At 43.6% G+C, this 288,358-nt stretch overlaps 4 protein-coding genes and 1 long non-coding RNA gene across 9 annotated transcripts; 3 read left to right on the forward strand and 2 right to left on the reverse strand.

Moving 5' to 3' along the window:
- The first annotated feature begins 47,657 nt into the window (after positions 1 to 47,657).
- LOC146007997 (solute carrier family 2, facilitated glucose transporter member 11-like) lies at positions 47,658 to 135,144 on the forward strand. 2 transcript variants are annotated; one of them, XM_083146844.1, is made up of 13 exons: positions 47,686 to 47,792; positions 47,958 to 48,098; positions 100,216 to 100,314; positions 103,812 to 103,972; positions 106,709 to 106,833; positions 116,131 to 116,260; positions 116,626 to 116,774; positions 118,454 to 118,641; positions 121,631 to 121,741; positions 124,730 to 124,831; positions 126,908 to 126,983; positions 131,047 to 131,174; positions 132,963 to 135,144. In XM_083146844.1, the coding sequence occupies exons 2-13, from the start codon at positions 48,042 to 48,044 to the stop codon at positions 133,143 to 133,145; spliced, it is 1,509 nt and encodes a 502-aa protein (XP_083002970.1). In that variant the 5' UTR covers positions 47,686 to 47,792; positions 47,958 to 48,041; the 3' UTR covers positions 133,146 to 135,144. The 2 variants fall into 2 exon arrangements, with proteins under 2 accessions (XP_083002961.1, XP_083002970.1); XM_083146835.1 differs by lacking the exon at positions 47,958 to 48,098 and having other exon boundaries at positions 47,658 to 47,792.
- LOC146008005 (uncharacterized) lies at positions 107,250 to 137,284 on the reverse strand. The gene is made up of 3 exons (XR_014444443.1): positions 136,874 to 137,284; positions 118,486 to 118,625; positions 107,250 to 107,351 (listed from the first exon to the last, which is right to left on the reverse strand). It is a non-coding gene; the product is annotated as an uncharacterized LOC146008005 (long non-coding RNA).
- Positions 137,285 to 138,773: 1,489 nt separating this feature from the next.
- CHEK2 (checkpoint kinase 2) lies at positions 138,774 to 191,808 on the reverse strand. Of its 4 annotated transcripts, none has more exons than XM_083146882.1 (15): positions 191,751 to 191,808; positions 185,445 to 185,680; positions 181,904 to 182,028; positions 181,335 to 181,482; positions 164,801 to 164,891; positions 163,231 to 163,336; positions 161,739 to 161,792; positions 161,160 to 161,224; positions 153,698 to 153,794; positions 151,208 to 151,294; positions 149,943 to 150,106; positions 149,738 to 149,853; positions 149,497 to 149,582; positions 146,478 to 146,549; positions 139,384 to 146,158 (listed from the first exon to the last, which is right to left on the reverse strand). In XM_083146882.1, exons 2-15 carry the CDS (start codon positions 185,671 to 185,673, stop codon positions 146,042 to 146,044), a joined length of 1,557 nt encoding a protein of 518 aa, XP_083003008.1. In that variant the 5' UTR covers positions 185,674 to 185,680; positions 191,751 to 191,808; the 3' UTR covers positions 139,384 to 146,041. The 4 variants fall into 4 exon arrangements, with proteins under 4 accessions (XP_083003019.1, XP_083003008.1, XP_083002999.1 ...); XM_083146873.1 differs by lacking the exon at positions 191,751 to 191,808 and adding an exon at positions 190,918 to 190,965; XM_083146864.1 differs by lacking the exon at positions 191,751 to 191,808 and adding an exon at positions 191,108 to 191,464 and having other exon boundaries at positions 139,385 to 146,158.
- On the forward strand, positions 191,089 to 215,368 carry HSCB (HscB mitochondrial iron-sulfur cluster cochaperone). The gene is made up of 6 exons (XM_083146901.1): positions 191,089 to 191,729; positions 197,670 to 197,766; positions 200,892 to 200,981; positions 201,425 to 201,569; positions 202,694 to 202,741; positions 212,709 to 215,368. Exons 1-6 carry the CDS (start codon positions 191,380 to 191,382, stop codon positions 212,795 to 212,797), a joined length of 819 nt encoding a protein of 272 aa, XP_083003027.1. The 5' UTR covers positions 191,089 to 191,379; the 3' UTR covers positions 212,798 to 215,368.
- Positions 215,369 to 223,388: 8,020 nt separating this feature from the next.
- On the forward strand, positions 223,389 to 286,654 carry LOC146008045 (uncharacterized). The gene is made up of 13 exons (XM_083146937.1): positions 223,389 to 223,822; positions 229,176 to 229,341; positions 231,965 to 232,107; positions 232,926 to 233,058; positions 239,220 to 239,426; positions 240,497 to 240,606; positions 242,251 to 242,366; positions 245,204 to 245,282; positions 248,004 to 248,099; positions 258,826 to 258,942; positions 261,888 to 262,016; positions 281,305 to 281,390; positions 283,909 to 286,654. The coding sequence occupies exons 1-13, from the start codon at positions 223,652 to 223,654 to the stop codon at positions 283,934 to 283,936; spliced, it is 1,581 nt and encodes a 526-aa protein (XP_083003063.1). The 5' UTR covers positions 223,389 to 223,651; the 3' UTR covers positions 283,937 to 286,654.
- Positions 286,655 to 288,358: the final 1,704 nt, after the last annotated feature.

A 288,358-nucleotide genomic window follows, 5' to 3' on the forward strand; every position in this document is an offset into this window, starting at 1 on the left:
TACAGATTATCAGTTAGTGTTTAAGATACCAATTAAATCACATACATAGTATATTACTGCAATCCGCTCAAATGGGGTTAATGCAGAGCAGTCAGCTGGGACTTGTAGTGGAGCTTGATCAGTTAAATCACATACATAGTATATTACTGCAATCCGCTCAAATGGGGTTAATGCAGAGCAGTCAGCTGGGACTTGTAGTGGAGCTTGATCAGTTAAATCACATACATAGTATATTACTGCAATCCGCTCAAATGGGGTTAATGCAGAGCAGTCAGCTGGGACTTGTAGTGGAGCTTGATCAGTTAAATCACATACATAGTATATTACTGCAATCCGCTCAAATGGGGTTAATGCAGAGCAGTCAGCTGGGACTTGTAGTGGAGCTTGATCAGTTAAATCACATACCTGTGAGATGAGAGATAAACAGAAGATCAGTCCAAATTCAGGGAAAATCATGCAGGATAACTGTTTTATAACTGTTCCTTATAAGTAATTCCCACTTTGAAATTTCTCACTTCGGATATTTCTCAATTAAAGAACTGCCCCGGCAGAGAACTGCCCACATGTGCCTATTCTGCAGCCTGAGGGGCTGGGGACATAGGGCCAGATTCTCTAAGCTTCAAAAGTGATAAAATGGAGAGTGATAAACAGCCAGCCAATCAGCTCCCATCTGACATTTTTCAAACACAGTCTGTGACATGGCAGGTAGGAGCTGATTGGCTGGCTGTTCATCACTCTCCATTTTACCACTTTTGAAGCTTAGAGAATCTAGCCCATGGCCAGCAGCTCAGAGAGCCACTATCCATGCCCTCACAGCGGCAAAAAATTGGGTGTGGCCTCGTTGAAATAGGCCACACCCCCATATTGATAGGCCACACCCCCAAAAATTTCGGGCACGCCTCCGGCGCGCAACAACACTCCCCCCTCCGTTAGGGCTGCTTCAAAATATTTCCCGGGATGGTTTTAATTCCCAATCCGCACCTGAGGGTAGATTATACAAAATCTGCACAAGTAGAGCCAGGGTGGGATATTGAAAATCCAGAAAGGCCTTTGAATTGATCTGCTCAGAAGTGGGAAGCACCAAGGCATGTCACACTGCAACATCTTAATACAGTATGCTATGTTCCACAAATGATATAGGTGTTAATTCAGATCGGATTGCAGTAAAGTATTCAAACCGCATCATGCTCAATGGTGGGGTTCTGTGTGCGCGAGCAGGACAGGTCAGAACAGCATGTGGAGAGCTGGGGGGTGGGGGGTCAGTGTTTCCAGAAATGGGGGCATGTCACAGCTCTTGGCTTGTATTATTATTATTATTATTATTATTATTATTATTATTATACGTGCAATAGCCATAATAGGGTTTATAATCTAATAATGAAAATAACAAAAATTTGGGTATACAGTCATTGGGTCAACACACCTAAGGTCGACATGCTGAAGGTTGACGTATTTCGGTTGACACCTCAAAGTCGACAGGGTCATTAGGTGGAAATGGGTAAGGTCGACAGTCAATAGGTCGACATGGGTTTTTATAAAACAAATTAGCCGACATGTGCCAACAGGCGGTATTTCATGCCCTACCATCCTAGGACATGGAAGGAGAATAAAAGAGTGTGCCGAGCACAGCAAGGCACCGAGCCCGAAGCATGGCGAGCACAGCGAGCCATGCGAGGGGACGCAGTGCACCGATATGGTGTGCATGTGGACAAAGAAAAAATATCTTTTGATTGTCGACCTTGCCCAAGTCGACCTAATGCTTCTGTCGACCTAATGACCCTGTTGACCTAAGCCCATGTCCACCTTCAGTGGTCGACCCAATGTATGTCAACCTTAGTTGTATGTAGACCCTATGACCTGTACCCCAAATTTGGGTGTGGGTGGCCATTAATGTTGTTCCTATGGGTATTCCAACCCCTAAATCAGCCCCTGGCAACAAGAATAACATATACATAGTATTATACATTTAAGTAACATATTAATGACAAAGAGTAAATGATTCCTTAAAAAAAAAAAAGATGATAAATATGAATTCAGCAACTAAAAGTGAAATGTAACTATGAAGAACTGATTTGTTCCTAAAGATTCTGCCAGTAATAATTGCCACACAGCATTTACATTTTTGGAAAATATAAATACTAGACTCAGACATTGGCATGTTTTGAAATCTGACAACGTTATTGCTTCTCTAGTCAGACAGCAATAGATGGACACCAAAAGTTACATATACTTAAACAGAGATCTGGCCCCCTTCTCCCAACTCCAAACTCAATTTTGTATACCAAAGCAAGACTCTTTAAATTCCTTCAAATACGTCATTGGTTACAAAGTTTCACCCCTAAACCTCCTTGGCAATACATATTCCCTAAAATGCTTACTTCTCTTTTTATGTCTCGTTCGGATCGAGGGGGGATTTCTAGATGGTACTGATACTTGATTGAGGAGAATGGGAAAGTTGCATTCCCCTCACAAATTAAATAGGAGAGGGATATGCCCAATACCTTTACTGAAGAAATGTGGTCACATATCACCCATTCTTGCTTTAAAATCTCCAAAAATATCAACCACTCTGAAATGTTTTACAAATTGTTACATAGAGCATATCTCACCCCTGCACTATTACATATGTTCTGGCCTGGTGTCTCTCCTTATTGGTGGAGGAACTGCGGTGAAGTGGGGGGTATACTACATGTTTTCTGGGCATGCCCGGTCCTACAACCCCTGTGGCGTGATGTGTTCTGCCTTATATCAAAGGTGTTGCACAGACAAGTCCAAATGTGTCCCCTAATATCCCTATTTCATTGTCTCCTGGGTGAACAGACATCCGGGAACAGTTATCTCCTGGGCCAGATATTGATAGCAGCCAAAGCCTCGATATCTCAATTGTGGAAGTCAGCTACAATACCTACTCTTCAGTCCATTGAAAGTAGAATTCATAATCATTTTATCTTTGAATCCTCTGGCTCTCCGTACTCCTCTTCCGTCTCATATGTACACATGAGGTGGCGTGGGTGGGGCGAATATAGGGAATCCTTAGGACAAACCTGTGCTTCAGATACGCCATATGACTTGTCTGATCTTCACTCTCCCAGTTGAATCTCACGCCCGAAGTGTTTATGCCTTTGCCCATGGGGTGGCTGTTACAGCTCATGAGCCTGTACTGTCTAATCCACTAAGTTACATTGTATATTCCCCTTTTGCTCATTCTATTAGGATATAAGTAATATCTGTAAATGTTGTCCTATACCTGACAAGCTACTCATACCTCCTTACATACCTTGCCTCTTTTTTGTATTTGTTTTTCTTTTACCCTCTCTTATTAATTATTGTTATTTTCGTATTTTACTTTATGTAATGTTGAAAAACTCAATAAAAACTAATTGGAAAAAAAAGTTACATATGCATTAGTGAGACATTGACAAAAGATAGACATTCATTAGTCCGACAGTGACAAAGGTAACGACACAAATAAAATGTTGACATGAAAATCAATATATGTATAAGATACCGTATAAGTGTACCACGTACCTTCACATGGCTTGCTGCGCTCTACATGCTTCAGGCACCCTATTCTATTCTCCCTCTATGCCCACTGGGATGGCAAAGAATTAATTTGGTTTTAAAAAAAGCAGGTTGTCGGTATATTGACTGCGTTAACTTGTCTAACTAATGCATGTCTAACTTTTGTCAATGTCTAACTAATGCATGTCTAACTCTTGGTGTCAACCTATTGACTGTCTGACTATACTTTGGCCCTCATTCTGACCTGATCGCTCCACTGCGCATCCGCACAGGGGAGCAATGTTTTGCAACTGTGCATGCGCATAAACTTTTATGTGCATGTGCAGCCTGTTGGTGCGAGCGGGCACGGCAAATTGTCTTAGTTCAGATCCAGTTTTCTGCTCTGTTAAAAATCTATAAAAAAATTTAACCATTAATAAAAATCCATAAAAACAGTTGCAATAATGTAATAATGTATCATGCAAACCCAAATTTCAGACATTAAGGGGGGTATTCAATGTCAGGGGCACGGTTGTCGAGCTAGCGCGACAGCTGTACCCCTGTCCCGTTCTCGCTTTGCTCGACTTGGGCTCGGCTGTCGGGATTCAATGTCCCGGCCGCCAAGCGGCGAGAAAGGGGCATGGCCGCGAGCTGAGGATGGAAATAGACGAACTCCGGCCGGGAGCTCGCCTATTTCCGGCTTTTCTCAGCAGAACGAGCCCGACAGCTTGTGATGTCGGGCTCGTTCTGCCGAGAACCCGTTCAATGCTGTCGGGGAAGACAGCAGTGAATAGGGTCCCGCAGCCATCTCCCCGATGCGGGAGCACGACTAACATTGAATACCCCCCTAAGTCTGAATTTCAAGCCGATGGATGATCATAAATGGGACTGGGGTCTGATTCAGACCTAATCGCTAATCTGCAAATTTGATGATGGTGAGTGGTTAGCCGCCCCCCAGACAGAGTGAAAACCGGCCATGTGTAAATCTGTGCGTTATTGCGGGGGTTAGGTGGACGGAGTGCAGGGGCAAATGTCTCATATATTTAGCTACTATTTGACGTGCGTCTATAAGGCTGGGTGGGGGTGGAGTTTCATATGTGACCCCGCCCAGCGTTATAGACACACTCTGGGGATGATTGACAGATGTAGCCAAATATATAAGAGATAACTGTTCTCCATAATATAAATTGGTATTATTTTGTCGCCAAGCCTCTTTCCTATGAAGCCACTCCCCTATATTTTTGACTTGAGCACCCACCAGCAAAAACATAAATCGGCACCTATGACCACCAGTAATAATTACAGGCATAATATGTGTGCAATTGCTATTGCTAACTTCATAGAACTTCAGAAAAACAAGTCTGTCTAGTTTGTAAACTGTCTGAAGTCGCCATCTGCTGGTTATTGCATGTCAGAACAAGCATTTAATTACAAGAATTTTTAGGAAACACCCATTCTGATATCTAATTAACTCTAGCATTAATAAAACAGGATTCTGACAAAATTATGTTAGTTAAATAAATAAACAAATAAATAAATATTATACACATTTTCTTTCAATGTATAGTGTAGTATAATACAGTGGCGTGTGGTGGGGTGAGGCAGGTGAGGCACAGCCTTTCCTGTCATACTAGCATATCTGCAAGAGTTTTGAATTTATAAAATATGTGAAAAATACAAAGAATATATTAAAAAATTCTTATTTTTATTATTCTAATTATTTTTATAGTCAAAATTCTGGAGTAAAAAGGGTACTTATGTAGTATCTGGGCTGCCGATTTTGTGATTGTATGCCTTACCTTAAGGCATACAATCAGATGCGATGCGATGCGATGCGATTCGATGCGATTTTGCATAGGATTCAATGTTAAGAAGGTCCTGTTCATTTCCCCACTATCCAAGTGGGCATAGAGTTGATTTTATATAGCGTGGCGAGCGCAGCGAGCCACCGAGCCCGAAGCGTGGCGAGCGAAGCGAGCCCCGTGAGGGGACGCATATTTCTTAAAAAGTATTCTGTGTCCCCTCGCGGGGCTCGCTACGCTCGCCACGCTTCGGGCTCGGTGGCTCGCTACGCTCGCCACAGGTTTATATCCAACTCCATGCCCACTTGGATAGTGGGGAAAGGAAAAGGACCCCTTTTTCCCATTGAATTCTATGTTAAAATGGACTCAGACCATTTTAACATTGAATCCTATGGAAAAATCTTGACCATCGCATCGCATACGATTTGGTCGCATGCGATGCGATGCGATGCGATCCGATCCGATTTCTAAATCGGACGCCCAGATACTACATAAGTACCGTAAAAAGTTTATGGCAGGTGAGGCAGTGCCTCACCGGGCTACCCTTTTTGCACATCTCTTATTAAAACTCAGTGAATCTCCAGGGAGCCATTTACCTCACCGCACGTCCCTGGTATAATATTTTATAATTATACAGAGTGAGCCCTTAGAAGGTGTGATGTTATTGCTATCAATTTTACTGAGTAATGCTCTACAGAAAATATGGGTTAAACTTGTCAAATCTGATGTAAAACTGACTAAACACCAGAATTGGAACACTTTAGCACATTTGTGGTATGTACTATCATATTTCTTTGTAAATACAGTAGATAGACTATATAAATTGGAGATTTACTAATGGTTTGTTTTTAGTCATACCAAAAACCAACCGTAAACCAACCCAAAGTAGACCATGGAATGATTTCTCTCCCCTTCGGAAATAAAAGTCAAACTAAACTGCCTTTTATATCTGTCGGTGTCTACTAAGGATGGGGCGGGTGTTGATGTCATGTGATGTCATCCGGCCACCCCCCCGGCAGGCATCGGCCCGCATGCGTTCACCTGATACCACCCCCTGCACACCCATCACCCTCCCCTACCCATGCAAATGCCTCAGCGAGTGTGATACTCAGGGAAGGCATTCGCACAGGGGATCTGGACATGCGCAGTCCACAAGAAATCGGAATGGGGCTGAATTAAGAAAGCCGCCCAGTGTGCAGCGAAAACGCGTTCCCAAGAGACACCAGGATCACTTGCTCCTGCTACCCGTCCATCACCGACTACAGAGCTGGAAGATTGACTCCAATAGCCGCAGGCCTCTACTCCCACTGCAGACGCTGTGGCAGAGCGTCGTGTGTGTGAACAACATCAGGAGAGAATGCCGCGGCGAGGAGACGGCACTTGCCGGGAGACACAGCCAGCTGCACGTACCATCTGACTTGGAGACAGCCGAGCGATACGGAGATAGCAGACGCTACAACACAGATCCCCCTGTGTACCAACTTGACCGTTGCCCACACCAAGGAGCGGTAAGAAATACTGCTGGTGACAGGACGGACACTGTTACTTCCATCCCAGTAACAGAAGTCCTGTCTCCACTTTGAGACTACCACTTCATTACTAAGTGAGGTGCTAATGTTGACGTTAAATAAGTGTGCACACCGGCCCCCTTTTTCACCTTTGTGAACTTTTTTTATCCTGAAAAGGAGAAAGGACATTGTGTCTAAAGGATCAATGGATTGAAACTAATTTCACCTTCCCACCCTAAAAGGGATAGGTGCAATTCACCAGTGCTCATATACAGTGGTTATAATTAGTGTCCAATTGACACTGTAGTATTTTAGAGTGCATATATGTATGTAATGTTGTGTATGTGTGTTTTTTAATAAATTTGTTATTCATTCTTGTCTCACCCAAGCGCCCCACGTTATTTTTGTTCACTACCCCACTGCCATGCACAAAACCTTTTAGCTAAAAAATTTTTTTTTAAATATATGCCAACCACAGGGGGCCCCTAGCTAGAGGGGGGCCCAGGGGCACTGACCCCTTGTGCCTCCATTATAATCCGGCCCTGCCCATGGGCCATTATATGAAGTGCAATACAGCATCTGTATGACCCATGGGCCATTATATGAAGTGCAATCAGTGGTGCAAGTAAAAAAAAATGTCTCAGTGGTACTGTGCTGCGAAAAATGGGCATGTTCAGGGGCATTTTCATATGACACAAGGGGGAGTGGCTATATGACAAAACTTTATGCCCCACAGTGCTAGGTATGCCCCCGTGCCACACATATATGCCCCACAGTGCCAGATATGCTCCCACATTGCCACACATGTGCCCCCACAGTGCTAGTTATGCCCGAAGTGCCAGATATGCCCCGCCCCCCACAATGCCACACATATGCCCTCACAGTGCTAAGTATGCCCCCAATACTAGATATGCCCCCACAATGTCACACATATGCCCCCCACAGTGCTAGTTATGCCCCCAGTGCCAGATATGACCCATAATGCCACACATATGCCCCCACAGTGCTAGTTATGCCCCCAGTGCCAGATATGCCCCCACAATGCCACACATATGCCCCCCACAGTGCTAGTTATGCCCCCCAGTGCCAGATATGCCCCAAAATGCCACACATATGCCCTACAGTGCTAGTTATGCCCCCAGTGCCAGATATGCCCCCACAATGCCACACATATGCCCCCACAGTGCTAGTTATGCCCCCAGTGCCAGATATGCCCCATAATGCCACACATATGCCCCCCCCAGTGCTAGTTATGCCCCCAGTGCTAGATATGCCCCCACAATGCCACACATGCCCCCACAGTGCCACACATATGCCCCCACACCCCACAGTGCCAGAAGCCAGCAGCAGCAGCAGCACAAGTAACTCACCCTTCTGGTGTCCGGGTCTCCTCTCCTCCCCCGCTGCCGCTGCTGCTTCTTCTTCAGGGGACAGGGGACAGGGCAGCGTATCACGCATCTCTCCTTCCCCGGCTTCAATATGTCCGGGCCGCCAGCCAATCATACCTCGCGGGCTGGCTCCTGATTGGCTGCCAGCCCACAAGCTATGATTTGCTGAGAGCCCAGTCACAGTGACACAGGGAGGGGAAAGAGAGATGCGCAATGCGCTCCCCTCCCCTTGGCTCCCTTCCCCTCCTCTCCAGTGGCAGCAGTGGCGGCGAGGAATCAGCTGTGGCGGGGCGGCAGAGGCCGCGCCCCCGCCACTTAGATATGAGTGCATGCGCATTAAACACTTTGGAGGGCATTTTTTATGGCGGTTCGGGGTACCTGCACAATATGTTTTACCGGTACGCCGTACCACCCCGTACCGCCATACTTACAGCCCTGAGTGCAATACAGTATCTGTATGAACCATGGGCCATTATATGAAGTTCAATACAGCATCTGTATGACCAATGAGCCATTATATGAAGTGCAATACAGCATCTGTATGACCCATGGGCCATTATATAAAGTGCAATACAGTATCTGTATGACCCATGGGCCATTATATGAAGTGCAATGCAGCATCTGGATAACCCATGGGCCATTATATGAAGTGTAATACAGCATCTGTATGACCCATGGGCCATTATATGAAGTGCAATACAGCATCTGTATGACCCATGGTCCACTATATGAAGTGCAATACAGCATCTGTATGACCCATGAGCCATTATATGAAGTGCAATACAGCATCTGTATGATCCATGAGCCATTATATGAAGTTCAATACAGCATCTGTATGACCAATGAGCCATTATATGAAGTGCAATACAGCATCTGTATGACCCATGGGCCATTATATGAAGTGAAATACAGTATCTGTATGACCCATGGGCCATTATATGAAGTGCAATGCAGCATCTGGATAACCCATGGGCCATTATATGAAGTGCAATACAGCATCTGTATGACCCATGGGCCATTATATGAAGTGCAATACAGCATCTGTATGACCCATGAGCCATTATATGAAGTGCAATACAGCATCTGTATGATCCATGAGCCATTATATGAAGTGCAATAAAGCATCTGTATGACCCATGGGCCATTATATGAAGTGCAATACAGCATCTGTATGATCAATGAGCCTTTATATGAAGTGCAATAAAATATCTGTATGACCCATTAGCCATTATATGAAGCGCAATACAGCATCTGTATGACCCATGGGCCATTATATGAAGTGAAATACAGTATCTGTATGACCCATGGGCCATTATATGAAGTGCAATGCAGCATCTGGATAACCCATGGGCCATTATATGAAGTGCAATACAGCATCTGTATGACCCATGGGCCATTATATGAAGTGCAATACAGCATCTGTATGACCCATGAGCCATTATATGAAGTGCAATACAGCATCTGTATGATCCATGAGCCATTATATGAGGTGCAATAAAGCATCTGTATGACCCATGGGCCATTATATGAAGTGCAATACAGCATCTGTATGATCAATGAGCCTTTATATGAAGTGCAATAAAATATCTGTATGACCCATTAGCCATTATATGAAGTGCAATGCAGCATCTGGATAACCCATGGGCCATTATATGAAGTGCAATACACTATCTGTATGACCCATGGGCCATTATATTAAGTGCAATACAGCATCTGTATGACCCATGGCCCATTATATGAAGTGCAATACAGTATCTGTATGACCCATGGGCCATTATATGAAGTGCAATACAGCATCTGTATGACCCATGGCCCATTATATGAAGTGCAATACAGCATCTGTATGACCCATGAGCCATTATATGAAGTGCAATACAGCATCTTTATGACCCATGGGCCATTATATGAAGTGCAATACAGTATCTGTATGACTTATGGGCCATTATATGAAGTGCAATACAACATCTGTATGACCCATGAGCCATTATATGAAGTGCAATACAGCATCTGTATGATCAATGAGCCATTATATGAAGTGCAATGCAGCATCTGTATGACCCATGGCCCATTATATGAAGTGCAATACAGTATCTGTATAACACATGAGCCATTATATGAAGTGCAATACAGCATCTGTATGACCCATGGGTCATTATATTAAGTGCAATACAGCATCTGTATGACCCATGGGCCATTATATGAAGTGCAATACAGTATCTGTATGACCCATGGGCCATTATATGAAGTGAAATACAGCATCTGTATGATCCATGGGCCATTATATAAAGTGCAATACAGAATCTGTATGACCCATGAGCCATTATATGAAGTGCAATACAGTATCTGTATGACTCATGGGCCATTATATGAAGTGCAATACAGCATCTGTATGATCCATGGGCCATTATATGAAGTGCAATACAGCATCTGGATAACCCATGGGCCATTATATGAAGTGCAATACAGCATCTGTATGACCCATGGGCCATTATATGAAGTGCAATACAGCATCTGTATGACCCATGAGCCATTATATGAAGTGCAATACAGCATCTGTATGACTTATGGGCCATTATATGAAGTGCAATACAGCATCTGTATGACCCATGGGCCATTATATGAAGTGCAATACAGTATCTGTATGACCCATGGACCATTATATGAAGTGAAATACAGCATCTGTATGATCCATGGGCCATTATATAGAGTGCAATACAGCATCTGGATAACCCATGGGCCATTATATGAAGTGCAATACAGCATCTGTATGACCCATGGCCCATTATATGAAGTGCAATACAGCATCTGTATGACCCATGAGCCATTATATGAAGTGCAATACAGCATCTTTATGACCCATGGGCCATTATATGAAGTGCAATACAGTATCTGTATGACTTATGGGCCATTATATGAAGTGCAATACAGCATCTGTATGACCCATGAGCCATTATATGAAGTGCAATACAGCATCTGTATGACCCATGGGCCATTATATGAAGTGCAATACAGTATCTGTATGACCCATGGGCCATTATATTAAGTGCAATACAGCATCTGTATGACCCATGGGCCATTATATGAAGTGCAATACAGTATCTGTATGACCCATGGGCCATTATATTAAGTGCAATACAACATCTGTATGACCCATGGGCCATTATATGAAGTGCAATACAGTATCTGTATGACCCATGGGCCATTATATGAAGTGAAATACAGCATCTGTATGATCCATGGGCCATTATATAAAGTGCAATACAGCATATGTATGACCCATGAGCCATTATATGAAGTGCAATACAGTATCTGTATGACTCATGGGCCATTATATGAAGTGCAATACAGCATCTGTATGACCCATGACCCATTATATGAAGTGCAATACAGTATCTGTATGACCCATGGGCCATTATATGAAGTGCAATACAGCATCTGTATGACCCATGGGCCATTATATGAAGTGCAATACAGCATCTGTATGACCCATGGGCCATTATATGAAGTGAAATACAGCATCTGTATGACCCATGGGCCATTATATGAAGTGCAATACAGCATCTGTATGATCCATGGGCCATTATATGAAGTGCAATACAGTATCTGTATGATCCATGAGCCATTATATGAAGTGCAATACAGCATCTGTATGACCCATGAGCCATTATATGAAGTGCAATACAGCATCTGTATGACTTATGGGCCATTATATGAAGTGCAATACAGCATCTGTATGACCCATGGGCCATTATATGAAGTGCAATACAGTATCTGTATGACCCATGGACCATTATATGAAGTGAAATACAGCATCTGTATGATCCATGGGCCATTATATAGAGTGCAATACAGCATCTGGATAACCCATGGGCCATTATATGAAGTGCAATACAGCATCTGTATGACCCATGGCCCATTATATGAAGTGCAATACAGCATCTGTATGACCCATGAGCCATTATATGAAGTGCAATACAGCATCTTTATGACCCATGGGCCATTATATGAAGTGCAATACAGTATCTGTATGACTTATGGGCCATTATATGAAGTGCAATACAGCATCTGTATGACCCATGAGCCATTATATGAAGTGCAATACAGCATCTGTATGACCCATGGGCCATTATATGAAGTGCAATACAGTATCTGTATGACCCATGGGCCATTATATTAAGTGCAATACAGCATCTGTATGACCCATGGGCCATTATATGAAGTGCAATACAGTATCTGTATGACCCATGGGCCATTATATTAAGTGCAATACAACATCTGTATGACCCATGGGCCATTATATGAAGTGCAATACAGTATCTGTATGACCCATGGGCCATTATATGAAGTGCAATACAGTATCTGTATGACCCATGGGCCATTATATGAAGTGCAATACAGCATCTGTATGACCCATGGGCCATTATATGAAGTGCAATACAGCATCTGTATGACCCATGGGCCATTATATGAAGTGAAATACAGCATCTGTATGACCCATGGGCCATTATATGAAGTGCAATACAGCATCTGTATGATCCATGGGCCATTATATGAAGTGCAATACAGTATCTGTATGATCCATGAGCCATTATATGAAGTGCAATACAGCATCTGTATGACCCATGAGCCATTATATGAAGTGCAATACAGCATCTGTATGACTTATGGGCCATTATATGAAGTGCAATACAGCATCTGTATGACCCATGGGCCATTATATGAAGTGCAATACAGTATCTGTATGACCCATGGACCATTATATGAAGTGAAATACAGCATCTGTATGATCCATGGGCCATTATATAGAGTGCAATACAGCATCTGGATAACCCATGGGCCATTATATGAAGTGCAATACAGCATCTGTATGACCCATGGCCCATTATATGAAGTGCAATACAGCATCTGTATGACCCATGAGCCATTATATGAAGTGCAATACAGCATCTTTATGACCCATGGGCCATTATATGAAGTGCAATACAGTATCTGTATGACTTATGGGCCATTATATGAAGTGCAATACAGCATCTGTATGACCCATGAGCCATTATATGAAGTGCAATACAGCATCTGTATGACCCATGGGCCATTATATGAAGTGCAATACAGTATCTGTATGACCCATGGGCCATTATATTAAGTGCAATACAGCATCTGTATGACCCATGGGCCATTATATGAAGTGCAATACAGTATCTGTATGACCCATGGGCCATTATATTAAGTGCAATACAACATCTGTATGACCCATGGGCCATTATATGAAGTGCAATACAGTATCTGTATGACCCATGGGCCATTATATGAAGTGAAATACAGCATCTGTATGATCCATGGGCCATTATATAAAGTGCAATACAGCATATGTATGACCCATGAGCCATTATATGAAGTGCAATACAGTATCTGTATGACTCATGGGCCATTATATGAAGTGCAATACAGCATCTGTATGACCCATGACCCATTATATGAAGTGCAATACAGTATCTGTATGACCCATGGGCCATTATATGAAGTGCAATACAGCATCTGTATGACCCATGGGCCATTATATGAAGTGCAATACAGCATCTGTATGACCCATGGGCCATTATATGAAGTGAAATACAGCATCTGTATGACCCATGGGCCATTATATGAAGTGCAATACAGCATCTGTATGACCCATGAGCCATTATATGAAGTGCAATACAGTATCTGTATGACTCATGGGCCATTATATGAAGTGCAATACAGCATCTGTATGATCCATGGGCCATTATATGAAGTGCAATACAGCATCTGTATGACCCATGGGCCATTATATTAAGTGCAATACAGCATCTGTATGACCCATGGGCCATTATATGAAGTGCAATACAGTATCTGTATGACCCATGGGCCATTATATTAAGTGCAATACAGCATCTGTATGACCCATGGGCCATTATATTAAGTGCAATACAGCATCTGTATGACCCATGAGCCATTATATGAAGTGCAATACAGCATCTGTATGATCAATGAGCCATTATATGAAGTGCAATGCAGCATCTGTATGACCCATGGCCCATTATATGAAGTGCAATACAGTATCTGTATAACACATGAGCCATTATATGAAGTGCAATACAGCATCTGTATGACCCATGGGCCATTATATTAAGTGCAATACAGCATCTGTATGACCCATGGGCCATTATATGAAGTGCAATACAGTATCTGTATGACCCATGGGCCATTATATGAAGTGAAATACAGCATCTGTATGATCCATGGGCCATTATATAAAGTGCAATACAGCATCTGTATGACCCATGAACCATTATATGAAGTGCAATACAGTATCTGTATGACTCATGGGCCATTATATGAAGTGCAATACAGCATCTGTATGATCCATGGGCCATTATATGAAGTGCAATACAGCATCTGGATAACCCATGGGCCATTATATGAAGTGCAATACAGCATCTGTATGACCCATGGCCCATTATATAAAGTGCAATACAGCATCTGTATGACCCATGAGCCATTATATGAAGTGCAATACAGAATCTTGATGACCCATGGGCCATTATATGAAGTGCAATACAGTATCTGTATGACTTATGGGCCATTATATGAAGTGCAATACAGCATCTGTATGACCCATGAGCCATTATATGAAGTGCAATACAGCATCTCTATGACCCATGGGCCATTATATGAAGTGCAATACAGTATCTGTATGACCCATGGGCCATTATATTAAGTGCAATACAGCATCTGTATGACCCATGGGCCATTATATGAAGTGCAATACAGTATCTGTATGACCCATGGGCCATTATATGAAGTGAAATACAGCATCTGTATGATCCATGGGCCATTATATAAAGTGCAATACAGCATCTGTATGACCCATGAGCCATTATATGAAGTGCAATACAGTATCTGTATGACTCATGGGCCATTATATGAAGTGCAATACAGCATCTGTATGACCCATGAGCCATTATATGAAGTGCAATACAGTATCTGTATGACCCATGGGCCATTATATGAAGTGCAATACAGCATCTGTATGACCCATGGGCCATTATATGAAGTGCAATACAGCATCTGTATGACCCATTGGCCATTATATGAAGTGAAATACAGCATCTGTATGACCCATGGGCCATTATATGAAGTGCAATACAGCATCTGTATGACCCATGAGCCATTATATGAAGTGCAATACAGTATCTGTATGACTCATGGGCCATTATATGAAGTGCAATACAGCATCTGTATGATCCATGGGCCATTATATGAAGTGCAATACAGCATCTGTATGACCCATGGGCCATTATATTAAGTGCAATACAGCATCTGTATGACCCATGGGCCATTATATGAAGTGCAATACAGTATCTGTATGACCCATGGGCCATTATATTAAGTGCAATACAGCATCTGTATGACCCATGGGCCATTATATTAAGTGCAATACAGCATCTGTATGACCCATGAGCCATTATATGAAGTGCAATACAGCATCTGTATGATCAATGAGCCATTATATGAAGTGCAATGCAGCATCTGTATGACCCATGGCCCATTATATGAAGTGCAATACAGTATCTGTATAACACATGAGCCATTATATGAAGTGCAATACAGCATCTGTATGACCCATGGGCCATTATATTAAGTGCAATACAGCATCTGTATGACCCATGGGCCATTATATGAAGTGCAATACAGTATCTGTATGACCCATGGGCCATTATATGAAGTGAAATACAGCATCTGTATGATCCATGGGCCATTATATAAAGTGCAATACAGCATCTGTATGACCCATGAACCATTATATGAAGTGCAATACAGTATCTGTATGACTCATGGGCCATTATATGAAGTGCAATACAGCATCTGTATGATCCATGGGCCATTATATGAAGTGCAATACAGCATCTGGATAACCCATGGGCCATTATATGAAGTGCAATACAGCATCTGTATGACCCATGGCCCATTATATAAAGTGCAATACAGCATCTGTATGACCCATGAGCCATTATATGAAGTGCAATACAGCATCTTTATGACCCATGGGCCATTATATGAAGTGCAATACAGTATCTGTATGACTTATGGGCCATTATATGAAGTGCAATACAGCATCTGTATGACCCATGAGCCATTATATGAAGTGCAATACAGCATCTCTATGACCCATGGGCCATTATATGAAGTGCAATACAGTATCTGTATGACCCATGGGCCATTATATTAAGTGCAATACAGCATCTGTATGACCCATGGGCCATTATATGAAGTGCAATACAGTATCTGTATGACCCATGGGCCATTATATGAAGTGAAATACAGCATCTGTATGATCCATGGGCCATTATATAAAGTGCAATACAGCATCTGTATGACCCATGAGCCATTATATGAAGTGCAATACAGTATCTGTATGACTCATGGGCCATTATATGAAGTGCAATACAGCATCTGTATGACCCATGAGCCATTATATGAAGTGCAATACAGTATCTGTATGACCCATGGGCCATTATATGAAGTGCAATACAGCATCTGTATGACCCATGGGCCATTATATGAAGTGCAATACAGCATCTGTATGACCCATGGGCCATTATATGAAGTGAAATACAGCATCTGTATGACCCATGGGCCATTATATGAAGTGCAATACAGCATCTGTATGACCCATGAGCCATTATATGAAGTGCAATACAGTATCTGTATGACTCATGGGCCATTATATGAAGTGCAATACAGCATCTGTATGATCCATGGGCCATTATATGAAGTGCAATACAGCATCTGTATGACCCATGGGCCATTATATTAAGTGCAATACAGCATCTGTATGACCCATGGGCCATTATATGAAGTGCAATACAGTATCTGTATGACCCATGGGCCATTATATTAAGTGCAATACAGCATCTGTATGACCCATGGGCCATTATATTAAGTGCAATACAGCATCTGTATGACCCATGAGCCATTATATGAAGTGCAATACAGCATCTGTATGATCAATGAGCCTTTATATGAAGTGCAATAAAATATCTGTATGACCCATTAGCCATTATATGAAGTGCAATGCAGCATCTGGATAACCCATGGGCCATTATATGAAGTGCAATACACTATCTGTATGACCCATGGGCCATTATATTAAGTGCAATACAGCATCTGTATGACCCATGGCCCATTATATGAAGTGCAATACAGTATCTGTATGACCCATGGGCCATTATATGAAGTGCAATACAGCATCTGGATAACCCATGGGCCATTATATGAAGTGCAATACAGCATCTGTATGACCCATGGCCCATTATATGAAGTGCAATACAGCATCTGTATGACCCATGAGCCATTATATGAAGTGCAATACAGCATCTTTATGACCCATGGGCCATTATATGAAGTGCAATACAGTATCTGTATGACTTATGGGCCATTATATGAAGTGCAATACAACATCTGTATGACCCATGAGCCATTATATGAAGTGCAATACAGCATCTGTATGATCAATGAGCCATTATATGAAGTGCAATGCAGCATCTGTATGACCCATGGCCCATTATATGAAGTGCAATACAGTATCTGTATAACACATGAGCCATTATATGAAGTGCAATACAGCATCTGTATGACCCATGGGCCATTATATTAAGTGCAATACAGCATCTGTATGACCCATGGGCCATTATATGAAGTGCAATACAGTATCTGTATGACCCATGGGCCATTATATGAAGTGAAATACAGCATCTGTATGATCCATGGGCCATTATATAAAGTGCAATACAGAATCTGTATGACCCATGAGCCATTATATGAAGTGCAATACAGTATCTGTATGACTCATGGGCCATTATATGAAGTGCAATACAGCATCTGTATGATCCATGGGCCATTATATGAAGTGCAATACAGCATCTGGATAACCCATGGGCCATTATATGAAGTGCAATACAGCATCTGTATGACCCATGGGCCATTATATGAAGTGCAATACAGCATCTGTATGACCCATGAGCCATTATATGAAGTGCAATACAGCATCTGTATGACTTATGGGCCATTATATGAAGTGCAATACAGCATCTGTATGACCCATGGGCCATTATATGAAGTGCAATACAGTATCTGTATGACCCATGGACCATTATATGAAGTGAAATACAGCATCTGTATGATCCATGGGCCATTATATAGAGTGCAATACAGCATCTGGATAACCCATGGGCCATTATATGAAGTGCAATACAGCATCTGTATGACCCATGGCCCATTATATGAAGTGCAATACAGCATCTGTATGACCCATGAGCCATTATATGAAGTGCAATACAGCATCTTTATGACCCATGGGCCATTATATGAAGTGCAATACAGTATCTGTATGACTTATGGGCCATTATATGAAGTGCAATACAGCATCTGTATGACCCATGAGCCATTATATGAAGTGCAATACAGCATCTGTATGACCCATGGGCCATTATATGAAGTGCAATACAGTATCTGTATGACCCATGGGCCATTATATTAAGTGCAATACAGCATCTGTATGACCCATGGGCCATTATATGAAGTGCAATACAGTATCTGTATGACCCATGGGCCATTATATTAAGTGCAATACAACATCTGTATGACCCATGGGCCATTATATGAAGTGCAATACAGTATCTGTATGACCCATGGGCCATTATATGAAGTGAAATACAGCATCTGTATGATCCATGGGCCATTATATAAAGTGCAATACAGCATCTGTATGACCCATGAGCCATTATATGAAGTGCAATACAGTATCTGTATGACTCATGGGCCATTATATGAAGTGCAATACAGCATCTGTATGACCCATGACCCATTATATGAAGTGCAATACAGTATCTGTATGACCCATGGGCCATTATATGAAGTGCAATACAGCATCTGTATGACCCATGGGCCATTATATGAAGTGCAATACAGCATCTGTATGACCCATGGGCCATTATATGAAGTGAAATACAGCATCTGTATGACCCATGGGCCATTATATGAAGTGCAATACAGCATCTGTATGACCCATGAGCCATTATATGAAGTGCAATACAGTATCTGTATGACTCATGGGCCATTATATGAAGTGCAATACAGCATCTGTATGATCCATGGGCCATTATATGAAGTGCAATACAGCATCTGTATGACCCATGGGCCATTATATTAAGTGCAATACAGCATCTGTATGACCCATGGGCCATTATATGAAGTGCAATACAGTATCTGTATGACCCATGGGCCATTATATTAAGTGCAATACAGCATCTGTATGACCCATGGGCCATTATATTAAGTGCAATACAGCATCTGTATGACCCATGAGCCATTATATGAAGTGCAATACAGCATCTGTATGATCAATGAGCCATTATATGAAGTGCAATGCAGCATCTGTATGACCCATGGCCCATTATATGAAGTGCAATACAGTATCTGTATAACACATGAGCCATTATATGAAGTGCAATACAGCATCTGTATGACCCATGGGCCATTATATTAAGTGCAATACAGCATCTGTATGACCCATGGGCCATTATATGAAGTGCAATACAGTATCTGTATGACCCATGGGCCATTATATGAAGTGAAATACAGCATCTGTATGATCCATGGGCCATTATATAAAGTGCAATACAGCATCTGTATGACCCATGAACCATTATATGAAGTGCAATACAGTATCTGTATGACTCATGGGCCATTATATGAAGTGCAATACAGCATCTGTATGATCCATGGGCCATTATATGAAGTGCAATACAGCATCTGGATAACCCATGGGCCATTATATGAAGTGCAATACAGCATCTGTATGACCCATGGCCCATTATATAAAGTGCAATACAGCATCTGTATGACCCATGAGCCATTATATGAAGTGCAATACAGCATCTTTATGACCCATGGGCCATTATATGAAGTGCAATACAGTATCTGTATGACTTATGGGCCATTATATGAAGTGCAATACAGCATCTGTATGACCCATGAGCCATTATATGAAGTGCAATACAGCATCTCTATGACCCATGGGCCATTACATGAAGTGCAATACAGTATCTGTATGACCCATGGGCCATTATATTAAGTGCAATACAGCATCTGTATGACCCATGGGCCATTATATGAAGTGCAATACAGTATCTGTATGACCCATGGGCCATTATATGAAGTGAAATACAGCATCTGTATGATCCATGGGCCATTATATAAAGTGCAATACAGCATCTGTATGACCCATGAGCCATTATATGAAGTGCAATACAGTATCTGTATGACTCATGGGCCATTATATGAAGTGCAATACAGCATCTGTATGACCCATGAGCCATTATATGAAGTGCAATACAGTATCTGTATGACCCATGGGCCATTATATGAAGTGCAATACAGCATCTGTATGACCCATGGGCCATTATATGAAGTGCAATACAGCATCTGTATGACCCATGGGCCATTATATGAAGTGAAATACAGCATCTGTATGACCCATGGGCCATTATATGAAGTGCAATACAGCATCTGTATGACCCATGAGCCATTATATGAAGTGCAATACAGTATCTGTATGACTCATGGGCCATTATATGAAGTGCAATACAGCATCTGTATGATCCATGGGCCATTATATGAAGTGCAATACAGCATCTGTATGACCCATGGGCCATTATATTAAGTGCAATACAGCATCTGTATGACCCATGGGCCATTATATGAAGTGCAATACAGTATCTGTATGACCCATGGGCCATTATATTAAGTGCAATACAGCATCTGTATGACCCATGGGCCATTATATTAAGTGCAATACAGCATCTGTATGACCCATGAGCCATTATATGAAGTGCAATACAGCATCTGTATGATCAATGAGCCATTATATGAAGTGCAATGCAGCATCTGTATGACCCATGGCCCATTATATGAAGTGCAATACAGTATCTGTATAACACATGAGCCATTATATGAAGTGCAATACAGCATCTGTATGACCCATGGGCCATTATATTAAGTGCAATACAGCATCTGTATGACCCATGGGCCATTATATGAAGTGCAATACAGTATCTGTATGACCCATGGGCCATTATATGAAGTGAAATACAGCATCTGTATGATCCATGGGCCATTATATAAAGTGCAATACAGCATCTGTATGACCCATGAGCCATTATATGAAGTGCAATACAGTATCTGTATGACTCATGGGCCATTATATGAAGTGCAATACAGCATCTGTATGATCCATGGGCCATTATATGAAGTGCAATACAGCATCTGGATAACCAATGGGCCATTATATGAAGTGCAATACAGCATCTGTATGACCCATGGGCCATTATATGAAGTGCAATACAGCATCTGTATGACCCATGAGCCATTATATGAAGTGCAATACAGTATCTGTATGACTTATGGGCCATTATATGAAGTGCAATACAGCATCTGTATGACCCATGGGCCATTATATGAAGTGCAATACAGTATCTGTATGACCCATGGGCCATTATATGAAGTGAAATACAGCATCTGTATGATCCATGGGCCATTATATAAAGTGCAATACAGCATCTGTATGACCCATGAGCCATTATATGAAGTGCAATACAGTATCTGTATGACTCATGGGCCATTATATGAAGTGCAATACAGCATCTGTATGATCCATGGGCCATTATATGAAGTGCAATACAGCATCTGGATAACCCATGGGCCATTATATGAAGTGCAATACAGCATCTGTATGACCCATGGCCCATTATATGAAGTGCAATACAGCATCTGTATGACCCATGAGCCATTATATGAAGTGCAATACAGCATCTTTATGACCCATGGGCCATTATATGAAGTGCAATACAGTATCTGTATGACTTATGGGCCATTATATGAAGTGCAATACAGCATCTGTATGACCCATGAGCCATTATATGAAGTGCAATACAGCATCTGTATGACCCATGGGCCATTATATGAAGTGCAATACAGTATCTGTATGGGCCATTATATTAAGTGCAATACAGCATCTGTATGACCCATGGGCCATTATATGAAGTGCAATACAGTATCTGTATGACCCATGGGCCATTATATGAAGTGAAATACAGCATCTGTATGATCCATGGGCCATTATATAAAGTGCAATACAGCATCTGTATGACCCATGAGCCATTATATGAAGTGCAATACAGCATCTTTATGACCCATGGGCCATTATATGAAGTGCAATACAGTATCTGTATGACTTATGGGCCATTATATGAAGTGCAATACAGCATCTGTATGACCCATGAGCCATTATATGAAGTGCAATACAGCATCTGTATGACCCATGGGCCATTATATGAAGTGCAATACAGTATCTGTATGACCCATGTGCCATTATATTAAGTGCAATACAGCATCTGTATGACCCATGGGCCATTATATGAAGTGCAATACAGTATCTGTATGACCCATCGGCCATTATATGAAGTGAAATACAGCATCTGTATGATCCATGGGCCATTATATAAAGTGCAATACAGCATCTGTATGACCCATGAGCCATTATATGAAGTGCAATACAGTATCTGAATGACTCATGGGCCATTATATGAAGTGCAATACAGCATCTGTATGACCCATGAGCCATTATATGAAGTGCAATACAGTATCTGTATGACCCATGGGCCATTATATGAAGTGCAATACAGCATCTGTATGACCCATGGGCCATTATATGAAGTGCAATACAGCATCTTTATGACCCATGGGCCATTATATGAAGTGAAATACAGCATCTGTATGACCCATGGGCCATTATATGAAGTGCAATACAGCATCTGTATGACCCATGAGCCATTATATGAAGTGCAATACAGTATCTGTATGACTCATGGGCCATTATATGAAGTGCAATACAGCATCTGTATGATCCATGGGCCATTATATGAAGTGCAATACAGCATCTGTATGACCCATGGGCCATTATATTAAGTGCAATACAGCATCTGTATGACCCATGGGCCATTATATGAAGTGCAATACAGTATCTGTATGACCCATGGGCCATTATATTAAGTGCAATACAGCATCTGTATGACCCATGGGCCATTATATTAAGTGCAATACAGCATCTGTATGACCCATGAGCCATTATATGAAGTGCAATACAGCATCTGTATGACCCATGGGCCATTATATGAAGTGCAATACAGCATCAGTATGACCCATGAGCCATTATATGAAGTGCAATACAGCATCTGTATGACCCATGGGCCATTATATGAAGTGCAATACAGTATCTGTATGATCCATGGGCCATTATATGAAGTGCAATACAGCATCTGTATGACCCATGAGCCATTATATGAAGTGCAATACAGCATCTGTATGACCCATGGGCCATTATATGAAGTGCAATACAGTATCTGTATGATCCATGGGCCATTATATGAAGTGCAATACAGCATCTGTATGACTCATGGGCCATTATATGAAGTGCAATACAGCATCTGTATGACCCATGAGCCATTATATGAAGTGCAATACAGTATCTGTATGACCCATGGGCCATTATATTAAGTGCAATACAGCATCTGTATGACCCATGGGCTATTATATGAAGTGCAATACAGCATCTGTATGACCCATGGGCCATTATATGAAGTGAAATACAGCATCTGTATGACCCATGAGCCATTATATGAAGTGCAATACAGTATCTGTATGACCCATGGGCCATTATATGAAGTGCAATACAGCATCTGTATGACTTATGGGCCATTATATGAAGTGCAATATAGCATCTGTATGACCCATGAGCCATTATATGAAGTGCAATACAGCATCTGTATGACTTATGGGCCATTATATGAAGTGCAATACAGTATCTGTATGACCCATGGGCCATTATATGAAGTGCAATACAGTATCTGTATGACTTATGGGCCATTATATGAAGTGCAATACAGCATCTGTATGACTCATGGGCCATTATATGAAGTGCAATACAGCATCTGTATGACTCATGGGCCATTATATGAAGTGCAATACAGCATCTGTATGATCCATGGGCCATTATATGAAGTGCAATACAGTATCTGTATGATCCATGAGCCATTATATGAAGTGCAATACAGCATCTGTATGACTCATGGGCCATTATATGAAGTGCAATACAGCATCTGTATGACCAATGACCCATTATATGAAGTGCAATACAGCATCTGTATGACCCATGAGCCATTATATGAAGTGCAATACAGTATCTGTATGACTCATGGGCCATTATATGAAGTGCAATACAGCATCTGTATGATCCATGGGCCATTATATGAAGTGCAATACAGCATCTGTATGACCCATCGGCCATTATATGAAGTGCAATACAGCATCTGTATGACCCATGAGCCATTATATGAAGTGCAATACAGCATCTGTATGACCCATGGGCCATTATATGAAGTGCAATACAGTATCTGTATGATCCATGGGCCATTATATGAAGTGCAATACAGCATCTGTATGACCCATGAGCCATTATATGAAGTGCAATACAGCATCTGTATGACCCATGGGCCATTATATGAAGTGCAATACAGTATCTGTATGATCCATGGGCCATTATATGAAGTGCAATACAGCATCTGTATGACTCATGGGCCATTATATGAAGTGCAATACAGCATCTGTATGACCCATGAGCCATTATATGAAGTGCAATACAGTATCTGTATGACCCATGGGCCATTATATTAAGTGCAATACAGCATCTGTATGACCCATGGGCCATTATATGAAGTGCAATACAGCATCTGTATGACCCATGGGCCATTATATGAAGTGAAATACAGCATCTGTATGATCAATGAGCCATTATATGAAGTGCAATGCAGCATCTGTATGACCAATGACCCATTATATGAAGTGCAATACAGCATCTGTATGACCCATGAGCCATTATATGAAGTGCAATACAGTATCTGTATGACTCATGGGCCATTATATGAAGTGCAATACAGCATCTGTATGACCCATGAGCCATTATATGAAGTGCAATACAGTATCTGTATGATCCATGAGCCATTATATGAAGTGCAATACAGTATCTGTATGACTCATGGGCCATTATATGAAGTGCAATACAGCATCTGTATGATCCATGGGCCATTATATGAAGTGCAATACAGCATCTGTATGACCAATGACCCATTATATGAAGTGCAATACAGCATCTGTATGACCCATGAGCCATTATATGAAGTGCAATACAGTATCTGTATGACTCATGGGCCATTATATGAAGTGCAATACAGCATCTGTATGACCCATGAGCCATTATATGAAGTGCAATACAGCATCTGTATGACCCATGGGCCATTATATGAAGTGCAATACAGCATCTGTATGACCCATGGGCCATTATATGAAGTGCAATACAGCATCTGTATGACCCATGGGCCATTATATGAAGTGCAATACAGCATCTGTATGATCCATGGGCCATTATATGAAGTGCAATACAGCATCTGTATGACCCATGAGCCATTATATGAAGTGCAATACAGCATCTGTATGACCCATGGGCCATTATATGAAGTGCAATACAGTATCTGTATGATCCATGGGCCATTATATGAAGTGCAATACAGCATCTGTATGACCCATGGGCCATTATATGAAGTGCAATACAGCATCTGTATGACCCATGAGCCATTATATGAAGTGCAATACAGCATCTGTATGACTCATGGGCCATTATATGAAGTGCAATACAGCATCTGTATGACCCATGAGCCATTATATGAAGTGCAATACAGTATCTGTATGACCCATGGGCCATTATATGAAGTGCAATACAGCATCTGTATGACCCATGGGCCATTATATGAAGTGCAATACAGCATCTGTATGACCCATGGGCCATTATATGAAGTGAAATACAGCATCTGTATGACCCATGGGCCATTATATGAAGTGCAATACAGTATCTGTATGACCCATGGGCCATTATATGAAGTGCAATACAGTATCTGTATGACTTATGGGCCATTATATGAAGTGCAATACAGCATCTGTATGACCCATGGGCCATTATATGAAGTGCAATACAGCATCTGTATGACTTATGGGCCATTATATGAAGTGCAATACAGTATCTGTATGACCCATGGGCCATTATATGAAGTGCAATACAGTATCTGTATGACTTATGGGCCATTATATGAAGTGCAATACAGCATTTGTATGACTCATGGGCCATTATATGAAGTGCAATACAGCATCTGTATGACTCATGGGCCATTATATGAAGTGCAATACAGCATCTGTATGATCCATGGGCCATTATATGAAGTGCAATACAGTATCTGTATGATCCATGAGCCATTATATGAAGTGCAATACAGCATCTGTATGACCCATGAGCCATTATATGAAGTGCAATACAGCATCTGTATGACTCATGGGCCATTATATGAAGTGCAATACAGTATCTGTATGATCCATGAGCCATTATATGAAGTGCAATACAGCGTCTGTATGACCCATGAGCCATTATATGAAGTGCAATACAGTATCTGTATGACTCATGGGCCATTATATGAAGTGCAATACAGCATCTGTATGACCCATGAGCCATTATATGAAGTGCAATACAGTATCTGTATGACTCATGGGCCATTATATGAAGTGCAATACAGCATCTGTATGATCCATGGGCCATTATATGAAGTGCAATACAGCATCTGTATGACCAATGACCCATTATATGAAGTGCAATACAGCATCTGTATGACCCATGAGCCATTATATGAAGTGCAATACAGTATCTGTATGACTCATGGGCCATTATATGAAGTGCAATACAGCATCTGTATGATCCATGGGCCATTATATGAAGTGCAATACAGCGTCTGTATGACTCATGGGCCATTATATGAAGTGCAATACAGCATCTGTATGATCCATGGGCCATTATATGAAGTGCAATACAGCGTCTGTATGACCCATGAGCCATTATATGAAGTGCAATACAGTATCTGTATGACTCATGGGCCATTATATGAAGTGCAATACAGCATCTGTATGATCCATGGGCCATTATATGAAGTGCAATACAGCATCTGTATGACCCATGGGCCATTATATTAAGTGCAATACAGCATCTGTATGACCCATGGGCCATTATATGAAGTGCAATACAGTATCTGTATGACCCATGGGCCATTATATTAAGTGCAATACAGCATCTGTATGACCCATGGGCCATTATATTAAGTGCAATACAGCATCTGTATGACCCATGAGCCATTATATGAAGTGCAATACAGCATCTGTATGATCAATGAGCCATTATATGAAGTGCAATGCAGCATCTGTATGACCCATGGCCCATTATATGAAGTGCAATACAGTATCTGTATAACACATGAGCCATTATATGAAGTGCAATACAGCATCTGTATGACCCATGGGCCATTATATTAAGTGCAATACAGCATCTGTATGACCCATGGGCCATTATATGAAGTGCAATACAGTATCTGTATGACCCATGGGCCATTATATGAAGTGAAATACAGCATCTGTATGATTCATGGGCCATTATATAAAGTGCAATACAGCATCTGTATGACCCATGAACCATTATATGAAGTGCAATACAGTATCTGTATGACTCATGGGCCATTATATGAAGTGCAATACAGCATCTGTATGATCCATGGGCCATTATATGAAGTGCAATACAGCATCTGGATAACCCATGGGCCATTATATGAAGTGCAATACAGCATCTGTATGACCCATGGCCCATTATATAAAGTGCAATACAGCATCTGTATGAACCATGAGCCATTATATGAAGTGCAATACAGCATCTTTATGACCCATGGGCCATTATATGAAGTGCAATACAGTATCTGTATGACTTATGGGCCATTATATGAAGTGCAATACAGCATCTGTATGACCCATGAGCCATTATATGAAGTGCAATGCAGCATCTGTATGACCCATGGGCCATTATATGAAGTGCAATACAGTATCTGTATGACCCATGGGCCATTATATTAAGTGCAATACAGCATCTGTATGACCCATGGGCCATTATATGAAGTGCAATACAGTATCTGTATGACCCATGGGCCATTATATGAAGTGAAATACAGCATCTGTATGATCCATGGGCCATTATATAAAGTGCAATACAGCATCTGTATGACCCATGAGCCATTATATGAAGTGCAATACAGTATCTGTATGACTCATGGGCCATTATATGAAGTGCAATACAGCATCTGTATGACCCATGAGCCATTATATGAAGTGCAATACAGTATCTGTATGACCCATGGGCCATTATATGAAGTGCAATACAGCATCTGTATGACCCATGGCCCATTATATGAAGTGCAATACAGTATCTGTATAACACATGAGCCATTATATGAAGTGCAATACAGCATCTGTATGACCCATGGGACATTATATTAAGTGCAATACAGCATCTGTATGACCCATGGGCCATTATATGAAGTGCAATACAGTATCTGTATGACCCATGGGCCATTATATGACGTGAAATACAGCATCTGTATGATCCATGGGCCATTATATAAAGTGCAATACAGCATCTGTATGACCCATGAACCATTATATGAAGTGCAATACAGTATCTGTATGACTCATGGGCCATTATATGAAGTGCAATACAGCATCTGTATGATCCATGGGCCATTATATGAAGTGCAATACAGCATCTGGATAACCCATGGGCCATTATATGAAGTGCAATACAGCATCTGTATGACCCATGGCCCATTATATAAAGTGCAATACAGCATCTGTATGACCCATGAGCCATTATATGAAGTGCAATACAGCATCTTTATGACCCATGGGCCATTATATGAAGTGCAATACAGTATCTGTATGACTTATGGGCCATTATATGAAGTGCAATACAGCATCTGTATGACCCATGAGCCATTATATGAAGTGCAATACAGCATCTCTATGACCCATGGGCCATTATATGAAGTGCAATACAGTATCTGTATGACCCATGGGCCATTATATTAAGTGCAATACAGCATCTGTATGACCCATGGGCCATTATATGAAGTGCAATACAGTATCTGTATGACCCATGGGCCATTATATGAAGTGAAATACAGCATCTGTATGATCCATGGGCCATTATATGAAGTGCAATACAGCATCTGTATGACCCATGGGCCATTATATTAAGTGCAATACAGCATCTGTATGACCCATGGGCCATTATATGAAGTGCAATACAGTATCTGTATGACCCATGGGCCAATATATGAAGTGAAATACAGCATCTGTATGATCCATGGGCCATTATATAAAGTGCAATACAGCATCTGTATGACCCATGAGCCATTATATGAAGTGCAATACAGTATCTGTATGACTCATGGGCCATTATATGAAGTGCAATACAGCATCTGTATGATCCATGGGCCATTATATGAAGTGCAATACAGCATCTGGATAACCCATGGGCCATTATATGAAGTGCAATACAGCATCTGTATGACCCATGGGCCATTATATGAAGTGCAATACAGCATCTGTATGACCCATGAGCCATTATATGAAGTGCAATACAGTATCTGTATGACTTATGGGCCATTATATGAAGTGCAATACAGCATCTGTATGACCCATGGGCCATTATATGAAGTGCAATACAGTATCTGTATGACCCATGGGCCATTATATGAAGTGAAATACAGCATCTGTATGATCCATGGGCCATTATATAAAGTGCAATACAGCATATGTATGACCCATGAGCCATTATATGAAGTGCAATACAGTATCTGTATGACTCATGGGCCATTATATGAAGTGCAATACAGCATCTGTATGATCCATGGGCCATTATATGAAGTGCAATACAGCATCTGGATAACCCATGGGCCATTATATGAAGTGCAATACAGCATCTGTATGACCCATGGCCCATTACATGAAGTGCAATACAGCATCTGTATGACCCATGAGCCATTATATGAAGTGCAATACAGCATCTTTATGACCCATGGGCCATTATATGAAGTGCAATACAGTATCTGTATGACTTATGGGCCATTATATGAAGTGCAATACAGTATCTGTATGACTTATGGGCCATTATATGAAGTGCAATACAGCATCTGTATGACCCATGAGCCATTATATGAAGTGCAATACAGCATCTGTATGACCCATGGGCCATTATATGAAGTGCAATACAGTATCTGTATGACCCATGGGCCATTATATTAAGTGCAATACAGCATCTGTATGACCCATGGGCCATTATATGAAGTGCAATACAGTATCTGTATGACCCATGGGCCATTATATGAAGTGAAATACAGCATCTGTATGATCCATGGGCCATTATATAAAGTGCAATACAGCATCTGTATGACCCATGAGCCATTATATGAAGTGCAATACAGTATCTGAATGACTCATGGGCCATTATATGAAGTGCAATACAGCATCTGTATGACCCATGAGCCATTATATTAAGTGCAATACAGTATCTGTATGACCCATGGGCCATTATATGAAGTGCAATACAGCATCTGTATGACCCATGGGCCATTATATGAAGTGCAATACAGCATCTGTATGACCCATGAGCCATTATATGAAGTGCAATACAGCATCTGTATGACCCATGGGCCATTATATGAAGTGCAATACAGCATCTGGATAACCCATGGGCCATTATATGAAGTGCAATACAGCATCTGTATGACCCATGAGCCATTATATGAAGTGCAATACAGCATCTGTATGACCCATGGGCCATTATATGAAGTGCAATACAGTATCTGTATGACCCATGGGCCATTATATTAAGTGCAATACAGCATCTGTATGACCCATGGGCCATTATATGAAGTGCAATACAGTATCTGTATGACCCATGGGCCATTATATGAAGTGAAATACAGCATCTGTATGATCCATGGGCCATTATATGAAGTGCAATACAGCGTCTGTATGACTCATGGGCCATTATATGAAGTGCAATACAGCATCTGTATGATCCATGGGCCATTATATGAAGTGCAATACAGCGTCTGTATGACCCATGAGCCATTATATGAAGTGCAATACAGTATCTGTATGACTCATGGGCCATTATATGAAGTGCAATACAGCATCTGTATGATCCATGGGCCATTATATGAAGTGCAATACAGCATCTGTATGACCCATGGGCCATTATATTAAGTGCAATACAGCATCTGTATGACCCATGGGCCATTATATGAAGTGCAATACAGTATCTGTATGACCCATGGGCCATTATATTAAGTGCAATACAGCATCTGTATGACCCATGGGCCATTATATTAAGTGCAATACAGCATCTGTATGACCCATGAGCCATTATATGAAGTGCAATACAGCATCTGTATGATCAATGAGCCATTATATGAAGTGCAATGCAGCATCTGTATGACCCATGGCCCATTATATGAAGTGCAATACAGTATCTGTATAACACATGAGCCATTATATGAAGTGCAATACAGCATCTGTATGACCCATGGGCCATTATATTAAGTGCAATACAGCATCTGTATGACCCATGGGCCATTATATGAAGTGCAATACAGTATCTGTATGACCCATGGGCCATTATATGAAGTGAAATACAGCATCTGTATGATCCATGGGCCATTATATAAAGTGCAATACAGCATCTGTATGACCCATGAACCATTATATGAAGTGCAATACAGTATCTGTATGACTCATGGGCCATTATATGAAGTGCAATACAGCATCTGTATGATCCATGGGCCATTATATGAAGTGCAATACAGCATCTGGATAACCCATGGGCCATTATATGAAGTGCAATACAGCATCTGTATGACCCATGGCCCATTATATAAAGTGCAATACAGCATCTGTATGACCCATGAGCCATTATATGAAGTGCAATACAGCATCTTTATGACCCATGGGCCATTATATGAAGTGCAATACAGTATCTGTATGACTTATGGGCCATTATATGAAGTGCAATACAGCATCTGTATGACCCATGAGCCATTATATGAAGTGCAATACAGCATCTGTATGACCCATGGGGCATTATATGAAGTGCAATACAGTATCTGTATGACCCATGGGCCATTATATTAAGTGCAATACAGCATCTGTATGACCCATGGGCCATTATATGAAGTGCAATACAGCATCTGTATGACCCATGAGCCATTATATGAAGTGCAATACAGTATCTGTATGACTCATGGGCCATTATATGAAGTGCAATACAGCATCTGTATGATCCATGGGCCATTATATGAAGTGCAATACAGCATCTGTATGACCCATGGGCCATTATATTAAGTGCAATACAGCATCTGTATGACCCATGGGCCATTATATGAAGTGCAATACAGTATCTGTATGACCCATGGGCCATTATATTAAGTGCAATACAGCATCTGTATGACCCATGGGCCATTATATTAAGTGCAATACAGCATCTGTATGACCCATGAGCCATTATATGAAGTGCAATACAGCATCTGTATGATCAATAAACCATTATATGAAGTGCAATGCAGCATCTGTATGACCCATGGCCCATTATATGAAGTGCAATACAGTATCTGTATAACACATGAGCCATTATATGAAGTGCAATACAGCATCTGTATGACCCATGGGCCATTATATTAAGTGCAATACAGCATCTGTATGACCCATGGGCCATTATATGAAGTGCAATACAGTATCTGTATGACCCATGGGCCATTATATGAAGTGAAATACAGCATCTGTATGATCCATGGGCCATTATATAATGTGCAATACAGCATCTGTATGACCCATGAGCCATTATATGAAGTGCAATACAGTATCTGTATGACTCATGGGCCATTTTATGAAGTGCAATACAGCATCTGTATGATCCATGGGCCATTATATGAAGTGCAATACAGCATATGGATAACCCATGGGCCATTATATGAAGTGCAATACAGCATCTGTATGACCCATGGGCCATTATATGAAGTGCAATACAGCATCTGTATGACCCATGAGCCATTATATGAAGTGCAATACAGTATCTGTATGACTTATGGGCCATTATATGAAGTGCAATACAGCATCTGTATGACCCATGGGCCATTATATGAAGTGCAATACAGTATCTGTATGACCCATGGGCCATTATATGAAGTGAAATACAGCATCTGTATGATCCATGGGCCATTATATAAAGTGCAATACAGCATCTGTATGACCCATGGGCCATTATATTAAGTGCAATACAGCATCTGTATGACCCATGAGCCATTATATGAAGTGCAATACAGCATCTGTATGACCCATGGGCCATTATATGAAGTGCAATACAGCATCTGTATGACCCATGAGCCATTATATGAAGTGCAATACAGCATCTGTATGACCCATGGGCCATTATATGAAGTGCAATACAGTATCTGTATGATCCATGGGCCATTATATGAAGTGCAATACAGCATCTGTATGACCCATGAGCCATTATATGAAGTGCAATACAGCATCTGTATGACCCATGGGCCATTATATGAAGTGCAATACAGTATCTGTATGATCCATGGGCCATTATATGAAGTGCAATACAGCATCTGTATGACTCATGGGCCATTATATGAAGTGCAATACAGCATCTGTATGACCCATGAGCCATTATATGAAGTGCAATACAGTATCTGTATGACCCATGGGCCATTATATTAAGTGCAATACAGCATCTGTATGACCCATGGGCCATTATATGAAGTGCAATACAGCATCTGTATGACCCATGGGCCATTATATGAAGTGAAATACAGCATCTGTATGACCCATGGGCCATTATATGAAGTGCAATACAGTATCTGTATGACCCATGGGCCATTATATGAAGTGCAATACAGCATCTGTATGACTTATGGGCCATTATATGAAGTGCAATATAGCATCTGTATGACCCATGAGCCATTATATGAAGTGCAATACAGCATCTGTATGACTTATGGGCCATTATATGAAGTGCAATACAGTATCTGTATGACCCATGGGCCATTATATGAAGTGCAATACAGTATCTGTATGACTTATGGGCCATTATATGAAGTGCAATACAGCATCTGTATGACTCATGGGCCATTATATGAAGTGCAATACAGCATCTGTATGACTCATGGGCCATTATATGAAGTGCAATACAGCATCTGTATGATCCATGGGCCATTATATGAAGTGCAATACAGTATCTGTATGATCCATGAGCCATTATATGAAGTGCAATACAGCATCTGTATGACTCATGGGCCATTATATGAAGTGCAATACAGCATCTGTATGACCAATGACCCATTATATGAAGTGCAATACAGCATCTGTATGACCCATGAGCCATTATATGAAGTGCAATACAGCATCTGTATGATCCATGGGCCATTATATGAAGTGCAATACAGCATCTGTATGACCCATGGGCCATTATATGAAGTGCAATACAGCATCTGTATGACCCATGAGCCATTATATGAAGTGCAATACAGCATCTGTATGACCCATGGGCCATTATATGAAGTGCAATACAGTATCTGTATGATCCATGGGCCATTATATGAAGTGCAATACAGCATCTGTATGACCCATGAGCCATTATATGAAGTGCAATACAGCATCTGTATGACCCATGGGCCATTATATGAAGTGCAATACAGTATCTGTATGATCCATGGGCCATTATATGAAGTGCAATACAGCATCTGTATGACTCATGGGCCATTATATGAAGTGCAATACAGCATCTGTATGACCCATGAGCCATTATATGAAGTGCAATACAGCATCTGTATGACCCATGAGCCATTATATGAAGTGCAATACAGCATCTGTATGACCCATGGGCCATTATATGAAGTGCAATACAGCATCTGTATGACCCATGGGCCATTATATGAAGTGAAATACAGCATCTGTATGATCCATGAGCCATTATATGAAGTGCAATACAGCATCTGTATGACCAATGACCCATTATATGAAGTGCAATACAGCATCTGTATGACCCATGAGCCATTATATGAAGTGCAATACAGTATCTGTATGACTCATGGGCCATTATATGAAGTGCAATACAGCATCTGTATGACCCATGAGCCATTATATGAAGTGCAATACAGTATCTGTATGATCCATGAGCCATTATATGAAGTGCAATACAGTATCTGTATGACTCATGGGCCATTATATGAAGTGCAATACAGCATCTGTATGATCCATGGGCCATTATATGAAGTGCAATACAGCATCTGTATGACCAATGACCCATTATATGAAGTGCAATACAGCATCTGTATGACCCATGAGCCATTATATGAAGTGCAATACAGTATCTGTATGACTCATGGGCCATTATATGAAGTGCAATACAGCATCTGTATGACCCATGAGCCATTATATGAAGTGCAATACAGCATCTGTATGACCCATGGGCCATTATATGAAGTGCAATACAGCATCTGTATGACCCATGGGCCATTATATGAAGTGCAATACAGCATCTGTATGACCCATGGGCCATTATATGAAGTGCAATACAGTATCTGTATGATCCATGGGCCATTATATGAAGTGCAATACAGCATCTGTATGACCCATGAGCCATTATATGAAGTGCAATACAGCATCTGTATGACCCATGGGCCATTATATGAAGTGCAATACAGTATCTGTATGATCCATGGGCCATTATATGAAGTGCAATACAGCATCTGTATGACCCATGGGCCATTATATGAAGTGCAATACAGCATCTGTATGACCCATGAGCCATTATATGAAGTGCAATACAGCATCTGTATGACTCATGGGCCATTATATGAAGTGCAATACAGCATCTGTATGACCCATGAGCCATTATATGAAGTGCAATACAGTATCTGTATGACCCATGGGCCATTATATGAAGTGCAATACAGCATCTGTATGACCCATGGGCCATTATATGAAGTGCAATACAGCATCTGTATGACCCATGGGCCTTTATATGAAGTGAAATACAGCATCTGTATGACCCATGGGCCATTATATGAAGTGCAATACAGTATCTGTATGACCCATGGGCCATTATATGAAGTGCAATACAGTATCTGTATGACTTATGGGCCATTATATGAAGTGCAATACAGCATCTGTATGACCCATGGGCCATTATATGAAGTGCAATACAGCATCTGTATGACTTATGGGCCATTATATGAAGTGCAATACAGCATCTGTATGACCCATGGGCCATTATATGAAGTGCAATACAGTATCTGTATGACTTATGGGCCATTATATGAAGTGCAATACAGCATCTGTATGACTCATGGGCCATTATATGAAGTGCAATACAGCATCTGTATGACTCATGGGCCATTATATGAAGTGCAATACAGCATCTGTATGATCCATGGGCCATTATATGAAGTGCAATACAGCATCTGTATGATCCATGAGCCATTATATGAAGTGCAATACAGCATCTGTATGACCCATGAGCCATTATATGAAGTGCAATACAGCATCTGTATGACTCATGGGCCATTATATGAAGTGCAATACAGTATCTGTATGATCCATGAGCCATTATATGAAGTGCAATACAGCGTCTGTATGACCCATGAGCCATTATATGAAGTGCAATACAGCATCTGTATGACCCATGAGCCATTATATGAAGTGCAATACAGTATCTGTATGACTCATGGGCCATTATATGAAGTGCAATACAGCATCTGTATGATCCATGGGCCATTATATGAAGTGCAATACAGCATCTGTATGACCAATGACCCATTATATGAAGTGCAATACAGTATCTGTATGATCCATGGGCCATTATATGAAGTGCAATACAGCATCTGTATGACCCATGGGCCATTATATGAAGTGCAATACAGCATCTGTATGACCCATGAGCCATTATATGAAGTGCAATACAGTATCTGTATGACTCATGGGCCATTATATGAAGTGCAATACAGCATCTGTATGATCCATGGGCCATTATATGAAGTGCAATACAGCGTCTGTATGACTCATGGGCCATTATATGAAGTGCAATACAGCATCTGTATGATCCATGGGCCATTATATGAAGTGCAATACAGCGTCTGTATGATCCATGGGCCATTATATGAAGTGCAATACAGCGTCTGTATGACTCATGGGCCATTATATGAAGTGCAATACAGCATCTGTATGATCCATGGGCCATTATATGAAGTGCAATACAGCGTCTGTATGACCCATGAGCCATTATATGAAGTGCAATACAGCATCTGTATGACCCATGAGCCATTATATGAAGTGCAATACAGCATCTGTATGACTCATGGGCCATTATATGAAGTGCAATACAGCATCTGTATGATCCATGGGCCATTATATGAAGTCTGTGTTTACATCCTATTTTAGATAATTGCACATTTTCAAGTTCCAAATGTTCACTGTGCTGAAAAACTGTTATAATTCTCAGGTTTCCCATTTTCAGTGTTTAAGGATTTCATTTGCCAAGTCTCCGATATTCAGTGTTTATACAATTTTCTGGTTACTCATGTTATTTTTTTAGCTACACTTGTGCTAAAATCAATACCTTATTACCTTGCTCTGTTTCATCAATTCCTATAAAACTTCACTATGTCTGTATACATCTACTTGTCTCCTGTATATTTTAGAAACTTCTTGTTACAGTACTGTGGGCCTGATTCATGTTTATGGATTCAGTATTGAATCCCGGCGGTCGGGATCCCGGCGTTCAGAATCCTGACGCCGGAATCCCGACAGCCGAAATGCTGACAAGGTGGGGGCGTGGATCGCCCCCCCTTGCGGGCTCGCTGCGCTCGCCACGCAGCGGGCCCGGTGCCTCGCTACGCTCGGCACACTAATTTATTCTCCCTCCAGGGGTGTCGTGGACACCCATGGAGGGAGAATGTGTTGGCATTTCGGCGTTCGGGATTCCGGCGTCGGGATTTTGAACGCCGGGATCCCGACCGCCGGGATTGTAACTGCATCCCATGTTTATAAGTAAAGCAAAAAAGCAAGAAACTGGGCAAACTATGTTGCACTGCAGGTGGGGTAAATGTAACATGTGCAGAGAGATTTACATTTGTGAATGTTGTGGCAAATGTTAGACAGCTTTATTTCATGCCCCCACCACATAATTTCTCGAAGCAGCCTTAATGGGGACAGGACCTGGTGAGGGCCCCTGTGGTCAGCCAAGGGGTGATACTATAACCTTATATACTTTATAACTGTATGGATGGAATTAGGCTGCAGCTGGTTGTGCGTAGGGATGGGGTTAGGCGTATCTAGAAATTTTGTGTCGACCCAGCCAAAAAAGTTTCTGGTCCCCCAAAAGGATCTGTTTCAAAAGGATCTCTCAGACCTCAGATCAGCAAGCAGTGATGAGCAAGGTATTCATATACCATAAAGACTGCCTATATGCCATCCATCTCTAAGTAAACCAAGATCCCACTAGGCATTATTCTGGGACATTTACAACCATACCTACTGTACCTCCAGCTAAAAGGAGACAACACATCTACCCCCATTTCAGTCTGGTTACTATACACCTTTCGGTGCAGTGAACTGTTGCTAATTTCATTTGGCCAAATGGAGCCATTATGCTTGGAATAACAATGACAAATATATAATACTAGGTGATTCATCGCTCTTCACACCGTCGTAAGGGGCTGCGCCCCCTTAATTTGTGAACGTTTGTATATGAGAAATATGGTTAGAATTGTATGAAAGATGCCCTGTATTGCAACTTGCGTGTCCGCGAATTGCGGGAGGGGGGGTTGCACCGGGTGCCGCGAATTGCGGGAAGGGAGGTCGCGGGGGGTGCCGCGAATTGCGGGTGGGGGGGTGGTTGCTGCGAATTGCGGGAGGGGGGGGGTGGGGGGGGGGTGGGTTGCTGCAAATCGCGGGAGGGGGGGTTTGCGGGGGCGGGGGTTGCGGCGAATCGTGGGGGGGGTCGCTGGGGCGTGGGTTGCGGCGAATCGTGGTAGAGGGGGTCGCGGGTGGTGTGCCGCAAATCGCGGGAGGGGGGGTCACGGGGTGGGGTGCCGAGAATCGCGGGAGGGGGGGTCACGGGGGGGTGTGTGTGCCGTTAATCGCAGGAGTGGGGGTTGCGGGGGGTGGGGGTTGGGGGTGTGACGCGAATCGCCACAAGAAAAAATCAACACAGAAAGGTCAACACATGTAAATGTTGACATAAGTGTGGCACTTCATTGGTGTCCATGTCGACACATGAGAATGAATATGAAAACATTCAAAAACTGAAAAATAAATCTTCAAAAACTCATGTCAACCTTTTTCATTGTCGACCATAGCCATGTCAGTGTTTTGCATGTGCCATTTAATCCTGGGGCTGCCGCGAATCGCGGGAGGGGGGGTCGTCGCGGGGGAGGGGGGGGGGTTTTGCCGCGAATCGCAGGAGGGGGGTCGCGAGAGATGTTTTCCGCGAATCACGGGGGGGAGGATTTTTGCAGCGAATCGAGGGAGGGGTGGTCGCGGGGGGGGGGTGTTTTTGCCGCGAATCACGGGAGGGGGGGTCGCAGGGGAGGGGGGTGTTTTTGCCGCGAATCGCGGGAGGGGGGGTCGCGGGGGTGGGTGCCGCGAATCGCGGGAGGGCGGGGTTCACGGGGGTTCCGGTGGGGGGTTGCCGCGAATTAAGGGGGGGGTCACGGGGGCTGCCGCGAATCGTGGGAGGGGGGGTTGCGGGGGGGGGGGGGGTGTGACGCGAATCGCCACAACAAAAAATTAACACAGAAAGGTCAACACATGTAAATGTTGACATAAGTGTGGCACTTTATTGGTGTCCATGTCGACACATGACAATGAATATGGAAACATTAAAACAATGAAAAATAAATCTTCAAAAACTCATGTCAACCTTTTTCATTGTCGACCATAGCCATGTCAGTGTTTTGCATGTGCCATTTAATCCTGGGGCTGCTGCGAATTGCGGGGGGGAGGGGGGGGGGTGCACGAATCGCGGGAGGGTGGTGCCGCGATTCGCGCAAGAGGGGGTCGCGGGGGGTTCTTTTTGTCGCGAATCGCGGGAGGGGGGGGTCGCGGGGGAGGGGGGTGTTTTTTCCACGAATCGCAGGAGGGGGGTCGCGAGAGCTGTTTTCCATGAATCACGGGGGGGAGGATTTTTGCAGCGAATCGAGGGAGGGGTGGTCGCGGGGGGGTGTTTTTGCCGCGAATCACGGGAGGGGGGGTCGCAGGGGAGGGGGGTGTTTTTGCCGTGAATCGCGGGAGGGGGGTCGCGGTTTGCCGCGAATCGCGGGAGGGGGGGTTTTGCCGCAAATTGCGGGAGGGGGGCGCGGGGGGGTGGGTGGTGTGAGGCGGGGGGCGCTCACCTGGTGGCTGTGGAGTAGCAGTGCTGGGCAACATGGGGAGGCAGAGGGTGTCTGGCAGTGTGGGCTCACTGGACTGGTTCTCTGTCATGTGAGTCAGTCATGTGAGTCAGAGGCTCCACCCAGCGTTATACACACACTCACACACTTTGAGTGACAGATGTAGCCAAATATATAAGAGATTTATGTTTTTAGTTAATATAATGTATTACTTTTTTTAGAGAATTCTCTTATTATATTTTATTATTCATGTTTTTTATGTTGTTTAATAAATGTATGTAGAGTTTTTTGTAGTGTCCAATTTTTCAGTCAAACCCCAAGCGCTGTATATTTGTTTCTTTTGCAGTTTGTGCACACAGCCAGCCAGTTACCCAGAGCACAGAGTCAGTTAAACACTGTCTCTGTCCCACAAATGGCAGCTGCCACTGCCCCAGCACAGCGCCATCAGTAGGGGTGCTTGTGCCTGTTTTTGTAGCACTGCTCTCCCTGCTGCATCCGCACAGATAGGGCTCTGAGACTGGGCACAGTCTCCGTACTGCAGCTTCAGTGACTCGTAGGCAGAAGTGCTGCTCTCTCTTCCGGCCACCTGGCACGTCTTGTACATGCATCCAACTAGTATGGTGGTAGGGTCCCGCAGCAGCCGCACAGCACCCCTTGAACATTCCAGCTCCTGGAGCTTAAGCTCCAATGGAACCACCCTTCCGATGCTGCTGGCACACAGCATTCAGCAGCACCGTGGGCTGGAGGAGACCTAGAGAGGGGGCAATAATGCAGCAGAAGAGTGAGTGGGCCCTCTCCTCTCCATCATAGCAGTGGTACCTGGGACAGTTGTCCCCATGGCACCCCCTGATGGCTATCCTGCACAGCAGCCTTTGCTGGAGATACCTACACTACAGGTTTTTGGGATAGTCCCCCACATCTTCGGGGGTTGCTCCTCATGCATCGCACCCGCTTCCTAGGATATGTAGATAAAGTGGGGAATAATGGGTACTTGCAGAGGGGACGGGACTAAAATTACGCAAATCGCCATTATTTTAGGGGCCTAATGATCAGGGGCGGGCTGGGCCGGGGGGCAGAGTGCCACATGCCCCCCGGGCCGGTATCTGCTGGCTGGGGCTGGGCCGGCTGTGTATCTTACCACCGCCGCCTCTGGGTCCAGCCGCAGACAGCCTTCTGTAAGGCGACGGCCACTACAAAAATGGCCACCGACTTGGAGGAGACAGACACTAGAGGTACTGCCATACCTCTAGTGTCTGTCAGTGAAGCCAGCGCTACCCGGAAGTGCGGATTCGGGTAGCGCTGGTGCTGGGCAATGTTTGAACTTGCAGCCGCGGGAGGCGGGGAGCAGAGGGAGGAAGCACCTCCTCCGTTGCCGTCCATACACAGTGCCAGCACCTGGTGATTAGAGACTATCGCCTTCTCAACAAACATGCCCCCGAGCTTTGTGGAGCACCTTAAGAAAGCCAAAATGCACCTGAAGTGCAGGGGTAAGCACAGAAGGAGTGAGATGCTGGGGGGAGTGACAGAGGGAGTGAGACGCTGGAAGCAGGGACGGGAAGTGGGAGTGTGATGCTGAAGTGAGTGGATGAGGGAGGGAGTGAAGTGCTGGGTTAGCAGTGGAGGGAGTGAGGTGCTGAGTTGCTGCAAACAGGTCTGTTGCATCTTCTCACTTCTCACCCATATCTCTATAGCACCCATCAATATTTAGAGTGATAACTAACACTGCCCCTAGTGCAGCATTAACCCTAACGATTCACCCTCCCCAATGCATAACCCTAATGACCCCCACAGCCTAACCTAAGTGGCATTACCTGTGTGGCGTAATGTGTGAGGGGCATTTCAGTGTGCAGCATATAGTGTAAGGGGCATTTCAGTGTGCAGCATATAGTGTAAGGGGCATTACAGTGTGCGGTGTATAGTGTAAGGGGCATTACAGTGTGCAGCATATAGTGTAAGGGGCATTACAGTGTGCAGCATATAGTGTAAGGGGCATTACAGTGTGCGGTGTATAGTGTAAGGGGCATTGCAATGTGCGGTGTATAGTGTAAGGGGCATTACAGTGTGCAGTGTATAGTGTAAGGGGCATTACAGTGTGCAGCATATAGTGTAAGGGGCATTACAGTGTGCAGCATATAGTGTAAGAGGCATTACAGTGTGCGGTGTATAGTGTAAGGGGCATTACAGTGTGCAGCATAGAGTGTAAGGGGCATTACAGTGTGCAGCATATAGTGTAAGGGGCATTTCAGTGTGTAGCATATAGTGTAAGGGGCATTACAGTGTGCGGTGTATAGTGTAAGGGGCATTGCAATGTGCAGTGTATAGTGTAAGGGGCATTACAGTGTGCGGTGTATAGTGTAAGGGGCATTACAGTGTGCAGTGTATAGTGTAAGGGGCATTACAGTGTGCAGTGTATAGTGTAAGGGGCATTACAGTGTGCAGCGTATAGTGTAAGGGGCATTTCAGTGTGTAGCATATAGTGTAAGAGGCATTACAGTGTACGGTGTAAAGGATATGGGTTGGGGGGGCGCCAGAAACTTTTTTGGCTGGGGGGAGCAAAATTTATAGTTATGCCACTGGGCGAAGTGCAGGGGTAACGGGCGTAGAGGTGCAGTGGGATGGAGAGGTTAATTGGTGACAGAGGTGATGGGGACGGAGAGGTGGAGGGAGTGCGAGACGCAGGGGTGATGGGGGTGGAGAGGTGGACTGAGTCAGAGATTCGGGGGTGATGGGGATGGAGAGGTGGAGGGAGAGAGATGCGGGGGTGACAGGGTGGAGATATGGGCACTCAGTTATGTGGTATAATATGTAATAGGCATTATTATGTTTAATGGGTGTTGGCATTATGTGTAATGGACATTACAGTATGTAGCATTATGTGTAATGGGCATTACGGTGTGCGGCATTATGTGTAATGGGCATTACGGTGTTGGCATTATGTATAATGGGCATTACGGTGTGTGGCATTATGTGTATTGGGCATTACGGTGTGTGGAATTATGTTTATTGGGCATTATGTTGTTGGCGTTATGTGTAATTGTCATTACGGTGTTGGCTTTATGTGTAATGGCATTATGGTGTGTGGCATGTGTAATGGGCATTACGGTGTTGGCATGGTGTAATTGGCATTACGGTATGGCATGTGTAGTGGGCATTACGGTATGGCATGTGTAATGGGCATTACAATGTGGCATTATGTTTGATGGGCATTACAGTGTGTAACATTATGTTTGATGGGCATTACGGTGTGTGGCATTATGTTTAATGGGCATTACGGTGTTGGCTTTATGTGTAATGGGAATTATGGTGTGTGGCATTATGTGTAATGGGCATTACAGTGTAAATGTTTGCAACGCACCTTCGGCACACACTGTCCCCGCTTCTGGTGTGTGTGTGTGTGGGTGTGTGTGTGGGGGGGGAAATGATTGGTTAATCCTTGCTGCATACTAGAGGGGTGTAGGGAGAGGATAGGGTGGTGAAACGTTGGCGATGGTGGTGGGCCACTTGCTTGTGTTGCCCCCCAGGCTGAAAGTTGCCAGCCAGCCCCTGCTAATGATGCACCTGAAGACTCCAGCTGCTCCACCTCTCCAGGCTTTTCCCAGAGAGGTGTGTAGAAAAGTAGGTAAGTATGGGAGAGAGTCTGCTGTAGCAGCAGGGCATTCTCTCTCTCCTGTTCAGAAGGGGATTGGGAGAACAGACCCGGGACCTCCGTGGGCCATTCTAATAGGCACGGGTAAAGAGTACCCGCCCCCCTCTCAGTGCCATTGTACACTTGGAATTTGAGGCTACTTCAATTTAGAACTGTTTTTACAGTGAATCAAGCTTAACCATAAGCTAGACCTCATTAGATTTGTATAGTGTCAGTTTTTGGGTTGAGCGTTGGGGAGTTGGTTCTCCTGAGCTATACCGACTGGGCAACTTCAGGGTATTTAAAACTTATATTCAAATTTAAAAATTACTTTCTGAGTAGCTGCTTTCACACGTCTGACTCCCTGTAACACTTCACTGCTATTTTTCATTTGTGTGATGCCATGGGATGGGGGTTTGGCAGGGCTTGTTTGGGGGAGCCCTGCACCTCGGATTAGGGTGGCCAATCCCATGATCGGGATCGTCGGGATCCTGGGATTTAGCCCCCAAAACACCAGGATCGGCAGCCTGTAACTGCCATGTTACAGGCTGTGTTTGAAAAAAGTCAGTAAGGAGCTGATTGGCTTGACGTTTATCTCTCCTTATCACACTTGAATTTATCTCTTGTTAGGGCTTAATACATCTGCCCCAATATATTTTATTCCAAACGGTATTGCACTTTATATATTTCTATCGCATTCCCTAGGAAAATATCTAAGGAGGATCAACTTGGAGTGGAGAGAGATTGTTTTGATATGTGCATTAACTCAAATGTGAGTGAATTGTATAAAAATAAAATTTTCCTCACATTCCTCTGGAATTGTTTCATTACTGATTCAAAATGATTGTAACTGTAAGTACATTTTGTAGCAAAGGTGAAACAAATTAAATGGGTTTGAATTAACAAATCAATTAAGTAGTTAATGTGTGCGCATATAAATGTGTATATGTTTTGAGAGTCTTTTTGAAGCCGCAATTACTATATGATAAGCCTGCTGTCTCTGCATATACAATACAATGAAATGTGTTGAAGAACTCCATTCATAATGGATAAGGTGCTGTTAGTAGGAAGTTAGAACTGGTTCCTTTAAGCACATCTTGGACAGACAACAGATCTAGTTGTTGTCAACAAAAGGTGACCATTTGTTGAATACAAAAAGGTTTAATTTTACCCTCTTCCAAGGTTTAATTAATTTGTGGCGCACACACAAAAGGTGAAAGGTCTATTTGGCAGGAGAAGATTATCAAAGAGCCAGGACTTAAATCAGTGATAAGAGTTTCTTTGTGCATCCTGCAAGTAGCATTTCACACTTTAACATACAGAACAAAGGATATACCCTGATAAAAGCAAATGTCCAGCAGTTCACAACCTGATTTAAATGTGCCTGGAAGGAAATGAGACATTTGCTCATCATTGGAGAACAGATAAAGGGAGAAGATCAGGGGTATAAGTAGAATGTGACACAGGTACTCAGTAATGTTTGGAGTTGGCACTATGGTCAGTTCAGAGGGATAAGGCAGAAAGTGGGTCCTGAGACTTCAACAAGGTAGATAAGCAGCTCATGATCATTGATAATTGCAGTTAGGACTTTTACTGTACACTATAGCATATTGTTTATGTATATTGTAATGCATACATATTAAAATATCACTGTTATGTTCTGTATAACTTTAGTTCCATGTAAAGTACTGAGTGTACACTACTATAACTAGAGTTGTGTATAGAACTCTGTGATCAGACTTTGCTGTATGTTAGGTTGGATAGTAGATATTTTCATGAACTATAAAATCCGGTATTTTCATGAACTATAAAATCCGGTAAAGGGCCATTTTATCTGCCAGAACATCGCAGGCAATGATATTGTCAGCATCATAATTATGGTACCACCACATCAATCCTGTTAAAATATTGATTAAATAATTTTAATTCTATCAGTAGCATAACTGCAAACATGCCGCTTTAACCGCATATTTACAATTATATAGTGTTTACTAGCATTTTTTAACATGGTCGCGTTTGTAGTGCTGACCAGAACATTGTCTGCAATATTCTTGTTGATGTAATGTATCACACCCATAGACATTATTATTTACTATTACCATTTGCACACACATATCCCTCAGAATATTTGGCCACTGAAATCAGTCCCTACCACAGTGGAGCTTACAATCTATATTCCCTATCACATGTACATGAAAATATATTTTTTTTTTTGGAAGCCAAATAACCTACCAGTTTATTTTTGGATTGTGGGAGGAAACCGGAGTACCCGGAGTAAACCCACGCAAGCCAGGGGAGAATATACAAACTCTGGACAGTTAGAGCCATGGTGGGAATACAACGCACAATCTCAGTGCTGTGAGGCAGTAATGCTAACCATTACACCATATGTGCTGCTCACATGAATCCACATGTCTAAAGAGTTTAGTTTGACACCATATGAGCCACTTTGACAAGGGCCGCATAGACAAAAGGCAAGCAAAAAGTTAACACAGCGTAGTTATTCCAAAGTGGGGGCCAAATAAGGTGACAATTGAAATGAGTTCAAGTATAATTCAAAGACAATGGGGGGGGGGGGGGGTATTCAATCCTGGGTCATGACTGTTGGTCTGTCCCGACAGCCGTGTTTTCATTCTGCTCCACCGCAAATCGGCAGGCTTGCCGATCAGTGAAAATGGGGCGTGGCCGCATAAACAGCTGTGGATTGTCGAGATCCAGCCGTGATCGCGACAAGCCCCATAGCTTTTAAAATCTGGCCCATTCTGTCAATATGCCTCTTCAATGCTGCTGGGCAAGGCAGCATTGAATTGGCGCCCACTGCTATTTCCTCCGTCGGAAATAGCGTCAGGGATTGAATATCCCCCAATATCTCATATGTTCATACACATATATAATAGATACTGCTATATCAGATTTCCCAGCACTGTCCAGAGGGGGGAAAAAACGATAACTCTCAAATATGTTCTAATCATTTGGCATCAAGGTGATGGTGAGGTGAACAATTATTGCTACACTCATTAATAACTATAGATTTGTATATTTGAAGAACAGCATAAGACAACATTTGTAGACACGTTATTATAAATATATTTAGGAGGTAGGTATATATAACTGTTGGTGTATCTCCCCTTGGATTTACTGTACCATAAATTATTATTATTTTGAAATGTATCCCGACAAGTTTATTCTGTACTCTGTGTGACTCATCGGTCAATGGCATCTAGAATCATGGTAGTGTAATATAAGAGTTGGCACCCTCACATGTCTTTTTTGGACTTTGAAGCTGAGACTGTAAAAAGCACAGTATTAAGGCTAGACACATCAATAAACACATCTCTCCACTGTGTCCATGAATAAACATATCTCTCCACTGTGTCAGTCACATGAAATTTCACATTAACGAAGAAGATCAGAACTTCCATAACCTATTCCGAAATAATATAGAAATGTTCAAGGTATGTCTTTAAACCTAATTAACCATATATCCTGAAGGCTCAAGTGACTTGAAAAATAACATGCTTCCCTTGTTCTGAAAGCGACTTGTGTTAAATTATGTTTGCATGATCCATTTTAGCATGCATGGTTCAGCCTAATAGCATAATGCCTGATATTGTTTTCAGTGAGTGAAATCTGTCTGAAGGAGAGGGAGACACACACAGGGTAAAACCATTTCACCGGTTAGATAAAAGAACAGTACTCTCCCCATGTTAGAGAGAGCAATGGAATATCAGCATTTATTAAGCAGGAGGAGTGGAAACAGGGTAAGTGACCGATATTTGTGGGAAATGTGGATGAATGGCTGATGTGTGTTCACGAGGAACCACTTAGAGCTTATGCTAGAACTAGAGACGGCTGTACTTGTTTTGCATGTCTAAGCTTTTCTCTGTATCTCCCGCAAACGGAGAATGATATAATCCTGATCAGTGATATAAGCCTGTTCCTGAACTTCCATTCAAAGAGAAACAAAGTGTTTGAACTATTTACTTTATTAGAATTTGTAGTATTGTTATAAATTGAAATAGGTTTTGCAATTAATTGGGAACGCTTTCAGTGTAAACTATGTGTATTATATAGTGGATGTGTATAAATAAACTATTAGGTTTTGAAAATGTGATGCAATATTAAGCTGTAATACTGTAGTTTCATTTGCATGATATATCTATATGTTGTAGAAGTTGTCAAAAAGCTAACAGTGTAAGTTTTATACATGATAATGCACGACTGAGTCCCATAAATATATTATTTACAAGGGGACATGAAGGGGTTTATTTACTAAGATGGGATGTTGCTATGGGAAACCAATCAGATCCTGTCTATTATCTTCTAGAAGGTGCTAAATAAAAAAGAAGTAGATTTTGATTGGTTGGTATGGGCAACATCCCATCTTCAGTAGAACGCCCATTTTAGTAAATTTACCCCAAATTGACCTTAGAGCCATTCATGGAGAATACATATTTGGTTATTGACAGATGTCTTGGTGCATTTGTGCAAATACAGATATTCAGGTTTTGCGCTATGCATTGGGTACTGTAAAGCTGCGCACACACACGAGATGACAATTTAAAAGCTAACAACCAGTCATAACAACATTTTTGTGCATATGGTCCAGTGTGTACACATTATATCATTAATGATGCACGCTCCCATGGATCATTAGCGATGTCCTCTGTCATCTGTACATGCAGCTCAATCTCAGGATATTGTCAATGACAACGTTACTATTGGATTTGGCCACTGATAATATATTGGGGCATTCCAAGCCTAGCACTGGGAGGTTTGGGCACTAGCGGCTCTGACCACCATGATCACACAAATGGGGATTATTTTTGATGGTGATATACTGTACAAGGGGGCTGCAGTTCTTCTTAAGTGACAAGATGGTTAAATGGACAAAAGAGATTTTAGACTAGGAATGTGAGAATATAAGTAGTGTACAAAATACATAGTAAATAGAATTAATCTAGGACAGGGTTCTCTTATTCCATCTTCAGGAACCCTAACAATGCATGTTTTACATACTCCGGTGTTTTCATACATGACACAAACATTGTCAAAGGTGAGGACATTTGGAAATCATGTACTGTTGTGTTATTTTTCCCTGTGGGATGGCCTAGGGGAATCTCTGGTCTAGGGAAATTGGAGAGGAGTGAGATGAATATAGAGATCATTTTATACCTTGATATGTAAAATACAAAAATTACAGAAACTCTCAGATGTTTAATAGCTACTAGTTGTCTTACAAACAAGACCTGATTCATGGTGATAGAAAGGAACTATATTATAGTGCATATACTGTAACTGAGACTTAGGGCCAGATGTATCAAGCTTCACTTGCCAAACCTTATTATTGCAATGCATTTCCTTATACCCTTGTGACTGTCTGAAAACCCTTTCCTCCAGCGTACACTACTCTTATCTATAAATAGTTACATTGGTTCATCTCTGCTGCTATCTACTTCCTGATTCCTCAATCTCAGTCCGGGCCTTCTCCCACTAGATCATAAGCTCTAACAAGCAGGGCTCTATATACACTTTGATTATAAACTTGCATATTTTATATAGCTGGAAGGTGCCTGTTTTCCTACTGTCTGTTGCTAGAGAGCACAGTGGCAAAAATAATGCATAGGACATATGTGAAACAGAAAAGGTAAATGCCCATTTAAGGCCATCCCAGTGTTATTATATTTTGGAAAATTGGAAAATGTATATTATACTTCTATTATAAGATTGTGTTTCTGCCGGATAGTTGTGCCAAATATAAATAAAATTCTGGCAGGCATAAAGGCAATAGAAGTATATAACATCACTATCACTGTATAAGCCACATCTTGAAGATGGTGTACAACTTTGGTGTACAACTCCATCACTGTAATCAGCTTTACAAACTTACCGATATTGGTGGCCATGGAGACCAGGCACGGGCAAGTGCACACACTTACTGTTGATAATGAGGGGAAGCAACGGTGATGGAGGGGGGGGGGGGATGGAGACGGAGGGGAGCAGGGGTCATTCTGCATGGTCCATCATTAATTATGTACCCCCTCATCTGTACATGTATGTTAACGACGCGCAGGAGGATGCATTGTTCTTCGGGCATAGTGTACACACTGGGCGATATCATGAACATTATCACTCAGAAGGGCCAAGATGAGAGTTATTGTTCATTATAACGCTCAGTGTGTATGCACCTTATTTAAAAATGATGTATGAGAACTAACGTGGATTGACTTAATTAATAAAGTCTTATATTACAAATTGAGCTCTATTCTACTTTAAATGGAAAATGCCTAAGTGGCCACCTAATTATTATGTGTGAATATATTCTAGGACAATATAAAGATTTGCCTATTTTTTTTCTTACTAAGGGGCCTGTTCATATTTACTAACAGTTTTGTTGCACATGCGGAAACACTAGTTATGTAACAAGTCCATTCATTATTAAGGGCAAGTTGCTGAACCAATGATATCTTCAGATGGCGTTAGTTCCCAGACCTCCTCTCCTATGGGAAGGAGGTCAAGGTTGCAAATAAGTATCCGATCAGATCCCTCTTGTCATGCATGCGCACTGGGCAGACCCAGGAGTTGTAAAATTTACTGGTAGCAAAGCAGCAGTGTTAAAGATTGTAGGGACGGCTAATTTTCAGATCAATTGTCCCCTTACTGGCAAAATGCTGAGTTGATCCATTAAGTATCCACCATAGCATGTGTTGAATACTTAAACGTGTAATAATTAGGCAATTCAACAGTGGAAGTTGTGTGTTCCACCGGTCAGGAACAATGTAAATAACAGCACAGAGCCATTTAACAAACTCAGATCTTCATATAAAAGCCCCTCCTGCAATGCAAATCACTGGGAATGTGGCTCTATCTATCTATCTATCTATCTATCTATCTATCTATCTATATATATATATATATATATATATATATATATATATATATATATAGCACAAGGTCCGGTGGCACTCAGAATTTAGTCACACAGAAAGACAGCCAGGAGGCACTATTCTGCCAACGTTTCAATTAGGTTTACTAATTTTCATCAGGGCTGCCCTACATAGTTTTTGGAGACTTTGGGCCTTATTCTAGTTCACTCTTTCTGACAAAATCCTTCTTAGATGGACAAAACCATGTGCATTGCAGGTGGGGCAGATGTAACTTGTGCAGAGAGAATTATGTTTGGGTGGGGTTTTACTTAAAAATGAGATCTATATTGCAGTGTAAAAATAAAGCAGCCAGTATTTACCCTGCACAGAAACAAAATAACTCACCCGAATAGAATTCTCTCTGCACATTTTACATTTGCCCCCCTGCGGTGCACATGGTTTTGTCCATCTAAGAAGGATTTTGCCAGAAAGAGTGAACTAGAATAAGGCCCTTTGTCTCAACTGGAAGTTGCAGACGGACCCTTCCAGTTTCGGAATTAATAGGAATCACGGAATTTCATTAAAGTTTTTTATTTTAACCTTTTTAGCCCTAAGAAAAGGTCCTGATTACACAACACGTGCAAGTTGTGACCATTTGACCATACTATAAATATATCTCAAGGTGCACTCCTGTGATACTGCCTGGATGAAGGGAGATTACATTCCTGAAACACATTGCAGCAAAAACAGGAGTGTTATCCTGCGAAAGTGAGGATCCAGATTTCACAAAGGGAGGAAAAAATTATTTGTGGGGACATTTTTCCGGAATACAATATCTGATGGGCACAATTTATGTCCAATTATGTAAATACTGTATGTTGAAAGCCTTGAAATGGTGCAGACAAGACCCTAAAGTGAAGTATAATTTCCCTTAGTATAATTTCCCTTTAATTCAGCTATATTTATTTATTTATCTTTTTCACACATTTTAATCTACACACCAGTATGTATTAGATTGTCTTTTTAGCACCAGCGCACCTTAAATTCTGACCTTCTATTTGTACTAATTTGTTGGGTACTAAGGGGAGTAACCTAGATTAAGAGTGCAGCAGTTGCTGTCTGTACATTAGCGCCTAGGTGAGGCTCCACACTCCAATATGTATATGAATTCAGAAGACAATTTCTGTATGCACACAAAAGTGATTCTTTACTGTTAGGCAGGATAAACTGTTGGACTCCTTCCCTCATGAAGTAATGCCTCAAGTTCAAAGGTTCCTAAACTCTGTTCTATAGGCCCTCTATTGCAGGCTTGAAGGATATCCATGGTTGGGCACAGACAATTAAATCGAGTTGTCCAAGTTACAACTTAAGCCACTTTTAGTTAAGCATGGATAGACTTAATACATGGACCATCATGTTGCCTTGAGGATCAAAGGCTTGATTCAGGTGTGAATGAAGTTGCTATCGCCAGCAGTGATACCATTAATATGGTATCCTAACCCAAGTAACTAACCCTACTATCTCCCCCCCCCACACACACTCTAATTCCTACAACCAAGGGTGTAACTACCATAGGTGCAAGGAGTGCAGCTGCTATTGGGCCCAGAGCTGAAAGGGGCCCATCTTTGCTGAATATCTAGGTATATCTAGGTACCCCTCTGCCTACAACCTAACCTTTCATGGGTAGGGACGAGGCTGAACTAAATTTTTGAAAGACTGAACTCACTGGCAGATATATTGCTGGTCTGTTGATAAGCGATGTCTTTGAACAACGTCATTCACCGACATATTGTCTGCTGTGTAGTACAGCCAATGAACATTGCAATTACTGTCAGAAAGGTACACTAGAAGGCATGTCAGTTATTGGAATAGAACACGTCAAATCTACAAGAGAGGGGGAGACTAGTTCGTGCAGCTAAATAGACGTGAGGCCTATTGGATATTCCGTTTGGGCTTCTTAGTACCAAACAGTTTGAACGACACAATAGAGCTCAATAACATCTGATTATGTGAAGTGGGCAGGGCCGGCTCTACCATTATGCAGCTATAGGCAGCTGCCTAGGGTGCTGGGATCTGGGGGGGGGGGGGGGGACCACCAAGTCTGCAAATCAAAAATGATCCTTGTTGTACTTAATGCAGGTGGCGGCTGTGGAACTTCTAAGACCTCACCTCCGTACTTTCCCTTGAGACACACTTCCCTACTTTGCTGCCACCTCCTCCTTGTACTCTGTTGTGGGTGGCAAAGGGGAGGGTGCGGAGGGCCTCTAGGAAAAGCAGGGGATGTGCCTACCTTCCCTGGGAAGACCACACTATTTTTGGGAGCCTTCCTGCTATTCCGAAATGGTAGTATGAAGAGGGGGGGGGGGGGGGGCAGTAGGTTAAAGTTTTGCCTAGGGTGCTGAGAAGCCTTACCCTGGAAGTGGGGGTATATACATGTCACAAAGGGTGGTTCACCAGAGGTTCATCTGGGTTCCACAACTGTTGACGAATTCTGTACCCCAACCCACATAAAATAGAGCTCAATAACATTCATCCATGTAAAGTTTTGAATATTTTTGCCACAAAGGGTGGACCACCAGAGGTCCATCTGCGATCCACAGTTGCTGACAAATTTTTTCCAACATTCACAAAATGTAGCAAAATTGTATTGTACAGAAAAATACAGCCTGCTGATCTTGGGTGAGATACAATGAGTAAGTCTTTGCTCTAATAACTTTGTGCCTGTGGTTTTGATAGTAAGATAGAGGGGTGGCAAAGGGTCCCCTTGACCCTGAATTTTTATTGTATATTCTTAAGGTTCCCTATACACTATGCGAATTTGGGCCTATTCCACGCGATTCCGGGCCGATAAATCATGTGAAATCTTCCCAAAATCGGATGCGTGTGACATTTGATCCGATGTGCGGTCCCGTGCGCATCGGACCGTATCAGGAGGTCGGACGTTCAGCATGTATGATGACGTCCGACCTCCTGCAGCGGGCGGTCGGGCAGGAAGTAGCGTCTCTGAAATGAGTGCCCAGCGGGGGGATGCCGGTGACAGTGGGGTGGGCGGCGGTGATCATCAGTGTGCGCACTGCAGCAGGCGGGCAGTGGCGGCTATTACATCTTTAAAATAACATGTCAAATGACTGTCCGGCATCTGATTGGCTGAGAGTGCTCTATCCCAGCCAATCAAAAGCTGGACAGTCATTTGACATGTTATTTTAAAGTTGTAATAGCTGCTGCTGCCCGCCGGCTGTACACAGTGACAGCACGCTGATGATCACTTCCGCCCGCCACACTGTCATCGACATCCCCGCTGCACACACCGGGCACTCATTTCAGAGCCGCTGCTTCCAGCCCCCACTAACATTGCTGCTCACCAGCACCGCTGCTGCCCACCGCCCACACTGCTCCTCACTGCTCTGCAGCTCCCCGTTTTTTTTATACATGTGATAAATTGCATGCGATTTATCACATGTAAAAAATGGCACATCAAGTGCCAAATTATATGTGAGCCTCCCGGGGACCTGAGAATTGGGTTTTTCCTAATGAATGGGGGCCCTTAGACCTCTTCTTTCTTTGAATTTATGTGGCATTAGATACCACGTATGTAATGATGGATATGAACATATGGGACAATAGGTACATACACATTTTGGAATTGTTATTTCCATTTGGGTGTTTGTTTCTATAGATATCTATAGGTATATGGGCATTGGTAAAGACCCTCTTTTTCCCTTATTTAGTATAATGCAGACATATACATATGCGCTTTACATGGATATGTGTGTGCTTTTTGATTATCTACATGGAACTAATATTGAGGGTTATATATGTATATGTAAGCAAAATATGTATGCAAAAAAATTGTTTTCTTTTCTTTTTTTATATATTTTCTTATATATCTTCTTTCCCTTTTATAAATATGTGCAAATTCGTTGTAATGTGTACATATACATTAACATTACATATCTGTTTATTATTGGTGCCTTTTTAGTAATAAACCATTTGCTGCAAGGATGTTATATTTATAATTAAAATAAGATGGTCTAAACCTGAAAACACGATGGTGAAAATAAGCGGTTTTGTACATAAAGCTGGTATCAATAAACTTAAGGCAGTTTGCCCATAAACAAACTGAAGATACTTAAGCCGACATGTGTCGACAGGTGGTATTTCATCCCCTACCATCCACTAGAGCGTGATGGGAGAATAAAATTGTGTGCCTGAAGCATGGTGAGCAGATGCGGTGCTAAATTTTAGTGTCCATGTTGACTGTGTTGACATTCGGGTCAAAAAAAGTGAAAAACCCCATGTTAACCTTTTGACTGTTTACCTTCCGCATGTCGACCTAATGCTTGTGTCGACCTAATGACCCTGCTGACCTAACCCATATAGACCTTCAGTTATATCGACCTTCCTGCATGTCAACCAGTCAAGTTGACCTTTATAGATGTTGACCTATTGGTGACCTAATGCTAGTAGACCTAGTGACCATAACCTGGCAGGAATTGTTACTCGACAGGTTACTGTTTTCATAAACTATAATAACAGGAAAAAGGATATTGGGGCAGATGTATTAAGCTTTAAGCTTTAACAAGAGATAAATGCAAGTGTGATAAGGAGAGATAAACATCCAGCCAATCACCTGCTAACTGACTTTTTTCAAACACAGCCTGTAACATGGTAGTTAGGAGGTGATTGGCTGGACGTTTATCTCTCTTTATCACACTTGCATTTATCTCTTGTTAAGGTTTAATACATCTGCTCCATTGTCTGAATTGAAATATTATTATGATTATGGGGATGATTTCTTACTATCCCCATCCTCAGATGTGCATGTGATGTGATAATTTGTACAGATTTGCAATGCTATAATTGATTACATTTCATGGATGTATCAATTGTCACATGCAGAGAGAGCTTGCAAGAATGCTCTGTCCTTGCAATGTGTCTCTGCAGCATTATCAGGGTCTTATTTATAAAAATACCCCAACCATGTGCATTGACATCGCTGCCGCTACCACCATCGGCAGCACCCCTCACCACCGCCAGCACCCCTCCCTGGTACGACCCCCTCTTGCGCCGCTACCCCACACCTCATGCAGGGCTACCAGCAGTGACGTGCGATGAGGTCAGTGGCTGGTGAGGCAAATCCTGCTGCTGAAGTCCTGCCACCACCGCTCTCGCCCTCCTGGCCTGTACAGTAATATTCCAATATGTATTAATACATATTGTACAAACCTACAGTATGGTATTACCTATTTCTTACCCCCTATAGTGACCAGTTATATATACTGTATAGTATATAAGAAGAACACAATTATAAAATAAGGGGCATCTGCAAATGTCACAGGGCACTACTGCTATGGGGCCCAGAGCTGAAGAGTGCCCATCTTTTTTTAAAGTTTATCCTTATTTGACATCTTCTGTACATACAATCCATAGACATTGGTATATGACATTTACATCACGTACTTATAACTTACATAACACTAACCATAACATTGTGCTATCACTAACACACAACACGTAAAAGTTCTGCATCATTATAACTTTAGTCCCATACACTGGCGGATTCAGGGGGGGGGCACACGGGCACGTGCCCCCCTGTCATTTCAGACGTTTTTTTTTTATTTCTGCTGCCCGTTCCCCCGCTGTGCCCGCTCCCCCGCTGTGCCCGGCCGGGAGAGAGATGTGCTACTGTATAAAATTCACTTCTCCTGCTGGACCGCTAGCCAATGGGCGCTTGCGGTCCAGCAGCCAATCAACTGGTGGCTGCTGGACCGCGAGCGCTTATTGGCTAGCGGTCCAGCGGGAGATATGAATTTTACATAGGATAGGAGCACATTTCTCTCCCGGCCGGGCACACTGTGGAGTGGGCGAGCGGGGAGACGCGGGCTGGCTGGCTGTCAGCACAGGCGGGGGGGTGCACACACAACCCTCCAACCCTACTGCACCCACCCTGCTGCAAGCACCCTCCCACCCTGCTGCACCCAAGCAGATTCAGTCGAGCATGAAGCCCCTTGGCATCGAGCATGTAGGTAAGTGGCACTTATGTGTCAAATGTGTAATGGGCATTATGGTGTGATATATAGTATGTAATGGGCATTACGGTGTGTTATATAGTATGTCATGGGCATTACGGTGTGTTATATAGTATGTCATGGGCATTACGGTGTCTTATATAGTATGTGACGGGCATTACGGTGTGTTATATAGTATGTAATGGGCATTACCATGTGTTATATAGTATGTAATGGGCATTACGGTGTGTTATATGGTATGTAATGGGCATTACGGTGTGTTATATAGTATGTAATGGGCAGTACTATGTGTTCTATAGTATGTAATGGGAATTGCGGTGTGTTATATTGTATGTGACGGGCATTACGGTGTGTTATATAGTATGTAATGGGCATTACGGTGTGTTATATAGTATGTAATGGGCATTACAGTGTGTTATATAGTATGTTATGGGGATTACGGTGTTATATAGTATGTCATGGGCATTGCGGTGTGTTATATAGTATGTAATGGGCATCATGTGTGGGCTTATGTGTAATTGGAATTACAAAGTTCACTAAAATGTGCAATGGGCATTACGGTGTGTGGTATAATGTTGGTCCATGCCCACTTTTAACTGAGCAGGAGCCTCACCTACTACAAATTGAGAGGGAGGGGGGGGGGGTGCGAAAACATGCCCTTGCTCCGGGCACCGTGGCACCTAGCTACACCACTGCCGCCGCCTTATAGGAGACAGACACTAGAGGTACTGCTATACCTCTAGTGTTTGTCAGAACAGAAGAGTGCGGCCAGCGCTAACTGTAAGTGTGGATTTGGGTAGCGCTGGGACGCTATTTAAATGGAACCCTTCACAAGCATGCACCCTGGCTCCCCCCTGGCAAAAAAAAAAAATATCAATCCCATGGCATGGCAACAAGAATAAAACCCCTGGCAAGAAGTGATATTCCTCTGACAATAAGTATGTAGGTAAGCAGCAATTAAATGGTATAATATGTAATAGGCATTATTATGTTTAATGGGCATTTTGGTATTGGCATTATGTTTAATGGGCATCACAACGTATGGCATTGTGTTTTATGGGCATTACTTTGTTGGCATTATGTGTAATGGCCATTACAGTGTGTGACATTATATTTAATTGGTATTACGGTGTGTGACATTATGTGTATGTATAGGGTCCACTATTTTGTTGCATAATGTGTAAAAGTGGTATATGGTGTGGTACACTACACTCAAGGACACACCCCCTTTGGAATGGCCACGCCCCCTTTAAAAAAAAATCGGCGCGCCTTCGGCTCGCACACAATTCCATCCTTCGCTTTTTACTCCACGGTGGGCCTGTGGACTTAAAATGTCAGGGCCTATTTCTAATTCCATTCCTTCCCTCTCTCTCTGATCTCCTCTCCTCTCTATCTCACTTCACTCTCTGAGAATGCACACTGGCACTACTAACACTGCTCACTCCCATCCCCCTGTCATGGTGCCCCCCCCTGTCATTTTCTCCTGGACCTGCCCCTGGTCCCATACACTTTTGCCCCGATCCTACCTATCTCACGTATCCCTTTACTAATCCCTATCTTATCCCTCAGTTTTATATTTATTCCTTAGAGAGGTGAAGAATTTTTTTGTCGGTACTCTTTACTTAGAACGGCGCCCACGATTTTGATCGTGGGCATCGTTAGTAAAAAATCTCGGGCATCTCGGGCATTGAATGCACTAAAAAATCGGGTGCAATCAACCGACGAGATGCCCGAGATTTCCCATAGGGAACAATGTTAAATGTCTCAATTGACCCAATTTTCCTGTTCAATGCCTCAATTGACCCGATTTTTCCATAGGAAACAATGTTAAATGGGCCACAGAGGCCAAATAGGCACCCTGAAGTGTATAATGGCCACCCGAATTGTTAACGCCACCCCACGATCAACGTCAACCCGAAGCGTGGCGAGCGCAGCGAGCCCGCGAGGGGCGGTGGTACGCGTCCTACGACCTTTTCATACCCCCACTATCCACGTCGGTTTGGAGTTGAGAATAGAAAGTGTGGCGAGCGCAGCGAGCCACCGAGCCCGAAGCGTGGCAAGCGCAGCGAGCCCCGCGAGGGTACGCGGACAGCTGTGAAGCCCGCGAGGGGACGCGGATACCTGTGAAGGTATCCGCGTCCCCTCGCGGGGCTCGCTGCACTCGCCACGCTTCGGGCTCGGTGGCTCACTGCACTCGCCACACTTTCTATTCTCAACTCCACGCCGACGTGGATAGTGGGGGTATGAAAAGGTCGTAGGACGCGTACCGCCGCCCCTCGCGGGCTCGCTGCGCTCGCCACGCTTCGGGTTGACGTTGATCGTGGGGTGGCGTTAACAATTCGGGTGGCCATTATTCACTTCAGGGTGCCTATTTGGCCTCTGTGGCCGATTTAACATTGTTTCCTATGGAAAAATTGGGTCAATTGAGACATTGAACAGGAAAATCGGGTCAATTGAGACATTTAACATTGTTCCCTATGGGAAATCTCGGGCATCTCGTCGGTCGCATCGCACCCGTTTTTTAGTGCATTCAATGCCCGAGATGGCCATGATGGGCGCCCTTCTAAGTAAAGAGTACCTTTTTGTCTTTATCCGAATCTTGTTCCCGCCTGGTTAACTTAATATATGAACTGTAACAATTTTATAGTGTATCCCTACCCCTTCGTGGCTGATCCAACTATTGCTTCAAATCTTGTGGTGAGTTTTGTTTTTTTTCTAAGGAAGTTTAATTTTACCTTAATTTGATTTTATATGTGCGCCCTGCTGTGATTTTTAATTATATTTTTGGTATTTCAAAAAATTTATATTTATGTACATTTATCTTAAAGTTTTGTGTTAATTTGATCTTTGTTATACTTTCCTAGTGGTACTATCTACTAGTTAGCGGCTTGTCATTCACCGTTCTAAGTGCTTGGTGCTGCTTTATAATACTTTGAGTGATACCAATCGCCCCAAATTTTGTAAAATTTGTTTATGTTGTTTCTTGTAATATATATTTCTCTCTCGTGCCATCCAAGTCCGTGCAATGCAAAGTTTGGCTATCGAACTTAAGTTAGTAGCCAGCTGTCTTATTTCTACGGACATACCCAAATTGGGCCAGACTCCAAGTATCAGTGCAATGGGTTTAATTTCTTGCTGGGGTATTCCCAGACTAATCATTACGCCTCTGATGTCATACCAAAATTTTTGCACTGAGTTGCATTGCCAGATAAGATGCCAAAAATCACATCCTCCCTCTTTAAATTTTGGGCATTTATCTGCCTCTTTACCCGAAAATTTACTTATTTTAACAGGTGTTAAATAAGTTCGGTGAATAATATTATACTGCATTTGTTGCACTCTTAAAGAGTTTGTTGATATCTTTGTTATTGAGAGTGCCTTCTCCCAGTCCCCCTTTGTTAATTCCGGAATGTCCCCGACCCATTTCGTCACAAGACCTTCAAGCTGGTCTGTCTGTGTTATAGATATAATTTGTTTATACAATTTTGAGGTACTTTTACCTGTGCCCATTTTTTTAATAAATTTTTTTATTGGGTTGTCCTTCACATTAATATGAATATTTTTTGTATAATCCTCAAAGGCACTCCTTATCTGGAGATACCGGAAGAACATGGTTTTTGGCAAATCATATTCCTCCTAGAGTTGAGAGAATGGTTTTATTCTATTTTGTTCAATAACTTGACCAATTGTTTTTATTCCAGCGACATCCCATATTACCCTACCTTGCTGTTTTTCTAATTTTTTAAACGGGGTCAATGAGAAGACGGTCATTTCGGGATCTAGCCCATTGTAGCCTTGTTCCTTACTGACCCATCTCCATATTTTTATAGCCTGATTAAGAATCTGGGGGTATTTTTTACGGCACTGACTTGTAAGGATGGCTTGTAGTGGCGTGTGACCAGGGATGGCCGTATTGACCATTATCAATAACTCCATCGATTGACCTGTCTCCTTAAGCCATTCCTGCAAGTGAGCCAGCTGGGCGGCCATGTAATAAGATTTAAAATTTGGGAAAGCGAGTCCTCCCTGTTCTGTCGACCTCATAAGTGTTTCAAGTTTAATCCTAGGGGTTTTATTTCTCCAAATAAATGGTATTAATACTCCATTAAGCCTCCTGAATACAGTATTACTGATGTATATAGGCAAATGTTGTAATACATAGAGTAATTTCGGTAAAATTATCATTTTTATTAGGTTAACCCTTCCCATGACTGTCAGGGGCAATTTCAGCCAGTTTTTACATTTTGTTTTAATTTCATCAATCCGTGGTAAAATATTATTTATTACATACTCCTTTGGGTCCTTAGAAATAACGACTCCTAGGTAGTTAAATTTGTCTACCCTGGGGATATTCCCTTCTCCATTTGGTATATCCTCCAGTCCACCCACCATATCTTCTACCATCAAATAGGACTTATCCCTGTTTATTATTAAACCCGAATAGGATCCGAATTCCTGAAGGGTAGCCATTACCTGGGAAAGATCTTTCTTATAATTTAACATACCCACCAGTAGGTCGTCTGCGTACAAAGAGACAAGGCTGCCCACCCCGCCCCCATCCCCCGCTTGTGTTTTAGAGAAAATTTTTCTGAGCTTACACACAACTGGCTCAATGGCCACCACGAATAGGGAGGAGAGTGGGCATCCCTGTCTCGTACCGCGAAATAGAGGAAATAATTCTGAGACAAACCCATTGATAGAGACTCTGGTGGTGGGACTCTGGTAAATAGCGAAAACCCTATTTACAAATCATGGTCCAAAGCCAAATGCGTCTAGTGAATTTTTCAGGTAAGGCCACTCCAGCGAATCAAAGGCCTTATTAGCGTCAAATGAGGCCACCGCTATCTCTGTTCTGGTGATCTTCCCAGTTTGTAAGTAGGTAAATACCCTGCGCAGATTTATGGAAGTGGACTTACCCCTCCTAAATCCAGTCTGGTCTGGATGAATAATTTCATCTATTACGTTGTTTAATCTATTGGCTAGAACCGTTGCGAATATCATGGCATCAACCATTAATAAAAATATTGGCCTGTATGATTCCGCCCCAAGTGGGTCTTTTCCTTTTTTGAATATTACCGTGATAACGGCCTCTGTCATTGACTGAGATAGTGTGCCCTCATTTTCCATTTCTAGAAAAAAAATATAATAGCCTTGGTGCCAGCGTACCCTCAAATGCCTTATATAACTCTGCTGGCAGGCCATCTATCCCGGAGGCCTTATCTGCCGAGAGTCCCTTTATTGCACCTTCAATCTCTTCTAGCCTAATAGGCTGTGCTAATAATTCCCTGGCTTCAGGAGATAACATAGGGAGTTCAAGGTTATGTAGGTATTTATTACAATTGAGATTCCCCTGTGTATTTTTAGATTTATATGTTTCTGCTAGATGGGTCACAAAAACATCTACCACTTTTGATGTATCGGTAACTCTTTCACCAGTATATGTACGTATTTTAGGAATTACATTCAAGGGAGTGTCCACTCTAGCAATATACGCCATAAGTTTTCCTGCTCTAGCTGAGTTCAAATATATTTTATGGGACTCCATTTTGCCATTTCTTGTAGGTGTGTCACCCAGGCACGTTGTACGACCAACCATTCTTGTTTACTTGGTTCGGATTGGCTTAGTAAGAAGTTTTGCTCTAAATTCATCATTGTTGCCTCTAATGACAATGCTGTTTTTTGGAGTATTCCTTTAACCTGGGCAGTTTTTTTAATCATTATACCTTTTAAGAAGGCTTTAAAGGATTCCCAGACAATTGCTGGTTTAGTGGAGTTAATGTTCATTCCAAAGAAGCCATCAATTTCCATTCCCACATTGCCTAAATCTCCCAGCTGGGACAACCATGCTGGGTGGAGCCTCCAATACTGGTGGCCTCGGCAAGGTTCTGGATCCATTTGTAATACCAATGGGGAATGGTCCGAGATGCCACGGGATTTATATTCAATTGCTGATATTTTATTAAGTAGATCTCTAGATGAAAAGATCATATCAATTCTTGAGAAGTTGTTAAAAGTAGGCGAGTAACATGAAAATTTACGCTTCTCCGGAAACTTTTCTCTCCAGAACTCATACAGGCCCACTTCATCAGTAAATTTAGCAAAATTACTACACCCCACCAGACTACCCCTTCTGGGGCTCCATATATCCAACACATAGGTCATTACATTGTTAAAATCACCTAAACATATAAATGAGTGGTCAGGCCTAGCGACAATAAATTCCAGTTCAGCTCTTAATACATCGAATTTGAACGGTGGGGGGACATATACTGTTAGTAGACTTAACCTGACTGTATTAACCAGTCCATCTATAAAAACATAGCGGCCATTCTGATCAATCTGGACCAAGATATGCTCATATACCACAATTTTTTTAATCAAAATAGAGACCCCACGTGAGGATGTGGTAAAAGGTGCATGGAAGGCTCGCGCTATCCATGGTCGTTTTAAAGACAGCAATTTTTCTCCACACAGATGGGTCTCTTGCAGACAAATTATGTTGGTCTCTAGTGCCTTACATTGCTTAAGAACTAAGGATCTTTTAACCTTGTTGTTTAAACGGCGGACATTCCACGTCAGAATTTTAACCATTTTCTACTTAGCTTTTTGCAGATATTCCGCTCTCTCACACCTTTCATTCTGTTCTACTAAATAACTTCTATACATTTACATATAAAAATATAGGCATTAAGGGGTTTAGGGGATCACTACTCCAGAGATTAGTATTAGGGTTACATTTTAAATTTTTTCCAAATATCACCACATCAATATAGAGATCGTAGACTGGGGCAATAATGCTGCAGACATATACAAAGAAAAAACAAACAACATTTAACATATACCCCCCTCCTCCCCCCACCCTGTATAACCTACCCAGTGAGGCATACCTATGTCCTTACCCCCCCATGTATACCCACACAATTTCTCTTTCAATTGGGGACTTTTACTTAATGACCACGTCTAGTACGGCAGATGCCCCCAGCACTTAAATACATATTTTATTTTACATCTGTTTGCTCCGCTTTTTCTCCCCTGCTGAGACAGACACCCCTGTACACTACTTACAATCCTTTCCCCAACTACCTCCTCCCTGAACTTTCTATGCTGTTACAATTTTTATTTAGCATTTAAGCATTATTTACTATCTATTCTATTTCTATTTTTTTTTTTTGGCAGGATATGATTTATCCAGCCACAGGGCTGCTTCTGATGCTGCAGTAAAGAATTTTGACTCTCCATTGGCGATCACTCTGAGTTTCGAGGGAAACAGCATTGAATATTTTAGGTCAAGTTCTCTCATCCTGATTTTGATGTTGCGGAATTTGGCTCTATCTCTCTGAACCTCTTGTGGGAGGTCCGGAAAGGTAGATATCTTTGTCCCGTTATACCCAAAGTCAGTTTTGTCCCGAGTTAATTTTAGGACTCTGTCGCTGTCCTTAAAGTTCAAAACTTTGCAATGAGGGTACAGGGATATCCTCCTGGGATAGGTGGGCGAGCAGGTATGTGGTGGGCCCTTTCAATAGAGAATTGGGCAGAGAAGCTCTCGTGCCCCAGCTCTTTTTTTAACCATTCTTCTAAAAATTTCTCAGGTTCTCTCCCCTCTGCTCGTTCCTCTAGCCCAGTGATTTTCAACCTTTTTCAGCTCGCGGCACACTGGACAAGACTTTAAAATTGCCAAGGCACACCACCAGTCCACACGGGGATAAAAAAAAAAATGCACACATTAGCCCTAATGGAAAAAATACAACACATACAGTACACTGGCCCCCACAGTAATAAAACATAAAGGCCTCCAGAGTAATATAAACACAATGGCCCCCACAGTAATACATGTTTTATCCACAGTAATCAAATACATTAGCACCCTAAGTAATTTCACACATTGCCCCACAGTGATTCACGTAGATTGTCCTTCACTGTGCCACCCAGCCTGCCTCCCTCCTTCACTATGCCACCCAGCTTGTCTCCCTCCTTCACTGTGCCACCCAGCCTGACTCCCTCCTTCACTGTGCCACCCAGCCTGTCTCCCTCCTTCACTGTGCCACCCAGCCTTCCTCCCTCATTCACTGTGCCACCCAGCCTGCCTCCCTTCTTCACTGTGCCTCCCTCCTTCACTGTGCCACCCAGCCTGTCTCCCTCCTTCACTGTGCCACCCAGCCTGACTCCCTTCTTCACTGTGCCACCCAGCCTGTCTCCCTCCTTCACTGTGCCACCCAGCCTGCCTCCCTCCTTCACTGTGCCACCCAGCCTGCCTCCCTCCTTCACTGTGCCACCCAGCCTGCCTCCCTCCTTCACTGTGCCTCCCTCCTTCACTGTGCCACCCAGCCTGTCTCCCTCCTTCACTGTGCCACCCAGCCTGTCTCCCTCCTTCACTGTGCCACCCAGCCTGCCTCCCTCCTTCACTATGCCACCCAGCCTGCCTCCCTCCTTCACTGTCCCACCCAGCCTGTCTCCCTCCTTCCCTATGCCACCCAGCCTGCCTCTCTCCTTCACTGTGCAACCCAGCCTACCACCCTCCTTCACTATGCCACCCACCTTGCCACCCCCACTCTGCCCCCCCTTCATTGTAACATCCACCCTGCCCCCTCCCCTTCGCTGTCTATGGTATGTCAATGTCTCACACCTAAAACCCCTCTCTTCCTCATCTCCCCTCTCCAATCTTTGATAGCCGCCCTCACCTGAATGAATGTGAGAGGGCAGATAGCGACAGCAGGCTGCTGGCCGGGTGTGGGAGCCTCCTTTCATATGCTGGCTCCCATCGACTTTAAGCAAACTTCCTCTGTGGTCCCAGTTGCAGCTGCTCGCGAGGGCAGGGAATGAGAGCCGCGGCTGTGCGGATCTATCACAGCCAGCTGCCTGAAATTTCCTACCAGCATCCCCAGTACTCTGCTTCTGGATTGGTTCCATAGCTTGGAACGTGGAATGCAAATCCCAGAAGTGTGGCATGCAGCCTGCAGATTGCAGAATTAGTCCGGCCGACAGTTGGGTGTAGCCACACAGAGATTCACCTGACGTCCCGGCAGTCCAATCTGCTGCTGGACTGCGGCACCATTGTTATGCCGCCCGCCGGGCAGCGCATCTCTCGCAACAGACCAGACCGCCACTGACGGCACACAAGTGTGCCGCGGCACAGCGGTTGGGAACCGCTGCTCTAGCCCAACAAATCTGACTATGTTCCGCCGCAAATGTCCTTCCAAATCTGTGAACTTGGATCGCAAGTCCATCAACTGACTGGAAATGGTAGTAACTTGGGCATGTAAAGGACCCACTGTATCCTCAGTTGTTGAAACTCGATTCTCCAAATCCGTGACCCTGTCCCTGTTTTTTTGTGCGTCATCTCTGATCAGCATAATATCTGCTTGTAATTTGTTGATCTGTTCAGAGAGTCGTACTTCACAATTGTTCACTGCCTCCAGAACCTGCTGTAATGTAACTTCTGGGACCTGGACTTGAGGAGATGGTTTGGAGGGTGTTGTTTGCGGTGTAACAAGTTGGGAATTATTTGCAGCTTGTGTTTGTGAGCGAGCATACTTTTCCAAGCGGGCCGCAGCTGTGGTTTGGCTGGTTTTTCCCATTTTTTTTTTTTGTAATTAGGTTAGTGTCCCTTTAAATATACCAGCTCGGCTAACTGCAGCTCTCTAGTTAGTGCTTCCAAGCGCCTTTCCCTTTTAGGGCGCAGTCTATTATAGGGAATTGTTTCTGTCTATACAGAGTATTTCTCCTTAATAGGGTTTCAGAAGAAGATAAAAATAGACAGACTGAGGTACAGCACAGTTTTTTTTTAGAGTTGATTTTACCTTGGTTTCAGGGTCCAAACAGGGTCACGAAAGGAAGCGATTGCAGCTTGTAATCTCTGGTCTCTGTTGCAGCTCCTGCCATCTGCCTGGGCTGGGATTCCAGTCAAAAGACGCTGGTAACACTGCCACTGCCACCCGCTGTCTGTATAGGGCTTGCCGGCTCTAGCTTACAAGCAGGGGATCGTGCTCTGCCTCCCTCGCGGCAGCGTTTGAATTTCCCTCCTCGGCTGGGGGATGCGCCTCGCCCTCTCTCACTCGGCATGCATGAGGCATCCTCCCAGTGATGTGATGCGCTGGCGCCTGCTGCTGTGTACGCGGCACCCCGTCCACCTCCTGCTCGCGCCTCCGTCCAGCACACCAGGGAAGCAACAGGGGGAGCCGACCGGACCTTTGCTCGGGCAGAGGACAGCACCGCCGAGCTGGCAACCGGACAGCACAGCCAAGCTGGTAAAACGGACAGTGTAGCAGCCTTTGGAGCTTGGTTGCTGGGGATCAGTGTGGGCTGGGGTGGGTGTCCGCTTACATGGGGATTTCGAACGGAGAGCTGATACTCATGCCAGAGCTACCACTCACCTGAGCTCACTCATGCACCGCCGTGGTCACGCCCCCCCAAGAGTGCCCATCTTTACTGTCTAAGTAATATGTTTTACATACATTTATCACCATCAGTTGCTAAATAGGGGGCCCTTACAAACTTTTGCTATGGGGCCTCCGAATATCTCATTATGCCCCTGGGCCCAGGGATCATGCAGGGGCATTCCCAGGTTGGCCCCTTTCATGCCAGAAAAGTCCCAGCATTTTCTGGTGTGGGAAGGAGGCAGGGAGGAGGTGAGCAGGACTCAGGAGGCAGACAAGAGGTGGGATGGCGGCGGAGGCAGTGGACAGTACTCAGCCTGGGTTGCTGGTCCTCGGTGAAGGTCGGGGATCCACACAGGCGACGCACGCAGATGACAGCTCTCCGGCTGCAGTGAGGGCGTCGGAGAGCTGCGTCTTCTTCATCCGCCGCCTGTCCTGTCATCTGCGCCCGCCGCCTGTGTGGATCCGTGGCCTGACCACCCGCACCGGGGACCTGCAACCCGGTGAATACCCCTTTCACACCACCCAGGACCCCGGGTTGAACCCGGGAACAACCATGCTCCCTTGCAGGGTTGAAATCTCTGCAAAATTTCCTGGGATTTTGGCCCGGGAACCTTTTCACACCAGCGCTAGTCGCCCAACCCTGGAATTTATGGTGGTGTGAAAGGGGTATAAGTAGATAGCAGATGTCTGACCTGGTTTATATTAAAGACAATGTTTAAGTAAGCATGTTATATCTGGCATAACAATAAGGTCTGCATGCATAAATGTATCAAAGAGGGAACTACTTATATAATCAAGTTTATATGTATATACAGTATGTCTGATTATGTGCAAATAAATAATTAGACTCTGATAGATAATGTCACCAGATTAGGCCATACATCAGCAGACAGTGGTATGCACTGGGTGTGTTTGGGTGCAAAACTAAAAATCACAATCAAAGTTCAAAGTAGCTGGCTTACAGTCATATTGTAGACCAGAGGCAATAATAAGAAACCAATTAAACTACTACAAGCTCCTCACAATTATTAATACGAACACCTTAGGGCCTAGGCAGAACTGATATCTTACACATCAAACAATTAATGGCAAGTCTTTGATTAAAGAAAGAAATACCAAATTTTATATTCACAAAATACCCATCATGCTCACCAATTTACAGCAGAGCAAGCAGAGCAGGTTTTACAACACCTTGGAATCTAGAAACATTGTAATGATCTATTACATTGGAAGTAAAGAGGATAGGTTGAATTGGGGAAGGTCTAAAATAAAAATACAGCATTGGTAAGTTCAATCAGGAGAGGAGGATGCACATCCAGGAGACAGTGTGGAGTTAAGAAGAAGCTAGGTGCAGGAGGTCGAAGGAGAGATTATATAGACAGAAAGAATAATCTTTCTGATGGTAACTATATACTTGCAAGTGTACAACTTATGTTATTATTATTATTATCCTTTATTGATATGGCTCCACAAGGGTTCCGCAGCGCCCAATTACAGAGTACACATAATCATAACAGGAAAACAGTGACTTACAGTTGAAGACAATACAGGAAAAGTACAGGTTAAAGGATTATAGGAACAACAGCCGATTACTGCAACATAAGTATCCAGGTGACAGCAAACAGCGTGCTTTGGTGCAGTCAAAGACTATTGAAGTAAGAAAGGATAAGAACATGAGGTAAGAGGTCCCTGCTCGTGAGAGCTTACATTCTAAAGAGGAGGGGCAGACAGACAGGGGTGACATTGGAGGGGTAGACAGAAGGTGAGGAGGACAGTTTCCTGGGTTTGGTGAAGGGCTTGTAGAAGAGGGGAGGTGGAAGTAGCTGTCTAAGTTTGTTAAATTGTCCTTGTTGTCTAATGTCCTATAAGTAAGGAAGTATACATATAATTTGTATATATCATAGTTGCTTACATTCGGTTTTTGCCAGAAATCAGCTGTCATTGTCCTGGTAACCTCCAGATCTGCAAGTGGCTTCACAAATAAGTTTATTTGCATGAGCAGTGATTTGGTGTAATCACTGTGATGACTACCATTATACCCCCTTGTGGAAACCCCTGACAGTAGAGATGGCAGCACATGATTGATCACACACAGAGTTTACCTATTTAAACTGGTGTGCCCTCATCTATAACGTGCTTCTGTTGCTAGTGAGTTGTGAGTTTGTTCCCACTATATTTAAGGGTTGTAACTGCAATGTTCCCTCTTATTTTACGAAGGCTGTGTGCGGCTAAAGATTTTGGCTGTGCAACTTTGGAATGAAATTAAAAATTTTGTGCGTCACTTATATATAACTGGAAAATGACGTTCAGCATTTGTGTTAACTTTACTTCAAAATGATATTAAACATTTAAACATTCAAAATACAGTACACAATGTAGTTAATGGGTGAAACACACATTAATTGAGTCCACAACTGCAAAAAGGGACCACTGCTGCTTTGTGCGCTCAGTTGTAATGTCTGTGCGCACGCTCCTCAAGGTGTGTGCGCGCGCACGTGCGCACAGCTTAGAGGGAACACTGGTTGTAAGTTATTGAGATATAAGTCTGTATTATCACTGTAAATAAATCAGATGATCAGAGCAGTAATAGACTCCCAGATTTTTATGTAAATATATAATATTATGTAAGATTCCGCTACAGATTTTTGTTTAGAGATTTTCAAATTGTTGAATTGTTAATATCATGTAAATTCTCCTGTAATTACACTGATCTGTCTGGCAGCTGATATGATGGTCATAGTGCTATCAGCCCAAACAGCCAATCCAGTATATCCCTCCACTTAATCACTAGTAATGGGTTTTTTTGCATAATGACAGGTAGTAATATATTTCTATGTATATAGAAAATACTCTGTCAGCAGAGCAATATGTGTACTGCATTCATCTATTCAGGGGCATCCTAAGGGAGGAGTTGGCCCATGTGCAGCCTCCTCGACCAGGCCCCCTCCTGAATGTAATCTATATAAACGTTTGCCTTATTTTATTTTATTTTAAATTCGGTAATTTTTATTGAATTTTTTTTGTTCATATAACAATAAACACCCCATAACAGTAATATAGGTAGCCAGAGCATTTAAAACAATATTATATATGACAGGAGCAAATATAGCTTCGGCATGCATATATATAGGGACATTTTCCAGTAATAATATAGACAGTAGTATTGCATTATATCAGTAGGTGTGCAAGAGGAACACACAACATCCAGAGTATTACATAGAGACATATGTATGTATTGCAAACATGTGTATTCACGTACGCCAATAGCAGGATTTTATAGGACTTTCATCACTCCAATAGATATAGAAATATATACCAATCGAATACCCGGAGGCGTCATCCGGGTCCTTGGAAACGGATGGGTAAAAAGGTACACAAATATGTGTGTTTCATTTTTATGAAACATGTATGTGTATTTGCCTTGTTTAACAGACCTGTTGCACTGCCGTGTGCTGGGTCTGCACAATGGAATTCAGCTAACACGGTAGATTTAGTGCTGACTACTAAGTGTCAGACACACCGATATGTTACATACAGCATGTTCTTCATTGATTGTATTTGGCTGACAGCAGTCCCGACACACACGCCCCCTCAGCATCCCGTCCCTGTCATCCATAGATTATCTATCAGACACTATTACGCACAGTGGCTACGGCATCTGCCGCAACCCTAAACACCTTACAGTTCTTCAGCACCACACGTAACTATAGCCGTGCTGCTGCAATACTCTGCAGCAGTTGACTAATACACCGCACAGAGGTCCGCGGCCGCCGTATAAGACAGTACTACACTGTGCTGATGACGCGGCTGGACCAACCCCGGGATTCCCCGTGACGCGCTTCCACGCACGCCCCTTGTCAAGCGGCCAGAGAGAGGCTGCTGTCAGTTGGTTTTTTGAAAGTCTTTGGCGCAATTACTGCCCATAAAAGCGCTTGATACTGATTGTGTGGTGACCCCTGACGAAAACTGGCTGAGCCCAGTTGAAACGGCCGTCGGGCCAAGCAGCTGTTATACTGTACTGCACAGCATGGAATAAAAGCCTTTTTTTCTTCACCTACCTTTGAGTGCTGGTCTGGATCCTTCACAGAGTGTGTGGGGGGTAAGTGCCTTGTTTCTAACCTTTATGGACCTTGCACCAAGATGTACTTGTATTTGGAGTGCCGCCCTGCATAACTTTATTATATATATATATATATATATATATATATATATATATATATATATATATATATATAGGTACTTATGTAATATCTGGACTCCCGTTTTTCTTATGAGTCCGCGTCCCCTCGCGGGGCTCGCTGCGCTCACCACGCTTCGGGCACGGTGGCTCACTGCGCTCGCCACACTATATAAAATCAACTCCATGCGTAGTTGGATAGTAGGGGTATGAAAAAATGGGGTGCATTTAACATGGGAGTCCAGATAATACATAAGTACCTATATATATATATATATATATATATATATATATTTCAATATATATATATATATATATATATATATATATATATATATATATATATATATATATATATATATAAGGTGTGTCTATTAAATTCCAGGACTGGGGCTAATACAACGGAATGAATAATAAAAACCAAACATACATTTAATAGTCCTCAAAATAATCACCTCCGACACTCTCACACTTTTGTGCACGGCGGTACAAATTCTGGAAACACGCTTCGTAGTCCTCTGAAGATATGCTTCGAGGTTGAGCGGTTACGTTTTTCTTTATATCTTCTACGTCCTGAAATCTATGCCCTTTCAGATCAGTCTTAAGTTTTGGGAACAAGTAAAAGTCAGGAGGTGACAAATCAGGAGAATATGGAGGATGATTAACCTCTACGATGTCATGTCGGGATCGTACTGGTAACACCAGGATTTGTCGCCTGTCACGATCGATTGCAGAAACGACGGATCTCGGTCAGCTGCGTCGATTAAGTCCCCACAAGGTTCCATTCTGCATTGCTTCTAATCGTCTGTCAAAAAAATCTTTCTCTTTCTCAAATTCTCCCTCAAAATCTTGTCCTTGCCCATATATAACTCGTCCGCAAGCACCCTAAGGGTCTTTCGACGATCTGCAGTCACCAAAGTGCGGACTTTTGCGACCTCATTTTCTGTTCGTTTTGTGATGGGTCGCCCACAGCACTGGTCATCTTCCGTGCTTTCCCTGCCATCGCGAATGCGTGCATACCATTGGAAAGTACGGGAGCGGGACATAGCAACATCTCCATATGCAATTTTCAGTAACTTGTAGGTTTCACTCTGCGTTTTCCCAATTTTGAAACAAAACTTGACATTCACTCTTTGCTCCATCACCGACCGTGACACGCGCTCTAATGAACCACTTGCGTTTACCTTCTCCAAACTGGAAATGCTGACGCAATCACTGCGCATTTGTTCCACCTTCGCGCCTCATTGGTTACGCTATCACATCCGCATGATGACGCGTTCCTACACATTTTCATTCATTAACTACACATACAGTCCTGGAATTTAATAGACACACCTTGTTTATATTTATTTATTTATTAACAGTTTCTTATATAGCACACACAGATTCCGCAGCGCTTTACAGAGCATAGTTATGATCAAAAACACATAACAAATTAAAGTACAAGACAGTTTAGGACAAGTACATGGTTAATATGTATAGTTACACCAGGGGACAGGACACTGAAGCAATTATCAGGGTGGCAAAAGTTTATATATTCTAAGAAAGGCATATATAGATATATATATATATATATCTATATATAGATATACCAGCAGTTCCAGTACAACCAGAAAGGACACTCACCACCATTTGTAGGTAAAATTGCTCTTTAATCACAGGGCGTCATTTTAATCCATGTCAACGTAACGTTTCAACCCCTTAGGGCCGTTTTCGAGACAAGCCAAAGTATTTCAGTGTGTCAGCAAGGCACGGCAAGCATACACAGATACTGCAATGGGGCTCATCTATACTATAGCCAATCACTAATCAGCACCTATCATTAGTATAATACATATCAGCCTTGTGTGGGCAGGTCTCCCCCCAGCAGCATAGTCATTCCCAACACAGACAGCTGTGCTTATAGTGTATCAACCAGCAAGCTATTATACAACACACTTATCAATAGGAAGCAATATACCTGGACTGCTAAAGCATAAAAAGACACATAGTGTACCTGGACGTTATGGGTATGTAACAGGATGCAGGAGTCAGCTTGTGTCAAAGTTCCGAGACCGTCACACCTAAGTAGCGGTACCCGGAACTAGACGCTTGCGGCTCAACTGCGTTCCATGAGGTACGGATAGCCGCGATGGTCACAGCAGATCACGTGTTCACAGCTACAGCTTCAGTTCTGAGGCCGCGTGTATTAACATACGGCACCCGGAACAGGCGATGCGTGTCACTTGCGTGTCACCGTGTGTAAGGAAAGAATTACATGGCTATAGCAAAGGGCAGTCGTCACTTCCTAGTGTATTCAGCTAGTAATAAAACAAATGTGATATACAGTATTAGGACATAAAAAGTCAGGAAGGGTATAGATAATCAAGCTGCTGGGATATCAAGCCACAGAGTGTGTCGGTTGATCAGCATACTAGGGTACACCTAACCCATCTAAATTTAGGCTGCGCAGCTGTCTGTGTTGGGAATGACTATGCTGCTGGGGGAGACCTGCCCACACAAGGCTGATATGTATTATACTAATGATAGGTGCTGATTAGTGATTGGCTATAGTATAGATGAGCCCCATTGCAGTATCAGTGTATGCTTGCCGTGCCTTGCTGATACACTGAAATACTTTGGCTTGTCTTGAAAACGGCCCTAAGGGGTTGAAATGTTACGTTGACATGGAATAAAATGACGCCCTGTGATTAAAGAGCAATTTTACCTGCAAATGGTGGTGAGTGCCCTTTCTGGTTGTACTGGAACTGTTGGTATATCTATATATATATATATATATATATATATATATATATATATATATATATATATGCCTTTCTTAGAATATATAAACTTTTGCCACCCTGATAATTGCTTCAGTGTCCTGTCCCCTGGTGCAACTATCCATATTAATCATGTACTTGTCCTAAACTGTCTTGTACTTTAATTTGTTATGTGTTTTTGATCATAACTATGTTCTGTAAAGCGCTGCGGAATCTGTGTGCGCTATATAAGAAACTAGTTAATAAATAAATATATACAAGGTGTGTCTATTAAATTCCAGGACTGTACGTGTAGTTAATGAATGAAAATGTGTAGGAATGCGTCATCATGCGGATGTGATAGCGTAACCAATGAGGCGTGAAGGTGGAACAAATGCGCAGTGATTGCGTCAGCATTTCCGGTTTGGAGAAGGTAAACGCAGGTGGTTCATTAGAGCGCGTGTCACGGTCGGTGATGGAGCAAAGAGTGAATATCAAGTTTTGTTTCCAAATTGGGAAAACGCAGAGTGAAACCTACGAGTTACTGAAAATTGCATATGGAGATGTTGCTATGTCCAGCTCCCGTACTTTCCAATGGTATGCACGCATTCGCGATGGCAAGGAAAGCACGGAAGATGACCAGCGCAGTGGGCGACCCATCACAAAATGAACAGAAAATGAGGTCGCAAAAGTCTGCGCTTTGGTGACTGCAGATCGCCGAAAGACCCTTAGGGTGCTTGCAGGCGAGTTATATATGGGCAAGGACAAGATTTTGAGGGAGAATTTGAGAAAGAGAAAGATTTGTTCGCGGTTTGACAGACGATTAGAAGCAATGCAGAATGGAAGCTTGTGGGGACTTAATCGAAGCAGTTGACCGAGATCCGTCGTTTCTGCAATCGATCGTGACAGGCGACGAATCCTGGTGTTACCAGTACGATCCCGACATGACATCATAGAGCACTAAAGGTATGTGTGAATATGCAGTATGTTAAAAGATAAGAATGAGTGGATAAATAATACAGATTGAGAGATGGTAAATAGATAAAATTCAAAGGGAATTTATTAAAGGATATGTTTCGGTGGAAAAATGTATGGAGTCCTGATAAATGCAGAAATAGGCCAGCGGGGTATCACTCCACAAGGCCTATTATGAGGTATAAGTTTGACCTATGTAGGTCCCTTTAATCCATAGGTCCCTTAGTAGGAACCTATGTACCTATGTGGGTGACCGCAGCGGTCTGTCAGGGCAAGGGGATGAGGGAATGCACTTTGCAATGTGAGGTGATAGAGCCACGTAGAGCTCTGTAAAGTCTCGTATTTAAAGTCTCGTGTTGGAAGTGCTGCAATGATCTGAAAGGAATGGGGAGGTGATTGTCCAGTACCGTGTAGTGGGTTGCCGGCGTGGAGGGCAGTGAGCGGCGTCCCGCTGTGCGCTCTTACCGGATTGATGCTGGAAGGTTCTGCCGCCTTGCTGTAGCTGTTGTTTGGTAGCTCGGGTAACTCACCCGAGCTACCAAACAACAGCTACAGCAAGGCGGCAGAACCTTCCAGCATTAATCCGGTAAGAGCGCACAGCGGGACGCCGCTCACTGCCCTCCAAGCCGGCAACCCACTACACGGTACTGGACAATCACCTCCCCGAGGAGGCTTTGGCACATGGTCGATTATCATACACTGGAGGGATGCAATCTGATGTTGGTGTTGGAGGGGGGTGGGGGGGGGGGGGGGGCAATCTGATCCTGATCTGAACTGATCCTTAAGAAAAGGGAGGCACGATGGATTGCTGAGTTAAACACCATTGACCCTCATGGTTTAGATGAGAACAATCATTTAAATATTTTCCTGCAATAGCACTTAGTACTTATGATAATATGTGGTGACATTGGTGGTATAGACTCAAGTTCGGCTTAGTGACGTAGTGGCGCTATTTTTTGCGCTGCCATGCATCACGGACCCACACTGAGCCTTGTTTTTCATTTTTTGCTTATTAATCCAACATCGGGTTGGTTGGATACTTGCCTGATGAATTATTATAAACTGCTTGGGGGCTTATATATTGGTGTAATCAAAATAAACAATAAATATTTTCCGTTTTGGAACTTTTAATATTTTTCACACTTTTTCATAGTTCATATTGTCTATGCATTTTGCGCAGCCTAAATTTAGATGGGTTAGGTGTACCCTAGTATGCTGATCAACCGACACACTCTGTGGCTTGATATCCCAGCAGCTTGATTATCTATGCCCTTGCTGACTTTTTATGTCCTAATATATCACATTTGGTTTATTACTAGCTGAATACACTAGGAAGTGACGACTGCCCTTTGCTATAGCCATGTAATTCTTATCTTACACACAGTGACACGCATCGCCTGTTCCGGGTGCCGTATGTTAATACACGTGGCCGCAGAACTGAAGCTGGTGCTGTGAACACGTGATCTGCTGTGACCATCGCGGCTATCCGTACCTCATGGAACGCAGTTGACCTGCAAGCATCTAGTTCCGGGTACCGCTACTTAGGTGTGACGGTCTCGGAACTTTGACACAAGCTGACTCCTGCATCCTGTTACATACCCATAACGTCCAGGTACACTATGTGTCTTTTTATGCTTTAGCAGTCCAGGTATATTGCTTCCTATTGATAAGTGTGTTGTATAATAGCTTGCTGGTTGATACACTATAAGCACAGCTGTCTGTGTTGGAAATGACTATGCTGCTGAGGGGAGACCTGCCCACACAAGGCTGATATGTATTATACTAATGATAGGTGCTGATTAGTGATTGGCTATAGTATAGATGAGCCCCATTGCAGTATCAGTGTATGCTTGCCGTGCCTTGCTGACACACTGAAATACTTTGGCTTGTCTAGAAAACGGCCTTAAGGGGTTGAAACGTTACGTTGACATGGATTAAAATGACGCCCTGTGATTAAAGAGCAATTTTACCTGCAAATGGTGGTGAGTGCCCTTTCTGGTTGTACTGGAACTGTTGGTATATTGTGGAACTTGGATTCCTTAAGAAGCATGTTATATATATATATATATATATATATATATATATATATATATATATATATATATACAGTAGTATATATCCAATACAGCTCCTAACTTTCATGTCACAAGACTGTGGGGTAGATTTATCACTGGCCAATCAGCTCCTGCCTGTCATTTTTCAAACCAAGCCTGTAACTTCACAGGTAGGAGCTGATTGGCTGGTGATATAAACCAGACAATTTATCACTTCACCAAGCTTAATAAATCTGCCCCTCAGTTTGAAAAATGTCAGGCAGGAGCTGATTGCTTGGTTGTTTAACACTCTCCATTGTATCACTTTTGAAGCTTAGTGCATCTGGTCCTATGTTATATTCTCTCATATATGACAGTGGTCACCAACCAACCTGCGATGCACTGGCCTAGGGGCGGCACAATGTATGGGCGGCAGCGGGCAACATTGAGATCAGATGGCCGGCAGTGCAGCAGCCTGGCCAAGCGGAGCGGGCATTGGCAACCGATGAGCAGTGCTGCCGGTGTCATGATCGGCGGCGGTGCCGCTTGTCACTCACCACTGCCCTCTCACATGTGTGTTTGCAGTCCGACTTCTGCCACAGCGATGTCACCGTCTGGTCCGGAACTTGAAGTTCAGCTAGCTCAGCGTGCTGATGCTGAGCTCAGCTGAGCCACTGCCCCCCGCCGCTATTGGCTGCTGTGTCAATGGGCGTGCAGGGTGGGTGTCATACTGTGTGTGTGCCTCAGCTCCATGCTCCCGCCCTCTTGAGACAAGTTCACTGCACCACAGAATTTAAAAAAAAAAGGTGCGTACCTCTGTGGCTAAAGGTCATGCCCCCTTCCCGCTTGACAATGCCCCCAAAATTGTGGCGCGAGCACTGTCCCTCCTTTGGGGGATGAAAAGTTGAGAGGTATGGCTATACTGTATATAGTATGTGAAACAAAGATAATGAAATGTAATTACAAGTTTATTACAAGTCTGCAGGTTGAGGGAATAGTAATTCACGTGGTGGTAAAAAGATCTACAGATGGATGGCAAAATGTGAAACAAGCAAGGCTGGGACATGACACCACTTTCAAGGTCTGCACTAGCCCTTCATCAGGGGATGCAACAGAGGCAGGTGACAGTGTGGAAAGGCACTGTTCCTGCTCTGCTATCCTTCTGCTGCCGGGTTCCACTGCGCTTATCACGCTGTGCAACAGGCAATGGTACCAGCAATGTGAAATGTAGCTCCAAGTATCAGGGCCCTCTGGTTCCCTTCCCCCTCTCTCCTTCCCACCCTTCCAAGTGGTAGCTTGAAGTGGCAGGTTGCAGTTTTGTCTTCAATCTAAATGCTGATCTCTTGTGTAAGTACGGATTCATCCCTCTCCCCCCTCTTTGGACAGGCACTAATACTGTGAGCAATTTGTGCAGCACTACTACTGGGGGTATTGTGTGGATTTACTACTGTGGGTATTATGTGTGGCACTACTACTGTGGGCATCATATGTAAGGAGTACTACTGTGTGATGTAATCTGAATAAGGAACAATGGTATAATATGAATCAGGACACTGCATGAAGTGTATTCACATTACACTGCATCCAGTGTAATATGAATAAGATTAAGCTATTATGTGGCATAATTTGAATTGGGGGTACAATTGTGTGTCTATTTTTTATATCTTTTTTATAGTGTGTGCTTTTGACATGGGCTATCCCATTAGTCCATGTACTCTATTACATCATAGCAGATTATAGACAAAATCTTATTGGTTGCTATGCAGAGACGAATTTCCCATTAGGCACGTGAGGCACCGGCCTAGGGGCGGCACATGTTTGGGGGCGGCACTTGGATGCCTGTGATAGTACTGTCAGCCCAAAATGTACCAATAACTGCAAAATATCCACTGTACTGTACTATATTCCATCTTAAATAGAGTGTAAATGGATAGGACATGCAGATACTGCCCCTATAAACTGTCCTACTTAGTAAACATTATTGTTGTGCCTAGGGGCGCCCTCCTCCCTAAATCCGCCCCTGTTGCTATGGGCTACATCACCTCTGTTCATTTTTTTAAGCTTTAGTATTTTTACCCCAAAGTGAAACCATCTTCTGATGGCTTTGTACATCTCACAACATCGCATTCCTCATTGAAACTTATGGGGGATGTGGCTGAAGATGAGAGTGGAGGGATCTCGGCCGGTATAATAGATATTTGCTGCGGTCCCTCGGTCATACATTTGGGGAATACATAAATGTGCAGTTAACACAAAAACACAGGAGCTTATTCTGGTTCACTCCTTCTGGCAAATTCCTTCTTAAATGAACAAAACCATGTGCACTGCAGGGGGGCAGATGTAAAATGTGCCGAGATAATTAGATTTGGGTGAGTTATTTTGTTTCTGTGCAGGGAAAATACTGACTGCTTTATTTTTACACTGCAATATAGATCTCACCACTTTGAAGTAAAAGCCCATCCAAATCTAACTCTCTCTGCACAAGTAACATCTATCCCACCTGCAGTGCACATGGTTTTGTCCATTTAAGAAGGAATTTGTCAGAAGGAGAGAACCAGAATAACCCCCACAGTTTTCAGTGAATAAGTTATATATATTTAATGACAAATGGGCCCCTAATTAGTCAGTAAGGGCAGTGCTGGACAGAGGTACGAAGGGCCCACTGTGGATTGCAGTGGTTGGGGCCCATGTTTAGGGATGTGACCAGCCACCAAAGAGGTTTGATCTGTGCCACTTGATAAGTGTATATATAGTAAACACTGAATGATAATGTACTATATCAAATTTTAGAACTGCACTGAAGATCTCAATTCCGTGCAGTATACGGTAAAACATTTATATGTGTGGCTGTATGTACCTGACGAAGGGGGTCACACCCCGAAAGCTTGTTGCTTTAATACAGATTTGTATATTTGAAACTGCCTCCTGAGTGCTGCTTCCTTTTGGATTTTTTATATATATATATATATATATATATAGAGCTTTGGTTACGGCGGCACTCGTCACAATAATGAAATAAATGCCAGGAGACTGGAAGGATTCCCAACGTTTCGAGGCGGTGTGCCTCTTTATCAAGGTGCAGAAAGACAGGTACAAATAGTAAAAAACATACCTTTATCCCTTTCCGTTGCGTTCAGCGTCCACGCCGGCGCCTCCTCCCGTCGCGGCGACATGACGTCATCATTCCGGTATGAAGGGGCGGGCGTCTGGCTGACATCACACAGTGGGCGTGCTAAAATTACAATACACAGTATTGAAGCATATGCGTGTAAGAGCATGTAATATAGACATGCAAGGTGAAATAATAATCGCTCTAAATATACAACAAAGTGCTACTGTGAAATCAAAACAAACTGTGAAATCAATACCAAACATAGTGCTGCGTGTAAGAAAAGAAGGCACATATTGAATGTACAAAGGTGAGCTGTAAATCAAAAAATGAAGATGAAACAAAATAATAAAAGACATACAAAGACATATATAATGCAGAACATGTGTACTCCATTGATTTATAATAAAAAATAGGCATGTTGTGTATAAAGTGCTGTTCAATGGTCGACACACAGTGTCGACTCTCTGGACTGCACTGCAACATACTACCTGCTATGCGCAAAATTTAAATTTTTATTAATGCATATAATCATATTACACCTCAATCAGAAATGGGCAATTTAATTTGAATAATAAGTTTAGATAGAGAACTTCTACTTTTGACTGTTGAGTCAATCTAGTGACACTGGTGGAATAAATGGTTAAACACCATCTGCCATCAGTTGTCAACTTAAAAGCACGTTATACTTATAAAAAATAAGACAGACCCGAGTACTCATTGAGCCCTTTGGGGGCCAGGGTCTCAAGTCTGTATATCCATCTGCTCTCGGCCTGACACAGTTGGAGGCCCCTATCGCCTCCTCTCTTGGATTTCGGGATTTGTTCGATTATCCTGTACTTTAATGATGTTAGGGGGTGTTTCGCCTCAAAAAAGTGGCGAGCTACCGGTTGTTCGCTCACTCCGGTAGCGATGGCGCTTTTAATAGCTGACCTATGCCCTGCGGCTCTCTCTTTAAATGGTCTAATTGTTTTGCCGACATAGTGTCGACCACATTGGCAACTGATCAGATATACCACGTAATCCGATGTACAGTTGACCCGCTGTCTGATCTTGATGGGTCGTCCGGAATAGGGGTGGTAGAAGGTATCACCCACAACCATGAATTTACACGTAGTGCACCCACTACATTTGTAGCACCCATTTTTAGGGGTGCCCAAGAAAGTGGGATGTTGAATAGTGGGTGTGGTGATATCATTTTTTACTAAAAAATTTTTGAGATTCTTTCCCCGTGTGTACGCACACATCAATTTCTTATGTTGTAGGGCACGTAATGTAGGGTCACTGTTGACGATGGGCCAATGTTTTTTTGTTATTTTGCTGATGTCAGCACTTGCAGGGTGAAATGAATTAACCCATATCAGGCTGTTCTCACCGCTGGTTTTGGGGGATGCTTGGAGGGCCTGGTGTCTAGTCATGTTGGACACTTTGGTTTTAGTTTTTAATAAATCCTCCTTGGGATAACCCCTGGTCGCGAATTTGTCAACCATTTGGTTCAAGGTATGCTCCACTTCGGATGCTTCACTGACAATGCGACGAACTCTGAGCATCTGTGAAAGGGGGAGGCCCCTTTTCAGCGATGGTGGATGGTGACTAGTGGCCAATAATAAATTGTTGCGATCTGTGTCTTTACAGTGCAACGCAGTAATTATTTGATTGTTAACAACAGTGATTTTAACATCTAGGAATACCACACTCTGTTGATCTATGGCATAGGTGAATTTGACTGCCGAGTTGGATGCATTGTGGTTTTGGATGACCTCCTCAAATTTCTCCTTGGACCCAGTCCAGAACATCAGCAGGTCATCTATATACCTGGTATATAGCAACAGATGCCTACTGATGTCCGGGCTGTCAAGGAATGCCTGCTTCTCAACCTGGAACATGTAGCTGTTGGCCAGCGATGGGGCCACTGAGGACCCCATCGCACAGCCACACAGCTGGAGAAAAAATTTATTATCAGACATAAAATAATTACGTTGGAGGGTCAACTTGAGCAGCTGCATAAACAACTCAATATTGGGTCCTTTGTACCGAGGGCTGTCTGTGATGAGAGCACGGACCGCCGCAAGCCCCCCCACGTGTGGAATACAGGTGTAGAGGCTTGCGACGTCAACCGTGCACATCCAGCAACCATCTGGGACCCTATGAAGTTCAGCCAACTTTAGCAACAGAGAGTTTGTGTCCTTTAGATATGTGGCTTCGCCCTGTACACAGGGTTGTAGGAATGAGTCCAAAAAGATAGATACCACCTGATACAGAGACCCCCGGGCCGAGATGATGGGCCTACCCGGGGGCTCTCTCAGGTTCTTGTGTATCTTTGGCAAAAGGTACATCAGAGGAACAATCGGGTATGGGGTCTTCAAAGCCTCCCTGGTGGTCTGATCTATAATGCCACTATTGAAAGCACTGTCCAATATCTGGTCAAGTTCTTGTTTATAGTCAGATGTAGGGTCTTTAAGTAGAGGGCGATAGGTGGTGCTGTCAGCCAACTGTCTGGACAATTCTTTTAAATAATCTTTGCAGTCCTGGACTACCAGCCCCCCGCCCTTGTCTGCGGGGCGAAAGGTGATGGAGCTGTCGTCACTCAAGGATTTTAATGCCTTCCATTCGTTGGCTGAGAAGTTGGAACGGACAGGCATTTCTTGGGACAAAGCATGTGTAGTGTCCTGTTCGAGGAGTCGGCAGAAGGTCTTTATAGACGGATTTGTTGATGAGGGGTCAAATTTGGACTTTTTGATAATTTTTCGCGGGATATTTGTGGCAGAGGGATTATCAGATTTGTCTTGAAAAAACTCCTTGAGCTTTAGTTGTCTATGGAGTTTAAATTGCTCGACTTTAATCTGAAAGGGATCTGTCCTAGTGGTGGGCACAAAGCTCAATCCTTTGAAGGAGCAGAGTCTAGCTCACTAGCTGAGGACGCATCTTCACGAGATGCGTCCTCAGCTAGTGAGCTAGACTCTGCTCCTTCATCCAGGAATCGCATCCCTTTAGGCGTCAAGACCCGCAATCAATTAGCCCGCGGAGAAGGCTTTATACCCGACGAGGGGGGCAAAATCAGAGGCAACACACAAAAGGGGAAAAGAGGGAAGAAAACGAAATAACTACAAACACCATTTTCAATCTGTCCTCACGTATTCTTACAGCTGTAGAGACACAAGTTCTCCTGAAAGGATTGAGCTTTGTGCCCACCACTAGGAAAGATCCCTTTCAGATTAAAGTCGAGCAATTTAAACTCCATAGACAACTAAAGCTCAAGGAGTTTTTTCAAGACAAATCTGATAATCCCTCTGCCACAAATATCCCGCGAAAAATTATCAAAAAGTCCAAATTTGACCCCTTATCAACAAATCCGTCTATAAAGACCTTCTGCCGACTCCTCGAACAGGACACTACACATGCTTTGTCCCAAGAAATGCCTGTCCGTTCCAACTTCTCAGCCAACGAATGGAAGGCATTAAAATCCTTGAGTGACGACAGCTCCATCACCTTTCGCCCCGCAGACAAGGGCGGGGGGCTGGTAGTCCAGGACTGCAAAGATTATTTAAAAGAATTGTCCAGACAGTTGGCTGACAGCACCACCTATCGCCCTCTACTTAAAGACCCTACATCTGACTATAAACAAGAACTTGACCAGATATTGGACAGTGCTTTCAATAGTGGCATTATAGATCAGACCACCAGGGAGGCTTTGAAGACCCCATACCCGATTGTTCCTCTGATGTACCTTTTGCCAAAGATACACAAGAACCTGAGAGAGCCCCCGGGTAGGCCCATCATCTCGGCCCGGGGGTCTCTGTATCAGGTGGTATCTATCTTTTTGGACTCATTCCTACAACCCTGCGTACAGGGCGAAGCCACATATCTAAAGGACACAAACTCTCTGTTGCTAAAGTTGGCTGAACTTCATAGGGTCCCAGATGGTTGCTGGATGTGCACGGTTGACGTCGCAAGCCTCTACACCTGTATTCCACACGTGGGGGGGCTTGCGGCGGTCCGTGCTCTCATCACAGACAGCCCTCGGTACAAAGGACCCAATATTGAGTTGTTAATGCAGCTGCTCAAGTTGACCCTCCAACGTAATTATTTTATGTCTGATAATAAATTTTTTCTCCAGCTGTGTGGCTGTGCGATGGGGTCCTCAGTGGCCCCATCGCTGGCCAACAGCTACATGTTCCAGGTTGAGAAGCAGGCATTCCTTGACAGCCCGGACATCAGTAGGCATCTGTTGCTATATACCAGGTATATAGATGACCTGCTGATGTTCTGGACTGGGTCCAAGGAGAAATTTGAGGAGGTCATCCAAAACCACAATGCATCCAACTCGGCAGTCAAATTCACCTATGCCATAGATCAACAGAGTGTGGTATTCCTAGATGTTAAAATCACTGTTGTTAACAATCAAATAATTACTGCGTTGCACTGTAAAGACACAGATCGCAACAATTTATTATTGGCCACTAGTCACCATCCACCATCGCTGAAAAAGGGCCTCCCCCTTTCACAGATGCTCAGAGTTCGTCGCATTGTCAGTGAAGCATCCGAAGTGGAGCATACCTTGAACCAAATGGTTGACAAATTCGCGACCAGGGGTTATCCCAAGGAGGATTTATTAAAAACTAAAACCAAAGTGTCCAACATGACTAGACACCAGGCCCTCCAAGCATCCCCCAAAACCAGCGGTGAGAACAGCCTGATATGGGTTAATTCATTTCACCCTGCAAGTGCTGACATCAGCAAAATAACAAAAAAACATTGGCCCATCGTCAACAGTGACCCTACATTACGTGCCCTACAACATAAGAAATTGATGTGTGCGTACACACGGGGAAAGAATCTCAAAAATTTTTTAGTAAAAAATGATATCACCACACCCACTATTCAACATCCCACTTTCTTGGGCACCCCTAAAAATGGGTGCTACAAATGTAGTGGGTGCACTACGTGTAAATTCATGGTTGTGGGTGATACCTTCTACCACCCCTATTCCGGACGACCCATCAAGATCAGACAGCGGGTCACCTGTACATCGGATTACGTGGTATATCTGATCAGTTGCCAATGTGGTCGACACTATGTCGGCAAAACAATTAGACCATTTAAAGAGAGAGCCGCAGGGCATAGGTCAGCTATTAAAAGCGCCATCGCTACCGGAGTGAGCGAACAACCGGTAGCTCGCCACTTTTTTGAGGCGAAACACCCCCTAACATCATTAAAGTACAGGATAATCGAACAAATCCCGAAATCCAAGAGAGGAGGCGATAGGGGCCTCCAACTGTGTCAGGCCGAGAGCAGATGGATATACAGACTTGAGACCCTGGCCCCCAAAGGGCTCAATGAGTACTCGGGTCTGTCTTATTTTTTATAAGTATAACGTGCTTTTAAGTTGACAACTGATGGCAGATGGTGTTTAACCATTTATTCCACCAGTGTCACTAGATTGACTCAACAGTCAAAAGTAGAAGTTCTCTATCTAAACTTATTATTCAAATTAAATTGCCCATTTCTGATTGAGGTGTAATATGATTATATGCATTAATAAAAATTTAAATTTTGCGCATAGCAGGTAGTATGTTGCAGTGCAGTCCAGAGAGTCGACACTGTGTGTCGACCATTGAACAGCACTTTATACACAACATGCCTATTTTTTATTATAAATCAATGGAGTACACATGTTCTGCATTATATATGTCTTTGTATGTCTTTTATTATTTTGTTTCATCTTCATTTTTTGATTTACAGCTCACCTTTGTACATTCAATATGTGCCTTCTTTTCTTACACGCAGCACTATGTTTGGTATTGATTTCACAGTTTGTTTTGATTTCACAGTAGCACTTTGTTGTATATTTAGAGCGATTATTATTTCACCTTGCATGTCTATATTACATGCTCTTACACGCATATGCTTCAATACTGTGTATTGTAATTTTAGCACGCCCACTGTGTGATGTCAGCCAGACGCCCGCCCCTTCATACCGGAATGATGACGTCATGTCGCCGCGACGGGAGGAGGCGCCGGCGTGGACGCTGAACGCAACGGAAAGGGATAAAGGTATGTTTTTTACTATTTGTACCTGTCTTTCTGCACCTTGATAAAGAGGCACACCGCCTCGAAACGTTGGGAATCCTTCCAGTCTCCTGGCATTTATTTCATTATTGTGACGAGTGCCGCCGTAACCAAAGCTCCGTATATCCTGAGCTCCTCTCAGGCTTCTCCACACGGGGGGCACCGCATCATTGGAAGACACAGCCTGCACACTCGGTCGGAGTGCCGCCCCACCATCTCTATATATATATATATATATATATATATACGGGATGCGGTTAATTTCCCGGCGGTCGGAATCCCGTCGTTCAAAATCCCGACGCTGGAATCCCAACTGCCGAAATCCCAAAACTTTCTCCCTCCGTGGGTCATAGAGGGAGAATAAATTAGCGAGCTGAGCGTAGCGAGGCACGAGGCCCGCTGCGTGGCGAGCACAGCGAGCCCGCAAGGGGGGTCGATCCACGTCCCCTTGTCGGGATTTCTGCGGTCGGGATTCCAGCGTCGGGATTTTGAATGCCGGGATTCCGACCGCCGGGAATCCATACCGAATCCATATATACTGCAGTTAGGGTGCGGCACTCCGAGCTAACAAAAGTTTACTCTATACAAAGATGTTGTCAGCAAAGTCAATGCCATTTATTTAGCCTGATGAAAATGCTGGATAAATCGCATTGAAACGTTGCTGACGACACATATGTAGAGTCATCTGTGAGCTGGGTGTGCCCAGTAGCGCACGCAGGGGGGGTTTCTGATTACCCAGGAGTCTAAGGGCCCTAGGCTGAAAGCTGAGGGTCCCCTCTTTCCATGGGTACAAAAAATATTAAAAATCGGCCCTTGGGAACCGGAGATATCTGACTTCAAAGCAGGGGTCCCCATCCAAGCCTGTTAATTGCTTTTCCCAGTCAGATATTTCAGGTTCTGTCTGACTTAGAGTTTTTATGAGGATATATTCCAAAAGCTGGGACTCTCCCCGTTTGTTGGACACTAGTAGCTTGTCTCTACTGTTCCCAGAACCAGAGATATCAGCCTTCCAGCAGCTGGTTACTGCTCCAGCTCCACACACCTGGTATGTAGTTTTATATACTCGTTGGCAGATTGCTCTGCCTCCTGAACTCTGATCTCCAAGTACCCAATATCATTTGGTAGGTGGGATTCTCTAGTTTTTAGTTCCATTAAAATCTAAGAAATCTATTTCTGTGAACTGGAGATATCTGCAGTCAAGCAAGCTGTCCTCCCACCAGAAAATTATGAATAATAAGCCCACTCCACTATACACCCCTCCTCTGCATATTGAACATCCTCTACCCCCCTGGAAGTTATGTATCAGGGCCACTTCATTCAGCCCAATGCCCCCTTCTCCCACCATATGTGCAGTAAATGGGTAATTAGTGGAAATTACTGATCCAGGCCCTACATGCTGAGCGGTTGATATAATACCCCCTACCACCCGCGGGACATCAAAGCTTCCCCCACCCCTACCACTGGAGGATCGGTAGGGGCCCCAATACATTGCTATGCCCAGGGGTCTACACTGCTGTTGACGCCCCTGTATGTTTGTGTGTGTGTATATATATATATATATATAATATTATTTATATACATCTGGTCTATCTATAATACTTTAACTGACCCGGCATATACTGGGTCACCTAAGTGTCCATCTCCGTGCTTTGCTCCGCCCCTCTGGAAACCCCCTTCTGAAAATCCTGCGTTTGCCCCTGGTGCCACACCCTGACTGCAGAGCACCTAGCCAAGCACGCCGTGAGTTGTTTTGTGGAAGTGCCGGAGAGAAGAGATTCAGTAGCCGCTCAGGGGGCGGGGCTTAAGTGTGACATCACTAAGCCCCACCCCATGCTGTTAAACCAGCTACTTCAGTGATCTCCGTGGAGGGGGCGGGGCTAAAATTACGCAATTGTGTCATTTTAGCTCCACCCCCTCCTCTGAGACCCGAGGATTGCGGCATTTTAATGCCGCGATCCAGGGGACAGCGGGGTCCCCCCTGAATTCGGGAGGGTTGCCCACCCTTCCGGGGGGCCGGGAGGGAGCCCCGATTTTCGGGAGACTCCCGGAAATTCCGGGAGGGTCGGCAACCCTGATATATATATATATAATATATATATGTGGAGGGGAGATGCGCCACTCACTCGGACTCATAAATAATGTAGCCACCTCGTTGTGTCCCTGTGCATGTTATTTTGGAGTCCGAGTGAGTGCCGCATCTCCTCTCCGTCTGCATACTTTCATGTGTGCTGCACCCCGGACATTAGGCCACTTGTAGGAAGCAAGGAGTGCCCTCATCTGTCTACTAAATATATTATATCTCTTATATAATAGTCCAGAACTTTCAATCTGTGAGTCTGTGTATAACGCTGGGCGGAGTCACAGAGTGACATATTTGGCTAATAGTCTACCAGTGCAGCAAAGATTGCCCCTCCTCACCCAGGTTGCCTCCTCCCTTCACCTCAGCTTGGCCGCATTCTGGAGCAACTCACATTGTGTAGTGTGGATTAGCAGTCGCCCATGGTGGCTGCCGGAGTGTGCGAGGCTCCTCTAACCTGTGCTGCTGGCGCCGCCACCATACACATTCATTCACAAAATCAGTGGTAGAGCGGCACAACGATAACAATATGTGACCCCACCTACAGCCTGCCCAGCATAGAGGCCCGTCCACTGTAGGCCAGGGTGTACTGTGCTGCCGTAAGGTGCAGCCAACACCCCGGTCTCGCGATGTCAGCGTGGGGAGCCCCGGCATCTGCCTCCCAGTGATCATCACTGCTATGTCGGTGCTGGCGGCGGTGCTGATGGGCCGCTCCCCTGTCAACGCCCAGAGCTGTTGCCCAGCACGCAGGCTGTTGAGAGCCCGCCATCTCATTGCTGCCCATTCTGAGGAGCCTGCAGAGTCCGGCACTTACCTGCACACTTCTTGCACTGCAGCCCCTGCCACAACCCACTCCTGAGCTCGTCTCCAGCCTGTCCTGCGGGTGGTGCCGCCTCTGGTCAGCTAAGGCCGGTGACCTGTCCTCCAGCACTGGGCAGGGAGGGCTGAGCCCGCTACCATGTTGCTCACTGCATTGGTAAGAACCCCCTTATAAACCCATATACCAGCCACATATATACATACCCCTTATATACCCATATACCTGCCTGTATACCCCATATACCTGCCTATATACCCCTTCTACCCATATATCTGCCACATATATACCTCGCTTATATCCATATACCTGCCTATATAGCCCTTATACCCCTATACTTGCCACATATATACCCCCTTTATACCCATACACCTGCCACGGGATGCAGTCAAAATCCCAACGGTCGAAATACCGACAACCATTGACTGACAGTCAAAATCCCGACAAGGTCAAAATACCAACATTTAAAATCCCGACATGTTCAAAATACCGACATATAGAATGTAGACAGGTGAAGAAGTCAACATGACTTTCGTTGACAGGCCGCAAGGTCGACATGGTTTTTTTCACAGTTTTTTGATCCAACATGTGACAACAGACGGTATTTCATGCCCTAACATCCACTAGGGCATGGTGGGAGAACAAAATAGTGTGCCGAGCGCAGCGAGGCACCGTGCCCGAAGCATTGCGAGTGAAGCGAGCAATGTGAGGGGCTGCGGTTGACTTCCAACTGTGTCCATGTCAACTGTGTCGACATTCGGGTAAAAAAAAAAACAGTGAAAAACCCATGTCGACCTTGCAACCTGTCTACCGAAAGTCATGTTGACTTTTTCACCTGTCTACATTCTATATGTCGGTATTTTGACCTTGTCGGGATTTTAAATATCGGTATTTTGACCGTCGGGATTTTATACCGAATCCCCTGCCACATATACCTCTTATCTCACACCACACCCACCTGTGAAAACACCACACCCGCCCCTCCTGCACTTGCAGTATTTCCCCACCCGCCACTCATACACAAACTATATTTCACACAATAATGGCTGTAACAGGTTAAGCCCCTTACGACAGTGTAAAGGGCGCCCGTAGGGCGCAATGAATCACCTAGAGTATATATATATGTATATGTATGTGTATATATATATATATATATATATATATCCACAACCAGTTATATTGCACTCACAGTTCATCCAATTTATGTCATGGGGTGCTCCACTCTCCCAAAGAAAAACTTCCGTGGTACAAAATCCAAGTAAAAGCAATCCAGAGCACTCACCACTTCTTGTAAATTCAAAGATTCTTTATTTCTCCATCAGTGCCAATGCCTGGCATTGGCACTGATGGAGAAATAAAGAATCTTTGAATTTACAAGAAGTGGTGAGTGCTCTGGATTGCTTTTACTTATATATATATATATATATATATATATATATATATATATATATATATATATATATATATATATATATATATATATATATATATAATGTATACAGAAGCGGAACAAGCGAGTTGTGAGCCCAGGTGCAAAAATATGCTTTGGGCCCCTCCCAAACACACTCAAAATGGGTACAGTGTGTGCCAAACCGGTCTGCAGTGTGTGTGTGCGTATGATTATGGTTATAGGCTGCAGAGTGTGTGTGGTTAGGGTTATAGGCTGTGGGGTGTGTGTGATTAGGGTTATAGGCTGCGGGGTGTGTGTGGTTAGGGTTATAGGCTGCAGGGTGTGTGTGTATGGTTACGGCTATAGACTGTGGGTGTGTGTGTATGGTTAGGGTCATAGGCTGCGCAGTGTGTATGGTTAGGGTTACAGGGTGTGTGTGTGTCTTATGGGGTGGGTGAGTGTGTGTGTATGGTTACGGCTATAGGCTGTGTGTGTGTGTGGGTTATAGGCTGCTGGGTGTGTGTATCGTTAGGGTTATAGGCTACAGGGTGTGTGTGTGGTTAGGGTTATAGGCTGCGCGTGTGTAGTTAGGGTTACAGGCTGCGGGATGTGTGTATATGGTTAGGGATATAGGTTGTGGGTGTGTGGGGGGGGGGGGGGGAGGGGGCAGGGCAGCCGAGAGGAATGTCGGGCCCCGGTAAAAATTTGGGGGCATGGCCTAAGTGTGGGAGGTGTGGCCACCTCCCGCGCTTAGGCCACACCCCCAAAATGTTTAAAGGGGGTTTGAAAGAAAACTCTAAACTCAGCAGCAGCAGCACACACCTACAGCATATGCTGTGATGATAGCAGGCTCAGCACTAGCTCTCACGCTGTCAGTGAGACGCTAATGCGGAGACTGCTGTCAGACCAGGGCCCCTGCTGCCTGGGCCCGGGTAATTAGAAATCGCTCACCCCCTCTCGGCTGCCCTGGTGGGGGGATGGTTATAGACTGCAGGTGTGTGCCTGCATGGGGGTGTATAGTTAGGCTGAGGAGGGGGGTGTATGGTTAGGTTTAGACTGTGGGGAGGGGGATGGGTGGGGTTAGGCTGCAGGTGGGTGGTGAATGTTTGGGCTGTGGGGGACGGGGTGTATATATAGGGTTAGACTATGAAGGGATGTATAGTGAGGGTTAGGCTACTGGGGAGTGTATAATTAATGTTAGGCTGCATGATTATGATTAGAGTTAGGCTGGAATGGTTAGGGTTTGTGTCCCCATTATACTTTTGGGCTTTTTTTATTGTTTATATATTTTTTTGTGAACCCTCCCTTACATTTCAAAATGTTTCTGTGTCTCCAGCCCCCATTTTTTGTTATTTTATTTAAGAAGTTTTATAAGCCCCTTGCCCTCCTCATTATAATGCGAGATGTTTCAGCCGCGGCCCCCAACTCCCCTTAAAGTAACTTACCTTTGGCAGCGGCTGCCATTGTTGCTTTCTCTGTCGCTCCTCGTCGAGTCTTGTTCTGTGGTCAGCCTCAGAACAGACTGGAATCCACTTCCTGTCTGAGCCTGACTCCGAGACTGTGTGAGAGCAGCAACAGGCAGCCTTGTGATTGGCTGCCTGTTGCTAGGGCTACCAACAGAGACCAGTCCAGATTGTCACCAGACCGCATTGGATGCAGAGGTACAGAGTGCTGCTTCCGCTGCATCCATGGGTGTCTGACATGTACCTGCCACCCGGCCGCATACACCCCTCCCCCCTGCCGCCCGCGGACACACGCGGCAACGCCGCACATATAAAATGAAATTTGGTCAAATAAAAAGGTTCCTGTGCACCAAGACCAGCCCCCCCCCCCCCCCACCTGCTTACCAGCTTGTCCTCTCTTCCCTATAACATCACATAATAACCCTCAGACCTGCGACTTGGCAATTAGCCAGCATCATTTTGCTGGGCACATTCTGACCCCCTTTCGCACCGAGCAGCAAATTACCTAGTCATTTATTGAACAGGGGTATTTCTTCAGTGTGAAAGGGTCAACCCAGGTCATTGTCGTGACCTATGATTTATGGCCCGGGTTGACCCCTTCACACTGAAGAAATACCAGTGTTAAAGGGCCTATACACGTAGCGATGCTGAAGTGTTCTGAGCGATGCTAGATTGTTCAGAATGCTTGTGTATGATCGCTCAGCACACAGCGATACGTCATCGATGTGTGCTGAGCGATCTGGCAGGGCCAATGTTCTCACCGGAGAGCATGGTAGATATTAGTTGTCAGGTGATAGCTAGGCACGGGGCCGTACATCGCTAATACTGTGGCCCCAACACTGCACACACACACCCCCCCCCCCCCCCCCCGCACATAAGCTGCTGACTGACTTGGCACAGGTTACTGCCTCAATCCAGCCGCTCTGCTCACCACAGGCAGCCGCTCTGCATCCTGCGCAGTCACCCCCCTGCACCTGCTAGCTTCATACTGCCGCCCACTGACTTGCCACAGGCAGCTGCTTTGTTCCCTGGCCTCTCAGTCCCCCGGCGCCTGCTAGCTCCGTACTGCCGCCCAGTGACTCACCGCAGGCAGCCGCTCTGTTCCCTGGGCTCTCAGTCCCCCGGCGCCTGCTAGCTCTGTCTTCCCTGCCCACCCGCTGATTTGGCACAGGCAGTCACTGTCTGTACACTCACTCCCCCCTCCCCCGGTGCCGGCTAGATCCTACACACTGCCTGGCCTGCTCACATGAAAAAAAAATGTGGCTCAGTCGGCGGTACCCCTTTGACATTGCTGTGGCACCCCAGGGAGCCGTGGCACACAGTTTGGGAACCATTGTATTAAAGACTTTACAAAGAAGGGCAACTAAAATGGTGCATGCCCTACAATACAAAACTTAGCCAGAAAGACTAAAAGATCTTAATATGTATAGTTTAGAGCAGAGAAGGGAAAGGGGGGACATGATAGAAACTTTCAAATATACAGATGTAGCTGGACTCTTCCTTGCCCACCCCGTTCCGATGGAGCTCCCTGCCACTGTTTGCCGCCTTCCCCACCGCCATTGCCAGTCCCCACCGCCGCCCCAACCCTGCTTGTCTCCCTGGAACAGAGATGGGCAAGGTCACGCCGCCCAGTCGCCGAGTGACGGACATGCATGGGTGTGAGACGGGGAGGTTCTGGCAAGCGCTGAGACTGAAATACTAAGACTGAGATGAAATAGAGGGGCTCCATCTGTATCAAGGGTTTTAACAAGGTACAGGAGTAGGGTGGCTAATTTTGGAATGGGGATCGGCGGGATCCCGGGACTTGGCCCCTAAAACACCAGGATTTCAATCCCAAGATTGGAGTTTCCAATCCCAGGATTTCAGGATTAGACTGCGCATGCGCAGAGAGAAATCGGAAAAATTCTAATCTTTTGTGATCTTTTACTTAAGACTCCTCGGACCACCGCCTTAGAGAGCTGAGGAGTCATCACGCAATTTCGCCCCCACTCCTGTGCTCTGACTTTCCTCTACCACCCAGTAGCCTCTTCTGCCGTTGCTGCCACCAGCAGGCTACATTGCTGGATTTATTTTCTTCATGCAGATATCCACAGGGGGCACATGACTGGCAGCAAGGGCACTCCTGGGTCATGAGGCTTCTGGGCTGTAGGAAACTTACACATAAAACAGCCACTTGTAAGTAAGTGCAGCACGAGGTGGTGGGCCATTGGCGGGCACCAGGGTGGTTACAAGAATGTAGCAGCAAAAGAGAATAAGGGGGCACTGATCATAAACTTTATGGTATATATCTTTGGAGGGGGGAGTCAGGATAAAAACTCATTAAGTCAACACCTACTTACTCCCTCTTCCATTCCCTATAACCCTCTTCCATTCCCCATTACTCATTGTCATATTGAGCTAATAAATTCCACAAACTCATGTATACGGATGATATCATGCAACCTGCATGTGATGTTGAGCTTGATGAATCCTGGCTTTGTGATTTTACTTCATACGGAAAAAATAAATTGTCTGTGCTGCAAGTGTAACTAAATTTTTTCAAATCTTGTTTTTCATTGCGATTGTGCGGTTGTCACCAGTAATGTAGTTCTGTGAATTATTTGACTGAGCACATAAAATTCCTTATCACTCACAATGGCCTGAAAGCTCATCAGTTTTATCAGAACAGATAACCAGTATAAGATCTAGCAGTAGTGGATCAATAAAATGATGGTGCAAGAGACAAAGATAAACAGCAGTCAGTAATTATTCACAAGCCAGTAGCGAGCAATGCCAGATAATTACTCACATGCCGCATTTGCTGTACCTGCTTGTTACAGCGCGGTTTCCATGGCATATTGAGTCCGATTTTTACTGAATAAATGGCTCACCCTGAGTTGCTATTATTCTACAAAGATTAAAAAGCCAAACAAAATAATTTCTCCCAGAGTCCCAGGACATTATCAAACATATAGGTACATGTCGACACATTCTCTTAAGTCGAGAACACACTGGTCAACATAATGGGAGGCGAACCGTGCATTGACATGGACATACACAATTGTCGATACAGGGGGGTGACAGAGTGGCAGGGGATACCATTCTGCATGTGCACAATATAAAATATACAACACAATATTAGATGGCACTACTATTTTAGTAAAATTAGTTCCACTGAGTAAAAACAGAAATCCACGCAAGCAAAACCGTGGGCAAATGCAAATCTGTAGATGTATGGCCAGCTTAAACTTTAATTACATTGAAGGACTGACTTATTATTTGTGGTCTTGCAACTGTAGGTACTTGTGTATTATCACGGCGCCCCCAATTTCCATCGCAGGCCATTGTACAACCAAAAATCGCGTTGCATGCGATGCGACCGATTTTAAGTAGCACATGTACACAGATGCCTAATTCCTATGTTAAATGCCTCCCAGACCCGATTTTAGATTGTACACCCACCCTGATGGGTAATGACTATGTTAAATGCCCCCCCATTGCTAACGCCACCCCACTATCAACGGCAACCCGAAGTGTGATGAGCTCAGCGAGACCGCGAGGGGCGGCGGTACGCGTCCTCCAACCTTTTCATACCCCCACTATCCACGTTGGCATGGAGTTGATTTTACCCACCGAGCCCGAAGCGTGGCGAGCGGACGCGTAATACTTGTGAAGTTATGCGCGTCCCCTCGCGGGGCTTGCTGCGCTCGCCACACTATATAAAATCAACTCCACTCCGACGTGGATAGTGGGGGTATGAAAAGGTCGGAGAACGCGTACCGCCGCCCCTCGCGGGCTCGCCACGCTTCGGGTTGGTGTTGATAGAGGGGTGCCGTTAACAATGGGGGGGCATTTAACATACTTATTACCCATCAGGGTGGGGATACAATTAAAAAACGGGTCTGGCTGGGCATTTTACATTGAAATCGCGTTGCATCGCATGCCATTATAATGGCATGCGATGCGACGCGATATTAAAATTGTACACTCTTCCCGGGAAAAGCCTCAAAATCGTGTCCATCGCATACATTAATTAGTGGTATACGATGCGATGGGCGCCGTGATAATACACAAGTACCCAACTGTAGTTGCTGAAGTTATTGTTTGTAGCATGGTAATATAGTAATGGTTGGAATCATCTATAGGATGTTATGTGATATAATTATTATGTCATGAGATTTTCTAATGATGTTATCGGACAATCCATGGGAGTTGGAGCAAATCATTTTGTTACCAACCATAATATCCCTAATTCCTGTCTATGCATTTATTTGATTACTTATTTATTGTTTGTTCTACATAAAACCTTGTTAGCTCTATACAAACTTTGTACTTTAAAAAAATAGTTTTTAATCAAGATATTATACAAACTGTATTATACAGTGGTGCAATGGCTTATGGGTTATTTTCAAATCAGCTCATGTGGTTTCTACAGCTATTGGGGGTGATTCTGGTTGGCTCGTTAAGCAGTGATAATTTGCTGCTTAGCTAGCCCTCTAGCGCTGACTGCCGGGCATGCAAATGCCCGCCACCCACTGCCGTGTGAATATCCCGCCTCTTTGTGAATGGATGTTTTACATAAACATCCATTTGCAGGGTAGCATGAAGAGCGAACCATGGAATGATTTCTACCCTGCCCGCAAATCTGACGGCTGACGTGCTGTGACATCGTTTCTTTACATCGCTGTTTATGCCTGGTACAACTTTCTGAATAATAAAGATATCGAAACAATTTCTTCGGCTGCTTTACTGAACATTGGATCACCATATTTATGGATATTACTTATTAAATAGAGGCGCCATTCCACAACTGGGTGTAAAGTTTGTTGTAGGGTGGTCCCCTAGCTCTCTGGGGACCTTGTGGTAAAGGCTGCCGACCTTCTGATATATATCGGGTTATATTGATTTGTGTATAGAGCGCGAGGTGGAATATTGGGATTGTGTGTGTGTGTGTGTGTGTGTATATATATATATATATACTGAATTTATATATTAGGGTGGCCCTTAGTAAAATGTGTAACTGCAACTGCGTGGGCCCCATAGCAAAATCCTGGAAGGGCCTCCCCATTGTCACTACTGTGCCCCTTGGGAGGGGGGGCAGAAGAAAGAGTGGGAAGAGCAAGGGATAAAGGGTGTCCTGAAAGAGAGAGGAGTGAGAGGGGACTTCATGGAAAAAGAGGGAATGAGAAGAGAGGGAAAGGGAGGAGTGCAAGCACCAGAGAGAGAGAGAGGAAGAGGGGATCAAAGTATGATAGTGTCAGGGAAAGAAAGGAGGAGAGACAGAGAGGGTGTCAGGGAAATGGAAACAGAGCCAAGTGTGGAGAGAGGGGGGAGAAAGGAAGGGTGAGGCTGTCAGGGAGGGAGGAACAACAGAGAGGGGAAAGAGGGTAGAGAGAGAGATAGAGATGTGAGACGGGGTGGGGGAGTGAGAGAGGGTTGAAAGAGGGGGCAGGGGGAAGAGGGAGAGAACATGGAGGGGAAAAAGGAGACGAGAGAAAAGGAATGGTAAGCAAGCAAAAAAGAGAAAAAAAGAAAAAGGTGGGAAGAGAGAGATTGAGAGGGGGTTGTGGGGGATCAGAGAGTGAGGGAGGATGGGAAGAATGAAGTGAGAGGGGAGTGGGAAAGGGGTGAGGAGGGGGACTACAGGGGAGGGAGGGGAGAAAGGAGAGATGGGAGAGCAGAGGGGAAGAGGAGAAGGGAGGGGAGAAAGAGGGTAGGAGATAAGGGGATGGGATGAGGGAGAGAAGACGAAGGAAAGGGGAGGAAGAAGAGGACAGGGAGGGGGTAGAAGGAGGGGGGCTGGAGGAGGGGGAAAGATGGGAAGGGATGTGGGGGAGAGGGGAAGAAACGGTTTGACTGGTTTCCCCCTGGCAGCGGTGACATGTCTCCAAATGAACTCACCAGCTCCTTTCACTGGTGCTGGGCTCCCCTGCGTGCTCTTCTGCACTGGGCTGTACAGCTTCCCAGCACCGCAGTCCCCTGCTCTGCTCTTCTCCGTGAGGCTCATCTGCTTCCACTGCCCTGGGCCTTACTGCTCTCCAGGCAGCATGGGCTTTACTGCTCTCCGATGCTACTCCACGGACAGCGTCGGGTTCCACTGCTCCCTGTGCGGCGCTGTCCGTTACTTATCCCCAGGCTGCGCTGAGCTCCACTGCTCCCCAGACGGCACCAGGTAGTACAGCTTCCTGGCCTTAGGCTCACCGTTCTCCAGCGCCACTGCCTGAATTGCTTTGAAGACGGCAGCGCGGCCCAGATCAAGGGGGTGCAGGGGATAGCCTGCTGGGGCCCAGGGCCCCCCAAGGCCCATGCCCCATAGCAATTGCATCCCCTGTACCCTCTATAGTTATGCCACTGCCCTTAGCAATAGGTAATTTTACTAGATTTAAAATGTTGCTGCTGCCACCCCCTAATCACCTCAAACACATTGAAGTTGGAACATACTATACGCTACTATTAAGTCTGATCAAAAGCGGTATATTCTTCCATATCTCAACCATTTTCTTTTTTCTTCTTATAAAAAATTATGTGGACACATCCAGGTACAAAATGTTAATTTTAAATAGTATGAAATAACATTAAAAATGTAAGAGTTTGAATTTTGTGAATGTGTGGTGTAAAATGGGTGATAATAAAGCTGTACTGTTCTATGTATATATTGTAACATTCTTTTTACACGTAAACTACAAATCTACGTGGGCCCATTAATGCCCCGCATGCTGGGACTTTTGGTTAATTTTAGCACTTTAATTATCCGCCCTTGACCAGTGAAGCCTGGGAGGACCCCGTTATTGGTCGGCGACCATCCATTCGCAGGGCCTGCATGCGAATCGCGATTGCGAATGGGTGGCGGCAGATGGCTCCAGTAGCATTTGGGAACGATGTTTGTTCCCATGAGCCAATGAGGCAATGACACGGGTGCGGGGGGCGGTCAGTTGACATCCCGGATGTCAGCTGCCTGGCCATTTCCTTCCAAGCGTGCACGCATATGTAAGGTTACTCAGAGCAACCTTACATATGCCTGCACCTTCCACATCTTTTGATGGTCGATGACTATTGAAAAATGTGGGTGGATCTTGGTCAGTCTACATCAGAACACAGAATCATGTGAGTCTGCCAAGGCACATACTGTACCTTAGTAACAACGTTCTAAGCATGTGCTGAACAGTTTCAAGCAAGTTAAGCTACTACATGCAAAGTTGCATACATACAGCTCTGCATCAGTCACAGAGTGCACCCTTTTCAACTACTGTATGTATCTTTCAGCTGATAAATTTAATCAAATTAGTCATTGCAATTGTAACATTACAACACAGAGGTCAATGGGACGGATTAAGGATGTGTATAGCTGTGTACACACGGGCATTTATCGCTGGCAATATTGTCAGCGATTGGAGTGTGCACCGCCGATAAATCGCTGGGCGCGCGCTGCCGTTTTTAGCCCCCTTATGATCGCAGGAGCTTGCTACTGCGACCATCTGATTCCCTCTGCGGCTCCCCCGGCAGAGGTTCCCTTTCATCAGCGACCATCTCTGTTCGCTGATGAAAACGGGACACTGAACGATATATCGCCGAGCGATATATCACCCCGTGTGTATGCACCTTATGTGTACTTGTTTTTCCCCAGACATACACTGTATATCACTAAGAGCTATATAAATACATAATATATGAGATCCTAGAAGATTTTGCAATGGATTTACAGTGCACATTTTCTTCTTTAGAGCTAAATTACTTAAATGTTCTTTTAGAAAAATAAAAAATTTGCTTGTCTCCATAGCTTCCCATTAAGAAACTTTTTGGGGCTGTTTGTGCAGTAGGAATCGGCGGAGCTTTCCAATATGGATATAATCTATCACTTATCAATGCACCTACAACAGTAAGTAACAAACTGTTATATTATTTATACTTACTGTTCTATATTAGTAGTTTTATATGTTTAACAAAAAGTATTTTACTTAGTCCAAGTTGGAAACCGACAGATTCAATTTAGTTGGGAATATCACATCTAGACCTAACTTATTTAATTAGTTATCTTAAACAGGTTGAACTTGATGGACAAACGTCTTTATTCGGGGATGGATCATAGGATAGACAGCAACTAGGTCGACAAGAATTATGTCGACACCACTAGGTCGACATGCAGGAAGGTCGACATGGGTTAGGTTGACAGGATCATTAGGTCGACACAATAATTAGGTAGACATGGGGAAGGTCGACAGTCCAAAGGTCGATATGGTGTCCATCTAATGCTTGTAGCCCTAGTAACCGTATCCCCTTTATTCAACCTCACTTGCTATGGTACTATGCCACTGTGTTACTAATTGTGAGAAGATTGGGTGTTCAGATCTGCTTGCTGGGCTGCGTGCATTCGGAGTACAGCGAGCGGCAGATTAATGCCCCCCCCCCCCCCCGGGTCAATGCATGCCACCGTTGGCCGAGCCAACGTGCAGGGCTGCAAACGGATTTGTACGTGTACACATCCGTTCGTATGCAGCCGCACAGAGGATAAATCATTCGATAGTTACTTACCATCGAATCTTTTCTCCTCCTCTGCACGGCGCTTAGAGCCGCTGCGTGACCCAGGAGCTCCTATGGATGTGATTTTGGGGAAGAACCCGACATATGGTCAGTGATGGCTTCCCTTCGCAAGGGGACCCCACGCATGCACACAGATCACATTTATTGGTGTTTGGATGGGCTGCAAATTCACGGCCCATTCGAGCAGGGGGAGAGGAGACTGCTGCTACTTAGTGGCTGCAGCCTCCATGGTGTGTAGGATAGAAATGTTTTGGAGGGTTGGGGGCGATTGAACTATTCGTCCCACCCCCTGGATTTGCCCCCATATTAAGGAACATAATATACTTGCAATAAACTGGGGTAGTGGTGTACAGGGCCGGTGCTAGGGGGTTCGGCGCCCTCCTGCAAACTATAAATTTGCACCCACCCAAACTTTACAAAGGGAGGGGTGTGGCCACACAATAATGCTCCCACTCAAAATTACACTACACAGTAGCACAATCTTATTCACCAGTGCCGTAACTAGCCATTTTGGTGCCATGTGCGAAAAAACAGGGACAGTGCGCGCCAAATGCGCGCGCAAAATTGTAGAAGCGTGGCTTCATGGGGAATTGGCGTGGTCACATAAAAGTACCAATAACACCATAATCCCCATAACACATTATGCTTCACACCTCAAAACCCAAAGCACATTATAGTAACCACACACAGTAATGCACATTATTCGTAATGCCACACATCATGATGCCCCTTGCACAATATGCAGAACACCATAATGCCCATTACACATTATGCCACACACTGTAATTCCCCTTACATAAAATGCCATGCACTATAATGCCCATATGACATTGACACATAATGCCCCGAGTACTCCTGCATATACCCACATTTGTAGCGTTGCTTATTCATAACACCCACACCAGTTGCGAAAAGTAGTTGCTCTGCTTACAAGTAGTGCCCACACCAGTTGCCGACAGTAGTAGCGCTGCGTAACCATATACCCACTCCAGATGCTGACAGTAGTACCTCTGCTTATACATAACACCCACACCAGTTGCCAAAAGTAGTTGCTCTGCTTATACACATGCCCACACCAGTTGCCTAAAAGTAGTACCTCTGCTTATACGTAGTGCCCACACCAGTTGCCGACAGTAGTAGCACTGTGTAACCATATGCCCACACCAGTTGCCGACATTAGTAGCGCTGCCTGTACACATGCCTACACCAGTTGCCAACATTAGTAGTGCTGCCTCTACACGTGCCCACACCAGTTGCCGACATTAGTAGTGCTGCCTCTACACGTGCCCACACCAGTTGCCGACAATAGTAGTGCTGCCTCTACACGTGCCCACACCAGTTGCCGACAGTAGTACCGCTGCCTACACACGTGCCCACACCAGTTGCCGACATTAGTAGTGCTGCCTCTACATGTGCCCACACCAGTTGCTGACAGTAGTACCGCTGCCTACACACGTGCCCACACCAGTTGCCGACATTGGTAGCGCTGCATATAGATGTGCCCACACCAGTTGCTGACATTAACAGCGCTGCCTATACACGTGCCCACACCAGTTGCCGACATTAGTAGTGCTGCCTATACACATGCCCACACCAGTTGCCGACGTTAGTATCGCTGCCTATACACGTGCCCACATCAGCTGCCGACATTAGTAGCGTTGCCTATATACGTGCCCACACCAGTTGCCGACATTAGTAGCGCTGCCTACACATGTGCTCACACCAGTTGCCGACATTAGTAGTGCTGCCTACAAACGTGCCCACACCAGTTGCTGACATAAGTAGCGCTGCATACACATGTGCCCACACCAGTTGCCGACATTAGCAGCGCTGCCTATATACGTGCCCACACCAGTTGCTGACATTAGTAGCGCTGCCTACACATGTGCCCACACCAGTTGCCGACATTAGTAGTGCTGCCTACACATGTGCCCACACCAGTTGCTGACATTAGTAGTGCTGCCTACACACGTGCCCACATCAGTTGCCGACATTAGTAGTGCTGCCTACACATGTGCCCACACCAGTTGCTGACATTAGTAGTGCTGCCTACACACGTGCCCACATCAGTTGCCGACATAAGTACACTCACACTTTACAATGGTGGCACTGGCAGCTCATCCTCTCCTGTTTCCTGGTGTCTTCAGTCAGCCTTGCTCCCTTGTAGCCCCGCCCCTTCTGGTTTGTGTAGCCACGCCCCATCCGTCAGTGTAGCTCCGCCCCCTTTCGGACCCTCCCGATGACCAGCTGATAATGAGCCAGAAGGGATCTCTGTGCCTCCGGCGCTGCTGCCTGTGATGAAGTGTGACAGGCGCAGCAGCAGCCGGCAGGCACGGAGGACAGCAGAGGATGCACAGCAGGGACAGTGCCTCTCCTGCACGGCGCCTACCTGCTTTGCATCCTCTGCTGAGTGGGTAGCGCCGGCCCTGGTGGTGTATGCATTACATTATGGATATTCACGTCAAAAGTCATTTTCTTTTGTGATCAGTGACATCTCTGAAACATTGGTGGTCAAGGTTTGCGCATGTGCAACCCTAACTGCGAACGGGCGTGGCAAGTTACACACTCGTCAGGCTGTTTGCAGAGCGGAGTAAGGGATGAGGCGGTGGCTGTGCTGGGCCATTGAATACCCACCATTTTATGGGCGCCCCATGAAAACACTGGGCGCTCCCATGGGTAGGTTTGGGTGACTGACGTCACATACAGCGATTTACATGCGTCTTCATGCATTTTCTGAGCGATTTAGTAAAATCGCTTAGAAAATGTCTGAATGTCGGCCCATGTGTAGGGCCCAGAAGTGCCCTATTTAACTTTTTAAAATGTGTTCCCCTACAGCATGTTCACAAGTTCATTAACGAAACCTGGTATACACGGTACAATACCCAGATACATGAAAATATTTTGACGCTCATCTGGTCCGTGATTGCTTCAGTGTTTACAATTGGAGGTCTCATCGGGACATTTATTGGAGGCCATATAGCAGTGAAACTTGGCAGGCAAGTACATTTATTTTATATCTATGTTATATATAGTTATGCAGTGTAAAGAAATGGCCAGGTAGGAATAATGGACAGAACATAATTACACTGTACAGTTAATGCACAGAGGGTGCCATTCTAATTGGTGTATGGTCACTAGGTCAACAAGGGGAAGGTCGACATGCATTGGGTCAACCACTCAAGGTCAGCATGCATCAAGGTTGACACAACTGAAGGTCGACATGGGTTTAGGTCGACAGGTGAAGGAATGAACCAGCCCTCAAGTGAGGGTTGAAACTGGGGGTGCTTTATAGGAGTGGCTTCTCAGCAGCTGCTTGGAACAGGTTGTTACTCCTGTGTACAGATGGAGCCCGTCTTGAGGGTTGTTGATAGAATCGGCAAAGCCCTTGCACCTGTCGGAAGGGGGCTCACGCGGGTCACCGCCAGGTCCGTGTCAGTTGCCGCAAACCCCCCCCTCCCTGCACCCCCACTAACCCTGCCTGTCTCCCTGAAGCGGACAGGCAGGGTTTCCGCTGCCGAGTGACTGGGATCCCAGTCTGATGAAGTCCTGCTCATTCAACGCTCACCAGTGAGGACATCCTGGCGAGTGCTGGGGCTAAATGAGAGGGACTCCATCTGTGTATATGCAAACAAGAAAAACAAATTTACAAATTTAATATCATAGTAGATAAAAAGCATAACAACCACTTCCAAATTTTAGCAGCAAATATTGGAGAGTCCGTTCCTAGTATTACCCAGACAGTGAAAAGTTATTGAAAAAATAGTTACCGCCCCTGGCTAGATAGGTTGGAGGTTGTGTCCATAGAGTCCAAGTGGTCGGTCCAAGATTTGCAAAAATCACCGGTATCAACTGGAAAGATGTTAGAGGACAATGTGATGGTAATTCCTTGGTTTCCCAATAAGGAAAGGTGCCTACGGAGTGGTAGATGCAGTTATCTGTAGTACCCCAATATTAGATGTAGATGGGGGTAGGTAGGAATCCTGAAGGGCTGGTTCGGACTGCAATCCAATAAATAAGTGGTGAGAAGTGGGCAGCAGTGAAAACTGACGCGTTTCGCTGCACTTGGCAGCTTTATCAAAGGTACCTTTATCAAAACTACCTCAAAGGGGGTATTGAATTAAGTACCGTTTTTTCAGCTAGACTTTTTTGTCCATGTTCTTTTTATGTGTGTGTGGGGATATTGACCTGGGTAAAAATGGACCCAAGATCAGCCAACAACGCACGCACCTTCGACCAAGAGTAGTTAAAAACATGGATTGTCCATGCTGCATTTTTCAACCAAAATCGACATGGGCATTAAATTGAGCGTATTTGATTCACCCTATTCCAGGGGTTCCCAATCTTTTTTGAATCACGGCACCCTAGAGCATGGGTCCTCAAACTACGGCCCTCCAGATGTGGTGAAACTACAAATCCCAGCATGCCTTGCCACAGTTTTCCTATAAGGGAGTGTTAAAACTGTGGCAAGGCATGCTGGGAATTGTAGTTTCACCACATCTGGAGGGCCGCAGTTTGAGGACCCATGCCCTAGAGTATCAAAATTTTTTCACGCCACCCCTAGGCCAAAAATAAATTTATTAGATTGGGTTTATATGTGATTCTTAGGGTCAGGTATGTGGTAAAGGATAGGATTTGCTTCTGTTTGTACACATTTTATTAATGGCAGCCACCAGCATTGCTTTTGCTTATAAATAATTAACCATTAATAATTTGAGTTGGTCCTGGACTACCAACCCAGGGCACCCCTGCATGTGTCCCGAGGCACCCCAGGGAGCCACGGCACACAGTTTGGGAACCACTGCCCTATTCAATGACCATGACGATTTTTCAACTGGTCGAAAAAAAAATGTCAATAATTGAATGCCCCTAAGACTGAGCATAAAAAGTGCTTGTTTTCAGATAAGTGGAATAGATTTGTGTGTGGGGGTGAAGCAGAATTGCATCACTGCACCCAATAACAAAATTAAGGGCTCAATTGCGTATGCAGTGGCCTCTAAACATGCAAACATGAGAATTAGACTGATAAGATGCCCATACACTAGTACGATATGGCCCTTTATCACAGGATTTTAACACCATCTGGCCAATAAACCATGTGAAAAGATCCAATGGGGCAGTGATTGATGTTTGAAGTTTCTTTATTCAGTGTTGTGTATTATGGTGACATTATATAGATAAATAACAATAATAATGTTATTCCTTCTTCCCCACTAATAATGTGCGGTTTGTATATTGTATTTTGGTTGCTTGGGGCAGGCTTTGATCAGCTGTAAAAGCACATGACTGCATTGCAGGGTGGGGGATGGGGACTCTTCAGTTTCTGTTTAAAAATAAAGAATACAATGGTACAATTGTATATGTTGAGTTGTGCAATAGATAAAAGGGTCAACCATTTCACTTAGCAAAATGGATAAGTAAAACTATATTAATTAAAGCTGAATACGGTATTGCCTCATCATTTGGGAAACACCCTGCACAAATCCCCCCCCCCCCCCCATGTTTCCTTTAACAACACTAGCACAGGACTGTTGCTATTATAGCAGGGGGGGCGGGGGCACAAGGAATCGACTCCTGCCAATCAGAGTCGTGTTTACAGTACTATTATCTTTACAGTTGCATGGGTAACATTTATTTGATTTATATAACAGTTTAACTGAGACAAAGTACATGCACTGTACATGATCTCTCTGCTGCCTATACTAAGCTGTCTGCTCTGCTCATCTATATTGCAGGAAACAGGCTCTAATGGTGAATAACGTGTTCGCAATCCTCGCTGCTCTTTTCATGGGAATTGCGCAACCAGCTGGATTGTTTGAACTTTTGATAGTTGGGAGATTCCTAATAGGCATTAATGCAGGTAATGTGTATATACAGTTGTGAATACAGTTATAATTATGTACTGGTGTAAACATGGTTGTACTGGCCCACAGGTCAAAGTTACTCACATTTGTGCAGACTAGGAAAATGATTAGATGCCAAGTGAATTGCGTATGGATTTCAAGATAATAGCGACTAGCGATCCATTGGCAATTCTCTCTAAGATTTGCACAGGGCAGGTTTTCTTTCTGTCTGGGCGTGGCTATCTACTCGCAGTCATCTGCAAATTTTCAGATAAGAGATCAACTCTGGATCAGGCCCATGGTTTCAAAACCTCCCCTTCGATTAGTTGTAACCAACCGATTATATACTTCTGAATATAAGACAGAAATGATCAACAATTTTGGAAAGTTATTCCATAAGATGCCCACAAACCCCTTATTACAGTGTTTACCAGCCCTCTTCTACCTCTCATTCAGCACTTTCACTCAGTTCATAGCTACATCCTTCCCTCCCTTCTCCATGGTCTGTTTTCCATTTCCTTTTACTCCTCCTGCCCTACAGAAAAAAAGAGTTGTTATGTTTTGGCCTCACTACATTGCAAATGTTGATTGTTTATTTAGTCTTATTATCCATATTTGGTGTGCATTTTCATATTTACTATTGAGTATGCTTGTTTGACCCTGGCCATACATAGAATGTATTACAAAAGCAAAAAAAAAAAAAAAAAAAGACAAAGACATAGTGCCACACTCTAAGGTATTTGTGGACTCGGGGGTTTGGGTTGATGCTGGACTAGTAGCGGAGGGAAGAAGGTTAGTTGGCTTAATAAAATGCTTTCTTATAGAACTAAAAAACAATGATTAACAAGACCGGGTCCAAGGGTGCAGAGCCAAACTCGTCAGGGGTCTCCACCAGGGTCCATGGGCGGATTCAGGGGGTGGTGAAGTGCCCCCCATGTCATTTCAGACATAGCTCATTTTGTAGCTGAGGACTGGGGCTTTCCAACGTCGGGCGTCACTAGCCCCCCGGGAACCGGAGATACCGCCAGGCAAAGAATATTTCCTCCATAGGATAACATGGGTTCCGCTAAGTCCATCCCCCACCCAGTTCCGACGGCTGCCAGTCCCCGTCCCCCCGGCACCACATAAGCTTGTGGTTGATCTCATTCAAACCCAATCTGATACTAGGCTGGTCCATATGGGTCAATTAGTTACAGAGATATTGTGGGTAAATCTATTTTTTTATTTCTGAAATGTAATTTCATGGCTGTTCATGTTCTTTGAGGGCAGAATACTCTGGAACCAGCTTCACAGGACCAAAATCAAAGCCCACTCTAAAGTTCTTCAATATGACACTGGTCTCATGTAAATGGATCAGTTAGTTCCAAAGAAATAGCCGGGTAAACAATATAGCCGGTTAAAGGGAGAGGGAGGGTTTCTCTCTCCCTCAAACCAGAAAATGCAGGGACTATGCTGGTGTAAAAGGGGCCAACCCGGGAATGTCCCTGCCTGATCCTCGGACCATATTCCCAGGTAAGTCCCTGCACTTTCTGGTGTGAAAGGGGTATTATTTCAAATACCCGGGACCTGCAGTGCTCTGAATACAGCCGGGCAGCCCCCTGCTCTCTGCCCAGCTGTCAATGGCTGTCACTTCTGCCCGGCGGCGGCTGCCTCCACAGTTACCGTGAGTGTGTATTCCTCCTTGGCAATGAGCATGTAATTCCGCATGGCAACGAGCATGGAACCCTTGGCAATGAGCATGTAGGAAAGCAGCACTTAAGTAGCATAATTTTTAATAGGCATTATGGTGTTTGGCATTATACGCAATGGAAATTATGGTGTGTGGCTTAACATCTAATGGGTATTATGGTGTACATTTTTAACGCGCGCAATGTCCCTGTTTATGAAGCATATTGTATATTTTGGCTTAATTTGTGTGGCATTATGTGAATTTTGGCTCAATCCATGTGGCATTATGGGGGTTTTTCTAGTTCACTCTTTCTGACAAAATCCTTCTTAGATGGACAAAACCATGTGCACTGCAGGTGGGGCAGATGTTACTTGTGCAGAGAGTTAGATTTGGGTGGGGTTTTACTTCAAAGTGAGATCTATATTGCAGTTTAAAAATAAAGCAGCCAGTATTTACCCTGCATGTTACATCTGCCCCACCTGCATTGCACATGGTTTTGTCCATCTAAGAAGGAATTTGTCAGAAAAAATGAACTAGAATAAAGCCCTATGTGCATTTTGGCTTAATTTGTGTGGCATTATGTGATTTTTGGCTCAAACCATGTGGCATTATGTGAATTTTGGCTCAATCCATGTGGCATTATGTGAATTTTGGCTCAATCCCTGTGGCATTATCTGGATTTTGGCTCATTCCATTTGACATTATGTGAATTTTGGCTCATTCCATTTGGCATTATGTGAATTTTGCCTCAATCCATGTTGCATTATGTGAATTTTGGCTCAATCGGTGTGAAATTATGTGAATTTTGGCTCATTCCATTTGGCATCATGAGTAAGGGGCAAGTATAATGGGGACCTGTATTTTGTTGCATAATGTGTAGAAGTTGTATATTATGTGGCACACTACACTCAAGGACACCCCCCCCTATTGAGTGGCCACACCTCCTATTCTGGAGCACGCCTTCGGCGCGTGCACAACTACATCCTTCATTTTTGTTGCAAAGATGGGCCTGTGTACTTTAAAAAGGGGCCAGGGCCTATTTTTAATTCCATTCCCACCCTCTCTCTGCTCTCCTCTCTCTCTCGCTGCTCTCTTAGCGTGTACACTGGTGGTACCAATAACACCCCCCCCCCCCTCCCAAACCCTCTCCTATCATGGTGCACCCCCTGTCATTTTCTGCTGGATCCGCCCCTGACAGTGACCCCCGCAAAGAGTTAGGGTTTGGCAGCATCTGACAAGCAGGTTGTGGCCCCTTGCCTTGGCTGCGGAGTGGAGCTGGGCTGGATGAGTGCAGTAACAGTGAATAGAACCAACTGTATCTGCGGTAAGATCAAATAATCGGACAGAACTTGAGAGTGAACAGACAAACAGGACTGGGGCTGATGAAGAGAAACAAACTCTGAAACAGCAGATGGAACTGGAGAATGACCAGATGAACTGGACTGGGACTGATGAAGAGCAATGGACTCTGGCACTGCAGACAAAACCAGTGAACGAGTAGACAAACTGGACAAGGACTACTGGAGGAAAACCAAGAATGAACAGATGAAACAGAACTGCTCGATCACAGTGAGGAGTACAGAAAACTAACATGCGCAAATGATCTGTGAATAATGTTAACTGGCGAGTTGCAACAATTGAAAACACCCCTAAATATCTGCAGGGGTCATGTGAAGAAATCAGGAATCTGATTGGGTATTCTGGGGTCAGGTGACCCCAGAAAGATGGCAGAGCCCAGGACCCATAAGTGCTCCCAGCACCTTGATCCCTGCCAAAATGGAGATGCCCAACCAGAGCATCTGGAGGGGTAAGCTACACTGCTACCGCTGCATGCTCTCGCTGTTTGTGATGCAAAGGTGAGGAATAAATATCAGAGGAAAAAGTTACAAAAGTCAGTGTGTGTATCCAGTTGACTGAAAGACATTGGGCTAAATGTAATAGGGTGAGAGTTTCAGAAAGTGAGAGATTTTGGGAGAGTTTTCCCTTGTTTTTTTAAAGCAGCAATGGTACTTGTTTCCTAGCACGGTGCCAGCGATTTTAATTGCATCCATCGGGACCCAAAAAATTGCGTTGATCGTATCGCATGCAATACGATCAACGCAATTTTTTACATTGGAACCAATGTAAAATGGTCCCTGAGACCCGATTTTACATTGGCCCCAATGTAAAATGCCCCCCAGACCCCAATTTTCATTGTATACCCACCCTCATGGGTGAATTGCCCCCCCATTGTTAACGCCACCCCACGATCAACGCCAACCCGAAGCATGGCGAGCGGCGGCGGTACACGTCCTCCGACCTTTTCATACTCCCACTATCCACGTCGGCGTGGAGTTTACTTTATAAAGTGTGGCGAGCGCAGCGAGCCACCGAGCATGAAGCGTGGCGAGCGGGCGCGCATTACTTCACAGGTATTACGCGTCCGCTCGCCATGCTTCGGGCTATATAAAATCAACTCCACGCCGACGTGGATAGTGGGGGTATGAAAAAGTCGTAGGATGCGTACCGCCACCCCTCGCGGGCGCGCTACGCTTCGGGTTGGCGTTAATCGTGGGTTGCCGTTAACAATGTGGGGGCATTTAACATACACATTACCCATTAGGGTGCCTATACAATCAAAAATCGGGGCCATTGGCCCATTTAACATTGCTCCCTATGTAAAATCGCGTTGATCGCTTCAGTCGCATCGCATGCCATTATAATGGCATGCGATGGATGCGATCAATGCGATTTTGTAATAGCCGGCTAATTTAACATTGCTCCTTATGTAATATCACGTTGATCGCGTCGGGCGCATCGCGTGCCATTATAATGGCATGCGATGGACGCGATCAACGCGATTTTGTCATTGCCGGCAATAAAGGCTAAAAATAGCCAAATATCGTGTCGGTCGCGTCCATCGCATACCTTAAGTTACCTTAACTTAAGGTATGCGATCACCCACGACGGGCGCCGTGCTATGAAACAAGTACCGCAGCAATCAAATACACTGCAAAACCAGGTTGATTTTGCCATGTAATTGATGGCTGCTTTAAAAAACATGGGAAAACTCTCCCAAAATCTCTCACTTTCTGAAACTCTCACCCTATTACATTTGGTCCAATGTCTGGTCAACAGTCAATATCAATTATTTTTTTTCTTTTATCATATTTTACCATCCACACATATTCCGATTGGCCCGAAGCATGGCAAGCGAAGTGGTCCACTAATTGGGGTGCACATGTAAGGTGTCAATACTGACACCAAAAAAACTACAAAAACTCTACTCTGACCTTTGGCTGTCTATGACTATCGACCTAGACATTGTTTGTGAGCTACACCACACCCATCTGCGTGTGTATAAAACTGACCAATTTTACATATGAAAGATTCTTCGCTTCTGAATACATTACATGGGACCTTGTTAAGAGGCACGTGATTTAACAAGTACTTTTAGGTCTCCCTATGGGCCTAATTCAGACCTGATCGCTGCTGTACAAATTTGCAGAGGTCTGCGATTAAATAGCCACCGCCCAGACAGTGTGAAATCCTGCACCGTGCAAGTCTACGAATGACTTGCTAATGGATTGCCGAGCTGCAAAATCAATTCGCAACGCACTCACCATCTAATCATTTTTACCAGTCTGAGAAATTGTGGGTTATTCTGATTCACTCGGAAAGGCACAATCACTCTCTAATGGACAAAACCATATGCACTGCAGGTGGGGAGATGTAACGTGTAGAGAAAGTTAGATTTGGGTGTTTTATTGTTTCTGTGCAGGGTAAATACTGGCTGCTTTATTTTTACACTGCAATATAGATATACCCCCCACCCAAATCTTACTCTCTCTGCACATGTTACATCAGCCCCACTTGCAGCTGCCTGGCTTCACTGTGACTGGAGTGACTCCCTATTGGAAGCCTGACCTGCCAGTCACCCAAGGCAGTCTAATCAGGAGGTGTTCTCTCCCTCCAGGATGCCTCTACCTGGGCATGCGCAGTAAGAGGACAATACCGTGCATGCGCCAGACCCAGGACCCTGAATATGCCTATTGGGACTGCTGCAAAAGCAGCCCATAGAGGCTGGGGGTCAGCTCATGGGCAGTACTTGCGAATTTGCATAACAGTGATCAGGTCTGAATAACCCCCTCTATCTAACAGAACATATATATAATGAGACAGTAATGTCCAAGTGACACAGCGGTAAGGGGTGTCACAAGTGTATTGCTCATTCACATGGTGTTTAAGGAAATGAGATAAGCAGTTTGCACAGACTGCACAAATAGCAAATAGTGCTGGAACCTACCGATTAATTAAGCATAGCTAATTAAAGACATTAATAAAGAAAAAATAAGTTACACCAAGATGTAGGTTCTAAACACATATTAGGGTCCTGTTCCCAATTCAGATGTGTCTAAGTTTTATCTGTTTGGGTAGAGGTTACCAATAATAATAAGAATGTTAAAAGGAGATCTAACCACTGAGACAGGATCTACTCTCGGATCTGAATCAGGCCCAATGAAACTAAACTGTACTTGTACCAAAGGATTCTAGTTTTGCATAGTCATATATAGCAATAAGTTTATTGGAGTTGAGAGAATGGACAATAATACTAGTCTGCCTAAACCACAAGGGGAGTCCCAATAGGAGACCATTTTTCATTAAATCTTAAATGTATAGCCCAGTTTTATTTATTACTAATAGAGTAGGTAATTTATCAAGTCTGTCGCTGTCCTGAAGGCTTTCCTGTTTGTTCCCAGTTTTTAATGTTCACTAAAAGTAATTTCTGCTGTGCCTTGAGAATTAGCAAAACAGTGTCTGTTCAGCCTTATTAATGCAACGGAAATTACAATGTAATTACCACTTTATTCAATGTAAACTGCAGGGGCGTAACTACCATAGGAGCAGAGGGTGCAGCTGCTATGGGGCCCAGAGCTGAAGGGGGCCCATCTTTGCTGTCAAACTAATATGTTTTGCATACATTTATCACCATCAGTTGCTAAATAGGGGGCCCTTACAAACTTTTGCTATGGGGCCTACGAATATCTAGTTACGCCTCTGGTAAACTGGAATTTTATAAGCGTCTTTATTTCTTTGGAGTTAATGAGCATCACTTTATAATGGTAGAAACTCACGCTTGGAATATTAGTTATTTATAGAACTGACAACAAGTTACATCACAAACCCTGACATTCGTCTATGTCTCTGTCTTGTACTCTATATTTAGAACTTGTGATCCATTTGTTTTCTCGGTTTAGGACTCTGTACAGCAGTGGTGGCCAACGATTAAGGGTATAATGAGTGGCCTTTTAATGATCCTGTACATTACTCTCTATAGTAAATAAAAACAATAACTTTATAAATATAGAACAAAAGTTGCTCTTTAGATTAGATCCATCATCCCATACATGTTCCAAACATCCTTCAGATTTTTCCACTTACCACTCAGGTGTTCCACTCACCCCAAACTTCAGAGTGCCCACTTATCCCCCCAAAAATACCCATATTGCCTATTTGCCCCAAAATATCTTTTGTCATATGACTTCCACTTGTCTTTAGTGGACGTACTCAGGGCCACATTAACAATAGGGTGGATGGAGCTGCAGCTTCAGGCTTCTCATTAAAAACAGTGTTAATTAATCACTAACCAACAGCATTCCCCTCATTTGCCTACCTCCCGGGCAAAGCTCCGCCTATTCCCTCTGGGCCGCCCGCAGACCAGCACAATCTTCCCCTTGTGTCACCGAAATCTCTGTCCGTGGTTGTACTAAGCTCTGTACCTGGACCGCAATAAGTAGGTCATTATGGTCTGTTCGCAATGTTTTGCTTGTGCGCATGCACATGTGAAGGCTCTTTGGGTGAACGGGCCGGTGTGATTCTTCGCCGGCCCATTCACACAGAGCAGTGCGGGCGGAGGGAGGAAGGTCAACATGCTTTGTGTCGACCACTGAAGGTCGACATGTATCAAGGGCTACACACCTGAAGGTTGACATTGGGTAAGGTCGACATGGTCATTAGGTCGACATGGGCTAGGTTGACAGTCAAAAGGTCGACATGGATTTTTTTTGGAGCCGACATGTGCTGACAGGCAGTATTTCGTGACCTACCATCCAAGGGCTTGGTGGGAGAATAAAATAGTGTGCCAAGCATACTCCATACTCCTTGAACAGCAGCACCTTAATTTTTGTCCATGCCCACAGCTCCATGGACAGCATCACTTTCAATTTACAATTCGATGAAGGCTTCCTATAGCCTTTGCATGGGGAACCCTATTTTACTAGAATTGTAGTGATACTTGCACCGCCACACTATTTATTCTGTTAATGCTATCTCTGCATGACAGTTTAAATTTGTTCTTGTTTTTCTTTTGCCTCTTTGTTTTAGATATCCTGTACAGTATTTTTAGGGGGGTATTCAATCTTCCCCAACAGCATTGAACAGGGGATCTCGGCAGAACGAGCCCGACTTCACAAGCAGTCGGGCTCGTTCTGCCGAGAACGGTCGGGAAGTGACGAGCTCCCGGCTGCAGTTCGCTTTTCCCGGCCGCAGCTCACAGCCATGCCCACTTCTCTTCCCACTGCAGGTGGGACATTGAATCCCGCCAGCAAATTCTTGGTCGAGCAGACCGAGAACAGGACAGGGTCAAGGCTGTCGGCCCAGCTCGACAGCCGTGACCCAAGATTGAATACCCCCCTTAGGCTTAAAGACTTTTTCTCATCTTAAATATTTTTTTATTTAAAATATATATATATATATATATATATATATATATATACAGGTCGAGTATCCCGTATCCGAATATCCGTTATCCGAATTATTCCGAAATACGGACATTCCAGAAAGTGAAAAAAAAATTTTTTTTTTGCTAAAAACTCACTGGGGACATTTGTAACAGCACTACTGGGGACATGATATGTAACTGGCACTATATATGTACAAGAAAATGATTGCTTGGCATTCAAATTCAGTGCTGAGATAGTACACAAATTTTGTTTCACGTTTTGAAACCTTGTTTTTTGAACAAATAAAATATATTTGTGTGTATTTTATGTGGTAATAAAATATATTTGTGTGTATATTATGTGTTTATACAGCATAAATGCAAGATACTTCAAAATACATCATTGAAATATTAAAATATTCCGAAATACGGAATAATCCGTTATCCAAAATTCTCCTGGTCCCGAGCATTTTGGATACGGGATACTCAACCTGTATATATATATATATATATATATATATATATATATATATATATATATATATATATATATATATATATATATATATATATTTTTTTTTAAAGGCAGCAGTTAAGAAGGTAGTAAATGTATTAAATAAGTGGCTACAATGTGGGATGAACCCTTGCATAAATATAGCAATAATCAGGGAACATTGTTGGATTTTCTTTTCTTTTTTTATATATTTAATCTTTTCTAGCACTCAAGGATGGACAGACACTATAAAGTGGTTGAAGTTTTCACCAGCTACAGTATGTTGACAATAATCTGGCACTAGTAACACTCTCCTGAAATTCCCGTGTACAAAACAATCAGGAATCACATAACTCTTTCCCATGGGGGAAGGACAAATACTATTAGTCTGTGATATTTATGACATTGCTTTATATTTTATTACAGAAAATACTGTTGTCTTTGTTTTGCAGGTGTTGGAATGTGTGTACAACCATTATACCTTGGGGAAATAGCTCCCAGGAGCGTCAGAGGCCTCACAACAGTGAGCATTAACGTATTTCTGACTGTTGGTATTTTGGCTGGACAGATTGTTGGTTTAAGGTAAGGACTGTCATCCACAGTTGCAGACATGTACATACAGTATTCACATCGCTAATAAGACTAAAAGAATTAGCTTTGCTCCTTATACTATATGGGTAGACTATGTTCCAGGAAAAATAATACAAACAATATGTACAGTAGATCAAACGTTATACCATAATTATTAATTTATAGCAACAACTTTGCATAATAATAGTATTTGAATCAACAATTAAATTGATTAGAGCATACATTGTAAAATGGATTTTTTTTTGGGGGGGGGGGGGGGAATTTAAGACTGTCAACGTTATTTTTGTTCTACACACTTGTATTTTACTATTTTAGCTTCATTGCCGGTAACTATTTTGCTTTCCTTTTTTCAAAAGGGAGGTACTGGGTGGTGAGCATTCCTGGTCATTGTTGCTATCTACATGTGCCATACCAGCTTTCTTACAGCTACTTACATTGCCATGTTTTCCTGAAAGCCCCAGATATCTTCTTATGGAGAAAAAAGATGCTAATCAATGTCAGAAAGGTATGACCCATGCAATATCATTATATATATATATATATATATATATATATATATATATATATATATATATAGACTGTTTATTTAATTTTATTATCATTACATGTTGTCGATACATTTAGTATACTGTATATTGAAACACAGAATTTGACGGCAGATTAGAACTATTTGGCCCATCTAGTCTTCCCCTTTTTTAACCATATTGTTTCCTCAGTACTTCCTCATCTTTGCGGCCGCCAGTTACGTTAGCTGTTATTCTGAAAGCAATTGCTAAGGTCTGGCCACCTGTCTCCGACAACTAAAGGTACTTTCACACCAACCTCCTTTGTCCATGTCACCCTCCTGCGTCCACGCCACCATCTATTACCTTTATTAAAGTTGTGGTGTGCATAGCAAGCCACCGAGCCCGATACATGGCGAGCGAACTATGATGCTTAGCAGCACCATTGTCCCCTCGCGGGTTCGGGCTCGGTGACTCACTCCGCTTTGCTCGACACAACTTTACTAAAGGTGATACATGGTGGCGTGGACACAAGAGGGTGGCGTGGTGGCTCCATAGTGTAAGCGGTGCTGCAACCTTACAGTACGTAAGTTCTGTAGCACAAGTGGTGGCCGCAGAGATGAGGAAGTACTGTTTCCTCAAATGCTATTTGATCCGTATTTTTTTGTAAAGATATCCTTATGTCAGATTCAGTATGAAATCCCGGCGGTCGGGATCCCGGCGTTCAAAATCCCGACGCCGGAATCCCGACCGCCGAAATCCCGACAAGGGGGGGACGTGGATCGCCCCCCTTGCGGGCTCACTGCGCTCGCCGCGCAGCGGGCCCAGTGCCTCGTTACGCTCGGCACGCTAATTTATTCTCCCTCCAGGGGTGTCGTGGACACCCACGGAGGGAGAAAGTGTCGGGATTTTGAATGCCGGGATCCCGACCGCCAGGATTTAAACTGCATCCCCTTATGTCTATCCCATGCATGTTTAAACTGCTCTACTTTCTTAGCATCTAACACCTCTGATGGGAGGCTATTCCACTTGTCCACTACCCCTTCTGTGATGTAATTTTTTCCTCAGATTTCCCCTGAACCTCCCTCTCTCCAGACTGAGTGCATGTCCTTGTGTTCTAATACATCTCCTAATTTGAAGAATATTTCCCTTCTGGACCTTGTTAAAACCCCTTGATATAATTGAAAGTTTCCATCATGTCACTGCTTTCCCTTCTCTGCTCCAACCTATACATATTGAGATTTTGTAGAAGGGTTGCCTATCCTCCCATAATGTCTGGGAGGCTCCCGAAAATAAGGTCCTCCTCCCAGCCCCCAGAAAGGTGGGCAATCCTCCTGCAAACTGCTGGACCCTCCCCCCATACACCCCTGCATCTCCCCAGCATTGGCATTTAAATACCTTCCTTTTTGGGATGGGGTCGGGCTAAAATTACGTTATTTTAGTGCCCCCCCCCCTTCCCTCAGAGACCTGCAAATTAAGGTATTTGCGGTACTGGGGGGTGGGGTATGATGACTTCAAGATCAGGCCCCGCCCCACCAAAGTGCTGCTAATAGTCTTCTTGCCTGGGTAGGAGACTCCAAAAGTAGTTAAGCCTGTTTTGTAGCATTTCCGGTTATGTTTTGTGATTGAGGACTACAATATTCCTGAAAGGCAACGCAAATGATTATGTTTCTGGAAACAGCCTTGAAAGAAATGTATGGAACATATAACTACCAGATGGAGCTGGATGATATTCAGAGAGAGTCACATGCATCAAATGGGGAGAAACAAAAAACGATGATGGAATTATTCTTCGATCGGTCGGTCAAATGGCAGCTCATTTCTGTCATTGTCACCAATGCTGGACAGCAGCTCTGTGGGATAAACGCGGTAAGTAAACATCTGGGATTTATGTAGACATTTAAACCTTTGCAGTCCAATTTTTTTTGCAGTTCAAACAGTCTGGTGTATATGTTTAAATTAATTGTTTTTTTTTAAATAGTCTACATTGAATGTTGAACGATGTTAATGTTCTTATTTTAATGTGGGTCAACACTGGATCTGCTATTAGCGCTTGGGCTGTTGAGCCTGACTAGACATTGGACCTGAAAGGGTTAAAGACAACACATACAGTATATGCAAAGTTGCACAACATTTCTAATAGTAATGATCACGAGGCGCTGTTTACTCTCTAAGTTGTCTTAATAAATGTTGCTGATGTCAAATAAATCTGATTTCCAGTGCCACAATGTGATTGTGTTGTTGTATTGAATGTACAAATATTAACAGACAGGTCCCGATTGTGTAACTTAATCATACACTGAAGCTTTATTCCTTCATTAATCTCTAAGGGTGTGGTATATGGTCCCGACAGTTGGGATCCCGACAGTCATTAGCCCGATGTCGGGATCCCGACTGGCTGGACTCAGACAGCGGGGCAAGCGCAACAAAGCCCCTTGTGGGCTCGCTACGCTCGCCACGCTGGCTATGCTCGCCACCTATTCTATTCTCCCTCTATGGGGGTCGTGGACCCCCACGAGGGAGAATAGCCGGTGGCCGTCGGGACCACGAGTGTCGAGGTTTTGACTGTCGGGATCCCGACGTCGGGGTAATGACTGTCGGGATCCCGACTGTCGGGAAACTGTCCGGCACCCATCTCTAAGGCCTGTTCACAGTGTCCCTTTCTAAGGGTAGTAGTGCCCTCTCCTGGGGCAAATGGGAATCTTCAAGCAGATAGCAGCCAGGAAACCAACACACTGGACCGGGGAATGTTCATTAGGTCAACCCTATAAAGGTCATCATGTATCGATGGGGCTTAGATCGACACTTGAAATGGGTCAACATGGCTAAGGTGGGCAGGGTTGGAAGGTTGACTCAAGCATTAGGTCAACAATGGCAAGGGAGCGACAGTCAAAGGGTTCACATGACTTTAAAAAAAAGAAGTTTACCTGACAGGTGCCAACAGGCAGTATTTCGTGCCCTACCATCCACTACAGTATGGTGGGAGAATAAAACAGTGGCCCTTATTCTGATTGACGCGGACTTTACCGCGTACTTACGGATCGCGTCTTTATGGCGTCTGCGCATGCGTGGAGAACGCTACGCGCATGTGCCACGCCTTGACTCGGTACCAGTTCGGCCAAATCCCGTCCAAAACTGTTCACCGCTATCAGTCGGGAAATAGGGGCGTATTATGGGCGTCATGCGGAATGACACATGGGCGTAGTTTCAAAGTGGGCAAAACGGGGCGGAAACATGGGCGGACACGGGGGAGTACACTTATGTTGGGGGGCGTACATTCGGAAACCACTCCGAATGCACGCGATCAAAAAGGGCAGAAATGTGCGGTGTCCACAAGTGTACTATTGCTTTGCGGACACCACTCGTTCATGCGCTAGGCGAACGTACGCCTAATGACTACAAGCATTAACACCTGAACCCAATAGAATCGACTCCTTTACTCATTACTCACTAATAGGACGCTTGTCAGTGCTTTAATTGAAACCATTGCACTTCAATTGCTGTAAGGGTTAATGTGTGCAATGCATGTGTTAGGCATGCTTGTAAGGATATATTGGCATCTAATTGATTCCAATTCCAAATAAGCAGTTTTTTATGAGGATAGGTAATTGAATAAGTGGGTCATGTGATGTATTGCAGAAGATACTTCATAGTGGGTTGTTTGGCGTAAATACTCCGCTTACGTGCGGTAGCACCGCTTGGCTCCCGTTCGGATGCGGTATTCCCGAGCATACTCTGTAATACTCTGTAATACCGTGCCGAATCGGAGTGTTTCTCCCGCACACGCATGCTTTGTATGTCGTCCGTAAACACGCCCTGTTCTTAAAGAGTGAGTCCGTCCGAATGCGGAGGACACGTGGGCGTTTCGACGGACGATGGCCGCATGCGGCAAAACGCCGTGGCGTGCGGTCCGCTCCGTAAGAATGCGGGAATTTCCGCACAGATTAGAATAAGGGCCAGTGTGCCGAGCACAGCAAGGCACTGTGTCAAAAGTATGGCAAGTGCAGTGAGCCATGCAAGGGGACGCTGTAGACTTTAACAGTGTTCATGTCGACTATGTCGACATTCGGGACAAAAAACTTGAAAAATTTGTGTTGACCTTTTGACTGTCAACCTTGTCATTGTTGACCCAATGCTTGTTTCAACCTTAGCCATGTCGACCTAAGCCCTGTTAACCTTGAGTGTTCAGCCCAATGCATGTCGACCTAAATTGGGTCGACCCCCCCCCCCCCCAATGACCAATACCCACTGGTCCAGGGTCTTCGTGCATTCTAGCCATAGCTAGTTCATTGTGCAGTACAGAAAAAAAAAACATTAGGATAAATAATAGCCTGTCTGCACACAACCTGCACACTGATGGCTACATGAGAGCTGGATTTAATATACTGCCTTGGACATCATTTACAGTTGGACATAGTCAGTAGTACGTAGGGAGCAGTACTACAACCCATCATCTGCACCGTGCTTTCACAATCGTTTTCAAAAGTAGGCAAGAACAGATGTGTCGTCATACACCAATTGCCCGAGACCATGACCTGTACTATGGGTCCACGTTGTAGGACCAATAGCACACACACACACTACATGCTTTTTGCCCTTCTGCTCAGCTCCATGGGTGGTTTCTGTCCTCCCTGAGCTTGTCTGCATTACAGTTTGACAGCTGTACCTCACCAGTCAAATATCCCCGCCTGTCACTGTCCCCGAAGCTGGTCGCAAACATGGGTAAATGACATGCTTTCTGCCACCGACCCTGAATCCGACCTTCTCTTCCCATTTGAGTAAAATATAAAAGTTCTGTATGCATTTCAGAGTTCTGATACAACTGTATTTCAGTTTTGTGTAACATTTTGTTTTACAGATATATTTTTATACTGAGTATGTGTTTAAAAAATCTGGGATTCCTACCGAAAAGATTCCTTACATCACATTGGGAACGGGCATCTGTGAACTTATTACTGCTTTGACATGTGTAAGTTGAATAATGTATTGGCAGATCATGTGTTAATGGGTATGAGTTATCATAGAATTGTAAAGATTTTAAAAGCAAAACTGTAAAACCACGTCAGCCTCTGTAAACAGCTTACACTGTGGATAGCAGCTTCATCAGTCAGCTTTCTGTCTGCATGCACATTACATTGTGAATAACATGCTGGCCTACAGCACCTCTCAAAGGCAAATGCAGGGGGGTCCTCTTGGATAGTGCCTTAAATTATGACAACAATAGCACTGGTATCTAATATGATCAATAGAGCTGCCACCACACCATGCAGTGTTAAGGCCCCCATACATTAGTCCGACTTGTCCTAGGGACAAGTCGGACTTGATTTTCCCTGCAGCTCCCCGGGAGGGGAACACATGATTAGGCACTTGATGTGCCAAGTTATGCATATGATAAATCGCATGAGATTTATCATATGCAACTCCCGGGGATATGCAGGGGGAGCGCCGGGTAGGGGGCACTGGGGAGCTGCAGGGAAGTGCCGGGCAGAGTGAGCTGACAAATAGTCAGCAGGCGGGGGACGCCGGTGAGCCGGGCATGGGCAGAGGCTGGGAGCCCATTCATTTGTATTGGGATTTTTCTTCCTTGAAGCTGCGGCTGCCTGCCTGGTCCTCCTGCCGAGCACGTGACCTGTTCCCCCTTGCCGGCTCACAGGCGCCCCCCCCCCCCGTCTGCTGCCTATGTGTCTGCTCCCAGCCTCTCCCCATGCCCGGACTGCACATAAGATTTAGGAAATCTTATGTGCAGCCGGTGCGACTGCCCGACTCTGATCCGATGCGCACGGGACTGCGCATCGGGTCGGACAGGGTGTCAAAACATGCGATTTGGGACTATTTCACGGCCCGATTCATCCGAATCGGGTGAAATCAGCCCAAATCGCATAATGTATGGGGGCCTTTAGGGACAGAGCAGAGCTACTGCACATGCCTCTACCACATTTACTGTATGTGTGGATCTGAGCACTCAAACATCCCAATGGACCAAAGAGTAGCTGCCAGGAGCCTTACCATGAAGTGGGAGATTGTGAGCTTAGTGCAGTACTGGTTCTATTATGTTTGTATATTTATTTATTATTATGGGGGAAATTTTACTAAGATGTGTATTCTACTTCACCTGTGATGTTGCTATGGGCAACCAATCAGAATCTACTTCTTATTTATTTAGCACCCTCTAGAAGATTATAGACAGGATCTGATTGGTTGCCCATAGCAATGTCGCATGTGAAGTAGAATACACCCTCCTTCCCACGCGCGACCCCCCGCATGCCTGCAAATGGATGGTTGCCGACCATCGAATGATTTCTTCAGCGCTCGCAGTTCAAAGACTCCTATATGCAAAACAGGGCCTGTTGTGCAAAAACAGGGTGATGTCAGCTACCCGCACCCATGTCACAGCCTCATTAGCCCGAGAATGCCCAGCGTTCTTATGGGAACACCCATGATACCCCGCACCCCCTGCCCGCTGTGCAGAGTGCGTGCACCCAGCGAATGTTCGCTGTGGGAGCACGCACCATGCGTCTGCACATGTGCAGAAATGAGATGCAAATCTTGCCCTTTACCACATAACACATCTTAAGTATCACACATAAACACAATCTATTTCATTTTATATTTAAAAAAAAAAGGTTGGGTGCCTTGATTCAATAAAGATTAGGAACCCCTGGCCTATACTATCCAGCAAGGCTGCGAGTCAACCAGGTGCAGGGGAGAAACCATTCTATAGTCGGCGACCATGGAATGATTTCTTCAGATGCCCCCCACCCAGTCTGCACCCCACCAGGCCCATCGCTCCCTGCCTGGACTTCTTTGTGCGAATGCTGTTTGTGCCTGCACATGGGTATAAAAAACCTATGCGCAGTTGCAAACAATCAGTCCCTCATGCGATCGCGCGGGGGACCGATTGAATCTGAATAACCCCCTTACTCCAATGTGCTGCAGAGTGGGAGATATGGATTACATTTGGAAACCCCCCTCTTAATATCCTGCATTTGCCACTGACCACATAACTGGACCTAAGGAGGATGACATACTGGGGGTCATTCTGGTTGACTTGCAAAGCCCATCAGGACTGTCTTGTAATCTGATGGGACTGCCTATTATCCCTACAGATTGTAAGCTTGCGAGCAGGGCCCTCCTAACTCCATGTCGGTTTGTATCTACCCAGTTTGTTTAATCATTGTTGTTTCCAATTGTAAAGCGCAACGGAAAATGCTGGGCTATATAAGAAACTGTAAATAAATAAACAATAAATAAAACAAGCTGTGAATTTCACAGCTTTACGAGCCAACTAAAAACCACTCGCACCAGGCGAATATCCTCGTATGCATGCAAATTGATGTTTTGCATAATCATCCATTGCAGCCTTGCGCTGGGGCCGAAATCATGGTCACCGACCATCGAATGATTTCTCAAGGGTTCGCAAATCTCTCTCACAAGCCAATCTCTGGTGACTCAGATTTCCAGCACACTGCTACGTGAACAGGCCGGGCAGCCAACATCCAGTGATGGCAGCTGCCTGATCCCCGCATCACAGCGCCATTACCATGGAAACGGACAGCATTTGCATAGAAACGCCCATGAAACACTGTGCAGTAACATCGCTCCCCCCATGCGAACACGCGTGGGAGCGTGCCGATCAGAATGACCTCGGCTGTATAAGCAAATTTGATACTGAATTTTTCATTTGGCCTAGGGGTAGCATAAAAAAAAAAAATACAATGCTGATACTCTAGGGTACAGTCATTTAAATGATGCAAGAACATTTGGGAACCACTTGCTGTAATGCATAATTATAAAAAAAAAATGGTTAGCATTGTGTCTCCTGTTTACCAATACATGTTTTTAGATATAGGTGCTAAAATTATGAATTATTTTTTGTAGCTGTTAGTTCTAGCTATCTATAAGCAATTTATAATGATTACATATTTATATAACTTATATTGTATCTTTCATTTTGTAGAGTCTGCTCATAGACCGAGCTGGAAGACGGGTTCTAATTATCGGAGGATACACAATGATGGCCTTTTGGTGCCTTGTTTTAACATTGACGATTACATTACAGGTATGGATTATAGAGAATAATAATAATACTAATAATTATTATTTTATTTAGAAAGCGCTTTTCACCAACAGGACTCTGTTGCTTTACAGACATGGAACATTGGGCCTAGCTCACACTGGATCGCAAAGCACAGTTTTTCTCTAATGGGCAAAGCCATGTGCACTGCAGGTGGGGCAAATGTAACACGTGCAGAGAGAGTTAGTTTCTGTGCAGAGTAAATACTGACTGCTATTTTTTTTTTTACACTGCAGTTTAGATTTCAGTTTGCACATACCTCACCAAAATCTGCAGCGCAACGTAGTTTTGTCCATTAGGGAATAAATGTGCTTTGTGATCCAGATTGGATTTAGGACCTTATTCTAGTCCACGCGAATGCTGCAAATTTCGCATGTGGATTAAACGCTGCCTGCACAGCCGCCCGCCTACCCCCCACTCACTGAGTCCCCCGCAGGGCTACAAATGGATGTTTCGCATAAACATCCATTTGCAGCCTTGGGTGTGGGGGCCTTGTGACATCAGCCGACCGTGGCACACTGCGTCATGGCCGCATATACATTTGAGCGCCCAGGGTTTGCATGGGGCCACCCATCAGAATGGAACCTACTAAAATGCAATGTGCAGGTGATGGTGCAGCCATATATTTAAATGTGCAGGCTCCTTCCTGCCAAACAGGTCCCGGTAAAAATGACCTGTCAAAATCAGGGTTGCCTACTTTCTGGCCACCCCTTCAGTGAGGCAGGAGGGGTGGGGCCGTTGATGGGGTGGGACAGGGGCGGGGTGGCTTTCAGATCATCCGGAGTGGGGGCATGGTCAGCACGATCGTGTCCTTGTGGCCACGTCTCCGGTATTTCAGGCATTGCACAGCAGGGGGCAGGGCTACAAAGACACAATTTGCATCATTTGCTCCCACAGACCCCAAGGAAGGGGGGGAAGGGAGATGTGCTGGAGACTGGCCACATTCCAGGAGTCATGCCACCCTTTCTGGGGGGGCTGGGAGGGGGATCCGATTTCCAGCCATTCCGGGAGGGTAAGCAACCTTGGTCAAAATGCAATGTGTGTAGATTCAGACTTGGGCCCTTATTTTGATCTGGGCGGTACGGCCCGCGTGCGGCCGTACCGCCGATGTTTACACTCTGCACATGCGCAGAGGTCACTCTGCGCATGTGCAGGGGAATTCTCCGAACAAAAAATTTAGACGCCGCAAAGGGGGCGTATAGGGGCGTGAGGGGCTTAATAGCCTCATTACCCTATGTATACGCCCAGCGTTTCATGGGCGTTCCCATGCAAACGCGGGGCGTATGCATGGTAATGAGGCTATGACGCCAGTGATGGGGGCGGAAAGCTGACATCGCCGGATGTCAGCTGCCCGCCCCAATACAAGCTTTCACACGGACGATTGTCCGTGTGCTCTAAGCTTGCGTGAGCGGGGGGAGCGTGCGGCCCTGCCTTCGATGGTCATCGACCATCGAATGCAGGGGGCAGCTCCCACCATGGTGGAGGCGTACGCCCCACCATTTTCATGCGGATCGGCAGCCGTCCGTGTACGGACGGCCGTGCCGATCCGTCTTGTAGGCGGGGATTCGTCTGGTGCGGTCGGAGCCGCATATGCGGCTCCGGCCGCACCAACCAGAATAAGGGCCTTAATGTGTTGTAGAGCTGCACCATTAGCTCCTTCTATGATTGCCTTTGCAATACTGCTGCATTATCAGAGCCAGTGCCCCTGTCCATATGTTACCTCATTCTCTGTTAGCATCCAGTATTTCCATGTCACAAGCAGCTTTGACTATAAATTCATCTCTGTACTGTGCTGTACCATATAATTTGTCTGTGTAGTCTGACATGTTTTATGACAGAAGCACAAAGAGCAGCATTAGCTGCAGCACAGTGTGCCTTTCTCAGCAGAGTAGTGTGACACAAGGACATGTGATACCAGTATAGCACAGAGGAGACTATATTCTGTGAGAACTAACTGTTCCAGTGCTACTGATACTGGCAGTAATCAGTCTGTTTGTAGTATGAGTGTTGTAGGGCCATATATTATATTCATTTATATATGTATTTTTTTCTGTTTTTCAGGATATTTTTCCATGGATGCCATATCTCAGTTTGGCTGGGATCTTGTCATTTATATTAAGCTTTGGTCTAGGACCAGGTAAGGTAATCTGGAAAGTAGAATATAAAACCAAAACTATTTAAAATATATGCTTAGATGGAAAGATGCAAACATTAAGGTTGGGTTTACTTTAAAGTGCAAGTCTACTTACCAAGCCAAAAACTGAAGTATCAAAATGTAGCTTATATATACCAATATTTACTACTGAAAGTATGGTACTTGTTTCCTAGCAGGGCGCCCAGTTTTCCTACGTATGCTACCGTAGTGAAATTGCATTAACCATTTTAGTGCCGTGCAATGCAATTTTTTTATGTAATTTATTCACTGCTCTGTTGGCCCGAGGAGATCCCATCGCATCTCCTGCAAAATCACATGCGATTTTATAGGGTGCGATGCCATGCCATTAGCTATACACTTGTATGACATACAATGAGGTTTTACTGATCCCCCCACTATCCACGCCACAGCGTGGCGAGCGGCGGAAGAACGCGTCCTCCCGACCTTTTGATACCCCCACTATCCACGTTGGCGTGTAGTTGATTTTATATAGCGTGGCAAGCCCAAAGCGTGGCGAGTGCAGCAAGCCCCGCGAGGGGACGCGGAATACATCTAAAGTAATCCGCGTCCGATCGCCCCGCTTCAGGCTCGTGGCTCACTGCTCTTGCCACACTATATAAAATCAACTCCACGCCGACGTGGATAGTGAGGGTATGAAATGGTCAGGAGGACGCGTTCCGCTGTGCTCGCCACGCTTCGGGGGTGGCGTGGATAGTGGGGGAGGGGGGGGGGGACTAAAACTTCATTGTATGTCATACAAGTGTATAGCTAATGGCATGGCATCGCACCCTATAAAATCGCATGCTATTTTGCGGGAGGTGCGATGCGATCCCCTCGGGCCAACAGAGCAGTGAATAAATTACATTAAAAAAATCATATCGCACGGCACTAAAATGGCCCATGCGATGCGATTTTAGTACGGAGAATAGCCCTGTACGCAAATAGCGTACTGGGCACCCTGCTAGGAAACAAGTACCGATAGTATACACTGAATGGCCAAGTTATTATGAGCACTTGACACTTATACGCAGATCGGCCATAACTTCACGTTGTTGCTGCTAAAGGGCGAGATAGCTATAAAAAGGGAATGCAGGACAAGTGAAGCATCAATTGCACTGTGTTGCTTGCCAAGAAATGGGCAAAAAAATTTGATTTAACTGAGTTTTAAGGCGAGATGATTGTAGGTGTTCGAACTGTCAGAACCATTATCAGCAAAATGGCTGCACTTGTTAAGTGTTTGAGAGCAGCAGTTTTTAATGTTTACAGAGAGTGGACTACCAAGCAGAAAACCAAGTCTCAACATCAGGCTTGTGGTCATCACTGGCAAGTCTCCTTTCAGATCGAACATTCAGTAGCCTGAGTTGTTCAGTCCAACAGAAGAGCAACCGTACGTCAAATTGCGGTGAATCTTAATCAAGGAGCAACTGCGAAGCTCTCTGAATGAACTTTTCGCCACACATTACACCGTATAGGCTATGGAAGCCGACGACCTGTTTGAAAGCCTCTACTGTCTGCCTTGAACAAGAGCAGATGTCTCCCATTCGCAAAGGAGCACAAGGATTGGAAAGTAGATGACTGGAAAAGGGTCATGTGGTCCGATGAATCACGTGTTCAATTACACCTTGCAGATGGCAGGGTGCGAATATGGAGAAAACAGCACGAAAGCCTGGACCCCAACTGCATTGCCACAACACTTCAAGCTAGTGGAGGCAATATTATGGTTTGGGGGATGTTTTCTTGGCATTGTATGGGTACTTTGATCCCTGTGGAACAACGTCTGAATGGCCAAGGGTATTTGAGTGTTATCGCAGATCAAGTAGATCCTGTTATGTTAATGGTGTACTCTGCTGGGGATGAATACTTCCAGCAGGACAACACTCCCTGTCATAAAGCTGGCATTGTCCACAGATGGTTCAAATAGCATGACGGAGACTTTACCTAGGTTAGTTGGCCTGCACAATCACCAGAATCTGTGGGATGAGATCGAACGGGCCATCAGGCAACTGGATCCAGTACCATCAAATCTTAAGGAATTGGAAAGTGCAGTTCATCGCATATGGTCTCAAATTCCTCATACCTCCTACCAACATCTCATAGAGTCCATGCCAAGAAGAATCCATGCAGTATTAAGGGCAAAAGGTGGTCCAACATTGTATTGAGGAATACAGTATTGTAGAATACAGTAATCGGACATCATTCTCCACCAACCTTCTCCACCAGGCACTGGATCAGGCATTGGATAGCCTTCATGAAACATATGTTGGTTTTTGACAGATAAATATAAGTAATACGCTTACGAGCATCTTTTTGTGTGCGGACTCATCTACATCTATCCTAGCTGCAAAAACCTAGCAAGGGGGACACGGCGTGTGCAGGGGGTCAGTTGAATACTGGCCCTGTGAGCTGTGATAGCAGTCATAGCTCGCAAAAACCAGGGCACATAACATAAGGGACGCTATTCCACAACTTGTCAGCACTGCCCCCACTAGTCACTCTAATCCTGGGTATACACTGGGTGTTATATCGTCAATGATATAGATGATATCGATATCTTGTATATATGATCCAGTCACCCATGACACTCTCTCTGTACATGTAACATCTGCCCCACCTGCAGTGCACATGGTTTTGTCTATTAGGGAGGGAATTTGCTTTTTTGTGTGAACCAGAATCAAGACCTGTGTGCGTATTAATGTAAATGAAGAAACCATACAGCATTATAACGTGCAGATATGGGATGGCTTTAATCCATTACCCAGAAACTTTTTCTATATTAAATTTGCTCGATAGAAATGCGTAGGTGAAAGCGAGCCACTCCGCATGCTGTCACAGACCACCGGAAGGAAATCATTGATGTAACACTGCAAATTGCAATCAATGGCAAAACATTAAACATTGGATCCAAATGATCAATGGTATTCAGGTTTCATTATTCAATTCCCATCCCTAAACTCTCTCCACTTCCAGTTGGGGCCTAACTAAACATGGTTTACCTGCGGATGCTCATCATGGCTCTCATATTCTGAGCTTTAAAAACTACAGTAGCATGTGTTCCAGAGGCAAGAGTGGCGTCACTTACAGTACATAGACTTTGGTGTGATTCCTGGCGATGCACAGTTATACATTAATAAGTATTACTATAATAATGTAAGGGACTGGCCAGTGATGAATGACGAGGACTTCCGAATTTGATGTAGATTTAAATGGTTTCTGTCTTCTACAGTGAGGTGTGCAATTTGAATGTTATTTATTATTGTATCTGCGCTACAGCTTGGATATTAGTATGGTTACTTAATATTTAAAAAGCCTTAGGTGCTTTAACCAGTAATACCCCTTTTACAACAAAGCAATAACCCAGGTTGTTGCCAAGTCAACCCGGGTCACTGCTTGGTATTAATGGGGTAAAAAAAAAAAAAAGGGTCCTGTTTCCGGATTGAACACAGATGAGACCCAAATTCAGGGGCAGTGTAAACGGGTAACCTTGGTCATCCAACCTGGGACCAGTTTACCCTAATGGGGGAGCCCATACGTCCTGACTGCAGTGTCCTGCAGTCAGTCCGGAGGTTGTGCAGGGGGTGTGTACAGCCTCTGCTGCTGTACTATGCAGACAGCAGTGGAGCCGGGGAGGAGGTGAATGGATGCCTGTGTGCTGTATCCATTCACTTCACAGACAGAGGCTGGGGGCAGCCCTGCAGCTCTTCCGAATGTTAGGCTTGCCCCCAGTGTGTTGGTTGGCGTCTCAGGGGTCCTGGCTGGTGGATAATGTCATCTTCAAGTGCTGGCTCAGGACCCAGCATTATGCCATGTGGGAACGCAATGTAAAAGGGTTCAGCCGCCGGGTCCCACTCGAAACCAAAGACCAGGGTGCGACACAGCGTCTTTGTGTAAAAGTGGTATAAGTAATTATGAATTATACAAAAACAAAAATGTGTTCTATCTGTTACATACAATTGTAAAAAATGTTTTAAATTTTTGTAATTTTTGCACCCTTCCATGGTTTCTGTGTAGTTTTCTTAATTAAAGTATGCGGTTTTTAACTTTATAGGCGGTGTAACAAATGCCCTAGCTGCAGAACTCTTTACACAGTCTTCACGCACTGGAGCATACATGATTGGAGGAGCTGTAAATTGGATAAGCTTTTTCGCAATTGGAATAACCTTCCCATTCATAGTAGTAAGTACTATTTAGGAGTATAATCTACTGTTTCACAATATCGCGGGAAGAGTGCAGTCTTAAAGTTCAAACAATGGGCCTTATTCAGATTGATTTGCTCGGATACACATTCACTCGGAGTGCGTTTTTATGCGGAGTGTGCATGCATACCATACGCAATGCGCATGTGCAACGGCGGCACACCGCCCTCGGACGGAATTCAGTGAATAAAAATTCTCCACTGAGCACGGCCGGTCAATATGGGTGTAATGTGGGCGTATCGTTGGGCACGGTCTGAAAAGTGGGCAAAACTGGATGTAAACCGGGGCGTACACATGGGCGTGGACCAAAACTGCAGGACGGTGGCCTTGGTCTGCTCACTAAGCGATTGGGCCGCTACAGCCCCAAAACTTTAGGCGGAAAAAAGCAGGTTTCATGCCTCGCAACCTTTCCCAGTTAATCGGCACCGCATTCGGGCAATCAGCACACACCGTACCGAAAATACTCCCAGCTGCACACAATACTAACACAGTGCTCGGGTCAATTTAGTTTCATTAAGCCATTAAGTCACTGCAGCCCACACACACGGAAGGCAGACATTTGGAAGAAACTTATCTGCATTCATAGCTATTATTAATGTCATTGCTTGTGAGGCCAAATACATCTAAGTGATTTGTGCGTCTGAGAACGGTCCCTTTGCTTGTGCAACCGACCAAACGCGTGTGGTGGCTTTATGGGCATGCTTTCACTCTCCGAGCGAGGCATACGCTCGGATATGTGCGAATGTGTATCCGAGCGAGTCAACCCGAATAGGGCCCATAGTGGTAGCAGGCTCCTATGATGGTCAGGAATTGAGTTTTGGGTTAGAGCTTGATTGTTGAACAATACTAACTTTAACTGCACAAATACACTGAACACCAATTATGGCCATAAAAAAAGTTTTAATTGCTGTTTGGTCTACGTAGCTGCAGACAACTCGGAGTTTAGGTATTCTCAATAATTTTTAGATGGATTTCTCTTGACCCTGCTAGGCTCGGCCATGAAATTTTCCTGCTTTAACTATGTAAATTTAGGGTACTTGTTTCCTAACACGGCGCCCACGATTTTAAGTCGTATGGCATCTAATGCATTGTATCGCATTGCATGCCATATAGCCGCATGTGATGCGATTTAAGCACCCTATACGATTTTTAATGGTATAAGCACCCTAATGTTAAATGCACCCCCACTATCAACGCCAACCCGAAGCATGGCGAGCACAGCGGTACGCGTCCTCCGACCTTTTTATGCCCCCACTATCCCCGCTGGCATGGAGTTGATTTTATATAGTGTGGAGAGCACAGCGAGCCACCGAGCCTGAACACTTTACATCTAATCTATAGATTTGGGTGGGGTTTTACTTCAAAGTGAGATCTATATTGCAGTGTAATAATAAAGTAGTCAGTATTTTTCCTGCACAGAAACAAAATAACTCACCCAAATCAAATTCTCTCTGCACATGTTGCATCTGCCCCCCCTGCAGTGCACATGGTTTTGTCCATCTAAGAAGGAATTTGTCAGAAAGAGTGAATCAAAATAATACCCTGTGTTACTATGTAACTGGCAGTAATGGCTCCATCACATCAGTTTTGGGAAGATGAATGAAAGTACAATTAAATTGTTCCTCCTTTTTAATACAAAGTGAAAATTGACTGCTCTAAATACACAAGTGTTGTATATTCTATGTTGTAACTGTTGTATGTGCCAGCAGACAGTGTAGAATCACATGGGCTTATCTAACGGTTTTCTTGTGTTTTATTCTTTTCCTAGAATGGATTAAACCAATATTGCTTCCTGTTCTTCTTTGTTACGTGCATCTTCATAGCAGTATTTATCTACCTTATTGTGCCAGAAACAAAAAACAAATCCTTTCTGGACATCAAACAAGACTTCCAGAAACTCAACTACGGACATATAGGTTTACAAGTATTAGAAAATAACAGTACTGAGTAATGCAGCCGTGTGACACTGTATAAATTAAATTACATCAACAAGCTTCCCTTGTACAGATCTCTTCCATTTTACCAATATTAGCCAACATGAGCTTTAACGGACTTATTACTGTGGAATATAAATCCCGGCACCCATAGGTAAACGCAGTGGGAGTTTCTGGTTGCCCAGAAACCCCCCTTTTCTTGGTAAGTGGCTTCAAATATGACCCCAATAGCACTCATATATAATATGATCAATAGTGCTGCAACCACGTCACGGAGTTTAAGGGTCAGAGCAGAGCTGCTGCACATGCCGTGTACCAGCTTCTTCTACCACATGTACTGTATGTATGGATGTGAGCCCTCAAACATCACAATGGACCAGAAAGTAGCTGCCAGGAGGAAGATACAGGAGCCTTACCATGAAGTGGGCGATTGTATGCTTAGTGTGGTACTGGTTCTATTATATTTGTTTGTGTATTTATTTATTATATGTGTAACCTTTTCCTGACCACTTATCTAAATATGTTTAATGCAGCCTATACCATAGACCATCTGTAATGTTAAATATTAGTACTGTATACCATACAGTATCCAGTGTATAAAAATACCAATTTTCAGGGCTGTTACTGCTCAACCAGGCTCCTGTACTCCTATACTCTGCCGAGTGGGTGATTTTGTATTACATTTGAAAACCCACGTCTAAAAATCCTGCGTGTGCCACTGGCACCCCCTCCAGACAGAACTTGTAACCACATAATACAGTAAGTACAGTATGGAGCTGTACATAACATATGCCTAGGCTCCATGAAGGGCATTAAAATGAATGTCTTAAGGCTATGAAAGCCTCGTGAATTATTTTGCATTAGTGTACCGACTCTGAATCAGGCCCACTGTGTGTGGTACTGTGTTGCTGAAACACATGGCACCGGCCTGCACATGTGCAGTAGCACTGTCAGCAGTCATCTTGGTCAAGACCTTAATGCCTCAGTAAAGGGCATTATGGAGATATTTCAGAAGCCCACTCGTTTAACAACAATTAACAAAGTTTTTATCCCTGTGATCAACAAGGTTTCATAAAAATCCTCCATAGTGAGGGAATGGGAGAATTCTGAGCACGTGCTTACATCGCACGGCTTGTTTTAGTAAGGGATCATTTGATGGATTACACATCAGAGCACATTTGTATATATAATCAAATCTGATGAAACTGTTGCTGTTGGTCTATCATATTAACTGTAATTTGTATGCAGGACGCAAAATAAAATTTCTGTATATAAAGAAAATGCACATTTCTGGATAGTAATACCGAAGGTACATCAAAATAGAATTAGAAATATCACATGGTGTAGAACTACAGATAGAACATATGGTTTGCTATAGTATAGCAGTATACAGTAGTAAGAATACAAGTTATCAGAGGCTGCAGAAGCAAAACTCTGGGAGGCAATGGAGTCATCTGCCGTCGGGCTCCTGATCCCAAGGGGGCACCTCTCCTCCCCATCAAGTTTGAATCAGTTAATTGAAAGCTGTTGATATTGCTAATGTGGCTGACTCCTCCTTCTAACATAATTTTTGCAAGTATCACACCCTGTATTAGATCCCATGACCTTGCTTATGACATTATTGAGAGAATGAAGACAGTGTGCAGCTGTTTGTACATACAATACTATACTATCAGGATTGGAACAAATATGGGACAGTAAGACTGACTTCTTAGATCTTAGTGTTAAACTTTAGAGGGATGTGGATTGTTTGGTCTACAACTAGGTTGACAAGCATTGTGTTGACACCACTAGGTCAACAGGCATCAAGGTCGACATGTGTTAAGGTTGACACAAGTATTAAATAGACATGGGCAAGGTCGACATGGGTTTTTTCACTGTTTTTTTTTACCCGAACGTCGACAGTCGACTTGGACACAGTTTGAAGTGCACTGCATCGCTCGCAATGCTTCGGGCACACTATTTTATTCTCCCACCACGCCCTAGTGGATGATAGGACATGAAATACCGCCAGTCGGCACAAAAAACCCCATGTCGACCTTTTGACTGTTGACCTTGCCCATGTCAATCTAATGCTTCTGTCGACCTAGACCCATATCAACCTAAACCCATGTCGACCTAGTTGCTGTAGACCTAATGACTGTATCCCATTTAGAGCTACTAGGTCTAATGTATCTTGTATTAATAGTAAAAGTATGTACTCATTTAGTGATTTTGGCCCTTATTCTGACTCACTCGCAAGCACAAATCCCTTCTCAAATGGACAAAACCATGTGCACTGCAGGGAGGGCAGAGAGAATTAGAGTTGCTGTGCTGTTCAGCTATCTACTGCGGTGCACCATGTTCCGGTAAGTACTTCTTCATTACCCCAACTGCCTTTAGTACAGATGTAGTCATGCTCATTCATCCTGTCATGTCTCGCGTGACTAGTTTGCTGGCAAATAATGGGGCAAATGTGCATATGCACGTTTACCCTGCTCATTTCTTTGGGTGACCACTGGCAAAGAGCCACCATGGGTATGCCCGTGCAAATGCATTGCTGCGTGTATGAGTGTGGTGCATCTGTAGCTTTCCCTAACATCCCCTCCCCCACTGCAGCCTACCTACATTTCACATGCCGATGTGTCCAATGTTGATATTGGGATCTTTTTGACAGGATGTTGACTTATGCCCGTGCACAGGGTGAAATCACCTGCTGGGTCCCTGAGCGGTGCTTGAGTGGTGCAGGGGAAAACATCTTGTGTCACCTCAGCTTCAAACTAGCAGCACATTTATGCTTTCTATCCTCTTTATTTTAAACCAGCAGCCCAATTAATGTATTTGTAAAACCTTGTGACAAATTTATTTTAATCTTGGTAACCCATTTAAGCACCAGAAAATACATTAATATTCTTGCAGCACTTAATTCAGGCAAAGCCTACAGCTGAACCAATCCCCACCTGTATTGAGTAAAATCACTTAGAAGCCATGGAAAGAAGCCGGTTCAATAGGTTAAAGCACTGGAGAGAGCAGCATCAACACACCACTGAGGAGCTGAAGTAAAGATGGCCACTAAAAGGGTCTTTCCTGGCATCTCCTTTTATCATTTCATACAAGCCAGAGGGCTGGGTTTTCCAAGACGAGAAAGCCAAACCCAGCCCTCCTGTCTTACCATAGAACTCAGTGGTGTGCCAAAGGGGCCGGGGGCATATGGAAGAGCTGACAGTGGCTGTTAACAGAGAACTCAGCAGTGTCTCAGCGCAGCAAGAGGCAGCTAGGAGAGCTGACAACCACAGGTAACAGAGACATCATCAGTGTGTCAGCATGGCGGGGGGCTGCTGGAAGAGCTTACAGCCGCTATTAACAGAGACCACAGTGACTGTGGGCTACTTTGCTGTGTGCCTCCCTCTGACCGTGGCACAATCAGAGGAGGAAAGCAACAGTATTGCGGGAGCCACATCTTATTAACAAAAGAGGAGCATGCGGCTCAAGAGCCTCGGGCTGGCCACCCCTGATCTAATCTATAGTTAAAAAAAGGATATTGCACCAGACCAGCTTCCTGTAAGATAAAACATAGCAGCTAGAACTAGCCCTGCAAATCAGTGTCTATGAAGCACATAAAAGCATGGGGATTTGGTCATATTTTGATCAAACCTTCAAGTTTGCAGCCTGTCTTCAGGAAACCTCAATCTATGCAAATACCTACACTAACATACTGCATATGCATAGCACACCATTATATGGCAGTTAAATGTACAATACTCACCCCTCAGATACAGACCAGGGCAGTCTTGTGAGCGACAAGCCAACTAGGCCTTACATAGACGTGACTGGAAGCAGCCATGTTAACATGTTGAAACAAAAAGAAACATGTCTCAGCTTAACCAATATTGTGCATGGTATCCGCTGTATATATGAATAACAGAAAGACAGTTGTTGTTGCTATTACTAGCACTGCATATCTGTGTATCTAGCAAAAATAAAACCAGTCAATTATTTTGGTCCACTTCATGTAAACTAAATCCTCACACTCAATTATTGCTGCAGCTTTCACAGATTATCAGGAGCACACTGTTGCAGCAGCCCCATGTAGTGCAGTGGTGTCATGAACACCTCTATCAAAGTGTCAGTGTCTATCTGTGTGGGACTGTCATTCTGTGACTCACGGGTAGATTTATTAAGCTCGGTAAATTGATACAGTGTCTGGTTTTTATCACCGGCCAATCAGCTCCTACCTGTCATTTTTCAAACCATGCCTGTAACTTCGCAGGTAGGAGCTGATTGGCCGGTGATAAAAAAACAGACACTTTATCACTTCACAAGCTTACTAAATCTACCCCTCAGTCATTACCAGTGTGAATCTGTGTTAATGCTTATTGTATTTGTTTCATTACAACTTGTGCATTGCAAGGAATAATGTACAGTTCCGTGACCTTTGTACAAAGCTCTTGGCATGCAGCCTTGTGCTATTAATTTGCTCACTGATCTTAATAACTTCCAATAGCCTTATAAGCTACATGAAGGGTCTCCAAGCTGCAAAGCACTGATAGAACATATGGATAACCAGGCCAAAAAAAAAAAAAAAATACATAAAACACTAAAATATGAAAATATAGAGCTACATATACGAAAAATATTGCTCATCAACACAATGTTGTGGACTCACATTTAGATCTTGTAATTGGACTACAAAAAGCTCTAGGATTGGGGATATCAGCTAGATGAGTATTATAGCAGAATCTGCTATTCTCTGTTACAATTACAGTACTAGACTGTCACTACCGTATGCAGCATTTATAAAAATACAACTAACACTAAACTCACATCACCTTTAAGTGCCATCTGTACAATTTACAGTGCTTTATATAAAAGGGTTACAGGGGGGTATGGGCTCTACAGTTGTTACCAGTACCCTTAGGATAAACAAAGCCTGTTCCTTAATGCATTTCACCACACAACATCGCAGCTTTATTAAAAAGCAGGAAACAGGCTGTTCATTAATGGCCACCACTGTAGAGGAAAGAGACCTCCAGAAATTGCCCGTTATTTGAACCTAATTGCTATCAAGCCCCTATTAAGCCGCTAGTGAGGGTCCCTGTGGACAGCATTACAGGCTTCAGGCACGGATTGCTACTGTATACTCCTGTACTAGTGGGGAACATCCGGCAGAGTCGTTCCCTACATTGGGCTGTGATAGCCATCTTGTGTTTGGTACTAATAGCTACTTCTGGTGCAGCCTATGCAGCAAGCCACGCTGGTCGCTTTATAAAAGAGTGGGACAGTATATGGCTTCCATGTGTTTAATCATCTATATAGAGGGGGTCTATTTAACCCTTTCAGGTCCAACGTCTAGTCAGGCTCAACAGCCCTAGGTCCTTATTCAGATCTGATCACAGTGCAAATTTGTTCTCAAATGGGAAAAACCATGCTGCACTGCAGGTGAGGCAGATGTAACATGTATAGAGAGTGTTAGATTTGTGCAAGTTATTTTGTTTCTGTGCAGGGTAAATACTGGCTGTATTATTTTTACACTGCAATTTATATATCAGTTTGAACACACCCCACCCAAATGTAACTCTCTCTGCACATGTTACATCTGCCCCACCTGCAGTGCACATGGTTTTGCCCATTTGGAGAACAAATTTGTACTGCGATCAGATCTGAATAAGGGCCCTAGGGCTAGTAGTAGATCCACTGGTGAGCCACTTTAAAATAAGAACATTAACATTGTACAACATTCAATGTAGACCATTTTTGAATAATAAAAAAAATGACAATTAATTTAAACCAGACTGTTTGAATTGCAAAAAAAATAAAAAATTGGACTGCAAAGGGTTAAACCTGTGCAGATCAAATGCTAATTGGACTACATCTTGTAATATAACAAAGGCCACATTATTGGCAACTTTGGCTTGTCGTCTGGAATTAAGATCTTATTTCCTCAGCTTCCTTTGTCACCTGTTCAATCAGGAGGACTTTTTGCTTGCTAAAACCTCTACACCATACTGCGTGACACAGGTGAGTGCTTTTGGTATGCGTTTCATCCTTGCATGAGTCTGTGGTAAGACTGGGGACAAGTTTTCTAATGTTGTTTCAACAATATTCCATCTTATTCAACCAATAAAAACCTGTACAAATGTTAAAGATTACATAATAAATTACTGAAGAACTACTGTATATGAATTTCATGGGGTATATGTAATAAGTGCAAAATTTCTGCCAAGATTGGAGGTAATTTTAAAACGGTTTTGCCTTGTAAATGATTGCCGCTTTAAAAATGCATTCATTTTTAGTAGACACTCCGCACCTATGACATATACCCCCATATCTTCAAGAGTAACATTACAGAACTTTTTATAACAAAATAAGGAAACCAAAAAGGTTGATGCAAATGCTTGGATATACAGAGAAGTGTTGTTATTAATAGTAAAAAAAAGCAAGCTGTATTCTATTGTGCATTCTTGGCACAAGAGACATTCCTTCGATCTGGCTGACAGCTGTACAACAATAACATTCACAGTAGGTTTTAGCAAGAGGTCCATACAGACATAACATTTAATTGTACTTTCCTAGCTGATAAACACATTTGCATCTTTTTATTATTATTTTTTTTTTATTATGCTTTCACCTTACAATACATTTGTCAAAATCAGCATTACATATGCAATGTAAGTTTAACATGTCATTGAACACAAGTCTACGATCATAGCTAATATATGCTTGTATCTTAGTAAAAAGAAAATAATGGTTTCTGAAGTACAAATGACAGTGTCAATAAACTTATGTCCATAACAGTCAATGTTCAAGAATTGGTGTCTGTGTTATTCCTTTATCACCAGTTTGGTATCTCTAAAAACCCCAATATAGGAGTAAACCTACGTCATCAGCGGAGAGGCCGCGGCCCCGGCCCCGAGGACCCCCCCGTGTTTTTCATTCCAATCCCCTGCCATGCATCAAGTGTTTAAGAGATTGGTGGGTCTCCCTGTACTACTCGGGTTTCAAAGTATTCTGTGTTCTGGAGGGTTTGTTTAATCCTACTCTGGAAATCTCTAGGGAGAGAGAGTTAATATCACTCTCCCAGGTGCTGAAGTAATATTTCGTGAGTTTTTGTAGTGTAGTCTCCACCCAGTCCATCAGGAAAAGATAGTGGAGTTTGCCTTTGAACAAGTCTAGAGAGAGAGGGGACAAGTAATCCAATATTGTAAAATGGCCTCGCGAGCTGCTGCACTAATTGCTAGTAGATTGTAGCGGTGCAATTGTTATTTCGATCGATGCAATTAAAGCCTTTGATGCCATTGAGTGGCCCTATCTTTGAGCGGTGCTCCGAGCGTTCGGGCTGGGGCCAAATTTCATAAAGTGGGTACAACTCCTATATACCAGTCCGAGGGCCCAGGTCTCTGTTAACGGATGGACCTCGCCAGCATTTGCTCTTGCCCAGGGGACGAGACAGGGGTGTCCCCTCTCCCCTGTCCTGTTCACCCTGGCAATAGAGCCTCTGGCCTGTTTGTTGAGGCAACATCCTGTAATTGTAGGTTTCCCACTGGAAGGCTATAACAATGTTGTTTCATTATATGCCGACGATCTTGTAATATACCTACTGGATTACATCAAGTCCCTCCCGGTGGTTCTGAAGTTGATTGACAACTTCGGTGACTTTTCCGGATTTAGAATAAATAAGACAAAATCCATTATTTTCCCAGTCAGCTCACCGTTGGGACAGCCCCCATTATCCTCCCAACCCTTGAAATGGGTTACGACCTTTAAGTATCTCGGTATAATTATATCTTGGGATCCTAGAGACTACGTCCAACTCAACATCCAACCTCTATTTGTATGGTTAAGGGAAAAAATTAAATCCTGGACCAAACTCCCCCTGATAGTCACTGGGAGAATAAACTTGGTAAAGATGGTGGTTCTCCCCAAGTTTTTATATGTTTTTCATCATTCACCAGTCTACCTCCCGAAACCCCTATTCCGGAAACTAAATAGTATGATAGCTGCATTTATTTGGAACGGCGCCCGTCATAAAATTAAATTAAGTAACCTGATGAGGGGGAATGGCGATGGGGGACTAGGTCTGCCGGATATGAGGCGATATTATTTAGCAGCCCAGTTAGCACAATTAAGAACTTGGTTTTCATATGAGGAGTACGGTTGGGAATACGCTAATAAATTGTCCTCTCTCTCAACCTCCGGAGTCAGCCCGTCACAAAGAATCATACAAGGGAGATTAACAAATCAGATCCTCCATTAAAAGCACAGGCCATTAAAATCTGGCGAGAGGTAAATCAATTATTGGGTGTAGATTTTCTGGATAGAGACTATCGGGTTGTGGATCAACTTACAGATTGTGAAGCGTCCAGTTTACAGATTAATGAGGCCTGGCACCTCTATGAAGTGACCAAACTCCATCAGATTTACACTTCAACCGGGCTTAAATCGTTCACACAATTAAAGATAGAATTCAATTTGCCACAGACACATTTTTACCGATATATTCAGTTAAGAAGTGCGATCCAGTCACACTTTGTCAATGATACCCCTATATTTGAGGATTCACTGATAAAAACAATATTAAAGTCCAGTAATAAAAAGAAGATAGTCTCTAGAATATATAAGATCGTAGGTAAAGAAGTGTATAAAGACGGATTAATAGGCCTGCGGGAAAAATGGATACAAGATATGGGTGAACTGAGCGATGAAGAATGGTCAATGGCAATGAAATCTATAAACAAAGCCACCAATTCCCTCCGTGTCCAATTAACGCAATTGTATATATTTTATAGATCGTATTTGTCAGTAAAAACATTAACCAAATTCCCAGGGAGATCCGCTGCAACGTGTCCCAAGTGTGGCGACCCTTCTGGCACTTTTTTGCATCTGCTATGGGAATGCCAACGTGTTGCAAAATTCTGGGAAGAAGTAAAAAATGTAATAGTAGACACGGGGATCAATGAGATATTATCTGTCAAGTGCTGCTTATTGGGCATTATGGGCGATACTACGGTATATGCGGCAATGACAAAATCTATATCAACAACCTATGTTCGTTGGCAAAAGTTATAATCGGGAAAAACTGGATGGCTAAAGCAGCACCCGAGTTGAACTGCTGGGTAGTATTGGTAAACTATATCATTAGACAGGAGCGATCTCTATACACTAGTCGCAACACTCTAATTAAATTTAATATAATATGGCACAATCGCACTATCAAGACTAATTCATAACACCACATCACTAGGATAAAGCCACAACACATAAAAATAGGGTTAAAGGTAAGGCAGTACGGATGGTGTAATGGTTAGCATTACTGCCTCACAGCACTGAGGTCATGGGTTCAATACCCACCTTGGCCCCAACTGTGCGGAGTTTGTATATTCTCCCCATACTTGCGTGGGTTTCCTCCGGGTACTCCGGTTTCCTCCCACAATCCAAAAATATACTGGTAGGTTAATTGGCTCCCAAAAAATTAACCCTAGAATGTCTGTGTGTGCGTGTACATGTGGTAGGGAATATAGATTGTAAGCTCCACTGGGGCAGGGACTGATGTGAATGGAATCCTCTGTAAAGCGCTGCGGAATCTGTGTGCGCTATATAAGAAACTGATAATAAATAAATAAATAAATAAATAAGGGTGGGTGGGTAATAATGAGGGCGGGATAGGTATTATCACTATATGTAATATATAGCGGCTATTGACATCCGAATCACGTAATGTTACGCAATTTGTTATCACTTGTGTCCGAGCTTCAACAGTCGCACTATCTCACGCGTCTTGGAGTACTGCAATATATAAAGCGTACTTATTATCTCACTGTTCTAGTAGTAATTATGTATAAATTCATTTCGTACACATGCACCCAAATTCACCTATATTGTTGATATCTTAGGACCGTTGGGCAGCACAATCCTGTATAGTTCAATATGCTCCCCATGAACTCTAATTAAATCACTTACTGCAGGGTCATAACCTCTTTTTGCACCTAGTCTCAATTATAACACCGACGTCCTATATGGATCTGTTGTCACTTGCTGGCATAAAGACCAGCTCCGTCACTCATCCCGGTCAATACTTATATACACATCTCGGTATCAACATCCATTTGTACCGATAATTAATGCCAGTCAGGCTCACGCCAACATTATAATTGGTAATCAAGAGGTTGAGATGGGGGAAGACAGTTGGATATCGCATGCCACATAGGTTGTTGTACTATTTTTTAAACAAGTTAAGTCAACGACAAGTAGGAGCAAATACATAAATTTGTATTATATTCTGTATACGTAACAAAAGTGCATTGTAATTGTTCGTATGTGTTTGTATGACGTGTTATTTTTGTATTTGTAACTTGATAAAAGTAATAAAGATTTGAAAAAAAAAGAGAATTAGAGCAATGTGATGCATAATCATTGAAAAATATTCATTTTTATTACGCATTTATTCCCTATTCTTAGTTACACTAGTTAACAGCCCGTCCCAATGACGGAACAACATAACCGTAATGTCAGCAGGGGCAGCTGTGTCCGGTCGAACAGAGCAACAGTTGAATTGCTCTGCCAGGAATCATATAGGGGTCGCCAGTATACAAAACACCTGAATTCCACCCATTGAGGTGAGGGGCAGAGGCAGCCTTATTATATATATTTCGTCAATGGCATCCACCAGCACTAGTATTGCCTCTTATTCATCATAAATTGTTTAATACGTGACTGAAACACCAACCCATGGCCCACTGCATGTTTCTGCACTCAGTCGGCCTGCAAAACACTCCCAAATCGTGCCTGCAAAACAAAAAATGTGGGATCCACTCTAGGAAAAAAAGGACCTGTACTGATATCACTTGGGCTATTACCAACACTTCTGGGCGGTGGCTGTTCAGTTGATAATAATAGTGAAATTTTTTTTTTCCAATGGTGAGCTATACATTTACCGGGGTATGGATCATAGGATAGACAATCATTAGGTCTACAACCTGAAGGTTGACATGCATGACGGTCGACATGGGTCATTAGGTCAACACAGGCATTAGGTTGACATGGGAAGGTGGACTGTCAAAAGCTCGACATGGACACTAAAAAGTGTGCTGCTGCGTGCAGATCGCACAGGTTTTTTACCTTGCGATCCCGATGCACGCTCTCGTGACAGCGCGAATCGAAACCCAGATAGACAGGGCAGCAATGACTATATAGTGCAAATCTAATGCAGATTGCATGAAGTGTATGCAAATAGTACAGAGATAGCAAAGATTGCATAGCAGTCGTATCTTAAGCCGAACAGCAAGGGAATCTCACCGTGTGTACACACCATTACCATTTAGGTAGCGTATGCCTGAGAGTACAGCTAACATGCCTGTATTACAAATATACTAATATATTAAACACTTTCTAAAAATCTATCATGTCCCTATAATGTGAAGAAAAAATAAAATTAAGAACTATTTAGGAATAGAGGCCTCTGTGTATAAATACACCCAAAGGTGTAAAGATATATAATTTTATCCCTTGGCTGCTGTGGTCATACAGGGGCCTAATTCAGGTCCTGACAGGGCAGCAGCGTATGCTGCCAAGTATCCATGTTTGGTACTTTGTGCATGCGCTGGACCTGTATTACGCATGTGCCGTTTGGGTCTGTTATGTAAGACGCAGATCGGCCGCAGACGGTCAATGATTTTACTAATTGATCTTATACAATAAAAACCTAGAAATCACATTTACTAAACGCTCATGTAGTATACAACACATATGCTAGCGTAACAATAAAAACATAAAACATTCTCTACATTTTAGAGTTGCTCAGCGACATTAAAAAAATTACAAATTTTGATTTGAATTACAACCATACCATATGAAAGATGCAGCTTCTGCGGTTGAGTGAAAAAGAGGATTAAAATGCGTTACTTACCAATTTATTGTAACATTAATAAGAAATGCATATTTATTGGGAGTTTATTGGCAAATTTCCACCAAGGCATATCATACAAGGCTGATAGAGTGTAAGGTCTCCTCTTTCATATCTTAATTTCTTTAGAATACAAAAATTATATTACTGTACATAAACTGCTGTACATAATATCCATATATTACTTAAGAGGTTATCAGGAAAACTTATGCAGAAGAAGAAACAATGCAGCCTTAAATGTAGATTACTAGGGATAGTAGGAGCCACCTTACCTTTATCTATGGCCTACAAACCTGTGCTTTATATTGTCACATAACTTCTCAACGACTTCTTACAACTTGAAATAAAGAAAGTAATATTCCATGCGTATTTGATAGGACAAGTACAAATCATTCCTGTGCCTGGGTATATATTAATATAATGAAATATAAAAACATACGTAGATGATGCGGTCATATGTGAAGCAGCAAATAATATCAATACTAATGATTTCCGTGATTCGGATTCAATTTCAAAATCAAACCTCCTCTCGGCTACCAGGAATCACTCAGATTATATTCTCAAGACATTAGTCAGACTTTCTTGTTTTTTCCAGACAAAAACAGACCCATTTACAGGAGTTTAACAGAATTGCATACCTAGACATATGGCCAAATAAATACACTTTGCAAAGCCTAGTTTTCTGAAAACGTCACAAGCATGCAGCATTATGTTATGCTACATGCATAAGCGAATATGCACGAATGTGTAATATGATTATCACATGCAAGTTTAGCATTGGATTTATATGACCATACCAGTTTCTTCAATTTACATAATAAATAAAAAAGTATTCTAAACTCTGCCTTGTTCTTTTAAATATATCTTTCTTATCATGTGAAACGCACATTAAACTCCCTGACACAGCTTCTATTTCCAGTGTAACGCCAGCATCTAGCACATACCTAGCTGCGCTGCAGACTACAGATTATATAAAAAGTAGAAATTGTTTATTGTACAAAGATTACAAATATTACATAAATGTGTCACGGGCTACTACACAATCTTGTCATGTTTTACTCTCTTGACGTGCTGTGTTGTTGAGGCCTCTGAACACGTAGAAGTGCTGGCTTCTGAGTGGGAGTCATGTACCCGTTTGCGATTTATTACATGCTGCGGATTAAACACAATGTGAAAGCCCTTTATTAAACAGCAGGAAAAGCTTTGTAAATGTTCATGCCACTGTTATATGACTGATGGGATAACCTTATGGGAGGATTTGTTTTCAAGCATGATGGCAAAATAAAGTGGAATCTGGTAACTGTACTGTACGTCCTATTGGTGTTGCATAACATGTACAAAACAAACATACTGTAGTAAAGCAGCAACGTGATGGCCATAAATGAAAGCAAGGTAGGAGCAGACAAATAAAATACACACCTAGTCTAACATAATAACTAATGGATCCATTGGCGCAGAAAAAAGGAGTTACCTGTGAGGGTGGAGGCATAGGGTGGACAGCCTCATACATTAACCTTTTAGCTATACTTTTCATTTCAGAATCCTAAGAGAAAAACACAGAAAGACAAAAGTATGTCACGCAGCATAAATGCTAGGGCTAACAGCCACACAACAGAAACATGGGCATTGTGGGTTTTCTTTATGCACGTGGGCTATATGCATTCATGGCACACTCCATTTGTTAAAGCTTGGTTCCTCACTGGACAAGCACAAACCAGCTATTTCTCTGGCAGCTGTGTTTATTGTCCTTTTATTTCTCTATAATGGCTCAGTATAAAGTGCAAAGTATTTTGTGTAATTGCCCTCACTAACACAAGTAACAGTTGTCAGGCTTTGTGTTCCTCTAAGATAAGTGAATCCTCTTCCTTAGTTGCTAATGGAAACTGCCATTCCAGTGGGCAAAATTCTCCCAAATGAAGCTCAGTCACTAAGCTGTAATTGGGATGTGCAGAAAGTAGTATTGTGTTTCTACTTCTGATTCTAATATATGTAATCATATTGCTTCGGATGAGGAGCTGATGATTTGTGTGTACATCATTGTTAAAATAAAAGGTCCCGATTCAATACTGCCCAGTAAGCAGGGGTCCTTTATCTGCTTACTGTGTAACGCCACCCCGCCTTCCACCGAATCCCCTCGAGGATCATGCGAGGGGAGGTGTTCGCTAACACCTCCCCTTGCAGGCATCTGCTATCAGTAGAAATGGTCATCGACCATGGAATGATTTCTCCTGCCTTTGTAACTTAAAGTAAGTGTGAACTGACTTATTTACAAGCGCTAGGCCGAAGACGGGGCGGGTGGTTGATGTCCTAGGACGTCAGCTGCCCTCCCCTAACAGGCATCAGCCTACCTGCGTTCTCATGGGAACATCCAGCGTTTTCATGGGGGCGCCCATAAAAAAACACAGGGTAATCCCATGGGCGAGCCCCGTTCCCACCATCGTCCGCCCCTCCCTGCAATGAACGACCCGGCAGTGTGTAACTAGCCATTCGTTGCCGTGTTGTACACATGCGTAAATATGCGCTTGGGCATGTGCAAACTCCCCACTATCAGAACGGGGCTAAATTTGTCCTGTTCCAAATGGTGCTGAATGGGCCCCAAAAGATGTAAATATTATATATGAGTGATCATACTGTAGAAAGGTCCTGGATAAACTTAAGGAGGTCTTACTTTGAACTAAGGAAGGTGTGATCAGTCTATTAGGTGCTGACAGGGCTTAATGTCTGTACAGAAATGTTATGTACACTACAGAAATATCCAGACACTACTAAGATAATATTGTGGTGTCCTGTTGTAATTGGACTATCTGTACTAATATTGTCTGAACAATTACCACCACTGCTGCTCCTAACCGTGAGCTCCAATTGGCTCGCAAGTTGGCGGGAGATTTCAAATAGCCGCGGACCTGCTCTGGGTACAGCAAGGCAGCCCACCGCTCTCTGCCCAGCTGCCACTGCTTTCAATTCTGCCCAGCTGGCGGTGGCTGTCCCCATTATCGCGAGCGGCAGCATTTCACTCCCCCCATGGCAACCAGCATTTCACTCCCGCATGGCAACCAGCATTTCACTCCCGCATGGCAACCAGCATTTCACTCCCGCATGGCAACCAGCATTTCACTCCCCTGTGGCAATGAGCATGAAACCCTCTTGGCAACGAGCATGAAACTTCCTTGGCATCGGGCATGAAACCCTTAGCAATGAGCATGTACAGTAGGTAAGCGGCACTTATGTGGTATAATTCGTAATGGGCATCACAGTGTGTGGCATAATGTGTAACAGGCATCACGGTGTGTTGCATAATGTGTAACAGGCATTGCAGTGTGTGGGACAATGTGTAATGGGCATTACGGTGTGTGGGACAATGTGCATTACAGTGTGTGGCACAATGTGTAATAGTGCACTGTGTCTAAAGCGGTCTAGCTGGCGCAGTGTGTCTAAAGGGTACTACTGTGTGGTGCAATGTGAATTGGTATGAATATGTGGCTGCGCCATAAAGTTTTGCCTCCGGCGTGTACGGTCCCTGTTTTTGCATATCAATTGATACTCCACCCACAATATCCACAGCGAGGGGTGCTAAAATCTATTTTTGCTTACCAAAAAAATTAGGCTTGGGCCAGTCCTTTATGTGATACCGGTCAGAGAGGTGAGAAGTCAGCTCAACTATTATTACCTACCCATTTCTCCACCCCATCCCTCTGTTTTTTCCCTGCTGATCATAATGGCTACTTCCTAATTCCTCACTCAGGTCTGTCCCATTATGTGTTGAGTGGGGCCTTAACAAGAGATAAAGTGGAGGGTGATAAAGTACCAGCCAATCAGCTGGTACCTAAGTTGAGAGCTGACTGGCTGGTCCTTTAGCACTCTTTATCACCCTCCACGTTATCTCTTGTTAACTTTTAACTTTTTTTTTTCCCCAACATTGCTGTGAGAGATGTATCTGCTAAAAATGCCAGCATTGCTCCCACCTTCTTTTTGGCATAATATTTAACTATACTTCAATAAATTGATTTAATCATTTGCTGGCAATAACAAAGGTGATTCATATTCCTCGACTATGGCCCTGGCTTTTTCTGTGTATAGTTTGTACATCTCTCACAGCAAAGTTGGCACTCAAAGGATTAAGTACATTTGGCCCAGAGCTATTAAAAGGGTCTGTGTGCACTGCACCTTCCAACTCCTGTAGATGGTTCCTTGCCCTCCTCACTAGGACTGCACTGCAGGCCCCACTACCATAAGTGACTAAGGGGCAGATTTATTAAGCTTGGAGAAGAGATAAACTGGAGATAAAGTGGAGAAAAGGTAAAAGGAGATAAAACACCAGCCAATCAGCTGTGTTTGAAAAAGACAGTTGGGAGATGATTGGCTGCTGCTTTATCACCTTTTACCTTTTCTCCTCTTTATCTCCAGTTTATCTCTTCTCCAAGCTTAATAAATCTGCCCCTAAGTGATTAGTTAGAAATAGAATGGACAGTTGGAAAACAATTTCTACATACCTGAAGCCAAGGATGCTCCAGAGCTTCCTTTATGTTGAGCCTCTTTTCTGGATCAACAACCAACAGGTTCTTAACAAGATCTAGAGCTTAAGAGAGAAATAACTAATAACGATTCTTATATCATTGTGTGGAAAGTTGTTATCCATCAAACACCAGAGAAAATACACAGAACAGTTAATAAGAATAAATTCTGAAACAGTATCTTTGTCTAGTAGACAGAAAAGTTATACAAACTATATACCTGGGTGTGATACATCCTTCCAAGCAGCTGGAATGAAGGTGTAATGTCCTCCTGTTATCTGATCTTTCAGTGGCATCTTACAGTTCTGTTCTGAAAATGGGGGGTATCCACCAAGGCTAGGAAAAAAAAAACATTTTGAAATGATAAATAATATTGTACACACACACACACACACACACACTGTTATCAGGGAAAACACCCTTACCATACAAACAGGATGACTCCTAAACTCCAGTAATCCACTGCACTACTGTATCCAGCTGTGCCAGCTGTGGTCAGGACCTCCGGAGCCAAGTAAGTAGGCGTCCCACACAATGTCCTCATTAAAGAGGTTTCTCCAAGTATTTTGGACTGGCCAAAATCCGTGATCTATAAAGGAATTACAATGCTAGAAAGTTACACTTATATTCATCTCTAAAACCCATTATAATTTGTTAGTGGGTTATTAACCTATTAACATTGATATACCATTCATTAAAGTGAATTACCAAACAGTAACACAAATACAATCAGAATAGTGAAATATAGTTTCTGGATCCCAATCCTGACACTAATTCTTCTGCTGCATTCCTTCTACTGGCAATGCAAGTCATTCAAGCAATTCAGTAAGGTCAATTACTGGGCTTGCCTGCTGGCCAGCCAATGGAATTATCTCCCCTATGGAGAATATAGAGAGCTAACGCAACAGCCAGAAGTAGGAGCTATCATGTGTAAGCTTACATCCTAGTATGCTCTGATTAGAGGCTAGAAAACACAAGATCCCAGTAACTAGAAGTATGGAGACACTGCAGTACTAACCAAATATAGAACTCACTTAAAGATGGGGATGCAGTCAATAGGTCTACAAGCATTAGGTCGACACCACTAGGTCAACATTCATGAATGTCGACATGCAGGAAGGTTGACATGACTGAAGGTCGACAGGGTCGTTGGGTCGACATGGGGAAGGTTGACAGTCAAAATGTCAACATGGGTTTTTTCACCTTTTTTTTTTTTAGCAAACGTGTCGACAGGCGGTATTTCTTGCCCTACCATCCACTAGGGCTTGGTGGGGGGAATAAAATAGTGTGCCAAGCATAGTGAGGCACCATGCCCGAAGTAAGGCGAGCACAGCGAGCCATACTAGGGGATGCGGTACTACATTTAAGTGTCCATTTCGACATTCGGGAGGAAAAAAGTGAAAAACCCCACATCGACCTTTCGGCTGTCGACCTAAGCCATGTCGACCTTCAGTCATGTCCTTCATGCCATGCCACGGGGCATGGCCTAGCGTCGCCACCTGAAGGAAGGAACTGCAATACCACAAATTAATATCTTATTCACATTAGAAGCTTACTGATCACCAACATGGCAGTCAGGTTTGATGTATGTTTCTATATATATATGCCACTCTTACCAACGGAGTGTCCCAGCAAGTTACGCTATGCGTTAAAGTGACACTCGCAGCATTAAATAGTTTAAAATGCTCACCTTCACACAACATTCTTCATTAGCTGATGCCAGCAGAACATTTTCTAGCTTCAGATCTCGATGTATGACTCCATTTTCATGGAGGTACTAAAAGCAAGACACCTTTACTATTCAGGAGGCTTCAATATATGAAAATTCATAACCATTAATAAGTCACTGGAAAACTTAATCTAAAAGGGGACAATATAGTTCTTTAGCTTTCATCTAAAATCAGGGCTGGCCAAACCAGTCCTCGAGATCTACCAACAGTCAACATTTTTCAAATCACCTAGCTGGATCACAGCTGTAGTCATTACTAACTGTCACATTTTCAAACATGCTACATTCATTCCTACTACAGATCCACAGGTTGTCTGAAAAACATAAACTGTTGGTAGATCTTGAGAACAGGTTTGGCCACCAATAATCTAAATTGTGCAGGCGCTATATAACTGATATTCTTGGCAAGGCCCAAGGCTGCATTTATACCTCTGTGGAGTGAGCAGAAATCCATATTAAAAAGGGTTTCAGGGCTGGCTACGAGTGCCAGGTGCTCCATACCTTCATCACGTATGGTATTCTGCACCGAAAAAGCTATTTAACACTGCTAATTCCGTGCATTCTGGCATGAAAATACGGCTATCACAGGAACAAGTAGTACAAATCCTGCCTGATGGTCTGATTCCGATTGATCTTATGGGTGTAATGTAATAGGATGAGAGATTCAGAAAGTGTAAGTGATTGCCGCTTTAAAAAAAAAATGGATATTTCTTACCAAATCTCTCACTTTCTGAATCTCTCATCCTATTACATTTCACCCTATGTGCTGCACAAGCCCTCTAGGATCCGATCCTATGCGCACAGGAACCCGCATCAGATCCAATCTGATATCAAACACCTTTGATTTGGGCCAATTTCACCCAATATATGTCCCGATCTGTCGGAATCAGCCCAAATCAGACCTTTGTATGGACACCTTTAGCCAGTGAAAGAATTCCTGTTTGACAATGGAATCACTTCCACAATTATGCAAATTGTAAAGCCTTTCCTGGTATCGGCATTTATGTGACTAACCTTGCTGCTATGGTAAAACAAACTGTACAGCTTATTTTAAGAAGTTGAGTATTTCTTAATAATTAAATCCAATAGTAAGGATTGTGCAGTTTTATATCTTTACCCGGTTATATTTTTGTACTGCAGATAATCAACCTTCACTGTTCACAAAATGACTGTATGGCTTATCTTTCTAGTAAATGTTTTACCTAGAATGTTAAATGGCAAACAGTCCAGTTTTAAAGAAAGAGCAAACAGGGCCACCTCTTTGCACTAATTAGCCATTAATATGATTTAAGCATTGATTAGTCTACTAAAAATGAAAGGATGCATATGCGTAATTGGTGGACTTGAAGATTAGACTGGCAATACGAAAATAATGAGAGGATGGACAGTAATGAGATACATTATACCTTTCATTCAGACAGGAGTTTGTTCTGTGCTACGGTGTAGTGGGGGGAAAGGGAAAGATAATTGGACCCTAGGGAATGGGTCTGTCAGCAGTTTTGCGTAAGCTGTACAGTATGTGTATAGGATTCATAAAGTGCTGCAATCATTGGTTACAGTAGGACAGCTTAGTGGTTAAGCCGGTGTATCAATCAGTAACAAGCTGTTCAGACAACTGCAATGAAAGTTACCTATACATATATACACAATGAGTGCAAGGTAATACACACTAATACCATATTGTTACTTTCTGTTGCATAATGCAGGTCGCCAATAGAGAGAAATATCAGGGTCTGGGGGCTTTTTTACAGCACAACAGGTAAACCTCACAAAAATTTGGATGTATTTGACTCTGCTAAATGGCTGCATTGTAATTCCATTCTGGGGAATGCTTTGGAGACCTCTGCATGTTCATGAATGATTAAGATTTCAGAGCAGAGAATACATTCAGCGTGGTTTTTAAGTGCTATGAAATGTCAGATGTGATTTATGGCTGTGTGTATAATGCATAAAAGTAATGTCATTGAGTTAGACCTGTAATAAAAACAGTGCGGTGTGTTGCTGAAGATTTATAAATGGTTCTTTTGGTTTAAAATAAATAATATACATATGAATAATTTATTACCTTTATGCATGGTTTCTTTTGTAACAAATATATATTTTTGTTGTATATGTTGTACTTTGTAAACTTTTTATCTTCTTTCTCGGATCTGACAAACATAATATTAGTTTCCATCTTATTTTAAATGTAAAAAAATAGTAATGGAGTTCTATTATACACATACACATTGATAATGTGCTTAAAGCCTGAATACGTGAATACAAGTAAATATACGGCACTTGTGTAGTTTCACGGCGCCAGCATGGCACCGTGCATCTGAGTCCCCTTGCGGGGCTCGCTTCGCTCGCCCACGCTGCGGGCTCGATGGCCATGCTGGCGCCGTGAAACTACACAAGAAGCAAATATACTTTATCAACATTGTGAGAAATGTAAGGATATTTGATTATTACCTCAACAGCTAGAAGAATCTGATAAAAATACAGTTTTGCCGTTGATTCTTTAAGTCTGGATGTAACTACTCTGTCAAATAATTCTCCTCCTTCCATCCTAGAAAAAAAAATGGATCACCAAGTTACAGGGACATCTAACGATGATCAATAGGTATATAATAATCTAGATACTGAATCCGAAAAACATTTCTTTATAAAAATCTTGGATTTGAAAGCCATGCCATTAGATTTAACAAATAGATGTCCGGACAGATAAATGGCCGTTGAGACAACAGATCCTAATGAAGTCAAAGTCTGATCCCTGGACCGACTGCTATGTGTAGTACCTCTGAGTACCAAACTCTCAAAGGCTAGTCTGGCGCTATGTACTGTAATGTAGATGACTAAAATCCTTTCCTTTTTACCTTTGTGAGTACTTGAGATAGCATGGGTATTGGTGGAAAAATGTGACCTAGATGAAATCTCCATGGGACAATAGTATTTATTAGAAAGGCCAATGGTCTTTGACACTACAACTCTGTGGCCAGCGCTCCCTCCCCTCTCCCAGCAGAACACCTTTCTGTCATGTTTCACTAAATAAACACACAGTGCGCAATGTCAGGCGACAGTACCAAGCCAATGTATGCTAGAGTACTTATCTGTCTGCTGGGTGATTCTAGTCATCAGGCTAGCGTGGCTCAGAAGAAAGCAATTCCACTCTGCTGTTTCCAGGATCTTCCTCTCAGCTCCGCACAGCCAGGAAGAAATGGCGCCAAAACAGAGTGCAGGAAGAGACCAAAGTCCCTGCTACAGCGGGGTCTGAGGCTTTTTGGCGCCCTCTACCCCCTGTGAGCCCTGTGGTAGCTTCTCCTCCTCCCAGTGCCTCCGGGGATCACTTAGATTTGCCCACGCCTCTGGGCTCCTGTGACAGGCTGCAACCTCTGCAGAGTTCAGCCTGTAAGCCCTAATCAAAGATGGTGGCCATCATCGCAGGGTACCCGTAACCCACGATCCCCCCCCCCCCACGTGGGGAGCCGGCTCCAGGATCCCCCTGGGCCCAGGAAACCTCCATTCTTGAAGGAGGTCAAAGAGCTGTACAGAGAGACCAGACAGCGTCTCTGTACACAGGGCGCTGATAGGAAGCGCTTCTGTCAGCCCCTGCTGCACTGCCAGTGTGAGGATTCTCACAGACTCCTCCACTGTGCCTGTCCTAACTAAAGTGTAAAATTAATAAAAAAAAATAAACACCTCTTCTGGCTGCAGCGGCAGCCCTTCAGCATAGCACCCACTCCTGTGGGCACCTAAACGAAACGGAGGAATCCTGGGATGCGGAAGGGAGGAGCCTGTCTCTCTGAAACTTTAGCATAGGTGTCTGGCTCCTTCGGAACCCTCCTACATCTCAATGTGTAGCTGTGTCACCAGGATAGTTGAAAGAGAAAGTACAGATCATTTGGGAGAATCGAATGGGTCAATGATCCTGATATAGGCCCTTATTCTGGTTGGTGCGGCCGGAGCCGCATATGCGGCTCCAACGCACCAGGCGAATCCCCGCCTTCCATACGGATCGCCACGGCCGTCCGTACGCGGATATGTGGCGATCCGCATGAAATTGGACGGGGATACGCCTCCTCCATGGTGGGAGCAGCCCCTGCATTCGATGGTCGCCGAACATCGAATGCAGGGCCGCACGCTCCACCAGGTCCCGCAACACAAGACCACACGGACACTTGTCCGTGTGAAATCTTGTATGGGGGCGGGCAGCTGACATCCGGCGATGTCAGATGCCCGCCCCGTACCAACGCGTCACGGCCTCATTACCATGCATACGCCCCGTGTTTGCATGGGAACGCCCATGAAACGCGGGGCGTATGCATAGGGTAATGAGGATAAGTAGACCCTCACGCCCCTCTACGCCCCCTGTGCGGCGTATAGAGAATCCTTGCGGCGAAATCGCCTGCACATGCGCAGAGTGACCTCTGCACATGCGCAGAAGATAAACATCGGCGGCCCGTACGCAAGCGGGAATATCCGCACCAACCAGAATAAGGGCCATAGTTATCTGATACACAGATAAAGAGGACATGTAAAAACACACAAGTAAATAGTGACCAAGGTATCCAAGACAATAGACCCTATACTTATGTGCGCTGCGGACACTGCAGGGGTTAATTTAGTGAAAGGTTTTAGAATAACTATGCAGCCTTATCAGTGAGTGGGGGAGTTTATGGCCCCAAAACTAGTTCTTCCAGATTCTGACACATGTAGGGGGAAAGGAGAGGAAGTGGGAAGGGTCTTCTTAGCACAGAAAATTTGAGAACAAAGGATAGGTTTCAGACAGAGTGTGAGCTCAACAGAGATGCAACACTGAGGCTTAGTGTCCAGGGATGAGAGCCCAGGCTGGAGCTGTGGCAGAATGATAGACCATAGCACCTGGCCTTATGTAAAAAGAGAGCAGTATGTAAGCGCAGCAGGAGGGATCAGTGGAAAGGACAAGGGGGATCCCCACCTTTAGGGGTAGCCTAGCAGCAGGACGAGAGGGGCGAGTCTTCAGAAGAGTACGATCTCATACCTCCCAACATGACCCTCTCCAGGAGGGACACAATGCTCTGCTCTTGGACTTTCCTCTTAATGTATGATTACCATCACCTGTGTTGAACAGGTTAATTGATAAGAAAGGTGCTTCAGTACAGGTGATGGCAATCACACATTAAGAGGGGAAGTGCAGGAGCAGAGCAACGTGTCCCTGGGTCATGGGAGAGGGTCAAGTTGGGAGGTATGCCATCTTGGCGAGTGATAGAAAACTACGTGAGGTGGAAAGCTCCCAGCGATGAGTCCATGAGAGAGATAGAAACATAGGGGTAGATTTATTAAGCTTGTTAAAGTGATAAAGTGTCTGGTCTTTATCACTGGACAATCAGCTCCTATCTGTCATTTTTTCAAACCAAGTCTGTAACTTCACAGTTAGGAGCTGATTGGCCAGTGATAAAGTACCAGCCACATTATCACTTCACCGAGCTTAATAAATCTGCCCCATAGAAACATAGAATTTGACGGCAGATAAGAACCACTTGCCCCCTCTAGTCTGCCCCCCCCAGTCTGCAGAAAGCCCCCAGGGAATAGGGGGAGAACACACCAATAATGAGAGCCCTAGCAGGCTGCCGGGGCACTACTGGTCCCAGAATACCCTGGTAATGTATTGCTGTCCCATCATTGTTTATGCTGCTGTTGCCAAAAGGCAAAGCTAAACTGCTGTCATCTGAAATAACCTGTATGAAGATTGTGCTGGAGAGAGAATAAGGATTTATATATGATTGTGGTCACAATAAGCCTGGCTGAACTTTTAAATAAACTGCTCGCTGTTTTTGATGAGACGGCCTTGTGTTACCATTCAATACTTACCTCCACTCCCATACACGGCATTGGCCTCGACCCTGGTATCACACTTACATGATTCATAAATGTATTTTTATAAATGGCAGCATAAATGTTTAGTGCAATTCAACAGTCTTGTTGCGATGGCGGCGCACTCTGATGCTGCGCCTTAGGAGACTCACGTGACATGTGCGGGGAGTTCTGGGTTGCCGGTTTGGTGGCTGCTGTGGCGGTGGCTGCTTGTTTCCCTGCTGCTGGGGGAGGATTTAGTATGCCTGTCACGACCTCCTTTCACTGCGTTGGATAGTATCCAGCGGATCCTGTGGGTCAGCTGGCGGATTCCCCATTGAGTCCCAGTGTGATGACGTCGGGGCCAGTGAGGTCACAGCACCACACGCCGGGAACAACACTGCACGCAGTGCGAAGATCGGAGGACCTGATGGCGGATGTCCTGCTGCCTTCTGTGAGAGGCAGATACCAGAGGCCGGTTACTCTGCTCATACTGGCTACGGGAATGGAGACCGGAACCACCACAGAGACCAAGGTGGTGGACACAGAGACAGAGCTGGAGGTCAGAGGGAGAGCCATCCATTTCAACAGTAACACCCAAGGCCTCCCCGGAGGTTAAAGAAACAGAAGAGGGGTAAGAGGTCTGGCACTGTGGTTAGATTACAGTATTAGCCATTTAAACCATCTTTGCCTAGTGTTTTCCTGGCCAATGTTCAATCACTACCAAATAAAATGGATGAGATTAGGCTGAGGATAAATTGCTACCAGCCACTGAATAACTGCTCTCTACTTATATTCAGGGTGACTTGGCTGGGTATTGGTGATCCTGTCTGCCCATTTGAATTACCTGGTAGGACTTTATTTAGAGCCGATAGAACATCGGAGTCTGGAAAGAAAAAGGGTGGTGCCCTTTGCATATACACCCATAACAACTGGTGTTTGGATGTAGCCCTGATCAAGGATTTTTGCTCAGCTGATTTGGAATATATCTTTCTAAGGTGTAGGCCATTCTACCTGCCCCAGGAGTTTTCTGTGGTCTTCGTGGCTGCAGTTTACATTCCACCACATGCTAATGTTTCCCTAGCTTTGGACACCTTGTTTGATGTTATTTCCAAATTATTAACTGCTCATCCGGAGTGTGCTTTTATTGTTGCTAGCGACTTTAATCAGGCTAATTTGAAGTCGGTTCTTCCTAAATTTGTCCAGAATGTGGGTGTCCCAACACGTGGAAATAACATCTTGGACCATGTATATACGAATATCAGAGATGCTTATAAGACTGTATTATGCACCCATATTGGGCAGTCGGGATCATTCTTCCTTATTTTTAGTTCCCAAATATCTCAAGTCTAGGCCAGTTGTAAGAATATTACTGTTTGGCCGGACGGGGCTTTGTTGAGTTTGCAGGGATGTCTGGAATGTACGGATTGGGACCTGTTTATTGAGGAGGCAACCGATGACTCTAGCATCAATGTAGACTCACTAGCTTCCATGGTTTGGATGTACCTTAAATTCTGTATTGAGGGTGTAACTAGGGAAAAGAGAATAAAAACCGGAGGTGGAGCAGCGCTATAACACAATAAGGAGTGTATTAACACCATTGTCTAAAATGAGGGATATCTGTTAGGATAGGGGGGACCTGTGGAGTAATTGATAGTCACCAATGGGGGTTTGATATAACCTGCATGGACAAGTTCTGACGTCCAATTGCAGAGTGAGTAAGTTTGAAGGCGTCCTGGATGTCCTAATGGTCTCCTGGTTCCAGACCCGTTGGCGGATGATGTTTTGTAGCCAGCCTGGGTGGACCTATAGCATCGAAGTCCAGTTAGGTCAGGTATTTGGAAACGGTGTGGTAACTCTGATGTTATAGTAAGGACAGGATCCAAAGTGAGCAGGTGGTCAACTTCCTCTCCAGCTGGTGATAGGTGTTAATTCTCCAGTGTCAGGTCCAACAACACCAACGCGTTTCGCTGTTTACTCACAGCTTTGTCACAAAACATCATCCGCCAACGGGTCTGGAACCAGGAGACCATTAGGACATTCAGGACGCCTTCAAACGGACTCACTCTGCAATTGGACGTCAGAACTTATCCATGCAGGTTATATCAAACCCCCATTGGTGACTATCAATTACTCCACAGGTCCCCCCTATCCTAACAGCAATATCCCTCATTTTAGACAATTTGTATTTTAATATGCTATTAAATTGTTATACTTTTTAATTTGATGCATACACTCCTTATTGTGTTATAGCGCTGCTCCACCTCCGGTTTTCTTTTCTTGTTTGTTTAATAGTGGGGAACTGACCACCCCCGGGAGTAGCCTCTTATTAGAAAACAACACATATAAAGGCGCTCTTACAATTAACCTAGGTTAATTATTGCACTTAGGGAAAAGAGAATACCTTAATTTCCAAATGAAAAACCATGGATGAATAGTGAGGTTCATTCACTATTGAGAGCTAGAGATAGGGCGTTTAGATCTAAGGATAGCGTAGCATATGCTAAGAAGGCCTATTGGATAAAATCAAAGGCCATTTTAAGGAATCTGGTGATACAAGTTCAATGTGGCATAGGATCAAACATATTACAAACCACAGTGGCTCAAGTATTGGTCTTTATAAGACTGGTGGGCCTTCTGTGGATGAGTTTAATACATTCTATGATAGATTTGAGGAGTGGAATATGATTCCTGCAGTAAAATTTTGTGAGCAGTCAGATTCCCCACTGGAATTATCCGAGTCCGCAGTCCGACTGTGCCTTCGGGAAATTAATGTCAGGAAGGCCTCCGATTCGGATGGTATTCCAGGTAGGGTCTTATGTACCTGTGCCGATCAATTAGCAGAAATTTTTACAACGATTTTTAACCTATCATTATTTTATTGTGTTGTTCCACAATGTTTTAAAGTTACTACAAATGTTCCTATTCCCAAATCTGCAGTAGTATCTGGGTTAATGACTGTCCAATCGCCCTTACTTCACTTATTATGAAGTTAATTTGCTTATAGGTCAAACAGATCCACTGAAGATGCGGCTCTTTCTGTTCTCCAAAAAAAATTCTGTCACCTGGAGAAAAGAGACTCTTATGTTTTAGACTGTTATTTGTAGACTATAGCTCTGCTTTTAACACCGTTGTGCCTGCAGTGTTGATTGCAAAGCTTAGAGAGATTGGTTACAATGCTCCTATGTGTGACTGGCTGTTGGACTTCTTGACTGATGGCCTGCAATCAGTCAGGATGGGTTCATCTATTTCATCTGAGCTTGTCTTAAATGTAGGTGTCCCTCAGGGATAACACATCCTCCTGAGTACCTTTTTATATTCATTGTATACCTCGGATTGTTTTTCAGAATCAGAGTCCAACCTCATTGTTAAATTCGCTGATAATACAACGGTAGTGGGTTTGATTAGTGAAGGGGAAGAGGCTAATAACTTACTCTTGAATAGTGAAAAAACAAAAGGAGGTGGTTATAGATTTTAGAAGAAGATCTAGGAAATCCACCATTAGACCGCTATCTTTAAATGGTGAAGAGGTTGAGAGGGTCAGTCATACAAAATTTCTAGGTATCACGTTTACTGAAGACCCGACATGGTCTGCGCATAACGCCATAGTGGTAAGAAAGGCCCAGCAACACCTTTTTTTACCTGCGGAGACTTAGGGCAGCGGGGTTATCTAGGCCAATACTCGTGAATTTCTACTGCTGTGCAATTGAGAGTCTATTAACCTATGCTATCAAAGTATGGTACGGGAATTCCAAGTGTTCGGACTGTGGTTCCTTAGACAGAGTAGTCAAGGTTGCAGAAAAAATATTTGCCAACCCTTGCCTAGGATGACAGACATTTTTTCTAAAAGGAGTAAAATTAAAGCGAACAAAATTATTTTAGATCCTAGATACCCTTGTCACTCTTTTTTTACCTTCAGGAAAACGATATAGATGTCTAGGTTGCCGTACTAGTCGGCTGCGTAACATTTTTTTTCCTTCTGTTGTCTCAAGTTTGAATCAGAGTATGTGATCTGTGAGTATTTCCTCTTTTTTGGAATTTCACTTGTGCATTTCTTTTAATGTAACAGTGACAATAAAAATGATTTGATTTGATAACTCACAGTTCGAGTACAATGTAAAAGTAGTCATCGGAGTAAAAGAAGTTTTCAATCTGAATGATGCAGGGCTGCAAATAAAACACAATAATTTAGTGTTAAGAAAATGTTTTTGCAACAGTAAGCTACAATTGTGTGTGTATTTCTATTTGATGAACTGTGAAGTTGGTGCAACATGGCTACATACATGGTATCATAACAATCCTAATAATTATCTATTATTAATATTATTCATGTGATTATGCTATTATAGGGGGTATTCAATCCCAGGGCAAATAGCGGCAGGCGCCTATTCAATGCTGTCTCTCCTGACCGCATTGAAAAGGCAGCTCGACAGAACGGACCCGACTGTAAAAGCAGTTGGGTCTGTTTTGCCAAAAACAGCCATGGGTTGTCGAGATCCATGTCCATTTTTGCTGACACGCTCCCAGGCGGGACAAGTGAACCCCGGAGCAGAGTGAAAACCAGCAGGGGTTCCAACAGTCGGAAACCAGGATTGAATAACCCCCTATAAAGATTAGAATAAAATTGGCATTTCAGTTAACATTGTGAATTGGAAATATAATAACATAACCTCGTACTTACATGGTTCAATTTTTTCAGAATCTCGATTTCTGTGTCAACAGATATGGGTTGGTCCTGCAGAAAAGTAGCGATGTGAATGTGCATTCTGACTTGCCAATTGATAATATGAAATAATTGTAAAGATTGGAATCTATGTGAATCTTAAACATTTGAGCTTATTAGGTTAATTAAAATGAGAGCACTAGAAAAATTCCTACCCATGTGAAAATAACCTGAAAAAAATTGAATGTAAGCTCCGCATAGGATTTTCTAATGCTGTGACTTGTCCAATAAGCAGCAACAACTTTTCAATGCTAGTCGTTTACAATTAAACTTTCACAGCCCTGATAGATACAATAAGCTTATACTAAGGATACATCAGAAATTGCCATCTTTTTTTGACCCATGCGAGGAAGTATTCTCTCTGCTTTTTATCAAATATTTTGTAAGCATTTCAAAGCGAATAATCTGTTTTTGCTAGCACAAATTAAAGCAGTAATACTATAAAGCGTAAAGTCCTGTGTTTTCCACTAGTAAATTACAGTTTTAAAGGGCAAAAGGTGCCCTGCTAAATCAGCCGGCCGCGGCAGTGACTGCAGCCGCCTGAGTAGATCTATTCACATTCACCAGAGCGCTCAGGGGAAGGCCAGCACCTCCTTAGGTGTTGGGCACACCCCCAAAACAGAAGGCAGCCAATTTTGGTAAAAGCAGCAGCCGGGCCTGCCCACTTTGATGATGGCTGTGGTCTGGCCCGCCCATTTTGATAATGGTGACTAGGCAGTCCCGCCACACTCATGCTGCCCCAGCGCCCTGACCTTAACCTAAAAGGATCACATTCCACCCTGCGTTTCCCAGCGTTAGTTTGGGATTTGAGAAGCCAGTTTGACTTGATTTTCAAATATAAAAATATTCCAAAATATGGAATAATTTGTTCTGGTCCCAAGCATTTGGATAAGGGATACTCAATCTGTATTTGTTTTCATTAATAAAGGTTGAGCCAAAATTCCTGGAATCCAATACTAAGGGGGGAATTTACCAAGATGGGAGTTTTATTTCACATGGGATGTTGGTATGGGCAACCAATCAAGGTTGGTTGCCCATAGCCCATTATTTATATAGCACCTTCTAGAAAATAATAGTATCTGGCTGATAGCAATATCCTATGTAAAATAGAACTACCATCTTATTAAATTTCCCCCTAATGATTTTATTGAAGGCCTTTTCAGCATTCGGGCAGAACAGGATAGTAGATGATCTTTCATGTGTGAAACAAGAGGCTAAAGCCCCTTACACACTGGTCGAATTTCAGCTGAAAGACGCTCAGTTTCCTTGTTTGAGCGGCTTTCAGCTTGAAAGCCGCTCAGTGTGTACGGGGCAATGATAAGCAGTGAATGCGCACTGCGGTGTCATATCGTCCCGCTATGGAAAGCCACCCACCCCGGGGAAAATCAATGAAATGGGTTAAAAGTGCTCAGTGTGTATGAAAAAAAAACATGACAAAACCTTTACTTACAAGGCTTGCAGTACTCATACGGAACGCACGTTTACTTATAATTTTCACAGCTACTTTCTTGCATGTTGACTTTTCAAAAGCCAGTTTGACTTCTCCGCAAGCCCCACTAATAAAACAGAGTAAATGGACTTAATAGCACAGAACTCATAATGATAGCTCATACTATAATGTTAACTCTAGGCTGTTTTAACAGGGCGTTGCACCCTGCACGATTTTTAAATGGCAAAACGTACCCTGCCTGTTTAGCATTGCCCTGCTAAAACAGCCATCCCATCCGTCCCCGCTGGAAAAAAAACACAATATTTGTGCAGAATGTTTTGCAATAACTCTAACAGTTATTCCAGTGTGTGACTGCTCAAAAATGGCCAAGCCATCTGGAACTTCAAAACTGGACCAATTTAATGGAATGACCCCATATGGACATTTAACTGACTGAAGAAAGTTCTGTTTTCAGCCCCCCAGGAGTATTAGTGCAGACACATACAGTACTGTAGGGAGGATTGAGTTAGAAGTAAAGCAGATAACAGCAAGAAACTTTGGACCTTTGTAAGCTTAAAAGGTGCGTACACGGACATTTATCGCTGGCAATATGGTCGCTGAGCGACCATATTACCAGCGATTGGAGTGTGCACCGGCGATAAATCGCCGAATGCGCGCTCCCATTTTTAGCCCCCTTATGATCGCTGGTTGCAGGAGCTTGCTGATTCCCTCTGCGGCTCCCCCTTGTAGAGGTTCCCTTTCATCAGCGACCAGATGAAAAGGAGACACTGAGCAATATATTGCCGAGCAATATATCGCCCCCATGTGTACACAGCTTAAGTGTGGCAGATGTAATGGGGCCTACACACTTAGCGATGTGCAGGCATTTTCTGAGCGATTTTTGCTCATTTAACTACATCGCTCAGAAAATGCCCCATCATCACTGTGTGTAGGGGCCATATTGATGTAGATGTGCGTCCTTGTGTGTCGGTATCTCCTGCCTATTAAAAACCTGCACGGTGGTTATTAGTAGGTCGGGGCTAGTGTTCACACTGGAGGACACTGGCCCGGACACATAACTCATCCCACATCACTGTGCAGTGCTGCGTTCTGCGATCAGAGCGTTATGAGCAATCTAGCATCGCTCAGAATGCTCTCATACACACATCGCAGGTGCAGAGAGATGTCTAATTGGGAACACTTACAAACTAAAATTTAAAAATTGGTCTGTGAAAATAATTATGGCCAGCATTTGTGGGCTACATCTAAAAGAAGACAGTATTTACCATGCATGCAAAAAATAAATACATTTGCAATCAGGTCCACAATGTAAAGTAACACAAAGCCTGTAGAAAGTTACAGAGGTACTGGAAAAAGGATTATTTTGTTCAAATTACACTTTCAAATTAATTAAACTAAATTCTGTATATATTTACATTACAAAAATCAGGATTTCAATGCTATTCGGGAATAGCGACAGCAGCAGTTCAGCTATAGAATGCCATTTGGACAACACCAGACCACTTTCAAGGTTCACATGTAATGGAAAATTAGTGCTATCCAGACATGTTTTCATTAGTTCTTTACCCACCTTCCAATTGTTTTTGACATAATATATTTGTCTCTGAATTCCGCTGGATAAACTGACTGATCATCAACTAACAAATCTGTAAACACAAAAACTGAAAACAATCCCAAGTAAGTGTAAATATTTAATGATGTAAAATAACATTTGGAAAATATAGGAAACCTATTTAAAAAAAAAAAACAAGAACCCAGCAACCATACACTAAACAAGTACGGGAAGTATTTCATAGGTGTGCTTCACCTTACACTAAGGGGCGAATTCAGCATGGATTGCTATTGGGAATTCACAGAGGACTGCAAAGGAGTAAGCCGCATCCCAGGCAGAAAGAGAATTGCGAATGGATCGTTAATCTGTAGCCACGCACAAATCCATATTCAATTCCCAAACCATCAAAAGGATTTTATTGTCTGTGCAAATGTGAGCAGGTCTGAAGCTTCCACTAACCTGCCACTTACACAGGATGGAAGTGGTCATCACTGATGTTACAGACTATTCACAAAAATGCCTGGGCACACCTGCGTATTTTCTGACATACTCAGAAAATGTCAGGTTTCTGGTCAGTCAAACTGCGAGAGGTTTACGTTTATGATCCATTTGCATTTTCTGTTGCCAATACCCCTCGCACATGATGAACAATGCATACGCAGTCATTCAATAAATGCTCGATTAGCAAATTGTCTATAACGATTCATGCTGAATTAGCCCCTAAATTCAAGATTTGTAGAGGGGAGGGTTAGAGTTCTTATTGAAGTCCACTGCATCATGATGGTGCAATCAGCACATTACATGGCTATAAAAAAATAGTCTGAAAGAGTCACACCTCATGGGGTTCACACAACAGGGCGATTTAAGGGCATTTTCTAAGCGATCTCCCTAGATTGCTTAGAAAACGCCCCTACTTAGATCCTTATGTAGGGGCCACAATGATGCGCAGCCACGCACGTCACTATTGCCAGGCGATTAATATCCAGCATAAATAGATTTAATCGCCGGTCAGGGCCACTGTTCTCACCGGAGAACACTGACCCTGACAGATCGCTCAGTGATCTTGCATCGCTCAGAACATTTATCAAATCTCCCTGTGTGTAGGCCCCATTAGATTTGGGTACAGAAAGCTCAAAAAGCAATAAACAGCACAGCTTCTTATACCACAAACATTAAGCATCTTTACAGGGGTGTGGATCAGTTGGTCACCAGCAAGTTGTTAGACAGTCATTAGGTAGATATGCATTTAGGTCGACATGAGTCTAGGTCGACATAGGTTAGGTCGACAGGGTCATTAGGTAGACATGAATAAGGTCAACAGGGTCATTAGGTCGACATGGTTAAGGTCAACAGGGTCATTAGGTCGACATGGGTAAGGTTGACAAGGCCATTAGGTCGACATGGGTAAGGTCGACAAGGTCATTAGGTCGACACAGAAAAGGTCAACAAGGTAATAAATCGACACGGGTAAGGTGAAAAAGTCGACATGGTTTTTTTACCCTCATGTCGACGCAGTCAAGATAAACACTAAAACTAGTGTTTCTTCTAGGAACAGGGACGGGCAGGGCGCCGCTGCACGGGGGCAGCGTCAAGGGGGTGGACCGGGCCCGCCGACGTCACTGTTCTGGGTGGTCCCGCTGACGTCACAGAAGGGCCGTGCTCAGGCCGCGACAAAATGGGTCAAGCCCGGCATCTGCCATTAAGAAAAGGGGCGGACTCTGCACTGCTGGAGAAGCACCGGGCATCATTATCTACTGTGGCGCCGGGCTTCCCCAGTTCCACCAGAGGAGTCGGAGGCAGGCTGTTTTAGCGGGGTGCTGCCAGAGGGGCAAGGCGCTTTTTGCCCTTTAAAAATCGGGCAGGGCGCAGCGCCCCGCTAAAACAGCCTAGTGGGAACACTAAAAACGTACGTTCACTCACCATGCTTTGGGCACACTATTTTATTCTCCCACCATGCCCTAGAGCTGGGGTAGCCAACCCTAGTCCTCGAGAGCTACCAACAGTGCATGTTTTGCAGGTCTCCTCACAGAATCACAAGTGAGCTAATTAGCTCCATCTGTGGATCTTTTAAAATGTGTCAGTGATTAATGAGTGCAGCTGTGCAGCAGCTAGGTTGTCTGGAAAATGTGAACTGTTGGTAGCTCTCGTAGGCTAGGGTTGGCTACCACTGCCCTAGAGGATGGTAGGGCATGAAATACTGCCTGTCGGCACATGTCGTGTCGACATGGACACCAAAACGTACCGCTAAGCGAGGCACACTATTTCATTCTCCCACCACGCCCTAGTGGATGATAGGGCATGAAATCCACCTGTTGGCATATGTCGGCTCAAAAAAACAGTAAAAACAAAACTCAAGTCGACCTAATGACCCTGTCGACCTTACTGCATGTCGACCTAAAGTCATGTCGACATATCTGCATGGTGGTGACCCAATGACCATATCTCCTTCACAGGAAGGCAAGCCTGGAAGAAGAACTATTTCCATGGTTTGCATATTTTTTATGCTTACAATAATCTTATTCCTGTTGCTGCAATTCAGTAAAAAAAACAGTCCAATGACATGTTCAAAATGACACCATGAAGAGTGTTGGGTAATCTAACTACACACCATGTACTCAGTGTGACTGATAACCAAGGACCATCCCATGAATAATACAAATACTTAATGGAGTCATGAGACGAGACTGAATTGTGAGAACTACTGTAGTATAAATACTTGCATTTGTAGACACAATGAATTTTTGCTGAGGTACAGACTGCTTTTAGGAGGTGTGTAGTCCCATAGATGAGAACTGCACTTGGCTCACCATTCCATGGCATGCCCATTTCATGCTGTATAAATAGATTTAGACAACCATAATCAATTTATTCTACTTTGTGACATGGTGGGGGTAGGGATAGGATAGGAATATAACTAGCATAGGAGAGTACTGTACATGAAAACAGCACATGAAATAAATAACAGATTTATTATTGCTGGTTTTTGCCATTTTTACACACCTATTGATCACATGATCTATATACATGTCTAGTGTCTGATTGTATGTCTCCGAAACACTGCCATCTGTTGGCAGCGAGTGAAACTACATCTCTTTCTCTCACACACATGTACAAACACAGAGACAATAACACGGCAGCAGACTAGCTTTCGAAGCATTTGCTTTGAGCAAGTTTATGAGCACTTAATAAAGGGGTCTCTGTAGTCAGTCGCACCCAGTTCAGGACAGAAGAGGGATGAGGAAATCGTGACATGGCAATGAAACCCATAACGTCTGTGGAACACAAAACACTGAAGGCTATAATGTAGTGCCCTGTTCACACACACACTCAACAGCAACAGTGGTTCAATGCAAGCGGCTGCATTAACAGTCTTGCCAGACCTGCACCTGCAAGCAAAGGAGACCATAGTCACATTAAAGAACTGCACCTGCCCCCGGGGCATTGTGCGGCGTTACGTTAGCAAGCAACGCCTCACACAGCCGGGGGGGGGGCGCGTGGCTTGCTAACACCAATAAATGCTGATGCGTGCAATTGAGAATCAGGCTCACAGTGTTATATTCATGAAGGTTACCTCAGCAGGTATTTCAGACACTATGGGCGGTATTCAATGAGCCTGATTCGCCATGTTTTTATGGCGAATTTGTGCTGTTTGGCGAATTTTTGACTAAAACGGTGAATCACCCTATTCAATGACCACATGGCGAATACATTTGAAGGTTTTTTTCGCCATGATTCACCGAGTAGCAATCGCTATCTTTTTATGGAGAAGTGGAATGTGAACTTTTAAAATAAAGTGTTTTGTTTTTTACATTTGGTGTAAAAAAATCAGGAATTTTATTCTGAGGAGGGGCATGCTATTTTTATACATGTGCTGTAAGCACATGAATATATATTTAATTAAAAAAAATATATATATATTTTTTTTTACACAGCAGCCAGCAGGGGGCGCCGGAGCCGTGCCGCTCATTACATATATTCACTGCACCCGATCGTTACGATCGGGTGTAGTGAATATACGCGGTCCCCTGCTGGCACCCCCGGGGGGCAGCATGTGCTGCCTGGCACCCGGGGAGCCCACCTCCCCCCCACATACGCTCTGGGGCAGGCAGAGAGACTTCCATCTCCCTGCCTGCCACCGTCCTCAGGCTCCCTGCGGCGTTCGCCGCAGGAGCTCATATACGCCGGTCAGGGGCAGCGAGCCCGACTCGTTGAATACCGGAGCCGGCGAGGCTCCGGAACGTGGCGAATGTGCAGCGAATCCTAAAAAGGATTCGCTGCACCTCGCAGGTATTCACATTGAATACCGCCCTTAGTTAAAAATGCTCCGATGGAGCACTTTAACTTTCCAAATATATAAATCAACTAATACAGCAACGTTCTTTTAATAGAAACAGTTGTCAAACGGTAGGGGTCCTGAGCAGTGTTCCCTCTAAGCTGTGCGCACGTGCGCGCGCACACAACTCGACGAGCGTGCGCACAGACATTACAACAGAGCACACAAAGCAGCAGTGGTCCCTTTTTTGCAGTTGTGGACTTAATTAGTTTGTATTTCAGCCATTAACTACACTGTGTGCTGTGTTTTGAATGTTTAAACATTTAATATAATTTTGAAGTAAAGTTAACACAAATACTGAACGTCATTTTCCAGTTATATATAAGTGACGCACAAAAATTAAAATTTCCTTCCAAAGTTGCACAGCCAAAATCTTTTGCTGCACACAGCCTTCGTAAAATTAGAGGGAACATTGGTCCTGAGCATCTCATAATGGAGTCTTGATTGTCAAGCAGTGGCTGGCTCGTGGCAGTTAAGGTGCCCACACACTAGAACGATTTTTGGGCCGATTGGCCGATTTCCGATAAATCGGCCGACATATCATCCGATGTTGGTCCGATGTGCGCTCCCGTGGATCTTTAGCTGAATCTTCAGATCTTACGTGCTGCACAGAAGATTTAACAAAAGATCCATAGGAACGCACAGGGGATCTAAAGAAAAATCTTTGGTAAAGATGTGCGCTTGCCTGAAATCTTTTTTCCAGGACGGAAAAAAGATTTCAAGGCTAATTTATGAGCATATCTTTCTAGTGTGTGGGCACCTTTACGACAGTGCCTCCATACAGCCATCATGCTGCTAGCTCCTCCCTGACCCCAGGGGACTATGTGATGTTTGGCTGTCCTGACCAGCAATGAGTATCCCCCTGGGCCAGTCTTGGGTTTCTCAAAACGATTGGGTTATAGCTTAATCACTGACAAACAGCTTGTATATATATATAGTGCAGAAAAATCTGTTTTTTTTTGTCCAATTACTAGAGTTGGTACTTTTAAGTTAGTCTCAACAGGGCACTACTTTGTAGGGGTGTGGATCGGTATTATCGACCACACTTACAGTAGGTCGATAGTCATTAGGTCGACATAGTTGGGTCGACATACAACTAGGCCGACAGGGTTCTAGGTCAACATGGATGAAGGTTGACAGGGTTCTAGGTCGACATATGCGTTCGGTCGACATGGATTTTTTCAAATTTTTTTTTTACCCGAATGTCAACACAGTCGACATGGACACAGTTGGAAGTCAACCGCAGCCCCTCGGTTTGCTCGCTATGCTTCGGGCACGGTACCTCTCTGCGCTCGGCACACTATTTTATTCTCCCACTACGCCCTAGTGCAGGCATTCCCAACCACGGTCCTCAAGGCACACCAACAGTGCAGGTTTTAAGCAGCCCATACACGCTGCGATGCGGGCTGTGCGTTATGTGCTTTGAGGTGCGTGCTCCAGCGGCACCTCATCGCACAGTACAAAAAGTATGTGCTTGCACATACTTTTTGTACTTTGTTTTCATCACATTGCATCGCATTGCATGCACAACGCATGCACAGGCAATGCAATGCAATGTGATCCGTGCTTGTTAAGCACGGAACGCACGCACGTATCGCAGCGTGTATGGCCAGCATTAGTGATATCCAGGCTTGAGCACAGGTGACTTAATTAGTACCTGAGTGATTCTGATTAAACCATCTGTGCTGAAGCCTGGATATCACTAAATCCTGCACTGTTGGTGTGCCTTGAGCAGGGCTGTGGAGTCGGTAGATAAATGTTCCGACTCCTCATACTTCTGCCTCCGACTCCTCGGCTCCGACTCCTCTGTATTAATATGCGAATGTATTTGATACATTCCTTGAAGGAAAGAAAGGCAACATACATATTATTACTACAGAAACTAGAGGCTGGGAAGCCAACAGTCTACTGTATTGAACAGTTTAAGCAAAGGACAAACACAATGAAAACAAAGTTTTATTAATTTTTTTAATAATTAATTAAATGGCTGGATAGTAGCAGTAGGCATAAACATCAGGAACAGGAACTTTACCAGTTCAAAGATAAAAACCACATTATTTGGTTGTTTTGGGAACAAAAACAAAGCTTATCTATATGAACCAAAATCAAACTCTGTAAAACCTAGAGATGGTTTATATTAATCTTAAAATGTAGTTATAGGCTTAGCAAATGTATAGATAGACAGTTTCTTCCAGAAACATGCACACATGTCTACCCTCATGCAGACAAGCAGGCATGCAGGTTTTAAAATAAATATAAACACTAACAGTTGAATCCAAGAAGCTGTTCCATCAAGTCCTTCTAAGCTCTTCTAGCTATAGAGAAGAATCTTCACTCAATAGGAAAGGTTCAGAAGTGTGGAGCATGAGTTCCGCATGCTTTGTGACGACAACAAAAATCAAGGAGCCACAATCTCCGCTGGTTTGCTTGCTCGTCACCGTTCAATTCATGGACACGAGGAACGATTTCTTTACCGAATCGTTACTGGCGACGAAAAATGGTGCCTGTACATCAATATGAACCAGCGTAAGGAATGGCTTAGCCAAGGTAAACAAACGACCCCGCGCATGAAACAAGATCTTCATCCGCGTAAAAAGATGTGCGTATGGTGGGAGAGCTTGGTTGAATTAATTTTTCGAGTCTACACCAGGTGATTTCTACCAACGAGGTATTGAAAACCTTATTGAACGTTGGAAATAAGTTGTAAACTACAAGGGAGAATACATTTATAAGTATTGGTGCTCCGAATTGTGCGTTGCGTGCCATATAGTGAAGCACATGAAAAGCATGCTTTTTCACGGTCACTTAGGAGGTTATTCTGATCGGAGCGGCCAAACGTGCGTACGTTCACTATTAACGTACGCTAGCCGTACGCGGCCGTTGGTGTTAAGTCCACCCACAAATCAGCCGCTTACGTACGGGCAGAAACAACGTAGAAGGGGAGTGGCGTACAAATGAGCGTACGGCAACGTACGCGGACGGGCCAGCCCTTACACTCCGACAACTGGCGTACAACTGAGCGTACGCCGCCGTTTACGGACGTCTCTCGTCCGTCTTCCCACCGACTTCTTGCGGAGATCTGAGCGTACGCCAGCTTGCACGGACGGGTCCCTATTGTTTTCAATGGAAAACTCAGCTTATGTCACCGCTCGTGAGAGTGAGCGTACGTCCGTGTACGCTGGCATACCCTTCACATATATGGACCTGCAAATCTTGCCTTTCAACTAGAATTCTGACAATTGATTAATTAATCTATTTGTTATTCAATTATTGTTTTCTATTAACTCAATTGTCTACCTTAATAAAGACCTAATAAAACAACATTTTAACCCTCATTACATGTATATTTGTTATGTTCTAATGTGGCATTTTAATCACTATCTATGTGTCCCCATATAGCTGTTACTTTTAAATCAAGTTATGTTGGTGTTTCTGTATATGTACTAAATTATGTCCATAATTAGTTTGTCCACAATGTGTAACATGTATACCTACCCTGATGTTATGTGTGATGTTTTAAGCGAACAACATTAAACATTCATGCATTTTCACTATGTGTTATTTTACTCAAAAACACACACATTCACACATCAATCATTACCCCTCACCTCAAATTACAAATATAACTTACATTACACATCTGTATGTACCTACCCTTACAAGCCCTCTAACATATTTATTATTAAAAACACAGGCAATTAATAAGACAATAGAAACGTTTATTTAGAACAAAAATAATAAGGGGGGGGGGGATAAAAATAAATTAAATGCGGGCCTCCAGAAGGCCAAAAAGGAGTTGTAAGTACAGGAGGGTCAGGAAGATCTCCCGCATGAGGGCTGCCACCTCCTCCTGCTGCTGTTCAGTGTCTGTAGTGAAGGGATAAAAAATTTTTTTTATATATAACATACACAAATGTTTGTTGTATTTGTACATAATAAAAAGTTGTGAGTTATGTGTGAAGGCCACATACATTTTTAAACTACATTGAAGATGGGTCTGCTGTAAACACAGTACTAAAAAATAATATGTTAACACACACATACTGTACATAGTAAATAACATTAATTCAATTACTCCTTCTTGAATGTATGTATGCTGAGACCCAATTGGTAGTTTGGTTTTGGGGGAATCACCTCTAACCTCACAATTAGGCTGTGCTATTTAAGGGTTATGACATTGTGGCGGCTTAAGCACTCCTTACTATTTTAAATTTAGGACATTGCTGTACAAATTATAGGCCTACAGCTATGTTTGTAAAGCATGCATCCGCATGGCCTCACACACTATTAACAAAACAATCTCTACATTTATGTTGCACATCATGCTGGGAACTGGAGTTACCCAACACCTGGAGCCACATAACTACAACACCACTAATGTCAGATATCTCATTGGATGTACTGTTATGTCAATTATTCAAGGGGTGAGGCATGGCCACACTCAAAAAAACCACCAAGGGGACCCTTGTTCCTGGAGAAGGACAGGACACACCTCATGGTCGCCCTGCAGTGATATGTTGCAACTAATGTTGATGTTGGATACACATATGTGGTTGTTGTGATTGTTTATGTGTAGAAATGTGTAGGTAAACATTAGACACATTATTTACTTACGGCTACTTGAGCCATCCTGGTCGCCGCTGGTTGGCTGTGCGGTGGTTGGGGGGGTCAGGAGCAAGGGGGATGGGATGGGAATTTGGATAGAGGTAGTGGGTGTGAGTGGGGATTGGAGAGGTTTGGGGGTGGGTGGTGGAGAGGTGTAGGGGGGTTGGAAATGGGGTGGGGGTTGGGGAGGGGGTGGGGGTTGGGGATGGCGAAATTGTGTGGGCCCCAGCTTGAGCCATTGTCTCCTCCTCTTCCTCCTCCTCTTCTTCCTCCTCCTCCTCCTCTTCTTCCTCCTCTTCCTCTTCCTCCTCCTCTTCTTCCTCCTCCTCCTCTTCTTCCTCCTCCTCCTCCTCTTCCTCCTCCTCTTCCTCCTCTTCTTCCTCCTCCTCGTCTGGCTGCTCCAGGGCTGCCTGGTCCCGGGCTGCCTGCTCCCGGGCTTCCATGCGTGCCCTTGCCCGTGCTGAAATGTTCATGTTGATGGCATAGAAATCGAAGATTGGTTTTCATAAAAAAGGGGGAAAGAAAAATTCACATTAGTCATGCTCATAACCTTCCAAATTATCATTGCTGTTATATTTCAGACATTTATCATGCAAACTAATTGATATGCTACACCCAAAAACTGAGCAACTACTTAAACCCCCCCCTATACACCCCATATACACCCCCTATACACCCCATATACACCCATATACACCCCCTATACACCCATATACACCCCATATACACCCACATACTCAGGAACATATTTATAAAAAGTACAGAAAACATTTGCAAAAAAACGCAGACATACTAGTAATAAAAACTTACATCGGGCAATATGGCGGCGAAGTGTGCAGAGCAAAACTGGCTGCCGCCGGCGCAGGTCAGACCAGCGCCGCTCAACTTGCCCCAGGCTTCTGCGGACGCCGGTCGTGGAGTATATTAGGCGGCGGGCAGCAGTATACGCCCGCCGCTTGTGCATATTGCTGACATATGGGCCCCTGGGCCCCAGGTGACGGTCCATGACCTCAACCAAGGCCAACAACTCCTGGGTCGAAAACGGCCTAGCCCTGGTTGAAGTCATAGTGCCAATGGCGCAGTTAATAATTGCAGGTACATATATCACTTTTGGTGCTTGCTGATTGGTCTAAAAAATTGTTTGTTTGGTATTAACTTTATTAATCCTTCTTACATTAACAAACTGGATGCGAATAGAAACTTACGCGGACTGTTCCGATATACACAGACCAAAACCAACAGCAAGCATTCAATGTATAGAGAGGAACTGTATATACAGTGTGCGGAAAATAATACACGCAACCGTCTACTTATAAATACGCTGCTTAAAGGGGGGCACAATACACCGGTTTCCATGGAGAGACGTACTGTATATACAGTGTGCGGAAAATAATACACGCAACCGTCTCCTTATAAATACGCTGCTTAAAGGGGGCCCAATACACCGTTTTCCATGGAGAGACGTACTGTATATACAGTGTGCGGAAAATAATACACGCAACCGTCTACTTATAAATACGCTGCTTAAAGGGGCACAATGCAACATGTTGGTGTATGACAATTGCATACTCATTACATATGTAAGGAAAGCATTATAACGTGATGTTTTGCAATGTGACTCACAAAGCATACACGAACTCCAACAGATATCAGCTGACAACACTCATCATTGGAATGACAGGTGCACACATTTCACGATGTAGCACACAATGCTCCACAACCTGTGTATGTTCATATACAGGTGATTGATCAGGTGCGTTGAGACCTGCGTAATTTAAGCGGCAATTATCGGCGGGAAATATCGGCGTAAATTAGCAAGTACATTGCGGGGAAAAATATACGCCCCCTTGTTCATGGCGGGAGATTAACATATAAATATTCAGTCAGATGCAGGCCAGAATTGCTGCAAACATGTCTAACTCAGACGATTCCGCAGCTGAGGACGCTCTGCAGAGAGCACAAGCAGAATCCCTGCTTGAAGCATTACAGAAGAGGGAACAGGAGCGGAGAAGGAGGGCTCAAGAGAGAGGTAGCCTGCAAGACCAAGCGGGCCCCTCACTAACAGGCCCTGTTCAACCTCCACCAGCTCCACAAGGGCCAAGCAACCAGCCAGAACAAGAGGTTGCATCTCTCCAAACAGGTGTGACCCAGCAGGTGCATGGTGAGAGAACTGGGGCCACCAGAAAACAGGCTGCAACATCGAGGGTGAGGACTGAGCAGGATGCCACCACCAGAAAGAGAAACCCTGCATTTGTAGAGGCAGAATTAAGAATCTTAGTGCCCAGGGCACGCGAATGGATAGAATTGCCAACCAGGAAGCCGGGTGCCAGTGCAAGGAGAAAGCTTTGGGACAAGATCACAGAGGAAGTGAACCAGGTGTCCCCAGTGGTCAGAGATTGGCTAGCGGTGAAGAAAAGGTTAGTGTGTTTGTCAGGGCTATTTTTCAGCAGGCTCCAGCAGGAACTGAGGCCCTTATTCTAGTTCACTCAGACAAAATATTTCTTAGATGGACAAAACCATGTGCACTGCAGGTGAGGCAGGTGTTACTTGTGCAGAGATAATCAGATTTGGGTGGGGTTTTACACCTGCCTCACCTGCAGTGCACATGGTTTTGACCATCTAAGAAATATGTGGTCAGAAAGAGTGACCTAGAATAAGGGCCTCAGTTGCTGCTGGAGCCTGCTGAAAAATAGCCCTGGTGTTTGTCCCCCTGATAATGTCATATGTGTGTACATATGTTACATGTATGTTTTGAGAATAATAGAAAGGTGTGTTTGTAGATAGTGCTACACTTCAATGTCACATGTGAACACAACCATGTCTAATAACCCACATTGATATATGAAACATGCACCATTGGTGTGATGTGAGGTTATGGGCACAGTTCTGCTCATGTGAAGTATGTGATGGGACAAGAGAAAGTGTGTTTTTGAAAGAGTTGTTGTAACATGTTCCATATGATGCTACTGAAACAAGAATGAGCAAACTGTGCACATGTAGCTGGTGAGAAACTACACATCCCAGTATGCCATCCCATAGTTAAATTACTCCATAATAACCACATTGTCAAGCTATGGTGGAATGTGTAGTTTCACAACAGGTGGAGGTGCATAATTTGGCTATGGATGATGTCATTTCTGCATAGTGATGTATGTATGTGCATTTAGTGGCCTAATGAATGTGATGAGACACTGAAATGCCTCCTAATGGAGACATGAATGTGTGTGTGGGACACATATGGCTAAAAAACAAAAGATCACCCACACTAGGAAATGTCACGTAGCTAGGGGTACCACCTAGTCCCTTTAATTCCGGACACATATTAATTACACAGGTTCTGTGGCTGGCTGACTTCAAGACTCCACTTCACCTAATTTTAAACTGCCACAGAACCTGTGTAAGTAACATGTGTCCGGAATTAAAGGGACTAGGTGGTAACCCTACACGTAGCACAGTGGTGCACATATCTCATGGTGATATTTGTATTTTTAAACTTGTAGGTGGACTGACTTCAAAACGGCAATGAAGAGGAAGATGACTGACCGGTACAACCACAGCATGTCCACCGGGAGAGGTCCTATGCCCGATACTTTGGAGTATACCCCCCTGGAGCAGGACGCCTTGGACGTCATTGATGTGGGCGAGGTCAGGGGGATCTCCAATATGGACAGTGAGCTCCCGGCGGAGGTCTTTGATGCTGCTTTTGATGGTAAGTCACAGTAATGCATTGTATTTTGAAAGAGATTTTTTAGTGCGTATGTGATGGTGACATTTTTTTCAATTATTATCCTAGCAGAAGCAGAAACCCAGGATGTACCGGCAGCATCTTCCTCTGCAGAGCCACAGGTGGAGCGAGTGGTCCAGCCTCCACCAAGAAGACACCCCCAGCCCCAGCCACAGGAGACATGGGAAGAGAGCATGATGGTGACGCTGGAGAGGATCGAGCAGTAAGGGGTGGATGCTGCGCTCCGTCAGCAGCAGATTAGGGATTTTTTGGAGGATTGGAAGGCCACAAACAGGCAGCAGTGTGAGGCCTTCAACCGCATTAATGACACTCTGGCGGCTGGCATGCAAAACATTGGCCAACACCTCAGCCGCCTGAATGACATTCTTGCGGAGCTGCTGCCCACCGCCAGGTCCCTAAGGGACAATCCCCCATCTGCTGCCCCACCCCAAGCTGCTCCCCAACCTTCCACCTCTGCTGACCCTCCTGTGTCCACTAGGGGAAGACGCCGCAAGCCATCTGACCCAAAGGCCCCTGTCCCCAAGGCCCCATCTAAAAGGGGGAGAAAAGGGCCCAAATAATGAGACCTGGTTCACTTCCTCTGTGGTTGGACCCCAAATGTTTAAATTGCACTGGACATCCACTTCCTGAGTTGGCCATCTATCCATTTTCGTGCCATGGGCATTAAAGTTCTTATTTTGACCTCTACAAATGCAGGATACATTTTTGGTGGTGTGTATCTTGCTTAGTATTCACCCTGGTTGTTGCAGTACGTATTCTGGTGTCCCCATTTCTTTCACCATTGCATTTGCAGGGTAACACATGTTTGGAGATATGCAACCTCTTGTTCTGGCTGTTTTTTTTATTTTTGTGTCTATTTTATTTGTTTATTTGATTTATGACATGAAAGTGTCTACTAAGCTGTGATGCTGAACAGCAAATAAATTTATTTTAGCAATTAAAACAAAATTGTTGTATGTGTAATTTCTTGTGTGAAACAAATACTAGATTTATGTGTACTTACTGACCAGGGTATTTTTGAACATTTGTTGAAGTGTGGTCGAAGTTTCCCATGTGTAACCCTCTCCATGGTCATTCCCATGTTCCTATCCAACTTTTCCCTGCTAATTAGTTTGTGTCAGCACATGTGCAGAGCAACTTAATAGGTGAGAAAGCAGTTTGTGTGCAGGTGAGGTAGCTCCTACAGTAGTAGGTAAAAGCAGGTCCAGAACAATGCTTTCCTCATGGAGTGGGTGAGGCAGACAAACAAGGGTGAAAAGGTAAATTTGTGTAGGAATGCATATGTGTCCTCCCTAAAAAAAGATGTGTGAATCGGCCAAACATGATAAAATTGCTTGTGAAGAAACATGTATAAGTTTTTAAATATATATGATTTTACAGTGTCATAAGCAGATGTAGGAATCCTTTGTTAGAGAGATGTGAGTGCAATAATGTGATTGGTGGCATCTTACATCCAGAGTGTAGTAAAATCCAATTCATAGCAGATCAGATAGTGGTACAGTTCTGTATTTTGGGTACTATACAAAGATTGTGTGCAAAATAGTGGGCATGAGCTTAAAACATTGCTGAAACATCCTTTGTAGGTGTTAGATGTGGTTTATGTTATTGTATCATAAATACAAAACCTATGTTTGTATTAGAGTGAACACGTTGACACATGTCGACTTGTGTAGATTGAGTGTGCTACTGTGTAAAGTCTATGAAAGCACGTAGTGAATGTGTCTAACTGTTTAGCAAATAGCTACCTTAGCATATATAAGCAGGTCTTAAAAAGATTCTTACCTTAAATTAAACAAACCTTTAAATGTCGAGAAGTATAGAAAGATAAGCTTCCAATGTGTTTGAGTGCTGTGTGTGGCTTGCAGGTAGTGAAATCATGGTTTGGACTTAATAGACTGCAGCATTGCTTATTACATTCAGGTGTATGTGTTTGAGTAGGAATCAGCGTTAATTAGCAAACTCAGGCGCACGCTGGCATGCGGTATCTGTAGGGGTGGTCTGAGCTGGCGGTTGGCGGCCGCCTGTCTGGTGTCCGAAATGAACGGTGCTTTAGGCGATCGTGCGGTAGTAGCACCGCTCATTTTTGGTGCACACCCCCGTGTACGCCCATATTTACGCCCATTTTCCCTCATTATTTCGGCCGCTCCCCTCAACACGCCCCTATGCCGCCCCCAATACCCGTACACTCGCGTACAGGTTTTTTCGCACGTAGAGACCCGTCCGTAAGCGTTGGTGAGTGGTCGCGCCTGCGCATTAGCGAATGTACGCATGCGCAGATCATAAAAAATCCCGGGACGTACGCGTACGGCCCGGCCGCTCCAACCAGAATAAGGCCCTTAATGTGTTCGTTTTGCGGTTACGTGAGGCACTGCATGCATTGGTCTTTATTCTTAAATTAGAGAAGTCATTAATTATAATTTTCGGAGTCGTGCATTGTTTGCCGACTCCAGGTACTCTAAATTTCCTTCGACTCCACAGCTCTGGCCTTGAGGACCGTGGTAGGGAATGCCTGCCTTAGTGGATGGTAGGGCATAAAAATACCGCCTGTCGGCACATGTTGGCTCAAAAAACAACCGACCTAGACACCTGTCGACCTAGAACCCTGTCAACCCAACGGTGTCGACCTAAGTGTGGTCGATAATACGACCGTATCCCCTTTGTAGCCTGATGGGAAGCATGATTGGATCCACTGCCTCCAGTGACCTGCTTCTTAGCTAAAGGAAGTGGAGCAGACCCCGTGCAGCCCTGCCACTGCGGTAGGCTGCGTTGCAACTTTCCATTATAGAAAAAGTGCCAGCTAGTGCGTGATCAATGATGGCTGTTATACAACTATCTTCAAGGACATAAAAAGAACAGATAAGCAGAGGAGCAAGGTAGGTAAAGGGTGCTTTGTCACAACTTTAATAAATCTATGTATAAGGGAGACATGGTTCAAAAGTTAAATATATAAGGGTGCCAGGAGGAACAACTCAATTAAATAGGGTACGTGGCATCAATTAATTAAAGCACACATTAAATAGGATAGGGGACAGGTGGCACACTTAAATAAAACACACTGTGCCTCCCCCTGTAACTCACTGCTTCCCAGTCACCCTCTGCCTTCCACTGTCTCCCCTGTCACCAACATTGCAGACAGAGCCTTCAGAGGGATATAAACTAAACATTTGCACAAATGTATAAATAAACACATTAGCACTTCGCTTCAGATTTGTGCCTCCTTATTGCTACCATGCATGTGTGGTCTGCTGACCATTGCATGTGGCGGCCATTCTGCGTTGACTTGTTGTTGTCCTGTAATAATTTTTAATGTCAGATGGGGTCCCAGAGCAAAACAGTTTGCTACCCCTGATTTATAGTGTTAATAAAAATAAAATTCTCATTCAGTTCTCAAAGACTGCAGCATGCTGCCATCTTGTGGGCAATTCAAAATATAAATTTTATAGTATAAAACTAGAGGTTCACAAACGTGGTCCTCAAGGCACACTAAAAGTCCAGGTTTTATGTATTTCCATGCATGGCCACAGGTTACGTGATTAGCATCCCAGTAAGTTTGACTTAATGATCTGTGCTGAGCCATGGATATGTATAAAACTTGGACTGTTAGTGTGCCTTGAGGATCGCGTTTGGGAACCGCTCATATAAACATTTATAAGGACGGTGAATTAACTTTGCTTAACACCATAAAGATTTGTACTAAGGTTTCTGCTTTGATTTCAAACATGGCCCTAACTACGTGGAGTTTGTATAATCTCTCCGTGCTTGCATGGGTTTCCTCTGGCCTCGCTCAGCTTGCACCAAACTGAATTAAAAGATTTAGCAGTGCATGATGTGAGGTGTTCTAATTGCAGTAGCTGACGAATTACCAGTACCTTTATTCGTTGGTAATGACAACGCGATTTCAGCATTATTTGTTAAAGGCAATTTCTTCCCACGACCAATTATCTGTTTGTTTAAAAATGTTCCATTTCCGCTTAAATCTTCAATGTAGGCCACAGCGGACAATCCCGGTCCAACTTCCTACAAAACAGCTGTAATCAGGTATGTCACTGTTGATTTAAAGTTACTATATTAACCAGAAATACAGATGTTACCATGCTCATCATGGCTGCTATGTGGTTCTGCTGTGAAATGTCTGCCGTGGATGTATTTGCACACCGGCATCGGAGTAGGGGTGCAACTAGGCACCAGAAGTGCCACAATGAGCATGGCTACATCTTGTACGTACAGGATACATTATACTATTATAGTCTGGAAATCCCCCCCCCCCCCCCAAAAAAAAAAAAAACTTTTTATTCTATTTTAAATCCTGCATGTAGTACTTATTATACAATTATTTTTAAACTCTCCTTGGAAGGTTATATTCCATTTTATACATCAAAAAAAAAAAAAAAAAAAAACTATCATTAATTATCTATAATGACATCATTTAGGTACTTACCCTGAAGATCCGAAAGTGTTTTTTGCTGTAGGTTTTGTATCTGTCCGTTTGGTTGATTACTGGCTTATCAAAAGTATAGTCACAATGTTTATCTCTTCCAAACACATAGTCTTCATTCACACAGTCTGACCAAAAATAAAAAAAATTATTAGTTACAAAAAAAACAAATACATTTTGCCACAGAGTAATACAACAGAAGATGAGATGGATAAATAAGAAAGATTTAGGTGTGTGACGGTGACCCTCACAGCTCTTCCGATTTGAAAATTAGAAAAGGATCTAAAACTGGGATAGTATAGCTTTGTAGTGGAGTAAATCACTGATAACTACTGGTGCCACTAGGTTCCCACTGACAGCCAGGGAATATACCGTAAAGCAAAAAATAATGAAACGGTTTGGTGCAGAATACTACAACAGAAAGAAGTATTCCACTGGTGGCTCACATAAAAGCAGATGAAGGCCATAGGAATAAATAAGGAAGCAGAGGCTTACACAGAATTCTCTTCAGCACAATGAGGAAAAACACTAAGAAAAACATGAACAGTAGCTTAACAGGCGGTAGTATTGTATCTATGTATTGGCTCAGTTTGAGTCGCAGAGAAAAAGAGCAGTGGAACATGTTGCAGATTTTCTGTGACATGCTCAAGTGTCAGGCTCACAATTATTTAATAAACTTGTCCTCTTAGCACAAATATGTTATAACCCAGAGAAACAGTAGCCTAACGTGGACCAGTATAACCAAGGCAGGTAACTAACTGATATTTATGGAAGCTGCACCATGTTATTAAAGAGATAATTATGCTGCTTTCACACCGCAAAACCTGCTTTGACCCGGTTTATGAAACGTTTCTTAAAACGAGTCAAAGCAGGTTAAACCCCTTTCAGACCGTACTTATAAAAGCCGTTATTTACATGGCATGGCACTGATTTACCGCTCTGTGCATATCTAATGAGCGGGACCCAGCGCAGTGAATAGTGTTCATTCTAGCACCCGCCATCTTTGAAAACCCATGCAGTTCCTCTTCCCTGCCTGGGGTGTCGCTGTCTGCTGTGGTGTTTCTAGCACAGGTCTAATTTGCATATCAGTGCTGATATACAGACCACACTGTGCTAGAAGCACTACAGCAGACAGCGACACCCCAGGCAGGGAAGAGGAACTGCATGGGTTTTCAAAGATGGCGGGTGCTTGAATGAACACTAAGTGCATATTTAATGATTGGGTCCCCGCTCCCTGAATATGGAATGAACGGGACCCGCTCCGTGCAGTGAATATTTAATGAGCGGGGCCCCCCCCCCCCCGCATATGGAATGAGCGGGTCCCGCTCATTCCATATGCAGGAGGCAGGGACCCAATCATTAAATATTCACTGCGCTGGGTCCCGCTCATTAGATATGCACTGAGTGGGACCAGCTCAGTGCGCTCTGCTGGGTGGGTCCTAAATACCGTTTCAGACTGCAAAAAAAATGGGTCTGAAATGGGTAGGACCCTGCTTTTTACCGTTTCCAAATATGTTTTTTTTTTTTTGGAAAAGGTAAATTCATTCTGGACCTTTCAGACTGCACATATTACAGTTTTGAAATGGTAAAAAAACAGCAAAAAATACTGGGTAATATGTGCAGTCTGAAAGGGGCATTAGTGTTGTTACAGCATGAAAAAGGGATCAAAAATGTGTATGCAAAGACCAGCCCTATTGTAAAGTACCAAACTTTGTAATGTTTGCTTAGTTATGATGCAAGATTACATCCAATTCATATTAATGACATCGATTTACTCCACAGAGGACCCTGCCAGACTGGACACCAACAGTCAGAATGGCGACAGTTGCATCAACGTGCTAATAGTAAAACAGTAAGTATTGGGGTTAGAACATCTCTGCATAAGCCAAAACCCCCAACAGCGCTTGCTGAACATGGAAAGTGGTGGAATATTACTGTACTCACTTATGATAAGTTTATTGCTTGTCCACATTGTACAAAGGCCACAGTATATGCAACTTTGTTATTTGACACTGAACATCCCTTTAAGTGCACAAATACAGCATGCCCAGTGAAGTCAATGACAAACATGCAATAGGGAAAATAGTTAAGGTGCCCATACCCCGGTGTGATATGGCCTTTTGAATGCGAGGCATTGCTGCAACAGATCTCATGAAAACTGGCACTTTTGGTGCGATTGCGATGTGAGGCGCGCTCCAGTACACCTCACATCTCAATTACAGATCTTATTGGCTGCCACAAAGATTTGACGCAGCCCGTTCAGCCCTAATAGGATCGCATGAGATACATTGCATGCAAAAGGACTGCACACAATGTATCATATGCGATCCTGCCCCCCCAGGAAAGTCCCACCCACACTGCATGCAACCAGTTGGTGAGATACCTCTCGCCGGTGTATGGGCAGTCTAAACTGTACAGTGTCTAGGTCAATAGGTCGACATGCACTAGATTTACACATGAAAAGGCTTACATGACAGGTTTATTTAGGTGTCAATTGGTATATTGGAGCCTACATTAGTGTCGCTCACCATGCTTTGGGCCATGTGCCTCGCTGAGTTAGGCACACTTTACCACATGGATGATAAAATATGAAATCCCCCCCCCAAAAAAAAGAAAACCATTTTAAAAACCTCAAGTCGACTTTCTTATGCGTTGACCACTCCCATGTCAACTTTTTGTCTATGTTGACAAATTTATTGTCGACCTACGGTCTACCAGTGAACTGCATCCTGGAAAAAACTTCAAATTTCTTAAGTTCAGGTCAACTGAGTTAAATAAAAAATTATATATATCTGCATAACTCTGGGTCTGTTACTGTGGGGAAGATGTATGTAGCGGTGATAAGGGAGAAGTGATAAAGCGCCTGGTACTTTATCACCGGCCAATCAGCACCTGATTGTTAAGATACAGGCTGAGTTTAAAAAAGGAACAGTTAGGAGCTGACTAGCCGGTGATAAAGTACCAGGCACTTTATCACTTCTCCTCCCTTATCACTGCTTCATACACCTACCGCTGGGATGCAGTTAAAATCCCGGCATTTAGAATCCCGACGGCCGAAATCCCGACACATTCTCCCTCCGTGGGTGTCCACGACACCCCTGGAGGGAGAATAAATTAGTGTGCCGAGCATAGCGAGGCACCGGGCCCGCTGCGTGGCGAGCGCAGCGAGCCCGCAAGGGGGGGCGATCCACGTCCCCCCCTTGTCGGGATTCCGGCGTCGGTATTCTGAACGCCGGGATCCCGACCGCCGGGATTCAGTACTGAATCCCTACCGCTGAATGTGGAATAAGTCAGTGCTTTAATGTGGTCAATGCCGTTTCGAGGCATCCGTCCATCATCAGGACACATCCAGCCGTCCTGATGAGAGGCGGATGCCAGAAATGGCATTGATCACATTAAAGCTCTGACATATTCCATGAAACAGACCTGGAGTGATGCTTCTTCCGTTGCTTTACCTGTGGGGTTTCACCTACCAACCTGGCACTCAGGAAACTCAATTGTTTCCTTTTATAGTTTAGTGCAAAAGAGTTAAAGCATACCCTACCATGGTTCAAGAATCCCTTTCCAAGTGCCCATAGCCGGCCCCATGGCTGAGGACTCTGGTCTTCCATTTCCACATCTTCCGGAATGGATGCAAGGTCCTGCAGAGGTACTGTATCCAAGGAGCTCAGGGTACCAGAGGAGGAGGACTGGCTGTATGACTGGGGAGCACTGGATGATGAGCTGGATGTGCCTTGTGATTGCTGGGACTCGCCCTTTGTGTCACGGGACATTGTGAAACTAAAGGATAGATAGATTTAGATTAACAATATTAATACCATATTGAACTCTTTACAAGGTATAAGTATACAATATTTTAATAATATTGATAAAAAGTTATTTTACCTATCTCTCTCTCTGTATATTGCAGAAACATCGAATTTGATGGCAAACATGAACCATAGTGTTCACTCTAGGATTTTTTAAGGGCAGGAAGCGGACATCGAGTAGGACACATTTTCCAATCAAGAGGGCACATTTTACATTAGAAATTTATATAGATTTAGATTATAGATTATTTATATAGATTATTTAGAAGATATATAAAATTGCACACTTCTCCAGGATAACGGGCAGTACACATTATAGCAAACACTGTTATGCCCAGTACACATTACAAATTACATTATGACACACACCTTTATGCCCATTGCACATTACGACACACACCGTAATGCCCAGTATACATTACGGCACACACCGTAATGCCCATTGCACATTACGGCACACACCGTAATGCCCATTGCACATTACGGCACACACCGTAATGCCCATTGCACATTACGGCACACACCGTAATGCCCATTGCACATTACGGCACACACCTTTATGCCCATTGCACATTACGACACACATCGTAATGCCCAGTACACATTATGACACACATCGTAATGCCCAGTACACATTATGACACACATCATAATGCCCAGTACACATTACGGCACACACAGTAATGCCCAGTACACATTACGGCACACACAGTAATGCCCAGTACACATTACGGCAAACACCATAGTGCCCAGTACACATTACGGCACACACCATAGTGCCCAGTACACATTACGGCACACACCATAGTGCCCAGTACACATTACGGCACACACCATAGTGCCCAGTACACATTACCATACCTCCCAACTTCCGTCCGGAGGAAATAGGGACACTCGCGAGCGCCCGAAAAGGGGACGGGGCGTATGCAAATGAGGGCGCGGCTTATGCTAATTAGCCGCGACCTCATTTTCATACGAGAATAGACGCTGTGCGCATGCGCACAGCGTCTATTCTACTAGATTGGGGGGTCTCCCAACTGTCACCCCCCCGCAGCGGGACAATGCCTGCCGCGGGTGGGACAGCGGGACAGGACCCGAAAATCGGGACTGTCCCGACGGAATCGTGACAGTTGGGAGGTATGCATTACGGCACACACCATAGTGCCCAGTACACATTATGGCACACACCATAGTGCCCAGTACACATTATGGCACACACCCTTATGCCCATTGCACAATATAGCTGACACCATATTGCCCATCACGGATTATACCACATAAGTGCTGCTTACCTACATGCTTGTTGCCAGGGGTTTTGTGCTTGTTGCCCAAGGGGGGGGCGGGCGTTTTGTTCTGGTTGCCCAAGGTGGCATTTTGTGCTGGTTGCCCAGAGGGCTGGAAAAGCTGACACACCACTCAGCAAGTCTGCGTGGCTGGTGACTGGATGTGGCTGGTGCCTGGATGTGGCTGGAATTAGCTGACACGCTGCTCTGAGTTAAGCAGCGTTTCAGCTGTTTCAGCCACATCCAGTCCCCCACAGCGCTGACTTGCCGCTCACCTCTTGTCAGCTGTTCCATCCGCATCCCCTCCTGCACAGCGGACTGGAGTGGACTTACACAGCAGCCTGCCGGGGGGACGGTTGCACAGTGAAACCTGCTCAAAGAGCAGGGCAGTTTTAGCAGGGAGCGGTGCCCTGTAAAATAAGCCTAGCGTGAACACTAAACCACTTGACCAATCTATTCTTCCAAACCTTAAGGAGCATACATAAATACTATATGATATCATTAACAATATTGCCCTTGCACTGACCATGCTCCTAGACAAACAATATATTGCATACACACTGAATGATATTATTCAGCAGCCACATCCAGGAGCATGCTGTTGCTGATATAGTCAAAATTTGACTGCATGTACAGGCGACCTGTGGGAGAGCACATCATTAACGATATGGTGGGAACACCCTAGATCAGTGGTGCCCAAACTGGGTGCCTCAGGGGTACCTTGGGTTGGTGGACCAAGATCAATTCATATTATTTATGGTCAATGTACCAGGCAAAACCAGTGCTTGTGGCTGCCAATCATAATATATGTGGACAAACAGAAGCAAATCCTGTCCCTCACCAGATAACTGTGGGCCTTATTTTGGTTCATTCTTTCTGACAAAATCCTTCTTAGATGGGCAAAACCATGTGCACTGCAGGTGGGGCAGGTGTTACTTGTGCAGAGAGAATTAGATTTGGGTGGGGTTTTACTTCAAAGTGAGATCTATATTGCAGTGTAAAAATAAAGCAGTCAGTATTTTCCCTGCACAGAAACAAAATTACTCACCCAAATCTAATTCTCTCTGCACATGTTACATCTGCCCCCCCTGCAGTGCACATGGTATTGTCCATCTAAGAAGGATTTTGTCAGAAAGAATGAACCAAAATAAGGCCCTGTGACATATAAACACAATGCACTTAATTTAATATTTTTTTCTGAATTTCTCGATAAGAAGCATTTGGCCTAGGGGTGCCTTGAAAATATTTTGATGCTCTAGGTGCAATGGGCAAAAGTTTGGAAACCACTGCCCTAGATAATATGAACGATAATATTTTTAACGATACTGTTATCCTGCATATCCTTAAAAAAGTTGTATAGTATGTACATACCTTTAGTTCTCTATATATAAAACAAAGAGAAAGAAAACTCCTGTGTGGGGGTACTCAAATGTATGCATATATCACAAAAAAATGGTGAAAAGTATTAAATTAATCAATAAAGTGCATCAAGAGAGATAAAATGTAACTTTAATGTAGTCTAATAAAATAAACAAATTACATTTCCATACTAATTTACAACCTACACCTACTGAGTCTACTTCAAACATTGTTAATACAATTTGAAACAAAGAGTCACTGAAAACTATAAAAGGTGGCCATAAACAGTGCGATAGCAGCGTGCAGTGCGATGCGAGCTCACATGAACATCGCATCGCACAGTACAAAAAGTATGTGCTGCATACTCACATGCGCCCATAACACATGCAATTATCGCACCTTATCAGTTTACGACAGAAAGGGCAACATATATTTCAAAAGAATCAAAGTATTTTGTGCCACAGCAGAGAGTTTACAAAACTCTCAAGAGTACCAGGGTCTACGCTACCTAGTGCCAGCAGCTCCGCTGAGTGATGAGGGCTGAGCTCAGCTCCGATTGGCCGCCCCGTATCCTTCCCCCTGGCTGTGTGCGACGTGGCCTTGTAACGTCACGCCGCACATAGTCGGGTTGCAGGAGGCAGGGCCGGGCATTGGCTGATGTAGTGCTCAGCGGCACTGCCCGGCCCCAGGAGAGACAGTGGTTGGGTTTTTTAAGGTAACATTCCCCCTAAAAGTCTCGCCCAGTGTGGAGCGCTCCCTAATTAAAAAACCACCACAAATGTTTTCAGGGGACCTAGATAGGAATGGCCAACGAAGATTCAAAATCGTTGATGGTTTATGGCCGATGTTGAATACTTTTGCCATTGATGGTTTCCCTCCATCGATGGCACAGCAAAACCGCAGTTTTGCTGTTTTTTTTTTAGCCCTGCCCCCGTGTTTTCATTGGCCCACAGGCCAGTCAAACAAAACGGATGACCATCGTAAGGAAAAAATATCGATGGGCATCCATTGCATAGTTGGTACTTGTGTATTCACCGGATACCCGGTAAGTAGTTAGCGTAGTGGCGCTGTCAGAATCAGCGTAGTGTTCCCGCGGCCAGCATTTTTAGCTTAGTCAGTCAGAGCCAGCGTAGTTAGTGTAGTCAGTCAGAAGTAGCGTAGTGTTCCCGCAAGCGTCCCTGTCAGAATCGGCGTAGTGTTCCCGCGGCTGTGTAACCAGTGCCTTTAACAGAATCAGCGTAGTGTTCCCGCTGTGATCTTTTCTCCTTTATTATTAACTAAAATCCAGTTAACAGTCAACACATGTTGTCATTACTGTCTCTGATGTATGATATGGCAGGTGTGAATGTGTTCCTGAAACACCCCCACTATCCACGCCAGCCCGAAGCATGGCGAGCGCAGCGAGCCCCGCGAGGGGATGCGGCATGGAGTGGATTTTAAAAAGCGTGGGGAGCGCAGCGAGCCCCGCAAGGGGAGCGGATTACTTCACATGTGTTCCGCGTCCCCTTACCATGCTTCGGGCTCGGTGGCACGCCACACTTTATAAAATCAACTCCACGCCGACATGTATAGCGTCCGCTCGCCACGCTTCGGGCTGGTGTGGATAGTGGGGGTTTGAAAATGCCTCTTTTATTGTGCATAGGACGCACTTGCGCCAGCATACCCCCTTTATGCATGAGGCACACGTGCTAATAATTACTGAGACGCAGGAGCGTCTGAGATGCACCTGCGTCACCTCTCTGCCGGCGCCCACATGATCTCCTCTCCGCCATGGGATCTGGCGGTTACTAGCGCTGTGTAAGATGCGCTTACTAGGCTTGGCATGGACGTCGGGGACAGAGCCGGGCTGCCGCGGAGTCACTACGCTACGCAGACAGCGTAGCTTACCCTATGCCTGAGTACATATGCCAATTGGGCACCCGGCTAATACACAAGTACCGCATAGTTTAGCACTATCGATGGCCAGTTGCACTATTCCCATCGATGGCAATGATGGGCATCTCTAGACCTGGGCTGTGGGTCTTACCCAATCATTTTATAAATTTTATAAGCTGGCATCGTTATTACAAAGTTTCATGTGTACACACCCCCAGCACAAGTACCACAGTGCCCTGCCCTGCAATGCAGCTACTGCATGTGAGGCAGCAGGGTGCTGCGGAGACTCCAGAAAGGGGGCCCATGACTTGAGTTTATAAAGTATAAGGGCTGTTTCACACAGTACGGTTCCTGCCGCACGGTGAAATCCCGTACGGTCAGGGTGCCGCGCCGCACTCAGAATTTTAAAATGGCAGGGATGGCCACAGCCCGGCAGCCGTCCCTTCCAGTGGGGGGATCCGGCTGCAGCCGTGCGGCCGGGCCGTGGCCGTCCCGTGTGAATGGACACAATAGTGTCCATTCACAACTGCTGAGTGCGGCACGGCTCCCTGGCCGTACGGGATTTCACCGTGCGGCAGGAACCGTACTGTGTGAAACAGCCCTAACTTGTCATAAACAAAGTTCACATCTCCCTTGAAGCAAGGTATAGGTTGAGTAGTGCAGCCAGTGAAGCAGACACTGGAGATCTAACCAGGCATTCCAGGTGTTCGGGAAAGAGAAATTGAAAATGTTGTAAGTCCTAGGCCCCACAATTTCTGATGGCAGCCCTGTAAGGCAGTGCCCCCAACTGGTGATACTCCTGCAGTGGAGACGGGGATGTCATGCTACACATACATGTGAGGGGGGCGGTGCGCATAGCGCCGGGCACGGGAAACTCTCACCTCGGTGCAGTCACATATACAGGAAGAGGAGCCGTAGACGCCGGTCCGGTCGGTGCCCCTTTGCCGCCATTCACGATCAAGTACAGTCACCCAATCCGCGACCGTGACGTCAGCGTGTGGGCGGCGACCCCTCGCCCCGGGAAGCCCGGCTGCCGCTTGCGTGCGGGTGACATGGGGAGTGACAACGGGGCAGCGCCGGGGGTAATGTGAGCAAGCGAAACGCAGCGTAGGGCTCAAGCCGGGTTACGGCGACTTCCGGGGCGGCGGGTGTCATGGCGCTGGGCAGCCGTGTAATGTGGAGGTGCGGCAGCGTCTGTAACATGACAGGGGATTCCTTGTCTCGGGGCATTTCTGCCTCCCGGACCTGTGCCAGCTCCCTGCTTGCTGCCACCTCTATCACACTGTGCCGGCGGCGTACCCCTGTCCTCCTACACTGTGCTCTGCCCCAGTGTCCTTTCACCCCTCAACCCCTGCGCGGCTTGGCCGCTGCCGCTGCTTCTCCCCGGGGCCCGCTGTGCTGGCGCTGCCAGGCTGTGCTGGGTAAATCCGAGCTCTTTTGCCCGTCCTGCAGCGCGCTGCAGCCGCTGGATGACACCAAGGACTTCTTCCAAGTGCTGGCCTGGTAAGGCGGGCGCTCACATACCGTGCTGCCGGCTGCTCGGGCTACTGTAGGTGCTATCTGGATAGCTCTCAGGCAATGTCTAGGTCGACATTGTCATTGACAGAAAGTTGGGTACTTGTTTCCTAGAACGGCGGGCATCGCATGCCATTATAATGGCATGCGATGTCTGCGATTTTACATAGAAATGCATGGTAAAATGTAAAACGCGTCGGTCGCATCGCATACGGCCAAAAAAACGCATGCGATGCGACCGACGCGATTACTGATTTTACATAGGGAACAATGTGAAATGGCCCAATTGACCCGATTTTACATAGGGAACAATGTTAAATGGCCCACAGACCCCAAATAGCCTCCCTGAAGTGTGAAATGGCCCCCCCAATTGTTAACGCCACCCCACGATCAACGTCAACCCGAAGCGTGGCGAGCGCAGCGGTACGCGTCCTCCGACCTTTTCATACCCCTACTATCCATGTTGGCGTGGAGTTGAGAATAGGAAGTGTGGTGAGCGCACGCGGAATACGAGCCCAAAGCGTGGCGAGCGGACGCGGAATACATGTTAAGTAATCCGTGTCCGCACGCTCCGGGAGCGTGTTCCGCGTCCCCTCGCGGGGCTCGCCATGCTTCGGGCTCGGTGGCTCGCTGCGCTCGCCACACTTTCTATTCTCAACTCCATGCCGACGTGGATAGTGGGGGTATGAAAAGGTCGGAGGACGCGTACCTCCACCCCTCGCGGGCTTGCTGCGCTCGCCACGCTCTGGGTTGACGTTGATCGTGGGGTGGCGTTAACAATTGGGGGGGCCATTTCACACTTCAGGGTCAGGGTGGGTATTTGGGGTCTGTGGGCCATTTAACATTGTTCCCTATGTGAAATCGGGTCAATTGGGCTATTTAACATTGTTCCCTATGTAAAATCGCGTTGATCGCATGCGATTTTTTTTGTCCGCATTCGATGCGACCGACGCAATTTTTTTCCTTGCGATGCCTAAGATCAAAATCGTGGGCGCCGTACTAGGAAACAAGTACCGAAAGTTGACGCAAGAAAATGTCAACATGGTGATGCTCATGACTTTTTCATGATTATGGTTTTTGGACTTAGTCATACTATACCTACCATTCACGTGGGCTCCAATTGAGAAAACTTTCCGCAGCGTGAAGAGCATAGCGGTACATTCTTTGGAGGTCCACATGCTTAGGTGTTGATATTACATACCTCCAAAATTACATTGGCGGCTCAGCAGGACCTTCGCACAGCCGCGTGCCTGAAATTTTGGGGGCTTGGCCTTCAAATCACTTGTGCGAGGTCTTGCCGCTGCTCAGTGTGTGGGGAATAGACACTGTTCACATGTGCACAGCGTATATTCACTGCTGACAAGCGGTGCCGGACGTCTCACCGACAGTTCCGATAGTCATTACTCCGACGTCGGAATCCCGACTGCTCCCTCATGGGGGTCCACAACTCCCATAGAGGGAGAATAAAATAGGTGGCAAGCGCAGCTCGCCACCGTGCCCGCAATTTGGCGAGCACAGTGTGCTCCCAAGGTTCTTCATTGCGCTCCCCCCGCTGTGCAGTCAGTGTAATAATTTTTATATTTATGAACAGGAAGAGCACTGTGCTGTCAGGGTGGCTATTGGTGTGGGTACCATGTATGGCGATATGGGGAGTGACCATTGATCGTTGTCAACTATGCAATGGATGACCTATCAATGATTTCACCAGCTGAAGGTCATCCCTGGTCTTTCAGTAACTGGCCCGTGGGCTAATCAGAACATGGGAGCAGGCTTCAGGTTGTCAGTGTCAGAGCTATGTTCCCCAGCACCCTAATAAAAACAATCAACACAGAAGCTGAGGGTTACATTGAGTTGGGGGTCAGACATGCTCCCAGCACACAGACCCATCTCCATGTGTGCCTCCCCAGCCATTGACCTCACCACTCTTTACTAGGGATGGCCATCAGTGCAGTCACCATCGTTGTCATTGATGTTGATACTGCACCCAGCCATCAATTGTAACAAACTATGTGATGGATGACCATTGATAGTTTTAGCTATCGATGGTAATCCATTTTCTTTGACTGGCCTGTGGGCCAGGCATAATGTGGAGCAGGGCTGTATAGTTGTCAGGGAACAATGCTCGGAAACAATGCTCTGTGTCCTGGCACCTTGAAAAAAAACACAAACCATTGGTTCTGCTGTATTTGACATAGGCAATAATAAAGGCCCATACACACTTAACGATTTTCACATGAAAATCGTTCAAAACAGTTGTTTTGAGCGATTTTCAGCTGAAAATCGCCTAGTGTGTATGCCCCACAGATTGCTTACTAGCGATGATGCGCGCTCCCGCATCATCGCTAGCGAGGATCCACGTCGGCTGGTTTTACCAGCATGCCAGCGATGATGGATGGTTTTTTATCCATCATCGCTGAGTGTGTACGCAGCACGGGCTGAAAGATTATCCACTTTCAGCCCGTGTACCGCCCCGCCGCTCCGCCGCCTCCCCCTGCTCTCCCCCCTTCCCCTCCCCCTGCTCGCAGCACGGAGACGGAGCAGGGGGAAAAAGACGCTTACCCGCCCGCAGCAGCTCCTGGTCCCCGCTGTCATCTGACACTCTGAGTGTCGGAAGTGGAACGCGGCAAAGTGCTTCCAGCCGCCCCCGCTCCAGTGTCCCCATGCTGACGCAGCTCCACTGCCACCAATGAAAGGCTTCCATATATATATATATATATATATATATATATATATATATATATATATATATATATATATATATATATAACCACTGCCACCAATGAAAGGCTTCCCTATTTATTTATTTATATATATAAATATGTATATATATGTATGTATGTATGTATATATATATATATATATATATATATGTATATATATATATATATAACCACTGCCACCAATGAAAGGCTTCCCTATTTATTTATATATATAATATATATATATATATATATATATATATATATATATATATATATATATATATATATATATATAACCACTGCCACCAATGCAAGGCTTCCCTAATAAATAAATAAATAAAAAGATTATATATATAATAAATGTACAGCGGCACTGGGGTCTTCAAACAACTCAGACAACGTTAACATGTGTGGCAACGTCTTGTCTGAGTTATTTGAAGACCCCAGTGTCGCTGTACATTTATCTCCTATTTATCTGCCCGGACACCACTGAGGGCACGGGGCCCATTATCCTACAGAGCTGAGTGCCAGCTATATATACCACGGCCCACCAATGTATATTATGCAGTAACAGCCGGGGTGGCGTTTTCCTGATCGCTGGGCTCCGAATATACCCAGCCCAGCAATCAGTTCTGAATCAGGCCCCAAAAACAGAAATGCACTGAAATTAAAGGGCCCCTGCTCCCACCCTTGGAATTCAAACCCCGCCCATTATGTAAATATCCTTTTTTAATGAAAGATTTTCATCAAAGTCTTTCGCCACCTGAAAATCTCTCGCTCTTTGGTGAAAATAGCTCAGTGTGTACGAACTACTTTGGTGAACGATATATCTTTCAGAGATTTTGGCAAAGTCTTTTGAAATAAAAATCTTTAAGTGTGTATGGGCCTTAAGTGTTCGACATAGGCAATAAACCATCCATGATTTTGAATTCTTGCCTGAGATGAACGATTGCTTATTTCCTGAAAATGATTGGGTCAAAATAGCACAAGAGACAGTAGAACAAAAAATGTAAATAGCACACCAAAGACAAGAGCGCAATTATAACATGGATGCCAGAAAAGCAACAAAATTATTTATTTGTAACCAGCATTAACTTTGCAAGCAGGTTGAGAAATAGTCCAGGGATGTCTCATTGTAAGTGGGATAATTTAGCAACAGCCATAAATTAAGCTGGCGGCTACAGGAAGGAAAAAAAGCTTATTGCGTGCAAACTCAGAAAGTATAAAACAGTAATATTTATAATCGGAAGTGAGTAAGTATTCATCGTTAACTTACCTGAAAAATAATATAACGGCAAAGAATTACAAAGTGCCTTGGTGTTAATACCAAGAACAATTGCTGCTGCAGCTTTGATTCTGTAACTTTTAATAGGCTTAGAATGAGGAAAAACTAAAAGCTCAAAGTAATTTAGGAGTTTACAGACATTCCCGGAAACTTCAGAACTGCAACCGCATATTTTTAGACAGATCTGTCACTGAGTAAACTGCGCCGTTTACAAAACTGCAAAGGAAAATGTACATTTATGTTGATGAGTAATGTAAATGTAAAAGTGTTGTATTTATGTGAATATATGGTAATTTTATAGAGCTCAGGCCCATACCACTGGGCAACTTTGAGCTGAAAGTCGCTCAAAACAGCATGTTTGAGCGGCTTTCAACTCAAGTGTGTATACCCCGGCGGTGAGCGCTGCTGCACGCTCCCGCATCATCGACATGAAAGCCGTTCACCTGCTGGTAATACCAGCAGATGAGCGGCTTTGTGGACGGCTTAGCATAGCGCTGCGCTGTGCAAAGCTGTCCTCCCCCAGCTGTCAGCGCCGGACAGGGGGAAAGCCGCTCAGTGTGTATGCACTGATCGGCTTTCCCTCAAACGATTATTGCGATCACCGCTGTCCATACACGCTGGGCATAGTCGCCCAATGTGTATGGACCTTTAGTTAAGGTCTATTTATGCTAGCAAAGGAATACTTAAAGGGGAGTTACTGTATAGCAGTAAAATAAAGTTGCTTATGGAATAACCCACTTGTAAATGTTACAGAAAAGGTATAGTACTAGCCTATTTTTAATTGTTTCTATAAACTACTTATATTTATCCTGTCTATGATCATTCCGATATTTATTTGTATTGTATCAAGTAATTTAATTTTTGTTCATTAATAAATCTCTTACAACCTTTGTGCGTAAAGTATACTTACCTGCAAAGGAAACCATTATACTTACCTGGGTGTCCCACCAGGAGACCCATTTATCCGCAAATGGGATCGGGACCAGGAGGGTCATTCTAATTGCTTCCCTCCCCCTTGCGTGTGTTTGGGGGACCAATGTTTTTTTTGCTGTGCATGCGCATAATGGTTTATGCGCATGTGCCTGGCCCCTGTGCAAATTGCTATGGTGACTTGCATAGTTGCTGAGCCATTTGCATGGAGTGGTGTGGGCCGGGGGCGCGCAGCGGCCTAGGTGGGTGGTACTCATGGGAACGCCCAGCGTTTCATGGGCGCCCCCATGAAAACGCTTTGCGTTCCCACAGGGTGTTAACCGACCACCCTGTCTTCGGCTGGAAGCCCGCAAATATAAGTGAGTCTTCACTGACTTATATTTGCAAGCCCTGGAGAAATCATGTCATGGTCGGCGACCATCTAATGATTTTTCCGGCTGGGAGGGGATGTGTCTTTGTGCTTCAACTGTACCTTTTTGGCCGGTACAATCATTTTTATGGTCTGTACCGGCCAAGAAAGGCTTTGTACGAGTTTTCAGCGTTTCCCAGGTCTATTGATTTCTAAGGGATTGTCATGCCCCCTTTACATGTGGCCATGCCACTTTTGTGAATTTGTACATGTATTTTGGCCAGCGGTTTTGGAGGTATGTGACTCGAGGCTGGCAATGGCGTTACAACCCCTGCACACCTGAATTTATTCTGACACCCCCAGAAAACATCAGGTTACCAACCCCAAATGACAACTTGCTGCCCAACAAATTGAGATTAAATATTTTCAATATTTTGGCTTGTGCATGCTCGCTACTATCCGTATGCTTGCACAGTCATCCAATAATTGAACAGATTGTTAATTTGTGCAGTATCAATCAACTCTGAATCAGGCCCTTAGTACTTTTTCTTCCTGTTTTAATACTGGTGTTTTATATCCAGGTAATGTATTATTAAGAGCATACTGTAAGAGACTGTATTTATGTTTCACTTAATGTTTCATGTTTAACTTGTTTGTTTCAGTGACCGTTCATTTGATATTGACATCCAGGAATTACAGAAAATTTATCGGGATCTCCAGCGTTTGCTTCATCCAGATTATTTCAGCCAAAAGTCACAGGTACAAGTAGGTCTACTGCTGCCCATACACGCTGCGATCTGGGCTACAATAGCATCCATCACATCGCATTGCATGCCTTGTGCATGCAATGCGATGTGATGAATATCAAGTACAAAAAGTATGTGCAGCACATACTTTTTGCACTGTGCGATGAGGTGCCGTGGGAGCGCGCTCCTCAAAGCACACATCGGACCTGCCGGGATCGCAGCGTGTATGGGCTGCTTCAGAAATGTGGATAAAGAACTTTCTACACTTTTTTGTCAAATGACATAGCTATTTTAACCCTTTGAGTGCCAACATCTCTGTGAGAGATGTGCAAAATATCTGCTAAAAATACGATTTGTTACATAGATTCAAATAAAAAAAGTTGTGTAAAAAAAATAAAAGATTATATTTCCTAAATAAGGTAACATTACAGGTCATTATGATGATTGAAAATGTTTGCTTAGAAAAAAAATTACGCCTATTCTGACAAATTCCCGTGGCACACAAAGGGTTAATTTCATTCATTATCATTTTGTTAAAAAAAGCTGTTTTGTTAAAAAATTTATACTGAATCTATTTTATTTAGCTATTATTTACTTAATTTGATAAAATGTAAAATTCTGGGCAAATCTTTAGATTTAGGGTTTTTTTAATCCCAGGTTTGTCAGCAGGCCGGCTTCAATGTCCCGCCTGCCGATCGACGAGAAGGGGGCGTGGTCGAGTAAATGGGCGTTGATAGTCGAGATACAGCCGTGAATTTCACAATCCACGGCCTTCTCGGCGAAACTGGGCTGACAGCTTTTAAAGTTGGGTCCGTTCTGCCTGGATACCTCTTCAATGCTGTCAGGAAATACCGCTTTGAATAGGCGCCCGCCACTATTTCCCCCATTTGGCCATACACTTATACGATTTGGGCCTTTTTGACCTGATTGTGACAGATCAGGATGAGAAATTAGGTGAAAAGTGGCAAATCGTGTGTTTTTTGTCTCCAATTCCTATTTGATGCGCAGTCCCGTGCGTATCGGATCAGAGCCGGAGATCGCAAGCACTTGGGATTTGTCAGATAATGCAGCACTTGCTGGTGATCGCATACTACACATCATATGCCAAAGGACTGTATACGGTGTATTGTATGCAATCCTGCCGCCGGTTCAAGGAAGATCATGTGTGACAAGTCTATCAAGTTTATGGAAGTTGATTGACTAGATACATACTCTAGAATGGGAATGTCTTACCTTTAGTCTTAGGGCGGTATTCAGTGTGGATTTTGGCGATGTGCAGCGAATCCTGTTTAGGATTCGCTGCACATTCGCCACTGGTCGCCGCGTTCCGGAGCCTCGCCGGCTCCGGTATTCAACGAGTCAGGGGTTCGCTGCCCCTGACCGGCGAATTTGAGCTCCTGCGGCGAACGCCGTAGGGAGCCTGAGGACGGTGGCAGGCAGGGAGATGGAAGTCTCCCTGCCTGACCAAGAACATTTGTGGGGGGGAGGTGGGCTCCCCGGGTGCCAGGCAGCACAGGCTGCCCCCCTGGGGGTGCCAGCAGGGGACTGGGTATATTCACTACACCCGATCATGCATATGTAATGATCGGGTGCAGTGAATATATGAATATCTAATGAGCGGCTCAGCTCCGGTCCCCTGCTGGCTGCTCTGTGTAAAAAAAAAAAAAAAATATATATATATATATATATATATATATATATATATATATTTTTTTTTATTAAATATATATTCATGTGCTTACAGCACATGAATAAAAATAGCATGCCCCTCCTCAGAATAAAATTCCTGATTTTTTTGCCACCAAATGTAAAAAACAAAACACTTTATTTTAAAAGTTCACATTCCACTTCACCATAAAAAGATAGCGATTGCTACTCGGTGAATCATGGCGAAAAAAACCTTGAAATGTATTTGCCATCTGGTCATTGAATAGGGTGATTCACCGTTTTAGTCAGAAATTCGCCTTACAGCACAAAATCGCCATAAAAACCTGGCGAATCAGCCTCATTGAATACCGCCCTTAGTTTTGGGGCAATACATTTTCACCATGTTGAATTGATACATGATTAAGGATCATGCCTGTATCCCAGGCATATATTACATCAATCTATCCATAAATTTACAGATCAATATGCCGATACAGTGGGCAAATAGGTATGCTATACACCCTTACCAACTGGCTCTCCCACACCCTTTGTCACAACTGTTTGGGCATTTAAATGCCCGCCCTGCTTTGATATCAGTTTTCGGTCTCATTAGCCAGTCCACAGGTGATTGGCATTCTGCCTGTGCACACATGCAGATGTACCAGTATTCCTTTTTTTAAATCTATTTATTAATAGCTTCTTATATAACACATGAAATTCTGTTGTGCTTTACAATTGGAAACAGTTATAAAACAAACTGGGTAGTTACAGACAACCAAAAATGTAGGTGGGCCCTGCTCACAAGCTTATAATCTATAGAGAAATAGGCATTAATACACAAGATAGGTATTCTCTATTGCATAAGTCCACCTGATTGCTAAGGTTCTTGATGTGCTGTATGATACAGTGACCCAGCAATGTTGTCCAGAGGTCGGCTCTACTGCTGATATGTCTATTAACTGGGGTGTGGTATACGCCCCCTCTGACATCAGAATCTCAACAGCCAGTAGTCCAACAGTGGGGTGAGCGCAACGGAGCCCCTCGCAGGCTCACTGTGGCTATTTCTCATGAGCCCTCACAAGGAGAAATAGACTATCAGGGTTCCCAAATAGACTGTTGGGGACCCCAGTTGGGGATCCAGACTGTCAGGCATTTAGCAGTCTGGATTCCAATGTCGGAGAACGACCATCAGAATCACAACTGTTGGATAGTCATTCAGCGTGCACGCCCTCCATTCTCTATTTGCTACAGGTATATAAAGTTTGTCAATACAGGGAGCGATATATATTGATTGAGTGTGCAGCCAGCATTACTCATGAATTTGTCAAATAGTATAATTGCTTTTTGTGTGAAGTTACTGATGCAGGTAAAAGTAAAATGGATATTTGTTGCGTTGTCTGGAGAAGAGTACTTATACATAGTTTATGTCTGTGAATTACTATTTCATTTTCATTATACTAAATACAATTAATTTTTTGTATTCCTGTTTAGTATGAACAGGAGATATCCGAAAGACATTCTTCTTTAGTTAACAAGGCATACAATACACTGCTGTCTCCATTAAGCAGAGGAATATATTTGGTAAGTCTTTTCATCGAAATGCTGGTCTAATAGCCATAGTGCTTTTACTGCTCCCACTTACAGTTAGGCCTGAAAAGTTAAGAGGAATTAACCAGTTAATTTCCCATCTACTGTGGAAACGGTATGTGGCACAGCAGCAGTACCTTTTTTTTTTTCCCCCTTTGACCTTCATGTGTATGGACCACATATTTAGTCTTGAATTAAGTACACTCACTGGCACATAATGGATAATATTTTCTTACCTGGGCATTCAAGAGAAGCTGAAGCTACCGTCATGGTTTTCATTTTGCTGTGTGTGCCTAGCCATGTTACCAGGGGGTGCTATAGAAGTCTGCAGGGTCATGCATGTAGTGGTATTAGCACATGTAAATCTGTTTTTTATAGTCAATATTTATAGTAATAATATATAATCCACCCCCATTCATTTGTTTTGCTCTCTATAGCTAAGTCTTCATGGCATTACGTTCTCAGAAGGAACAGAGGGTGGTGCGGATTCACCGTTTCTTTTTGAAATCTTAGAAATCAATGAAAAACTTAATGAAATGAACTGTTCTGATGAAATTGAAGAAATTGGAATTTTTATACAAGGTATTTGCTTTTTTTGCTTTTTGAAAAGCAGGGGAACAGAAAGATGTCTGAGAACCAAATAATTGTTGAATGGCTCTCTACAGTTGAACATTTTCCTAGATGGGTACTTGTCAGGGTCACTTATCCACCCCCTTTTTATTTTTTATTGTGAATAAAAAGAATAGATTTTGTATTTGCTGACTTGCTTGCCTGTGGTCAAAGCTCAGTGACATAACTGCAGTGCTGTGTGGAGCCTGTTGCTGCTAATACACCACTTCCTCTCATCCTGCCCCACAGATAACACAACTGGTGCCAGAGGCAGGCTTCCACAGATACTGCATGAAATGTCACTTACTAATGGGCTGCTCCATATGTTACTTTACAGTCATTTCCAACCACGAAAACCGTAAAAGGAAGTAAAATAAATCTATAGAAACACCCTCTTCTTTTTTAATCACAATATTTCAAATGCCTGGCGATTGCAGTAACATGGCAACCCAGGATTATAGGATAGTCCTAATCCCTGGGACACCTTCGTTCAAGTTTGCCCCTGGGCCTGATGCAGAGTTGGGGGCAACACGGCTGTAGATGCTCCTGCTTTTTGCAGAGTTGCATTCAGATTGCTCCAGACTTTTTGTTTTCCCCCTGGGTCAATTGCTTTCACAGTCAATGGTTTTGTGCTGTGTGTAATGTTACGGCCGTATAGTTTACAATCTGTTGTCAAGCTGACGAGTATGAATGGGTACAAGGTAAACAGACAACTGAAGTCAGTGATGTGTTTAAGCATTCATAAAGTCACATAAGTCACTACCTTATGCCTGGGTGCCAGATGACCTCCCGTCAGTTGGGATTCTGAAGGTCATTGCACCGAAGTGGGTATTCCGGCTGTTAAAACCCTGACATTCTGGATCCCCACTAACAGGGGCTATTCTATCTCTTGGGGGTCCATGAACTCAATAGAGGGAAAATAGAATAGGGGTCGAGCGCACTGCAAGGGGCTTCATTGCGTTACTTTAAACTTTGATTCAAGCACATCCACTTATCTTCTGTTTATTTATTTGTTTATATATCTGGTATAAAATACCAAGGTTTACAGTGACCATATATTATATGTATTTAATTTATCAAATCTGAACTGTTCACAGGCAAATGTCAATCTTTGACTGAAAATATCCGAGATGCCTTTCAGAAAGGTACAGTACTAATGTTTCATTTTCATATTTAATGTTATATTTAGTTACCCTTAAAGTTCTATACAGTTAATACTAAATGTATACTACATGCCTGGGATTAAGGAAGTTTGGAGGATCTTCCAATTACACCTCCTGACATGGGCATGACAATATGTAAGCACTCTCTTCATTTTCATTGTATCTTCACACTTTTTTTTAAACCATGCCATTGTTCTTATGAGAACTGAGATGCACAATAGTTATTACGCTATGATGGAGCTATAACTTTATTTGCATGTACCTTTGGCTCCTATACTCTCTGCATCACTATCTCTCTAAAGTGTAAGCTCTCATGAGCCCTCATACATCTTTTTTGTAGTCCCACCAAAAGGCACCCTCTTGGCACGCCAGGTCGCTTGAGACTGCTAGCGGTTTTATGCCAAAGTTGCATTTTCTTTGCAATGCTACTGATATACATGAGGTGATTCCTTTGATATGCAACACGTGTGTGTGTGTGTGTGTGTGTGTTACTGAGGGGTCTATGTACTAAGCCTTGGGGTGGCTCCAGCTCCTAAATCTCATTTTTCAACCTGTAACTTGGCATTTAGGAGCTGAGTGGTAGGTACATAATTTCCATCCACTCAAAAGGCTTAGTAAATAGATCCCATAGTGTCTGAATCTGCATAGGAAGTGTTAGGATGCAACAGTCACCTCTTTTTCTCATATACAGACTCAGGGGCAGATTTATTAAGCTCAGTGAAGATATAAAATGTCTGGTTTTTATCACCGGCCAATCATCTCTTAATTGTGAAGTTACAGACTTGATTTGAAAAATGACAGGTAGGTGCTGATTGGCCGGTGATAAAAACCAGACACTATATCACTTCACCGAGCTTAATAAATCTACCCCTCAGTCACATACTGATATGCAAGTGTTGCATAACAAGTTGATTAGCATAATCTCCTGGTGCGCGCTAGTTGCATCACTAAAACAACTGTGGCAAACAAGATTATTTTTATTTGGTAAGACAATCGCCTGGGCGCTGTAATTCTCGCTGTTTTGCTGCCTATCCTACACCCTGAAGGGTTATTCCTAGGTAACCCGAGTAGTAATCTTGAAAAAGGGGTTTGTTGGATGTGGGATATGGCGCTACACCGGGTCAAGCACGATATACGAGTGGGGATACTTAGCTTAGGTATTTCCGGGTTCTCTTTTTCTCCCTCTTAATTCTTCCTTCGCGTGTTTACTCGTCAGATTTTTCAGGAGAAAAAAACAGAAGGAATAAAGATATTTAAGGTTTGAGCGGGGGTGAAATTTTGTTTCTAAAATATTATTGTTCTTGTCCCAGTTTTCTGATATTTCTCACCTCACTTACATATGTATGTAGTGAGGGTAAGCTTATCTGGGTTTCTTTATGTTGGATGATGATTAGTGAGAGGCGTACCTCACTTACACGTTTCTGCACATGCAAACTCTCATCAAGGTATCTTTATCAAGTAAGCTGCGTACCAGTACTCACGATTGATAATGTGTGTACACGTGCATCAAGGTATCTTTAATTAGTCCAGGCTGACTTCTTATCCAGTAAAAAAAGGGTTTTTATTTTACAGTATAAAATTTTAAAATATTTTCTTTAAAACGGAATTTTAATGTAATCCGTACATTTCTACCGTCTGCTGGTGGAGGAGCACTGTTGTCCCCTTTTGGGAATAGGGCAGGATTAGTGTTGGGCCACTGACCGGTAAGTGGACTCCGCAACTGTGAGAAAAAAGATTTTCTCTTTGTCCTACCTTTTTCTCAGGGGGCAATCAGGTTCCTCAAAAAAGCTTCCAGCAGAGAGTTAGAATCCAATGTCAACTCAAAAGCAAGTCCTCCTGCCGACGCGTTTCGAGATGTGCATCTCTTTGTCAAGGCATGGAGGACCTGCTAGTGTGCTTGCTTTTTATGAGTGAGGGTAATCTAAAGATGGCTTCACTTCCTGTTCCTGTTTCCGTTTTTCTTATTGTGTAATTAAACAAAAATTATACAATACAATGGTATTAATGCACAGTGTTCAATGGCCATTAGAAGTATAATAGATAAAAACCATTAGTTTGATATGGTTACAACTTAAATAATAATGTTCGTATTGTCCAGGGTGTATAAAGATGGCAGCCGCTGCTTAGTGGTATTATACCTTAGTTTGGGTGTAGCAATATGGCGCCCGGAATTTCTTACATTTTAAAATAAAACATATACCAGTATGGTGGCTGAGGGGTAGTCTAAAGGGAGCTTATGTAGATGTCAGCGCGTCCCCCTTTAGTGGAGATAGAGAGCTGTCCGCACGTCTGAAGATGTCCGTCTGGGTGTTGTTTCGCGGGGTGTGGTAAGATGGCGTCCGTCCGTTTTGCTTGGGTGTAGATGGGTGTAGCAAGATGGCATCTCCGAGATCTTGTATTTAGCGTCCTGCTGGTGACGCGGGCATCGTTGTTCCTCCTCCCGCTGGGTGTAGTAAGATGGCGTCTTTAGTCTGCTGAGATTATCTGCTGGACGCTTAGTAGGGTGTAGCAAGATGGCGCCCGTCAGTTCTCTAAGGTTTTCTATTCGGAGGTTCTCTCTTGCCAGGAGTGTTGCTATGGAGACATAGAGACTCATCTGTAGCGTTACTCTCTCTCTTTTTATGTGGCCAAGTTGTGGAGGATATTTTTAGACATGAATAGATGACATTTTTGAATAAATGTCTGTTGAAGTTAATTCAAACTCTAAGGAGTAGAAAAAGTATAATCAGGATTTTTTGATAAAATGGTTTTATACTTCATAAAAAGAATAAACAAATAAATAAAGATATAGAGAATTAGAGGTGGGGAATTTATTGCTATTTTCTCTCCTCTATATATAAATGAATTTATGATAATTGATCATAGGAACCACTTCAATTCGAAGTCATTATTTAGTCCCTTTGGTGTTAAAGTTTTCAAGTCGAATATCAATTTCATTTCTGACCTAGCAAGATTTGTTTCAATATTTTTATCCTTCCAGCTTGATTTTATTTGTTTGAGGCCCATAAATTTACTGATGTTTGCTGTTGAGCAGTTATGTTGAATTTTAAAGTGATTGGAAAGGTTATGAGTTTCCAGTCCTTTGCGAATATTTCTTAAGTGCTCTGACATTCTAATTTTCAATGGGCGAGTTGTTCTCCCTATGTATGAAAGACCACATGTGCATTCTGCCAAATACACAACGTTGGAGGAGTGGCAGGTTATGAAATCGTTTATTTTGAACTTGATGTTGTTTACTGTAACACAAGTGTATTTGGAAGTGGTATCTTTTATGGTTCTGCATGCCATGCAGGTTCCACAACGGTGGAATCCTTTGGTTCTAATAAGGTCTTTGGTTAGTGCTGGTAGAGTACTTTTTACTAATGCATCCTTTAAGTTTCTAGATTTGCGGTAAATGAACGAGGGTTTTTCTGGTATCAGATTTTTTAGAACCTGATCTCTCTGAAGTAGATGCCAATGTTTTTTCATTATTTGTTCCACTTGTTTGTATTGGGTGTCATAGTTGGTTATAAAAGACCATTTTTGTCTGTCTGTGGTGTCTACTTGTTTTGGAGCATCTTTTTTTCTGTTCAGTAGTGTTTCTCTATCTATTTTTTCTGTTTGTTGTATGGTATCTTCTAGTGTTGCTTCTTCATAACCTTTGTCCACAAAGTCCTTTTTCATGTTATCCATTTGTTGTTTACATGTTACTGGGTTACTGCAGTTCCGTTTGACTCTCAGAAATTGACTTTTGGGGACCCCTTTTAACCATAATGTATGGTGTTGACTGTCTGTAGAAATGTAGGAATTTATATCTGTTGGTTTTTTGTATGTCTTTGTATTTATTTGTCCTCCGGTTGTGTATATTGTTAAATCCAAAAAATTGATTGATTCTATACTGTGGGTGGAGGTAAATTTGAGGTTGAATGTGTTTTTGTTGAGTTCTTGGAGAAAACTTAGGAGGTTTTCTTCGGTGTCTTCCCAAAGCAATAAGACATTGTCTATATATCTATACCACTTTTTCAGGCTTGTGCCCCAAGCTACGCTCCTGTATATGTGTTCTTCCTCCCAGAACCCCATAAACAGGTTCGCGTAGCTTGGGGCAAATTTAGTGCCCATGGCTGTGCCCGTGCGTTGCATGTAGAACGCCCCATCAAAAAAGAAGAAATTGTTGTTAAGGATAAACTTTATTGCCTCCTGGATGAAGATTTTTCTTTCTTGTGTATATTCGGTTTTTTCCAGAGCCCAGGCTATTGCTTCAATGCCTTTTTCGTGCTTAATACATTGAAATGACAGAAGAGAATTTGGAAACAGCAATGAACAGACTAGGAGACTGGCTCCTGAGAGAGAACAAGCTGTGGTGGGAGGTAGCCACACTAGAAAAGTACAAAACAGAACATGTAATACCTAAAGGCCTCAAAATGAACAAACAACCAAGCTTTCAGGATGCATCAGAAAACTTCACCACGGAATGGAATGAAGCACTAGATAGATGCTCCTTCACTCTAATCGAATTAATTCTAAAAGAAAGGAAAGGCACTCTAACAAAAGTAAACGAAAGAATAGAAATATTACAAACTTTAATCGAACCTTACAAAAAACTAGCGAATTTTGATTCCCTGGAAAAAGAGATAATTGATAAAATCGAAAGAAATACGGATTTCCTCATAAAAAAGAAACAAGGAAAACTGCAACGGGACTTCGATTACTATAAGTTCGGTATAGTAACAAGAAGGAGAACAGACAGAATGGAGCGTCAGAGAAGGAACGGAAGATCAGGAAGTAGAATACACCCATCCAGAAGAGAAGAACACCCACAGAGGAAAGAACATACAAACTTTCATAATAAACAACCGTCCATAAGAAGGAGCCCTCCATGGAGACATAGAAACAACCACTTTAGATCACCAGAAAGAAGGAACAACACATATAGAACATATCCCCCTCAAAGGTACTATAGACGGGAGAAGGAACAATATGGAAGAACATACGAGAGATGGGACCAAAATCCCCGAAACAACAAAGAAAGAAGATACGGGAGAGAGGAACCACGGTATGTAAGAAAAGACTACAACCGAGACTATGAAAGACACCATCGCGAATGGACAACACCTAGAAGATCATCCAGAAGCAATACAAGAGAAAGGAGACCAGAAGGGAAATGCAACTACAGAAGGGATGTACGTAGAGATGAAACCTACAGAGGAACTCAAAAACGGAGAGAAATTCTGACACCAAAAACCACAATACTGAGCATGAGATACCATACATCACAAGAACCAAGCACATCCTACTATGTTAAAGATAGCTACCCTACACCCCCACGTAATGAGGAAGAAGAATCACCAAATCATAGAGAAAGAGAACAAAGAGAAAATTCATTAACAAAAAAGAAAAAAACACGTTTTGAAGAGGAGGGAGAAAACAGAGGAGGCACAACCACTGAAAGGGAAAGCCCCAACAATAGAAGGTCTGTAAGCGAAGAAAGCGCCACATCAATTAAAGAATCTCCTTTTCGAAAACAAAGGCAGACAAAAGGAAAAAAAGAAGCAACAACAAGGAAAACTCAGAGAGTGATAATCAAAACAAAAGGAAAAAAAACAGGAAAACAATAAGAGGATGTAGAGGAGGCAAACCTAAAACAAAGAAGAAGAAAAATAAGAGTAAAGAACAATTGGAAGGAAATCTCGATCCAGGGAAAAGCCCGACAGAAGAACCGAGCAATATTTTTAATCTCAGTAAAAGAGAACTAAAAAAGGAAGAAGAGAAAATACTAAGAAAAGGATTAAAGTTTGCCCCCACATCACATATGAACAACTTCAATAAATTTGTCGATGTTCAAAAGTTCGTAAGGAAAATAACTTTAAAGAAATTTTTTGCAATAAAAGAAAAAGAGAAAGAAAAGGAATCTAAAAACATGGAGGATACACAAACCCAAAACTCACCCTTGCCTCAAAACAACTCTGGAAAGAAGAAGAAGTCTTTGTTCTATCCAACATATATCAAAGGGAATTTCATTGACACCTTCGCCAAAGTGGTCACAGAGGAAATTGAAAACCTGAAGAAACCCAAAGTGAAATTTAATCTCACAAGGAAGGAACGAGAGATTATAAAAGATCTAGGCCAGGACGAAACCATAATAATCAAGCCGTGTGACAAAGGTGGAGGTCTAGCAATCCTAGATAGAGAGGACTATATAAAAGAAATACAGAGGCAACTATCAGATACGGTGACGTACACCAAATTGAAAAATGATCCGTCTCATAGAATAGAAAAGGACTTCAAACAACTGTTGGACACACACCTACAAAAAGGGGGCATGTCCAAAGATGAATATGAATATTCAAACATCCAAAACCCTATAACACCCACTATTTACACACTTCCAAAAGTGCATAAAAGCCTGTCCAACCCCCCGGGAAGACCAATTATAGCGGGAGTAAATAGTTTGACCTCAAAACTGTCATCTCTGATAGACAGCCTCCTACAACCAATGGTACAAAAAATACCATCATACCTGAAGGACACGAATGATACCCTGGAAAAGATAAAGACCTTCAGTTGGAGCGAAAACAGCACTCTATCTTCGGTGGATGTGACATCGCTATACACCTGTATTAAGCACGAAAAAGGCATTGAAGCAATAGCCTGGGCTCTGGAAAAAACCGAATATACACAAGAAAGAAAAATCTTCATCCAGGAGGCAATAAAGTTTATCCTTAACAACAATTTCTTCTTTTTTGATGGGGCGTTCTACATGCAACGCACGGGCACAGCCATGGGCACTAAATTTGCCCCAAGCTACGCGAACCTGTTTATGGGGTTCTGGGAGGAAGAACACATATACAGGAGCGTAGCTTGGGGCACAAGCCTGAAAAAGTGGTATAGATATATAGACGATGTCTTATTGCTTTGGGAAGACACCGAAGAAAACCTCCTAAGTTTTCTCCAAGAACTCAACAAAAACACATTCAACCTCAAATTTACCTCCACCCACAGTATAGAATCAATCAATTTTTTGGATTTAACAATATACACAACCGGAGGACAAATAAATACAAAGACATACAAAAAACCAACAGATATAAATTCCTACATTTCTACAGACAGCCAACACCATACATTATGGTTAAAAGGGGTCCCCAAAAGTCAATTTCTGAGAGTCAAACGGAACTGCAGTAACCCAGTAACATGTAAACAACAAATGGATAACATGAAAAAGGACTTTGTGGACAAAGGTTATGAAGAAGCAACACTAGAAGATACCATACAACAAACAGAAAAAATAGATAGAGAAACACTACTGAACAGAAAAAAAGATGCTCCAAAACAAGTAGACACCACAGACAGACAAAAACCCTCGTTCATTTACCGCAAATCTAGAAACTTAAAGGATGCATTAGTAAAAAGTACTCTACCAGCACTAACCAAAGACCTTATTAGAACCAAAGGATTCCACCGTTGTGGAACCTGCATGGCATGCAGAACCATAAAAGATACCACTTCCAAATACACTTGTGTTACAGTAAACAACATCAAGTTCAAAATAAACGATTTCATAACCTGCCACTCCTCCAACGTCGTGTATTTGGCAGAATGCACATGTGGTCTTTCATACATAGGGAGAACAACTCGCCCATTGAAAATAAGAATGTCAGAGCACTTAAGAAATATTCGCAAAGGACTGGAAACTCATAACCTTTCCAATCACTTTAAAATTCAACATAACTGCTCAACAGCAAACATCAGTAAATTTATGGGCCTCAAACAAATAAAATCAAGCTGGAAGGATAAAAATATTGAAACAAATCTTGCTAGGTCAGAAATGAAATTGATATTCGACTTGAAAACTTTAACACCAAAGGGACTAAATAATGACTTCGAATTGAAGTGGTTCCTATGATCAATTATCATAAATTCATTTATATATAGAGGAGAGAAAATAGCAATAAATTCCCCACCTCTAATTCTCTATATCTTTATTTATTTGTTTATTCTTTTTATGAAGTATAAAACCATTTTATCAAAAAATCCTGATTATACTTTTTCTACTCCTTAGAGTTTGAATTAACTTCAACAGACATTTATTCAAAAATGTCATCTATTCATGTCTAAAAATATCCTCCACAACTTGGCCACATAAAAAGAGAGAGAGTAACGCTACAGATGAGTCTCTATGTCTCCATAGCAACACTCCTGGCAAGAGAGAACCTCCGAATAGAAAACCTTAGAGAACTGACGGGCGCCATCTTGCTACACCCTACTAAGCGTCCAGCAGATAATCTCAGCAGACTAAAGACGCCATCTTACTACACCCAGCGGGAGGAGGAACAACGATGCCCGCGTCACCAGCAGGACGCTAAATACAAGATCTCGGAGATGCCATCTTGCTACACCCTTCTACACCCAAGCAAAACGGACGGACGCCATCTTACCACACCCCGCGAAACAACACCCAGACGGACATCTTCAGACGTGCGGACAGCTCTCTATCTCCACTAAAGGGGGACGCGCTGACATCTACATAAGCTCCCTTTAGACTACCCCTCAGCCACCATACTGGTATATGTTTTATTTTAAAATGTAAGAAATTCCGGGCGCCATATTGCTACACCCAAACTAGGGTATAATACCACTAAGCAGCGGCTGCCATCTTTATACACCCTGGACAATACGAACATTATTATTTAAGTTGTAACCATATCAAACTAATGGTTTTTATCTATTATACTTCTAATGGCCATTGAACACTGTGCATTAATACCATTGTATTGTATAATTTTTGTTTAATTACACAATAAGAAAAACGGAAACAGGAACAGGAAGTGAAGCCATCTTTAGATTACCCTCACTCATAAAAAGCAAGCACACTAGCAGGTCCTCCATGCCTTGACAAAGAGATGCACATCTCGAAACGCGTCGGCAGGAGGACTTGCTTTTGAGTTGACATTGGATTCTAACTCTCTGCTGGAAGCTTTTTTGAGGAACCTGATTGCCCCCTGAGAAAAAGGTAGGACAAAGAGAAAATCTTTTTTCTCACAGTTGCGGAGTCCACTTACCGGTCAGTGGCCCAACACTAATCCTGCCCTATTCCCAAAAGGGGACAACAGTGCTCCTCCACCAGCAGACGGTAGAAATGTACGGATTACATTAAAATTCCGTTTTAAAGAAAATATTTTAAAATTTTATACTGTAAAATAAAAACCCTTTTTTTACTGGATAAGAAGTCAGCCTGGACTAATTAAAGATACCTTGATGCACGTGTACACACATTATCAATCGTGAGTACTGGTACGCAGCTTACTTGATAAAGATACCTTGATGAGAGTTTGCATGTGCAGAAACGTGTAAGTGAGGTACGCCTCTCACTAATCATCATCCAACATAAAGAAACCCAGATAAGCTTACCCTCACTACATACATATGTAAGTGAGGTGAGAAATATCAGAAAACTGGGACAAGAACAATAATATTTTAGAAACAAAATTTCACCCCCGCTCAAACCTTAAATATCTTTATTCCTTCTGTTTTTTTCTCCTGAAAAATCTGACGAGTAAACACGCGAAGGAAGAATTAAGAGGGAGAAAAAGAGAACCCGGAAATACCTAAGCTAAGTATCCCCACTCGTATATCGTGCTTGACCCGGTGTAGCGCCATATCCCACATCCAACAAACCCCTTTTTCAAGATTATTTTTATCAATTAACAAAATGCAAATCAATATTTGGTGTGATTACCAAATATTTATTTCTGTTTAGTTCCCATTTTTGTATCTTTAGCTTCCTTTTTTTTCTATGTCTTCTAAATTCTTGTAACACACTTGCAATGCATGCCAACACATTGGTCAAGAATCACAGCAATAAAGTAAAAAAAAAATACAAAAAAAATGTTCTGGAATGTAGCATGAGCTGTTTAATATATATCTCAGCATATTTACTAATGTCATTTTGGTTTGTATTTTTCTGATGTAGGTGACTTTGAAGGTGCTAAAATGTTTTTAGCGAAGCTGAAATACTACTCAAATATACTTGACCAAGTTAAGAAGAAAATTCTTCCATAACGTCAATTTCTATTGCCATCTGATTTTAAACTGTAATACTGGGCTACATTGTAATAGGTGTTGTGCCATGAACTACAGTAGCTAGATATGGTTACCGAATCATAAGAGCACAATCTGCCCATGAAAACTCTGCCTTTTTAGTGTGTAAGCCACAGGCAGAACTCTGGGAGGCAATGGAGTCATCTGCCGCCGGGCTCCTGCTCTCAAGGGGGCACCTCTCCACCACTGCCAGTTTAAATCCATTAATTGAAAGCAATCAAATATGCTTCTTTGGCTGAGTTCTGAAATATATATATATGTTCTTTCTCTCTCTCTCCCTATCTATCTATCTATCTATCTATATATATATTATATATAATATATATTCATAACAGACTATATATATATTTTAAATAACGTGTGTGTTGGGGGGGGGGGGCACCAATATTCATCTTGCCTCCGGGCAACTGGGATGAATTTACGCCACTGGTGTAAGCAGAAAGTTTGAAGAACACTACACCTTTTTGGGGATGACCATTACAGACAGATGATGGTACAATTAATAATTTCATGATTCCACTATGTGGTTTTCAGTGTGTAGAATGTGGTATTTATTGCTGTTCAACTGTAGGTACAAATACATTTGTCTAATGATGATTTCAAATGATTGCATCTGCTTTATAGTTGACTTAATATATAAATATCCATTTTTAGCATCACCTAAAGAAATCTCATATTTTACTTGACTTTTATATACCGCAATAATATATAACTAAACTGTATTTTGAGAATGTTTCCTTTTGTCATATTTCAATCTTTTTCAGTGCGTGTTCTTTGTGTTTGGTGTCCACGGCGGACATCAGTATCATCTTCAGCTGCATCCCCGGTCCCAAGGATGCATTGTGCCGGTGTGCTGGTGACGTCATGACATCACTGGCACACCCACATCCCTTATCCAGAATATTCGTGGTCCCGAGCATTTCGGATAAGGGTTACTCAACCTGTATCTCCAAAATTAATTCTTGACCCTTTCAAAAGATCTGTTAATATACCCCCAAACTAAATTCAGAAAACTCAATCCGGACTAAGTTTACTGCATACATACAGTCCAGTTAATGTCTTCCTTACAAATAATGTAAACTCCAGCGATGTAATTTTGCCCCTACACAGCATACACCCTTCCGCACACAGGCACAAATACCATGTGCATCATAGTGACATAGTTGTTGAGGTTGAAAAAAGAGAAGTCCATCACGTTCAACCTATAAGATCTCCTGTGGTGTAAATGACCCTGATCAGGTTACTTCCCATCTATCATAAACCAGGATCCCTGACTACCCAAGTGGTTATCCTGTTTACCGCTGATTTCACTATAGTACCTTATGAATTATGGTTCTAGCCCCTATACTTTCTGATACTTGGATCAGACAATGCAAGACAGACACAGGATAACACACACACACACACAGGGTCTTACGCAGGTTGTTATTCGCTACCATAACAGTTTTTAGAGAGATCCTGTATATGTATATTTTAGAGAGAAACTCCCCTTCTGTACGCTCACCATTCACTTGTATTGAAAACATTCTAAATTCAAAATGTCCCCACTAACAATCTTACATATAAATAGATACTACTACACAAACCTAACAACATTACATGGATTAATATAAAAACCTTTTTAATATGAATGCACTCAACTTCGTTGTGAATCCAGGTTTATACATGTCAATTCAGCATTTCACACACTTTGTTGAACACTTTATGATCTCTGCTTATCTGTTGTTCAGTAGCTTCAAGAAAGATTTGTTGAAGGCCATGAGTGAATAATATGGGGGTTATTCAATCCAGGATTACGACTTTCGGAATGTCCCAACAGTCGGAATCGAGGGCCGTTTTCGCTCAGCTTGACTGTAACTCGACAGCCGGAATTCAATGTTCTGGCTGTCAAGTGTGGGAAACTGAGTGTATCAAACAGGCAGCAGATTGTAAAAAAAAAAACAGCGGTGAATTTGACAATCCGCGGCAGTTTCCGGAAAAACAGATTTGACTTGTTTTAAAGTCGGATATGTTTTTGCGTAATCAGCCTTCAATGCTGTCAGAAACGACAGCATTGAATAGGCAACGGACGCTATATCTGCAGATGGAAATAGCAGCTGGGATTGAATACCCCCTTATGTCTACAATCCTCTTTCTCTGCAATTACAAGTACATTTCTTTGCCTGTAGTGGCTAACAATGTAATCTAGAAGTAATGATAACGGTATTGAGGGATAAATATTATTTTTTAAAATGTAATAGGCAAAGTTCTTTACCTGTATCCGAATAGAACACTTACATCTATGAAAGGCATTCCTTATTAGTAAAGTAACTTCTATTACTGCCGTTATGGCTATCTTTCAGTGAAACTGCCTTATAGGGGTTGTATTTCCCCTTTTGCATTAATATCAAGTCTGCACTTATATATAGGACTACATGTGTATGGACATAAAGCTCTATAAAAAATATCTGCTGTGGAGAATGTGTATTGGGCTCCGTTCACTACCTTCATTAGGTTCAGCTGAGGATGAACCTTATGAAGGCAGTGGCCTTACACCCCCGACACCCCCCCCCCCTCCTCAAATGAACCTGCTGAAAGGGCAACCTAGTGATGCATCCCTAGCTGGTCCCTAAACTCACGGTCTGAAATTGATCTTCCCTCTCCAATAATCACTACCCCATTGCAGCAGTGCCTGATATAGCTACAAACGAAATCTCCAAGGATGAGTGAGTGTCCTAGAGTATCTCTTCCTGGAGACACGGCTGCCATTAGGTAGGGGGGAATGTGGGGATTGTTGCCTCGGGCCTGCAGAGAGAGAGGGCCCAGTCTGCCTCTGTAGCTTCAGACAAGGGGAGTTAAACTGTATAGATATGTCCTCAACAAATTGGCGCCACCATGGAGGAGACAAAACAACTGACAATATGGACTAACAAATACATAGGAACAAAGGAAGCATCAAGCTTTACAGAGGTTAGAAAGAAGGCGGCATCATGTCTGCCAGGTTGTGACTGGCAAAGGCATGGCTAGGCATAAATACATTTCTGAGCTGAAGTTGGCACGGTAAGGGTCTATATATACAGTAGGTATGAGAGGTAGGTGGTTGGGGTATATGTATGTTAGAAGAAGATGGTGGGGCAAGATCATATATTTGTGAGAGAGTGGTAAAAGGGATATACGTGCGAGTGATGTGGAGTTACCATAAGAGTTAATTTTTGGGTACTTGTGTAATAGCACGGCTACGCTACGTTAAGATACGCTGTCAGCGTTGCCCAACGGCTGCCTAGTGTAGTGACTCTGCGGCAGCCGGTTCTGTCCCCAGCATTCGTGGCAAGCCTAGTGAGCGCCTCTTAAACAGAGCTGGTAACCGCCAGATCCCCTGCGCTGGCAGATGCCGGCAGAAAGGCGCTCCAGCTGTCTGAGACTCAGACGCTCCTGCATCTCAGTAATTATTGTGGCAGGGTACGGCAACCCTTCCCGTGTCTGCTTCAGGGAGACGGGGTTAGGGGGTTCGGTAGCACGTGCGTCTCGTGCACAAAGGGGGTATGTGGGCGCAAGTCCGTCTTCTGCACAATAAAGGAGGCATTTGCCAGTGCTCCATGTTACATACTGGTAAATGCCTCCTTTTGCCTTCCATACTTTATAAAATCAACTCCACGCCGACGTGGATAGTGGGAGTATGAACAGGTCAGGGGGATGCGTAATGCGTCTGCTCGCCACGCTTCGGGCTGCCATGGATAGTGGGGGTGTTTCAGGAAAACATTCACACCTGCCATATCATACATCTGACAGGGACGCTGCGCTAAGCGGCCGCGGGAACACTACGCTACTTCTGACTGACTATGCTAACTGCGCTGACTCTGACAGGGAAGCTAAGCTAACTACGTAACGGGTGCCGTGCTATTACACAAGTACCATTTTTGTATCATGCGGGGGTGGCTGGGTATATATGTGTGAGGGAGATGGCTGGGGTATACTGTATGTTCGTGTGAGGTGGTATATTATGTATCATACTGAAGTGGCTGGGGCCAGGCTGGGTATATCAGTGTAAGAGGCAGGTGGCTGGGGCAGAGTTGGAGTATATGTATGTGTGAGAGGGACATGGCTGGGGCAGTGTTGAGGTATATGCGTATTAAGGGGGGCAGCTGGGGTATATGTGGGTGTGAGGGGGAAGTGGCTGGAGCAGTTCTGGGTTATATATAGCATGTGTGAATGGAGCTGCCATCAAGGTATTTTATATCATAATGAGGTTGCAGGGCTTATGGTATAATTAGTGATAGATTGACATGTTATAATAACAAAATTTTATGAATTTTGAGTCCATGGGGAAGGAACGGGGCTAAAATGATGCTATTCATTTTATTTTAATTCCAATTCCTTCAAAGGGAACTGTTATTCCACCCTATTCTGACCAATTCCCTAGAAAGATCCACTCATTATTTTGGGGGTGCAGGGGATTACCTAAAAGGTACTTGTGAATTATCCGGGCGCCCGATGTTGAAATTATATGACAGTACATTAAGAATACGATGCGACGCGATTTCCCTTGAAATTTCCTTGAAGACAAAATTGCGTCGCATTGTATGCTATTGTATGGTATACAATGGCACGCGATGCGACGCGATTTTAACCCAGATATGAATGAGATTGGATGTTCACAACCAGGCCACTGTCAACGTGAACCCGAAGCGTGGCGAGCGCAGCGGTACGCGTCCTCCGACCTTTTCATACCCACACTATCCACGTCGGCGTGGAGTTGAGAATAGAATAGTGTGGCGAGGGGACGCGGATAGCTGTGAAGGTGTCGCCGTCCCCTCGCGGGGCTCGGTGGCTCGCTGCGCTCGCCACACTATTCTATTCTCAAATCCACGCCGACGTAGATAGTGGGGGTATGAAAAGGTCGGAGGACGCGGGCTCGCTGCGCTCGCCACGCTTCGGGTTGGCGTCATTAGTGGGGTGGCGTTAACAATGGGGGTGGGATTTCACTTTTGTCACTTTTTGGGGGTTTTGGGCATTTTTTCATTGAAATAAATGTAAAATCGGGTCTCAGGGACCATTTTACATTGATTCCAATGTTAAAATCGGGTCCACTGCTAAAATCGGGTGCTGCTCTCGTCGCGTTGCATCGCATGCCATTTGGTTAACACGCGATGCGACGCGATTTTTTGGGACCCGATCAAAAATCGGGCGCCCGGATAATTCACAAGTACCACCTTAAAAATTGCAAGTTTCCTGCACTTTCCAGCAGAGTAGGGAAGTATGCTGTCCAGGAACAATCTACAGTAGGGTTGCAGCAGATTTCTGCTTTACTATTCATGTTGTTGAAGGGGTAAATACTAGTTTCTCACTCATCCTGCATCCACGCGGCTTCCCACAATAGATTACACCCAATATTTTCAGGGCACCATGTTCCTTTTATTAAATATTCAAGCTCATGTCCTGTTTGTGCCTTCAGACTTTCTAAATGCCCTTTTTATGGCAGATTTCTCAACCAGCCCTTTTTATGTCCCCTCAATAATGATTTAACCCTTTGCCTGCTATGTATTAAGTCTCCAAGATAACTGACCTCCCTCCAAGCAAGTCCCCTACCTACCTGCTTTCATGAGTTTACTGACACAGTGATGCTCCAAAACCAACAGGTTCAGTATCCCTTATCCAAAATATCCCTTATCCATAGTTTCCAGAAATACATTTTTATTGCTAAAAGCACTACTGGGGACATCTGTAACTGGCACTACTGAGGATATGATATGTAACTGGCACTAAATATGTGCAAGAAAATGATTTATTGGCATTTAAATTCAGTGCATGATCTAGTACACAAACCTTGTTTCATGTAGAAATAAAATATTTTTATGTGTGTTTGATGTGTTTATACAACATAAATGCAAGATACCTCATTGAAATATAACAATATTCTGAAATACGGAATAATCCATTATCCATAATTCTTCTCTTCCCAAGCATTTTGGATAAGCGATACTAAACCTGTACAAAGCACAGTTCTGGAGTTTATTCTACAGCTGCAATGTTGTCATCCTCCACAACAAGTACCTATTGAGATAACAAGTCATTGCAATGCGCAAAGCAGGGCATTACAACCAATCAGGGTACTCTTAGTGGATGGTGCTACAGAAACTTCTCAAGGCAGTGCTGATTTCCCAACATTGCCACTGCTTGTTAACATGTGGCCACTAGCTCCTCCGTTGGACATCAGCGACTGTTGCTGACAGTTTGTTTTAACCTTTGCAATTCTGAATCTGCTTCTGGCTTGCCAGCACCTACATTTGGCCCTCCAGGGAGCTGCATGTCCTTCCTGTGCCTTAAAATAACACTGTCTGTATAGTACCACTTTGTCGTGCTGGATGAACTACCAGAGGAAGAGTAGGGTTTAGAAGAAACCCTATTGTAAAGAGTCATTTTGTATGTTAGGTACAATGCCAGGGAGTGGTGGTGAGTGAGGGTATTTCAGTGGGTGATTAATATCAGAGGCCAGTGTTGGATTGGCCATAGGGGTAGAGGGAAAACCCCCAGTGGGCCCTTCTGCATGGAGGCATACAGTATTTTCGGTACTTGTGTAGTTTCACGGCGCCGCCGCGCGCACACTCTGTGTATGAAACTTGGCAGCTTGCCAGACGCTCTGTTTAACTGTGCGCGTGCCGCTCTAGCTGTTCTCAGCGCAGCGCGTGGCTGCTTTCCTTATGTAAGCTACGTTATCAGCGTAGCGCTGGCCAGCAGCAGCGCACGCTGCCCAGCGCTGATAGGTCACTGTGGTTCTTGTAGTTCCACAGTAAAAAGCGGTGGGGGGTGCCTGGATTTAGACGCAAAACCGTTTGAAACTAGGCGCCTTGCAAGATTTAGCTGGGTCTAGGGGTACACGATTAAAACCTGTCCACAATGCCAATAGTCGACGCAACAGCTGTCGACCTTGTGAATTCCACTATCCACGCCAACCCGAAGCGTAGCGAGCGGTGGCGGTACGCGTCCTACGACCTTTTCATACCCCCACTATCCACATCGGCGTGGAGTTGAGAATAGAAAGTGTGGCGAGCCCGAAGCGTGACAAGCGCAGCGAGCCCCGCGAGGGGACACGGACACCTGTGAAGTTATCCGCGTCCCCTCTCGGGGCTCGCTTCACTCGCCACGCTTCGGGCTCAGTGGCTCGCTGCGCTCGCCACACTTTCTATTCTCAACTCCACGCCGACGTGGATAGTGGGGGTATGAAAAGGTCGTGGGACGCGGGGCTCGCCACGCTTCGGGTTGGCGTGGCTTGTGGAATTAACAAGGTCGACAGCTGTTACGTCGACTAGTGTCATTGTGAACAGCTTTAATAGTGTACGGGGTGTCCAGTTCAGGGAGTGTGGATGTAGACGCATTAGCGTCTAAATTGCCGGGGTGTCCAGTTTACGTGCCCCCGTTGTCAGCGGTGTGCACGACTGCCTATTTCACTGTGGAACGACAAGTACCACAGTGACCTGTCAGCACTGGGCAGCGTGCGCTGCTGCTGCCCAGCGCTACGCTGATAACGTAGCTTACATAAGGAAAGCAGCCACGCGCTGCGCTGAGAACAGCTAGAGCGGCACGCGCACAGTTAAACAGAGCGTCTGGTAAGCTGACAAGTTTCATACACAGAGTGTGCGCGCGGCGGCGCCGTGAAACTACACAAGTACCGTATTTTCTTCCGCTCAATCAGGTTCCAGACTGTTTACTTGAATTTTACATGTTACTTTCTACTGCACAGGACTATGCTGTATTTTCTACAGTGCATGTGCCTGACAGTACGCCATTCTGCAGCACCATCCATGACTTTTGCTTTCTTACCTGAAGACATAGAGGGGGTATTCAAAGTTAGAGGGAAGGGGGCTTGGCCGCGAGATGCAGATGGAATTCGCCAAGCTGCGGTCGGGAGCTCGTCAATTCCCAGCCGTTCTTGGCAGAACGTGCCTGAATGCCTATGAAGTCGGGCGCATTCTACCGAGATCCCTGTTCAGTGCTGTCATGGAAGACAGCATTGAATAGGGCCTGCCGCTATTTTTCCTGTCGGGAATAGTGGCGGGCAGTGGCGTAACTATAGCACCGCAGCCCCCACGGTCGCGCGGGGGGGGGGGGGGGGGTGCTGTGCATGTGGGGGTGCCGGGGGGCTGCGTTGCTATAGTTAGCACCCTCCCACCCACCGATTGCCGCCCGCCCGCCCATCGCCCGCCAATCCGCCGCCTGCTGCCTTACCTGTCTTCAGTTCTTCTGCTAGTGAGACGGACCACAATAAAATGTCCGCCCCATATAGCAGACAGTTCTCTGAAACTGTCTGCTGTATGGGGGCGGACATTTTGTGTTGGTCCGTCTCCATAGCAGAAGAATGAAGCCAGCAAGGGAGCCGGGACCAGCGGCAGCAAGACAGGTAAGGCTGCGGGTAGGGGATGGGGGGTGCTGCGGAGGGGGGGAGGGGGGCGCCCCCCCCCCCATTAATGGCGGGGGGGCGCCCAATTCATAGTTACGCCCCTGGTGGCGGGAGATTGAATACCCCCCGGTTCTATTCATGCATATTTAGAGATCATACAGATGTGTCCTTTAATATCTTTGGTTGCGCTGTGGCAGGCTGCAGCATCTATGCGGTTAAAAAGGAGACCACCAGTGGGAACAGGGGCAAAAATGAGCAAGCTGTGCAGCACCAACAACAACAATGCAAGTGGAGACATCTGTATGAACAATATTTTTATCAGCCCGCTGTAGAATTGTCACATTGTCCATTCATGTGGTTACCAAAAATCTGGCTTGGCGCGTCTCCTTTCTAGGCTGCTAAGCTTGTCTGGATTTGTCATGTTCTCATAGGTGGAATCAGAGCACAGTTTTCACCCCTGCAGCAGCCAGATATGGAATAACACACAGCCCTATCCCAGTCCCACTCTGTCAGCTGACTGCATGAGAGCTGCCACAAAAATATATATAGAATATACAGTGACACAAGAATACCCATGAGCGCTGTGTCCACAAATGTCACAATTCCTAAACATATCTAGAGTGCGTGGAAACCCAATACTCCAAGACGAGCTTAAACTCTTTATAAAATTAACCAATAATTTGACGGCTGCTTAACCACGAAGTTCCTCGAGGGTTAGGAAACACAAATAGCATACACTTCCCAATAGTGGTACGGTGCCTATTTGTATTAAAGTCCATATGTTTCCATCCAAATTTTCAATGAAACACCAGTTTTTCCAAGGAAAAAGTTTAGTCGGTACTTGTGTATTATCATGGCGCCCCCGATATTAAGTCGCACGACTTTTAATCGCATCGCATGCCATACACCGGGTGCACACCGATGCGATGTACGCGTCCTCCGACCTTTTCATACCCCCTCTATCCATGTCGGTGTGGAGTTGATTTTATATAGTGTGGCGAGCACAGCAAGCCACCGAGCCCGAAGTGTGGCGAGCGGACGCGTATTACTTTACATGTATTCCGCGTCCGCTCGCCACGCTTCGGGCTCGGTGGCTCGCTGCGCTTGCCACACTATATTAAATCAACTCCACGCCGACGTGGAAAGTGGGGGTATGAAAAGGTTGGAGGACGCGAACCGACGCCCCTCGCGGGCTTGCTGCGCTCGCCACGCTTCGGGTTCACGTTCATAGTGGGGGTGCATTTAACATTGAAAGCCCCCATTAGGGTGCTTATACAATTTAAAATCGCATTGCATGGCATTGTATGCCATATACAATGCTATACAATTTTAACATTTTATGACATCGGGGGAAATCTCATCGCATCGCATACCATCGCATGCCTTATGGTCTGCGATGCGATGGGCGCCGTGATACTACACAAGTACCATTTATTCTTCGATGAGTAGTCAAAGGATGTTACAGCAGTACAGTAATGTCCCATTACTGTAATGTCACATTACTGTACTGCTGTAACATCTTTTGACTACTCATTGAAGAATAAACTTTTACCTTGGAAAAACTGGTGTTTCATTGAAAATTTGGATGGAAACATATGGACTTTAATACAAATAGGCGCCGTACCACTATTGGGAAGTGATATCTAGAGTGCGTACCTGTTTTAATTGCAAAAATGTTTTAAAAGTTTTGAAAAATACACCGCTGTTCTGTACTGAATATTTGTTAGGTGTCCCAATCAATGTACAGAAATTATAAATGGGTTATCTGTAAATAGATTTATAATATTAATTTTAGTTCTAAATATATATCCAAACTTTAGGAAGCTTTGCAATTAAAATTAACTGTTTATTTTTTGATTAAAGTAATTGTACACATATGTACCAATATACCTGAAGAGGTTAAAGTGTATCTTTTTTTTAAGGCAAACATATATTCTATATACAGTATATTCTACAAGAGCACAGTGCTTTGCAGTAGCACAAACTGGTCAGTGCCCTGGGTGTGTATTCCCACACAGCTGAGAATCACTGCTAAGCACTGAGCGACTATTTCCATGGCAACACTACAACAAGCCACTATACAGCCTGCATGAAGTTTACTCCCGCCCATCAATTGTCATTTGCTGAGCTTAATGCTAAACTGTTTTAATTGGTCTGCAGTGATGTCACTCACAAGAATAATATCCAGCAGATTAGATCATTTTAACATCACAACAAACACAAACTTAAAGTAGTGAATAGCTTCTCTTGTATAATAGACACTGTTAAGGCAGCATACAGCTGTATATAGTTGTTTGTTTTGTGTGGAAGGATTGTTTTCATTAGAGCAGCTCTAGTGCATGCAGTTGGTTAAGTGTCAGCCTGATTACGTTTTTTTCTCTAGCAACTCTTATACACCATAGAAATAAGCTGAGTAGTGACAACCCACAGATCACTTTAATATGGTGTTAAGCAAGAGGTTTTCCATGGATGTCAACTCAATGCTTCCTTCAGTAGAGGAGGCAAACGATGCTGAGGAGGAGGAGGTCACACAGTACAGTTTAGGGGGGATCTCCAGCAGACCACCCAGCCGACCACTTGCAAGCCTGAGCAGAGGAAGTGTAGACGAAAAGGTAAGTCATGTATAAACAGGTTTACATTTTGAATTATGTTATTGGTATATTTCCTTTGTATACATTAGTTTAAGTATTACTTATCATGTTTTATTACAAATACATCCTTATATATAACATTATAGCAGGTCACATTTCCTTCTTCAAAGTATTAGCATACACAGACAAGAATCGCAGTATGTAGACATTTCTAGTGAGAAAATGCAAATACAAAGTTTAATCCACATAAACACACACAGAGCATAGAATATGAAGATTTGGACAAAACACTAAATGGGAAATTTTATAAATGCAATAAAATACTGCAGTGACACACAGGGCTGCCGACAGGGGGGTGCTGTTGGTACAGCTGTCCTGGGCCCCGGCCTCTGGAAGGGCCTGGGCAGCTCATATTGCCCACAGCAACCCTCCGCTGTATGCTGCCTGCGTTTGCGCTCGGTCCTCCCTTAGCAGGTCCCGAAGCACAGGTTTTTCCAATGGAGGATGCAGGCGGCCAATAAAATGCTGCAGCGACTTTTGAGCCAATCAGAGCTTGTGTACCATTAGCAAATCAGAGCGGCTGCTTAAGGACCTGCTGAGTGAGGACCAAGGGCGATAAGATTTAACCGGTCCCATTACATTATTGCTTTGAAGGTCAGAAACACTAGGAATGACAAAGCGTCCATAATGCAGCATTTTAGGATTGCACTGATGACCCAGAATTTGCCATTGGCCATCAATGTTTTTTTACCCATCGAAAGCCTACAGCTGATGGCAAGTGTTTTTGCTATGAACATCTTAACAACAATACTTCTGTATCTAGATGGCTCACAGACAATAGTCTAGGTAGACAGTCAATAGATCAACACTAATAGTTCAATATGCGCTACAATAGGTCGACATTAACATCTTTTCAACAAATATAAACCTCTGTATTACGTTCATTAATTCATTAAAGCGCATTGAGTCCTTTTCTAAACTAGCACTATGTAAATAATTCATTATTTGCAAAATGAGTGACTGGTAGTCGGCATTTGAGGGTGGCTGCTAATATGCAGGGCTGTCAGGACCATTTCCTGGGTGTTGCCTAGTCAGCCATTGCAAATGAATTCACAGCTGGAGAGCCCCCTGCCAATATGAGGCAGCATAGGGTTGCTCGGGTCTGATCCTGCTTATGTGCTTGAGCAGCAGACGTGAGATGCTGGCAGTGGGAACGGACAGATTGGGGATCTAATCGAACCCAGGAAATCTAGGGGTAAATTTACTAAGGCTTCTAAAAATTATCCTAGAAAATAATCAGATGGTTGCTATGGGCAACATCCTCTCTTCATTTTTAGAAGCTTTAGTAAATTTACCCCCTAGCGTACACACACGACAATTGGGCAATGTGACAGTTCACATGCCTGCCGCTAATCTGTGCTGTGCAGCCGAGCAGAGTTGCTTTGCTAGGCTTTTAGTTTAGACCAGCTCATTAGGCCGTTGGCCCTCACTGCCATTTGCAAGATGGTCAGTGCCAGATTGCAGTGGGTGTCTATACACAAGACAGTGTGGCTGATTTATTACCATATTTTCAAACTGCATGCAATCTCTAAATCAAGCCCATTGTCACAGAGCATTATCATTGCAGTGTACATACACCAACCTGCCAACGCGGATTAAGGTTAGTCATGCAGCACTGCGGCATAATTGGTATCCCTAGAGCAGGCATTCCCAACCACGGTCCTCAAGGCACACCAGCAGTGCAGGTTTTAGTGATATCCAGGCTTTAGCACAGATGGTTTAATCAGAATCCCTCAGATACTAATTAAGTCACCTATGCTCAAACCTGGATATAACTAAAACCTGCACTGTTGGTGTGCCTTGAGGACCATGGTTGGGAATGCCTGCCCTAGAGAGTAGTATGGAACGTAGTCAGCATCCTGGCAGTCAGGATGCAGGCATTCCGACTGCAATCAAAACACCAGCGCGGGAACTTCGGAAGGATCAGAATTCTACCAATGGCCAGGGCCGGTGCTAGGCACCGGAGCGCCCCAGGCGGGGGGTCGCCCCGGCGCCCACCGTCGTGCTGTTACCGGGGGGGGTGGATGATGTGCCCGCCGTGAAAGGGGGGGTGGAGGATGCGATCGTTCCGGGGGGGGGGGCGGGAGCGGTGCAGCGGCAGCCGCCGAGTTTGCTGGGGGTAGGGGGGAAACTGCTCACCTGCCGGGTGCCTGCCACGTCGATCCACAGCAGCGTTGGGCAGGGGTCGGGTAGTGATGCGGCGGCAGCCGCTGAGTTTGCTGGGGGTAGGGGGAAGCCGCTCACCTGCTGGGTGCCGCGTCTGAGCGTCTCTCCACAGCAGCGTTGGGCTGAACTTGTTGGAAGTGACAGGGGAGCCTAGGGTGTGATGCATCGGATTCGGCAGCCGACGATGTTGCTGGGGGTGGCGGGGGAGCTTAGCCGCTCACCTACATCCAGGGGGGGTTCTTAGCTCCGGACTACCGCCCTCCAGTGGCCGGCGCCCTAGGCAAATGCCTAGAGCTGCCTAGTGGTGGCCCCGGCCCTGCCAATGGCCTTAGATATCAGTGAGTATGTGGGACAGGTTAGGGTAAGGCTGGGATGGTTAGATTTAGGCACTAGTAGGGGACTTAGGGTTAGGCGGTGGAGGCATAGAGGCCTCATTGGCAGTAACTCACTGCACATGCTGACCACGACCCTCTGCTGTGCTTACTCTTTGCCGATCAGATGCCGCAGCAGGCAGAGGGCTCCAACGCAAAGTTTCAGGTTGGACATGGGAGAAAGGTTCCTTGAGTGCTCTTTCCACTACAAGTAGACTCCTACTCAGAGCCGAATTTCCCATTAGGCACGTGCCTAGGGGCGGCACATGTTTGGGGGCGGCACTTGAATGCCTGTGATAGTACTGTCAGCCCGAAATGTACCAATAACTGCAAAATATCCACTGTACTGTACTATATTCCATCTTAAATAGAGTGTAAATGGATAGGACATGCAGATACTGCCCCTATAAACTGTCCTACTTAGTAAACATTATTGTTGTGCCTAGGGGCGCCCTCATCCCTAAATCCGCCCCTGCTCCTACTCACTGGTGGTAGGAGCCCTAGGGCCATATTCTGAGTCCCACATAATCCACATGCAATGCCAATGTTCATGTAGTTGAATGATTATTTGTATATGCACATTTCAGAATACCGCCACAGTGTATACACAAAGGTGCTTTCGCGATCAATGCAGATGTTAACAGAAAGGTGGCGTTTAAGTGATGGGCTTTCCTCAGCGGTGACTGGGAAATGGCAAGTAGTGCTCGCAACAAAGGGCTGTTCGGTGGCAAATGGGATACCGTCGGTTGGTCGACCATAAGATGGTCGACAATCATTGGGTCGACATACTGGAAGGTCGACATGGGTTTAGGTCAACAGCGTTCTAGGTCGACATGTGACAAGGTTGACAGGTGTCTAGGTCGACACATGCGTTAGGTCGACAGTCAAAAGGTCAACATGGGTTTTTTGACTGTTTTTTTGAGCCGACATGTGCCAACAGGCGGTATTTCATGCCCTACCATCCACTAGGGCGTGGTATGAGAATAAAACCGCACCCGAAGCACCACGAGCCCAGTGAGTGATGCGAGGGTATACGGTGCACCTAAAACTGTAAAAAAACAAACATGTCGACCTTTTGACTGATGACCTAATGCTTGTGTCGACCTAGACACCTGTCGACCACGTCCCATGTCGACCTAGACCCCTGTCGACCTAAACCCATGTTGACCTTCAAGTATGTCGACCTAACAGTGTCGACCCAATGACTGTCGACCAAATTATGGTCGACCCAATGATCCCATTACGTGCAAATATGGGGGTGTCAACGTGATTGGCTGTGTTCACAAATGCTCAACCGTTCAGATAGGAATCCATAGCCAACAGAGACTCTGCATCTGCCATATGCAAGTCTTCACGGTGGGACCAAGAGAGGCACGTTCTAGTATAATTACATTGTCTATAGACCAGCAGTTCTCAAACTGTGGGTCCTGACCCCCAAGTGGGTCCCGACCTTCTCAGTATGGGGTTGCAACTATTCAAAAATCTGTTGAATTGTTTATTTTAGACTCTTCCCATCATGTTATGCCTCCACAATGCTGCCATGCAGGTGCTCTCTGATGACTACACATGTTATGTGATCTTCTGCAGTAACTTTCTGGGGTCCGGTAATTATTTTTATTGTCTGATGGGGTCCCAGAGCAAAATAGTTTGAGGACCCCTGCTATAGACGCTAAAAGTGAGCATCTTAGTCCTTGCACACTCCAGCCGCATGGAAACACACAATGGAAGGAGTTTGTAAGTTTGCATAAACTTACAGAAGCTTTTCTATGCAACTCCCTTAAGCTGCAACCTACTAAGCCTATGCTTAAATCTGGCCCTCTTTATTGGAGGGTTACCAACCCGTGGTCATTTTTCATATTTCATGTTATACTTTGAGTGAGTTCACTTTATCCTCACAACATACTACTCCTGCCTGCTTGATCTGGATATTCATCCGTAATAACAATACCTTTTTTCATCTGCAAGTACATTAACTATCACCGTTAATCATGGTTGCCTACCTGACCCTCTCCATGAGGGAGAAAATGCTCTGTTCCTGGACTTCCCTGGTAATGTATGATTGCCATCACCTGTGGTGAGCGAGGTAATTGATAAGAAAGGTGTCACCACAGGTGATGGCAATCATACATTACCAGGGAAGTCCAGGAACAGAGCATTTTCTCCCTTAGGGAGAGGGTCAGGTAGGCAAGTATGCCGTTAATGCTTGTATTTGCACTGTCAGAGTTGAAAATGCCCAGCTGTACCTCTAATATCAAATATCACTTTTATGCTGATAATACTCAACTCTACCTCTCCTTTCCTGATCTCTCCCTCTATCATTTTTTTCCTCCCTGTATTGTTCCTTTGTACGGCGCTGCGAAACACTTGTGGCGCCTTATAAATAAAATAATAATATCATCCCTGATATTTCCAACTGTCTCTCTGCTATCTATTCTTGGATGATTCAGCACTTTCTTAGACTCAAAATGTCTAAGACCCCTGATCAGTTTCGCACCCTCCCACATAAAACCCAACCATCTCTCATCCTAACTTTCTGTTTATGCTCACTTCTACTCCTTCGGTGTCACTCCCATCTGTCTTTCCCTCCCCTTTAGAATGTAAGCTCTCACGAGCAGGGCCCTCTCTCCTCATGTACTTTTCTTAGAATATATACAGTATATATATCTCTGCCGCTCTGATAATTGCTTCAGTGTCCTGTCCCCTGATGAAACTACATCTCTCACAATACATGTCTATCTTTCAGTTGAACTAAAAGATCATCACTTTTTTTTCCTTAGGTTGTACCAAGGTCAGCAAGCGCAAAGCACGTGGTTGAAAAAGGGCAGCATGAAACTGCTGATACTTCTGATTCAACAGAAGAAAAGGAGGATGTTAAACCAGATAAGCCCCCTGTCAGTGCCAAGGAAAACCTGGACACCTGGGATACAGATCTAGAAATAGAAGGTTTGTAACGGATATAGATTTCTGGGAACTGTAATATCAACCATATGGAAACTTTGCAAAATGTGTGAAAGCTGCAAAATCAAAAAATGCAAAAATACATGAATGAGTTTAATCTGTATAACTACAGTATTTATATACAGATAGTGGTAGATGCTCAAATTAGTTCAGTAAAACTTTTCAGGTGCATGCAAGGGAGGGGTTAATACTTAGTAAGTAACAAGACATTGGTTCCCCCGGCACACTGAATAGTTTTAGCAACCAATCTTGAACACTACATGATAATAGAATTCAGAGATATTGGTTACATATACCTGCGCACTACAGTATTTGTAATTGCTGAGATGCTTCACTTTTGGATACACAAACATTTATGTGGATCTGATAGTGAAGACTTGCCTACTCTACTATTCAGGAGGTTCCCAACTCTCGGGTGTCAATCTTCGGATGCCCAAAAGAGTATTCAAGTCATCTGGAGCTAATATGGTTACTATGTCCACTTGGAGGCCTATATAGAAAATTAATTCTGTAAATAAATATGCAGAAATGGGCTAGTACCCAACCTGATGTCCATTTGCAACTCTTTCGCCCTACAGATGAGCAGTCAGATCCAAAACTGGAAGTCAAGTGATAATGTTAGTAATCCCTTTGCTTTTTACTCATTGCCGGGAGGGGCTTTTATTGGAGCTGATGTCCAAGCGAATGGCCCTTTATAAAATACCCTGAAACACATTTTACGTCAGAAACAACAAATAACACAACAGTACTTTGTAAAAGTTTCGTCAATGAGTTTGATTGTCCAAAGGAACACGGATAGCAAAACAAAGAACTGACTCTAGACTCTAGAAAAGGTCACATAAACCCTTGCCTAGGGTAACAGGTGTCCAGGGACAGTGGTCTGCTCAATGTCTCTTTTAATGTATTTATTTTGTTATGTTTATTTTGTATAATAATTAACTTTTCCAAATTTTTAACTTTCTATAATGTATATTTTATACATGCACCAATCTATAACAAATTATTTCCAAATCTATGTTTAAAAAGCAAAAAATAACATTTCATTTCCATTACAAAGCACCAGGACCAGATACCCGGAATAACATAAAAAAAAAAGTGCCGGAAATGTCCCAGCTCTACTTTGCTTAGAGTTCTATGGGTTAGGGGTATAAATGGTCTAACCCGGGTCATCCAATCTGGTTACCGTTCACAGTATCTGGAAAGACAGCTCAACAGCGCTTGGAGATGATCTCCAAGTGCTAACAGGAGAGCTCCACTACACCTGGGTGAATGCCATAGTGAGAAAGGAGTCTGCCCCGAATGTGACCCTATTTGGAGCAATGGGGCAGATGTATTAAGCCTAGTAAAGTGATAAAGTGTAAGGTGATAACGCACCAGCCAATCAATATGTTATTTATATTACTGTCATTTTTCATTATTACTGATAATGCATTCTTTCTCTCTTTCCTCCACCCCCTGTTCCATCCAGTTCACCACCTTCACTGTCCCCTCAATTTCTCTCCCCCCGTTCACTTTCTCTTTTAGTGTTCACCAAAAACTAATCTTTCTTCTATCATAGTTGCCTACCCTCCTGCATTCTGCAGGAGACTCCCTGAAATGACAACATTCTCCCTCTCATCAGTCTAGCAATCTCCCTCATTTCACCTAGCCCACATTACACTGGTACATTTCAGGGTTGCCTACCCTCCCGGAATGGTCGGGAGGGTCCCGGAAATCGGGTCCCCCTCCCGGCCCCCTGGAAAGGGGGGCAACCCTCCTGCATTAACCCCAATCCCCCGCGATCCGCCCCTCGGCGGGGGGTCCATGAGTAAAATGACGCGATCACTGTAGGCACGCCCCCCAACAGGGAAGCCCGTCTGTAGCTCCGCCCATAATCTGCCTCTTTTAAGCTCCCGGCGATAGCCCCGCCCCCCTGTATAACGGAGCTGGCTGCCCTCTCCCGGAAGGCAGCCAGCAAAAGTCGGCAAGTATGGTACATTTTTGGGGAAAAAAGGGATGAGAGACACATACATTTACAATGAATCATCCACCATTTCCCAGCACTTTACCAAGTTTAGTATCTCTTACTGACTTCTTTGGGGCTCATCTACATATGGATATAAGTCATTTTACAAGATTCCTGTCAGATGTAGCAGTACACACCAAAATTCTAGGTGCCACAATCTCTCTATATGTGGAACTAGACACCCTTTGGGTGGAGCATGACACACCCCCTCAATTGGGCGCTTTGCAAAATTCTATTACCAACTATAATCTACCTGAAACTAGTTGTGAAAAGTCGGCAAGTATGCTTCTATGGATGTTATACATATCTGAAACAAAACAATCTACTTTAGCTCTTAAGATTATATTTGTGAAGTATTTTACCAGGAAGAAATACACTGAGTTGCGCCCCCACATTTTTTTGTCAGGTATGTCTAGGGTATATAATATACTGTACAGTTTTCTGCAGGTTAAAGACATTAAACTACACAATTATAAACATGCGTATACTGTAGAGCAGGTTATGATATGACGTAATTATTTTTTCAATAATGAGTGTTCTGTATTCATCTTAGAAATTTAAATAATATGCATACTTCTAATGAAATAAGTCATTTGTTTGCAGAGGTCAAAGCATCTTATGATCCTTCTGGCAAAGCCAGATACATTTCTACATGCCAATTATTCGGTGTTGTGCCAGTTTCATACTACTTGCGTCACATGGGAGACTCTGAACTCATCATGAGGCATCATGGGCTTGGTGCACAGGTGAGTGTGAATATTGACCTTCAGAGGCCTAGTTAGATACAACTTCTATACTAGCCTTGCTATTTTAGTACATCTACATACAATGTTGCATTTTAGTATATATTAGTATTTAGATAAGTGAGATTATCTTTTTATTTTGGTGTCCCAAAATATTCCATCTTCACAAACTTATATTCAGTATTCTCATTATGCCACTAGGTGGCGCTTTTCCCTTCCATATAATTTTATCCTTTCTCCAAACAATGGTGTTCTTTGAAATGTCGCTGATAGAGGATCCCAAATAATGAACACTGATAAATATGTTCATTAGCTATTAATTAAAAAATATTTAAAAAAAATATTACACATGACCACTTGTATAATAACATACTTTTTATATGGACGCATTTGTCAGCCACTTAAGCAGTTAGTTAGACCCGTACACCTGATTGTTAATGCAAATATTTAGTTAGCAATCATGTGGCTGCAGTTCAGTTCTGGAAGCAGGTGTTCAATTGGGGAAGGAATGTAATATAATACCCCTTTGGGACTATGTAAAAACCAGACCCGGACTAGACCCCAGACCGCAGGACCGGACATCAAAATCTGCAGTCCGGAGCTTTTAGTGTCTGATCTGGGGGGTAGATCTGTACAATCTGAATAGATACTTTTGATTGGATTTCTTTTGATCTGATTCTTATTCAATACAATCAAAATAAAACAAACAATATGACTAAATCCTGTGAACCATGACTTAAAACTTCATTATTTGAACTGCAATATATTTCTATTAAATATGGCAGCACTTTAGTAACAATTCATCTGTTTCTTTATTTTAGGCAGTAAGAGCCATTGCTTTCTCGTTGGTGACCAACACTTCAATTGTGAATTTAAATCTCAGCGATAACTGGATGGAGGGAGATGGGACAGCAGCAATTGCAGATATGCTGAAAGAAAACTGTTACATTTCAGGTGCGTCTGCTAAGCATTATTTTAAAAAAATGTATTTAAAAAAATAATAATAATAATAATAATAATAATATATATATATATATATATATATATAGCTTTTGGATAAATCACGGCACTCCAAGGAATTTTCAAAGAAATATATAATTGTAGAAACACACCAACGTTTCGGAGCTGTTATGCTCCTTTGTCAAGGTGAAAACAGTGTAACAAAAAACAATCAAAACGACATACCTTAAATACAGTGCAGGGTGTCAGTCTGCCCTCCCTCGTGCATAGGACGCCGGCTGGGACGCTGCGCTCCGTCTAGCGGAAGTTGACAACCGGAAGTGATGTCAGTATGGACGCTGGGACGCTGCTGGAACGCAAGCTGGGCGGTGGTCATGGTAACTGACCACCGCTGATGTCGGCTCTTGTCCCCGCCGTTGCCCGCCGCACTTTGGATAGGGGAGACCTGTGAACAAAATACAGTGTGGTCAAAATTAAAATATATGCACCACAAAATCAGGGTACATTAGGTGTATATTTAAGACGCGGTCAGCGAGTTAAAAACAAGTGTCAGAGATTGCTGGATGGGTACATCAGTGCCCAAAGAGTTAAATCCAGCTGTTGATTGCTGGAAAAAGCGTGTTTAAAAGGCAGAGTATGTCTGCCACTGTGTAAGAGCTGTAAGTGCTGTGACACAAATGTGATTAACCTGTACCGAGTGAAAAAAATTAATAGAAAAATTTAAAGGGAAAATTAAAAAATGCTTGCACTGGCTGTTACTGCTGAATACCGTATATAGCAGGTCAGAGGGTGGTGGTGTCGCCTTATGGTCTGCGTCGACCCCTATTGCGGGCGTCGGCACTTACCACTTGCGACACACTCCATCTCCCATTCTAGCTGTTCGAAGGCATATTATAGGATAGGGCTAAAGAAATCCCTCATGGGTATAGCGGCCATTGTAGTGTTTATACTAAATAGGTGTGTCGACTATTACTATATGTCGACCAATTGGTTTGTCCTATGTTACTAATAGGGGCCAATGATAATTAAAGAATTATTCCGGGGTCACAAAAAGACCGATATGGGCAGTCTCTCATTTAATCCAGCTGGGCTGGTTGAGTCCAATTTGTGGATCCATCTCGCCTCGAGTTTGAGAAGGTTGCCATCTCTGTCCCCTCTGCGGATGGATGGTGGAACATGGTCGACCACCATGTGCTTGAGATCTGTGAGTCTGTGCTTGGCCTCGGAGAAGTGCTTGGCCACTGGTTGGTCTGGTGCATTCTTCTTCTTCTTGCCTGAGAGTGTTTGTAGGATGGCCGATCTATGTAGTGCCATGCGTTCCCTCATAGACCGGATGGTCTTCCCTACATATAGTAGGTTGCAGGGACACTTGATTACATACACTATATGGGTGGAAAGGCAATTCAGTGTATGTTTAATAGGGAATGCACGTCCGCTGGTGGGGTGGACGAAACTGTGCCCCGTTATCATGTCCTGACAAGTGGTGCATTTCACGCACTTGTAACACCCCGCTTGTTTGGTTAAAAAATTTATGGGTCTCAGTAGATTTTCTCCAAAGCCAGTTATATCATTGTGGACTATGGTGTCCCGTATGCTCCTGCCTTTGGTATAACAGAGCATTGGTCTTTTATCCCTTAAACCTGGTAAGTCCCGGTCGGACTTCACGAGTGGCCATAAGGCCTTGGTTGCTCTGGGGAGAATAGGGCTAGATGTACTGAGTTTGACCACAAATGGTAACCTTTCCTTCTCTGCTTCTTTGCGGTTCTTGGTGTTGGGGCTTAACAGTATTCCGCGGTCCAATTGAAGCACTTCTTCGATGGTTGAAGACAGGCTCTTGGGTTTATATCCCCTTTCTTCAAATTTGGCTGCCATGGTGTTTAGTGCCTCCGGAAGCTTCTCTGGATCACTAATAATACGAGCTGCTCTGATCATTTGGGAGCGGGGCAACGCTTCTTTAAGTGAACGGGAATGGAAGCTGTTGTACTTTAAAATTGTATTTTTGTCAGTGGGCTTGGAGAAAAGGTCAGTATGGATGGTATTGTTGATAATACTGACTGTCACATCTAGGTAATTGACACTTTCTTGGGAACTGTTGTATGTAAGCTTGATGGGGGAGGTCCTGTTGTTAATTTTGTTCATTAGTTCAACCAGCTCGATTTCCGTACCGCCCCACAACATGAACAGGTCATCTATATATCGGATTAATAGTATGACCTTGCCCCTGGTGGCGGGGTCGTCGTTGAACATCTCTTCTTCTTGCTTAAACATAAAAATGTTTGCGAAGGAAGGTGATATTGAGCTCCCCATGGCACATCCTGTCTTCTGCCTGTAGAAATGGCCATCGAAAAGAAAATAGTTCTTAGTCAATGTTATCCGCATAAGCTCCATAAACAGTCCTAGATTGAGAGTGGACATTTGTTCCTTTCTGAGGAATTCTTCCATCGTCTCCAGGCCCTCTTGTTGTGGGATGCTGGTAAACAGACTGCTGACGTCCATGGTGACCAGGCTGGTGCCTGAAGGCACATTTTTTATGCCGTTGATGGTATTCAGAAAGTCAGTGGTATCTCTGATGTGGGTCTTCTGGCGCATGATTAGAGGCTGGACTATGCTGTCCAGAAGTTGCGATACCGGTTGGTAGATCGAGTTTCGGGCACTGATGATAGGCCGTCCTGGAGGGTTGTTTAAGGCTTTGTGGATTTTTGGAACTGTAAACAGTACTGGGACCGTTGGGTGGTCCTGTGTCAGTGCTTTGCGCACTTTCTCATCGATCCATCCTTTGCCATAGGCTGCTGCAAGTATCTGGTCTAGCTCGGCCTTATAGCCCTCAGTGGGATCATTGGTCAACCTTTCGTATACTTCTGTATCCGACAGCTGTTTGTAAATTTCTGTGGTATAGTCGGTCAGGTCCTGGACCACCAGGCCTCCGCCTTTGTCTGCCGGTCTGAATACCACATCTCTGTAGCTTCCCAATTGTTTCAGTGCAGCTAGTTGGTCGCTATTTAGGTTTTGATGCTTCGGATGTGTGGCTTGGGAGTATCTCGTTACTGAGTCGTCCATCAGTCTTAGATATGATTGGATGGATGCATTGTGAGACTGCGGGTCGAACTTCGAGGTCTTGCGTTGACGGAGGAACTTGGTGATAGAAGGGTCTTCGGTGGAGAGGGAGGGGGGATGATGTTGAAAATGTTCCTTGAGGCGGAGAGATGATCAGATGATCAGAGCAGCTCGTATTATTAGTGATCCAGAGAAGCTTCCGGAGGCACTAAACACCATGGCAGCCAAATTTGAAGAAAGGGGATATAAACCCAAGAGCCTGTCTTCAACCATCGAAGAAGTGCTTCAATTGGACCGCGGAATACTGTTAAGCCCCAACACCAAGAACCGCAAAGAAGCAGAGAAGGAAAGGTTACCATTTGTGGTCAAACTCAGTACATCTAGCCCTATTCTCCCCAGAGCAACCAAGGCCTTATGGCCACTCGTGAAGTCCGACCGGGACTTACCAGGTTTAAGGGATAAAAGACCAATGCTCTGTTATACCAAAGGCAGGAGCATACGGGACACCATAGTCCACAATGATATAACTGGCTTTGGAGAAAATCTACTGAGACCCATAAATTTTTTAACCAAACAAGCGGGGTGTTACAAGTGCGTGAAATGCACCACTTGTCAGGACATGATAACGGGGCACAGTTTCGTCCACCCCACCAGCGGACGTGCATTCCCTATTAAACATACACTGAATTGCCTTTCCACCCATATAGTGTATGTAATCAAGTGTCCCTGCAACCTACTATATGTAGGGAAGACCATCCGGTCTATGAGGGAACGCATGGCACTACATAGATCGGCCATCCTACAAACACTCTCAGGCAAGAAGAAGAAGAATGCACCAGACCAACCAGTGGCCAAGCACTTCTCCGAGGCCAAGCACAGACTCACAGATCTCAAGCACATGGTGGTCGACCATGTTCCACCATCCATCCGCAGAGGGGACAGAGATGGCAACCTTCTCAAACTCGAGGCGAGATGGATCCACAAATTGGACTCAACCAGCCCAGCTGGATTAAATGAGAGACTGCCCATATCGGTCTTTTTGTGACCCCGGAATAATTCTTTAATTATCATTGGCCCCTATTAGTAACATAGGACAAACCAATTGGTCGACATATAGTAATAGTCGACACACCTATTTAGTATAAACACTACAATGGCCGCTATACCCATGAGGGATTTCTTTAGCCCTATCCTATAATATGCGGCCATATACATACAAATATACATACATATAGTGAGGGTTTGGCACTCTGGACAAATTGTTCAATTGCTGGGGGTGCCCTCCTAAATATCATACAGCAACAGACCTTACTTCCAGAAATCTGTATGAAAGAGAAGGCGGCACTCAGCAGACTTGCTCGATAAGTATGTATTTTAATTAAAGTGAACAGCATATTAAAGCTATAAGCAGTCGATGTGACATTTGAAGAGTCTCAGGCCTTTTCTTCAGGACGTCTGGCTGTTTTTACAAAGTGCTAGGTGCATGATAAGTGCAATGCGCAAAGTGAACAAAAAGAAAAATGTGTGTTCACTTTGCATACTGCACTTTTCATTCACCTAGACTTCCAGGTCTTTTGGAGTTGCTAAGCCCTCCGGTGCGTTTGTTTTTTTTTTTTTAAAGAATGTTCCAAACAGTTGATTTGGCCACACCCAATGTTTTTGCTATTTTTGTTTGGGTATGTTTTGATTTTTTGGCCCAAATCGCTGTCGTGTATGGGGGCCTTTACAATATGCAGTCCAGTGTGTAGCAGGTTATTACACTGGTTTGCATAATTGCCTCATAGCACTAAGGTGGTCATGGTTTTGATTGTCAAGAGGTAAACTGTACGTGAGGCGGCCTATTTCTCAGGTATAGCAGCCATGTCAAGAACAAAATCATTAGAAAAGTACAATATATCATTTTTATATATAGTTTTTTTATTATTTTATGCACACCCCTAACTGGCTAGTTTCCCTTTGTTCTCTGTAAAGATAATCTTTATGTCTATCCTAAGCAAGCTTAAATTGTTTCCTCTGAATTATGTCTCCCCTTCTACCTTTTTAATAACTTTTATATTATTATTATTGTATTGTTATACATTTTTAGGTCTTTTATTATTTCCTGTAAAAAAAATGTGATGTAGGCCAAGCATTGTCTTAGTGTCTTCTTTGTACTTTCTCTAATGTATTAATATCCTTCTGACGATGCCCTTCAGAACTGAATCCAGTATTCTTGTTGAGACTCTACCGACGACCTATTCCGTGCTATTCTGTTGTGGCTCCAGAGGAGGGGCTGCAGCAAAGTACAAAATACAAATAGTGGAGCCCCACCAACTGCCATTCCAAACTCATTGACTCACTGGCAGTTGACATGACTCCCCTTTTTGAATTTTGTGCTGCTGCCCCTCCTCTTGAGCCACAACTGGTGCCGTTATTGCTTCTTTTTTTCTACTGCTGATTCCTCTCCCTATGCAACCAAGCATCTGACTTGTCTTCCTCATTTCTTTGTTACATTGCTTTACTGACATTAAGGGGGGTATTCAATCTTCGGGTCACGGCAGACAAGCTTGCTCGCCCGCCGTGACCCAGTCCCGTTCTCGGTCAGCTCGACCGAGAACATGCAGGCGGGATTCAATGTCCCGCCTGCAGCGGGTCGAGAAGGGGGCGTGGCCGCGAGTTGCGGCCGGGAAGTGACGAGATGCAGCCGGCAGCTCGTCACTTCCCCGCTGTTCTCGGCAGAACGAGCCCGACAGCTAGACATGTCGGGCTCATTCTACCAGGAAACCCTGTTCAATGCTGTCGGGGAAGACAGCATTGAATAGGGCCCGTTGAGCATCTCCCCCACGGGAGATGCTCGACGGCGATTGAATATCCCCCTAAGTGACCTGAAATACAGTAGTAGACCCCTTTCTTCTCTATTTCCATTATAGCAGTTAATTATTTGTTTTTCAATTGGGGTTTTGAGACCCATGTGCATTATCTTGCCATTTTTGGCGTTCAACTATAGTTGCCATGTTCTTGACCATATTATTTGCAAAAAAAACTGCATAATATATTGGTGCTATATAAGGGTGATAAAGAAAAAGGTGGCAATGACTTTTATTCCTGGTTTATGTTTACAGAGCTACACTTGTGTGATAACAAACTTGGACTGAAGGGAGCGAATGCCCTGTCACTCATGCTCCTGGAGAACACAACACTTCAGAAGGTGAACCTGTCAGGAAATGAGTTCGGTGACGAGGCAGCTCCCTGCCTCTCTGATGCCATAATGATCAACCAGAAGGTGGAATTAATGAATCTCAGCCATAACATGTTTGGAGATAAATCAGGTGCCATGATTTTTTTTTAAATGTTGATGAACATGATTATGTTTATTTCCCTTCTTTATTTTTACATTTGCATATATTCTGACCTAGGCTGAGTAGTCAGACGTGTTCATGCAGTTATATACAGATGTACAGATGCAGACTAGGACACAGGGGCATAGTATCAGGCTCGGCGCCACCACTAGGCAGCTCTAGGCATTTGCCTAGGGCGCCGGCACCTGGAGGGCGGCAGTTCGCCCATCACCCCCAGCGAACTGTGTAAAAAAATTGCTGCCCCGGCGTCCCTGCAGTGCTGGGGCGGTCAGGGGTGTCCGTGACGTAGGTGTGTATAAAGCTGGCTGCGGCCGGCGGGGTCCCTGTAGTGAATAGCAAATAACTAGCGCTTCCCGCGCCGCCGCGCGCATAGCGCTAGTTATTTGCTATTCACTACAGGGACAGCAATTTTTTTTACACAGGTACCACCCCCCCTCCCTCCCCCCGGCACCGGGGCGCCCTCACCCCGACTCGCCTGGGGCGCTCCGGTGCCTTGCACCGGCCCTGCATAGTATACAGTATATGTATTTACAGATCCATGGTCAGGGGCAGGTAAAAGTACTGGATTATGTTCTTGAAGATTTATTAATGAACTAGTTACCAGCCCATCAAAATGATGGAACAACATAACAGTAATGTCAGCCCCGGCAGCTGTGAACCCAAAAGGAGCAAATCTTGAAATTGCTTCAGCGGTAGCCATCTAGTGGCTGCTGACAAGCAAAACAATTGAGTTCCCCCATAGAGGTGAGGAGCAGCGTTAGCCTTTTGATATATAGGATACAGCAACTGAATACTTTACAAGCAAAAACAACTAAATAAAAACATAAACATAGGTGCATTTGATGTATTAATTGGCCACATATACCGCAGCATGTGATGCATATACCTCAGCACATGGGTGCAAATGTAATACTTTTACTAGAACAAAATACCTTCAATTAGCAACCATCTCTGCACCAGCCCTACACACACACACACAGAGATATCTATATAGATATATCCATATATATTCATTATCTGAATGTTCCTTTCTTTATCAGGTGAGATTATTGGAGCTGCGATTGCTGAAAACACAGGGATGTTGGAGCTAAATCTCAGCTGGAACTATTTCCGTGGAAAAGGAGCTGTCGCAGTTGCCAAAGGCTTAGGGGTAAGAATTCAGTGAATGTTATTTCAAACCATCGATTACAGAAATAGTTTTCTTCAAGAACATTTCATATGTCCAATGAGTGGTCACCAATTATGTTTATTTTTAATTCAACTAATCTAATAATACCATTCTAAGGCCTCGTTATCTCTAATCAAATTAAACCAGTTAGCACATACAATGTGCTTTTCATTAATTATAAGATTGTTTAGCTGTGTGGCGATAAGGCACCTAGCATGCATTATACACCCAGCCTGCATCTGGGGAGGCTGGGATTACAAATCACTGCCACAGCACTATGGAGGTTATTCTGGTTCACTCCTTTTGGCAAATTCCTTCTTAGATGGACAAAACCATGTGCACTGCAGGGGGGCAGATGTAAAATGTGCAGAGAGAATTAGATTTGGGTGAGTTATTTTGTTTCTGTACAGGGAAAATACTGACTGCTTTATTTTTACACTGCAATATAGATCTCACCCAAATCTAACTCTCTCTGCACAAGTTACATCCACCCCACCTGCAGTGCACATGGTTTTGTCCATCTAAGAAGGAATTTGCCAGAAGGAGTGAACCAGAATAACCCATTATATGCTTATTACCCAGAGGATTGTAATCTCTGTATTACTGTGGGAATGTGGTATATACATCTGTGCGAATACTGTTCCCAGTGTTGCGCTCAGTACTGACAACAAGGATAAGAGAAAGCTGTTGACATGACAATGACTGGGCATATGTAGGCTGTTGTGGTGGCAATGGCACTTTGGGGGAAATTTACTAAAGGAAATTTGTAAAAAATAGGTGTATTTGTATCCAGAAATACACTCATTTTTGACATTTACTATCCAGAAAATACGGCAATTCGTATTCGTATTGATGTGCTATCAATACAAATACGAATTGTCATATTTTCGGCATAGTAATTGTCAAAAATAAGTGTATTTCTGGATACAAATACACCTATTTTTTACAAATTTCCTTTAGTAAATTTCCCCCTTTATATCAGTCCAACTAATTAGGCAGGTGCCTTTGGATTGTACATTTATGTATATAACCTTTCACATGATATATATGTGCAAATTACTAATTTAGTTTTAGATTTATATAGATTATCAAAATGTGAACTTGTGAATTGAGCTCAGCCATTGCATATTCTACCATGAAAGCACAGAGGCAATGGGAACTGAAAACTAAACTATATACCATGTAGCAGGGGCGTGCGGTGAGGTAAATGTCTGAGGAGTCCCTGGCTAGTAACAAAGCCAGATTTACACAGTACACACAATATATGAGCCCAAGGTTTCCTGTGGGCATTATACACAGGAGCAGCAGTATATGCTGGACATTTGGGGAGTTTTGATGAGATATGTGTGGAAAAGGTAGTCAGGTGAGGCACTGCCTCCCCTGCCATAGGCTTTTTACTCCAGAGTTTTGACTGTAAAAATTATTATAATCATACAAATAAGAATTTTGAACATATTCTTTGTATTTTTTTTGTATTCAAAACTCCAGTATGTACATGAGTATGCCAGGAAAGGTTCTGCCTCGCCAATCTTACTCCACCGCACCCCACTGCTGTATAGTTTGTCAAGCAGTGGGAGAATACAGTAGAATGACTCTTTTGCATAATGTATCATTCTTTTTGTGCAGGCCAATATATTTTTAAGAGTACTGGACCTGTCATACAATGGATTTGGCAATGATGGAGCAGCTGCTTTAGGAGAAGCGCTAAAGGTTAATAACGTATTAGAAGAACTAAATGTAAGGTAAACACACATATAGGTTTTACACCAGGAACATGCTGTCAATTCAAGCAAACTACAGAATAGTAATAAGTGCCCTTTATTTAGGTTTATAATACTTTTCTGTGTGCTGGTCACCATCATTTGGTCCTGCGATAAAAGGAGGGGTTACTGCTGTCCGTGTGAGGCCACTTCTAGTTCCCAATCCACCTCTGGCCTACATATAATGCCGTGCTTTACTGAGTGAGAATATTTACTCATTCACATCAGTCCTGGTCCAAGTGGAGCTTTCATCAGAAGCCAGTTATCTAGCAGTCTTTGGAGTGTCCAAGTCTAGGTATTAATAGATTAGCGAACAGATAAGTGTGAGAAAAAGAGATAAGTGTGCGACACTCCTTAAGGCCCCCATACACTAGGGCGACTTGTCCCCTGAGCTTCCCCGGCTGCTCTATCTACTTGATTAGATTGGCACTTGAAGTGCCATTTTTTACATGTGATAAATCGTCTCGATTTATCACATGTAAAAAACCCGGGGAGCAGGGGGGGGGCTACAGAGCAGGGCTGCTGGTGGGAGCAGGGGGGGCTGGGGACGCTGCGGGAGACACAGGCGGCATAGAGCCGGGCAGAGGGAGCCGGGAGCTGTCAGTGCTAGAAAAAAAAGCCTATACAATGAATGGGCAGCCTGTGATTGGCTGAGCGCTCTCTCAGCCAATTGCTGACTGGCTGAGAGAGTGCTCAGCCAATCACAGGCCGCCCATTCATTGTATGGGCTTTTTTTTTTATTCAGTACTGACAGCTCCCAGCTCCCCCTGCCCGGCTCTATGCCGCCTGTGTCCCCCGCAGCGTCCCCAGCCCCCCCTGCTCCCTCCACCGCCGCGCCGCCCCACTAGGTCCCAAGTCGGGTGGTCGGACGTGCAGCAGGTCCGACCACCCGACGCAGATCCGATGCGCACGGGACCGCGCATCGGATCTGAGGGGACATCAAAACTAGCCGATTTTGGTCCGATTTCTGCCAGATCCGACTGATCTGGCCGAAATCTGACCAAAATCGGCTAGTGTATGGGGGCCTTTAGTTTACATGGCTTTAAAGGTGCATACACACTATGTAATATCATCAATGATTTCCCCATTGAACTTCTGGGAAAACAATATAGTGCATAGTCACTGAATGATATCATCAACGATATTATTCAGTGATGTCATCTGGCCCCTGCTGAACATGCAGTCATTGACGATATACAGTAGTCAAATTGAGCTGCATGTACAGACGACGATGGGGGTTTCTAGCATACCTCCCAACTGTCCTTGTTACTGCAGGAATGTCCAGTTTTTTAGGATGTTCCCGCGTCCCGCAGCAGGGGGGGGGGCAGTTGGGAGTCCCCACTATCGCCCATGAATAGACGCTGCGTGCATGCGTGGCCTCGCGGGAGAGCTGTGAGTATAGGCCATGCCCCTTTTTGCTAGGCCACACCCCCAAAATGGCGCGCCTGTGGACGTTCTCCCTGCCCCTGCTGGAAAGTTGGGAGTTATGGTCATAAATGACCCACGGGAGCACGCATCGTTAACGATATTGAGTGTACACACTAGATGATATTACAAATGATATCGTTCAGAAGGCCCAAAATTAGTGAATTCAAAAATATACTGGTAGGTCAATTAGATACCAACAAAAAAATTAACCCTAGATCTAGAATGAAAGTGTTTTGTTGGGAATATAGATTGTAAGCTTCAGTGACTGATCTGAGTGTTCAAATATTCTTTGTAAAGGAATATTTGTGCTGTATAATAACTGGTAATAAATAATAGATAAATAAATATCATTTGTAATATTGCATAGTGTTTACGCACCTTTAGAGCTACATTTTGCATTCTGACAAAGCTTGTTAAGGAAAAATGTGATTAATGGGATAATTGGTAATGATATGTGAACTTTATCGAGGGGTGTTAATTGGTTAGTATAGAGGAGAATAGCCTGGGAAGATTAAGAGGGATTATTCTGGGATTTGATAAATTTATCTGAGGAGGTGAATTTTCAGGAAATGCTTGAAAATTTGGAGGCTAGTGTAAAGTCTATCTGTATGATGGAGGGTATCCCAAAGATTAAGCACAGCATTAATAAATATCTGTAACTGGAAATAAGAGCAATTAATGACTAACTAAGGAGGGAGGTATTTTGTGACAATGGTGTAGCTTTTTCTATGTATATTTATATTGTCTTTGGTGATATCCATGCAAGTAGAAAAATCCAAAATTCCACCAATGATCCCAACTGTGTAAGACAACAATTGTAACCACTCTACCACTGTGCCCGGGAGAGCTCACTACGATCTTGTACTCGATGTGCCATTTTTTACATAGGAGAAATCGTATAGTGTATGGGCACCTTTAGTTTTGGGTGGAGTTTTACATAAAACTGATATATACTGTATATGCAGTGGAAAAATAAAGCAGCCAGTATTTACCCTGCACAGAAACAAAATAACTAACCCAAACTTAACTTTCTCTGCACATGTTACATCTGCCTCACCTGCAGTACACATGTTTTTGTCCATTAGAGAGAGAATTTGCTTTTGAACCAGAATCAGGCCAATAGTACATCTGTAACTACCTCCTGTGTGAATGTATGACATTTGTATACATTCTTGTCCCCCAGATTAGTGTGAGCCGCCACTTTCTTATCTGGGGTAAGCACTATTATTCATGGGATGGGGTCAGTGGGTGGATTATCTGGGGATTTCATCTTCAAATTTCATCTAGGTTTTCAGTTTTATATATCAAACATATATTTACTATTCCTTGGTCTGTATGGTGATTTGTGTAATAAATGTTTAATAACACCTTTTGTGCATCATATTTTTAAGCAACAACCGTATTGCCTTACAAGGAGCTGTACGTTTTGCGTTGTGCCTTAAAGAAAACAAGACATTGAGAGTACTAAAGGTAAGCAGCCTACTAATGTATGGGGGCCCTTAGGGCTGGATACACAAGGTGAATTTTGGGTTATTTTGGTATTTTGCCAGAAATGTCCCATTATTTTTATTTTACTTGTTTCCTAGCACGGCGCCCCCGATTTTGATTGTATTACATCTTATACAATCGCATCGCATGCAATATAGCGGCATGCGATGCGATCCGATTTTTAATTGTACAAGCACCCTGATGGGTGCTTTTAATAGTAAATGCACCCCCATTGGCAACGTTACCCCCACTATCAACGCCAACCCGAAGTGCGGCAAGCGCAGTGAGCCCGCGAGGGGCGGCGGTATGCGTCCTCCGACCTTTTCATACCCCACTATCCACGTCTGCATGGAGTTGATTGTAGATAGTGTGGCGAGCGCAGCGAGCCACCAAGCCTGAAGCGTGGCGAGGGGACACGGATTACTTTACATGTATTGCGCGTTCGCTCTCCATGCTTCGGGCTAGTATTCCGCGTCCCCTTGCCTCGCTGAGCTCGCCACACTATCTAAAATCAACTCCACGCCGACGTGGATACTGGGGGTATGAAAAGGTCGGAGGACGCATACTGCCGCCCCTCGCGGGCTCGATGCGCTCGCCACGCTTCGGAGTGGCGTTGATCGTGGGGGTGGCGTTGACTGTGGGGGGCCATTTAACATTGTAAGGACCCATCAGGGTGCTTGTACAATCAAAAATCGTATACGATCGCATTGTATGCCATTGTATGGCATACGATGCTATGCGATATTTTATTGTATAATATCGCGTCGCATCGCATACCATTGTATACCTTATTTAGTGTAATGGTATACGATGCAATGGGCGCCGTGCTAGGAAACAAGTACCATTTTTATTATTATATAGAAAAAATCATTATGCATGTGTAACGGGCCATACACATAGCATATGAGAGCAGAGCAGAGCATACAAATCCTAAGCAAAACAGCTCTAGCTCCATTTAAGCTCCATCACACTTATAGCCTGTGCATATGGATCAGCGCCGTACCAACTCTCTCCCTGAATATCAGGGAGACACAATGAAAAGTCCACCAGTTTTCCTGATTGTGTCTTATTATGTAGCTGTTCTATACTTTACAAAAGAAGGAAACCAGAGATATATACGATCAAATGGGATCAGCAGTGGAATTTCCAGGCTTTAGTTTTAATGCTCAATGATCCCTATGGATACATGAGCTATCGGTTAATGTACAGTATTATCACGCAGGTATAAAGTTTCCTGCTTCACCTCTTGTATGAGCGACTCAGATGCCAAAGTGAAGGAGTGAAAACTCCCCATCTGGCTATCGCTGGCCACCCTCCACAGTGCAATAGCCTTGTGCTGATCTCTCTTGCCTGGCCGGCTCCAAAGGCATGCATGAGATCTCTCTAGTCTTGTGAGATCTGGTGTGCAGCATGGTGCCAGCAGATGCCCCGGCTGCGGTGTATGGGCAACCATACCTAAAGCTGTTGTAATCAATCAGAATGGTCAGCACTGTTGATTGTTCATACACTGCCCCTAATGATGTTTCATGCATTTACCCTATGGTTTCTTTTTTGGGCTTGATTACACTTGGATGTGGGTGACATTTATGACATGCCTATCAGCTATTATTATTTTGTATTTTGTAGCGCCGTAAAAAGGAACAGTACAGGGAGACAAAACTTGGCATAACATTGAATAAAATAGAGTACAAATAAAGAGCACCACAGTTAGGGGAGTAGGAAGGGGAGACACCCAGATTACAAGAGGTGCAAGCAAGTGGGTGGCGGCTAGATAGCAGGATGTAAACAGACAAGGGATCGGAGAACCAGCTGGTTTATGCAGGACTAGTTTATGCAGTGGAAGGGTACGCTTTGATGAATAGGTGAGTTTTCAGTGCCCGTTTGAAGCTTTGCAAGGCCGGGGAGAGTCTAATGGAGCGAGGGAGTGTGTTCCACTGAAGGGATGCAGCACGGCCAAAGTCCTGTATGTCTACTTTACTGCCTAGCTTTTAAGTATTACTTTCACAATCTTCCTGAAATGCTTTTTTAAAATGAGGAAAGTACTGTAGTGCAGAGTTCATTGACCAGCATACTACCCTAAGCTGTACATACTACCCTAAGCTGTACAGAGCTATTTTATTTTCTCAGATTTCTTCAGCTGTCCATCTAGTTCTGTCAAAGGTGCATGCTCACATTCTGGTTTATCGTCAGCCTCAGGAGTTTTTTCCACCCAATGTTTTATCCAGGATAATAAGATATCCCTGGTTATATGGGTGTGGTATATGGTCCTGACAGTCAGGATCCCGACAGTCATTAGCCCAATGTCGGGATCCCGACGAACCGGACTCAGACAGCGGGGCGAGTGCAACAAAGCCACTTGCGTGCTTGCTGCGCTGGCCACGCTACGGGCACGGTGGCTCGCTACGCTTGCCACCTATTCTATTCTCACTCTATGGGGGTCGTGGACCCCCACAAGGGAGAATAGCTGGTGGCCATCGGGACCACGAGCGTCGGGGTTTTGACTGTTGGGATCCTGACTGTTGGGAAACTGTCCGGCACCCGGTTATATTTCATGAAGTCAAATCACTGAAATTCTATATTTTAACATATTGTTTAAACCGTTATGGGGTTTCTTTGTATATTTACTTTGAAATGTACATATCATATTCAGTGTTAAGTGTGTTTAATAGGATCATTGTTTCTTCTAATTTCAACTATTTGCAGATGGCCAGAAATCCAATACAAAGTGACGGCTGCTTTGCTCTTCTAAAGGCAATCCAAGCAAACTCCGAGTCAGCCATAGAATCCCTCGATTTCTCTGTAAGTGGAAAACATCTACTCAATCATTATAAGAAAAAAATATAACAAAATTCGCTCTAATTGAGGAGAGAATATTTTTAATGAAACCTAGTAATGGGATGTAGTTAATATCCTGGTGCTTAGGATCCCAACATTCACAATGCATATAGCAGCATTCCGACAGGCAGACTCCGGACAGTACAACATGGCAAAGGGGCATCCGTGCACCATTAGCAATGTCACAAACTATTTGTGGACTCGGTTGCTACTGTTGTGGGCTGAGGTAAATACAATGTCTGATATCTGGGTTGGTGTTGGCACAATAAACTCACTAGATCCGGGGATGGAACTGAAGGTAGAGTTCGGAATCCTCACAGGATACTAGGATCAGAATCTGTGGTTACCGGAAGGTCAGTGCGAGGCTGGATAACCAGAGTAACCACTCACAGCGACTAGGTGGCAAAGACGACTGGAAACTGAAGAGTGACTAAGCAGCTAACAGCAATCTGATGATAGGTACCGCTGGAGATGGAAAGCATCTTAACCCCTTCACGACATTTGACGTATATATACGTCATGGCCGGGAAGTACTTCCCGACACATGACGTATATATACGTCATGACTTTAAACTGTCACTGCGTCTAGAGACGCAGTGACAGAGGGACGATGTCTGCTGTCCCTGACAGCAGACATGTCCCTGCGTGCCCAGGGGGGGCTGCGATGCCGCCCCCCCGTCGGCGATCGCTGTGATTGGCTGTTCAGTGTGAACAGCCATTCACAGCGTTTTCCTGTGTTACCAGCGAATCAGACGCTCGGTAACACAGGTGTCAATCACCGCCGAGCGTCAGGGGGCATGAGGGGGTCATCGGTGACGATGACACCTCACCCCACCCTCACCCCACCTGCCCCCAAGGCTGTGATTGGTCCGTGGGACCCACGGACCAATCACAGCCAAGGCGCGACATTTAAACTAACGGTGACTGCGCTGCAGACGCCATTCCGGTCTGGAATAGCGTGCAGAGCGGTCACCGTGCCTATCTGCCGTGATACTGACCTGATCCTTGCTAATACTTACCTGATCCTTGCAAATACCTTACCTGATCACTTGATCACTGCTTGTAGCGTGCTGGACGCTTCCTGGATCTGACTTCCTGAGACTTCCTGCTGCTGCTGCAGTGTGGTAGAGAGATAGAGAGATAGATAGAGAGAGATAGAGAGATAGTGACAGAGAGAGCTATATTTTGTGTCTGCTACCCCCCCTTTTTGGGGGTGCAGGGGTTTTTTATATATATAAACAACTGTCAGTGCTGCTGCTGCAGTGTCATAGAGTGATAGATAGTGATAGATAGTGATAGATAGTGATAGATAGTGAGAGATAGAGAGATTTGTGTCTGCTACCCCCCCTTTTTGGGGGTGCAGGTTTTTTTTTTATATATATAACTGTCAGTGCTGCTGCTGCAGTGTCATAGAGTGATAGATAGTGATAGATAGTGAGAGATAGAGAGATAGAGAGAGATAGTGACAGAGAGTGATAGAGAGTGTATATTTTGTGTCTGCTACCCCCCCTTTTTGGGGGTGCAGGTTTTTTTTTATACATATAACTGGCAGTGCTGCTGCTGCAGTGTCCTAGAGTGATAGATAGTGATAGATAGTGATAGATAGTGATAGATAGTGATAGATAGTGAGAGATAGAGAGAGATAGTGACAGAGAGTGATAGAGAGTGTATATTTTGTGTCTGCTACCCCCGCCTTTTGTGCTGATCACTATATCTGAGGTGATCAGCAACTTTTTGGGGGCGCAGAGGTTTTTTTTTTTATATATACCTGTCAGTTGCTGCCAGTTGCACCAAAGGTTGTGCACCTGCTGCCCCTCACTGGTAATCAGTGTCGCATCACTGATCACCTTTTTTTTTTTTTTGTGGGTGCTGTGTGGTCTTTTTTTAATTTTTTTTTTACACACATTGTGATTTTGTGGGTGTCCTGTGGCCACTGTGCGCTGATCAGTGACGTACATCACTGATCAGCTTTTTCGGCACAGGGTTGATCTATTTTTTTTTTTTTTTTATCAAATTCCTGTTGCCTTTGAGCACTGTTCAGTGACGGACGTTACTGACCAACATCTGTGCTCAATTTTTGGCGCAGGACCTTTTTTTTTGTTTTTTTAACCCCTTCAATTTTTTTTTTTTAACCCCTTCAATTTTTTTTTTTTTTAACCCCTTCAATTTTTTTTTTTTTGTATAAAGTATTTTTTTTTTTCTGCACTACATACACACTACACACTACATACCCCCCCGGGTTGAAATAAAGTTTGTACCCCCCCCCCCCTACACTATACACGTGTTGAAACATTTCACTACCAGTAACACAAAAATAAAAATGTCATCCCAAATGTCATCCCAAATGTCATCCCAGTCATCCAGAAGAATGTATTCAGTGGAGGAGGCATATGCCATGCTTGCTTCTGATTCTGACACAGCCAGTGAGGCAAGCGGGGAATTTGAAGGATTCGTCTTAAGCTCCTCTTCCTCCTCTGGTGATTAGGGACCCCCTCAAAGACGCCCCCGTAGAGCAGCTGAGACCCCCCCCAATAATTGATCTCGTATGGACCCCACCACCAGACAATTTTGAGCCCCAGGTTCCTGAGTTTTTGGCCATGCCAGGAATCCAATTTGATTCCACAGGTCTCAGAGAAATTGACTTTTTCAAATTATTTTTCTCTGATGATTTTATAAATTTAATGGTGGACCAAACTAATTTATATGCCCAGCAGTTTATTGCTCAAAACCCCACGTCATCATTTGCTAGGTGGACCCCTGTAGATGCAGTAGAGATGATGACGTTTTGGGGTCTGGTGTTTCATATGGGCATAGTAAAAAAGCCACAAATTAGGCAATATTGGAGTACAGATGTTCTGTACAGCACCCCATTTTACCGTATGGCCATGACTCGGACTCGTTTTGAGGCAATCCATAAATTTATACATTACACCGATAATGCACAGTGCCCACCCAGAGATGATCCCACCTTTGACAGGCTATTCAAAGTCAGGCCGGTCATTGATCATTTCAGTGCCAAATTTGCAGAGCTATACATCCCTGATAAATGTATTAGCATCGACGAGTCCCTTATACATTTTAAAGGAAGGGTTAAATTCCGCCAGTACCTTCCCAGTAAGAGGGCAAGGTATGGCATAAAAATGTATAAGCTGTGTGAAAGCACCACAGGGTACACCCACAAGTTTAGGGTATATGAAGGGAAGGATTCAAGAATTGAACCGCCAGAATGCCCCCCCTCCCTCGTAGGTGTTAGTGGAAAAATTGTCTGGGATTTAATGCACCCCTTCCTGGATAAGGGTTATCACCTCTATGTGGATAACTTTTACACCAGCATCCCCCTGTTTAAGGCCCTTGGTTCAAGAGGTACAGCAGCTTGCGGTACTGTGCGTAAGAACCAAAGAGGCCTCCCAAAAACGCACATTGCCCAAGTAATGAGAAGGGGTGAAAGCAGGGGAATATGCACCGAAAATATGTTGTTGGTCAAATATAAGGACAAGAGGGATGTCCTTATACTGACAACAATTCATGGAGACAGTACCACCTCCATCCCTGTACGAGGTACCAGTACCCACACCTCAAAACCAAATTGTATCCTAGATTACAATAAGTACATGGGCGGAGTGGATCTTTCAGATCAGGTACTGAAGCCGTACAGTGCCCTGCGGAAAACAAATATCTGGTACAAGAAGCTGGCCGTGTATATCATCCAGATGGCACTGTATAACGCTTACGTGCTATTCCGTTCCACCGGCCAGAGGGGGACATTTATGCACTTTCAAGAGGAAGTCATAAAGGGCCTAATATTTGGGAACCAGCAGGCAGAGGGCCCCAGTACTTCTAGTACTGGCCCCCGTATTGTACCAGGGCAGCATTTTCCCAACGAAATCCCCTCCACTGCAAGAAAGGGCAGGACACAAAAAAGGTGCAAAGTTTGCTATAAAAAGGGAATAAGAAAGGAAACTATTTTCCACTGTGAAACTTGCCCCGACAAACCCGGCCTATGTATAAAGGAGTGTTTCAAAATATACCACACATCTATGGATTATTAGGTTCATCATTTCACCGTGCTTCGGGGGTCTTGCTAATGCCACATAGCACCCACCATTCATTCCACCAGAATCTGAGCTGCAAAATCCAAAAATCACTCCTTCCCTTCTGAGTCCTGCCATGCACCCAACTGGTATTTTTTGGTCACATGTGAGGCATTGCCGTACTCTGTAGAAATGGGGGCACAGATTTTGGGGTGCTTTGTCTCCTTCATTTCTTGTGAAAATGAAAAATTTTGAGCCAGAAGTACATTTTTGTGTAAAAAAAATGTAATTTTTCATTTTCACAGCCCAGTTGTACCAAAATTGGTGAAACCCCTGGGGGTTTGAAATGTACACTATACCCCTAGATGAATTCCCTGAGGAGTGTAGTTTGCAAAATGGGGTCACTTGTGGGGGGGTTCCACTGTATTGGTAATGCAACATAGCACCCACCATTCATTCCACCAAAATCTGTGCTCCAAAATCCAAAAATCACTCCTTCACTTCTGAGTCCTGCCATGCACCCAACTGGTATTTTTTGGTCACATGTGAGGCATTGCCGTACTCTGGAGAAATGGGGGCACAGATTTTGGGGTGCTTTGTCTCCTTCATTCCTTGTGAAAATGAAAAATTTTGAGCCAGAAGTACATTTTTGTGTAAAAAAAAATGTAATTTTTCATTTTCACAGCCCAGTTGTACCAAAATTGGTGAAACCCCTGGGGGTTTGAAATGTACACTATACCCCTAGATGAATTCCCTGAGGAGTGTAGTTTGCAAAATGGGGTGACTTGTGGGGGGGTTCCACTGTATTGGTAATGCAACATGGCACCCACCATTCATTCCACCAAAATCTGTGCTCCAAAATCCAAAAATCACTCCTTCCCTTCTGAGTCCTGCCATGCACCCAACTGGTATTTTTTGGTCACATGTGAGGCATTGCCGTACTCTGGAGAAATGGGGGCACAGATTTTGGGGTGCTTTGTCTCCTTCATTCCTTGTGAAAATGAAAAATTTTGAGCCAGAAGTACATTTTTGTGTAAAAAAATGTAATTTTTCATTTTCACAGCCCAGTTCTACCAAAATTGGTGAAACCCCTGGGGGTTTGAAATGTACACTATACCCCTAGATGAATTCCCTGAGGGGTGTACTTTGCAAAATGGGGTGACTTGTGGGGGGGTTCCACTGTATTGGTGCAACATAGCACCCACCATTCATTCCACCAAAATCTGTGCTGCAAAATCCAAAAATCACTCCTTCCCTTCTGAGTCCTGCCATGCGCCCAACTGGTATTTTTTGGTCACATGTGAGGCATTGCCGTACTCGGGAGAAATTGGGGCACAGATTTTGGGGTGCTTTGTCTCCTTCATTCCTTGTGAAAATGAAAAATTTTGAGCCAGAACTGCATTTTTGTGTAAAAAAATGTAATTTTTCATTTTCACTGCCCAGTTGTATCAAAATTGGTGAAACCCCTGGGGGTTTGAAATGTACACTATACCCCTAGATGAATTCCCTGAGGGGTGTACTTTGCAAAATGGGGTGACTTGTGGGGGGGTTCCACTGTATTGGTGCTTTGGGAGTCTTGCTAATGCAACATGGCACCCACCATTCATTCCACCAAAATCTGTGCTGCCAAATCCAAAAATCACTCCTTCCCTTCTGAGTCCTGCCATGCGCCCAACTGGTATTTTTTGGTCACATGTGAGGCATTGCCGTACTCGGGAGAAATTGGGGCACAGATTTTGGGGTGCTTTGTTTCCTTCATTCCTTGTGAAAATGAAAAATTTTGAGCCAGAACTGCATTTTTGTGTAAAAAAATTTAATTTTTCATTTTCACTGCCCAGTTGTATCAAAATTGGTGAAACCCCTGGGGGTTTGAAATGTACACTATACCCCTAGATGAATTCCCTGAGGGGTGTACTTTGCAAAATGGGGTGACTTGTGGGGGGGTTCCACTGTATTGGTGCTTTGGGAGTCTTGCTAATGCAACATGGCACCCACCATTCATTCCACCAAAATCTGTGCTCCAAAATCCAAAAATCACTCCTTCCCTTCTGAGTCCTGCCATGCACCCAACTGGTATTTTTTGGTCACATGTGAGGCATTGCCGTACTCTGGAGAAATGGGGGCACAGATTTTGGGGTGCTTTGTCTCCTTCATTCCTTGTGAAAATGAAAAATTTTGAGCCAGAACTGCATGTTTGTGTAAAAAAAATTAATTTTCCATTTTCACATCCCAGTTGTACCAAAATTGGTGAAACCCCTGGGGGTTTGAAATGTACACTATACCCCTAGATGAATTCCCTGAGGGGTGTAGATTGCAAAATGGGGTGACTTGTGGGGGAGGTTCCTAACTTTTAGCACTTATGGTGCCTAGAAACCTACATGGTGCCTAAAAAAAAATCTCATAAAAAGGAGGCTCCAAAATCAAGTAGGTGCTCCTTCTATTATGAAGCCTGTGGTTTGGTCAACGTGCACACTAGGGCCACATATAGGATATTTTTGAAAACAAAAGAATTGGGGGAATCAATTTTTAGTCACATTTCTCTAGTAAAATCTACTGTATTCGTTAGAAAAATGTATTAAAATTGCAAATCTGCAAAAAAATGAAATTTTGAAATTTCACCTAAACTTTGTTTTAATTCCTGTGAAACACCTAAAGGGTTAACAAACTTCCAAAATGCTGTTTTGAATACTGTGAGGGGTGCAGTTTTTGAAATGGCATCATTTATGGGGGTGTCTCACATACAAGTCCCTCAAAGTCACATCAGAACTGAACTGGTCCCTAAAAAAATCAGTGTTTGAAATTTTCTTGAAAATTTGAGAATTTGCTAGTCATATTTGAAGCCTCCTAGTGTCCAAAAAAATGAAAAGGAGGTTGAAATAATGATTGCAACATAAAGTAGACATATGGTCTTTGTTAGTTATTAACTATTTTGAGTGGTATGATTATTTGTCTCACAAGCAGAAAATGTGACATTTTGCATATTGCTAAATTTTCCATTTTTTCACGATATTTTGGTATTTTTCACAAAAAAACACAGACTGTATCGACCAAAATTTACCACTAACTTGAAGTACAATGTGTCACGAGAAAACAATCTCAAAATCACTGGGATAAGTAAAAGCAAAAAAAGTTGTCAGATTTGAAAAAAAGGGCTCTGTCATGAAGGCACAAACTGGCTCTGTCATGAAGGGGTTAATAGTGTAGCAATGATGGATTGTGGAGACGTCTGGATACTGGTAGTATCTTAGAAGCACAGGAAGCCGAGCATCGGCAGATGAGCGGCTAGAAAGCTAGACCATGGCAGATGACCATGTGGAATCTGGATGATGGTTATTAGCTGGATAGGGACTGGAGTCTGGAAGATGAATATTCGCTGAATAGTGCCCGGAGTTTGAATAATAAATAATTGCTAAATAGCGTTTGGAATCTGGATGATAATTATATATATAAATATATATATATATATATAGATATATAGATATATATGCTGGCCGGTCAGCGGTTGTTTCAGGATGGCACCGGTAGCTGGGCAGAGACACAGCGTGGGAGGCCCTGGAAGACCGCGGCAGCGTGAGATTTCAAATAACCGGGACCTGCAGTGCTCTGAATTCAGTCGGACAGCCTGCCGATCTCTGCCCGGCTGTCAATGCTTTCAGTTTTTCCAGGCAGCGGCTGTCCCCCAGTTACCGCGAGCAACAGCCCTGCATGCCCGGTGGTGGTGGCTGTCTCCGGAAAAAAAAACCCCTAGTAATTGATGACACTTGGTGCTTCTACAAAACAAGGTGACACAAGGGATGCTGGTCATTAATCAGTCAGGGCCAGTGTTCTCACCGAACACTAATCCTGATAGATCGCTCAGCACACAGCGCTGGCACATCGCTGTGTGCTGAGCGATCATGCTGAGAGTACTGAGAGATCTAGCATCGCTCAGAACGCTCAGCTGGTCGCTACATGTGTAGGGCCCATTAGTGTTTAAACCCTTTAAGAATATTATTATAAAGATTCCCTAAATACAACACTGCCATCATGTTAGGACTCAGGCCTGATTCAGAGATGTATACAAACTCGATTGTTCCATAACATCTCTTATGGCAAGTGATCTGCACACTGTGCCTGCAATCTCTCGCAGTAAGACATTTGGAGTGGGGAATGGTCTGCCACAGCCAGTGTTCTATAAAACAGGAACATGTCAGCAGTAGGCGCTTCACTGCATAGTGCAGGAGGGTGACTCACTGAAATAGCAGCAATCTCCCTCTCTCCCTCATTAGTCTAACAATCTCCCTCATTTCACTTAGCCCACATTACACTGTTACATTTTTGGGTAAAAAAGGAACGAGACAGATACAATTACATTGAATCATCAGCACCATTTCCCAGCACTTTACCAAGTATAGTAGCTCTTATTAAATGCTTTGGGGCTCATCTACATTTGGATATAAGTCATTTTAAAATATTCCTCTCAGATGTAGCAGTACACACCCACTTTCACAATCACTTTTCACACTCTCTCCATATATGGAACTAGACACGCCCTTTGGGTGGAACATGACACGCCCCCTCAATGGGGTACTGTGCAAAATTCTACTACCAACTACAATCTCCCTGAATCTAATTTATAAAAGTAGGCAAGTCTGCTTCACTGGTCCTGACAGCGAGAACACACCGGCCACTCTAAGTATCCAGAGGATTACTCAGATTGCTGATGTTCATGAGTGATTTAAAGCTGCGTCTTCTTATGATGCTGCAGATCACAGAAGCTTGCAGAAATCATCTAATTTCACAAAACGCCTTCTGCTACATTGTTTAATTATAGTTTCTTATATATAGCGCAGCATATTCCATTGCGCTTTACAATTGGAAACAGTAATAAAATGAACTGGGTACTTACAGACCGATATAGAGGTAGGAGGGACCTGCTCGCAAGCTTAGAATCTATAGATACTATCTATGTTACTATCTGAGTCCATATATCAGTCAGGCTCTCAGTGTATACAAGCCACTTTCAGAAACATTCATCACGTATTTACACAGGTAATAATAGACAATAATGTGAGGAGCAATTCAATTGGTTTTTGACCTGTGTAAACAGATGATTTGTGTTGTTGAAGAGGTTTTATGTTTGTATGGTTTCCCTATGTGCTTACTATACAGATTCTTCTGTACAGAGGAGGGAAAATGCTGGTATAAAGTGAGTCAAAAGTGAAAATAAAATTAAGATCTATTATTTAAAAAGTAACTAAGGTTTTGGTAAAGCATGCACAGGGGGACATTTACTAAGATGGGAGTCCTATTTTACATGGTATGTTGCTATGGGCAACCAATCAGATACTGGGCAAATGCACTAAGCTTCAAAAAGTCATTAAATGGAGAGCGATAAACAACCAGCCAATCAGCTTCCATCTGTCATGTCACAGGCTGTGTTTGAAAAATGTCAGGAAGGAGCTTATTGGTTGGTTGTTTATCACTCCCCATTTGATCACTTATGAAGTTTAGTGCATCTGGCCCATTATCTATTATCTTCGAGAAGTTGCTAAATAAATAAGTAGATTCTGATTGGTTGCCCATATAACTCCCATCTTAGTAAATTTCCCCCACAATGATGTTACTTTATTTAAAGCTGTTGCACTTTTATATCAGAACAACTTTTAGGGGGTATTCAATCCCGGGTCCCGACTGTCGATCCACCCCGACAGCCTTGACCCTGTTTTTGTTTTGTTTGACCGCATGTCGCCAAGTGGGATTCAATGACCCACCTGCTGATTGGTGAAAAAGGGGCCTGTCCGCGTAAACGTCTGTGGATTGTCGAGACGTGTCCGTGATCATGACAATTCACGCCAGTTACCGACAAAACGGGCCCATCAGCTTTTAAAGTCGGGCCTGTTCTGACGATCTGCCTCTTCAATGCTGTCAGGAAAGGCAATAGCAAATAGCGGTGGGGATTAAATACCCCCCCCCCCTTAATCTTACTTAAAATACAATTTATCATTTATTTCTGCAAATAAAGTGGGGGCTAAATCCCAATGATTTAATGTTTATTTTCTTCTTTGAAAAAAAAAAAAAAAATCAATTAAATAATAGTAATGATAATAATAAATTGATGTTCATTGTGTGTTATAGTTTAGCATACTTTAGTAGATTAACAGGGGACTTCAATTGAGGGCGGATAGATTCTCCCAGCTGAATATGTGCCGCAGTCACTGCGCTTGATGGCAGCGGGATCTCACCCAAAAGTGTTTACTACCCCAGAGGGTGGAGAGCTTGTTTAATTGAGTCAAGGTTCAAATCGGCCGGCTGAAGGATGCTAGATGGGTTGCCATTGATGGTGTTGCTGTGGAAATGGTAATTAACGCCCTTCATCCACAATAAAATTCCCCAGTCGATCAGTGCTGTGGGATGGAATAACAAGATAAGATTACAACATGCTTCTTCTCTTATATTTTTAGTCAACACATTAATTTGAAGGTTCCAAACAATGCCAGTTATGTCACACACTTACAACTGGTCAAATTAGGACCTAACAATTTGTTGTGGATAGGTGGCTAATTCCCAGTTATAAATAGTGATAGACAATATTAACACTAGGTAATGATACATTGAATCATGCTGTATATATGCATGTATCATAGTCTTTCTTTGTTTTGTTTCTCGTATACTTTTAGGATATTGTAGTTAATAAACAGTTTGATGATCTGCACAATACTATGCAAGCAACTTTGCCAAATCTGTCTATCAAACTTGGAGGAAATTCTGAGATGTTCAAAAGACCCCTTAGAAAGGTAAGACCAGTTCCAAGGCCTCAAAGTTCTCATTATACTAGCAGTGGCGTAACTATAAAACACGCCAAAAAGTTTCAGACACCCCACTCCTCCCATAGTACCTGCTCATTTTTAGAGCATTCCTCCTCCCCCTGGCCGTCACTGTGGGTCGCTGGTCCCAACAGACTCATGTAGTGTTCTTCTCATTGACAGGGGTTTCCCCTCCCCCCTCATGCTGCTGCAGGCCACTTGTGCATGTTCCCATTAGAAATGTCCCTTCCAAAATGGCTTCTGCATCCTCTAGCATCCTTAATAAATGTCTCCTGTAAGGTGATGGCTAATATAAGAGGGTCATCTTCCAGCAGTGATTTTGCAGTAGCCCCCGCAGACCTCTAGCGCCCATATCTACCCAGCACCTCTAAGCCCCCCGGGGGTCTGTGGGGGCTATTGCTGCTGCTGTATACTACCAGTAACCACTATCAGTTCTATAAAACATTTTTTTTCTTACCAATAAAAGTGTAATATAACTCTCAAATGAAAGTGGATTTCAGTAGCTGAAATACAAAATGTATGGCATCAGAAGGAGAGCAACCTTTACAATATAATATAGGAGTGTACAAATGGAGCCACTCTCATTAGAGCGGCTCCCGGCGCTTCATGCGCCATTCACCATCCTGCGCCTGCCCCGCCCCATCCACCAGAATGGGGCACGCGTACGTGACTAATGCTTGCTCGTCCCTGTCCAATGCCGGCCCCGCCCCCGCCCCGCAATGAGAGCAGCTCCATCTGTATCTCACCTGTCACAATGGCAGTCATAGATGAGGCACAAATGTAGTGCAAATGACAATCCTAATTCTAGTGCACAGTAAGTAGGAAAATGACAGAGTTGATGCACAAACATGCAGCCTGATTCAGACCTGTTAGCTAGGCTAGCAAACAGGTCAGCCCTGCCCACAGCCCTGACAAACGTCCGCCCCGACACCCGCATCCCCTCGCTAACATGTAAGGGGATGTGTACAAGAACACTTCCCCTATCATGCGGCTGAAGGGGATCATTGGATGATTTCTCTCCCCCTTGGAAATAAAAGTCAGTCTAAACTGACTTTCATTTCAGATGGAGATGGCATAAAAGGGGGCGCTCATGTGATGTCAGCCGCCCTCCCCGAGCAGGCATCTGCCCACCCGCGTTCCCAGGGGAATGCCCAGCATTTCATGCTGCTCCAGTCCCCTGTCCACCTCGCCTGCCCCCTCTGTTGCAAAACTTGCCAAAGCCGGTTTTGTCAATACCTCCCAGGTTTTGCACATGCCATAAACATAAAAGGGGCCATATTCGGACCCGAGTGAATGCATCTGAATTGGCCTTATAGGCGGTTCAGTACATAAACAGTTTGTCAAGGGAGAAGGCAGAAGAAAAGTTGAACAGCAAGTCAAAGCAAAATTGATGGATGTTCACAGACTCAAAGGGAGAATTCAGTTGCCATCTCCACAAAATCTACGGTCTAAAGCAGTGGTAGCCCTCAAGAGCTACCAACAGTACACATTTTCCAGACAACCTAGCTGCTGCACAGCTGCACTCATTAATCACTGACACATTTTAAAAGATACACAGATGGAGCTAATTAGCTCACTTGTGAGTCTGTGAGGAGACCTGCAAAACATGCACTGTCGGTAGCTCTCGAGGACTAGGGTTGGCTACCCCAGGTCTAAAGTGATGGGGGACGACAGGGCTGATGTTCAATTGATATTTGTTAATACATGTTCTGTTTAAGCAGCTAACTAAACAGAAGTGAAGCCAGAAAGCCTCTTGGAGAGAGAAATTCCAAATTAGCTGCTCCTTTTATTAGGATAGATGTGGTCAGTATCTGAGATGGCAACTTTAAGTGGTGATCGCTCACGAGTCAGTGTCTTCAGAAAAACAGGGATCTGTAAGCTAATGACACCACACAGAAGAGGACTGCCATCAGGCGAAGACTTCCATGAGCCGTTTTGCACTGCTGGTGGTCCCTGTTGGAATTCAAGATGGTTATTACCGCCAACTTGCAATATCCACCCCCATTATTGTACATAAACTCACCATCGGGTATCCTCCCGGTTTACACCTTGTCTGTTGACAAACCTAAACACAACCTTAACTCTAAACTTAAATGACTTAACCTAAAATAAGACACGGACACAAAGTGCTGGCGTTTCAAAAGAATGTCAAATTTATTTTGACAACTAAAACTATGACTATAAATGGTGGCGGCACTAAAGAACGGTCACTATAGGAAAGGTGGGGTTAAAGATCACTATGCATACATACATCGCTGGTGATCATTTTTCCTGGTCAGCCACCCGGCCTGGTGGTGATGGCCATCCCCCGGACAGAAGCATGGCCCATGACAATCGATGTCGAGGGAGAGTGCACCCCACTACCTACACACACACACAGAGTTCTTAAAGAATGACCGTTCTTTACCGCCGCCGGAGAAGAAGAGAAAAAGGAGGGCAGGGTGGGTGGGGCTTCTTCAGACAGAGGGGTTGTCACTATAACTCGTGATCCCTTCTTACCCTGTCTAGAACCCTCCCCCTGCTATGATAGGCCTTGTGCCCATCCTCATTAACATACATGTGACCAACAGCACTGTGTAACCTGTGAAAAACCCTCAGTGGTTTATGCCCCTTCAGACTTAATCAGCCCTCTGTGTTTCTTTTTATATATATATATATATATATATATATATATATATATATATATATATATATATATATATATATATATGTATGTAATAATTAATAAATTACCTTATATTTTATTATTGGTGTCTATTTGTTCTTCTGCTATTGCTAGTATACACTGGCTGACATACCGGCGATATATCGGTTGTTCAATTGAACAGCCAATATATTGGCCAGTGTGTACCCAGCATTAGCAGCTTACCTGGTAGTTGTGCCCGTACTTCAACACCTGTGTGCTTACCTTTCAGGCAGACCCATTGCACAAACTCAAACAATACGCAAAGGAAAATAACCTGCAGCTGGTTGAATTGTTTGGGAAAAAGAGTGACAATACAAGTGCCCCTATCGCTCATGAGGACTTTGAGCTGGACTTAATGGCAAGTTCCCAGTTATATGTCCTACGGCTGGAAATGAGAGTCTTTGTTATCACAGGTTACAAATGACAATAGAACAATTAGATATATGTTTGCCTGAAGCGGTTTGTTTTAGGTCACAATATAAAAACACAGAATGTACAGTATATCCTGTGATTTATACAAAGGTGCACATTTTCTCTATGTTCTCAGGAGATGCCTCCACAAACTATCTTATCTAAGAAAGAACAGTGACCTTAAGGCCCCCATACACTATGCGATTTGGGCACGATTTTGCCGTAAAATCGGCCCAAATCGCATATGGAGACATGCCCTCCGACCCGATGCACGGCCCCGGGATCAGGGGAGCGGCGCAGGGAGCCCGGCAGAGGAGAAGAAGAAACTACCGTCAGCTGGAGCAGTGGGGGCAGCGCAGAGTACCAGGGAGCCGGTCCGGGCAGGAGAAGACGCTGCCAGGCAGCGCGAGTGGCGCCGGGAGCAGAACACTTAAAAAAAACATACAAACTCATAGGAAGCCATTGATTGGCTGTGACCTCTCTCAGCCAATCGCTAATTGGCTGAGAGAGGTCTAAGCCAATCAATGGCTTCCTATGCGTTTGTATGGGCTTTTTTTTTTTAAGTGTTCTGCTGCTCCCGAGTCCCACCGCTGCCCGGCAGCGTCTTCTCCTGCCCGGTCTGGCTCCCTGGTACTCTGCGCTGCCCCCACTGCTCCCGCTGATGGCAGTGGCTTCTTACACTGCTCCCTGCGCCCCAGGAGGCAATTAGGGAAGTGTGGCAAGGCATGCTGGAGGGCCACAGTTTGGACATGCCTGCCATAGATGGACTACTATATGCTCAATTGCAGACTGTAAATGTAAATGCAGGCTTCAGTTTGAATTTGGCTCCCCCTTCAGACACAATGCCTATCACCATCATCCTAATTTGTATCTAGGGATGGGGAGGCAGTATCAGTGCTCCTGGTTTCTGCTCCTCTATGCCATGCAGGGAAAGGGGGCCCTACAGAATAATGCACATTATTTGGTAAAATAACCCTGCTTCTCTCACACTAATATGGGCATATCATGGTTACACAATGCAATCCTATATGAATGAAAATTAAATACATATATCCATCTCCCTAATATCTTATGCACAGAAGCTAAAAAAGTTTTGCAATTTTTGGTGCACAATTGATATCAATACACAGAGGAAATGGCTTCTACTTTGTGCGGAGGTGACATAAATAACCCCTACTTTGTCTACTCTTTACACTAACACTGGTTGTCAGTAACATCAGAACACATCTACAGTAAAGCGCAGATGAGGCAGCTCAACGTCTATTTTGACATTTCTTTTATCCTCAAATTAAAATCTCAATAAAGGGAGAAGAGAATCAGAGATGTCTGAAAACCAGTTTCAGTACTTGTCTTACCCACAGTGGACTTGAAATATCATATTTTCTTAGAAATAAGAAACCGTCCCTATATACAACTGATAGGACTTGGACAAACATTGTGGTCCACAGGCTTTTCAAATAATAATGTTCTGATTCTGATTAGCATCTAGATTAATAGTTTTATAATTTTTATTTCATGTATTTGGTATTTAATGGTGTATTATTATCACTAACCAGTGAGATTTAGTGTAATTATTCATTTATTTTATACTGTACATTGTTTCTAGCGCGTTTATCTATTTTTTGTGTTGATTTCTTGCATCTTTGGGAACTAGACATTTCCTGTTACAGACGCTGTTTGTGTGGGATGCAGTTAAAATCCCGGCCGCCGAAATCCCGACACTTTCTCCCTCCAGGGGTGTCCACGACACCCCTGGAGGGAGAATAAATTAGGGTGCCGAGCGTAGCGAGGCACCGGGCCCGCAAGGGGGAGCGATCCACATCCCCCCCCTTGTCGGGATTTCGGCGGTCGGGATTCCGGCGTCGGGATTTTGACCACCGGGATCCCGACCGCCGGGACTTCATACTGAATCCGCTTGAACCTGCTGTGAGTGTGTGTGTGTGTGTGTGTGTATGTATATATATATATATATATTATAAAAAAATTTTTTAGAAGATATATACAAGCGCAGCAGCGTATATGGTCCACACCAAAAGGATATATAGTTGAGGGACTTTTTTTTCCCCGTGGGGTTTAGCACAGATATACCACCTTTCTGTGTTTATTAGGAGGGATTCGATCCCTTCAAAAGACCCCACCCCCTCAACAGACCACGCCTCCATGAAGGCTGCTTCTAGAAATTTCCCAGGCTGGTTTTAAATTCAAATGCACTTCTTGTGGGGGTGGGGGCCCATGCTGTGCGTCTCCCTGTTATACTGACTCCAGATGGTAATGCATAGTGCTCAGTGGCGTAACTAATATTTTTGCGCCCCCCGCCAAAATTGACATCCCCCCATAGCCCCCAATGTAAAGTAAAGACCACCCCTTACCCCTCCACATGCTGCCGCCGTCGCATTCCTGGTCCGGCACCGCAGATATCCTCCTGGCTCCGTCTCCTGCAGTTATGAAAAATTACACTGCAAAATGGCTGCCCCCTAATAGTAGACAGTTTTTAAGGATGCTAGAGGAGGCCGCCGCCTCCTCTAACATTCCTAAAAAACGGTCTACTGTATGGGTGCAGCCGATTTGCCGTGTAATTTTTCATTACATGACAGGAGGATATCTGCGGTGCCAGACCAGGCAGGAATGCGGCGGCGGCATACGGAGGGGTAAGGGGGGCGGCTCTGAGCAGTGTGCTGAGCACTGGCGGTGCCCCGCTGGCGCTTGCTCCCCCAAGCAGCCGCGGTGGCTGCCGTACGGTAGCTATGCCACTTATATTGCTAGTAAAGAGGATCCATGCTCTTTGTAACCCATTTTTAGCACACACTGGAATAACCGCCAATCGTTCCGACTTTACTGGCGATTTCCCTTGAAGTAGCCAAATTGAGCATATACACATTGCAATTTTGGAATAGACCTAACCATTCATCACATTTTTTGTTGCATGTGATGTATTGTTGTTCCTGTCCACACCAGAACAACCTTCATGCCAGTCCATTCAAAGGAGTGGCATGAAAGTGACATCAAATTGGTCTGACATATCATTTGTTGTCCAGTTTGGCCTACAGGCTGCAAGATAGGTACCAAATTGCTAGCTATATTACTAGGTTTCATGTGCTGCACATTAAGGGGGAAATTTACTAAGAATACGAATACAAAATTTCGTATTCTTAATACGAATGACAACGACTGCATACGGCTGTTTCAGCCGTATGCAAAGTCGTGTTTTGGAGGGGAATTTACAAAGCAGTCAAATACGACTGCTTTGTAACCCTCCGATGGCGTAATGATTCGTATTAGCGGCCGTATATATGGCCGCTAATACGAATTCGGACAGGTTCCCCCTCACAGCCTTAACAAACACCAGGCTGAAAGAGCCAGGCTGTAATAAAAAATAAGGGAACCCGGCAAATAGGGGTCCCCAGGCTCCAAGTCCGGGGCTGGTTCCCAAAATACGGGGGACAAAATGAATAGGGGTCCCCCGTATTTTAAGAACCAGGCCAAACCAGTCAGCAGGGTAATGTCACAGCCGGGGGACACTTATTAGATAAGTTCCCGTGGCCAAAACATCACCCTACTGACCAGTCAGCCTGGCCAGGGGTCCTGAGGGAGTGGGGACCCCCCCTCCAGGACTTTCCTAACCAGGCTGAAGCCTGGTGCTGTCCCCGGTGGCCCTGGAGCGGTGGTCACCAGGCTGATGAACTTATGTAAAAGAAAGAATAAGCTATTGTTTAATACTGTGTCCCAGCAAGCCCCGGACCCAGGAACCAAGGCACCGGACCCTGGACCATGGACCTACCGACGGGCTCAAGAAAGGCCCTTTAATGCCCCACATTCTGGGACTTGTGGTTCACCAAGTCCCAGCTTGTGGGGGAGACTTGCTGGGACTTATAGTTCCACAGTATTAAACAATAGTTTATTCTTTCTTTTACACAAGTTTATCAGCCCAGTGACCACTGCTCCAGGGTCATTGGGGACAGCACCAGGCTTCAGCCTGGTCAGGTAATTCCTGGAGGGGGGGGGGGGCCCTTTATTGGGGGGGCCCCACTCCCCCAGGGCCCCTGGCCAGGCTGACTGGTCAGTAGGGTGATGTTTTGGCCACGGGAACTGATCTAATAAGTGTCTCCCGGCTGTGACATTACCCTGCTGGCTGGTTTGGCCTGGGGCTGGTTCTTAAAATACAGGGGACCCCAATTCATCTTGTCCCCCATATTTTGGGAACCAGCCCCGGACCTGGGGCTGGTTTAAAAAAATCGGGGAACCCCTATTTGCCGGGTTTCCTGATTTTTTTATTACCAGCCAGGTGCTGGTTACGGCTGTGGGGGGGAATCCACGCCGTTTTTTTTCTGTTTTTTTTTTTAAATTCTTATTTTTTTTACACTGAAGGCTGCAAATACGACAGAAAAAAAAGTGTATTTTCCTGCCGTATTTGTTCTGCCATTTGCGGGCGTTTTACGCCAATTAGCGGCCGTATTTTCAATACGGCCGCTTAGTAAATCAGGAACCACCATTCTTTTAAATGGTGATTTCTGTCATATTGTATCAATGGGCTTATACTAAACAAACAAGCTTTGATCCGCGACTGGCGCTATATAAATGTGCAGCTAGGTCTGTTTCCCCGGAGACCATCAATTCTCCAAACAAATAGATTTCAAGCAGGGGTAGGTGGGAGACAACCAGCGCAGAAGAATGAAACTTGCTGTGTGCAGGAGAAATGGGATGCAGGTGTGTTGCTTGGTGGACAATTAGGACCACACTTACTTTCTAATCCCTTCTCGTGTTCACGTAGCAGTTTCTTTCTTAAAACAGGATACACTTCTTCAAGCATACAATATACAAATGCAGACTTACTTAATGATTCTGTCACGAGTGCCCATAAAGGTATCTTTCAAGGACCGCACTCCGTAGTAGACAAAAACGGTTTATTTCAGACATCCGACATCACATGAAAACAAATAGCAGCAAGACAGCAAGACAGCAAGGGGTAGTCCTGATCCCTTCAATGGAGCCTGATGTTTCTATGACCCGCTCCCAGCGCTGCAGACGCCGGAATGGAAGACTCGTTGTCCGGGACCCAGATACCTGTACTTGCACGCAGACCTCTGGCGATGGATGCGTCAGGGTAGGTCACGTCAACGCGTTTCGGAATGAATTCCTTTTTCAAGACGTGCTGTTCTGTCTCCAGAGCCCTCTATTTACGCTCTGGGTTTCAGGTCACATGACCGCTTTCTCTCCAATCAGGTATTACACCTATTTAACCGGCTGATACAGCAATTATATACTATGTATCAATATACATTATGTATTATACACTGTTAAAAAGTTTAATACAATATATAAAAAAATATTAAAACATTTATATAAATGAGCGATATATAAATCACTAAAAACATATTAAATATATTCAATATATAAGCCGGGGATAAAAAAGACGTACAAACATAATAAAAACAAAGATTAGTCACAAATAATTAAAAGACCATACCTAAAAAAGTGCAAAAAGTTAAACAGGATTTAAATGAACCATTTGTACTCAAAATCAACGTTAAGGCCTCTAGGGACCAACGTTTTTAGTTCAAAAATAGTTTTCATTTCTAACCTGGCAAGGTTCTGTTCTGTGTGTTTAACCCTCCAGTTCCTGTTACAAATTTTAATACCACAGAATTGTTTTAAATGCTTTATGTCACATGAGTGGTTATTTTTGAAATGCAGGGATAAATTATGCAGTTCATGGCCCTTTTTAATATTTCGCACATGTTCCCCAAGGCGTTCCTTTAACATCCGCCCTGTACGTCCTACATATTGTGTACCACATATGCATTCCAATAAATACACCACATTTTTGGTACCACATGTGATAAAATCTCTAATTTCATATTCCTTATTTGTCACATTCGACTTGTATTTCACTATTTTCTTTTCTGTTTTTACCAATTTGCAAATACTACATTGACCACAACGGTAAAATCCCTTTGATGTTATTTTCGTTTTTTCGTTTTTTTCTATTTTAACCATAATGTTTTTTTCCAGTTCTTTATACTCTACGGATTTGGCATATGGTTTAACCAATGTATAGAGATCCTCTATCTCTTTCTCTATATTTTTTAATTTATTGCCCTTTTCTTTTATTATCAGCTCCATTAGGGAATTGGCACAATTATCCAATATCGTAAACCACTCTTTCTTAAAACTTTCTGTTTCTGATATAAAGGAAGGCAACTTATCGATTCTTAAACCTCTAGGGATAATCTTATCCTTTAAATATCTCTCCAGGGTAGCGGTTTCCCACCATAACTTGCCCTCCTTTATAAGCAATTTCTCTACCTTAGACATAACATTATCCAAGTTCTCATCACTCACAGCTGGGAAATCATCCCCTCCTTTAGTGAATAAGCTATCAATGTTTTCTACACGTATTTTTCTGTGTTTAAACATTGTGTAAATAGCAGCCTGTCACAGATCTTGATGGAAACGACAATATACTAAACAAACAAGCTTTGATCCGCGACTGGCGCTATATAAATGTGCAGCTAGGTCTGTTTCCCCGGAGACCATCAATTCTCCAAACAAATAGATTTCAAGCAGGGGTAGGTGGGAGACAACCAGCGCAGAAGAATGAAACTTGCTGTGTGCAGGAGAAATGGGATGCAGGTGTGTTGCTTGGTGGACAATTAGGACCACACTTACTTTCTAATCCCTTCTCGTGTTCACGTAGCAGTTTCTTTCTTAAAACAGGATACACTTCTTCAAGCATACAATATACAAATGCAGACTTACTTAATGATTCTGTCACGAGTGCCCATAAAGGTATCTTTCAAGGACCGCACTCCGTAGTAGACAAAAACGGTTTATTTCAGACATCCGACATCACATGAAAACAAATAGCAGCAAGACAGCAAGACAGCAAGGGGTAGTCCTGATCCCTTCAATGGAGCCTGATGTTTCTATGACCCGCTCCCAGCGCTGCAGACGCCGGAATGGAAGACTCGTTGTCCGGGACCCAGATACCTGTACTTGCACGCAGACCTCTGGCGATGGATGCGTCAGGGTAGGTCACGTCAACGCGTTTCGGAATGAATTCCTTTTTCAAGACGTGCTGTTCTGTCTCCAGAGCCCTCTATTTACGCTCTGGGTTTCAGGTCACATGACCGCTTTCTCTCCAATCAGGTATTACACCTATTTAACCGGCTGATACAGCAATTATATACTATGTATCAATATACATTATGTATTATACACTGTTAAAAAGTTTAATACAATATATAATTGAAAAAATTATTAATAAACATTGGAGCGTTTTAACTAAAGATCCGGTATTGCAACCATACCTAAGTATTCGTCCAAAATTTGTATACAGACGTGCTGAAAATTTGCGCAGCATGCTTGTCCAGAGTGCGATACCCATTGACACCAGACCATCAAGAATAACATCAAAGGGATTTTACCGTTGTGGTCAATGTAGTATTTGCAAATTGGTAAAAACAGAAAAGAAAATAGTGAAATACAAGTCGAATGTGACAAATAAGGAATATGAAATTAGAGATTTTATCACATGTGGTACCAAAAATGTGGTGTATTTATTGGAATGCATATGTGGTACACAATATGTAGGACGTACAGGGCGGATGTTAAAGGAACGCCTTGGGGAACATGTGCGAAATATTAAAAAGGGCCATGAACTGCATAATTTATCCCTGCATTTCAAAAATAACCACTCATGTGACATAAAGCATTTAAAACAATTCTGTGGTATTAAAATTTGTAACAGGAACTGGAGGGTTAAACACACAGAACAGAACCTTGCCAGGTTAGAAATGAAAACTATTTTTGAACTAAAAACGTTGGTCCCTAGAGGCCTTAACGTTGATTTTGAGTACAAATGGTTCATTTAAATCCTGTTTAACTTTTTGCACTTTTTTAGGTATGGTCTTTTAATTATTTGTGACTAATCTTTGTTTTTATTATGTTTGTACGTCTTTTTTATCCCCGGCTTATATATTGAATATATTTAATATGTTTTTAGTGATTTATATATCGCTCATTTATATAAATGTTTTAATATTTTTTATATATTGTATTAAATATTTTTTTATATATTGTATTAAACTTTTTAACAGTGTATAATACATAATGTATATTGATACATAGTATATAATTGCTGTATCAGCCGGTTAAATAGGTGTAATACCTGATTGGAGAGAAAGCGGTCATGTGACCTGAAACCCAGAGCGTAAATAGAGGGCTCTGGAGACAGAACAGCACGTCTTGAAAAAGGAATTCATTCCGAAACGCGTTGACGTGACCTACCCTGACGCATCCATCGCCAGAGGTCTGCGTGCAAGTACAGGTATCTGGGTCCCGGACAACGAGTCTTCCATTCCGGCGTCTGCAGCGCTGGGAGCGGGTCATAGAAACATCAGGCTCCATTGAAGGGATCAGGACTACCCCTTGCTGTCTTGCTGTCTTGCTGCTATTTGTTTTCATGTGATGTCGGATGTCTGAAATAAACCGTTTTTGTCTACTACGGAGTGCGGTCCTTGAAAGATACCTTTATGGGCACTCGTGACAGAATCATTAAGTAAGTCTGCATTTGTATATTGTATGCTTGAAGAAGTGTATCCTGTTTTAAGAAAGAAACTGCTACGTGAACAAACATGAGAAGGGATTAGAAAGTAAGTGTGGTCCTAATTGTCCACCAAGCAACACACCTGCATCCCATTTCTCCTGCACACAGCAAGTTTCATTCTTCTGCGCTGGTTGTCTCCCACCTACCCCTGCTTGTATCAATGGGCTATTCATTCGTATTTGTAAATAAAAATACGAATGTCCCATCAATACCAATATGTAAATTCGTATTTTTGGCATAGTAAATGCCAAAAATACGAATACACCCCCCCAAAAAAATCATATTTTCGTATGAAAATACGATTTTTTTTCACAAATGTATCTTAGTAAATCCCCCCCTAAATTACCTCAAATGTGCAAACTACCTCTGGCCGGAGTCACCTGATACTGACTCCGGGAGCAGAGGAAGAACTGAATGCTGGGTGCTATAAACCAGGAGACTGTACTGACCTTAAGATGCATCAATGAATGAGAAAGCAGACCAGCAATACAGGAAGCAGGGGCTGAGGGTAGACCAGACAGCTGTTTTAGGAGGGATGCGGTTAATTTCCCGGCGGTCGGGATCCCGGCGGTCGGAATCCCGACCGCCGAAATCCCGAAACTTTCTCCCTCCGTGGGTGTCCACGACACCCATAGAGGGAGAATAAAATAGCGCGCCGAGCGTAGCGAGGCACCGGGCCCGCTGCGTGGCGAGCGCAGCGAGCCCGCAAGGGGGGGCGATCCATGTCCCCCCCTTGTCGGGATTTCGGCGGTCGGGATTCCAGTGTCGGGATTCCGACCGCCGGGATCCCGACCGCCGGGAAATCATATCGGATCCGTTTTAGGATTCCAGATAAGATGGTAAGCAGGAGCTGGGAGAATAGAGGTCAGCTATTTCTTGAATCCTGTTATGATGGTATGCAGGAGCTGGGAGTCCAGCTACATATAATTTTCCCAATGGCATTATGTGGGAGCTGGGAGAATGCAGGTCAGCTATTTAGGATTTCCCTGATGGTATTATGCAGAAGCTGGGAGAATGCAGACCAGCTACAACGTTGCTAGAAAGGAGAGCTGGCGCCGAGCCGCCAAGTGAAGCAGATGAGCGGCAACTAACAGGATGCTGACTTTAGGTCAACAGTTATTAGGTTGATCACTATTAGTCAACATGCATTAGTCAACACAATGGTCAACGCAGCATATGGTCACCATGAGTTTTTAGGATTTCTACAATTATTTTAAACTTTTTCATACTTAACCATCCATGTCACCTATGATTTTAAACGGTACGTGTGTGGAGCACAGCGTTAGCTGAGCGAGGCACCTTGCCTGAAGAATAGCAAGTGAACCTGGTACACATATACCCCTTTCACATCAGAAAATGCAGGGACATTCCCAGGAATATTGTCCCAGGATGATGCAGGGACATTCCCGTGTTGGTCCATTTCACGTCGGGCTAGTCCCTGCATTTTTTGTTGTGTGAAGGGGGTGGGAAGGAAGCGGGCAGGAGGAGGCTGTCAGGAGATGGGGAGGAGGCAGGATGGTGGCAATTACTCATCCCGGTTGCTGGTCCTCAATTTGGGTGCAGATGACAGCAGGTCAGCCGGCGGGTGCAGATGACGCAGCTCTCCGTAGGCAGTGAGGGTGTCGGAGAGCTGCGTCATCTTCATCCACTGCTGTCCTGTCATTTGCGCCCGCAACCTGTGTGGATCCCCAGCCTGACAGCACACCGAGGACCGGCAACGCGGGTAAGTACCTCCTAGCCCTTTCACACCGGTCAGGTCCCCGGGTTGAACCCGGGAACAACCCTGCTCCATAGCAGGGTTGGAATCCTGGGAAATTTGGCTGGTGTGAAAGGGGTATCATTGTGCTACAAGAAACAAAAAAAGAAAGAAGACAGAAAAGGAGTCTGTTCGTGGCGCACTAACAATAATGATAGTTTGTTAAAAATGTTTGACTTTTATTCGTTTATGTTAAAATTATGGTCTATTGCCACAGCGAAATTTTTACTGTGGCAATAGACCATAATTTTAACATAAACTAATAAAATTTTTTTTTTTTTTTAAAGAACTATCATTATTGTTAGTGCGCCACGAACAGACTCCTTTTCTGTCTTCTTTCTTTTTTTGCATCTAACTCAAAGTCTGAGGCTGCACCCCCTATAAATACATAATAAACTGTAAAAATAAAATAAACAATAAGGGGTTATCTTCTGAAAAAGAATAAAAATCTTGAGAAATTAGTCCTAGTGCGGGTATTGTCTCTCCAAAACTTCAAATGCTACAAGAAACACAATTGCCACCCAAAAATGTAAAAACTCATGTTCACCTTTTTATCTGTCGACCATTTCTTGTCTGCCTTTTGCTCATGTCTACCTTCTTCACAGCAACCCTGTGCATGTCGACCTTTTTTGGTTGACCTAGACACTTTTGACCTATGTTGACCCTATGAACCAAACCCTCAGTGAACAATAACCTAAATCATATGGCACTTTGTCAGAGTGGTTTCCTCTGTCCTCATCCCCAATGGGCACTTTTCTGATTTTATAAGAAAAACCCTCCATTTCCTGCTGATGGGGAGACCCTAACGATGGCATATTCACAATATTTATTTATTTATAAGTGTTGAAATGTAATTTTTTGTTTAAATTTCTTCTGGTCATTTCATTTCAGGCTTGAGAAACACCAGGGATTATTTATTAATATTATTATTAACAACATTTTCTTACTGCACATAGGGCCTGATTCAGACCTGGGAATGTTCACAGCCTAGAGAACAGGAAAATGCCACACACCACCCCACCAAACAAATCCCCTCTCTAACATGCGAGGGGATGTGTACACTAACATATCATTTCAAATGCTGCAGCACGGGTGAAAAATCATTTGATGGTCGCTCACCATCGAATGATTTTTCACCCTTATGCTAGTAAAAGTCAGTCGAGACTGACTTTTATTATGGCCTCAGATTGCTGATGTGATGTGATGTCAGCCGCCCGCCTCCAGCAGGCATCAACATATCTGCGTCTGCAGGGGGGCATCCAGCGTTTTTGGGGAACACCCATAAAACGGTGTGTGGTTCTCAGCTTCCTCCCCCTTGCCACCCCTGCCCGCCCCTCCAGGAGCAAACAGCCTAGCGAGTGTGAATCTTGCTGAAGACATTCGCCCCCAGTGTTAGAACATGTGAATATTCACGCACATGACCATCGGGAACAGGGCCGAATTTGGCCCGCTACAAGCAGGTGTGAATCGGCCGCATAGTGCCAACATATTCCATTGTGCTTTAGGGGTTTATTCTAGTTCATTCTTTCTGACAAAATCCTTCTTAGATGGACAAAACCATGTGGTTCAAACAGAAAAAGGACCAATGGCGATGAGGAGGTGTTTACCGGCCAATGAAAAGATAAGAAATATGATAGCAGGTTAGAACCCTCAAATATCAATCTCTTGGTCACAACACAGGAGGGGGTTCTTCGTTAGCGTACCCGTACTCACACTCAGAGTTGAGGTTATGTGCTCATAAAGGTATCTTTTGTAACACTAGGGAATTTCACCACAAGTGGATTTCGACAACCAAATGCGTACCGTACTCACAAGTCGGAATTGTTGGTACAGGCGCATAAAGGTTTCTTTTACTTTGAAGAAAGAGGTCCAAATCTCTCATTTGTAAAAATGTTCTCAGCATTAACACCATATAAAAGACAAAGAAGCCTCTTTCAGGAAAGGGGAGTACATATTTATTGATACAAAACAAAATGATGGGGAGCACCAGATGTAAAAAGCACGGTACCTGGTGACTGGGGTATTGGCCTTATACCCCAATCATATCCGCAAGCAAGTGGTACAACTCCCCAAATGTAGTACAGCAAGGCTCCTCTCCTGCCAACGCGTTTCGACAGGATAACCTGTCTTTTTCAAGGCTTGGAGAGGAGTACATACTAAGCCAGTATTTATACCCATACACTTGTTAGGCCAGCCCCGGAAGTGAGTGAAAAACGGAAGTTTAGGCCCGTTTACTCGAACTCTAAAAACTAGAGTTCAGAAGTATTCATTAACACATGGGGGTAACCAGGGGATTAGCGCTGTATAATCCCTGAGTTTGTGGCCGAAAACGAAGGTTCTGAAGGGTAGAACTGAAGCCCTTTAGACGCGTGGAACGCACGCGCTGCCGGCTATGGAACGCATGACGACTTCCGGCGTCCGCGTCATTTCCGGCTTCTAGGATCCCCCGGCCGCAAGCTGATGACCTGTGGCGCGGGGAGACTGTGTATGTCCCTGGATCCTCTGCTATAGTAGCCGTGGAACGCACGGCCATATTGGAAAGCAATAGCTGAGTAAATGCTCAGGTATGAAACGCACGGCCATCTTGAAAACGGAATGGTTTAAAGTGCGGAATAAGGAAGTGCAGGACAATAAATATTGGCTTATTACAAAAGACACTATACATATTAAATCATTAAATTGCATGTGGGTGCATAAAATTGGATAAAAAGAAAGAGATAAAAAACGTCCTCCAATAAATGGATATAAAAACGTTAAAAAGTATTAAGATAAAAGAGTTAGAGGAACCACTTGAGCTCGAAATCTGAGTTCAAGCCATGTGGAGATAGTGACTTTAGGTCAAAAATCCACTTCATCTCCTTTCTGGCAAGATTAGTATCTTTGTTCTTATGCCGCCAGTTATCTTTAATGAGTTCTAATCCCCAAAAACCTTTAATTTGATTGGGGGAACAGTGGTGAACCTCTTTAAAATGTAATGAAAAGGGATGATCAACATTGCCCTTTTTTATATTTCTAATATGCTCGGACCACCGGACCTTCAGGGTCCTGGTGGTCTTACCCACATACAATTTATTACAGGTGCACATGATGACATAAATGGCATATCTGGAATTGCATGTCATAAAATGATTAAGTTTAAAAACCTGTCCATTGAGGACTAATTCCACTGTTTTTTTATCAGTGGTACCACAAGATTTACACATAGAACAATCCCCGCATCTATGGAAACCCTTGTTTCTAATTAATCCTCCCAAAGGTTTCTCTATAAAGCACTCGAAGTTAATTTGTCTTTTATATTGGGCGCTCTCTTGTAAATGAATCTTGGTTTATTAGGTAGTATATTGGCAAGGACTGGATCACGAAGTAGTAAATCCCAATTTTTTCTAAAAATGGATTCTACTTGACGGTGATAGCTGTTATAATTAGAAATAAAGGCCACATTTGTTCCGATTTCTGTCGGCTCATTCTTTTTTACTTCTAACAATGATTCTCTAGGGATGCCCTCAACATCCTCTAGGGCCTTATCCAATTTATTGGATTTATATCCTTTCTGCAGAAATTTTAATTTCATTTCTTTAACGCTCTGTTCGTAGGTCTCAGGCTTCGAACAGTTGCGTTTCATTCTGATGAATTGTCCCTTAGGGACATTGGAAAGCCATCTGTTGAGGTGGTTACTTTTATTATCAATATAAGTATTTGAATCAGACGGCTTGGTGTATACTGCCGTTTGTAGAGACCCATCATCAACATAGATGTTTAAATCCAGAAAATTAACATTGGTTTTACTAATGTTAAAAGTTAATTTGATATTTAATAAATTAGTATTTAAAAAACAGCAAAAATCATTGAGGGTGGATTGATCCCCTCGCCAAATGAATAAAATGTCATCTATGTACCGCCACCATTGGACCAGGCTCGCACCCCAGTCATGACCCGTCCAGACCATAGTGTCTTCCCAACGGGCCATGAAGATGTTAGCATAGCTGGGGGCGAACCTGGTCCCCATGGCGGTACCTACCTGTTGTAAAAAGAATGCACCATCAAAATTAAAATAATTGTTGGTTAAAATAAAATGAATCCCCTCTATAATAAAAGACTGTAGGTTGATATCCATTTCTGTACTCTCGAGTGTAGTTTTTATTGCACTTATCCCGTCATCATGATTAATTATAGTATACAGCGACGTTACGTCCGCTGTTACTAAAAATAAAGAGTCGTCCCAAGTGATGTTCTTAATTTTATTTAAAACATCTTTTGTATCTTTCAAGTGTGATCTGTTGTTATTCACTAATGGTTGGAGGTGATGATCAATAAAGAATGAAAGATTGGACGTGATAGAGTTGGTGCCCGCTATAATGGGGCGACCAGGAGGCTGGGTTTGACTTTTATGGATTTTTGGCAATAAATATATAACAGGCACAGAGAGACAGGAGACCTGATCCAGGGCCACCAGAGCCTCCAATCCAGGTTGAGAAAGGTGCCCGCAAAAAGGCCCCACAAACTTATGCGACAGTAGTAACTAAACCCAAACCCACCTCTAGGTATACTAATTTCAGAACAAACCAAAGACCAACTTATGTAAAGGAGAAGTATAATAGAACTAGAGAAAATTATAACCAGAGGAATTCTAATGACTTCCCACATAAATATCATCAAAATTGTAATGACAAACCCAACTATGACTGGGAAACCAGGAAAAATCAAAGAGTATATCCAAGGGCGAAAGATTATGAATACAACAGAGAAGGTCCAACCACTCATAACAGATTCAGAGCGTTGGACTCCATACCTGAAACCCTAAATACTGATTTTTTATCCCGGAAACCGCCTCAGTGGAGAAATACGTAACGCCACAAAAAAGCCTCAAATTACATAAAACCAAACGAGGAAAAAGAGGCGGGATAAACAAACGAGTTAAAAAATCTAAAGATAGAGAAATTACCAACCAAAGCAATTTGGAGGGTAATACCACAAAAATCTTTAATTTAAGTGATCACGTATTAGATCCTGATGAAATCTCAGTGTTACAGAAAGGATTAAAATTTTGCCCTAGTAATCAAATTAATTTCTTTGATTTGTATATAGATGTACAAAAGTTTATTAGACGTTTGTCATTAAAGAAATTTTTTGCTCTGAATGAGTCTGATACACCGTCTGACGCCCCGATTAACCCCTTTAAAAAGAAATCCAATTTTTATCCGAAACATATTAAGGGTTGTTTTCTGGAAAGTTTCCATAAAGTCATTAATGAGGAATTAAATACTCTTAAAGATAATCTTCCAGCACATAAAAATAATCTCACACTTAAAGAAAGAGATGCCCTGAAATCCCTTAAAGATAACGATGGGATTATAATTAAGCCCGCCGATAAAGGCGGCGGGGTGGTCATTTTAACTAAAGATATGTATGTGAACGAGGTAAATAGGCAACTCTTTGACGGGGTTACCTACAAAAAATTGAGGTCAGATCCATCTCTCTCGATTTTTAAAAAATACAAATCTCTCATTGAAAAATATGTAGAATCTAACACTATTAATAAGGATACTACGGAATTCTTAATTATTGAAGACTACTCTGTGCCTGTTATATATTTATTGCCAAAAATCCATAAAAGTCAAACCCAGCCTCCTGGTCGCCCCATTATAGCGGGCACCAACTCTATCACGTCCAATCTTTCATTCTTTATTGATCATCACCTCCAACCATTAGTGAATAACAACAGATCACACTTGAAAGATACAAAAGATGTTTTAAATAAAATTAAGAACATCACTTGGGACGACTCTTTATTTTTAGTAACAGCGGACGTAACGTCGCTGTATACTATAATTAATCATGATGACGGGATAAGTGCAATAAAAACTACACTCGAGAGTACAGAAATGGATATCAACCTACAGTCTTTTATTATAGAGGGGATTCATTTTATTTTAACCAACAATTATTTTAATTTTGATGGTGCATTCTTTTTACAACAGGTAGGTACCGCCATGGGGACCAGGTTCGCCCCCAGCTATGCTAACATCTTCATGGCCCGTTGGGAAGACACTATGGTCTGGACGGGTCATGACTGGGGTGCGAGCCTGGTCCAATGGTGGCGGTACATAGATGACATTTTATTCATTTGGCGAGGGGATCAATCCACCCTCAATGATTTTTGCTGTTTTTTAAATACTAATTTATTAAATATCAAATTAACTTTTAACATTAGTAAAACCAATGTTAATTTTCTGGATTTAAACATCTATGTTGATGATGGGTCTCTACAAACGGCAGTATACACCAAGCCGTCTGATTCAAATACTTATATTGATAATAAAAGTAACCACCTCAACAGATGGCTTTCCAATGTCCCTAAGGGACAATTCATCAGAATGAAACGCAACTGTTCGAAGCCTGAGACCTACGAACAGAGCGTTAAAGAAATGAAATTAAAATTTCTGCAGAAAGGATATAAATCCAATAAATTGGATAAGGCCCTAGAGGATGTTGAGGGCATCCCTAGAGAATCATTGTTAGAAGTAAAAAAGAATGAGCCGACAGAAATCGGAACAAATGTGGCCTTTATTTCTAATTATAACAGCTATCACCGTCAAGTAGAATCCATTTTTAGAAAAAATTGGGATTTACTACTTCGTGATCCAGTCCTTGCCAATATACTACCTAATAAACCAAGATTCATTTACAAGAGAGCGCCCAATATAAAAGACAAATTAACTTCGAGTGCTTTTATAGAGAAACCTTTGGGAGGATTAATTAGAAACAAGGGTTTCCATAGATGCGGGGATTGTTCTATGTGTAAATCTTGTGGTACCACTGATAAAAAAACAGTGGAATTAGTCCTCAATGGACAGGTTTTTAAACTTAATCATTTTATGACATGCAATTCCAGATATGCCATTTATGTCATCATGTGCACCTGTAATAAATTGTATGTGGGTAAGACCACCAGGACCCTGAAGGTCCGGTGGTCCGAGCATATTAGAAATATAAAAAAGGGCAATGTTGATCATCCCTTTTCATTACATTTTAAAGAGGTTCACCACTGTTCCCCCAATCAAATTAAAGGTTTTTGGGGATTAGAACTCATTAAAGATAACTGGCGGCATAAGAACAAAGATACTAATCTTGCCAGAAAGGAGATGAAGTGGATTTTTGACCTAAAGTCACTATCTCCACATGGCTTGAACTCAGATTTCGAGCTCAAGTGGTTCCTCTAACTCTTTTATCTTAATACTTTTTAACGTTTTTATATCCATTTATTGGAGGACGTTTTTTATCTCTTTCTTTTTATCCAATTTTATGCACCCACATGCAATTTAATGATTTAATATGTATAGTGTCTATTATGGATTGTATATGTATTCATTTTTGTAATAAGCCAATATTTATTGTCCTGCACTTCCTTATTCCGCACTTTAAACCATTCCGTTTTCAAGATGGCCGTGCGTTTCATACCTGAGCATTTACTCAGCTATTGCTTTCCAATATGGCCGTGCGTTCCACGGCTACTATAGCAGAGGATCCAGGGACATACACAGTCTCCCCGCGCCACAGGTCATCAGCTTGCGGCCGGGGGATCCTAGAAGCCGGAAATGACGCGGACGCCGGAAGTCGTCATGCGTTCCATAGCCGGCAGCGCGTGCGTTCCACGCGTCTAAAGGGCTTCAGTTCTACCCTTCAGAACCTTCGTTTTCGGCCACAAACTCAGGGATTATACAGCGCTAATCCCCTGGTTACCCCCATGTGTTAATGAATACTTCTGAACTCTAGTTTTTAGAGTTCGAGCAAACGGGCCTAAACTTCCGTTTTTCCCTCACTTCCGGGGCTGGCCTAACAAGTGTATGGGTATAAATACTGGCTTAGTATGTACTCCTCTCCAAGCCTTGAAAAAGACAGGTTATCCTGTCGAAACGCGTTGGCAGGAGAGGAGCCTTGCTGTACTGCCTTTGGGGAGTTGTACCACTTGCTTGCGGATATGATTGGGGTATAAGGCCAATACCCCAGTCACCAGGTACCGTGCTTTTTACATCTGGTGCTCCCCATCATTTTGTTTTGTATCAATAAATATGTACTCCCCTTTCCTGAAAGAGGCTTCTTTGTCTTTTATATGGTGTTAATGCTGAGAACATTTTTACAAATGAGAGATTTGGACCTCTTTCTTCAAAGTAAAAGAAACCTTTATGCGCCTGTACCAACAATTCCGACTTGTGAGTACGGTACGCATTTGGTTGTCGAAATCCACTTGTGGTGAAATTCCCTAGTGTTACAAAAGATACCTTTATGAGCACATAACCTCAACTCTGAGTGTGAGTACGGGTACGCTAACGAAGAACCCCCTCCTGTGTTGTGACCAAGAGATTGATATTTGAGGGTTCTAACCTGCTATCATATTTCTTATCTTTTCATTGGCCGGTAAACACCTCCTCATCGCCATTGGTCCTTTTTCTGTTTGAACTGCATCCACGTGGGGTTGAGTGGTGACCCCTTCTTTCGGACCGGCAGAAGAAGAGTGACTGCGCCTTGGGACTGATTATTTTTTGTTTGTTTGTGGACAAAACCATGTGCACTGCAGGGGGGCAGATGTAACATGTGCAGAGAGAATTAGATTTGGGTGAGTTATTTTGTTTCTGTGCAGGGAAAATACTGACTGCATGATTTTACACTTCAATATAGATCTCACTTTGAAGAAAAACCCCACCCAAATCTAATTCTCTCTGCACAAGTTACATCTGCCCCACCCGCAGTGCACATGGTTTTGTCCATCTAAGAAGGATTTTGTCAGAAAGAATGGACTAGATTAACCCCCTTAGTTATTAAAATGTATTCTTATTTGTTTTATTTATCTGAAAATATGGTGTTTTACCCATGTAGAGTACTGGTATCATGATGTCCAAGGAGGAAATACAGCAACTGATAGATTTCCTGGACAAAGACAAATGTGGCACAATTGATTTCAGGTAACTAATGAACCTTTTCTCACAGGACAAAATTAAAATGACCCTTTATTTGGATGTTACTGTTATCTTACTGTAGAGTATGATACACACAAACATGCCAGTGGCAAGTCCATGCTTCTGCCATAACAGCGCAGTCTGAGAAGGCGGGGCATTTGTTTACCACCCCAATGTCAGGCCAAATAGTTTTGAAATATTGGAGAACTCACATTTGCTTGTAGTAATCCAATTCTGCCTCCTTAGAATGTCTGTGCAGCACTATTTCTAGGAACTCCTATCCCACGCTGCCATAGCAACTATTGAGGATTTTCTGTTTATATAATAATCTTCTCATACTAACACTGGGCACAGATTTCCGATGGTGTGATGTAGCAGTGTAATATACCAATACATCAGACCACTGTACTCACTATCTACTGTAACAGCATAGGCTGTTGATTAGTTTCATTGGACCTTCAGCACATTCAATGGGACAATTCAATAAATGGGAGCCAAGAATGATGTACTGGGGTTACATATTATGCGATACATGTACTATGTATCATTCTAATCTGCATCAGAAAGTTATATTGAAAGATAGATAGCACAGTGTTTACCCAATTTCAGGCTCAGATAGCAATATTTATTGTACAGGTGGGTTACATCTCATCAACAGATCTGTGAATCAATGAGGTACCTGTTTTGTACTTACAGGAGACTATGGGCCTGGATCAGAGATTGACCTAAGGAGGAAAATACAGCCTCACCTCCTCCTTTAATTTTACCACTAGCTCCATGTATTAAGGGGAATATAGCCATTGCCTCTATTGTGATGAAATATTTTATCCCAGTACACATGTATTTTGGGTCACCTGGGAATACTCAAGTCTCCTTTGTGGATCGGATGACCAGTGATTAGTTATGCTGTGCTTACAGCATGTTTGTTTGTGTATATACTACACAACTGCATGCACTTAGACACTATTATATATTCCCCTCTGTGTCTTATGTAAGTCCAGCATGAGACCCCCTAGAGTCACGGGAGAGGGACTTCTACCTATTAAAGCCACCTGCTGTTCCTTTAGTGTTTTATACACATTCCAGTACTTAGGATGCCACCAGCCCTTGTACCTCAAGCAGTAGGGGCTCATGCAATTGGCTGGAGAACACTAAAGAACTGGCTGCAGTAAGATGGAGCAGAGTTTCTCAGGGCAGAACTGAAATAGTTAATTTGCAGTGCTGACTGGAAACAGTTACAACTGCAAATGTAAAAGAATGCTGCGGAAGGCAGTGTGGGTGGTCATAGGAAATATTACATTGCAGAAGATGCAGTGAATAGATGGTACACACTGAGAAAGGCAGCAACTAATAGCTGACTCAAAACACAAGTCACTAAGGGCCTTATTCTAGTTCACTCTTTCTGACAAAATCCTTCTTAGATGGTCAAAACCATGTGCACTGCAGGTGGGGCAGATGTTACTTGTGCATAGAGAATTAGATTTGGGTGGGGTTTTACTTCAAAGTGAGATCTATATTGCAGTGTAAAAATAAAGCAGCCAGTATTTACCCTGCACAGAAACAAAATAACTCACCCCAATCTAATTCTCTCTGCACATTTTACATCTGCCCCCCTGCAGTGCACATGGTTTTGTCCATCTCAGAAGAATTTTGTCAGAAAGAGTGAACTAGAATTAGGCCCTAATGCCTGGTACACACCAGGACGACTGGGGCTCAATCCCCTCAATCTAGATCCAATTCCGACCAATTGGATGTAGATTGTGTGGTGATTGGGCCCTTTCCTGTCCTGGTGTGGACCGATACCGATCCGATGCGCGGTCCCGCGGGTCGGTCGTTATTCAGATCCTACCTGCTGCAGGTAGGATCTGAATAACAACCATACTGCCGGGTGCGGGTCGCCATCGGATCGGACCCGCTCACGGTGCACATCGTGAGCGGGTCTGAAGAAACACTAACGACCCGCTCACAATGTGCATCGTGAGCGGGTTGTCGTGGTGTGTACCCTACATAAGTCACAAGTCACTAAGGCAGGAGCTGGGTTTCAATCATGATTATAGTGTCTCCAATAACACGGATATGGCAAGGTATTTACAGGAAAGTCACCAGAGTACAGAAATCCAGCACCTCACACAGAAGTATAAGCTATACCTGGCACTGTCCTGCAGCAGTGCTTTATAATACACATGAGCAACAATTACAGCAGCCAGGTCTGGGAAGATCTACTAAATTAATAGCATCTGTAGTGCTGCTTGTATCATCAGCATCCTGGCCACTTAGCAACAGCAGCCCTAGCGTCCCCTGCAATCACCTGGACTCCCAGTTACTTAGAAAGAAATGGGAATGTTGGGCATTACACCTGGGTGGCACAGTGTCCCGGATTCCTAATAACAACCAGGTCCTGCCGTAGAGAACATCAGCAGTGTCTTAGTGTCTTATAACCTTGAGCAATGTTGATTTAAATATTTTCATGGTATGTGATAATTATTCATCATGATCATTGTAAATATTTTCTTGTTTCTGTTAGTGTATTTCAGAAAGCCTTATCTACTTGACCTGGACAGTTATAAAGAAACAGAAGTATTCTTCCAAAGAACTAATATTATTGAGCGAAGCAATGTTTACTATATTGTTTTCACTTTGAATGCATTATTTGGATTTAACCTAGTCAGAAGTTAAATATGAATTGTTGCTTACAATATTGTTACATTTACATAACCCGTTAAAATTGTTTTGTAGGAAATGTAAACATTCATCAGTGATTATACCAACTGTTTAGGTCATAAATATCCCATAGAGAAATATTTAAAATATTATTTGTCATGTTAATGCCGTTACTTTGTTAGGGACCACAAAAACATTTTCTAGTTACTGTCTGTTGTGAATGTGTGCTTTGTGAGATTATGTGCAATCCAGCATGAGAAAATTCTAAAATGAGACATAGCGGTCTCATGATGAACTGTACACAAACATACACACAATGTTCTTCATTTTCATCAACAAGAAAATGCTTCTAGCTACAGCACACACTGCCCAATAATAGTGTGCCTGGAAAAGCATGCATATATGTTATATACAGTACAGTATATCCTCAGCACCAACTAGAATACCCTTTGCCCCAGTGTATCCATTTGCTCAGTCCTACAGGAAGCTACAAAATGAACAGAGCATATGACAATGATGGTGGCGGTGGCTATAGTTAGTATTCCATTTCAACTACCATGTTTTAATTGCTACTAACTTTTGATTAATAGTACTGATCTGCATGGAAGTTGACACCTAGAAATATTGGCAATAAGAATTTATTTTATGTGATTATATTGTTTTCTCAGGAATTGTTTGGATTGGAAGTTTAGAATAGGCAAAGCTTTTATATATGAACAGTGTACTTCTGTTTAGCTTTCTGCTTTTTAACACTTTGAACATGTTTTTTGAAATGCTGAGATTTTGCAGAGATAAGCCAGAATTACCTCATTTACCTTAAATATAGTAAGTAGCCGATATCCCGCCACCTTCAAGACGCCGCCTCCTATCCTATTATATTTGGCCCAAGGAGTACAAACCATGTAGCAGTTTAGTACACAAATGTGCATTATGCTCCTGCGTGCGTGTGATGCTATGAATGACTTTGTGAATAAATAAAATAGGTTTAATTCACCCCAGTACACTCTCTTAATTAATTGTTAATTTAGAAATGCAGATTGTATTATTGGTTTAAAAATCAAAGTTAAAAATGAACTTTTGGCCTTATAGTGCTTTCCCTGGATGCGTCAATACGGCACGGCTAAGATGATCAGTTTTGCTCGGTTCCTCGATTGCAACATTGAATACAGTATACGTTCCACACACTAATCTCCTTGCTATAAAATGAATCCTTTTATTCCCATGTGAAATTTTCACACAGGCCAACCTATTATAATATATATATACATATACACACACACACACACACACACACACACACACACACACACACACACAAAAACCACAATGTTTTGGGTGGGTAGTTTCCCATTCCCCCATAAACAGCATAGGAGGCGTGGATTACCAGCACCCACCCTAGATGTAGCCATCCTCACGGCCCAGCACTACTGTATATAACCTATCCTGTGGTCACGTTAATTAGTACAGGGGACGCTTTATTTTTCCTTCAGAAGACAATTAGCCTGTTGTTTTGCAATTGGTTATTGTGAATACTAAAGCCCATGATTATGGGTGATAACAAGTTCATCCAAAAGTCAGGCCCTGATTCTGGTTGACTTGGTAAGCTCTAAAGCTCGCAGCTTACCGAGTCCAATAAGGCCTGCCCTGCCGTCCACTGAATCACTACTGCCCGCCGCCGCCGTATCCTCTCGCAACCATGCAAGGGGATGTCATGCAGACACATCCCCTTGCATGTAGAAATCATTCAATGGTTGCCGACCATCGAATTTCTTCAGGCCACGCAAATATAATTCAGTTGAGACTGACTTATATTTTTAGCCATTCCGTTGAAGACAGGGGTGGCGGCAGATGTCAGCTGCCCACCCCCTCCCATCTACATTCTCATGCGAGCGCCCAGCGTTTTCATGGGGTCGCCCATGAAATGCTGGGCATTCCCATGGGCAACACCTGGGCCTGCCGCCCCACTCCCCCCACCCACACTGCCCAGCTACATTGTAAATCGCAGTAGCCATTCACACAGTGGACTTGTACATGTGCACAAAAGACCGTGCACATGTGCAGTCCATCAACCATCGGAACAGGGACAAATTCAGCCACGTCTGAATGGTTTAGAATGACCCCCTAGTTAGCTCAATACCACGGTGTAATGGGATGGGTGTCAATGTTTTTGTCATTGGTGAAGTCTGGTTGGAATGGGTAAAGGCCAGCACTGACCAGGTCTTGTCACTTTCATTAGTAATTCCGGATATTGCAGACTGTTAGCAGTTAAGACACATTGTTCCCCGTCAATCAGTTCTGCTAGTCACCATCAACTGCATGGTAGCAATTAAGCTATGAAGAAACGCTATTTTTCAGTGCTATAACTTGGTGCCTTTAGAAGTGTGGATTGGAGATAGTTATTTTAGAAGAGGAGTCTCCAAAATGAATATCCAACTAAACTAGTACTGGGTTTTATTGCTATGAATAAAAGGCAAAAAAAATATATACACAGGGGCACTGTGAAACATGTAATAGTCACACCTTTGCGCCTCCTTTGTCTATGGTATTGATATGAAACATGCATTTATATTTTTTTTGGCCACACCTCCTATTTGGGTTATTTTAAGAGCGCTGGGTAAATTGGTATTTTATTATTAGTAGTATAATAAGAAAGGGGGGGGGGGGGGGCTGTATATGGATATAATGGGGGTGAGATTTATAATAAATGGTACCTGTGAGGAAAGAAAAGGGTTAGTGAAGAATGTTTAAGCCCTTTTGGGGAAAACTTGATTTTTGTAAAAATGCCGTTAGTATATTTCCGTTGAAGCACTGTCCCTATCTAGCCCTGCAAAAAAGATGGTACCTTTCCTTCGTTTCTTCCGGTTTTCTTGCGGTGGTAACTGGAGGGCTTCTAAGCGCAAAGACTATCTGTGTGATAGCCGTTTGCGCTGATGCTCCGTCCGTAGCGTGTAAACCGGAAGCTTGTATTGCGGCTGTGGAGGAGTTGAGTGCGGGTGTAGGTGACGGCTTCTCCGGTGGTTGTTACAGAAACACACAGATAGTCTTTGCGCTTAGAAGCCCTCCAGTTACCACCGCAAGAAAACCGGAAGAAACGAAGGAAAGGTACCATCTTTTTTGCAGGGCTAGATAGGGACAGTGCTTCACCGGAAATATACTAACGGCATTTTTACAAAAATCAAGTTTTCCCCAAAAGGGCCTAAACATTCTTCACTAACCCTTTTCTTTCCTCACAGGTACCACTTATTATAAATCTCACCCCCATTATATCCATATACAGCCCCCTCCCCCCCCCCTTCTTATTATACTACTAATAATAAAATACCAAATTTACCCAGCGCTCTTAAAATAACCCAAGTACCTCAAACCCATAGGAGCAGCTCTGTATACCAAGCGCGGAAACCAAATAACTCTCCCACACACCTCCTATTTACTAAAAGCAACTAACTCACACCACTAATACTAACTCCATGGCAGTTCTCTGTGTTTAGACCAACCTCCTTGATGACGCCCAGGGGCTATCTAGTCTAAGATGGTACTCAGAACCTCTACTTATAACATTGGTGGTTCTGTACCAATCACTGTGTGTTATGCAGTACAAAATACACATGATTAAGGCGCGCAACACATGACAAAGTATAAACACAGAGCTAAACAGTTATAGATTGCAGTTTATGATTTACACAAGCTGCTTCAGGACTTTCATTAACCCATGCGGTCAGAGAATCACTGAATTAGAATCTAACCTAACACAACAGTTGGTTAATAAAACTGTCTAAATGAATATATTATATATAAACACACATATATACCCTCAACACTGTACACTATGGAATATTTGAGCAACTGAAAGTGTGAAACTATGGGAATATTACAGCACATAGAGAAATACTGTATCTGATAAAGCTGTAAAGTAATCACCTAGCTTATACAGTACATATATGTTACATGCTACACTTTGAGTAGTGATATTCAGGTTCATGGTCAGCATGCTGTGAGGCTTCCTAGGAACCGAAGACCTAAGACAGAGGACATTTTTTTTTGCTCTTCTATAATGCTGTTCTGCGTTCTAGACCATTAGTAATCTCAGAAACCAGCGTCAATAAGGCCTTTAATCTCTGAGAATGTTTCCATGCCAACACTCACTATGGAAAGATGACTCATGGAAAGGTCTGTGTGTGTGTGTGATTACACAGGTTGTCTCAGAGATCATAATAGCTTGTGATGTATCCTGTATAAACAGGCACAATGGTATATCCATGTATGCATTTTATTAAACTGCCAATTGAAAAGCAGAGAACATAAAAGATCATTGA

The sequence above is a fragment of the Crinia signifera genome, chromosome 1, assembly GCF_055691185.1.
Source record: "Crinia signifera chromosome 1, ASM5569118v1, whole genome shotgun sequence".
Classification (NCBI taxonomy): Eukaryota; Metazoa; Chordata; class Amphibia; order Anura; family Myobatrachidae; genus Crinia; species Crinia signifera.

What these genes read in the sequence shown, in the direction of transcription:
- LOC146008045 (XM_083146937.1), top strand. Translation starts at nt 223,652, where the DNA reads ATGGTGTTAAGCAAGAGGTTTTCCATGGATGTCAACTCAATGCTTCCT. An exon ending in CATGTTTGGAGATAAATCAG is followed by an intron (nt 239,427 to 240,496) that starts GTGCCATGATTT and finishes TTTCTTTATCAG; the next exon opens with GTGAGATTATTGGAGCTGCG. An exon ending in AGACATTGAGAGTACTAAAG is followed by an intron (nt 245,283 to 248,003) that starts GTAAGCAGCCTA and finishes AACTATTTGCAG; the next exon opens with ATGGCCAGAAATCCAATACA.
- LOC146007997 (XM_083146835.1), top strand. Translation starts at nt 47,721, where the DNA reads ATGAAATTTCACATTAACGAAGAAGATCAGAACTTCCATAACCTATTC. An exon ending in CCTAATAGGCATTAATGCAG is followed by an intron (nt 106,834 to 116,130) that starts GTAATGTGTATA and finishes TTTGTTTTGCAG; the next exon opens with GTGTTGGAATGTGTGTACAA. An exon ending in TGCTAATCAATGTCAGAAAG is followed by an intron (nt 116,775 to 118,453) that starts GTATGACCCATG and finishes TTCTGGAAACAG; the next exon opens with CCTTGAAAGAAATGTATGGA.
- CHEK2 (XM_083146882.1), bottom strand. Translation starts at nt 185,673, where the DNA reads ATGTCCCGTGACACAAAGGGCGAGTCCCAGCAATCACAAGGCACATCC. An exon ending in TTTTACATTGTACTCGAACT is followed by an intron (nt 153,795 to 161,159) that starts GTGAGTTATCAA and finishes TTTTTTTTCTAG; the next exon opens with GATGGAAGGAGGAGAATTAT. An exon ending in AGATTCTTCTAGCTGTTGAG is followed by an intron (nt 151,295 to 153,697) that starts GTAATAATCAAA and finishes TCTTGCTTTTAG; the next exon opens with TACCTCCATGAAAATGGAGT.
- HSCB (XM_083146901.1), top strand. Translation starts at nt 191,380, where the DNA reads ATGGCGCTGGGCAGCCGTGTAATGTGGAGGTGCGGCAGCGTCTGTAAC. An exon ending in ATTTCAGCCAAAAGTCACAG is followed by an intron (nt 197,767 to 200,891) that starts GTACAAGTAGGT and finishes ATTCCTGTTTAG; the next exon opens with TATGAACAGGAGATATCCGA. An exon ending in CCGAGATGCCTTTCAGAAAG is followed by an intron (nt 202,742 to 212,708) that starts GTACAGTACTAA and finishes TTTCTGATGTAG; the next exon opens with GTGACTTTGAAGGTGCTAAA.